General features: G+C 38.5%; 8 protein-coding genes, 1 long non-coding RNA gene and 4 other non-coding genes across 16 annotated transcripts; 6 read left to right on the plus strand and 7 right to left on the minus strand.

Annotated features, from left to right (window-relative positions):
- Positions 1–20,436: 20,436 nt before the first annotated feature.
- Positions 20,437–55,429, minus strand: LOC103041220 (leucine-rich repeat-containing protein 52-like). Its single transcript, XM_007259524.3, has 2 exons — positions 54,733–55,429; positions 20,437–20,795 (listed from the first exon to the last, which is right to left on the minus strand). Exons 1-2 carry the CDS (start codon positions 55,427–55,429, stop codon positions 20,476–20,478), a joined length of 1,017 nt encoding a protein of 338 aa, XP_007259586.3. The 3' UTR covers positions 20,437–20,475.
- Positions 55,430–62,656: 7,227 nt separating this feature from the next.
- LOC125785776 (U5 spliceosomal RNA) lies at positions 62,657–62,771 on the plus strand. Its single transcript, XR_007428130.1, has one exon. It is a non-coding gene; the product is annotated as a U5 spliceosomal RNA (small nuclear RNA).
- An 8,341-nt stretch (positions 62,772–71,112) lies between these two features.
- On the plus strand, positions 71,113–71,227 carry LOC125785771 (U5 spliceosomal RNA). Its single transcript, XR_007428125.1, has one exon. It is a non-coding gene; the product is annotated as a U5 spliceosomal RNA (small nuclear RNA).
- An 11,824-nt stretch (positions 71,228–83,051) lies between these two features.
- mgst3a (microsomal glutathione S-transferase 3a) lies at positions 83,052–86,828 on the minus strand. Of its 2 annotated transcripts, none has more exons than XM_049481692.1 (6): positions 86,723–86,828; positions 86,282–86,414; positions 85,196–85,269; positions 83,570–83,627; positions 83,411–83,483; positions 83,052–83,270 (listed from the first exon to the last, which is right to left on the minus strand). In XM_049481692.1, exons 2-6 carry the CDS (start codon positions 86,396–86,398, stop codon positions 83,131–83,133), a joined length of 462 nt encoding a protein of 153 aa, XP_049337649.1. In that variant the 5' UTR covers positions 86,399–86,414; positions 86,723–86,828; the 3' UTR covers positions 83,052–83,130. The 2 variants fall into 2 exon arrangements, with proteins under 2 accessions (XP_049337649.1, XP_049337646.1); XM_049481689.1 differs by having other exon boundaries at positions 86,282–86,454; positions 86,723–86,827.
- Positions 86,829–92,156: 5,328 nt separating this feature from the next.
- Positions 92,157–103,018, plus strand: LOC125803003 (uncharacterized). Of its 2 annotated transcripts, none has more exons than XR_007440060.1 (3): positions 92,157–92,380; positions 102,375–102,545; positions 102,872–102,958. It is a non-coding gene; the product is annotated as an uncharacterized LOC125803003 (long non-coding RNA). The 2 variants fall into 2 exon arrangements; XR_007440059.1 differs by having other exon boundaries at positions 92,160–92,380; positions 102,934–103,018.
- LOC125785840 (U5 spliceosomal RNA) lies at positions 95,377–95,491 on the minus strand. Its single transcript, XR_007428187.1, has one exon. It is a non-coding gene; the product is annotated as a U5 spliceosomal RNA (small nuclear RNA).
- Positions 98,742–98,856, minus strand: LOC125785844 (U5 spliceosomal RNA). Its single transcript, XR_007428190.1, has one exon. It is a non-coding gene; the product is annotated as a U5 spliceosomal RNA (small nuclear RNA).
- On the minus strand, positions 100,879–104,346 carry mmachc (metabolism of cobalamin associated C). Its single transcript, XM_007259496.4, has 4 exons — positions 104,198–104,346; positions 102,867–103,064; positions 102,111–102,263; positions 100,879–101,473 (listed from the first exon to the last, which is right to left on the minus strand). Exons 1-4 carry the CDS (start codon positions 104,285–104,287, stop codon positions 101,144–101,146), a joined length of 771 nt encoding a protein of 256 aa, XP_007259558.3. The 5' UTR covers positions 104,288–104,346; the 3' UTR covers positions 100,879–101,143.
- A 189-nt stretch (positions 104,347–104,535) lies between these two features.
- Positions 104,536–117,431, plus strand: LOC103032200 (uncharacterized). Its single transcript, XM_015608420.3, has 12 exons — positions 104,536–104,610; positions 105,619–105,716; positions 105,980–106,022; positions 106,352–106,500; positions 106,676–106,757; positions 108,195–108,393; positions 108,591–108,664; positions 109,814–109,890; positions 111,493–111,593; positions 112,133–112,221; positions 112,349–112,489; positions 116,859–117,431. Exons 2-12 carry the CDS (start codon positions 105,651–105,653, stop codon positions 117,032–117,034), a joined length of 1,197 nt encoding a protein of 398 aa, XP_015463906.3. The 5' UTR covers positions 104,536–104,610; positions 105,619–105,650; the 3' UTR covers positions 117,035–117,431.
- A 1,715-nt stretch (positions 117,432–119,146) lies between these two features.
- LOC103033886 (uncharacterized) lies at positions 119,147–145,387 on the minus strand. Its single transcript, XM_007259499.4, has 5 exons — positions 144,842–145,387; positions 132,438–132,656; positions 125,267–125,737; positions 122,169–122,314; positions 119,147–121,878 (listed from the first exon to the last, which is right to left on the minus strand). The coding sequence occupies exons 1-5, from the start codon at positions 144,912–144,914 to the stop codon at positions 121,834–121,836; spliced, it is 954 nt and encodes a 317-aa protein (XP_007259561.3). The 5' UTR covers positions 144,915–145,387; the 3' UTR covers positions 119,147–121,833.
- Positions 145,388–148,536: 3,149 nt separating this feature from the next.
- ipo13b (importin 13b) lies at positions 148,537–209,386 on the plus strand. 2 transcript variants are annotated; one of them, XM_022664690.2, is made up of 21 exons: positions 148,541–149,194; positions 167,080–167,205; positions 168,643–169,253; positions 178,788–178,928; positions 181,876–182,017; positions 183,715–183,881; positions 184,174–184,294; positions 184,606–184,753; positions 186,186–186,367; positions 186,524–186,550; positions 187,919–188,053; positions 194,376–194,525; positions 195,389–195,469; positions 197,234–197,371; positions 198,468–198,564; positions 199,826–199,878; positions 201,616–201,682; positions 204,669–204,727; positions 204,850–204,939; positions 205,038–205,219; positions 207,647–209,386. In XM_022664690.2, exons 1-21 carry the CDS (start codon positions 149,123–149,125, stop codon positions 207,741–207,743), a joined length of 2,886 nt encoding a protein of 961 aa, XP_022520411.1. In that variant the 5' UTR covers positions 148,541–149,122; the 3' UTR covers positions 207,744–209,386. The 2 variants fall into 2 exon arrangements, 1 of the variants encoding a protein (XP_022520411.1); XR_007440043.1 differs by lacking the exons at positions 199,826–199,878; positions 205,038–205,219; positions 207,647–209,386 and having other exon boundaries at positions 148,537–149,194; positions 204,850–204,880.
- Positions 209,387–211,289: 1,903 nt separating this feature from the next.
- On the plus strand, positions 211,290–232,586 carry pfas (phosphoribosylformylglycinamidine synthase). Its single transcript, XM_007259497.4, has 29 exons — positions 211,290–211,474; positions 213,036–213,163; positions 213,509–213,644; positions 214,690–214,795; positions 215,630–215,822; positions 217,829–217,934; positions 218,119–218,259; positions 218,441–218,565; positions 220,095–220,223; positions 220,381–220,512; positions 220,784–220,912; positions 221,138–221,211; positions 221,364–221,520; positions 222,479–222,540; positions 222,630–222,791; positions 222,890–222,994; positions 223,722–223,853; positions 223,965–224,195; positions 225,272–225,452; positions 225,911–225,994; positions 226,232–226,387; positions 226,643–226,762; positions 227,013–227,158; positions 228,004–228,211; positions 228,313–228,404; positions 228,696–228,810; positions 229,798–229,944; positions 230,144–230,284; positions 231,487–232,586. The coding sequence occupies exons 2-29, from the start codon at positions 213,040–213,042 to the stop codon at positions 231,798–231,800; spliced, it is 3,948 nt and encodes a 1,315-aa protein (XP_007259559.3). The 5' UTR covers positions 211,290–211,474; positions 213,036–213,039; the 3' UTR covers positions 231,801–232,586.
- Positions 232,587–232,663: 77 nt separating this feature from the next.
- Positions 232,664–240,150, minus strand: si:dkey-183n20.15 (RING-HC_RNF170 domain-containing protein). The gene is made up of 6 exons (XM_007259501.4): positions 239,980–240,150; positions 238,165–238,231; positions 237,391–237,487; positions 234,609–234,682; positions 234,342–234,452; positions 232,664–233,773 (listed from the first exon to the last, which is right to left on the minus strand). The coding sequence occupies exons 1-6, from the start codon at positions 240,006–240,008 to the stop codon at positions 233,465–233,467; spliced, it is 687 nt and encodes a 228-aa protein (XP_007259563.3). The 5' UTR covers positions 240,009–240,150; the 3' UTR covers positions 232,664–233,464.
- Positions 240,151–250,806: the final 10,656 nt, after the last annotated feature.

A 250,806-nucleotide genomic window follows, 5' to 3' on the forward strand; every position in this document is an offset into this window, starting at 1 on the left:
TTGTAGTGTGTAAGTGGTTCACTTGTGGTTATTTTAGATTTTTTGTAAACCTGTCTTAAAATGTAAGGGATACTGAACCTTCGTTGGGCTGGTGGGACGGCTTTAAGCGGACAGAGGAAAATATCCCTTATTTTTAAATCTAAAACTTGACAGGTATGTATTTACTGATCACCTACTGATCTGTCTCCTTCTCTCTTTCACGTGTAGCACATTATCTCTAAAGCCCTGCTGAAAAAGGCCTTAAATAAATAATCAGGCAGCTCAGTGCGTGCTTCAGTTTTGTGCTTGTCTTTCAAAGCAGGCAGGAGTGACAGGGCAGAGTAAAGAACATTAGATTCTAATTTCAAGCCATCAGTTTAAATCTCTTGCTAAAAGAAGAAAAGATCCCCCTCTCCAGTCTGCCCTTCACAAAATCCCAACGACTAATATGGGCCATAGTGAAGCTCTACAACACACTCTATGGAGCATTCTAGTCATCAAAGTCTGTGTGTGTGTGTGTGTGCGCGCGCACGCACAGACATGCACATGCAGAGTTATATTTAGAATGTAATTGTTAACTGATAATGACATAAATCCTCACTCTCCCTTCCAGGCCTGCAGGCCTATGCTTCTCTCTCTCTCTCTCTCTCTCTCTCTCTCTCTCTCTCTCTCTCTCTCTCTCTCTCTCTCTCTCACTCTCTCTCTCTTATTCTCTATCTTTCTCTCTCTCTCTCTCTCTTTAGTGTACCGACATGCATGCACTTGCAGTTGTAAATGCATAGTGTACATAGTCCCAATGAGATAAATGCCATCTCTATTTGTCCAAGATGTCAGAGCGCCAACAATGATCCTCTGCCAATTACACAGCCAGCGATTCCCCACTGCACTGCATCTGAGGCCGTCCCTCACAGCTCAAACCAGCTCTGTGCTGTACTGGAGTCACAAGCATACGAGTCTCAATTAGTGCTTATCTGTGAATACAATCTCAAATATTTCATTAATCACTGCTCAAAGGTGATTACCACACTAAATCCAGCATTGAATGACACCCCATTAAAGACTCATACCAAAAGCATTTAGCAAACATTAAAACCAGGCAAAAGGGACAAATATGTCTACATAAATATTAAACATTTACATTACTTTCTAAAGTGTGAACGCTTCTTTTTGGTTACAGTTTAAATGCTATAACAGCTGCCCAAACAATGGAACTGACATAGGAGAATTAGGTACAGTTTAACCAGACTTTTAGTCAGATAATTTTAAGCTAGCTCCTCATATTTTTTTGAAGTGTTACCACTAGAAAGCGTATTAGGCAAAGAATGCTTGCTATCCATTCCATTAATTACAGTGACCATATTGAGTTTTAAAAAAAGGGGGCAGAGAGGGGACTCTAGTGTCTGTCATGTTGCTGGAAGGATTTAACCCTCATATTATGTTAATTTGTCAGGAACAGCAGTGATATCCCTGGGTCAATCTGACCCAGTGCATTTTTAATTATACAAAAAATGTCTGAAACAAAACAAACAAACAAACAAAAAAAATCCTAACCAGCAGTGTAAATACTTTTTTTACTAACTCCATTGCTAATTATTCTATCAATATTTAGTAAAATGGTGTTCCTCTAACAGGTAGTAGTTCAATTAGGGTAATTTACTTGTTTTTCATAAAAATGTTCATAAAAATGTTTTTTTTTTATATATTTTATTACTTTTATTACTTTTAAAATATCAACATATAAAACAATAGTTTTACATAACATTGAAACAAAACATTGTAATTTTGATTTAGTTTTGTTTTTACAGGGGGTGGTTGCAAATATTGAAGATAAACCATTTTCATATTATATGTTGAATAAACTAATTAAGGCAAGCAGAAGAATTATCTTACTGAAAAAAATATTTTCAACTATTTTTTCTAGATCTTTAAACTTAAACACGGGTCAGTTTGACCAGTAACATAATAGGAGGGTTAAATAGGTCTGAGATCTTTCTTTATGGCTGTGTGTGTGTGTGTGTGTGTGATAGAGAGAGAGAGAGCTAAATATCTCTAAAATTAATCGACTATGTACACTAATAATAATAATAATACAGTAAAATATGCATAGTTAGTTATATTAACAAAGTCTGTTTTTTAATACATAGTTCAGTCATTTTTAGGCTAAAATATTAATAGAAATGCACTTTTTTTATGTGTTTCAAACAGAGGACGTAGAAAAAGATGATGTACAGTGTAAAGATGTAAAATGTGATCTTGAATTTGAAAAGAACTTCAAAAAAATCTGCATGTGATTTAGGGGCAGGTTGTTTTTTTTCTCTAGTTAATAATTGCAGAATTATTAAATACAGCCATAACTCATTGGAATTTAAATAACTTACCACAATCCTGACTTCATGTTGTCTTCAGTTCAGTTCATTACAACAAAGAGCATGGACTACAAAAGAAATGTGTGGACAGACAAAGAGGGAAACAAGAAAAAAAAATGGTTCTAGGGGCGGGGCCATGGGGGAATTGGATCCCCTCCTGTCACTTATGTGTCCTTTGCCGAAAAGTGATGATCAGATAATAGATGGATGCAATTTCATGCCAAATATGAATGTCCAGTGTAATTAAAGCTTATGTAGGAGAGATGTTTTGATGTTATGAACTTAAGTAAAAAGTTTTTAAAATCAATAAAATGCTGGATTGTCTGACATGATGTGTGTGTGTTTGAGAGTATTTGTTTATGTAGAATAAAATGCATGCAAATTTTAATTTTAAAGAGTTTTTTTTAAATAAGTAAAGAGTTCATTTTGTACCAAAAGTTTTACACAAAAATATAAAATCTGCAATCAAATTGAATATACTTCATACTTTTATATTCGGCCCCTCTATGAATATTGTGGGCCCTTGATGGCCCGTTACTCCTAGATCCGCTACTGGTTTTCTCAGCAGGGTAATCACTATTTTAACAGTTTTAAATAATTATGTGGGAAAAGCTAAACTAAGATTCAGATAGCTCACAGTGGAAATATGATGTGCAATTGTCACTTACGGACCTCGGTTGTGAATTAAATATACTGTACTTTTCGGACTATAAGGTGCACTTTATTATAAGACACACTATAAATTAACGTCTATTTTCTGGTCTATTATCATACATTAGATGCATTGGATTATAAGGCACACATGTGAGTAAAGGTACCACCATGTTTCCCTTCTAATGGGGGAAGCGCCTAGGTAAACAAAACTGTTTATTTGGGTGAGTAAAGTGCTTCCGTTTATTAGCAGTAAGCTTAGAATTTCAGTATTTTGTCCAAAGGTGAGCGTTAGCCGCGATTAGCAGCGCTAACTCCCTCATACTCTGTAATTTATCTGAGCAGCTTTATTACTCCTTACAACATGACTGGTAAAATTCATACATAAGGAGCACCAGAATATAAGGCGCACTGGTGATTTTTGGGAAAATGAAATTATTTTAGTCCGAAAAATATAGTAACTAGTTGTTAGTTAATTTAAACCTACAAGGGTGGTAATGCAATGCTGCAATACGTAATTAAAAAAGGAAAAAATAATCATGATGTTAAATCCTAATTGTCTAGCTCAAAACCCGTTTAACCTCTGTATTTAGTGAGCATGAGGAAGATACTGTATCATGTAGTGCTCATAAGAAAGGATGGGCAAAACTGTGTGTCACTGTCAAAGCTTATTAACAGACCCACAACTCAAAATGGAAAGAGGTATTGGTCTCTCTCTCTCTCTCTGGGGGTGGTTAAGTTGGGAAAGAAAGAAGATTAAGGTGGGGAATTCTTACGTGAGCCGTCCAAATCAGGAAAAGGTTTCAACAGAGGCCAACTGCAGAGGAAGGATCCCAAATGAAAGTAGCAGCACCCAAATGAGCCGCAGCTCTATAATGAGCTTCATCCTCTCCAGAGAGGCCCTCCCTATTAATGAACACAGGCGGCTATAAAAAAAAAAGCCTGACTGGATTGGGAGAGGGGAGTGGATCCACGCAGAGAACTTGGCATCACCTCCCCCATTTACTTTGAGACAGAGGGAGGTAAAGGAATGGAACATGTGAGAAGATGCCAAGGTTAAGGCATCAAAAGGGTCATGAGAAATCTGAGGTTAGAGGATTTTGGAATTTGCTAAATTTAACAGCCAAACACGAAAAACGACATATCATCTCAGAATTTCCCCACAATCATAAGTGTCAATGGTTAAACTTTGCTAAATGTTTCATTACCTTAACTTCATTACCATAAATGAGCTTTAAAGATCACAATAAATACCTAATATTATCCTTCATGTGACTTGTATTTGAACTATATCCTGATAAGATTTTAGCCACATACATACCTTAATACTAGGTAGTTAGTTATGTCTCTGATTAGTCAGACTGAAATCTGTTTGCTCTATTGAACAGAATATGCAAATGTGATGCTTGGTTCTTGATTCTTGTTTATACTGAGATATTATATATATATATAATTCTTAAACCACTTTATGGTTCTCAGCAATTAAAGTTCATGGTAGTTGCACCCACTACCCGAAACGTAAGGTACATCGAACAAGGTTAATTAATGGACACTACTAGCCAGCATTGGCTAGCATTACTCTAATATCCAATTAATGTTTGAGATTGAGTTTGAGACTATCATGCTAACCCCCTCAGAGACAGTGTGGCCTGTTGTGTACTTTTTGACTCCAAGCCACAAATGTCAGTTTCATTATTGAGGTTTAATATGAAATCTCACAATATTAGGGGACACTCAGACAGTTGTGCCACCTTATTGCTTTGCCTGTAAAGCAAAAGCTTAATACACAAAGCTGCTTGAACTGACATAAAACAAAGCCACAGTGCAATGTGTCTTTAAATGTAATTCTATCTCTCCCTTGCTCTTCCTTAGGCTCTTTCTCCTCCAACCCGGGAGAGCTGGAGGGCTGTTACTGGCCTTTCAAATAACATTTAGAGGCATCCAGCCAGCAATCTGTAATAATAAAAACCTCCCTCAGTTCGACTTCACATTCAGAGGATTTACTAGTTGGGCCCTGAGATGTTGGGTGTGTGAGAGTGAAACTGTGATTGACGGCATACCCTGTGTGTGCGTGTGTGTGTGTGTGTGTTTAAGTCACTATGTGGGTTGGTATTGTGTGTGTGTGTGAGTGTGTGTTTAAATCACTGTGTGGGTTGGTATCGTGTGTTTTGTCTTTGCCCTGCCGCGGCGTTGTCCTGATGATCCACATAACTGTCAGCTACAATTGTGTTTCCAATGAGCTGGCTACACATAAAGCACACACAAGCTCTCTCTCTCTTTTTATACACACACACACACACACACACATCATAAGCTTGTCATCTGGCTTTGTTATGAATGGGTCACATACGTGACAAAAGGAATTCAGAAAACCCTTCTAAAAATGAACTCGGCCACTATAATGTGCACCCCCTGCTGAGACATATATTAAGTAGTGCACAAACAGCTTATATAATTTTTTTATAGAAAAACACCCTGGTGGGGCCATTGACGGTTAAAGCACTGGGTTATTAATGACAGGGTTGTGGGTTTGATACCCAGCTTCAACAAGCTCCCACTGTAAGGCCTTCACTTCTTGCCAGGCACTTTGGCAAAGGCTGCCCACTGCTCCAGGCATGAGTGCTCACTATATCACTGGGTGTGTGCTCACTAGTGTGTATGTCTGTGTTCACTGCACTAGTGGGTTAAAAGCAAAGGCTACTTTCCATCTGGTGCATATCTTCGTGTCACAGTATTTTGTGTCTCAGTATCTGTTTATTAGCTACCATGAAAAATATAAGATCTCAAATATCAAAATACACTGAAAATTTAGTGAAAATTAAAAAAGTGAAAATTAAAAAACAACAATTGTTTAAAAGAATTCCCAAATTAAATCAAAATTATATGTAAGCTGAAAAACAACCTTTGATACACTTATTTAATTTTTTTTGTTTTTTTTAAATACTTAAACTTTCAGTTGCTATACTTTTTTTCAAATTGACAAAAAGTTTGTCCCAGATTTTTGTCAGAAGTTTGCTTTTTTACTCTAGCACTGACTAATGTTGCTAATAAACTGTGCAAGATTAGCATTGTGCAAACAGTATGCAATCATCAAACATTTTCCTCAAACTATATTAAGTAAATACAGTTTACAGTAAAAAAAAAAAAAAAGATTATTAACAACTTTTAGCAGGAACAGCTCAGGAATGCAAAAAGCAATATTTTCTACACATCTTGACTAAATAACTGTCACTGGGGTGGTCAGATTACCTAATTATTTATGGTTTAAAGTTATATTGCATGTTTCACTTATAATAACAAATAGCTTTGAAAACTTAAAAAATTAACTAATATAGTTTACTTCAATATACATAATTGGACATTAAATGCCATGTTGTACATTTAAGGATAAGTTTATATTGATTTTACCATAAAGGAACATAAGTGTACTTGTACTGTCCCATTTTTCTGACAGTGTAGAAAATATATATATATATATAACACTATAACACTATTTATAAGAAACACTATCAATAAAAACATCAGACACATCCTTCACTCCGATATTCTTTATTGTTGGGAATGAATATAAAGTTGGCAGGCTGCAGTGCAGAATGCATGGACAAGTGAGTGCCACACGCAGACACACACACGCACACACACTCACACTCACACTCAAATGCACTGAGATCACACACTCGCACGTGCAAATGCCTGCTTCCTCCTTCCCTTCCTCACCCCTCAATCCAAAACTGGACAGAGAGAGCAACCAATCAGTGTTTCTTCACTCCCTTGTTTTGTGCTGACACAGTAGAGAGCTTCCATTTCAGAGTAAGAAAAAAAACAAAAGAGAAAATAATAATCCCACCCCAAATAACCCATAAACAGTATAATTCTGTCATAGTAAAAGATATATGGTACTTAATATAAGCTACTATGTTTTCTGTAGATAGATGGAGCTCCTTGTAGAAATGAAGCTCAGTATTTTTTATCCATTGAGGAGAATCTCACTTGTCTCACATGTCAGAGAACCTGTGTTGTGGAACCTTGTCCAAGTCCTCTATAGTCCACAATGGAGGGATTCCCAGCATGACAGGCCTGTAGAGAAGAGAGCCGAGTGCCCGCAGGTGCTGATTCAGAATAAGGCCTGCCATTCTGCAGCCTGTACGTCCAGCCAAGCTTTGGGGGAGCGTTGAAGGTGACTGAACCGTGATTGACTGGTTTCGTTGACCCACTACCTCCAGAATGTCAGATCCTTCAGAAAGTTCAGTCCGGCACATGATTCATAAGGAATTTTATGACATATCTGACACTTGAAAGTGACTTAGTGGGTCAATGCTTTAAACTGACTAGCAGAATCTTGAATGACCCCACATGAAAAAGTGCCATGGTGCAATTTGAAAACCAGCCCACACACTTACAATGCCTTTCAGTAGCCAGTGTCAAGTGTACAAGGAGTACAGCAAAACATACACACGCTCACGTTTGACTCACGCTATGAATGAAATGCTCACAAACATTTCCTGATCTGCCCTACAAGTGGAGGTGACACACAGGCCCGCGTCATACGGTCATTGACTTCTACACATTTATATTTGTGTAAAACTGTGGGCTGGGTAATAGACATAGAAAGTGGTGTGGTGTGTGTGCAGTTACTTGTGCAAAATCAATTTTTAAAAAGACTATTTACGTTAGGCCAATACATTCTGTGTGTGTGTGTGTGTGTGTGTGTGTGTAAGTGTGCTAGAGCAATAGATTTGGTGTGGTGTCATGGTGTGTGGGTGTGTGCTTTTGGACTGTATATGACCAGTGTCTGCTACAGGCTCGGGGCCCATAAATAGGTCAGGGTCCCCCTTGTGCCCCTGTGTGATATTGTGTGTGTCTGTGTGGGTCTGTGTGTGTGTGTGTCACCCCTTACATAACAGGCAGACAGCTGTCTCAGAGACACACACACACAAAGTCACTTCTGAACATGCAGCAGTGGACAGACAGCCACAATACACACACACACACACAATACACAATACAATGTGATTAGAAGAGCTGCTTGCCTATAAATTGGGTAAATCTAGCTGCAGTTGAATACTTCATGCCATGCTATTACTAAAAACCCTATGATTTACTACCTTCTCTCTATTTGTCCCATTGTCTTATTTCTGAAGGGTCATATCATCAACAGTGTGTGTGTGTGTGTGTGTGTGTGTGTGTGTGTGTGTGTGAGAGAGAGAGAGAGAGAGAGAGAGAGAGAGAGAGAGAGAGAGAGAGAGTGCAGTGGTGGACCATATCATTGACATATTGCATTAGCAATCTGTGCTCTAGCCTTGTACTGTATTTTCTCTGCCATCAGTAAAGAACAAAAGAGACAGCACCCGACAAACACACACACACACACACACACATTGGTGCACACAAGTCAACACTATATCCCACATATTGTAAGATTACATGACATGCTGTTTTAACCAATTCAACTCCACTGAACTGTGTGTTCACAATACTCACTGAATCAAACAGTAGTTAATGAATAATAAGCATTGAACCTTAAACCTTTTATCAAAGTAAATAATATCTTGACATTTGGTTAGTATATTTAAGACTCATTATACAATTGTTGTGCATATATATATATATATATATATATATATATATATATATCAACTAATTTCTATACTTTTTTTTTACTTTTTATTAAAATGAATGAGAATTAGATACAAAAGTTGTATTTTATTTTTGAACACTTTCAAAGATGTGTTTTTCTCTCTAAAAATGAATAGTAAGACAACAAATATGTGCCTAACATTCTGTTGACTAACTATTTATTATGATTCACTGCAAATAAATCTGTTGTATTTTGTTCATTTTCAGCTGATTCAGTAGCTATTACGAAACTGATATATAAGGTATGTAGTTGAGTGTTACAGGCCCCTACACTTTAAGGGTTTGGATTAATAGCTGACTAATAAGTCTGAAGTTAAGGGGTTAAACTCTAAAATATGTAGCATACTGCATACTCTCAATTCAGTCTAAATCATCCCAGAGTCAGTTCAGGAATGCTTTTGGACATAACTCGATAACTCCATGACCTAAGTCTTTATCTATGAATGCTGGTATATATCCACTGTAGGGTGCTGTATGGTGTGTTGGCAGCTCTGAAGCTGTTCTAGGAGAGTGTGAGTGAGCAGCCTTGGCATGACAAACTCTCTACAGCAGCTTCAGATCTCAGCTACACTCTCAGCATTCTCCCTACTGCAGCACTCTGCATGCACCTCTGTAGAAAAGGGGAGGGGGCAAAGAGTGAGATGGGGAGAGAGAAATTAATAATAGGTTATAGATTATAGGTTTCATCCTTTCTAAAGCTGATGATTATGAGGTGGAGTAGTATTATGAAGCTTTAAATTTGAATATTACAACTTGTCCACTCTAGAGCTGTAAACAACATGTACATCCCTGTGTCCAGGAAAGAAAGGTAAATTTACTCTGAACTGTTTTCTATGCAGTATAATTTCACAGCTCTATGGAGTCACAACAGTCTGCCTGTTTATTATTGGAGGACAATCAAGTTAAAATGCTAAGGGTTCTACCCTGCAGATGAGAGTGAACAAATCTTAAAGGAACATCTTTAAATCAGTTTTAGCTGCAGCTAAGCCCGTCACAATAATTGCAATATCGATTTATCGTACAATAAATTGACATGACCTCAATCATTTTTGAAAATCGTGATATCGTCTGTTGTGTTGGTTTGTATATTTGTTCACATATATAACAGTGAACAGTATTTTAGCCAGTCATGCTTCCATAACTGTGACTCCATACACACAGTGTGGACTAAAGTAGGTGAAGAAATAATTCACATTTTGTTGTCTTTAAAAAAGTGTATAATTGCTTTCTTTATGCTATTCTATAATCATATATCGTCCACATTTTTTTTTATTGTGACAGGCCTAGCAACAGCTCATTTACAGTTGAGAGTATCAATAAACTGTTTTGTTGACTGAACTGAGATACAGAACTAGTGATTTAGGAGAGCTTTTGACAGAACTACTTAAAGTTAACTCAAAAAGCACATTGCAATCAGTTACTTTATCATTTTGATCTTAGATTTTGTTTTGCAATGGGACTAAACAACCATGTGACTCCTACTTGCAAAGTTTTTTTTAAGGTTTCTTGTTTCAAAATGTGTTTAGGGCAAAAAATCTAAAAACATTAATAAAATAGTGATTTCAATTAAGATTAGAATTGAATTTAAAGCGACAGGTTGTACATTTTGGAGATTAGGGATATAGAGACCTCTCTGGTGAGAATGTGTAATGGCACAGAGCATGTGAAAGAGTACTTTAACTGCAGGTTAATATAAATACATTTCTGTGTGCAATTCTGTGTTTTGTTGTTTTGTTCAGTTTGTTGATTTATGTAGAATCTACCAGACCACTATGTTTTAAGCATGAATATGTTAGAAATTGTAGGTATATTAGTGCCAGGATGCTGATACTATTAATTAGAATGCCCCTCCCCCCTTGCTGCTTTCAATTTAACATGAAACAATGTATTGACTTTTGGTAATGAATATAAGCACATATCTTTACTCTAACATAATATTAATTTAACTACTGGATGATCACAAGCCATCAAACCAAACTGAACTGCTTAAATTTATGCACCAGGAGTGGCATGAAGTTATCCAAAAGCAGTGTGTAAGACTGGTGGAGGAGAACATGCCAAGATGCATGAAAACTGTGATTAAAAACCAAAGTTATTCCACCAAATATTGATTTCTGAACTCTTAAAACTGTATGAATTTGAACTTGTTTTCTTTGCATTATTTAAGGTCTGAAAGCTCTGCATCTTTGTTTGGTATTTTAGTCATTTCTTATTTCTGCAAATAAATGCTCCAAATGACAATATTTTTATTTGGAATTTGGGAGAAAAGTTGTTTGTAGTTCATAGAATAAAAAAAAAAGAATTTACTCAAACATATACCTATAAATAGCAAAATCAGATAAACTGATTCAGAAAATGAAGTGGTCTCTTAATTTTTTTCCAAAGCTGTAAATTGCATTTCATTTTAGACCATTTTAGACCTATTGCTTCATCTATTACAGATTTGTTCATACAGTGAAAAAGGAAGCAGTTGTTTTGATGTGACTGATTACTCCACTGTATAAAACCACACTTCTCTTTGTGCATATATTGCGTGTGTGAGTGATTGTGTGCGTGCGTGTTCAAATGCCAGTTTTCTCTTTGGGTCTCTGCTTTAAGCTGCTGTCTCACTGCTACAGACTAAACACAGCACCCCCACCCTCATCCGTCTATCGCCTGAACAACAATGTGCCAATGGCTTGAGAGCTGGCTAGCAGAGTGTAGAACTGCTCTCACATGCATTCACAGTCTGTGTGTGAGTGTGAGTGTGTGAGTGTGGATGGATCTAGCTTTCCTGAACATGTCTGTGATCCTCCACATACCCTGCAGCACCCCTTTGTTTCAGCAGCAGTGCCTGGGCAGTTTTCTGCACCAAGCTGCAACCCTGCCCAATAACAGCCAAGCACCAGTGCACATCTATACAATACCTGTCACTCAAATTCAGCTCTTACTCCACCTTCCAAACACTCTACACACACTTTACTGTATGTAGTTAATTAGGTGTATGCAGGGAAACATAGATAAACAAGTAAAATCCCAGTAAAATCATCATGGCTTGTTTGATTTGCAGATTCAGTTATGTGAATGGGCCTTCACTGCTGATGAGTAAATAAATGAATTAATAAAGAAGTTACACTTTTATATAGTGCCTTTCATTACACCCAGGGATGCTATACAATAATATTCTGCACATGCTGTTGCTCTACACACATTCTACTCCAGCTGAGCTCCAGTTCAGGTGTTCTGTTACACATAGCGTATATAATTTCCATATAGAGTGGGACACTGGAAATCTATTGAGCTTTAGGTAAACATGCACAAAGCCAAGGGTCATCTGCAGGGGTATAAGACCCCCGGGAACAGTCTGTGTAGCAGTGGAGTTGTTTTCTCTGGAATTATTGAGTTTCATCCAGTTGAGATGAGATGAGCTCGAGTGGAATCCAGAACTCATGGTCTAGCATCAGTACATGACCTCACTAATGCTTTTTAAACTGCATGCAATCAAACTCACAAAAAATGGAATAGTATAGTGCTGTTACTGGAGCAAAGGTGAACAAAATCTCTGTTAAAGGAGAACTCTGGTGTAAAATAGACTTTTGTTGTAGTAAAACTTGATACAGTACATACCTTTGATAAATAGCACCGCTGTTCTCCCACAGCTTTCTGAGATCCAGAAATTTTAACAGTTTGTCCGAACACCCTTCAGACTGGGGGACACGGGGCACAATTTGATAAATCGCTTTTCCACTGTTATCCAGGCTCAAAGAAGCTCCACACCTCCTTGCTAGAATCCAGAGAGCCCTGATATTTAAAACAAGGCATTAATAACTTAAAAAGTGCAAAAGAAGCTTATTAAAAACCCTGTTTACATCCTATAACGCTAGCTTCAGCTCCGAGCGCCGCCATTACTCCTGGCGCCAGATGCTACGCAATGCAGAGTCTACGTAGACTACTGGATAACAGTGAAGAAAAAAAAAAAAATTATCGGGGCAAATTATGCCCCATGTCACCCAGTCTGAAGGGTGTTTGGACAAACTGTTAACATTTCTGGATCTGGAAACGCTGTGGGAGAACAGAGGTGTGCTATTCATCAAAGGTAAGTACTTTTTATCATGTTTTACGACACCAAAAGTCCATTTCACACAGGAGTTCTTTTTTAATACCTGTGTTTCTGAAAGAAACTTTGGAAGAGCATGCATCCACAAGTATTTGCATATAGTGTAAACTCCTAAATAAAGGTATCTCAAAGGATTCTTTAAGTGTTACCATGTAAGAATACTTTTGATTTAATAAAGAGCCACATTTCTCATAGTGATGAGTTTGAAGAAGCTTCAAATTGGTAAAGAACCTTTACATCAAGTGATGATTCTTGAGACATTTAAGTGTCTCTATAAAAAGCATTGTTCTTCATTAAACCAAATGTAGTTCTTCTCTGGTAATGCTCAAATAACCCTTTAAAATGGCTTTATTTTGAGGAGTGCATGGTCAATAAAACCCATTCTGATGCTGATTTTGATAAATGTCCATCTGCGTATGCGCATACACACACACACATCTCTCAGACTGCAACCAATCTATCCTTACTGTTCAGGAGCACGGAGTACCGGCCTGTCTGAATCAGAAGCATTTAAATGTTAAGCAGTGGAGTCAAACCTGACGCACTGGGGATCAGCTCAGGTGGAAAGGACAGTACACAGTTTCAAAGCCCAGGACTGCCACCAGTTATTTTTGTTTCTGCTAAAGAACGCACGGTAGCCATGACGTAACACAGCACGGGGTTAGAGGACATCCTAGTCTTTTAAGCATGGTTGAAATATGACTGTTCTATACTTCAAAGAATGGGTGGATCAACTCCTGTGTTTGTCAGTGACATCTACATAAGCCATTCACAACAACTGATAAGAACCTACATCAACATAAAAGACCTATTTGAACAAGCGTCAGCTGTCAAAAGGGGGGTTTTTGCTCCTGGTGCAAAAAAGTAAGCAGTTCAGTTTGGTTTAATGGTGTGTGATCATCCATCTTCCTCTTGATTATAATATATCAAAGTTTTTTCAATTTAGTAAAATCAAAGAAACTCATCATTTTTAAGTGGTCTCTTTTTCCCCCAGAGCTATACGTATGGCCATAATCCATGTGTAAATTATGTACAGATTTTGATAAAGTATTATCCATAGATAAACTTCTTCAGTGCAACTAATTATGTAATTATATGATTGCATCTTAATGATAAAGAAATGTTAAGCATAAGTAAAGAAAAACAGTGCTAGTAACTCTAGACTTCAAAGGGTTAATGTCTCTTGTGCAGTGTGATGGCACACTAGGGCCAAATTGGCTTCTTCACAAAATGCACTGTTGCTTTGGGTGCAATGCAGCAGTGCAGAATTGCCTTTTAACAACGGCAGTCCCGAGAATCAATTCTCGCATACAGTGTGTGAAAAGTGTTGGGAGCTAAAAGGCCAACTGCCTCGAAATGCATAAATCTCTCTCCTCTCTCTTGCAGTTGCTCTGTCTGTAAAAGGAGAAAATCTGAAAAAATACTTCATATTGTTACAAGCAATTGAGCAGGGTTTATTCAATCATAAATAATGATTAATTTTTTTATATTTGAGTTAAATTAATGCAGTTCAAATCTTGTTAACACATGAGGTCATTTTTTAAGAAGGAATGGTTTTGGTCTGCAGACATTTGCATCAGGAGCTCTGGCCACTGTGATTTTCACAGTGTGCGCCTTGGGAGGGAAGCTTGTCATCTGCTTTGATTTAGCCTTCCTCTCTCCCTCTTCCTCATCAAAAGTGAGAGGGAGCAGTGCTTTAGAGGCTATTACCTTATCCCCAACACACTCCAGCACTGCAGAAAGAACAGAGCAGAGGGAGGAGACAGAAAGAGAGGCGGCAGAGAAAAACGAGGAGAATAAAGAGAGGGTGGGGGGAACAGGATGGAGGGAGGGTGCTGGTGCACGCTTCAAAAAAAAAAAACACTGCTGGATTACTTCTATCAGAGCTGAATTAACTCCTAGCAGTGTTGAAATAATAATGAGAGTTAATTAGCCTGGACATTAAGTCTCATACTGTACAATCCACTCTATTAGTGTTGAATTAGCACTGAATTGACTCATTGGGTGTTAAATAAATAAATCACAGTGTCAAACTACTACTTTCAAACAACTTATACAGTGTTGAAATAATGCAATGGGTGCTTAAAATAACTCAAAGTGTTTTGTAAGCATGGAATTAATTCATATAGTGTTAAATTAACTCATAAAATTGACCCTACAGTGTTTACAGATGCTATATTGCTTCTGTGAGATAAAGAACCGTTGTAGGGCAGCAGAAGGCAAAGCTGTAGAAAGAGAGAGAGGGGAAATGAGGAAAAATAAGGCTAGAGGGTAGGTAGTATTTTGGAGCAGAGCAGGGTGTGGGGAAATCCTCAGTGTGGAGTTTAATGCAGCAGAACTCGAGGCATGGTGGACAGAGCGTGACGGACACGTTGCCGCAGACAACAAATCGATTCAGCAAAACTACAGCTGCACTGTCCCACAGCCCACAGCTACAGCAACGCAACCAGCAAAGGGAAAGAACTTAAATGACTACTAAAAAAAGCTAAAAAAAAAAAAAAAAGCTAAAAACTAAGAAAAGCTGACAGGAACAGTACACCACTGACAATAACCCTTAACCTTTCAAAGGTAAAGAGAGACAGCCTAAATATATAACCCTCTTAAAATACAATATAACTTCATATATGAAGTGATTATTGATTCATTTCAAAGTGTTTTTAAGTGTTTTATACAAAATTTTACTTTCTTCTTGTAGAAGGATTTTCAATAATGGTCAAAAAACAAGATGATACCCTAACCAGGTCAATTTATAAGTACCCTAAAATTCTGTACTACAACATTTATAATTTTATGGTGGCACACATCAAATATCAGTGCATTAAACCAAGCATTGGATGACAACTGAAATATAAAATGTAGAAAACATGAAATTATTCTTAATTATTCTTAATTAGTCTTAATGTTAAGGGTTATGGTTAACTAACTGTTAGCTACTTACCAGCTAAAAAGCTAGTCACTCGCAACAAGAGGAAACTCGCAACAATTTAGGAAAATACTTTTTTTTTAATCATTCAAACAATTCTTAATAATACATAAATATATGAATTAAGTGCATTTATTCATATAAATGCAAACATTTTCCACTATGCAATACAACATGGAGTTAGCTCACTCTCCTATAGCCAAAAAATAAACACACAGGTAACACATACCACAGATGCAGGTTCCAACTTCAACAATCAAATAAATTATAGCTTATTATAGCTAATTTTTGCTACTTTGCCATGTTTCATCCCTGTCATTCTTTGTTGGATCCAACTAACAGTGCCAATAGCTCCAGTGCTTAACAGCAGCTGAGACAAGGAAATGCTAATGGGTAATCAGCAAAGAGTGTTGCATTTTTAAATAACAACAAGACTGAGGAGTGCAGGCTTGTTTCATTTTTTCAGGATTGCCACTGACTGTGTGTTCTTAAGTTACTCTTATTGTCAAATGTAAAGGGAGTCATGTGATAAACTGTCCTCTGCTGTAACCTGCAGTTGACCTTGTGTCAGCATCCAAGGTGGAGTGGAGGTTCAGCCGGTGCGTTAGTTATCTCAGCCGCTCAGGTGTGTCTCTGTCTGTTTTAGTGCGCTGAAAGCTTTCTGTAACTCTGAACACCTGGTGCTACTTTGTTTTTGGGGTAATTCTCCTCAGCCCCTTCACACAAACACATTTCTCTTAGTCTGCCGGCCTGTGGGCTTCAGTGCAGTGGGTAATTGTTATGGGAGCTCAGTAGACTGCAGTGCTGCTGTTGTTGTGCTGTTGTTACTTTGTTGTGCTGCTGTCCCGACTAGCAGGTGACATCAGATGTCATCTCCCCTATCTGCTGGACAATTCCACATTAATATTCATAGAGGAGTGGAACACTAAGTGCCCTAATGTGCCCCTGCCTTCGTCTGCTTTTGAAAAAAAAAAAAATGGACACAGTGCTCGCTTGTAGAGGTCAGAGGTTTGAAGTAGCCAGTAATGACAAACACATAAGCATGAATCTAACTTTAATGTCCAATTGTGCATCTGAACAGATTTGTATTAATGCTCTGATGCTTGTAGCTGAAAAGTTTATAAAGTTAGAGTTGTTTAATCAGATTAATCCCTTTAAGGACAGAGAATAGACTGAATGGGTATGTGTTGTTTAACACTTTATAGACAAAAATATTGGGATACTTTTATTTTTTCTTCTAAAATCAGTTGGTTGTTTGGTTGGATAAACTATCTCTACTGTTCAGTGAAGACTGAACAAGACTGACGATTTTAGGGAATTGCTGTAAGGATTTGACTGCATTCAGGAAGAAAAGTGTTAGGGTCACACTTAACTACCTAACTCATCCCAAAAGTACTGGATGGAGCACCATTATTCCAGAGAACACAGTTCCACTGATCCACAGCTCAATGCAGGGGGTCTTTAATCCTTTATAGCCCACACCTGGTGTTAGGCAAGGTGCCAATAGGTGCATGTTCATCTCTAACAGAGAGTCCTATTCTATATTCTATTGCATTTGTTATGTCTAAACATTCTAATGTTTATCAAAAAGTGTTAAATCAAGATGCCTCTGTATTAAACAGAATCATGGTATGATTCCATTTTAAATTCAGTGAACAGTGAATTTCCTGTTTGAACAAAAGTTCAGTTTAAACAGATTAAGCTTAAGTTAAGTTGGTACACAAGCATGTTCAACTGACCGACACAGGGTGTTTCCACTCTAACCATTAAACCAGCTGCTTCATTACCTCCCTATAAAATTGGCCTTTTATTTCTAGAAGCTTGCCCAGTAAACATTTGATGAGCGTGCTCATAAGCCTGGCGCTGTTCACATGACAACACCCTTTGTGACCTGAAACCTAAAACTTATCTAGTCAACTGTACAACAGAGCGAGGGAAAGAGAGAGAGAGAGAGAGAGAAAGAAGGGAGACAAAGAAAAAGAGAGAGAAAGAGAGTTAGATAGTTGGAGCGATGACGGCTTTAAACCCGTGACAGGAGAGATATTGGTGTCTATGCTCACTTTATCACCAAGCACTAGCGTTTGTCACTAGCATACTTGGACGTCCTTTTTTGACCCCAAGCTAAGACTTGCTAAGCAACTATAAGCCTGAATATGAGGTGGCAAGAGGGGTGAGGCTATGTGGATAAAAAAAAGTGTGATAGAAAACTGAAGGAGTGAAGACGTCTCTCAAATAGGCCTGGGCTACAGTGTTATGTGGCACTAAGCTTTAAGCTAAGCGACTTACAGATTTAGCATGTCACAAACAAACAGGTCCTTCAAAATGCCAACTTAGCTGCTCTGACAGAAAAAAAGAGGAGAGGAAAGGAAGACAGAATTAAAGTATAAGAGACAAAGGAGAAGCAGATGGGGTTTGCAACTGACGAGAGGCTTTAGATTTGGATTGAGTGTTGTGCTGAAGCCATGAGGCTGTAGATCTGCCAGAACTACACCACGCTACACAGGTTTATATTGGAAAGGACCTGTATGTACAGTATGATCACTTTGACAACTACATATCTTACATACTGAATTCATAATACATTACTGAGCCATTTAAAGCTGAACAATAATACTGCATTCCATTTACCTTGGATGTTGGATGTCAATCGGATATCAGCTAGTGCTGGGCGGTATTCCGGTAAAACACGGGGGGGGGGCTTATGCATTTCTTTCATACTGCCATACCACTAGAGGTGCTGCAGAGCGCTGTGCAGAACAGCACCATCAAAGAAATACACGCTGCCCTGTGGAGTCAAACGCTGGTCTAGCTCCGTCCTGCCTGCAGAGAAATTAGAACACCTCCTGCTGCCATTTCTACTGTAGGGGTGTTTTTATCCCAGTAAAATATATTTAAATATATTAATACTGTAGCTTGAAGGATGATTTGAATGTATTTTTTGACTGGAGAAAGAAGGGAATTGTGTCTGATTTAAATACTGTAATGCCTCTAATGGCTTCAGGAATAACACATAGTAAATTGATATTAAACTTTTTTAAAAGAGCTTTTGAGAAATATGTCTTTGAATACTTTGAATACTTTGAACATTGAGTATTTTATGTCCACTTATACTGTTTATTGAACTAAGAAAAATATTTTTTATATTTTGTAAAGGAAGTTGTGTTACAGTTGTTGGCGTATCTCTTTTTAAGGTCTATCGTTTATATTCCTTAGCTGTTTTTCTTATAATAAAGTTTGATAACATCAACAATTATTACATTTTGTGGGACAAAGTAAACCATATACTAATCAAGGCCTTAATTTAAAGTCTTATTGTTTTATATTATATGTACTCCAAACAGTACAGTAACTCACAAACCTTTATTGAAGCCCAGTCATGCAAAAAATAATAATAATAAAAATAAATAATTAAAATACTGTGATATACAGTAAAACTGTCAAAATCTGTGATATGCATTTTTAGCCATACTGCCCAGCACTAATATCAGCTATCATTGTTCATTGTCTCATAGTCTCAATTTAGCTTTGTTAGAGATACCAGTTGATTACAACGCCAAACGCAGTATTTTGCACATCCATTAACACCATAAAAACACGTCCACAGATAGAAACTGGACAGCACTGTATGCATGCCTTATTCAATGAGACACATTAAATCTCCTTAATAATACTACTGTTTTTTTCAATTGAGCTTGTTCTAATGTTTTTTGATGTTTGGTGCAGCCATCTTGAACTCTGAACTCGTGGTTTATGAATCTAGGAAATTCTGATATCCCAGTTCAAATGGAATGCAGCATAAGCCTGGAGTTAATTAGTTATTCAAATGTCCCCTACCTTTTGGTGCACCCATTCACACAACATCACTGCAAAATAGACAAGCACAAAACACACATATACATTCATACACACAGACACAAACAAACATACACTATTGCTCTCAGTGTCACCTGTGCAGGTGCGTTATTGCTGGACTGGTTACATTGTGTGTGTAAGGCTTATGGGTGCAGTGCATACAGGCATACTGAGATCAGTCTTGTCCTGACTGATTCAGGCAATCAATTAATCAATCAATCTATCAATCAATTAATCAATCACCTCCCCCAACATAAACTTACAGTATTTGCAGATCCTTTCCTTTTTCTTTTCCTTTTAACACCTTGGTTGTTCATATGCATCCCCTGACCTATAGAAGCAGAGGTCAGACTGGTCTGTAAAACACTCCATCGCATCCCTTCAAATCACTCCCTCACTCTCTGACCAAAATGTGTGTGTGTGTGTGTGTGAAATGAGAGAGATAGAGATAGAGAGTGTATGAGTGCATTACTAATGTGCAGTTAACCCAGCCCAGCTTTCAGACCACAAAGATCACTGACCTGTACACACTTTGGCCTTTTATCTCATTTTTATTTCTGAATCTGTCCTTTTAAATAAAGAAGGACCTGTGTGAGCCGTGCATGAGCTCTACTCTCCTTACTGTGCAATCATGTGTATCCTCCCACACATGAATACGGACAGAGCATGGGGGGTTTAGGGTCTATTATTACTCAGTTACGCCCCCCCATACACTCTTTAATACTACTTAAAAGTGCTAATGGCCTTCTGAAAAGGAACATTCATTCCTTAATCCTGCAGTGGAGAGCAGCACTCTTTCGCTCTCAAACTCTCTCTCCTTTCACCCACATATACACACTTAAATCCACTTCATCATCAACTTCAAATCCCAGCATCCTTTGCACATTGGTTGCTATTTCCTCCCATTGTTGGTTATTATGCCCGCGCATATCGGGAGTTGTGGTCATCACGGTGGTCCCTCCTTTTCTATGTCACACCTGCATGCTGGGCTTGGTCAGATCCCCATTACCATGATTACTCGGGCCGCCCCGGGCGGCGGCACTCTCCTCATCATCACTGTCCAGCTCTTCGCTCTTCCTCTTACTGTAGCGCTCATAGAGCACCATCAGCACACCCATCACCCAGGCCGAGACTGTGCCTGCCGAGAAGATGACGAAGCCAATCGCGATGAAGAACAGGTAGTCCCAGTATCCCAGGCCCTGGTGGCACTCCAAGCGCAGCTGCATGCCCACCTCGGACAGACGCCGTCCACGCATCTCTGCTGGTGCTTGGCATACTGTCTGACCTTCATCTAAAGGAGAGAGGAAAGTAGATGGAGTTAAAAGAGTGAAGCATCCTGATGTTTACACTGAACATTTGACTAAACCATAGTGAAACTGAGTCAGTGGGTTGAAAAGTGTTTAAGCTTACAGTATAAGAAAAGTTCATTATCATACTGCAACCTATTTAAAAAGTTATCCTAAAAGTACTCAATCATGCCACATTTTCTTAATTAGGTGATCTTAAGTCTTATCCGGACAGAATTAGTTTCTGGGGTAATTTTTTGTGTTTTAAGTGGGGGGATCCTCTGTGATGGTCAGCCGGAACGACGTCCTCTAAGAAAATGTTTTTCTCTGAGGTCCTCCAGTAATTTTATTCCCGTCTGGACTCTGATGTCTGAGTTTCCTCATCTTGCGTTTAATAAAATACTGTAGCTATTTGTCCACTGCTATGCACTGTAATTATACTTTGGGCATGCGTTTCCACGGAGATCCATGTAAACACAACAGTGAGTGGAAATGGAGGAGCTACTTAACTTGATGTCATGTGACCAAAAAAGCCAAAAACTCACTGCTTCTCCTGATTTTTCAATTGCAGACCGGGTGCAAGAGTTTTACTCAATTAGTAGAAGTGTGAAATATTTTTTTACAGACAATCCTCTGAGAAACTAATGCCATCCAGATAGGGCTTTAAACTTACTTATACTGTTTCTGGCATCCTGTAATCTAAAAAACTAGACAAAATTGGATTCTAGGAGTGTGTGGTTTCCTTTAGGACTTTGGGAAGACCATTCAAAAGTTTAATGTTTATTGTGAATTATCTTGGGGGGGTTTATGTATTTGTTTTTTGTTTTACTTTTTGTTATGTAATATGTTATATGTGAATTTTGAATTTCTGCTAGATATAATTGTATATTTTTCCAAATGCCACAAAAACGAATATTTGAAAGTGCAATGCTGCTTGATATTTTAGTTCAATCCTATGATGTGTCCTTTGGGAAATTGTCTGTTTAGAGCACCCAACTTTGTCCAAGTTTCAGCTGTCTTGCTTGACTTGATGTTGGTTTTATGGTTTGATGTTATGCTGAAGGACTCAGAGATAGTCTACCCTCTTTATTATTACACCCACTTTGTGCTATATGCTAATGTCACTGTGGTAAAACAACCTCAGATAACTATGCTAACACCACCATGCTTAACATTTTTGTACAGTGTATTTAGCGTATATGAATATGTCACATTCAGTCCTCCAAACAATGGCTATATAGATATATGAATTAATAATTATATAAAGGATTTTTTTTTACAGGGGCTCCCTTTTTAGATGCGTGTGTTTAATTTACTTGTTAGCAACATTAGCCTTGCAGCTTAAGTGAAATACTATAGAAGAGAACTATAGACAACTTATCAACTACTTCTGGAATATTATTGTGTAAGGGAAAAACTTTTCACTTTTTTTTATCCATTTAGAATTTATTTGCATGAGAGGTTGTTAGCATCCTATTAGAAACTATAGATTTTTGGTCTTGTATTAACACAATCAATAATGCAGTTTTGTTTCTTTTGCCCTGCATTTCTGTCTCTTATTCATCCCTATGACGTCTCACCATCTGACACCCACACATACATAGCAGCAGCCCTCACCCAACACATACACTTTGCCTACAGCCCAGTGGTGCCGCCCCAGAGGAAGATACAGGTCAGTGACCATCATCCCTATCTCAGACACTGAGCCCAGCAAAGCAACAGTCTGTCAGCTCTGCATATCACTGACAGAGAGATCCATCTTTCTCTCTCACACACATATTCTCTCGCCTCCACAAAAATATGCCTACACTAAATGCATTCTCACACAGAAATATGTATATGTACACACACACTCACACACAAAGACTTTGTGTTTGGGTCTGATCTTCCTCAGATCCACTACCAGCAGTCTCTAATTACGTGTGTCCTTTCTCGAAACAGAGAGAAAGAGAGAGAGAGAGAGAGAGAGAGAGAGAAATACAGAAGCATATCCTTTTTTTCTTGTGCTTTTTTTTCTTCTCTGCCTCAGAGACATTAATGGATGATCTTCTCTGGCAGGGAGAGGGTCTTCTCCTTGATTCATTACTATAATGAATAGTGTTAATCAAATGGTGCTCATGTTCCAATAAAGTACAAAAAAATGAAGGGCCAGAGAGAGAGAGAGAGAGAGAGAGAGAGATGATGAATAATGTATGGGTCACACAGGCTGGCTGGCCTCTAGGCTGAGGTAAGACTGTTATATTGGAGTCATGTCTAGGGCCAAATGTGCTCTGGTACTGGCACAAATCTGCTACTGAAACAAACACGCACAGTCTAAGAGACTGTCTGACACTTATGTCAGTAGAAAGGTTAGGTAAGTTACCTCACGGTTGCATAAGACCATAAGACAATTTGTATCTGTTCATGTTGGTTAAGTCAAAATCAGGACCAGCAATGTTCTAACTCTTAAATCATTGTGTAAAAGTGTTTGATAGCTTAGATGCTATTACTAAAACAGACTCTGCTTTTTCAGCCATACCTGTACATATACATGTACATGACTATATTAATAGGTGTACTCAAGGCACCCTTGCTATTTAAGGAACCAGCTGTGTCAGGCACATCTAAACACATTTACAACACACGTAATGGACAGACACGGCCTAAAATATCAGAGTCACTTGTTAGCGTGCAGGTCATTAAAGGAAGAGGATCAGAGATGACTAATCGCGTCTCCAAACAGCAAAAAATAGCAGAACTACATTCTGCAGGTCATAATGATAATTAGTGGCTTGTTTACTTTACTCTGTTGAACAGGGAGCTAAAACTACCTTTCGGAGCAGCAAGACTGATTTCTAAGAAACATGCCGCAGATATGGTCCCGGGTGCTAAAATGTGAGAGTAAAAAAAGATATATAAACTATAGCAAATAACAAATGAGCTGTTACATCAAGTTGGACAAGGAACAAAATAATAATAATTAATCTAAAACATGGACGTATTGATGAAAACTAAACTGAATTGAAGAACACTAAATCACTTATGTATAGAGCTGTGGTTTGCACTTATATACACAGGTACACTAAGAGTAGAAAGTTCCCCCCCAGCATGATGATGCTGCTGCTCAGTGTGGGCGTCCGTTAGCTGATGTAACACATCTGACAGTTACTGTTCTTCTCCAGACATGTTCAGCTGTCCAAAATGTTTGGTTGACTCAACGTAGTCAGTCATCATTTTGCTTTGAATTGCTTTGAATAAATAAGTATTAAAGAAATAACCTATTGAGTATTTAACTTAACTAAGTTTAGTTCACACAATCATTTCATTTAATAAACTGGTTATTTCATGTAATGTGGGTTAAAATTATTTAGCTTTGAAAGCTTTATACAAAATTGGTAGAACTTTTTCCGAACTAGTTCACTAAACAAAGATTTAATTACATAAAAAGTTCAGACACTGACAGCGCAATCCTGTTGTAGCACAAGAGTGAACACTGTAACACCAGGCCAGCCCACAGTCACTCTCAGCATAAAGATAGCATAAAGATAACCTGCTCTTACAGACCTGGCGGCTACCAATATATAAACTACAAATTAACCCCCAAGAAAAGGAAGTTTATGTCAGCAGAAGGAGTATGAGGTGAGGGTTGGGGGGCATGTTCATTATGCAAATTCTTCACAATGGGAAAGATGTTTGTTTCATGAACACTGATGAAAGAGCTGTGGTGCATGTGTGAAATACTAAATATTGGTTGAAAACAAACATTTGAAAGTTTTCTGGTTGAATTCCTTTGAACTAATTTGACTGAGTTGCAATGGCTGGTCAATTTTCAGCATCATTGAACTAGTTCACCTGACTAAAACACAAAATTACTGAATGTAGTGGAGAATAAAAAGTGGAGACACTTTAGGAAACCTCCCTAGTGTTGTACTGTAAACATTAATTTTAATTGTAATTATTTTTATGTTTTTGTTGCACCAAATGCGCTTTTACTAATTAGCTCCTACAGCTAACATAACTTAATTATAATATACACATTTATGAAATGGCAACAATAAAACAGTTTTATGCAGAATGTGAATATCTAATTCTAGTGAGCTAATCATTCTGTGTTTGTATTTTAAAGAATGCCAGAGAAAAGCAGTGAGTTCCATCATAGTATGTTAGTATTTCTGAAAACACTCTGATAAGGAGACAAGTTAAATATGAAATTACTCTCTGTTTGAATCCAATATAAAACTAAAGGCTCCAACAGACTACTTCAAAAAATTACTAAACGAAACATTTAAACTTGTCAAGTAAAAACTAACTAACAGTCCGAACCACTGCCATTTACACTGCCTGGGCAAAAAAGTCTAAAATAAAGTCTAAATAATTCCATTAGTTTTTATTTATAGTTTGAATTGAACACTACATTTAAGGACTGTCTAAACTTTAGACTAGTACTGTAATCTTGTGATTTTATTTACCACTTTTTACCATCTGCTTCAGTGCCACAAATTGAAATCTCTTCTTATGCATTTAAACATAAAAAATGTTTATATGAAAGAATTCCCCCACTCTACCCAATAAACTACCACTGAGAAATAAGAGATACATAATTAGCACATCCTCTTGCTTTTGCCAGTGATAACCGCGACTTCTGAGGATTAATGATACTCTGCAGGGCTGTCTCATTATGCAATATTTTGCCTTGAGCAGCTTTTAATTTAAATGTAACTGAGCAAATTTGCCGCATTGTCTTTTATAGAGAACTACTCACTTTCAGAGAGCCAACCATGCTTTAGGGGTAGAGCATGTATTTATAGCATAGCATGCCAAAGGTTTGAGCTCACGGCTTTCCAAAAGATGAAAAGGAAAGCCACTGCTTCAGCCTTTTGTGACTGCTCCGCTTGCTTTATGCCAGTATCAGTGCAATGATTTGGATGCACATTCCACACTGGCAAGGCATCAGACTATAAGACTGCACACATGCTTGAGCTATATCGGGCTGGCTTTAGGGCTGGATCTGTGTGGAGGCAGCAGGGCTGATGGTACATGATTAGGACATGAGCTTGTGAGGATGGTACATCAGCAAGGGGGGACTGATCTGATTTCTGAATGTATGTGAGTAGGACGGGCCGATACTGATGTGGGCCGGCTTTCCCAAAAGAATCTTAGCACAAAGGTGATTCTTAAATACTCAAGCATTGCAGTTAACCCTGGTGTGGGATAGTGACGGTTATTGTATGTAATGAGCTGTGGTCTGACATTTATTTAATTGAAGTGGTAACAAATGTAGCTCTTAAATTTTTATTCGACCCAGAGTCAGTGATACCATCCAGTAACACTTTGGAACAAACACAAAATTATTTTGTTACAGTCTTAAAAGCCATTCTAGTCTAAGTTAAGTTAAGCGAGACTATTTTATACTACTGTGGTCTGTCTCAGTGATCCAAATGAATTAATAAAAAACACCTTTCTTTTTTTCCCCAGAACTGTGAACTGTAAAAACAGCTTGTTCTCTTCAGAGACAAGTATCAGGGAGATACACAGGCTTTATACACAACATCTGGCACTTTTCACTTTAAAGTCACTTGCTTTCATTTACTTTATAAATCAATTCATAAAATAAAAAACTCAATACAAAAAATACATTCTTTGGCACATTTTTAATCTTTTGTTCACAAATAAAAGGCGCGCTCAATCCAGTGTAGGAGTCTAAGTCTGCCATTTAAAACATTTCATTTTTTTGATAAGCAAAGTCATGCTAAAGCAACATGTTTTGAGCACTCTGTACAATAAAGCATTGTCCTATGTTGTTGTTTTTTTCATTCATCTCACTACTTCTATTAGCACTAATATAATAAATAAACCAATAAAGCAGTTATTTCTTCTCCATAATCAATTTAATCTTGGATTTGTTTTAAACAGAACTAGATGTTTTTAAAAGCTGATAACTTCCTTTTAGGAAATTGTTTATTTATTTAATTATTAAATAATTATTTTATATAACTATTTTACTATTAATTGACAAGTCGACAAGTTATTGTACGTATTGTGCATATCTTTAAATGCATGACTCAGATACACAGTAAGAAAACAGAAAGAAGAGAAAGGGAGTGAATGAATAATAGGAGTGTGTGACTCTAACTGACTAAATGTCCCTCCTCTGAGGGCATATGGACACATAAACCCATCAACAGCCTCTTACTTCACATGCACACGTGCACACACACACACACGCATGTTTATATGTACATTGCATGTCCCATGTCTACTCAATGACTAACCTTATAGAACATTCAAGACAAGGGACACTAGAGGACACACGTCCTCTCTCTCTCTCTCTCTCTCTCTCTCTGCTTTTCTTTCGCTCTCTCTTTCTCTGCCCCTCCCATCTCTTTCAACTCAAGGGCACATTAGCGCACGTCGATGTCCCTTACGTCGACACTGTCACCATCTGTGACGCACACACAAACACACAGCGTGGACACTCTTCATTAGATGCTTCTAATGCAGACTGCGAATTTCACCCGGCTCTCACAAACTACCCAATAGCCACCAGCAGCTTCAGACCATAGAGACTGCTTGTTCTTCACCCTGCCTGCCCAAGGTCACCTGACCTCAGTATAACACTCACATCCAGCTGGTTGCCAATTCTACAGGTACAATATTTACTTCCATCTGGCACACAGCTGACTGTTTTTCTTTGAACATTGAAAACTGAACAGCAAATAAAACTGGCAACAGTGGGGAAAAACAACTAAACTAACCAATTAGAAAAAAGTCCCAAGTCAGGCAATAAGAGGATAAAATTATTAATCAGTTATGGGTTAACCAATCACAGACTGACTAATCAAAGTTTAAAAATTAAATGTAAATATTCAAAGACTTATCAATAACTAATTAACCAATTATTGACTGAACAATTACAGTCTAACCAATCAAGGGCCAAGCAAATACAGCCTGACAAATGACAGTCTAACTAACCACAGGCTAACCAATCATAGGCTGACCAATCACAAGCTAACCATTTACATGCGTATCAGTTTTGACCTAGCCAATGTCAAGTTAACTGTACATAAACTTACTAATCAGACTGACCAATCTTAGACTAATCAATCATAAACTAACCAATCATAGACTTACAAATCGCAGACTAACCAATCACAGACTAACCATTCACAGACTAATCAATCATAGACTTACCAATCACAGACTAACCAATCACAGACTAACCAATCACAGACTAACCATTCATAGACTTATCAAACATAGACTTACCAATCACAAACTTACCAATCACAGACTAACCAATCATAGACTTACCAATCACAGACTAACCAATCACAGGCTAACCATTCACAGACTAATCAATCATAGACTTACCAATCACAGACTAACCAATCACAGACTAACCATTCATAGACTTATCAAACATAGACTTACCAATCACAAACTTACCAATCACAGACTAACCAATCACAGACTAACCAATCACAGACTAACCAATCACAGGCTAACCAATCACAGACGTACCAATCATAGACTTACCAAACACAAACTAACCATTCACAGACTAATCAATCATAGACTTACCAAACACAAACTAACCATTCACAGACTAATCAATCATAGACTTACCAAACACAAACTAACCATTCACAGACTAATCAATCATAGACTTACCAAACACAAACTAACCATTCACAGACTAATCAATCATAGACTTACCAAACACAAACCAACCATTCACAGACTAATCAATCATAGACTTACCAAACACAAACTAACCATTCACAGACTAATCAATCATAGACTTACCAAACACAAACCAACCATTCACAGACTAATCAATCATAGACTTACCAAACACAAACTAACCATTCACAGACTAATTAATCATAGACTTACCAATCACAGGCTAACCAATCACAGACTTACCAATCATAGACTTACCAATCATAGACTTACCAATCACAAGCTAACTAAATTATAGACTTAGTATACTTTGTTCATTCATTTTTCCTTTTTGAATCAAGAATATAAAAATACTGCTTTAGCCAGTGTAAAGGTCTACTAGATTTTTAAGCATTGCTGTTAGGATTTGATTGCCTTCAGCAAAAGTGTTTGTGAGGATGTTGGATGGCCATCGCCACACCTCTTTCCCAACTTTCCAACTCATCCCAAGAGAGGTAGAAGAATCACCATGATTCCAGAAACACAGTTCCACTGTTCCACAGCTCAATACTGGTGGCTTCATACCCCTCTAGTCCTATTCTATTGGCAACATCTTTCTACTGGGATTAGACACACTGTGCGTCCATTTGCACATCTATGTCAGCAATGGGTGCACCTTAATGTAACTGAATGCATGACTAACAATATTCTAAGTTGCTTAAAAAATCTTCAAGGACACAAACAATTCCATAAAATGGTCTTGAGGAGTGTTTACCATATATATACACACATTTACATCATATTAACACAACTTTAAAGTAAAAACTATAACCGGTCTTATAATATTAATAATATAATAATCTGAAATCTGAGAATTTAATTTCAAACACATGAAAACATTTATTTAACACTTATTTAAAAACATGTTTTAAATCATGTTAGATAATTTATCTAATCTAAGATCTAATAAAAAATGCACCCTATAGCTTTTAAATTCACATTTACAGTAACTTACATGCTACACAGATGCACAGCCGACACACCATCATTCTAGAACTTATTCTTCAACAATGCCATCTATCATTAGACCCTGTACATAATGCAAAAGGCATCATAAAACTTTTACAAGGGATACTGTAGAGAAGCCGTCTGCCTGAAAATACAATACGACTCAGAAGCCACCTGAACTCACTAACACTCAAAATCTGACTAAAAAACTTTCATAAGCAGCTCGTTTGAAATGCAGACTCTCACTTAATATCAATGCAAATATTCCCAAATGGATACAGTTAAGTTAGAGATTAAAGTGAACATCTGAGGGAATAAATGAACAGCGCTGCCAGGAAAGTGTGTGTGTGTGTGTGTGTGTGTTCGTGAACAGAGGTGAGATGTAGAGAGCTTTTCGGGGTACTACACACACTAATGCAGGACTCAACAAGCTTGAAGTGCTTCATCTGCACACACACACACACACACACTCTCTCTCAACTACTGATCAAATCGACAACCTGTACACCATCTACCTGCCTATGAGGACACATTTCATAACAGAAAGGAGATCTGCTCACACAGTGAGATGTTGAATAATGTGGTCATTTTTTATTGCAGTAAAAACTCTTAAATATGTTAAATATATGCTCCTTTTTAACACTGCACTTACAATATATAAAATATGTTCCAATACAGATTACATCTTTTTAGAGACTCTAGAGTTCTAGCTTCACATGGAAATCTAAATGTCTGAAAATACTGAAACCCAAGCGTTTTTATACTGTCATCAAAAATTCACAAGGTGACAAAATGTGCCTTTGCTGAGGAGTCAGCAGTAAGGAGGCTTAATTTGGACGAGGAGAGACACAGTTCTGGTGAGACACCCTACCCTATCAGGGCCTTGGAGCCAAAACTGATAAGCTGGTAAAATGTGATGCCACACACCACGTGAAACCCAGATCTAGAGGGAACTGTTTTAGCAAGCCAAGCCTCAAACTGGATACAAACAGATAAACCTCTATTGAAGGGGAGCCTATTTTAGTGTGACACCCTGCTTGGATGTTTTAGCCGCCCTCGGCGGTTGTAATTGGGAACTCGCAGAGTGGGGTCCCTTTCGGCAAAGCTGCCACCGACGCTCACACCACTGCCAACAGTCCTGTGAGGTATTCCACCTTGAAATGACCAGCCAGATGACCTGGGCATTGCCCTGGCTAACTGAGCTGCGAACAAGAGCCGAGATACCATGTGAGAGAACTATCAGTGTACCAGCGCTGTGACCGTAAATTTTCCTTTCTCTTCAAACACAAACACAAACAGACACACACACACACACACACACACACACACACACACACACACAGACACATACACAGGCATATGTTTTGGTAAACAACATGCTTTGGGATTCAAATGCTGATTTAGGAAATATGTACATTTAGTGATTTTAATACAGAATTGCTGATATACTGTACCCCTCAGTCTCTTCAGAATTACTATCTTTTACATAAACCACTGTCTGCTGCTGCATCCTAAATCCTAGGCAGCAGCTGAGGCAGGCTGCATTTCGTGCCACTACATCACTAAAGTCTGTTCCAAAATTAAGCACACTTCATATATAGCCAAGTAAAGCGACATAAAGTGATGTTCAGAGAAACTGATGTGTCCTTTCCAGCTCTCAATTACCCATAGTTCTATGTGCACTTACAATGATAAGTACTGAGTAAGGTTTTATACTGTATATGTAGTATATGTGGCTTTTTTAAATTGTGTCTAACTGATCTTTTTTGCCTGGATTTTATATGACCTCTTTTGTTTGGAAATAAAACATGTATTTTTCTCATGCCCAAATCAAATATGAGGTAGTATATAATAAGAGCTAGAATCAATACACTTAGATACCAAATAACATCTTAAAATAATCTTAACCTTTTCAGACCCTGTGTCCATTACAATGGACAGCATGTGTTTTCTTTGTTTTTATTTTGTTGCAAATAACACTAATTAAAGCCTATTGTCCAGCAGAATAGAACATTAAACAAACCAATGTCAAATTTACACTAGCTTAGCCCTGACCACTGAATCAGAAATAAACAGCAACTGAGGCATTAGAGCATGGCAGCACTAGAGACAGCATAGCAAATACGAGCTATTTTTTTACAATTTTTTATGTTTATATTTAAGAACACTTTTTTCATGCTAAGAGTTAATGCTACTGTTTTTGAATGATTTGTGGAGTAAAAAGGTCAATATCAAATCTTAAATAAAAATGTTAAACACAAGCATCCAATGCAATGGATATTAAAAAATCAATTAATTATTTTAGTTCAGTACATTTTTATTAGGCTATTAGAGTTGTCTTTTGTGTAAATTGCAGACAGAAAACTTACATTTTTCACTGGAACATAATTCAGGTCTGAATAGGTCAAATTGTGTAAATTTTTAGATATGTTCGTTATTTATTTAAAATGAACCCAATAATACTTAATTAAAATAAAAATTTAATTATTGCCATAACTTTAAATGTGTTTGAAGTGAATGTAATATGGGAAATCAACACTACATTCACCCTGTGTCACCAGTGCTCATGTGTTTCCATCTACAAAAATGATACATGTTAGATTCCATTAAAATTGCACTGTGGAATGACAACTGGCAGGCCTATTCTTTGCCCTACATTTCGAGTGGCAGCTTTACAACAGCAGCACAAGACCACAGTCTGTACAGTCTACAACATGAACAGTCCCCTTGCTTTTTTAGTAAGTGTCATTAAACGTAAACAGTCTTGGACAGCAATGGGCTTGTGGGCTTCTGTTAGTCAGTGCTGTCATGAATTGCACTGTGTAACCTAATTACTGTAAATGGCTTATTGTGTACAAGCTTGATTTTCTAAATGTTCTAGACAGAGCTGTCTCTCTCTTTGTCTTTTACACAGACACACATACGAAAAAAAAAAAACAGAACAAATGAGCTGTTCTTTTTTCTGTTTGCTCTGCCAACACAGCACACGGTCCACAGATGGCTCTCCATCTGAGGAAAGCCCAGCGCGGCATCAGATCTGACATATTTCCCCCGCTTTCTTCCTTCTTGCTGCTTTCTTTACTATTAGAGTAATGAAGCGCCTAGCAGCCTGGCCCTCATCCTCACTACATTGCAAATCAAGTGTTTCCACAGTTCCTCAACAGTTTTATTCTCATTGTCTCTTAATAGTGGACCTTGGGGGCTTTCAAATCAGCTTTTTATGAATATCTCTTCCAAATGAGCAATATCTGACACTGTTCCTGCATTTAATTTTTTTCCCTGAGGTCCACTTAGGCTGTTTGTTTCAATTTATGTACCAAAAACAATCATAAATCATTTTTACATGACCACTTTCCAGCTATTCATCCCACTCCCTGTAAAAAGGGGTTTGCACAGCCAAAATGCTATCAATTATACAAGACTTATTTTTTCACAGGGGGAAACATATACAGTGGCTTGCAAATGTATTCATAACACTTGTACTTTTTCACATTTTGTCACCTTACAACCACAAAAAATTTTGACGTACAAAAGTATTCAGCCCCCTATATCTATACTTAGTAGAGCCACCATTCACTGCTATTAAAACTTTGGGGTTTGTCTGTACCAGCTTCGTGCATCTAGAGACTGAGATTTTTGCCCATTCTTCTTTACCAAATAGCTCAGGCTCAGCCAGTTTAGAGGGAGAGCATCTGTGAACAGCAATTTTCATGCCTTGCCACAGAAGCTCAATGGGATTTAGGTCAGGACTGAGCCATTCCAACATGAATATTCTCTGATTTAAATTATTTCAAATAGGTCAAAAAGTTAAACTCTTGTCTTATCTTACCACATAGCTCCTTTTTTTTCCATTTGTTGTGTCCCCTACATGATATATATATATACATATATATATATATATATATATATATATATATATATATATATATATATATATATATATATATATATATATATATATATATATATATGAAAATTGTGATTTGCTATGAAATAATAAAATTTTAAAATGTCCTTTAATATAATAGAAATAACAAATAATGCAAATAACAACAAATGTATGCATTTTGCTATAAAGCTATAAAGTGTTTTGTCATGTGTTTGAAAGAATATCAAAATATGTCACCACTCAATTGTCATACAATCATTACTGTTGGGCTTATCTGATTCCCTGATCTGATCATATTTGATCCCCTGCTGATTTTGTAAGTGTAACACCTTACAAAGACATGAACAGTCAATTCATACAATTTTATGGCAGGTTTGTTTTAACAGAGAGAGAAAGAATGTTCACAAAAAAACAATCTTCCAACCTTAAACCCACAGAATATCTGAGAAGGGAGCTCAAACTTCAAGCTGCCAAGCAACATCCTTGATTTTCTGAAATTTTCTTTAAAAGAGCAGTGGGCCCAAATGTGCACATACCTGGTGACCCTCTACAAGAAACATCTGTCCTCTGTGCTTACCAACAAGGGTTTCTCCACCAATAGTCATGTTTACTTGGATATAAATACTTTTATTTTACCTAATTCAGTACAAATTAATTTATAACCATTATATCATATTTTGGTTCTGGAATGTTTTTGTTAAAATCAGCCTACTATAACCCACTGTTTATGGAACACATCCTAAGTGTGAAAGTCTGTGGTCTTGATGGGATTTAAACTTATGATCTGTCAATTAATAAGCAGGCAGTCAGACAGCTGCAGCACTCTGGAGCTGTAAACCCATCTGCATATCTGTGCCCAAGGAAGAATAAAAATGTAAATTTGCACAGCACTGTGTTTAATGTTATGTAATTTTACAGCTCTAGACTGGCACAACAGTTTTAACTGCTGCTCATCAAATGTGAGGATTAAAAATTCAAATCCCAGCAAGGACTCCCCTATTAAAATCCTCCCAGTCTGGGAACGTTGTGTGACAGTGGGAGCCCTAATCTACAGATAAGAATGAACAATGCTGTTTCTACGTGTTTCTACTGCTTTTTCCGGTACTTTCCGAGTATTTTACAGTATTTTCCCTGTAAAAATGTTTTTGGGGAAAATAACCTTAAACTGACTTCAAGTTAACTTTAAAGAAAGATTTTGGTGTTTTACATTCCCCTCACCTCTTTTTTTATCTACCAATACATTTGTCATCAAATCACCAAGTCATCAATTTTTTTTCAGGTTTTTTAACAGCTTTTAGCTGGGAATTTTAAGGAAATTAACACTGAAGTAAAACATTTTATTGGTTAAAAATTAGATTTTTTTTATAATATTACATTTTCTGCACAGGCAAAGTTAAACTGCAGTAAGCTAAATCTGATTTCACAAAAACAATTTAAAACAAGTTATTTTTATATTGTGTTTAATGTTTAATTATGCAGAGCTTTAAACGGCTGCACAGACCAAAGCACAATGGAAAGGCTTGCAGCTTTGCTTTAGGAAGAAGGCGTCAGTGTTTTCTGGAATGGCTTTAAAAAGAAACAAGTTCTTTATTTGAAGCTCTATGAGACTTATATAATCCCACATGCACTGGCCTGCAGATCTCCTCTTGACAGAGAGAAATGGTATCAATAAACAGTGAGTGTGATAGGACTGTGGGGCGATACTGAATCATGCTTTCATTTAAACAGACATTTTCACCAGCCTAAGCCATACATCAGGGAATATAACCGTACACACAAAGCTTTGCAGTCTGTTTCCTATCGATGTGAACAATATACTGCCTTTACAAATCAAACTAGTCCTGTGTGCAATATAAGAGCGGGAAAAAGCCCTGCGCAAGCAGAAACGCTAAATAACTCTGTGCTAAAACACCCTAATCGCAAAAAAACAAGAGTGTTTTTCCTATTTTGCCCTAAACTCTGTAAACTCCCAGAGTCAATGTGATGCAGTTAGCTGCAGTGTTATAAGCATAGTTTGCACACACACACAAACACACACACACACACACACATATATATATATATATATATATATATATATATATATATATATATATATATATATATATATATATATACCCATAGAGTGAAGTAGCCTAAGGACTGTATCAATACTGCTGAGTGTGCAATGGGCTGACTGCTCCATCACCCCTGCTAATGAACACACCACTACTCTGTTAGCGCAGTTTAGCTGCAGCTATGCCGGCATGTACCTCTGAGTTCACCTAAGGGATGGTGACTCGTGCATTTTTCACAGGGCTCATTGCTTTTTGGTGTCCAAAGTTTTTGCTGCATTAATATTGAACTGAAGCTACAAGGCTAATAATAAACCAGTTATACATTAATGATTAAATGCATGTGTGTCACATAATAAAAAATAGGGCTAGCAACTACCTTGAAGCATTAATGTACTTTTGTCTGTACTTGTGTCTACTTGTAAGGGTGCACAAAACCACATATGCAAGTGTACCTGCTAAAAAGTCAGCACAGACAGCTACTGTGTTATGTTTTGAATGGTGATATGCTGGCAACATAGGATAAGATAGTGAAGATCTAATCAGCCTCTGGTTGATATATCTTGGAAAATTAATACAGTGTGATTTTTTAAATTAATTAATCAGTTTTTCATCTACCCTATGTGACCTTGTACATCCTGCAATGTAACCACTGTGCAGTGACCCATTGCAAAGACAATGATAATGGAATGGTAATGACATATTGTGCAGCCCTACTGAGAAGGATCGAAAATAAGACACCACTTTAAATAGCACAGTGTTTTTAAATACGTGCACATCCACCAAGAAAGCTGTATGTAAACAGAAGCCAGAGAGTGGCAATGCAGCCAAAACACATACAGACCAGCGCTCCTTTAATTTAGCTGCAGGAAACCTGCAGGAAACTCTTATGATTCACAAGTGTGAGTGCCCCAATGACTTTTATGACTAAATCCTCTTAGAGAGAAAATCCAAGCGCCTTTCTCGAGTGTGTGTGCGCGGCGTGAACTACTCCCTACACTCCAAACACATACATATATGTACGCAGTCCACCCATATAAATATATATATAGAAATATACTACAATAATATTTGTTTTGTGACACTGTAACTAGTAAAACCAGGTGTGCATAAAAAGTAGGAACCACCAAAATCAAGTATGTAATCATGCTGTTATGTTAATTATGCAACCACAATCAACTCTTCAAAGGTAAAAAAAAAACCTTCTGAATAATTGGGTTTAATTTAGTTTAAAGGGTTATCCATACAACATTAATTCAGTGTTCAGTGCTACAGAAACAGCTTATACACGATTATGAAGGAAATTTGCATTAGATGCTGGAACCTTCATATTAGAAAGTGATTGCATACAGCCACAAGAGGATTAGTGATGTCAGGTTAGATCATTTGCTTTCCATTTTTAAACATTCCTCGAACCACAGTGCCACATCATAGAAGCCATTAACACCCACAGTGGATGGTAAAGATGACCAATGGCGTCTGGCTAGGACTGTCTGTGTCAACAGACAAGCGATTCTGGCCTAAACATATATCCCACATGTCAATGCAAAGTTCTGTAGCTTCTATATGACATGGCAAATGTCCTGAGACACAATAATAGTGTCTGTCCCATGACTTTAGGCATGTACATGTAATTTTAAGAACACAATATTAAGTTCTGAAGTCTGTGACTTGAAGTTAACTCGCAGGACCTGATTTTTATCAAATTACTTAATGAAGTTATGCATAAACACACACACATGTATATGTATTTATGCCCTTATCTATTGAACCACACTTAAATTCCTCTTCAGTACATTTTCCATTACACAGCATCCTGTCCTATTGTAAATAAAACCACTTAATTATTATAGCATCCTAATACACACACATGCACTCACACACCCCGCCATGCCCTCACTGACGCACTGTTTGTCTTTTTCACTCGTGTTGCCTCTGCTTCAGCAGTTAACCCTCCAGGGCCGAGTTCAAACACACAGTGGAGTGGGGCTACCACCAGCCACCCAGTAAACACTTCTATTTTTAACCCCGCTAATTATGTAATTGCATATGTTAATCTTTAAGGAGATGAAGAGGTAGTAGGCGGAAGACTTTCCCCGCTCACCCTCTCTGCATATCAATGAGGTCGTTCAGGGAGACGGATAGCAGCGCAGTGAGAGAATTACTGTACAAAGCTGTTTTATACTGAGCTCAGCTCAGCACACTAACCTCCCCTGTGCAGTGTCTTACACTCTGCACTCCACCGCTGCACTTCACTTTCACAAATCCTCTACTGCACCATTTAACAAAAACACAGAACAACACAGGAAGTCATTCTGATCATATTAAGCACATTATATACCAGATTTTAAAAAATCTAATCCAATCTTCCACTAAAACATTATAGCTTCACATACTAGAAATCTCTTCTGCTTTTATTTATTTTATGCGGCAGTGAATGGGGTAAAATACTCTTATATTAACTAATAATATTATTTCATCTCCTCTTTTCCACAAATCTCACCTATCACAAAGCAAAATCTCAGACCCTACTGAGAACAAAAAATGTGTAATGAATTAAAAGTTAACTTTAAAGAAAGATTTTGGTGTTTTACATTCCCCTTACCTCTTTTATCTGCCAATACATTTGTCATCAAATCACCAAGTCATCAAATTCATGAGATCATAGAATCAAGTTCAGGTTGCATCTATCTTAGACACAAGAAATTAAGATACAGAGCAAAAAAGCTATTCTAATAGCAGCACTGAAATGCTAATCGGGCTCCCTGTTGTGAAGTTGATGTAGTGAGTTGATGACTAAAAGAAAAGTCCATGTTGTGCTTCCCTTTTAAAAATGTAAATGTTGAAATGTATAGGCTTGTGTTAGTAAACTGGGCTGGGTTCCTTGAAAGCATCTTAATACATAGAAGACCCAAAAATGTTAAAGTGAGCATCAGAATGAACACTATCTCTGTCCACTAACAGCTTAGTATATAAGGCCACACTGATCTCCAACTACGTATATCTGTTATATAAATTCACAATAGTTTCTGCATTAGGATTGAGAACAGAATGATAAAATTAGGATTCAAGCCATTATGATGATTACACAGTGATGCTAGTCGGCAATGCTGCATCAGCAACAGTTTAAAAAGTGGCGGTGTCTGACTTCACATGTATCAGAGGAGGCTTGTGTTAGTCTTCACCTTCCTGGTGTTGGGGCATCACTAGTGATAGGAGGAGTCCTAATGAGTGGGTTGGGGAATTGGCCGTGGAAATTGGGAAGAAAATGGGATGAAAAATAAAAAATAATAAATAAATAAATGAACACAACCTCTACTAGTTATTGTGATCACAGCACAAAGATACAATACCTAGATACTTACTCAGCTCCAAATGGTATCTAACCCAGTGCTGAAGTTTAACCCTCTCTGACATATGCTTAACCAAAACATATACACATTTATAAATATAAGGTTTATATGCTGTCAGTTAGTTTAGAGCATTAAACAGCATTCTAACCTTACAGCACTGTTTAATATTGGTACCAGGCTGCACTGCTGTGCTAATGTGTAATGTTGCCCTGTGCTATGACACTGGCAGTGTGCTCATGGTGTCATGCACTCCAGTGTTAGAAAAACGGGGCATTGTTCTATTCAAGTGGCCTGTGACAAAGTGACCTTGCTCAGGCTTCTCCTCCCCTCTCACATCCAGTGTTCACTAAATAATGAACTGCCATGACTACTGTTGGGCCTCCTCCAAAGAGAAATTTCCATCTCGGGGTTGTGCGTGCAGATGGGGAGAGTAATACTCTAGTACTCTATATAATACTCGAGTGTCGGCTCGCAAGTAAATAAGGAAAAACAGAAAGACCTTGTGGCAATCAGAGAAATGTCACCCTACTATTTCCAACCCCACTAAACAGCATACATCTTAGCATTTCACACTACTGACAACTGAGCTTATTACTGCACAGATTAGAATCGACCTTCCTCTGCGGTTGCAAAGTATGAGCAGTTTTAGCGTACTGTGAGGTCATTTGTACTAACAGGCCACAGCATCTCTGACACCTGTAACAAGAATGAGTTGAGAAAATTAGCAATATGCTATAGAATTATATTTCTCACTATCTCAAAAGTTCACATTTTTTTAAATATCACACATGAATCTGTTAATAGATCTGATCATTTTATTTTACCATGTTTTGTCATTATTGACATCTAAACAATTGGAAAATTAGAAAGCGTAGATTTAAACTGTTTTAAAGACTTTAGTGGTAGAAACTGTGAGAATAATGAAGCCCTGTCTCATACTGTAATTGGTGTCTCTTTGATTTAGTTATTTAAATGTACTCTTTTACTTGTTTTTTTTTTATTTATTTAGTGTTACTATTTAGTGTTATGCTAACTTTTTTTCAGAAACCTTGGTTGACATAAACTCATCAGCCGTTCGTGCCAAAGTTCTGATTCTTTGTACAGGTGAGAGTTCCAGCAGAACAGTCGCAATTTGTCATGCTAACACGTAGCAACTTTTTTGATCATTAACAATCAATCTTATTCACAATAGTAAAAAAATATCCTAGCTAAAATATACTTCAGTTTCAGTACAGAGTGCAATATCAGTAACAGGCCTGACAAGACAAAACACATGCAAATACACACATTTATATATGTCTCCATTTTTTCCCATGTTTTTGGCTTTATGACTACATGTAAATAGAATATTTTTGTATAACAGCATGTTTTTGTTTTTTTACAGCTGTCACACTATCTTGCTTTTCTTTCCCTGGAAACAAACATATTTGTCCATCTGCAATTAAAGGACTACAATGGTCAGGTTTGCTACTTTTTGATATTTTCCAAATGTCTCTAAACACCTTGACACTTTCATATAAAATGCTTTATAAAAGGTTGGAAACATTTATTGAATAACATTTGTGGTTAAGTAAAATGTTCTGGTTATTGATAAAAGTTTTTGTTTTCAGATCAATCAAGAATCATCAGCTTATCTCAACATAAGCATCAACACCCATCACATGAGCTCAATATATTAGGGCAGATTTACAACTCAACTCACTTGTGCATCCAGAGAATTTACTCACACACACAGTCCCATAGACTTAACTCAGTCTCAGAGACTCTCACAAACTCAACATAAACTTGCTCCCATAGGCTCAGTTATTAAACAAATATAAAATTTAAAATCTTGGAAGTTAACTCAGACTTGAGTCACTTGAGTCAGATTTACTTTATGAGATTTAACTCAGATTTGCTTTCAGAGATTTAACATAACCCACAATTGTTTTCATTCTCAACTCAGACTGGCTCCCTTGGAATCAACTCAGGCTAATTTACAGAAAACTGTATCAAATTTACTCCTGATTACTTGACTCAGATTCACTCCCAGAGACTCCAGATTTGTTTTAGACTTGCACCCATATAACCGAGACTTGGCTTGGATACCCATGCATATACCCATAGCCATGGAACTTGCAGCCAGTTACTCAAGACTCAACTCAGTCTCACAACAAAAGACTTGACTCAAACGTACCCGTAGCAACTTGTACACATCTTTGTTAAGTATATGATGATGTGAAAAATCTGATGTGAAAAAATGATGTGAAGTCAAATGCATTTTGTGCCTGTCAGAACATCCTGTCCTGCAAAACAGCTTGCGTCTAGATTTTTGCTTTCCTTTCCCTTCATTTTTTCTTCGTCCAATTACCTACTCCTGTGATGTTTGGCACACTACACTCATCCCTCTCTATCTCCATCACTCTCTCGTTTCATGAATATGCAACTTTGGGCCCTATGCCCACCCTCTCTTTGGCTTTATGCCTAGGAGCCATGAAATGGACAACACACATTACCGCTCCCACCACCCGACACACTTTCAAAAATATATACACACCTGTTATCTAGCTTCTGGACACGACAACCAAACTAGTGACTATCATTCTACACAAGCAGATGTATAGTACAGAGGCTGAGAGCATGGTTAAAGGTCATGGACAAAGAGAGAGAGGGAGACAGAGAGAGACAGAGAGAGAGACAGAGAGAGAGAGAGAGAGTGGTATTACCATACCTCTGCTTTCCTTGATTTGACTCTCGTTCTCTATCTCTTCTCTATCTCTTTCAAACAAAGCTTTGCTGGAGGGCACAGCACTCAACACTTGACATAACAATCTGATCCTATCGCCAGTTCTCTCTGCTTTACACACAAAACAGATAAGCTTGCATACCTACACACACACACACACACACACAAACAACGGACAAGTGATATATTTAATTTACTTGATTAAAAACTGTACATCCTTTCCACATTAAATATAAAAGAAAGGCTGTGTATTTAATCTTTTGTTCCTTCTTAACAGTGGGCAGTAACTGTGTTACTGTAACAGTGGTGACACAATCTAACACACTCAACTGATCATATAAATACACTTCTTAATACTTTATCATGCCTTTTCACCTTGTTCTTTATGATGGTGGGGTGTTATTGTGTGTTGTACTGTGAGGGACGGATCAGGCACAGCAGTGCTGCTGGAGTTCTTAAGCTGGTCCACCTTGCAGATATTGCATATATGCCCAAACTTAAAAAAAATGCACTGTTTTACTTACAATGCTTTTTAAGACATGAATACACCAACACACACATTTACTGTAATCTCTCTCTGTTGAATGTCAGATATAGAGAGACAGTGTAACTACATTACCCTGAGTGAATGTCTGATCCACAACTGACCCATAGGTCACATGAGACTGCCCTCCACACAACGACGAACCGCAGGTCACACAACACTGACCCCCACATTCACTTGACCTACAGGCCACAGCATGACTACAGCACTGTATCTGTTCATCAGTCTTCACTGAATGATCCATATTCTACCCAGGGAGAGACACTTCAGTAATAGACAAATGTTTAGGCAAGACAGACACCACAGTATCTGTGTGCTGCTGTCGATTGTCTGAACACTGCAAAATGACATTTCATACTATTTGGTGATGTGACATGAAATCAATACAGTGAATTGGAATCAATGTGGGACTTGAGCTTAGAAGGCAAAACAAGTCAATGTATTTTATTAGCATATTTTCTGTTTTTTTCTGTTTTGTAATAACATTGTAACTCCGCACTATATGTACTAACTTTTTGTGAACAATTAAAACAGACCGGCAGGTGCCTGTCCCAGTCACGCTGGTTCTTGTCCGACACCATGGCCAACTGCGCCGCCAGCGTGTGGTTAAAACGTTCCACCAGTCCGTCACTCTGCGGATGAAGGGGCGTCGTCCTGGTCTTATGGATTCCCAGGATGCGGCAGACCTCCGCCATGACCTCCGACTTGAAATTTCTCCCCTGGTTGCTGTGCAGTTCTTCCGGAACCCCGAATCTGCAAAAGAACTCCGGCACCAGGATATCCGCAGTAGTGACCGCCCCTTGGTCCGGCACCGCGTAGGAAAGGGGCCCAGCACGTCCACGGCCACCCGCTCCATCGGGCTGCCGCACTGGTAAGGGTGAAGTGGGGCGCGGGGCGCCCTCGAGGGGCCCTTCTTGGCAGCGCACACGTCACAGCAGTGCACGAAGAGTTCCACGTCGGTTCTACACCCAGGCCAATAGAAGCATTGCCTCAGGCGCTTCAGAGTCTTGGTGACACCAAAGTGCCCAGCCCCAGGTGACCCATGAACTCCCCGTAGGACCGATCCCCTAAGCGCCCGCGGTACCACCACCTGAAAAACGCACCGCCCGTTCGCCGGATCCTCCCAGGTATGGCACGGCACGCCGTCGGACAAACTAAAAGTAGCCCAGTTGGAGCGCAACGCCTTAGCAATCGGGCCCAGCGGCACCACCTCCCCCCACGACGGTGTGACGTTCGCACTGAGCGCGTGTACTGCCCACGATAATTCGCGATCCGCCCGTTGCACATCGCGGAGCTGCTCTACGGACACCTGACCCACCCCGACAGCGCCAGTAACATCCCCGGAGATTGCAGCGCAGCGTGCGGTCTCAGCAGATTTCTCCTCAGCACGGGCACAATGTTTGCAGTCGGCGGCCACACATGGCCGGCGCGACAAAGCATCCGCATTACTGTGGCCACGGCCCGGGCGGTGCACAACCTCAAAACGAAACTCCTGGAGTCTAGATAACCAGCGCGCGAGTTGGCCCTCGGGCTCGCAGAAACGCATGAGCCACTGTAGCGAGGAGTGGTCAGTGCGCAGCAGAGAGGGCACCCCATACACGTACGCTCGGAAATGTTTAAGGCTTTCGACCACCGCGAGTAGTTCCCTGCGCATTACGCAATAGTTGCGCTCCGCCTTGTCCAGGCGGCGGCTATAGTATGCTATTACGCGCTCAGAGCCGTCCTAAACCTGCGACAGGACTGCTCCGAGGCCGTGGTCGCTCGCATCAGTATCCACAATGAAACTCTCAGACACCTTCGGATACGCTAGAATCGGAGCATTGCACAGGCAGCTTTTTAGCTCCTCGAATGCCCGCTCCGCCTCGTCAGACCAGCGGAATTTCACACTAGGCTTAGTCAGAGCATGAAGCGGTGCTGCCACGTCCGCGAACCCCCTAATAAACCGCCTGTAATACGAGGCGAGCCCCACGAAGCTGCGAACCATTTTTGCGTCTCGCGGTGTGGGCCAGTCACGGACCGCTTCCGTCTTTTTGGGATCGGTTTCCACGGCAGCACCGCTCACTACGTGGCCCAGGAAGCTCACGCGCTGCCTTAGCAGATTACACTTTGCCGGATTGAGCTTCAGGTTAGCCGCCTGAATCGCGCCGAGCACCATTTCAAGGTGAGACAGTGCGGAGTCGAAGTCGGTTCCGTGCGCCAAGACATCATCCAAATAAACGACGCAGCACGACCGCGGAACCCTGCATAAAACACGCTCCATAAGACCCTCAAAAGTAGCCGGCGAGTTACACAATCCGAACGGAAGCACCGTGAAATGCCATAGGGCTGAGCCGAGCGAGAAAGCGGTTTTCTCCCTATCACCCGCCGCGAGGGGCACCTGCCAATATCCGCTCCTCAGGTCTAACGAGCTGAACCAGGCTGAGCCAGACAGCTGGTCCAGCGTATCGTCGATCCTGGGGATCGGGTAGGAGTCAAGCTTCATGACAGCGTTAAGTCGCCGATAATCCACGCAAAAGCGCCAATTTCCATCCTTCCTTTTCGCAAGGACCACCGGGGCCGACCACGGGCTGCTCGAAGGCTCAATAATGCCCGTACTCGCCATCTCGCGGACTAACTGCTCCGCCGCTACGCTCTTTGCTAACGCCAGACGGTGCGGCCTCAGCCTGATGGGCTGGGCGTCACCCGTGTTTATAGAATGAACCGCAAGGCTAGTTTTAGTACACTCGCGCTCAGACACAGCGAAACTCGCGCGAAAACGGTCGATCAGTTCGCGCAAATGGAGTTGTTGGGGACCAGATAAACCCACACAACTGCGCTCCAGCATCTCCTCTATTGGATCTACACTCAACCCCGCATCCAGCGGACCCTCTACCGTATCACTCACCGAATCGCACACATTCCCTCCCACCAGTTCACTTACCCCTAACTCGTCGCGTATCTCTACGGGGAGTCCAGTCACCAGCACCGAGCCCCGTGCACAGTCAATGATAGCTCCGACGCGTGAGAGCAGGTCCTTGCCCAGAATGCACGGGTCGTTGATGCGTCCTACCCAGAACTGTTGTTGAAAGGGCCCCTTGCCGACATCAATCGTCAACTCCGTTAATCCTAGGAGACCTATAGGATCCCCGGTGACTGAAGAGAGAGCGATGCGCTGGCTGTTGTCAGTCACAAACTCGGCCACTACCTCCGTCGCTAGCTTGGGCCGTATCAGTGAGACTGACGAGCCCGTGTCCACCAGCGCGTTCACCGTCACTCCATTCAATGTGCATTTCAGGAAATAGCCGCTGAGTCCGGCAGTTCCGGAATCAGATCCCGAGGGTAAGCATAGCGTTCCTGGGGCCACCGTAACCCTCACTGGGTGGTCCTGGCTCCGTTTCCCGGCCGGCTGCAGTGCGCTCGCTTGTGGCCACGCCCCCCGCAGCGCCAGCACTCCAGTTGGGCATCAGACCGGCTGCGACCCCACCTCTGCGAATCACGGGCAAAAGGCGACGCCCCCCACGGTCCAGGATGGCTTGAGAGGATGAGTTCGGACCGCTCCGCCACCTCCACCGCGGACTCCAGGGTCTGCGGGTCGGCCAGCCTCACGTGTTTGCGCAGCTCGCTCGGCTCGAGGGCGCGCAGAAAGTGATCCAACGCGAGCCTCCTCTGGGGAAACGTTGGGTAAGCTTGGCGGGCTAGCAGGGCCATCTCCGATGCCAGCACGCCCAGTGTCGCTCCCTGCTGTCGGCGTCTGTCCGCCACTAGCATTTTGGCGGCCGCCTCCGACGGTTGGCGGCTGAAACGTGTTCTCAGCGCCCGCGTCAGTTCAGGCAGCTCGCAGTGGCACTCGGCGGGGAGCTCGATCAGTACCCTCAGCGCGTCGTCCCGCAGCGCCAGGCAGAGGTTGGCTGCCGTCTCGGCGTCCGTCCAGCCCGCACCGCCCGCCACGATCTCAAGCTGAGCTTCGAAGGCTGTCCAGTCAGCGCTGCCGTCGTAGGGGGTAAGGCGGGGTTGAGCCGTCAAGCCCGCCATCCTGGAGGCTTGCGCCGCCATCATCGCGCCGTCCGTTCCGCGAGTCGGCACCGCTGTACTTGTGCCATCCACTCCGTGAGCGAGCGCCGCCGTGCTCGCTTCGTCCTCTCCCCGGCCACGACCTCCGAACAGCCCGCTGGCACCGTCAGGTCCGAGTCCACTCCGCTGGAGAGCCTTGCCTCTAGTCCGTTGGTCCGCTGTCTTCCTCCTCAGCCGTTCGATTTCCCCTGCCAGCAGCTCAATATCTTCCAGCAGGGTCACTTCTGACACCAAATGTGGCGTGGAAGAGGAAGGAAGACCCGTGAAACTCATGCTGAATGCTCAACAGCTCCTTTACTGAACCGGCTTGCCACTCGCTTACAGTCTTTAACAAGACTAGGAGAGCTAAAACCATACCCACAGAGCTCAAATAGCCCAAAGGCCACCAACCCAGCTGTGTGTCTCCCAGATGGCAGATCCAGAGTGGTGCCCACCCTCTCTGCATAACCCCTCCCAAGGGAGATGCCCCACCCCTGTCATCCTTGCACACAGGAGAACAGAAACATGCCTGCAGGCAGCCACACACACAACCCAGAGCCGCCACTGTACTATGAGTATTAAAATATGGTACAATATCTACAATTATAGATTTGGAATTCACACTAATACGTAAGATTCCCTTTTGTGTATAGTTAAGTGAAGAAATCAAAATAAAAATGTTCAGCTTTATAATCATGATGAGATGTAATAATGATGCCTAAAGGCTCTGGTTTAAGCGTCAGGAACCACGTGCTGTGTAAATTCACAAGAGGCATTATGCAGCAGAACTTCACAAAATCCTGGATGAAGTTTTGCCTCAGTCTGCTCATCCCTATTGAAACCTCTCAGAGAGCTAAAGCCAGAGCAGACCTGCTTCTGACAGCCAACTGAAGGCGGAGCAAGATGTTTAAAAATGAAAATGCTGTTCCCCCAAAGCTGGAGGCAGATGGATGTGCCTGCATCTCGCTGTCGCTCTCTCTCTGTTTTCTCTAGAACAGGCCAAAGCAATTAAGCAGACAACAGAGCAGCTCTGCGCTGCCAGTCAACAGCCGGAAAGTGCTGACAGACCCAGTGTGGAGTCACCTGAGTGCCTCCAAACAGCAGACTGCCAGTTAGAGAACTTGCAGGAATATCATCATTTGTCTTGACAGCAAAATAATCGTCGACATTAGGACGTAATTAGGACAGCCTGACAAATGCTCCAAGCCTGGCCTTTTGTTTCCATGATTGCAAATGAATTCCATTTCTCCAAATATAGCTGTGATAGTGGTAATGAGCATTTTGCTGGGGATTTGCTGTGATGCAAAAGCGTAATGAGCTTTGTGGCCTGTCGACTGCTTATGCACGTTAATTGTTTTGATAAGCTCTTGATTCGAGTCGACAGTTGGTGCGCTTTCTGCAGTCAAGTTCCTGTCACTCTGATAGGGGTCACGCATAGGGCAATAAACACACTTAACTCCAGTCACCATGACGTGTGGAGTTCTGTACAAGTTTGGCAGCACGTGGAATAGAATAGAAATGAACCTGACTGGGAAAGCTCATATGACAACTTTGTTCTCCAGTTTGTATAGACTGATACCTGATGAAGAGAGAAGAATATCCTAAATACACTCATCATTTAAAAAACAGCTGCAACCAGAAGGAATCAGTGCGACAGAAATTAAACCTGGTGAGTAGATATGAATCATGACACATGAGAATGATTTAAGTTTCACGCTTGGCAGTGAATGTGTATACGTGGTGGGAAAAAGTGTTTGTAATCTTATTTTCTTCTGAATAGTATTACAATGCAATAATTTGTTTTGATGATGATTTGAGTGTATTGTCTATTTGACTAAAAGTGCCAAATAATGTACTTACTAAGTTTTTCTCCCAGTCTTCTTAAGTTGTTCTTTGATGTAAATACAGCATATGACCTTTGGTTGCTACAAACCTGGATCAGTCTAACATTGATCAGTTTTCTGACAATTTGAGGCTAAATTAGAAAATATAAATATTTATTATGTATTTTTCCCCATTTAGTATAGTGAAGAAATGTGCATATCATCAATATTAGTTTTTTTTTATTACATTTCAGTAAAAGAAATTCCCCTTTTTTGCATCTTGTAACAAAATATGATGATACAATACAACCTACTTAATTACAGTGAGATTAATGTTTTAAGTTTTATTGCAATTCTAATTGTAAAAGCCAAAAAATAAAATAGAAAATTGTAATTGCCTCTCTTAGTTATGCTAGATTTTGTTTTGATAGAGGACACAACATTGTTTGATAATCACAGTATGTAAATTAAAAGTCTCATGAAACAGTTTCAGGTGTTTTAAATTCTGTTTCTGTGTCCAAGGCCTGGCATTTACACATATATAATTTCGTATAATTACTTCATAAATAAAGTAATGTTTGCTTATTAGCTCAAAATGCATAGTTTTACAATACTGTTATCTTCACAATTCTGGCTGTCTCTGACCATTTACTCAGTACTAGTGATGCCACCACCCAGATGTATTCCTTCACTTTCTTTTCAACTTACTGCTGTAACTCTCTTTTACTGGTCTCCCAGCTAATACCATCAGCAATAAATCTCAAACATTAGCATGTAAGTTCTCACTTATAATACAAACATCTGCAAATATTCTTTCTGTTCTCAGGGGGCTGCACTGGTTACCAATAAAATCCCACAACACGTTTAAGATATTGTTCCCTACTTTTAAAGTCCTTAGAGAGTTCCTCCACCCTGATTGTCCCCCTTATACCCTCAGACCTTCAGATCCTCGCTGTTCCCTGCACTATACTCTCCAATGTGGTGACAGATCATTCAGCACTGTGGATCCTAAATTTAAAATTCATTTCCCAGGCCTTTCTGGGACTGTACTATCATCAATTCAAATAAAAAAAATGTATCTTTGAACAATATCCTATTTATTTATTTGTTTGTTTGTTTCTTCTTTCTTTATCTGCTTTAATGATAATCTTATAAATCCTGTACAGCATCCCTGGGATTGTTAAAGTTGTAAATAAATCAATTATTTAAAACTCCAACAAGCATTATTTAAAACTCTTCAAAGATAATTTGTTTGAATGTATACATTGTTACATAGTTTGTTTGAGTGTATAGTTTATATCACTGTTTCTCCTTCCTACTCTTTCAAAGAAGATAGCTTTTTTCTAGTTTGCTGAAGCACTTCTCTAGGGTATTTATTCCTAACCCTGGTCCTGAAGTACACCTGCCCTTTTCAATATTGTCTCTGCCCTAACAAACAGACACATACACACACATGCTTCTAGCTGAGTAGTTTGATTAGAAAGTGTGATTGAGCAGTAAAAAAAACTCCATACAGGTACTCCATATCCTGACTGGAAACACAACAAACCATCAGGTTCAGACTATCACAATAGATCTGTGATTCAGTACATGTGTCCTTAAGTTGCCACCATGCATCACACTCATAGGTAGTGACTCATCTGGATGAATGTGAGGGGAACAGACAAGATGGCAACCCCCTGTTCCCCTGCTATAGTCACGTCTCAATAGTAGATCTATGGACCTGCGCTGAATGAAACGTCTACTGTATTGCCTCTAAACAACACTTTTACACCATTAAACTGATCATTACATTCTCTGAACCAAAGCAACATTCCAGTTGTCCAAGGGGCGTCACACCATATGAGACATGCTAAAACACCACTGCATTTTAAGAGAATAAGATATCATTCATACTCAACATGAGCCCTATGACAACAAACTGCTTATGTGGTTTCATTGTAAAAAAGCACAAAAATCTGCCTCATAAGACTTTGTTTACAAATACTCTACGAGGATGGCGGAAGGTTGTTCTGAACGCCCTCGCTGTGAGCCAGGGGCTGTCCTTTAAATCAAACTCCATTAGCCACAGCATCTGGAGCCTCCACATGCCGCCCTGTGCACTCAGTATGCACCGGCGAGACTCGGCTATGCTGTGTTTACTGCACCAGAGGTCACCAGATAAATCCTGCATGCACCAGAACACACATAGACAAGTATCGCAGCAACACGTTAAGGTATTTGTGATTGTGTGAATAATTAGTTTGAACATATAGTTTGTATAGTTTATATATTCATTCATCAGGCCTGGAAAAAAAGTTACAATCCACACAGCCCTAAAAATTGAAAAGAACATATATATATATATATATATATATATATATATATATATATATATATATATATATATATATATTTTTTTTTTTTTTTTTTTTTTAACATAATTATTTTACCAACAATATTAGCGCATATATGAGCAGTCTTATTTAACATGCTGACCTTCTCTTAGCCACTTTACGACACACGAAAACCACACCACACTGCTCCACCCAAACCTCCCCAATACTCATCATTACACATCATTTTTTCAACACCCCCCATTTCCTACAATCCCATATTCCACACCATCCCCTCAATGCCCAATACTGAACCCCTATCTCCCCAATACCCATCTACACCTCTATTACTGCACCCTATCCATTCTACACCCCATTACTCCACCCTATCTACTCTATACCCCCATTACTCCACCCCATCTTATCAATGTCAGTATATTGCCACCCAGTTCCCTCAATATCGATTACTCCAACCCATCTCCTCTATGTCACATTACTTCACCCCATCTCCTTAACCCCCATTTCTGTAACCCATCTCCTCAATGTCACATTACTCCACCCCATTTCCTCAATGCCACATTACTCCACCCCATCTCTCCAATGCCCCATTACTCCACCCCATCTCCTCAATGCCCTATTACTTCACCCTATTTTCTCAATGCCTTATTACTCCACCCCATCTTGTCAATGCCCCATTATTTCACCCCATCTTCCCAAAACCTCATTACTCCACCCCATCTTCACAAAGCCCCATTACTCCACCCTATCTTCTCAATGCCCCATTACTCCACCCTATCTCCTCAATGCCCTATTACTTCACCCTATTTTCTCAATGCCTTATTATTCCACCCCATCTTCTCAATGCCCCATTATTTCACCCCATCTTCCCAAAGCCTCACTACTCCACCCCATCTCCTCAATGCCCCATTACTTCACCCTATCTTCTCAATGCCCCTTTACTCCAAACTGTCTTCTCAATGCCCATTACTCCACCCCATCTTCTCAATGCCCCATTACTTCACCCTATCTCCTCAATGCCTCATTACTTCACCCCACCCACTTGTCTCCGCTTTACAAGTTTTTACTTGAGTCAAAAGAGTCTACTTTGCTTTACACCCCACCATTTAGTGAATCAGCTACTTTAGATTGCACCCATTGGGGACAGATGCTCAGTTGCAACTCAATTGCACACAGCTTGTATAATCACCATAGAAAAGCTCTGCCAGTGGAATGGGACGTTCTGGTGCAGCCGCACATGAGGCACCATGCCAAATACCAAACACTGGGTATAAAGCACCCTGAGCCCTGGGCTGTGGAGAAGTAAAACTGCATTCTCTGGAATGAATGTGGTCCATCCAGTAATTTAATTTAGTACCAATTAGATCTTAATACCTGACCTCACTAATGTTGAGGCTTGTATTAAGTCAAATGGTCAAAGCAGCTTTCTAACATTTAGCTAGTGTAAAGGTTTCCCACAAGAGTAAAGGCTGTTACTGCACCAAAGCCTGGCAAACTTCCTTTAATACACTTGATTCCAGAGGAAATGCTGGAGAAGCAGGTGATACGGTACTGTATGTGTGTGCTCTTTCAGAGGCTGTATACCAAGAGTAGGCAAATGTGGGAGAATCTGATGCATCCACCGTGTTTCAGGAGAAAGAAAACGCTTAGTGAAATCAATAGCAATCACACAGACTATTCAAAAGTGACAGCAGCCGAGATGATGCTGGCTGAACAACCAAAGCTGACGTCAGAACACCAGCATAAACCTTCAAGAAGGAGAGGATACACAATGACTCACAAATGCTAAAGTGCCATGAATCATACACTATTCACCCAATCCATCAAGCACACTCCACTCGCCACACACACTCACCAGTCTTTAATACAAAGTCTCACACAAACCGAAAACGAGATATAAATGCCATTCAGTCACTCACACACAAGCACGCACACTGTTAAAGCCAGAAAGACTGGGGGAGATGTTGATAGTGCTTTAGCGGGTTAGCGCAGCAGCAGAGCTCTGATTGGATTACATAACGGGACTGGAATTCTCACTCTTCATATCCACTTAAAAAGAAGACATAATTAGCCCTCTACTCCCGGGGGGACAAAGCAACACAAAAATGTCAGAGGATCTCATCAGGAAAGAAGGAGAGTGAGAGTGACAGTGGGGTTTAGGCAAGGTTTAGACCCTAGACACCTATGAATTGTTTCCAGTCAATGACGGGTTCCCACAGGAAAATCTTTTATTTTTTTATTATTTTAGGAAAATAAAAGTCCCGCATAGAAACAACTACTGGTCGAAGGTTTTAGAAGAATGGTAGTGCTGCATGACCCACTGCCTCTATACTTGCCAAACAAGCAGCTCAAAGTCTTCACAGTTAGACTTGAGATGTAGGCTACGCTCACACTACAAGACACATTGCTTAAATCAGATTTTTTTGCTCAGATCGGATTTGATATATTGACGGTTCACATTCACAAATGTAAGTGATCTGTATCTGTGTGTAATGTGAACGAATCTCTCCCTGAAACGCCTCACATGTGCATATTGATGCGTGTATAAACATCGCCTTCTTCACCTACAACAAAAAAACATCAGATTTGAGAGACGACTCGTAGTTTTATAAAGGGAAATGGATGAGTTAGCAGCTCATATGTGGAGCTTCTTTGGCTTGAGTGGAGAGTAAACAGCTGGTCTGAAGTACATGCTCAGGTTGAGGACGTGAAAAAATGCAGGGTGTCTTGCTTTTACTGTTTTTGCAGCTATAGCTGCACAGCTGCACGAAGAGATGTGTGAGTATGAGAGACAATCACGTAGCGCATGAGTAAAGGAAAAAGACATCAATTCCAATTTGACTGTTCATATTCATGTCGCATGTCCATGGATTGGATACGTATGATGTAGGACCCCGTATGGAAGTGGCTCAGATGTGAATTGAAAAATATGTATTTGGCACATTTACACAGTCATTAGAAAAATAAGGTCTCAGATCTGAGCCACAATGATTAAAAAAAATCATATTTGAGTCACATCAGCCCGGTAATGTGAATGTAGCCTTAGTCTATACTGAGGCTCCTAAGGTGTTGTCATGTGACGTACCCATCACACAAGCTGTTAACACTCAGAAACTCATCTTCTGCTGCTGTTGAGGATTTAAGTGTCAGTTAGACCTCTTCCTCTGCCAGACCACTTCAGTGTAGGAAACTGCATTCACCACACTCTTGCTTTATCTCCAAGTTCTCTAAAATGTGCAAATGTCAATAAAACAAAAAAATGGACAGGAATGTTCTAAAGCCTTTGACCAATAGTTTATGTTTGTAAAACTGTGTTGGTTACATACAGTAAAGACATTAGTGGGCCTGTGAACAATCAGGCCAGAGTGCAGCTGCCAGTTGTTATGTCATTGCACAGGACAACATTGAAAACTGAGATGAAAGAGGCCTTTTCTCTCTCTCTCTGTATCTTTCTCATTCATATTTATACACACAGGGTTGCATGCTGGTGGATTATAATTCTCACGTGTTTGTGTGATGTACACAGGACTCAGGTGAGAGCAGGATATCTACAGTAGAACTGTGGTCGTGCGAGGTGAGCGTATATCTCTCTATCCTGGTCCTCACTCAGACACTGGCTGCTTTAAGAGCACATTAGCGGCCTGATTAATGAGATCAAGTAATCTGGTGTGATAAGCCCGATAAAGACCTGACCTCACTCAGTCCCCACCAAAGATAATTAGCTGATCTCTCTCTCACTCTTCACTCCCTCATTCTCGCTTTCCGTATTTCCCTCTCTCTTTCCCTGCTTTTGCTCTCCATGCCCACATGTCTGCTTCTCTCTCTCCCTCTCTCTCTCTCTCTCTCTCTCTCCCTCTCTGTCTGTAACACCAGCTGTTCTTTATGTTTGTGGAATGTTAGATGTCCTGTTGCTGCCAAAGCAAAGAGCATCAACATAAGCACAAGACAACAGGAACAGACATTAGAGAAGAATAAGATCATCTCTTAGTGCTTTCGCACTCATTTAATGTCCCCTCTCTCTCCTGCTCTCTCTTATTTACTCTCTCCTTTCTCCTTTTCTCTGCAGTAGTGGCACTTCATAACACTAAAAGCAGGACCAATATACAAAGAATAAATTATTTATTTTCCTCTCATTTATTAGATATAATATTTCTCCCCATCTTCATTTTCTCTCTTTTTCTATGTGTCTTTTTGTGTCCTCTCTCCTCATTTCTCCTCCTACAATCTCATACAATCACTCTACACACAACAAAACACTGCCACACACTTAAACTCTCACATAATAGAACACCCAACACACTTATACACTGGAACACTAAATCACTAAAACACTTTCTCACACAGTAACACATTACCAAACTCATAAATTCATATGCAATCACTCAAATTCACACGCTGTCAAGCAACAAACGTACATATTCTCACTCACTCTTACTTTCTAGCTGTTTCACTCTCTCATACACACACGTGCGCGCGCCCTACAGACCCCCTGTCACCCCAATAAACTCTGACATTGTCATGCCCCCTCCTCCCTTTTCCTCACCTTGAAACTTGAAGCCCTCCACGTGCATCCACAGGCACAGGTCCTCGGTTTGACAGTCGCAGCTCCACGGGTTGCCGCTGAGGCCGAGCGCGCGCAGCGCGGGCAGCGCCATGAGCGCGCTCGCGTTAAGCACCGTCAGGTTGTTTCGGCTGACGTCCAGCACCTGCAGCGCGGCGTTCTCGGCGAAGGCGCGCGCGTCGATCTCGCTCAGGCCCGGGTTATCGGTCATGCGCAGCATCACCAGGCTGGCGAGGGGCCCAAAAGTACGCGCGTCGATGCGCGCGAGCGCGTTGAAGGACAGGTCCAGGTAGGCGAGCTTGCGCAAGTTTCCGAAGGTGGACTCGGAGAGCTCGGAGAGAGAGTTATTGCTGCAGTCCAGGTACACCAGGTCCGCCAGGTAGTTGAGCTGCAGCGCGGGCAGCTCGCCGATGCCGTTGTCGGACAGGATGAGCTGGCGCGTGGCGAGCGGCAGCTCCGCGGGGAATTCGGCCAGCCGCTGTCCCGCGCACTGCACCACCAGCTGCTCGTCGCACACGCAGCGCGCGGGACAGCCCGCGCTCAGAGCCGGCGAGGGCGCCGCGCCCGCCGCCAGCAGCAGCACGAGCGCCAGCGCGCACAGGCGCGCCGCGGACGGCAGCGAGACGCTGAGCGAGAAAGAGGAGAAGGAGGAGGAGCGCGCGCCGGCCCGCGGCCGCATGGCGTGGACGCGGCGGCGGCGCGCACGCGAGGAGCACGAGACGCCCGCGCCTCCCGCATGGAGGAACGGCGCGCGGCCGGGCGAGGACGGAGCCGCTCGCGCGCTCACTTTAGTCCGTTAGACGGGCGTCCCGTTCCGCGGGGTAACGGGGGGAGGGGGTAGGGGGGTCTGGTGAGCGCGCGGCGAAACGGGGGTCCGTCACGCTCTCATTCGCTCGAGCGAGCTCACGGTCTCATCCTTTCCGGTGCACCGTCCTCCTGTCCCTGTGTGCGTGTGTCTGAGAGGCTCGCGAGTTCTGTGGTTGCAGTCCTCGTGGGCACCGCTCCGCAGCTCACTGTGTGTGTGAGAGAGTGAGAGAGAGAGAGACGGGGGGTGGGGGTGCGCGAGGGCTGTGAGACTCCACTGTGTGTGTGTGTGTGTGTGTGTGTCTCATAGGGCGACTACCTGCCGGAGCGTGAGGACACTCATTCTCACTCTGACGTAATCAGGTGTTTCAGTGGGAAAAACGCGCGCGGATATAACAGAAGAACAGAATGATACTCTCTCTGTCTTTTCTCTCTCTCTGTTTCTCTTCCTCTGTCCTCTCTCTCTCTTTTTATCTATCTATGTCTCTTTCTCTTTGTTTTTGCTTTGAATAAAAGAAGCATGGGTCGTCTCTTGTTTTTAACGAGCAAAAGCAGCGCGCGGCTTATCTGCGCCACACAAGCTGGCGCGCTCCCTCACTGCCTCGACTGCTCTGTAATTTCATTTAGTGGCACGTGCGTCTGTCTGTCACTGAGCTAACAGCGTGTACACTTATTACACATAGAGAGAGACAAACAGAGGAACAGAAATAGAGCGAGAAAGAGAGAGAGGATCAGAGAGACAGGGCAGAGAAAGAGAGACAGGGGTAATGAAAGAGAGGAAAAGAGACAGGGTAGAGGAAAAGAGAGAGCAGAGAAAGAAAAGAAGAAAAAAAAGGGAAAGAGAGAGACAGAGATAGAGAAAGAGAGATGGGTAAAGAAGGAGAGGAACAGAAATGGGGCAGAGAAAGAGAGGCAGGACAGGAAGAGAGATAGGGCAAAGAAAGGGAGGAGGAGAGACAGGGGCAGAGGAAGAGAGACAGGTGTAGAGAAAGAGAGGAAGAGAGATACGGGTAAGAGAAAGAAAGCAAGAAAGATAGGGGCAGAGGAAGAGAGACGGGTAAAGAAAGAGAGGAAGAGAGACAGGGGTAGAGAAAGACAGGAAGAGAGACAGAGGCAAATAAAGAGAGACAGGAGTAGAGAAAGAAGTAAGAGAGACAGGGAAAAAAATAGAGGAATAAAGACCAAAAAAGGAGCTATAAAACAGAGAAGGAGACAGGGAGAGGGATAGATATTACTAGAGAGAGTGGATCCAAGTGACTATGCAGGTCTAAAGGAAATCTGATCCCTTTGTCCTATAACACGGTGCCTTAGTTCTATTATAGCTGAGGCTAATCTCTATCCCCTCATATAGCAGCAGAGAGGCTGTGGAGTTCATACCTGCTCTCTGTTTATGGCTCTAAAAGACCACTTTATGCCTCTCTCTCTTCCCCACACTCTCACAAGCCCACACAAAAGCACTTACATTATATCAGTGATTCTCCTGGTTGTATAACGTTCAGAATAGGGCAGTAATACTCGTCTACGCTTGTCTAGCCCTCCCACAGTGAAGCCCACTCGCTGGCCGTCAATGACCGCTGGCCGTGGCCCTGTGAAGATTGCGTGGGAAATCTACAAGCTGGAGAGAGGCAGAGCTGTGGTGGGAAATGTGGGACTCGTAGGTGCCATACTAGGAAATGAGCTCAGGATAAGGAAAGGATTTCAGTACTCGCAGATTTGGCAGATATAGCATCTTTAGTTGGAGGTGAATAGTAACTTGCTCACTTTGGAAAGTTAATGCAAGTCAAATTTAGAGGATGAATATCCAAAGAATTCGATGCTATCACTGTTGTTGTGGAAAAAAGTGACATACACTCATAAAAATAAAGGTGCTTCTGAGGTCTAATGGTCTTTGGTTAAAGGTGCTACATTTAAAACATCCATGTAAATACACATACATCTGATATTATCATTTTTTGAAGCTCCATTGTGGTAGACACTTGGAGTGACTGTGAGTCTGTCAGGGAAGAAGTTAGCCTAAACATTAACCCAAATGCATCCATTTTGCATCTTTATTTTTAATAATGTTTAAAAATAATAAAATACATATTGTGTTATATTGTGCAGATGCCATTAGTAGGCCCAGTAGGCTCCTACTGTACAACCAGCCCAGCTAAATTCAGACTCACATGCCTTGTCTGATGAACTACATTGAGGGGGAGAGTAAAACCTAGAAAAATGTGTAAAAGATGTGTGTGACAACGAGTGATAGGTTAGAATACTTTAATCCCAAGGTGTAACACAGCAGCGATTACTTCAAGAAGATATTATGTCACACTCCACATCCCTAAGTGGTTGATGCATGGTCACTTTCTCTCGCCTACAGCGTGCAATGCCCCATTTACTTGATTACCTGCAGACTATTGACCACTTACAGCTTGTACAGCTGCTTTGTAATAACTCATAGTCAAAGGGAGAACACTTGTTCTAACATCGCTGCACTGCTGCTGAATGCTCTTCTATTATCTTTTTCAAAGCTAAGAATGTTTTGGCACATCCATACACTGAAAAGTGTCTGTAAGATTGAAGTCCAAGTCAGATCTCTGTTTTGTACTATTTAGAAGTGATAAAGCATCACAACATATGTCACAGATTAAGCTGCGAGAAATCTGTGTGGTTTATTTATTTTTTTAAATGCACAGATGATCACAATACAATGCAAAACCAGTGAAATGCCAAATGCTAAATGTGGTATGGTCTACACATCGCACTGTATCACATCTAAGCTCATGTTGTTGCATAACATCCTTTCATCCTAAGCTCATTTCCATAAAGAAACAACAGCCCAGGTTGAGTTCATGCCATTAAAAGTCAAAGCAGACCAGTTAACTGTACTCTGTTCAATTATATTGCTGAAATTAGCATCACAGCAAGCCCTCAGTCGAGATGAAAGCCCTGGTTAAATAGTGCGGGGGAGGTCAGGAGCATTAGCCGGCCGGTGGTGTGTCTGTGGCAGTCAGGTGACTGGCGTTCTCTGGTTAATGTCAGAGTAAACCAAACGATTCAGCTCATTAGTGTAACTTTCATCCTTGGATAGTCTCCAGGGGCTCGTCTTGCAGACGGGAGGGTGTCAGGTGAGGGTGAGGAGAGAGACTCTGTTACTATTTAATGCAGGGGGTTGATAGTTACCTGTCAGAAGACTCTGCATGGCCTGCTATTGGGATTCTTTCCATAGAGAAGAGGACGTGTTTTGAAAGAAAATCTATAATACAGTTTATAAACCCTTGGAATTGTCATATTAATCATTTTTGTTATTTTATGCATCACAATATATATACAAAAACATACAGTTAGCAGTTAGTAAACAATAAATAAGTTGCATTGTCTATCAATAACTTTGTGCCAGAACTGAATACATTGGGCTACAGCTTTAATGTGTATATTCTGAGAGTGTAAAAAATGGAAAGCTTAATTTTGGCAGGTGTTTTAAATATATATTAATTTACGGTTGATACTTTGAGGTTTAATTACCACTAAAAACGTGAAATATTGTTTTTATATAGTACCTGTGGAGCAGTGCTGTTGGACTTTGTTGGAAGGGCCAGACTGCTGCACTCACACTTATCAGAGAATCTGGTGCTTTTCCAAATTCAACAAGCACAGGAATTTACTTCTATAAACAGAATAGGCAGGCCATCTAACATGCAATATAAACAATTACCGCCTAATATTTTTGTTTTGTGTGTAGGAGGTGAATGTGGATATACATTGATTTCAAATATGTTTTTTTATTTTCTCCTCAATTTACACAACCAATAACCCAACCCACTCATTAGGACTCACCCTATCACTAATGATGCCCCAGCACTAGGAGGGTGAAGACTAGCACCTGCCTCCACCCACACATCTGATGCAGCATTGCCGAGTAGCATCACAGCGCACTTGGAGGAAAACGCAGCGACTCTGATCCGATACATCAGCTCCCAGACGGCTTGTGCTAAACGACATCACCCTTTGGAGTGATGTGGGGAGAGAGTGCCATCTACCCACCAAGAGAGAGCAAGACCAATTGTGCTCTCTCAGGGCTCCAGTAGCCGATGGCAAGCTACATGAACAGGATTCGAACTGGTGATCTCCTGATCATAGTGGCAGCATTTAGCCTGCTGGATGCTGACATTTTTTTAAGTATTTAAAGCAGATTTTTTGTCTGTTTAAATGAATCTCAATTTTTCATACCTAACTAATTCAGACCGAATCTTAATAAAAATCTCATAAATTCCATTACTCTGTGTGTGAAGCAACCAGTGGAATTGTTTTGTGTCACTGATTGTGCCTGGACCATGTTCTTCCTGGTACTGTTAGCTAATAGCTATAACCAATCTTAACAGGTTTGAAAAGTCCTCTAGATACCTATACCCATAGACTATACCTTATCATGAAGCTGTTCTTTAATAAGTGACAAGAGCAGGCAATATTTCCCTCTGTCTCTTACTAAAACCTGTGAGAAAAAAGGTGCACTTAGAAAGTGCACCCCATAGTCATCCCACAGATTTTAAACATTTTTTGTTTTTGATAATACGTGATCCAAAAAAAAGCTATATCAAGTCAACCATAAACAATTCATATGACAAGTAGCAAAACTTAAAACCATTAAATAAAGATGTGTTATGTTGAACACCTGAACATAGAAAGGTCTGGCTAGTGAATTACTGTAGCTTATTCCTAACAAAGTTATTTCACTCACAGTTAAACATAACATTAAGATTTTAAACACATTTATGTGTTGAACGTCTTTATCATTGCCTCCTAAATCCACACAGACGCATGTCTCCTTCTCTGTCATGTTATATGTGAAGTGTTTCAGCCATGTTGGGACTTTGGAAATCTGTAAAAAATACTTGTTACAAGTCAAATATAAGAAGAACCTTTACATTTAAATAAATGAATTATCTTAATGTTAAGTGTTAAAGTGAAATGCAAGGTTGGTCAAAATAGATTGCAGTGAGAATAAAAGTTTCTAGGACAAAAATCCATAGTCCACAGCACGTAATAAACAATTTACCATTAATATCAGCATATGCTGTCTAATTCCCACTTCTGTGTATTACAGCAGGACCTCTATCACTCCAACTCTTTCTGAGATCAGATGGGCTTGAAAATAAAGCAGTTCCCTGGACAGTGTGCTTTGCAGTCTGTCAGTGTTTGGACAGTAAGAGTTGGGCTCACAAATGCACTGGGGGTTAGGTTTATTTTAATTTTGCAGTTTTAATTATGGATTATTGAATATCCAGTCTGAACCATCTCACTGCAATGTACAGTAGACCCAAATATTGTAAGATTTAGACTTTTTGATGGCCAAGGGAAATTCTGGACATACAGTAGCAGGTATACAAAGTACAAACATAATTGCATTTGACCACACAGTCAGGTAATGATGTTGGAGAATAAGTTATGGATCACAAACACCAAATTAACTAATTTGAAAAGGAGTTGGCTAGAACTCCACCTTTTTAGGAAATAGATATCCATATATCTTATACATCCTTACCCTGTTTTCTATTCATACTAGTTCATGTGAATGGGAAGTTATCAAAGCTAGATATATTGCTAGTTGTTATCTATGAAGCTTTTATTTTGTTTATGTATATGCTATACATTGCACAAGGTTGCATTTACAATTTCAAATGCAGAAATCTTTTTTTGTTTTTCTGCAGTATGCAGTGCATGGAGTAAGCACTGGTGAGCAGAAAACATGTATATGATTTTATTTTCCCAATGATATTAATAACAAGTGTGTATTCATATGTTTATGTATTACAAACTATCTCTTTAATATTTAATTATATTTATTAATATTAATAGATAATAGTCATTTTAAACAGCTTATCACAATGATCTTGCAAGTGCGTATATATAAATATATATACACGTATGAAACACTTTTTCCAGCATATTTTATTGGGGTTTTTTTTCTAATTGTTACTAATTGCCTGTAAATTTAATGAATTAAAATGCTTTAAATATGAGTTTTTAAGCGCGTTATAACTGGGATTTTTCCTTTGCTAAAGTTACCTCTACAAACTGTCCTGAGATTTGTCAGCCCTCTGTGACTCCAATTGTACTAATATCTGATTGGTGTATCAATCAGAGGTGCTCGGCCAATCCAGTGAGGGGATTATCTTGGATCATTGTTCAGAAGGAGATGAAGATGGCGGTTAGGAGTGTGTTATCGTTGACTGGTCGAATGAATGTAGTTTAACTGTATAAAGTATGAGTATAAAGATTTGGTGGAGTTTTCTGGGTTACCATGCTGTGGTGAAGATGAACAGCAGGACAAACGTTATGGAGGACAAGAGAGAGGAGAGGAGAGGTGAGTGAGCTGGGGGTGGAGGAAGTGAACCGAGAACTAGAGTTTAACTGTTTATTTTGACACATTCGTCAAGAGAAGGGTGTAAATCTAGGAGTTGATTGTGAGTTGCAGATGTTCCAGTGTTTGCCGCGATGTGTCGCCAGAGAGCCTTATACTCCCCTAAACTCCCCTTGCCGTAGATTCTGTTTTATATAAAGATATTCTGCAGTTTATTAAATGTTTGTTTTGTGTGTGTTTGTACACATGTGTAGTTTTGTATTTATATTAAATACATTCGGTTTTGCGTTTTTAACCTCAGAATTCAGAGAAATATAATAAAAAATGGCTCTTATGAGCAGCAGAGTGAAGAAGAAACAGAAGTAAACTATAACAGATCTATTAAATCCCTACTGCACGGAAGAGTAAAACAGGAGCTGAATGAAAGTCTGATTTTTGTTCCTGATTTAATTTTCTCTCGAGTGTCTTAAACCATATTTAATCTCCAAAAAAATAATGAAACAGTGAATCAGGACGGACCTGAGTTACCCATGATGCACTGCAGGTCTGACACCGCTGTGTTTAACCGTGTTTATTGTAGTTTGTAGATAAAATAAGAGTTCAAACATACATAACTGTAGACTTAAGTGTTTACTGAATAGATTTACAGACTATATTGGTGGTGGTGGTGGTGGTAGTAGAGGAGGAGTTTTATTAACCATGGAGTGGAAGTGTGTGTGTGTTGGTGTGGTGGTGAGGTTCTATCTTATGGTCTTCAGTACACTCTTGTTTCTCTTCAGATCATATAAATCTTTCGCCTTTTACTAAAGATTTCCGTGGGGAGGAACATCATGAGTATCAACTAATTTTTTGACGCCCTGCTGAAAAGTGGGGTTACTGTACTGGTTCTAAAATAAGAATAAAAAATGCTGGTGTTACGGCCTGGAAAACCAGACCAGTAACATATGCTAGGACGACACCCGCTCACGCATTTTTAGCCCAGACCAAAGATGATACCAACCACAGAAATACAAGCCAAAATGATTTATTTATAATAATCAGTAGCATTTACGTCAGGGATAAGAAATGCCTAAAATAACAAACAAACAAAACTAACTTAGAAATTTAGAGCTCACTTACCTAACAAAAAAAAGGAAATAAAAATACATAAATCTTCCCTCCCTCCCTAACTAACAAAACACAGGAGAAAAGAAACCCCCTCCCAAAGAAACAGGCCTTATCCCCTACAGTGCTACCTTGGCTTTTAGTATTATTTGAAGTGTATTTACAGAAGTAGTATAACAAAGTTAAGTAACATATTTTAGTTATCTAAACAGCTCCGTTTTGACTCACGACAGCACAAACAATCAGAATAGTACGACAGGTGGTTTGGTCTGGGCGGCGTGGTGGTTGAATGGGTCGGGTGTCGCGCTGCACTCCACATCGGCCAGCGCTTTATAGTGACGCAGGACCAGGATCAATTAATCAGCTCCTCCCTCTCACAGGTAACCTGCAGGACTGATAGAAAGAGTGAAGGAGAGCGCAAAAGTGAGGTAGCTGAGAAAAAGGAAGGCAACAAAGAAAAATATAAACATCTCCCTCCGTAACACCCCCACCCTTTAGAGCAAACTATGTTTGAGACTAAACCTCTCTATAAGCGCGAGAGAGCGCGTCAGCAATGACATTCTCAGAACCCTTTTTATACCGGATTTCCAAATTAAATCCCTGGACCAGAAGAGACCAGCGCATTAAGCGATGACTGGAATTACGCATACGGTTCAAAAATACCAGCGGGTTGTGATCCGTATATACAATAACCGGCAAACTACTAGACCCAACATATACCTCAAAGTTTTGCAGTGCAAGCAACAGTGCCAATGCTTCTTTCTCAATAGTGCTGTATTTCACCTGGTGTTTATTAAACTTCTTGGAATAAAAAGAAACAGGATGATCAATACCATCCGCATGCTCCTGAAGCAACACCGCCCCAGCACCTACAGCGCTAGCATCCACTTCTAATTTGAACGGGCGTGTGAAATCAGGGGCTGCCAACACGGGCGCAGTACACAATAGCGCTTTAATCGAATTAAATGCAGTAGTACACTCTACAGACCACACAAACTCCCTTTTTGTACTCAGCAGATCTGTTAACGGGGATACCACACTAGCAAAGTTTTTGCAAAACCCCCTGTAATACCCCACCATACCTAGGAAGCGGCGCAGCTCTCGTTTGGTGGTGGGCGTGGGAAAATCAGCGATGCTTTCCACCTTCGCATTCACAGGACACACTTGTCCCTGTCCAACCCGTTTTCCCAAATAAACTACAGAAGCTTTTCCAAATTCGCACTTAGCCAAATTTAGAGTTAGTGATGCCTTACGTAACCGGCCGAGCACTGTTCTAAGCAGCTGAAGATGTTCACCCCATGACGAGGAGAACAAAATAACATCGTCCAAATACGCCTCACAGTGGTCAACACCAGCTAAGACAGAATGCATTAAGCGTTGAAAGGTGGCAGGGGCATTTTTTAAACCAAACGCAAGAACGGTGTACTGGAGGAAATTATCGGGGGTCACAAAAGCAGATACTTCGGAAGCTCGGGGCGTCAAGGGTACCTGCCAATACCCCTTTAGCAGATCTAACTTGGTTACAAAACGAGCACCCCCAATCCTATCGACACAGTCATCCATCCTAGGAAGAGGATATGAGTCTGTCTTTGTTACTGAGTTCACCCGACGAAAATCTGTACAGAATCGGGATGTACCATCGGGTTTAGGCACTAACAAACACGGAGAGCTCCACGGACTAGTACTAGGTACAGCCAAACCGTGTTGGAGTAAGTAATCAACTTCCCCTTTCATAAGGTTTCTTTTATGTGGGTTAACACGATATGCATGCTGTTTAATTGGACGGGAATCACCAACATCAATATCATGTTGCGTCACAGTGGTTCTAGTAGGAATGTCAGCAAAAAGATCCACATGATCTTTTAAAATGTCAGTGACATCCGTTTTCTCAGCCTCGGACAAATAAGACAAATACGAATCAAGATCAGATAAAATAACTGAGTTTTCCAACCGTGCGCAAGAGACTGGAACATCACGCATCACAATGTCGTCATCTTTACAATTATAATCAGGATTAAAAGTAACAGTCGCAGCTGGAGTTACCTTCAAATCACAGTCAGGCATGTTATCTTTAGCACTTGCCACCGCGCTATTGCTCTCTCTAGATACATACCGTTTAAGCATATTAACATGACAGACACGAGTTTTCTTGCGCCGATCAGGTGTACAAATGACATAGTTGGTTTCACTCAATTTTGAATCAACAACATAAGGACCGGTAAACCGAGCCTGTAAAGCAGAACCCACAACTGGTAGCAACACAAGTACCTTATCACCCTCACTGAACGTGCGGGGTACAGACTTTTTATCGGACCTCTTCTTCATTTTCTCCTGAGCTGAACCCAGCTGTGTCTGAGCAAATTTACAAGCATGCTGAAGACGGTCACGAAACTCACTAACGTAATCCAGCACGTTTGTCGGCACATATCTTTCAGACAACAACTCTTCACGAAGAAGCCGAAGTGGACCTCTAACCGTGTGCGCAAAAATGAAGTCCGCAGGACTAAACCCTAACGATTCTTGCACGGTCTCCCGGATCGCGAACAGCAACAAGGGAATACCCTCATCCCATTCCTTACCTGTATCTAAACAGAAAGTGCGCAGCATGGATTTTAATGTCTGATGGAATCTTTCCAAAGCGCCCTGGGATTCAGGATGCCATGCGCTAGAGAACTTATGCTCAATGCCGAGCTGTTTTCGAATCTGCGAGAACACCTTGGACATAAAATTTGTCCCCTGGTCAGTCTGAATAACTCTCGGCAAACCGAAAGTGGAAAAGAATTTTACAAGAGCTTTGGTCACAGCTTTGGCATTAATTGTGCGTAACGGTATAGCCTCGGGGAATCGCGTGGCCGCACACATTATAGTTAAAAGATACTGATGGCCCGACTTAGATTTTGGCAATGGCCCGACACAGTCCAATATTATACGCTCAAAAGGCTCACCTATGGTGGGAATAGGATGTAATGGAACAGGAGCTATGTTTTGATTCGGCTTGCCTGCAACCTGACAAACTGAACAAGACCGACAGTACTCCCGAACGTCGGATTTTAGCCCCGGCCAAAAGAAATAACGAAGAATGCGCTCGTAAGTTTTATTAATACCCAAATGACCGGATAGAACATGATCATGGGCAAGAGCCAGGATGTGCGAACGGTAAGAAGCAGGGACAACAAGTTGGTGAGTTGTATTCCACTGACGTGCATTACTTTCGGTTGGTGACCATTTTCGCATTAACACCCCATCATCCCAATAATTAGCCAAATTACAGCGATCGATATTTTCTCTCTCTACCACAGAGTCAATACACTTAGTTAAAGAAGGGTCTAATTTCTGAGCTTGAGCCAGTTTTTCTTTGCCAAAATAAGCATTAGAAGTACCGTGCCCTTCAGAATTCAAAGAAGGTTCAGCTTTGTGTGATGGCAATTTAATTTCACATTCCACAGTCTCCTGTGGTGAAAGCATGAACGTATCGGCCAAATTAAAATCATTATCCAGCTTACGAGACTGTGCGCGCGTCACAGCACATGCAGGAAACACCGTGGGAAATTTCTGAAACAATTCAGAGGATTCACTCACATTTCCTTCCGGCGAGTCAACCACAACAGGTAAAGGGAACACTTTTCCCCCAGCCAAATCATTACCCAACAACAGGGTTACACCATCCACTGGCAATTTGGAGCACACACCTAATTCTACCCGTCCTGTTACGAGCCCTGATCGAAGGTACACGGTATGTAACGGGACCTTCATGCAGCCCAGCTCCATGCCGCGTACCAGCACGCTTACCCCACATGACGAGGAATCAGAAAAATTCAACGCACTATCCAGTATAAAGGATTGAGCGGCCCCAGTGTCTCTAAGAATAGTAACAGACGCCCACTCACTACTGTCACAATCAAAGGAGACGAAACCATTTAATAAAAAAGGTGCGTAACTAGGATCCGCTTTACCAAAATCGGCTTGTGGACCAGCTGCTTTCTGCACAAAGCCAACATTTTTAGCACCACTACCACCTCTCTTGGGGGTTTTCTTACTTTGCCAAGCCTTGCAGTCTGCAATAAGATGACCAGGATCCAAACAATAAAAACACACTCGAGAATCACCTGAACTATCACTTTTTCGTGCTGTATTTATTTTAGTAGACGCGCTACGAAAAGTCTCGACTGGAACACTACTCTTTTCAGCAACACGGCGCGCTTTCGTTTCCCTTCCTAACGAAGGAGAAAACTCGGTTTTGTGAGTCAAAACAAATTCATCAGAAAATACAGCAGCATTAGCAACTGAAGTAACTTTTCGCTCATTTAAGTATACAACAATATTATCCGAAATACACTCCTTAAAAGACTCTAATAAAATCAGCTCCTTTAGCTGTTCCATGTCACTGATTTTACTTGCATACAACCATTTTTCAAAAAGGGCTCTCTTTTCATGAGCGAACTCCACATACGTTTGGTTGGCAGTTTTTACATGGGCTCTAAATTTTTGTCTATAGGCTTCTGGTACCAACTCGTAAGCTCGTAAGACCGTAACCTTCACAAGATCATAATTTAAACTTTGTTCAACTGAGAGAGTAGAGCACACCTCTTGCGCTTTCCCAACAAATTTGCTCTGGAGCAACAGAGACCAAACTTCTTTTGGCCACTTTAACGCAGCAGCAATGCGCTCAAATGAAGAGAAATAAGCATCTACTTCAGTCTCTCTAAACGGGGGCACCAAGTTAATGTACTTGCTAACATCAAAAACAGCAGGGGTTGCAATACCTGTTGGCGTTCCAGGATCCATAGCAGAAGCGTTTACAGAACTTGGGGAGCTAGATGCAGCAGGTGCAGGAGAAATTAAAAGCCTCGGTTTTGGGACGGGTTTAACAGATGACGCCACCTCTAACTCAAGCCTTTTCAACTGCAGCATACGATCAGTTTCAAGTTCAATAGCCCGGAGCCGAACTAACTGTGTCTCATACTCCTGCCTTTTAACTTTAAGATCGAGCTCTTTAAGCTGTATAGCTAAAACAGCATCAGCCTGAGATGTTACAGGAGCAGCAGCAAAAAGTTGAGATGGCCCTACAGCCGGTACGTCTTCCCCCGGAGGGATTACCTGTTCCGGAGAAGCGGCTTGATCCAGGCCAGGACTTGGATCCGACACCGCCGCAGACGCTTCTGACCCGCCCACCCCAAGGACCGCACGTGCAACTGATTCAAGCTCTGCAGATTCTGGCAATACCTACAGCTCCACCAGCTTAGTATAAAGCACAGCTTGGATCACGTGCTTTGACGCTCCACCAGGTACAGAAACTTCAAAGAAGTCAGCAATCGGCAACAAATCCACCTTACGGCACCGTTGGAACTCCTCTATAGAAGGACAGAGAGTGAAAGTGGTCAAATTAAAGGTACCAGAAGCCATAATTAACACTTACCTCTACCGCCCCACACCAAAAAAAAAACTGCCAACCAAATAAAAACGCCCATACAACAGGCTCAAAAAGGCGTTTAGACGAGCCCCCAATTATGTTACGGCCTGGAAAACCAGACCAGTAACATATGCTAGGACGACACCCGCTCACGCATTTTTAGCCCAGACCAAAGATGATACCAACCACAGAAATACAAGCCAAAATGATTTATTTATAATAATCAGTAGCATTTACGTCAGGGATAAGAAATGCCTAAAATAACAAACAAACAAAACTAACTTAGAAATTTAGAGCTCACTTACCTAACAAAAAAAAGGAAATAAAAATACATAAATCTTCCCTCCCTCCCTAACTAACAAAACACAGGAGAAAAGAAACCCCCTCCCAAAGAAACAGGCCTTATCCCCTACAGTGCTACCTTGGCTTTTAGTATTATTTGAAGTGTATTTACAGAAGTAGTATAACAAAGTTAAGTAACATATTTTAGTTATCTAAACAGCTCCGTTTTGACTCACGACAGCACAAACAATCAGAATAGTACGACAGGTGGTTTGGTCTGGGCGGCGTGGTGGTTGAATGGGTCGGGTGTCGCGCTGCACTCCACATCGGCCAGCGCTTTATAGTGACGCAGGACCAGGATCAATTAATCAGCTCCTCCCTCTCACAGGTAACCTGCAGGACTGATAGAAAGAGTGAAGGAGAGCGCAAAAGTGAGGTAGCTGAGAAAAAGGAAGGCAACAAAGAAAAATATAAACATCTCCCTCCGTAACACTGGTGATGGCAGAGTCTGCATTAAGTTCCTTTTACCTGCTTTAGTTGTGCTCTGCCGGTCATTAATGACTTACCTGAAGGTACTCATATCTGATTAATCTTTACTATCCTAGAAGTTCTACAAGTTTTATTGTCTGTTCCTGATTTCTTTCTTTCCGTTTCACCACTGGAACTCACTGTTAGTTTAGTAGGCTAATGAGCTCCAACAGTCCTGTCGCAGGTTTACTCATGTCCTCATGAAGAGTTACCGTATTGTCTGTGTGATTAAATACAATAACATATCTTAACTGCAGTATTCCAAAATTTAGTGTAGCCTAGATTGTAACCACTAAAGAAATTACATTTTGATTGACATTTATGCTTTTCATGTCAGCATAAATTATATCAATGATTGTTATCAGGAGATTTCTATCACATTCTCAGTATTTTTAATGGAATTATCTTCTGAGCTCTGTGGTTGAGGTATCAGTGTATCACAGTCTGATCTTAAGTGCACTACACAGAAAAGAGGAAATTAACTCATACATTTAAATGTTACCTTTTCTTGGTTAATGGCTTGAAAATGATGTAAACAGCATTGCAATGTTCAAGTATAAGTCTGTTTATAACCGATTAGACCTCTCTCTGACAATATGCCCGTTTATGTGCAGCATGCTAAGGAGGAGTGAGTAATTTTATTAGAGGCATAAAAAACAGACACAAACACACAATATAAACACTAATTAAAAGTCTCAAGTCTCCCCGTCGGGGAATCGAACCCCGGTCTTCCGCGTGACAGGCGGAGATACTGTCCACTATACTAACGAGGATAACTGAGTTTAGATCTTCTCCAACACATGAACTGACCTTCTACTGGTTTATGTATTTTTGGACGTATGATGTGAAACACTTTAATAGTCAAGTTTCGATGGCTGAATATTCATAATAATTAAAAGTTCATTGTTATTTAAAAGTGTAAATGCATTATTGTGCTACTATATTATCATTATATGACAGACATGAAATGATCTTAAAATGACAATATTATTTTTTATCACAATTATTTCTGGAACAATATACCATCCAGTCATATAAAATCCTCTGCTTTCTGTTTGGTTGATTTGGATTAGTTTTAGCTCATTCTTTGAGACTACGTGCAGCCATGTGCAAATGCAGAATATTACAGTCATCTTCATCATGTCAATCAGAACCGTTTACTTCAGATGAGCATGTTCTTTATACAGAACAGAGATAGAAAGCCCATATAAAACAAATAATTCACTCCTATCTGATATACAATTTTGGTTAAAATCACATGTAATAATTTAATAATCTGAGTCTTAAATTGTTTAATCTGTTGTATTTATTATAGTGTTATAGTTTTATGTTGCACTTTATATTTGTCTATTGTATTATTGTTCCATGTTGCACCATGGTTCCGGAGGAACATAATTACGTAACACTGTGTTACATGTACTCAGATGTAATGACAACAAAAAACTCTTTACTTGAAATCTCTGTGCAAATGTTATAAAAAAGTATCGAGTCTCCCCGTCGGGGAATCGAACCCCGGTCTTCCGCGTGACAGGCGGAGATACTGTCCACTATACTAACGAGGATAACTGAGTTCTGCAGTGCTTTAGATCGCTGATATACCTGTTACTACACAGCACTCACCAGTCAGGGGCAGAGTGGAGCTGAGTTACCCAAAATGCTTTGCACATTTCAAGTCCCCGGGATTTAGGTTATGTATCGAAGTTTACAGCTAAAATAAGTGATCAGGCTCACACAGCTCTTAACGTCTTACTGATGTACTACTCTACATTTACTCTATATAACTGTACATTTGATTAACAGACTCTCTGCAGGTGGTGGTGTTTTACTAACCATGGAGTGGAAGTGTGAGTGTGTTGGTGTGGTGGTGAGGTTCTAGCTGGTGATCTTCAGTACACTCTTGTTTCTCTTCAGATCGTATAAATCTTTCGCCTTTTACTAAAGATTTCCGTGGGGAGGAACATTATGAGTATCAACTAATTTTTTGACGCCCTGCTGAAAAGTGGGGTCCCTTGACTGGTTCTAAAATTAGAATTAAATATGGTGTTTATTGTGTCCGCAGTAAGTTATTTAAACGTACCTTAGGTTTGATCTGTCGTTGTTGAGCTGTAGTGAGAATGGGATTATTATACAAAGGTTTTTGCATAGAGGGGGGTTAGTTAAGCAGAAGTTCAGTTCAGTGGTTGGCGCGGTTATAAAATCTATGCAGTATAGAGATTTAGTGCGTGCTTCTGTTGTTTTCCGTAACGCTGTCTGTTATCAGCTGATCAGAGGTTCACATGTGTAGGGTATTTTTTTTTTTCAGATCGCGTGCCGCGGTGGTATTTGGATTGGTTGCAGAACCACATGCGTGTCAGTTAACGGGTTAAAAAAGGACAACAAGCAGTAATCCTCGTTAGTATAGTGGACAGTATCTCCGCCTGTCACGCGGAAGACCGGGGTTCGATTCCCCGACGGGGAGACTCACGATTTTAACTTGATATTTAGATATTTATTAAAACCTCCGTTGTGAGTTTGTTGGAATATAAACCATCACTCCAGTGTTCTAATGGTACAATGTAGATAGATAGATAGATAGATACTTTATTTATCCCGAAGGAAATTTAGGAAATGTGTTTGCTCATTGGCTCAGAAGGCTAATTGATGATTAGAAAACCCTTGTGCAATCATGTTCACACACCTGAAAACAGTCTAGCTCATTACAGAAGCTACAAAACTGACCTTAGATTGAGCAGATTGAGTTTCTGGAGCATCACATTTGTGGGGTCAATTAAACGCTCAAAATGGCCAGAAAAAGAGAACTTTCATCTGAAACTCGACAGTCTATTCTTGTTCTTAGAAATGAAGTCTATTCCATGCGAGAAATTGCTAAGAAATTGAAGATTTCCTACAACGGTGTGTACTACTCCCTTCAGAGGACAGCACAAACAGGCTCTAACCAGAGTAGAAAAAGAAGTGGGAGGCCATGTTGCACAACTAAGCAAGAAGATAAGTACATTAGAGTCACTAGTTTGAGAAACAGACGCCTCACAGGTCCCCAACTGGCATCTTCATTAAATAGTACCCGCAAAACACCAGTGTCAACATCTACAGTGAAGAGGCGGGATTTTGGGCTTCAGGGCAGAGTGGCAAAGAAAAAGCCATATCTGAGAAAAGAAAAAGATTAAGATGGGCAAAAGAACACAGACATTGGACAGAGGAAGACTGGAAAAAAGTGTTGTGGACGGATGAATCCAAGTTTGAGGTGTTTGGATCACAAAGAAGAACGTTTGTGAGACGCAGAACAAATGAAAAGATGCTGGAAGAATGCCTGACGCCATCTGTTAAGCATGGTGGAGGTAATGTGATGGTCTGGGGTTGCTTTGGTGCTGGTAAGGTGGGAGATTTGTACATGGTAAAAGGGATTCTGAATAAGGAAGGCTATCACTCCAGAAGGTGAGTTGGGTGGTTGAAGAAGATTAGAGATCAGTTATCTGTTATCTGATCAGTTATCCTCGTTAGTATAGTGGACAGTAACACCGCCTGTCATGCGGAAGACCGAGGTTCGATTCCCCGACGGGGAGGGGTACTGTTTTTCACATCTTTACAAAGTAAATATACAATATAAAAATAAAAAAAGACCACCTCAGCTTCTCAATTGATTTATTTGATTTTGTTATTTATAGGTATATGTTGTTTTATTCTATAAACTACGGACTAATTTATCCCAAATTCATATAAAAATATTGTCATTTGGATCATTTATTCGCAGAAAATGAGAAATGGCCAAATTAACGAAAATAGATGCAGAGCTTTTAAAACTCAAATAATGCAAATAAAACAAGTTCATATTCAAAAAGTTTTAAGAGTTCAGGAATCAATATTTGCTGTAATAACTGGTTGAATAACAGTTTTCATGCATCTTGGCATGTTCTCCTCCACCAGTCTTACACACTGCTTTTGGATATCTTTATGCCACTATTAGTGCAAAAATTCTGGGTTGTGATGATCAATCTTCCTCTTGATTATATTATAGTTTTCATTTTGGTTAAATCAAAGTAACTCATCATTTTAAATGGTATCTTATTTTTTGTCAGAGCTGTATATTTGGTTATGGTGTAATGGTGTGGTTCACTCTTCACTTACACTTTGTAAGCATGTGTGCTGCCATTTCACTGACTTTTTACTTTTTAATACAAATGCAATAAAATATGTTCAAAAACATCTCTCTTCTTCCAATCAATGCAAATCCATATCTGGCCAAGAAAAAGGTCTGTACAACAGCTTTGTGAACTAAAGGTACATAATTCATGGATGTTTGTATGTATGTTTTTTATTATATAAAAATTAGTGTACACACATATAAATATGGCATATTAAATCTGTGTAAAATTAGCTGGTGTTTATTTATAGTATATCTTGGAACTTCACCACTGTCCAAGAAAGCAGATTCTGTCGGCATCTAAATTAACAAATTAACATTATTTAAATTCTGGCTTCATTGACTCTCTAATCTTGTAGCTGGGACTACTCTGATGTTTTAATAAAGAGCAAGAACTACAGATAAAAGGGCTGGCCAGGATTTGTCCAGTTGAGTGACCCCTGCTGGTCATGAGAAGAACTGTTTTAACAGGGAGCTGCTTTAGGTAAAGGGTGTTTTTATGAGAAGAGTATAGCTGCAGCCTGGAGAACCTCCAAAGGGGAGGAACATACCTCCAAACAGGCGGAGCCTACCTCCAAGTAGGATGGTGCTTGGTGTTACGCGGTATGGTGTTTTTCACGACGTTTTGTGCTTGTAAATAACCCCAAAGGTTAATTAATTAATCTATTTCGTTTATTAAATGTTTATTCCTTTTAAAATGCATTTTCTAAGAGTCTAAAAGCATATTGTGCACATTGCAACCACATTTTATTTATTAAAAAAAAAACATTTGCCATGCTGTGATTTTTTTAAACTATAAAATAGTAAAGATCTAAATAATAAAGGCAGTTATTTATTAATTGCCAATAATATTATAAATACATACACACTACACGTATTTTATTATATTGACATTTAAGAAATATAAATAATCATTAATTGTTGACTAATATATTTATTGACATCCATGAGCCTTTTAATCACAGAGGACTTTTTTGTGGCATTCGGCAGAGAAATGGAGCTGTGTTGAGTGAGGTCTCCCTGCCACGATGTAGACTTTTATATAATATAATATAAAATAATATAATATAATATAATATAATGTGATAGTACATTCTATATAATATTAAATTTGATGTAACAGAATAATAGTAATAATAATCACGGACGACTTTTATTATGACATTCGCCGGAGCCGTGGTGAGAGAGGTCTCGCAACACAAAGGCGCTACCAGTCTTGGAGGTAAGCCCCTCCTCTTTGGAGGTGCTCCAGTCTGCAGGAATACATACTTGGGTTTTTATTACTAAATGTATCTTTGACAGGGTTGTGGGTAAAGACTTTAAACACCAGTAAGTGGGGTTTATCACTGTCCTGACGCCTGGCTGAGGCCCCAAATCATATATTCAGTATTTTAGTATGCATACCTGTCAAGTTTTAGATTTAAAAATAAGGGATATTTTCCTCTGTCCGCTTAAAGCCGTCCCACCAGCCCAACGAAGATTCAGTATCCCTTACATTTTAAGACAGGTTTACAAAAAATCTAAAATAACCACATGTGAACCACTTACACACTACAATCAGATTATCAGAATCTGAAATGCTGTGGACATTCCTACATATGTCATTCTTTTAATACAGCCAAATTAAAAATCCTTTTCTAGATATTAAAAAAAGTTAAGATTTCATGTCTTTTTTGCCATAAATGCACTCTTTTATAATATATATTTTTTATTTATTTAATAGATTTAAAATTGAACAAAGGGTGCACAAATTCTGCAAAATGACTGTAGGTGACCTAAAAATAGTATTATGAGCTTTTACTAAAAGGACATGGACCAGATATATTCCATCAGTAAAAATTAGTCTTAAGGGACCTACACAATAATTTTTAATTAATACTTCTTTCTTTTGATCACTCAACCCCTGATCAGTTCAGTTAATTTCGGTCCTCTCCACATTTTCTAGTTAAACTGAGTCACAAGCTGTAATTTTTTTATTTGAAAAGGTTTAATCTGTGTGTTTTGTTTCGGAGACGAGTATTTTTAAGCAGCTATCAGAAAAATCTCATCACAGTTTACATGATTAGCCTACCGTTACCTTTCTTTTAGAAAAATCGCTGTATATCCAGATATTTTTTAACATCAGCAGCTCCAACTAGCTGCCTGAACTCACAGCGACGGGGGGCTTCCCCACACTGACCCTCCTTTGCAAGCTGATTGGCTGTTTCTCCTGAAAGGCGGGACTTTCTCCTTGAACCGGCTCCACGATTGGTTAAGAGACACAGCGCGGTCAGTGCCCTGTCTCCTCAATAATATATATTTTTTAATCTTAATATAATACGGGAAATTTACGGGAAAATACTAATACCGGAGGACGGCGGGGAAGAGGAGTAAAATACGGTAGTTTCCTGGCCAAAACGGGAGACTTGACAGGTATGAGTATGTTAGACGGCCCAGCGGACTAAACATGTCAGAATATAAATAAACACAGTATTAAGTTAAAGAGTAACAAAATCTTAAGTTAATGAAAGTAAAAAGATACGTTTTGTTTCATTATTTTATATACATATGTAATAATACCATACTACGTTTTTTACATATTAGTTTGGACAGTATTCTCTAGTCTAACAGATCATTGACTATCTAATGTAAAATGAACTTAGGTGTTTTTGTATGGGCCGGTCATTCAGTCCTAACAGTAAGCAATTATATCTTGTTACAGTTGACTTGTGCTACACTAATAATGAAAGTAAAACCTGGCACCAATTGTCTCAGCTCCTCGTTAGTATAGTGGACAGTATCTCCGCCTGTCACGCGGAAGACCGGGGTTCGATTCCCCGACGGGGAGAGTGCAGTATTTTTATTAAGTATTTAGATTTTTTTCCTGTCTGTTCCTTCAGACAATAATGACAAATTATGTTATGATGTTATTGTGTTACGGTTAAGTGTTTAATAACAACATTCACCATATAATTGTCAAATTACACTGTACAAATTAATGATTGTTACCTTACCTTCACAAATAACTCTGAACATAGAGAGATACTTTACCAACTTTACCATTAATCATAAAATTAAATAAGTTTTTTTAGGTTCAGCAGATACAAAATTAAGAATGGCCTCAGAGTAGATATGCAATAAAAAATACATATAATTACATTACCTTTTATTTATAGGGTCTTCTTATTTATCTAACTTTCTGTTTTACCTTTCACCTTTTTATTTTTTCTATTCATAAAATATTAATAATATATTATTATTTTCATCCTTTTATTATTATTATTTTCTTGTTTTACTTTTGGTCTTTTACCTTTTTTTTCCCATTTGTTGTGTCCTTATTATTTTTTGTTTCATATATTTTATTTTTCTAATTATTTATCTCTTTATTTTAGTGCTTTACATTTTAGCCTCTCCACTTATCCTTTTATTTTTAATTATTTAAATTCTTCTTAATTATGTCTTCTCTATTAAGTCTTAAATTGTTTGCTTGTTTTTCTAATGCTTTTACCATTTAATTTTGATTGTTTGGTTTATGAAGTTATTATACTACTTATTTTAGCTCACCTTATTAAATTGTTGATTTTCATTTTTATTTATTTTTCAAGTTGTAAATATTTGTCTGCATTAAAAATGTGGGTAACTAAACTTACTTACAGGTGCATCTCAAAAAAATAGCTAATAATAGAAAAGTGACTTTGTTTCAGTAATTGAGTTGAAAATGTGAAACTCTTATATTATATATTACACACAGTTTTGTACTTCTTTTATGTTTGATAATTATGGCGTACAGCCAATGAAAACCCAAAAATCAGTGTCTCAGACAATTAAAATTAGTCAGCAGAGAGAAGCATGAAGTGCTGTAAGATTTTGTGGGAAAACACTGAACTGACTTTGGACTTGATATAAAACAGTGGATCAACACCCGCAGATGACATGACTGCAGAAAACTACAGAATTCTGAATGGGATTAGAACATGAGCGTGAGGGACATAAAAAAACCTGTTTTGTAACCTGTTTTGGAGATGAGGAATATTTGAGGTTAAATCTGATTATTATCGGTGGTTGGTTGTTACTTTTTATTGCCACTCCAGCACAAATGTGGCTATTTGTGGCGATAATTTTGGTGAAAATGAGTGAAACCTGTAGAGTTTATTGAGTTTTTGCTGTATGATCTCCTCACCCCTCCCACTGCTCTTTCATTGTGGATGCGCAGAATGTCTTAAACGTCCGTTTCAGACAGTTCAGGTTTGGCACGTCACGTGGTTAATATACCGTCAATATTTTACAATACCGTCACCATATTTAAATACCGTGGTATACCGAAATACCGTCATACCGCCCAACCCTACTGTAAGCCATAATCATCAACAATAAAATAAATAAATGCTTAAAATAAATCTCTCTGTGTGAAATACATCTATATAATATGAATTTCACATTTAGCCGAATTACTTTTCAATGATATTCTAATTTTTTGAGATGCACCTACACTACTTACTCATCTCCTCTTGGACGCAAGTGTGAGCCCTCTTGGAACCCACTGAGATTGTATTGCGAGGCCTGGTACTCAAAATGAGGTTAACATGGGAGTCAATGAGAGTAATCTGGGTTCTCGGAGAATCACTCCGAAAGATGCGGTACTGTGGGGAACGCATCTCAGTCGCGATTACTCTAAGATATTTAGAGGCAGGACTGGCTCTCCTGTTGAATCTGGAGGAAAAACGTGCCTTTGGTAGGACATCCCACATCACCCTAATGCAGAAAGCTCCACTGATTCTTCCTATCCTTCTTAATGTACTCCATATATGTGACTGAGTCAGGACAGGTCATGCTGTCATTCTTTCACAGAATCACCAAAAGCTCTAAGCTGTTTAACCTCAGCACCCTGTGAAATATACACAGATTGGTCACTTGTTTGTCAGAGAGATCTTTTCAGGGTCAGTGACACACTCTGACTGTATCCGGTCTGTACTCTTATTCAGCCTGGTCACAAACTCAAGCTGCAGGCTTCTAGTGGTCATCAGGCTCTCATCCCCCTTCCTCACCCAGTTACACTGATGTGTTATATTACTGACAGTGTTGTGTTTATGGAAGCTGAGTCTTCTACTTTACCACACAGCAGCTCACCCTGCTCCTCTCTGACTCCCTCACTCGTTCCTCAGCCTCAGATACAGCCAGCCTCTTCTCTCAGGGCGCTGAGTCGATGATGACACTGTGTTTTCAGAATACAGCAGTCTGACCCTGGACTTGAGGTCAGCAGAGGTAGAAACCCACCCTGGAGAGAGAGAACAGTACTGTGACTAAAGAACCAGGATTCATCTAGTTCTCTGACCTCTGCTGGCCAGGAGAAGAACTGCTGCTCCAGGAAAGGCCTGAGCTAAATAGACTGCTTCTACTATCACTGTAAAGACGTGGTTCTGGCTGGTCAGGAAAGATAATGACACCTAGGGCAGCAGAAGCATGGTCAGGATGTGTGTTGTAGGCAGGTCAAGTTCAATACACACTATTAAAAGTACAGCTAACATTGTACGGCCACAAATAAACGTGTAGACATTCATCACATTGTTCTCTCCGACTTTCTGACAGGGTTTCCCATTCTGCTTTTTTTTTTTACTTTTCATCCATCTCCCACTTTTTCTCACACCACCACTTTTACTTACTGTGATTTGGAACAGATAGTCTTGGATCAGTTTCTGAAAGCATTAATCCATTTCAGTGTACCTGTTGCTGTTTTACTACTGGCCCTTGTAGTGGTGTGAAAGTATGTGTGTATGAGAGAGAGTGAAGAGAGAGAGAAAGAGAGAAAATATATGCGTCAAAAAGATCACCTTTCATCATTTAAATGTCTGCAGTTCCAGGTTACCTGCATGTACAGTGTATATGTGTGTCTTTACATATATGAGTGTGTGTCTCAGCTCCCCGACCTGCAGTATCAGTAAAGGTGTTTGGTGTCTACTCGTTGTACATTTCTTGGGACAAGAAAGTGTCAAGAGTCAATCACACAGCATTTCAGTTTCACACCTTTATACATACAGTTGTTTTCAAAAAAGTGTTTTAACAAGTTTGACATTTATTTTTTTATCTTCACAATCAGATCAAATAAGGACTTGTAAAAAAGACAAAAGCAACTTAAATTACAACAATATTTTTCTAATTTACCAACAAATGATTTTTTGATTTCCTCAATCATCCCTTCAGTCCCATACAACATTAGTACTTAGTAAACTCCCTTTGACTGTAATAAAATACTTTAGATTTGAAACATAGCTTGGCACAAGTTTCTTGTAGTGATTATCAGATATCTTAGCCCATTCCTCATGGAAAATGCCCTCCAGTTCTTTGACATTCTTGGGCTTGCGTGTTGCAACTGCCTTCTTTAAGTCCCACCAGAGATTTTCTATGAAATTCAAGTCAATCGATTGTGATGGCCAATTTAGAATCTTCCAGCTCTTCTTCTGCAACCAAGCCTGAACTGCAGTTTAATTCATATTTTAAAATGTTTTCTAATTTTCTTCCTGAAGTGTAATTTTAAGATGCTAAATTGGAACAAAATTGTCTGCACAATATTGTCTTTATGCTTATATCCATGTTCTTAGGGCTGTCATGATCAGCAGGCAGAAGTGTTGTGCCACATTCAGACTGCCCGCCAGAATTTGACTCCCCTTTATATACACATATATTATGGAGCAGCATGCATGAACATATCACTGCGTGCACGCTTGTCATTGCAGGGACAGATTTATTCATATTATAGACAGATTCAGCACTGTTACATGTATTAATGTACAGAATCCAGACAGCCAAACACGATCTCTTCCCAAGTCCACACAGCCATGACGAAAATGAGACCTGAGTGACATTAAGTAAAAAATAAACAAAAAAAAGCACTGTAGCCTTTGAAAGTGAATAGATCTAACAATATGTTAATAATTTGGGAATTATTTGGTAAAATTGTTAACTTAAACAACACAAATTCAAAAAAAAAAAGCATTACATACTGCAATGATATTTAAAATAATATGGTAAAGAATTTTATCTGTAACACAGCACTATGTCCTGCAGTTGTGCATGAGGATCAATGGCGGTAATCCCTGACCCCTGCCTTGCTCTCTCACACTAGAAGCTTTGCTGGACCACCACATTGTCCTCTCATCTTACTGATCTTCTGCAGGGTACTGTGGCCTGTGGGAGGATTCAGTCTGGCCCTTTCGTTCCATCAGGTATAGATTACTCTGAGACTCTGAGCAGTGAGACAATCGTTCAGATAGAGAGAAATCTAGGAGGAACTGATCAGGGCTGACCAGTCTGAAGTGGAGAACTTCACATTATCTGAGAAGAAGTGAGATAGCACTGCTGTCTCACCTTGGCATGGAGAGAGAAATGATCCACTCATATCAGTCCAGTTCTGGGGTTCTCCAGTGGGATGAGATTTCCAGTCATGCTGAGAGAATCCAGCGGTAACTGACCCTCGTCAACTGATATAAGGCTCTTTTTACCCCTTGTGTCCTCAGTATCATCTGTGCTCCTGTAATCCAAAGCCAGAAGCGTAGTCCACTGGGTGAAGAGAAGACGTCTGAGACTGGCAGCGTGAGAGCATAAATCTCTGAGGGAGTTTATTAGATATAGAGTGTTGACCAGGAATGAGAATGATTATGACATTATAGCCCAAACTACAGCTACAACACTGTCTTTTAACTGTTTCACTTTTTCACCTACACTGATTCTTAGACTAATCAATCTCCAGTAGACCACCTTTGTACTTTACTAGTCATATTTACCATGTATGGACATTAGAGGTCAGGGAAATTTGATTCTGAATCATTGAGACTTCAGGATTGTGTGTTCATATGTAGTGTTGTTCTCTGCTCTGGCACTGTAACATGTCTTTGCCAAGGTGAGACCATATGTGAGCACAAGGTGGGATCGTGTCAGCCAGAGTTGCTGTAGATGCAAAACTACCTATCGATCGTAGACGTCAAGGTGACCGGCTGCTGAATTATGAGCCTAATGGAGGGTGCGATGATAGATGACGCATCTAAACCCAAACAGGGAAGGTCCATAAACCTGGCTAAGCTTACAGTCTATGAAGGAGTAGAGGGAAAAGTGGAATAATACCGAAAAGCTCAAATGACTATGGAAAATCATTCTTGGATTTTTCTTATTTTTGATGAATTTGTTGAAAGAAATCAAATCACAAGATTTATGAGTAAATATCCTGGTTTTGAAAGACTGTACCTGTAGTATTTAGAAAGGCAAAATGAGAGGAGGTGAAAAGTGAAGAACCAAAAGAACCATAATTTTGATCTCAGTTACTAAGAAAAACAACAAAAACATTTATTAGAGAAATCAAGCTAAATTAAAAATAAAAAACACATTTAGTGGAGAAAAGAAAAAAAGCAGAACTAACAATATGAGCCTTTTACAGATTAAGCAAATGAAAATAAGATTTCACCAAACCATGATCTAAGTAAATTTTAAATATCATACATATACACATTTTAAGTAAAAATACATGCCATGTGTTTACTGGACCATATGATACAATTTGGAAGATATACATAGTGTGTAAAATTATTGAACATTTTGAAATAAGTTTGTCTGCAGACAACATATATGACACTCTTTGCTGTTTCCAGCTGAAGACTGAGGATTCCGCAAAATGTAGTTTAACAATAAGTTTAAATCGCTTACTTATGTCCAATTGTTTGTTAAATCTAATAAGAAACAAAAATTGAATAACTGTGGTAACCATCATAGTTTGAACAAAGAGAGATTAACTGTAGAATTTTATAGATGAACAGAATGTGTTTATATAGTATAGTTTAGATTTTTCTAAGTATCACATTTAGCTTTGAGGGCAGATCTTCATGAGGGAGAGTCACATGAAATAGTTTTCATAGTCTTGTAGAGTTTCTGGAGGTGCTGAACAATAGTTGCTACTTTTTCTTCACAATTCATGATCTGTTGGGTTTAGGTCAGGAGATTGTGGAGGACAAACTGTTTTTTGTTTACTATGTAATTTCATATTTTATACTTATATATTTAATGTAGTACATAAAGTAAAAAAAATGTTGAAGATACTTTTGATTGGTACTGTATATAAGTATATATAGGAAAGTCAGTATATTTCTTTTTAATAATAATATTAATAATATTAAACATAAAAATTACATATTTTAAAAGTTTTTCAAACAATGTTTTCAAATGTAATCAATTTATCATCAAAGAAATTAAAGTGAAAAGTAATATAGAGCTGTTAAAAAGTTAAGATATACATTTTAAAAGCAATTGACATAAGTGAAATGAGAATGAACACATAGACTATTAGAGAATTTATATAAATATCACAATAAAAAAAAATCTAATTATGACATAAAATAAAAATGTTTTGCTACTAGATGGCATGAATTATTAACATTCATAGTGAATGCAGCTTTTAGCCAATGAGAAGTAAGCATCTGTGTTCATCAGGGCATCTCTCACCTTGTGCAGCCTGTGAGAAGCAACTGCAGAACTTGCACCGTCCCAAGCCAGGCACTGTTTAGTCTGTGCAGCACCGGGTAAAGTAGAACCAGTCAAATGTTTTCAGTAAACAAGATATGACTGTAAAACTGCTGCACCTTTTTTTTTTCAAGCAAATCTCTTGCTTAATTTAAGGAATTTGCATTGCATGTATTTCTTTTATAAATTAAGTGGTGAATCTTAATGAGTAATGATTTTTTTTTTTACTTTATTAAACATTACAGAAATAATTCACAATAAAAGTTAAATGTATTATTTGCTTGTGTTCATTTAAAGAGTTTTAAAAATCCCTCTGGACCACTTGGGCCTACAGCCCCACCCCAGCATGGTTCTGCCACTGTCCACAGTACAGAAGACCAGGCCCAGCAAAGCCAAGTCCCCAAAAGCCCCTCGCTTCCTCTTAGCAGGATCTGTCCAGAAAAATCACAGCAGTATTAAGGATAAGCAATGAATATATTGGTTATGGTGTGAGTGTATGAAATACTTGTGTCTGTACATAACTATTACATATATAAAATATTAATAAAAAGAGGAAAACAGAGCTATTCACCTCCAGATGAGTATCCGTGTGCGTACACCAATCTGCTGACAATCCAAATTGCCCCCAAGCCACTAGCCAGACGCTAAGAGACACACATGCACATATAAACCATAAAGATGGCTGTCCACTAATGATGATCTAATAATATTTGTGTCTGACTGAACTCACTGGATGGTGTATGCCTCCAGCAGTCAAAAAGAACAGGAACAGAGGTAGGATTTCATTACTGTAAAAAGAGATATTATTCTAATTAGGTCATCGGAACACAGAAGAAATCATGTAGTATACAAACAAAAATATGAATCAATTCTGATAAACTTACGCAGCCAGCGGTCCTGATGAGAGCCAGTTTCATCATACCGTTTTTAAAGTCTTTGCAACTGCACTTGAGGATATTTCCAAAGTTCTTGCATTTTTTGGATTAACTGACCTTCTTTTCTTAAAGTATTTTTTTTCTTTACGCAATTGATTAGTTCTTTCCCTTATGGAAATGGACTAGAACATTACTACAATAGAGCTATTCATTGTGTACCAACTCTACCTCTTCACAACTTTACAACTGATGCTCTCAAACACATTAAGAGGCAAGCAATTCAAGTTCAGCACAGCTGTTAACTGAAAGCCATTCCAGGTGATTCTACCGTATAAAGCCGTCAAGATGTCAAGATGTGCAAAGCCATCATCTATGCAAGATGTGCTGCTTTGAAGAATCTAACATACAAAACATATTCTAATTAGTTTAACACTTTTTTTGTTTACCAAATCGTTTCAGGTTTTCCTCAAAGTTTAGATGACTTTAGTATTTATCAAAAAATGCAGAAAAAAATTAAATGAAAAAAACACTGAATTTCAGGTGTGTCCAAACTATGTATATATAAATATAGTTTTATTGGTCTTCCAAAACTCAACTAACTCTACCATTCATGTGAACTGATCTTAATTACAGTATATACAAACTAAAGAAATGACTACCTGAAAATGCTTTGCTATCTTCTTTGCTATTCTCCTGCTTTATGGAAATCATTTATTCTAATCTTAGCTTATAAATATGTATAATGCTTTGAAATTTGTGTTAATTGCCTTTCCTAACAATTGTTAGCTATAACAAACTATAGCTAGCATTACCAACTACCTTACCAGTACAGGGTGTGTTTTGATTAAATAAAATAATGCTTCACAGTTACAGAAATAACTGTGACATTACTGTTACATTCTAATTATAATGCAAGTCACACTGAATTGTGACCATTATTTTTAATATTGCTCACATATGGGCAGTGTGTACACGTTTCTTTACAGTACTTTAAGTTATTTGTATTTGTGTAGGACATATCAAATATGGCACACAAAATGAAAAGTGAGCTTACTGTTTATTACTGAAGTAATTAAGAATTTTTTTTTAAAGCACTCTTTACTCAGTCTACCCTGACCAAAGTGCTGTACATAAAGTCTAATGACTACACATAAATACATTCTATCAAAACATAGTTAAAATAAATTACTTAAATAACATATTAAAATAAGCAGTCCAATATAAAACAGAGATAAGATAAATAAAAAATGCCAAAACACAAATAAACTAAATGTATTACACGATATATAAGACAAAACAGTCTCTAAATCACCTCAGTAACTCACTGTTCAAAAGCAAGTTTTTATAAGTGAGTTTTTTAGACCTGATTTAAAACCAGAGACAGAGGTAGCTTGGCGAATAGCGTGTGGCAGTAACTGTTGTATTCTGTAACAGTAATTCTACTGCCGCTCTGTTATTGTACTGGGTTGTGGGGTACCTACGTGTTTTGGTGAGCTCTCTGGATACAGTTGAAGATATGGCCGGTCTCTGGGTCATCACTGTACATTTTGGGGTACTGGACAAGAAACAAAAAAATAGCACTGACTGTGAAGGGCACTGAAATACACAGCATTGATGCAGTTACTTCTTTACCCAAGGCACACTTAAATTATGCAGCCAATTAGGGCCCCCACGAGCACCAAGATATAATGAAAAATGACATTGAATAATACAAACAAAATGGTAATACACAGGTAAAAGTAACGTCCATAGGTTTTTTATAGTTGGCACATCAATACTAGGTTAATCAGTTAATTCCTGCTGCCAGTGTTGGGCAAATCATTATCACAAGAGCACTCTCTGTCTTGTGTCCTGTCTGCTGAATTTACTTAGTCAAGTTAAATTTTGCCAAACTTATACACCACTCTACGGGTGGGCAATATGGCCCTAAAATACTATCATATTTCATGGTAATTTTGTGATAGTAATACTCTTGCCGATATGACAAACCAGTGAAGTCCAGAATCAGAATAAGAATCACTTTATTTCACCAAGTATGTTACACATACAAGGAATATGGCTTGGTGAGAGCAACATTAATGATACTAATAATAATGCACCCCATATATCCAGGATTAAAGTAAAATAAATGATACTGGTCAGATATAATCTGTCTCTAGTAGATCTATAATATAAGATGAGAACAGTGTGAATTTTTCTTTTGCTAAAAACAGCAAAAAAGTCGCACCCTGATGTGATAATTAAGGGTGGGTGATATGGCACGTTATTTCAGGGTATAATACTGTTCCTGATATATGCTGATGATATTATTACATACGATATGATATGGCACACCCCTACACTACTCAATAGCTAGAATGATGAAACAATAGCTAGAATGATGCCCTAAGTATGGTGTAAAAAGTAATGTATGAGTAAAAACAAATAGTGCTAATGATAAAGGTTACATTACACATACAGTGTGGCCAATAGAATGATGTAACATCTGGTGCTGAGGTGCTGGTGAGGATATGGGGGCCCAAAAAAATTGTGTTTAAAGACTTGGGCCAGCCCTGTGTTTTACTCACCTGCACATTGTATTTGACACGGGCTTTGACCACAGAGTAAGACAGACGGACCATGAGGAGGAAGGTAGCAGCTCCAGTGAGAACAACATAGCCGTACTCTTTAGAGAACACCGCCATGTTTCAGTACTGTCAGCTGAAGAACAGAGCACAGTAGAGGACACTGAGGAAAAACCCTGAAACAGAGACAGTGACAGATCTGCGCTTACTTTTAAAAAAGACCCTACAGGAGAAGTACACGTGTGTATTTAAATAAAAGCGTGAAAAAGTGCGAGTATTCCGTTTCAGAAGTGAAAGTAAGAAGGCTACAGTTTACAAGAGCAAGGTTACTGTCACTTTCATTTCAGAAACACCCTTGAAAATGTTTCTCCACAGAGAGCAGCCTGTGTTCCCTCTTAGTCAACGCTTAAAAAAAACCTTCATAAAACAGGGGAGTTTACATACCTAGCCTGCTAGTTTGCCTGTGTTCAAATGAAACCCCGCTCAATGAGGGTGAATCTCTGTGTGTCAGTTTACGTGCTCACAATGCTCTGTGTTGGTTCAGTCCAGGGACTGTTGTACAGTCATTGGTTTAGCCTGAAGAGGGGCGGGACTTATACTGGAGCATCTGGATCAGTCAATGTGGACGGGGAGGCTAGCTGAAATTAGACTTTTCAGGGATACTAGAGTATTTAAAATAAACAGACCAAAAAAAAAAAAAACTAAAACAAGCTAAACTAAATTAATAATAAATAAAAAGATATAGATATAATACTATATATGAAATAAGGTAGTTAAGTATAGATATGTGAAAACATTTGCATAAACCAAATATGTTTATATTGAGTATTTAAAAGTATTTTTGACAGTGATCTTACATCCTAGGTACGTAAGTAGATAGATAGATAGATAGATAGATAGATAGATAGATAGATAGATAGATAGATAGATAGATAGATAGATAGATAGATAGGACATTTATTTATAACACCCTATATAATCGCTTAGTGGTCCAGCGAGATCGCCAGTTCGAATCCTGTTTATGTAGCTTGCCATTAGCTACTGAAGCCCTGGGAGAGCACAATTGGTCTTGCTCTCTCTTGGTGGGTAGATGAAGCTCTTTCCCCTCATCACTCCGAAGGGTGATGTCCACAGTACAAGGCGTCTGTCAGCTGCTCTATCAGAACCGAGTCGATGCGCTTTCCTCCGAGAGCTCTGTGATGCTCCTCAGTTGATGTATCGGCATAGGGGAAGTCCTAATGAGTGAGTTGGGTAATTGGCTGTGTAAACTGGGAAGAAAATGGGAAAGAAAATTAGAAATAAAACACCCTATATAATAATAGCGGAGTCCATCCATAGTTCTCTTACATCCACACTATCACATTAAACTGTATACATTTTCCCCTTTATAAATTCCCTCTCCTTATGTACAAATCAAACACCAACAATATGGATACAAAGGATACAGAAATAAAACTTTTAAACCACAGTACAAAGTACAGAGTAAAAAAGGTTTAAGGTTATCCAGTTTAATGTTTCACAGTAAGGGTTAGTGTGTGAATAACTTTATACTTTCCACCATTCATTTATATTACTGACCAGCACATAGATTTACACTCTATGTGCACTATGTTACACAAAGTTAAATGTATGGATCATTACCATTGTGTTGGTAAATACAGTACCTATCTACATGCATATACATGTGTCAGGTTCACAGGTATTCAGACAGAGATACATTTTTTTGTCATGTTTCTCTGTACATAATCTCTATTGACGTAACGTGAAACAAAGGGCTGTTTATTATTTGCTATTTAATGATAACAGATACCCAATTATTGGTGAAAGATATGCCCATTTCTTAGTTAGTTCAAGTAATCCATGTTTTTGTATGTTCAGAAGTGTATAATAAATATATTTACTTGGATTACCTGAACTTTCACCCACAAACACCCACTAATAAACAGCATGATTAGCAGCAGTAGGTAGGCGTGAGAGAAAGGCATGCTCTCTGGAGTACAGGTTGAACTTTGTGCTAGACAAACAAAAGGTGCTTATTCATTATGTGACTTAAGTTTCATTTGTCATAAAACTGAACTCAGGGTGTGCCTTGGTAAAGAAATGTTAAAGAATGTCACAGTCTAATTTTTGCTTGGCACAACCTGGACTGTGTTATGTAGAATCTACATACTTCAACTGTTATAGGTTACTTGAGAAAACCCTGAAGGTGCTTTGAAAAACTTATATAAAGTATATATATATATATATATATATATATATATATATATATATATATATATATATATATATATATATTTAGAAGAAAAGGGGTTTGTCCACAGTTTCAAGTTAAAGAACACCTAATAAGTTCCTTATTTTAACAGACAGACAGACCGACAGACATACAGATAGATAGATAGATAGAATATTTTACTGTAAGGGTTTGTGTATGAACAAGGTTATACTTTTCACCATTAGTGGATATTACAGTCCAGCACAAGGTCCAATATAAATTCACTGCCAGTCTGGCTGGTCATTACACTGATGACACTGATACATGTATTTTTCATGCATGGTATGACCTCTGCATAATGTACTCAGTATTTCATTAATATTTCATAGACTCATTCTCAGTTCTGGTATACAGCTTCTGCTTCTGGTATTCAGCCTTTTGCTTCTAAATTCTTGGTTTATCTTGAATCTACATAGCTTAAATTCTCCTCACACATTCTCATTAGAAATAGTACAGGCACAGCCTTTTTGGACAAGGACCTGTACTCATAAAGCCTCTGAGACGTGTTGATTTTTGGTTTGTTTTTGACAATCATTTTATCATAAATAAGCATCTTAGAATGTTTTACCTCAGTTGTTTGAGTATTTCTATAATGCCTTGCTTTTATGCATCTTTCTTTTATTATTTGTCTTCTCTATAGACTATATGCCTTGCAGGTTTATGGACATTGCCATCCAGGTTTAGACGTGTCGTCTATCATCGCACACTCCATTAGGCTTGTAATTCAGCAGCCGATCGATAGGTAGTTTTGCATCTGCAACAACATGGGCTGATACAATCTTACCTTGTGCTCACATATGGTCTCACCTTGGCAAAGACATGTTACAGTGCCAGAGCAGAGAACAACACTAGATATGAACACACATTCCTGAGGTCTCACTGATTCATATTCAGATATTCATCTTCTTTTCATACTTCTAACTGTCTTTACCCTCGTGACTCCATGCTCTAAAGTACCCCAGCAGCAAATATAAGTGCCCTACAGGTTGTTCTTCTTGTGGGGAAAAAGTGATTCAGGCCCTGCTAGGGTGCCACTCCTTAATTATAATGTGCCCTCTAGATCAAGAAAATTGGACAATATGTGTTAGATACTGTTTGCTCTTCAAACAGAAAACCAAAATGTGCCTTTTTACAGAAATAAAATGGGATGCTATGCTATATAGTTCAGCTACAGGTGAGTAGGAAGGTGCCTTTTTTTTTTTTTTTAATTCACCCCTGTCCTCCAAGCAGCCCACCAGTCCACCATCGAAACTATATCTAGTAAAAGGTTGAAGGTGGGCATACTGGAGAGGAATTAGTGTAGGGATTCAAAGTAAAACAGTTAAAGAGAGTGCTGTTATTGTAGCTGTAGTTTGGGCTATAATGTCATAATCATTCTCATTCCTGGTCAACACTCTATATCTAATAATCTCCCTCAGAGATTTATGCTCTCACGCTGCCAGTCTCAGACGTCTTCTCTTCACCCAGTGGACTACGCTTCTGGCTTTGGATTACAGGAGCACAGATGATACTGAGGACACAAGGGGTAAAAAGAGCCTTATATCAGTTGACGAGGGTCAGTTACCGCTGGATTCTCTCAGCATGACTGGAAATCTCATCCCACTGGAGAACCCCAGAACTGGACTGATATGAGTGGATCATTTCTCTCTCCATGCCAAGGTGAGACAGCAGTGCTATCTCACTTCTTCTCAGATAATGTGAAGTTCTCCACTTCAGACTGGTCAGCCCTGATCAGTTTCTCCTAGATTTCTCTCTATCTGAACGATTATCTCACTGCTCAGAGTCTCAGAGTAATCTATACCTGATGGAACGAAAGGGCCAGACTGAATCCTCCCACAGGCCACAGTACCCTGCAGAAGATCAGTAAGGTGAGAGGACAGTGTGGTGATCCAGCAAAGCTTCTAGTGTTAGAGAGCAAGGCAGGGGTCAGGGATTACCGCCATTGATCCTCATGCACAACTGAAGGTCATTGTGCTGTGCAGTAATAAACAAATTCAATACCATATATTTTCTGATTTCAGGCATTTGATTTTTTTTTTACATTTTTAAAATATATTAAACAAAAATGACCAGTGTTTAAACCATTCAAAGCATCAGACGATGAGAATCAGTTACAGGTCAGTTAAATTTGTTACAGACACCTTAAAAACTGTTTTGTTGTAATTAAATACAGTCAAAATGATCTTTTGTCTTTTAAGGTCAAGTAATGAATTTTTCAGAGTTTTTTTTCTAGTATAAATTGGTGGACGCTTGAAAGCTTTTTTTTTAGTAATAAAATTATTACTGATTTTAATATATGCATGTGTATTAAAGAGGAAGGTTGTTATTGTGCTATCTCTAGAGAATTATGAACTATTTTTTTAATTATTTTTTATTTAGCTTAATTAAGTATTGTGATATACTAGCGTTCACCAGAAATAACAAAACTGCTCATGGTTTTAAAACACTTCTTCAGTGTAAAATTAAAATTAAAATATGCTGAAACTGAACATCACTATGTTGAATGATTGACTCAGCACTTTTCTGTCCCAAGACAGTAGACCTGGACACCAAATACCTTTACTGATAATGCAGGATCAGGAGTGCAGTGCTGAGATTGAGACACGCACACGCAAACAATTATACGTGTACACTGTACCTGCATGTAACCTGGAAGTGCAGACATTCAAATCATGAAAGGAGACCCTTTGAAACATTAAAACAAGGATATATGGTTTCTTTCTCTTTCTCTCTTGATCTCTCTCTCTCTCTCTCTCTTTCCCTTACACACACACACACACACACACAACCCCAAAACTGGCAGCAGCAGGACAGTGACAGGTACACTAATAAAAAGATGTGTTAAGTTTTTTTTTTATTCAGTTGTAAATTTCCAGTAATACACAATTTGTGGAAAAGTAACTTCCACAGACAAACTTAATAATAAAAAAAATAATAATAAAACATAAACACAATAATTGTATTGGTTTGTAATTAATCCTACTAATCCAAATTTACACAACCAAAAATCAAATATACTTAGCACTTTCACATGTCAGGTTGAACACACAGTATTTTCCAATCCAACAGTGTTTATTCATCACTATCATTTATCAAGTTCTTTTATTTTCTAGTGTTTTTCAGCTTCATGCATACGACATATGACACAAACATGATCAAAAAGGATCTAAAAAGCAGAATGGAAAAGTAGCACTAAGAGTCAGGGAGCTTATTTTTGCTTATAGTCTCTACATGTTACCTTATGGTCGTAAATTCTGTTTTCCATCCAGTGTATAGGTCTCTGCTTTCCTCTTTGCTTTCTTCTCTTATCGTAACCCAATCAGCCTCAAATATATTAAAAAAAGATGTGGGTCTCTAAATTCAGACAATTCAGAGGGAGGTTACTCTATATCTTTACTCCTTAATCAATTTACAAACCAAATGCTGTTGCTGCAGCCAAGGCTGAGAGAGGTGCTGGGATGCGGGTATCGTCTTTCAGACCAGAGCCTGGAGAAGTTTTAGCTGAAGAATGCAAATCTTACACAAAAACTATACAAATATTTTTTTATAAGTAACAGTAGCAGTAACAGTCTATTTACCTCAGTCCTTTCCTGGAGCAGCAGTTCTTCTCCTGGCCAGCAGAGGTCAGAGATCTAGATGAATACTGGTTCTTCAGTCACAGTACTCTTCTCTCTCTCTCCAGGGTGGGGTTATACCTCTACTGACCTCAAGTCCAGGGTCAGACTGCTGTATTCTGAAAACACAGTGTCATCATCGACTCAGCGCCCTGAGAGAAGAGGCTGGCTGTATCTGAGGCTGAGGAACGAGTGAGGGAGTCAGAGAGGAGCAGGGTGAGCTGATGTGTGGTAAAGTAGAAGACTCAGCTTCCATAAACACAACACTGTCAGTAATATAACACATCAGTGTAACTGGGTGAGGAAGGGGGATGAGAGCCTGATGACCACTAGAAGCCTGCAGCTTGAGTTTGTGACCAGGCTGAATGATAGGACAGACCGGAAACAAGTCAGAGTGTGTCACTGACCCTGAAAAGATCTCTTTGACAAACAACCAATCTCTCTGTATCTCCAGTGTATATTATAAAGGGTGCTAGGGTTAAACATATGCTGAGGAGTCACACATATGTAGTACAAGCCTGAGCACCTATAACAGCTGATAGGTTTATGCTACTTTGATTAGGAAGGATAAATAGTCACCATTAACCAAATTTAAATAAACTGCATGAATCTGTCTATTCCAAAAGCTTTTGATTTTAAGAAACATGGAGATACTACTACACCAAACAGTGACATCACACACAAAATGTGCTACAAATTTTGAGGTTGTAAATCATTTTCTGATTGATAGGCCTAGAGTTTAGAGTTGACTTCTTTATTTAAGTAGTTAAATTATAAGCAGCACATGCAAGTCAAAATCTTTTTATTGTAAACTCATATTTTTAGTAAAACACACTTATTTAAATATACTCCTCCCAACATTCAGTAATGTATACATCATTTGACTTGACTTGATTTACCTGAAGAAACTGCATGTTGGAACAGTTCCTCTCATGGCCAGCAGGGGTCAGTCAAAAATCTGACTATTTAGTCTTTTTGTTCTACAATACTTCATAAAAGCTTGTAACAATATAAAGGGGATTAACGTGATGTGCCAACACACTGAAGGCCCGCAAGAAAATACACCTTTATTTATGCTTAAGTTACCAACAACTCTATACTTTTTTAAAATTATGATAATAAACATAATCTGGTGATTACATTCAGAATCAGGTTAGAGAGCCCATATACAACACATTATATACACGCCTGATCTGATTATCAGAGAATAAATCTTTGGGAAGTTAAACCACACTGTAATACCATATAGTTTTGTCTAACATCAAAAGAAAAGAGTCTCCCCGTCGGGGAATCGAACCCCGGTCTTCCGCGTGACAGGCGGAGATACTGTCCACTATACTAACGAGGATTACTGGTATATTTCTGGTTTTAACCCATGAACTTACCTCCTACTAGATTATGTATTTTTGCATGTAGGATATTAAAACATTTTAATATTCTAGTTTCTTAATAATTAAAAGCTCCTTGCTATTTAAAAGTTAAGTGTAACTGCATAATTTATGCCACTATATTATCATTATATCACATACATTAAATGGTCTTAAAATATGTTTTAGATGACCAGAATCTCTTTAAAGTTTGCTCCAGTTTACTTAATTCAGAACTACTTTGCCTAGTGTTTTTAGGTAAGGTTATAGAGCTCAAATATAAAGCTGTAAAGCTGCTTTGTGACAACATTAGTTGTAAAAAGCGCCATACAAATGAATTTGATTTGATTTTAAATAAACACATCATTCACACCTATCTGTAAGACAGTGAGTGTATTGTATCAGTTAAATGTGCTTTTCATTAATCTCTTTTCGGATGTTTAAAACTAACGTGTCTCCCCGTCGGGGAATCTAACCCCTGTCTTCCGCGTGACAGGCGGAGATACTGTCCACTATACTAACGAGGATAACTGACCTCAGATAGCGACCCAACACGTGTCACCTTAGTTCTCTGGACAAATAACAGCTTCACCATAATTATGAGCTGAAACAAGACCACACAAAATGACATGTGGTAGAATCTTCAGTTAACTAATATACAATTTTATTCACATACTGTACTACAGTTGTGAATCTAACGTTATAGTCTGGTAAACTCATTTTATTCACCAAACAATTCGTCCACATGAGTAAAGAGAAGTGTTCACCATATATATAAAATTTTACCTAATTAAAAAACCTCTGGAATATAATAAAGAGGAAGATGGATGATCACAAGTCATCCAAACTGAACTTTTTGGATTTTTGCAGCAGGAGTGGCATAAAGTCATTAAAAGCAGTGTGATGCCAAGATGCATGACAACTGTAATTAAAAACCAGGGTTATTCCACAAAATATTGATTTCTGAACTCTTAAAACTTTATGAATATGAACTTGTTTTCTTTGCATTATTTAAGGTTTGAAAGCTCTGCAAGTTTTTTTTTTTTCATTTTGACCATTTCTAATTTTCTGCAAATAAATTCTCTAAATGACAATATTTTATTTGGGAGAAATGTTGTCCGTAGTTTATAGAATAAAGCAACAATGTCCATTTCATGTTTGAGAAACTGAAGTGGTCTCTTAAATTTTTCCAGGGCTGTTTATGTATATGTGTGTGTGTGTAGAAATAGGTATGTATAAGTACACGGTTCACTTTATTTTAGAGGTCAGTAATTTGCATCTATATCTAGTTATTTTTCTGTGTTCTCTGAGTGCTTTTATATTGTTGTGTTGTTGCTACTGGATCCCTAAATGTCTGTCGGGATCAGTATTCATCACTAAGGCAGTTTTATTTCTCTCTGTAAATATGATGTTAAAAATCTCGAATCTCCCCGTCGGGGAATCGAACCCCGGTCTTCCGCGTGACAGGCGGAGATACTGTCCACTATACTAACGAGGATAACTCATTTACCTAACAAACCTTACAATGCTCCCACGTGTTCCAAACTTGTATTTGGTAGCTTTAATTTTCAGTGATCTAGCAAGACGAAGACAGGGAAATAATTATACTGTAGCTCAGTATCTGCTGTTTAGCTGATCAGAGACAGCAACATCACAGACCATAATTTCCTACTCCCCCCCCCCAACACTCTAATATCCTTAAACACACAAGCGTACAGTAATGTTCATTGACTCTGGGTGAAGGGGATTGGTAAAGCGCTGAGGTCAGTTCAGCCTATATTTAAATAACTACATCGCAGTTCAAAAGAACCACATAATTGATCTTATTTTGGAACCAGTATAGGAACCCCGCTTTTCAGCAGGGCATCAAAAAATTAGTTGATACTCATAATGTTCCTCCCCACGGAAATCTTTAGTAAAAGGCGAAAGATTTATACGATCTGAAGAGAAACAAGAGTGTACTGAAGATCACTAGCTAGAACCTCACCACCACACCAACACACTCACACTTCCACTCCATGGTTAGTAAAACACCACCACCTGCAAAGAGTCTGTTAATCAAATGTAAGTTACAGTATTTCTGATGTTATTATAGAGTAATATACAATACAGATATACAAAGCGCTGTGTGAGCCTGATTACTTAGTTCACCTGTAAACTACGATACATAACCTAAAACCCAGGGACTTGAAATCTGCAAAGCATTTTGGGTAACTCAGCTCCACTCTGCCCTTGACTGGTGAGTGCTGTGTAGTAACAGGTATATCAGGGATATAAGGGAACTCAGATCTCAGTTATCCTCGTTAGTATAGTGGACAGTATCTCCGCCTGTCACGCGGAAGACCGGGGTTCGATTCCCCGACGGGGAGACACGATTCTTTTAAAATAGATGAATGAAAACCACATTTAACTGGTACAATATACTCCCCGTTTTACAGATAGGTGTGAAAGATGTGTTTATTTCAAATCAAATCAAATTTATTTGTATGGCGCTTTTTATAACTGATGTTGTCACAAAGCAGCTTTACAGCTTTATATTTGAGCTCTATAACGTTAACTTAAAACACTAGGCGAAGTAGTTCTGAATTAAGTCAACTGGAGCAAACTTTAAAGAGATTCTGGTCATCTAAAACATCCATTAGTGTTTACTTTAGAAAGCAGAGGATTTTATATGACTGGATTAGAAATAATTGTGATAAAAAAAATACCATTGTTATTTTAAGACCATTTCATGAAACTTATGTGATATAATGATAATAAAGTGGCATAAATAATGCATTTACACTTTACTTTTAAATAGCAAGTAACTTTTAATTACTAAGAATATTCGAATGTTGAAACTAGAATATTAAAATGTTTTAATATCCTACATGCAAAATTACATAATCTAGTATGAGGTCAGGTCATGGGTTAAAACCAAGGTGAGTTCAGTTATCCTCGTTAGTATAGTGGACAGTATCTCCGCCTGTCACGCGGAAGACCGGGGTTCGATTCCCCGACGGGGAGGCTCGAGATTTTAATTAGTGTTTATATTGTGTGAGTTTGTGGGTTTTTACCTCTAATTAGAGTTACTCACTTCTCCTTAGCATGCTGTACATAAACCATACCTGTCAAGTCTCCCGTTTTGGCCAGGAAACTACCGTATTTTACTCCTCTTTCCCGCCGTCCTCCCGTATTAGTATTAGTATTTTCTCGTAAATTTCTCGTATTATATTAAAATAAAAAAATATATATTATTGAGGAGACCGCTCTGTGTCTCTTAACCAATCGTGGAGCCGGTTCAAGGAGAAAGTCCCGCCTTTCAGGAGAAACAGCCAATCAGCTTGCAAAGGAGGGTCAGTGTGGGGAAGCCCCCAGTCGCTGTGAGTTCAGGCAGCTAGTTGGAGCAGCTGATGTTAAAACATATATGGATATACAGCGATTTTTCTAAAAGAAAGGTAACGGTAGGCGGCTAATCATGGAAACTGTGATGAGATTTTTCTGATAGCTGCTTAAAAATACTCGTCTCCGAAACAAAACACACAGATTAAACCTTTTAAAATAAAAAAATTACAGCTTGTGACTCAGTTTAACAAGAAATGTGGAGAGGACCGAAATTAACTGAACTGATCAGGGATGGAGTGATCAAATGAAAGAAGTATTAATTAAAAATTATTGTGCAGGCCCCTTAGGACTCATTTTTACTGATGGAACCTATCTGGTCCATGTCCTTTTAGTAAAAGCTCATGATACTATGTTTAGGTCACCAGCAGTCATTTTGCAGAATTTGTGCACCCTTTTTTCAATTTTAAATCCATTAAATAAATAAAAAATATATCATATAAAAGAGTGCATTTATTACAAAAAAGACATGAAATCTTATTTTTTTTTTTATATATATATAGAAAAGGGTTTTTTAATTTGGCTGTATTAAAAGAATGACATATGTAGGAATGTCCACAACATTTCAGATTCTGATAATCTAATTGTAGTGTGTAAGTGGTTCACATGTGGTTATTTTAGATTTTTTGTAAACCTGTCCTAAAATGTAAGGGATACTGAATCTTCGTTGGGCTGGTGGGACGGCTTTAAACGTACAGAGGAAAATATCCCTTATTTTTAAATCTAAAACTTGACAGGTATGACATAGACGGGCCTCTTGTCAGAGAGGAGCCAAACGGTTAAAAAAGAGACTTATTGTAAAACAATGCAATGCTGTTTACATCTTATTTCAAGCCATGAACCAAAAACGCAACAACTTAAAACAATGAAACTTTTACAAATATTTTTATGGGTTAATTTTCTCTCAAATTCAAATTCAAATAAGCTTTATTGGCATGACCATAGTAAATAACAGTATTGCCAAAGCATTAATTGATTAAACAATTAATTGAAAAAAAAAAGAACAACATTTGATCAGTTATAACATCTACATAGACTTACATAGACATCTGCATAAACAATTCATATCTACATAAATAAATAATTTGCTTCATTTAAATTAGACATTGATTATCATTGTAATTGATTGTTTGGATATTTTATATATATATATATATATATATATATATATATATATATATATATATATTTTTTTTTTTTTTTTTTTTAATTATATGATTTATATGATTATCTCTGTATTAGAATCTGGTGTTTTGGTGTGTTTATGACTGAACTAACCCACTCTCTCTTTCTGTGGCTCTCACTCAGGATCCCACTGTGATAGACTGACACATCAGCACTCAATCACAGAGTTTCGTAGATAATTTGAGTTACAATACTTAGAATATCATTTATATTCCCAATACTCCCAATAGCATTTATTATTATAATTATTTAAAAATGTATAGAGTTGATGGTGACATAGTGAAAAGCCTAATGAAAGACATAAATGTCAATAAAGTTGTTATTTCTTTAGTGGGAAACACTGGTGTAGCGTAAAGCTACACTAGTTTTTGCAATATTGCAGTTAAGATTTTTTATTGTATTTGATCACAGTCAACATAGTAACTTTTCATAAGGACTGAAGTGAACCTGAAACTGAACTATTGGAGCTCATTAGCCTTCAAGAACAGACAACAAGACATGCAGAACATTTAGGGTAATATAGGCTAAAGAGAAACGAGATGATTCATGAGTGGCAGACAGAGCAGAGTTGAATTACATAATATATACTTACTCGAAACAAAACTAACAATAAGCTTATGTCTTACTTTAGAACCAGAACAGGAACCCCGCCTTTCGGCAGGGCATCAAAAAATTAGTTGATACTCATAATGTTCCTCCCCACGGAAATCTTTAGTAAAAGGCGAAAGATTTATACGATCTGAAGAGAAACAAGAGTGTACTGAAGATCACTAGCTAGAACCTCACCACCACACCAACACACTCACACTTCCACTCCATGGTTAATAAATAAAAACACCACCACCATCACCACCACAGTCTGTACATCAACACACTAACATCTACAAACAGCACAATTTGTGTTTTTTCGAACTCTCATTTTATCTACAAAGTACGGTAAACATCCTAAAACTCAGCGGTTTGAAACCCGCAGTGCATCCTGGGTAACTCAGCGCCGCCGTGCTATTGGCTGATTCTCTGTTTTTGTGTTTTTTGGAGATTCAACGCGGTTTTAGGTCACACAATAGATATAATAATCAGGGAAAAGAGAAGAGAGTTTTATTCAGGTCTTTTTTGACTCGCCTTCAGTTTTATAGATCTGTTTCAGTTTACGTTTCTTTCTCTCTAAGAGCCATTTCTAATAATCTTTCTCTGAATTCCGAGGTTTAAAGCATTGAAAAACGGAATATATTTAAGAGAAATACAAAAAACTTACATATACACACGCGCGCACGAAATACCCTTAATATACAGTAGAACGTCTTTATATAAAACAGCAGCTACGACACGAGGAGTTTAAAAGGCTCTCTTGCTACACGCCGCGCCAAACACTGGAACATCTCTAACTCACAGTCAACCAGTTAAAACTCCTGGATTCTCCTTCTCTTCACCAATGTTTTAAAATAAACACAGTAAAGCTCAAGTTCTCGGTTCACTCCCTCCACCATCAGCTTATTCACTTTCCTCGAAGGTACGACCATGAACTTCATCCACTCTCCTCCTCATTTTCATCCTTCATAACTTTTTCCCCGTGTCTAATCAGTATTATAGCGCACCTCCTGTTCATCTCCATCACAGGATAACGCTCCACCATGTCTTTATACTCACAGTTTAACTCTGTTCACTCGACCAGTCAACAATAACAAACTGCCAAACCGCCTCCATCATCATATTATATTTACGTGCTCCTGGATGATGAAGAGCTCAATCAGTCCCCTCACCGGATTGATTGAGTTTCTCTGACAGATTAACCAATCAGGTATTTCCATACACTGGTGTCATAGCAGGTGGGCGAATCAAAAGTGGCAGTGATGTGAATTGATTAGAATAGGAAAAATCCCAATTTTAGCCAGATTAGATTGTCTGCGTTTTGTTTATGTACTAGTTATGTATCCGCAGTATACAGTAGATTAAGACAATACACGTGCAATAAAAAAATATTTAACTCCAAAAGAAACAGTTGTTATATTTGATGTTTGGTGAAATCATTAATTTATTAGAGTGGATACATATTTGTGTTTTGGGACCACCTGCAACATCAGTGTAATAAACATGCAACATAATAAAATATGATAATTAAAAAAAAATCCAGATTTTAACTGTATACACATACACATTCTAACAAGTGAATTCAGCTTTAAGGGCAATAGAAAAGCATTGGCTGGAAGTGTAGAGAACAGGCCAATCAAAACCCTCTTTAGAAAACAGGGGACTTGGCTTTGCTGGATCTGTTCTTCTGTTCTGTGGACAGTGGCAGAACCATGCTGGGTTGAAGCTGTAGGCCCAAGTGGTCCAAGTGGATTTTTAAAAGTCTCTAAATCAATGGTTTTCAATCTGTGGGCCGCAGCTCCCAAGGGGCCGCAGAGGTACTGCAAGAGAACTGTAGGTCAATTTTTTTCTATTTTGCAAAGTAAAAATTATTTTAAAAATATCAATAGTTCAGCAAATGTAATTTAAGGTGTGAAGTTAATTAATAAGACGATAAGTTCATTTATTTGGCAAATAAAACATGTTTGGGTCGAGCTAGTTGATTGGTTTGGCACAGTGCAGTCACCGGCAGATATAGTAGATTAACACGCTAGTTGTGTTAATAATGAGAGTATAATTGCAGCATTACACATCATGGATAAATGGTTAAAAACAGGGTATTTGGAAACGAAAGTCCCTGAAGCCTGTGTATCTCTAACCAAAAGAACCAAGAGGAGCAGCCTAAATCAAAAGAAAAAATACAATTCCAACCGCTTTAAGAAAATGGTCAATAAGGTAGGCCTATGTTTTTTATTGCTATTTATCACTGTATGAGTAGCAAAAGGTTGGGAACCCCTGCTCTAAATAAACAAAAGCAGATCCTATTGTATATTTATTTATTTATTGTGAACAATTCCTGGAAACATAAGTAATCAAGTAAATCATTATTAAATTATGTGTGCAGATGCTTCTCAAACTGAAAACGAAAATGTCTGGATTTATATACACAGCAATAGAAGTTGCTGAAAAACATCTTCTGTCAGATATTGTTCACTGTTTTAGTCTCTGTCTCTGGTATAAACCCCCACTGTCTGAGCAGTGCCCCTCGCTGAGCTGGAGGAGTAATGAAATACTCCCTCTGTCGGGTAGAATAGCTCTCCTCTGTGGGTACAATGTCTCTGTAGGTCCAGTCCTGCCAGTTGTAGTTAAATTTCTCCAGCAGCTTTATCCTGGCCTCCTGTGAGCTAACACAGTCAGGAGGGGGTACCTGCTGCAGTTCTTTGCCCACTTCAACATCCTTCCACACCAGCACAGCACGGATAGCAAACCAGCCCCCCAGCCGAGGGTGTATACAGACTCCAAACATCTTCTGTAACATAGGAAGAAGACATTATAAGAAATTAGAAAAATGATTAAATCCTACTGTTCCTACCTCTCTTTAGACAGTCTCTCATTTTTGGTCAGAGGTTCTAAAAAAGCAAAAGCGCTGTAGGTATAAGACATTAATTCATATGTGCAACTGCTTACGAAAGTATTTATACCCCTTGAACTTTTTCACATTTTGTCACCTTACAACCACAAACATAAATGTATTTTATTGAGATTTTAAATGATAGACAAAATAGAACATAATTGTGAAGTGGAACAAAAACAATTCATGATTTAAAAAATATATTTTAAAAGTATTTATCCCCCTTTACTCTGAAAGCCTTACATAAAATCCAGTGCAATCAATTACCTTTAGTAGCGACTTAATTAGTTAATAAAGTGCAGCTGTGTGTAATTTAGTCTCAGTATAAATACACTGTGAAGGCTTCAGTGGTTTGTTAGCAAAAAATAGTGAACAAATAGCATCATGAAGACCAAGAAACTCACCAGACAGGTCAAAGATAAACTTGTAGAGAAGTTTAAAGCAGGATTAGGTTAGAAAAACATATTGCAAGCTTTGAGCTCTGTTCAATCAATCATCCAAAAAAAAAACACTATACAACTATAAAGTCCTGTACCTTGTTTCCCCATGGCGGATCTTCGATATCTGTGTGCTGGTAATAGCGAGCTGCTCCTGCTACATGAGCTGCAGTCTGAGCCAGAAATTTTGGTTTTCTGTTCGACTGCATCTCATAGTCATAACTGATGTCCACAGACTGGTCAGAGAAATGCTGAAAGAGCAGGAGATAAAGGTAAGAGAAGACAGAACTGTAGCGAAGGTTTAGAGACCAAGTTTATCTGATGCTCATTCAATGTTTCTTCTCACATTATCTCTTCTCTAGATTATCAAAAGAGAGTTGGTCCACCTTTGCAGCAGTTCCAGCCTCAACTCTTCTGGAAAAGCTTTACACTAGGATCATTGCTGTACAGACCTGAAAAGTGGCCTTGAAGATTTGACAGCCTTAATTCATAAGAGCATTAGAGTTGATGAATGAACACAGTGTTATCCACAGGTACTGGAAGCAGCACCATCACATACCCCTCTAGCCCACACATGGCATTAGGAATGATGGCAGTAGGTTAATATTCATACTTATCTGCTCCACAGAGTCCTATTATACTGACTATACCTAAGTCTGCTGTGAGATAGTAAAATTCACCTAGAATTTTCCTCTGTATACTAACAAAGCACACATCAGATATTAAGCAAGATGACAGACTGCATCTGGGGTCTATAATAATTTAGATTAATTTAGATTTTTGCAAATCTATTCATATTAAAAATGCTTCATAATAATAAAAACGCTTATTCTAATTGTTTGGGTCTTACATACCTCAGAAACACAGGTGGAGATGGCATGAGCTACACACTGGTCTACAGGATCTCTAATGTCTTTCCAGGAACATCTCTGAAGGAATGGCAGGAATGAATTTTCAAACATGGATGGAGTACTGAGCACCACCACTGCTAGAGTGTCCGCTGAATACTTGAGTTGATGGGCCTGAGAAACAACTGCATTGTACCATCCAATCTGTACAGAAACACATAAAAATGACAGTTGAAATGGAGTTGTAACAAGGGCTTGTCTTCTTTCATTTCAAAAGGATTTTTGCAGGCAGACTGGGACATCATCATCTAACAGGAGGTCATGATATAGTCTATGCATGTTTCTAAATGACACATAATAAAAAAAAAACTAAAATTGACTATTTAAATAAAGGTATGCGGAGTTAAAAACTAATTTAGAATAACCTCACCAAAATAAAGTCACCAGAGATATACTTTAAGCAAATGTGTGCCTAGAACTTATTATATATGTATTTTACTACTATTCTAGCTCTAAACACAGCTAATGTTTGGTCACACCCCTTCTCTTTTTTTCTTTATTTTTATTATTTTCTACAAACAATAAAACCATGGCAGTAGTGCCTTTTGCTTTGATGCCAACTTTGCCCACTCGTGGCTGTTTCTCTTAGTCAGCTTCATGAGGTAGAACCTGGAATGGTTCTCCAACTGTCTTAAAGTAGTTTATAAAGATGCTGAGCAATGATTTTTCATCACTTTGCGCTCCAACTCATCCTAAACCACCTGGGCTGAGTATATATATATTTGATTTTTGAGAAGGCCAGAAACTTTTATGTCTAATACCTAACTAAATATGTCTTTAATATGAACCTACAATATTGCAAATGATACAAAAAAGAACAAATATTAATGAGAATATGTGTGCTTGAACGGTGCTGTATGTAACAAATATTATATACAAAACACATCAGGGTTCACTGATTGCCTAAGTTGTACAGAATGTATAAATGTCATATGCATCTCTGGTTACTTTTAAATAATGTAAGATTCCCTACTAATACACAATTTTATATAAAACCCATTAAAATAACTTATTTTAACATTGTGTGTAGCATATTCCAACTACAGGATGCATATCCTTACTTAGACATGGAAAAAATGCTTGTTTAGCTTTGAACGACACATAGCTATTTTATATAAACTAGCTCACTCTACAGAGTTAGTAGGTTTCTTAAGGAGCATTGCTTAGCTTGGTGCTCTGCTACTCATTACTGAGGAAAGAGAACATCTTATAACCATGAGCTTAACATCAGCTTGTAATCATGACAACTACTTTATATGAAATGCTCTTTACGGTACCTTAAAAGGATATACTTCAAAACCTAACGTCTTTAAAGACTCCCTCAGAGTGCGAACAACATTATCCACATTGTGACCGGAGGTCGCCATATGGAAACACACTGATCACCAGACAGACCTTTGGGTAATGTAGTTTCATGGCAATTTTCAAAACTGTTCTTTTTTTAAAAATGCTACAGTTAATCTCTTTTTTTTTTACCAGAGTAATGGTGATTATAACAGGCATTCAATCTCTGATTCAGTTTACTTTCGAAACTGAACAACCAAAGACAAACAATACATTTTATATATATTTTAGGTTTATTTTGTAACTACATTTCCCACAATCCCCAGATCAGTGCTGCGTCTCCTGTAACGTCGTGACGTATTTGAAGGCGGGGCCAGGTTTTAAACGGCGGCTGTGCTGTAGCTATGTAAGTCTGAGCTGCTTGTGTGTGAGATGATGAACAGAGGCTGTGTTAGATGTCGTTTTAGTCATTTCTGTTTAATTATCACGGTTACAGTATAATATATAACTACAGCTGAATGTGCTTATTTAAATTAACCAGGACTTTAAGACTTTAGGGGGTTTAGGTTAGCATAGCCTATGGGCTAGCAGCAGGTCAGTTACAGTAGACAGGTTAACTAACGTTAAGCCCAGTGTTGTGAATAATAACGATGTTTGAATAGCAAAGAGAGAAGTTATATTGTTCAGCCTGCAGTAAAACAATCAAAATACTTCATTATTTCACACATTTGAATGGGTCCTGGAGATCTTCAGAGTATGTTGTGTTGCAGTATCTTAGTTAATTAGGTTACTGAAGTAAATATGAAATGTCTTAACTAACTTAGAAGTAAAAAAGAGCTGAGTGAATGTTTACACTGTGTGTGTTGCTCATTTCAGACAGTATCTGGATTTTAGTCTGAATTTTCTTTTTCAATCTTACTACAGTATTACTTGTAACTACATTTCCCCTCTCAGCATCAACTAACCCCAGTACGTTACTTACAGCTATGGAGAAAAAATAAGATTCGGTTTCTCTGATTTTGCTGTGTATGGGTATATGTTTGAGAAAAATATTGTCATTTACAGCATTTATTTGAAGAAAACTTTCAGACCTTAAAAAAATGCAAAGAAAACAATTCATAAAGTTTGAAGACTTTTCATATTCATAAAGTTTAAAGAGTTCTGAAATCAGTATTAAGTGGAATAACTCTAGTTTTTAATCGCAGTTTTCATGCATCTTGGCATGTTCTCCTCCATCAGTCTTACACACTGCTTTTGGATAAGTTTATGCCACTCCTGGTGCATAAATTCAAACAGATCAGCTTGGTTTGATGGCTTGTGATCATCCATCTTCCTCTTGATTATATTCCAGAATTTTTTTGTTTGGTGAAATCAAAGAAACGTATAATTTTTAAGTGGTCTCTTATTTTTCCAGAGCTGTGGTTGCTGCTTTTACAGACCGCAAAAATGAACTGGGATAATCAGCTCAGCTCTATTATATCAGCAGCTGATGGAAGTGTTGCTAAAATGCGGGTAAGAGTTCATCTTCATTTAGTTTCTTTAGGTCTGTTTGGATGATTATGTGTCGTTGTTTCTGTGTTAGAGCTCTGTGGCTGGTTTCTGTTGCTCATGTAGTTTTAAAATGTGAACACAGACTATTTTAATATGTGAGAGACAGATTTGACCACTAGATGGCAGCCTGACTCTAGCTCTATAATGACTGAGTTCAGTTCAACATACAATACCATGAGCTGATTTTTTACACAAATACGATATTTTGTGTTTTTTCTTACAAGGAACGACTTACCACACATGGAAGACTTTCCAGAGAAAGAGAAGGTAATTTTATTGCACATACTTTTATGTATTGTGCCTTCTTTCTTAAAGAAAATTGTGTGTATAGACTATGTAGCTTATGTTGCACAGGGTTCCTGAAGAAATCTTGTCCATTCTTCTGTCAACTTTGTTGACACTGATGTTATAACTTAATTTTAATCTTGATTTTGTCTCTACTTAGATTAAATATTCTCTAATGTTTGAGGAATTTTAAGAATACACTTATAATTATATGGTATTTCTAAATTCCATGTATCTATACTGGATTTAAATATTGTGAGCTTTATTTTGAGACAGTAAATAACACTAAATCTCTCCGTGTTTTTTCATAGATGTGTTTCCAATGAGAGAGAGGAGTCATGCTGTGGGTCTGGAACCCTGTGTTCCCCCTCTCCTTCCCCAGGCCTCCCCCGCACTCAGTGGAGCCGTTCAGTGGGCAGACCTGGCAGGTTTGCAGGCCCAGCTCCACAGCCACAGCCAGGTCAGACTCACAGCTCATACCTGCCACCTACCTGTGTGTGATTGTGTGTGAGAGTGAGTAAGAACAAGAAAGCCTGTTCATGATAGTTTGCCGTTTATACAGATAGGATTACACTGTAGCAGTTGTTTCCTAATATTAGCATATATTAATGGAAAACACTGTTGTTTTTCTGCAGACTATAGAATTTTTATCAAAGAGCTTGATGTCTGTAGAGAGAGAAAGAAATGCTCAGCAAAGACAAATACAAACATTACAAGGTGAGTATCCACTCTTTGTTGTAAATAATTAGGGCCTCCAAACTCAGTCCAAACTTAACATGACACATTTCACACAGTCCAATATCAAGGTGGCATGACTAATCTCTCTCTCTCTCTCTCTCTCTCTCTCTCTCTATATATATATATATATATATATATATATATATATATATATATATATATATATATATATATATATTTTTTTTTTTTTTAATGAAAATTTGACAGCTCTTTAGAAAAGAGGCATGAAGTATTTAGTTTCCTTAATGTGAATTAAAGTAGACCTACTTTACTGTCTATTCCCCTGTTAGAGATGTAATATTTGGACTTTTCCTAGTAAACCTGTTGTCAGCAGGGGTGGATTTTACCACCACGCAATTGCTTGGGGACCCAGGGGTCAGGGGGCCCCCTGCTGACCAAAAGGTTGGCAAAAAAAAGAAGAAAAAAACGTATTATTTATTTTTTGTACACGCAAGTTAAGCTAGGCAAGGTAGACTAAGGTAGCTTCGGCACAATCATGAATAGGTCTTATCCCAGTGGTGCCCCAAAAAAGAAAGAAAATAAAGGATAGGAAGTCCAGCACAGAAATCTTGACAAAGCTCACCTATTTTTTGCAGCAGCAAGAAATGAAACGTCTGACGAGGATGAGGTATCTGAGACAGCTAGGTTGTCAGAGTCAATATTGCATTTTGCTATACAAAAGAATCCATTTGATCAGGGCCCTCACTTGGGGCCCCAGAACTTCCAAATCCACCCCTGATTGTCAGTGTCCATGTTTGTTTTGAACCTGCAGATTCTCACAGTGCTAGTCTGCATCTCTAAAGAACCTTAGACTTTATCTTAGTCAGGTAGCAGTAAAAACTTTTAGTAAAGTTCACGCAGTTTGGAACACAAACCGTCAACAATTGTATTAATGTTAGTTGGTGCATCTATGTAAAAACATAAACATTTTTCTAAATAGAGCTATGACAGTTCTCTTGATGAATTAGCGTTTGGCCCTGTGTGGTAGATTTTGATGGTTTCTGCCACAGAGTTTGACTAAAGAATAGTCTCTTTTCACTCTCAAGGCAATGTTAACTCGCTTTGCTATAAGTACTAATTATTTGGCAGGATGTTTGCCATCTCAGACTATATATATTTCTGCTGTGATTTAAGGTGAGGAATTCATCTGATTAGGATTGCACTGAATTACTTATTTTAATCAGTTTACATTTTAATGATTATTACAACCAGCCCCTCACTCTGTTCACACCCATACACTTATCACTTTTGCACATAGGTAACATTCAGATATTTCAGATTTTTTTGTATCATAGTGTATTTGTATAAAACATGCCTAGAATATATTTTTTTCACTTTTATTAAAGTTCAGACTTTAGACTAATACAATTTGAATTACCAGCCCACCTAAAAGGTACATCCTATGCTCACTTCCAGAGGAGATGAGGAGGCTTGAGGAGAAACTGGATGACCGGGAGAGGCAGAGAGAGCGAGAGCGTGAGAGAGACCGAGAGGGAGAGAAGGACCCCGGGGTAGAGAGGAGGCTAGAGCAATGGAAGAGAGAAGTTGGACGAGAATTGAGCAGCCTCAGAGGCCACATTGACAGGACAACATCGCTAGGCAACCAGGAGGAAAGGTCAGTGGCGTCGGCTAGGGGTGTTAGGTTTTAGGTATGTGATAAAATGTCACCTGTCCTTCAACAGCACAGATAATTTGTCTTTAAGGAGACCAATGCTGATCTAAAAGGCAAAAACTGCAGTAGGGATATTTTAGCTTACAGATATTGTTATTGCATTGTTACAGTCAGTAACAGCCTTGGATGTTTTGCTTCAGTTTTAGCTCTAAGCTGCGCAGGGAAGAAGTGGAACAGCTTAGAAGAGAAGTGGATCTGCTTAAAAACAAGCTGAGTAAGTTCATATGTTTCTACTGTTTACCTTAGTATAACCTTTAAGTGTTTTAAAATACATTTTTGTATACAAGAAACAAACTTCACACTGATATTAATAAAATCAGGTTTATTGTCATTACATTAGCACAGTTGTATAGTTAAGTGAAACATAGTTCCTTATAGCTCCTCTATGTTGTACAAATCAATATGTAGACATATTGACATATTGATTACTGACTAGCCACTTGGTGACTTAATGATGAACATGGCACTGTTTTACAAACATCCTTCACACTGTGAGTTAAAGGTTTAAAAAAGTTCAAATGTTTTTAAACACTTATGTCAAAATGTTCTATGAATTTAGTTATGTATAGAACTTATCTCTTGTGGTTTAGTCACTTGAGGTAATTGTAATTCAGGCATGTAGTTAGATTGCATGTAGATAGATTGTAGTTAGATTGCCTAGATTGAGCCTGTGTAGTCTTTCACTATCTAGCTGCAGTATCTTTTGTAGTTGCTAGTACTTTATTTAATTTTTTCCAGCATGTCCAATTAATTGATTAGTGTTAGTTGATTAAATGTAATTATTCACAACGATAATGGCAAATATCTGTTGTAATGGGATGGACAAGGAACTTTTGCAGTGCTGTCGTACAATATATTATAGTGTCAGGACTGTAGTTCTGCAGCCAGCAATAACACAGAGCTGGACACAGAACCGCATCCTGAGCCAACATACACAAACAAAAAATAAGAACTGCACTATTATATCATATATGTATTATATGCCACTGTTTTATGCTGTGTGTGATGAGTGGACTTGATATACTGCACTCTAAAGTTGGGGTGTCTCTGGGTGTGTGTGTGTCCCTCTGTGTGTATGTCCCTCTGTGTGTGTCTCTGTGTGTCTCTGTGTGTGGATCTCTGTGTGTGGATCTCTGTGTGTGGATCTCTGTGTGGATCTCTGTGTGGATCTGTGTGTGGATCTGTGTGTGGATCTGTGTGTGGATCTGTGTGTGTCTGTGTGTGTCTGTGTGTGTCTGTGTGTGTCTGTGTGTGTCTGTGTGTGTCTGTGTGTGTGTGTCTCTCTGTGTGTGTGTGTATGTCTCTGTGTGTGTCTGTGTGTCTCTGTTTCTCTGTATCTGTGTGTGTGTGTGTGTGTGTGTAGTGAGGCAAGAGGAGGATATGTACCAACAGCAGTCGGAGTCGAGAGAAACAAGGAGGCAGTATGAACGCAGCTGCAAGGTATTGAATGTCCAACAGCAGTGCTTGACTGTTAACAACATACACAGCAATAAAGTAGCTAATTGGCACCAAATCAGATTCACACACTTTTCTCATTATTCCATATTCATTCCATCAGTTAAGACATGTTTGGTGTCTGAAGATTACTTTCTTTGTCTTTAAATAATTTCACATGATTTGGATTATATGTGATTTTAAGTATGCGTGTCAGTTTCAGTTTTTGATGTACTATTCCATACAGTATGAGCATCCTTGACCAAAATTTCACCCTTTTTATTGTTGTTGAGAATTAGTAAACCCAACCTATTTGACTACTGTAAAGCATGGGGTTATATTTATCATGTTTTGAGGTTGTGTTGCCACCAGTAGCATTAGCATTAGAGGTGGGCAGTATAACAAAATTTTATAGGATTGTGATATATTGTCTTATTGTATCGGCAGTATACTTTTTAAGATTGTACAGGACCCAACCGCAAATTCCATTACAAAGTGTATTTAGTCAAAAGACAGGACAGTTTGAATAAAAAACAGTATACATTTTGACGTTTTTAAGGATCTGCCACTACTTATACACTACTGTATCAGTCACTACTGTGATATTTTGTATCATTGTAAAAAAAAAAGTGTAATATTGACAACCCAGTTATATCTATAAACTAGAGGATTTGGGTAATATCACTAAAGCTGCCACAGTTATATCACTTTCTGATATGATTGTATAATAAAAAAAGTGTCTGATAGATAAAAATAGTGAAAGTGGTTTCTCGAGATTTCTTTCGTCTGTTATCATAGATAACAGTAAAGCCAGTGCTGTCATCAGTAGACGACATACACTCTATACACCTACACACACACTATGCACACACACACACTTCAACACACTATGCACATGCATTATGTACACACACACAGTGTACACATACAGGGTGCAAAATCTATTACTTAAACATGCAATGTGCAAAATTGTAAATATTGTAATAAAATTCTTTAGATATTTGTTTGATAAGCTATTTATAATGTTTGTATTTTAATAATATCTTTAATTTACTTTCTAACTATATTGCTATCCTTTGACTACTGTAACCCATTCCATTAAGCTCTCTATGCTTTACTATTCTTGAGCTAATCTGAAGGCCACATGAACTTTAAAGGCCTGTAGTGATTGATTCTGCAGAAAGTTGGTGATCTCTGTGCATTATTCTCCTCAGCATCTGCTGACCTCGCTCAGTTATTTTACGCTGACAGAGCAAGTTGCTTTTATTCTCAGTCGTTTCCATTGTTTTATAATTCAACTGACAGTTGACTATGGAATATTTAGTAGTGAGGAAATGTAATGACTGGACTACCATGGCACCACACTGGAATTTACTGAGCTTGTGATGGAGACCTATTTTTTTTTTTACTAATGTTTGTAGAAGCAGGCTACATGTGCCTGATTGTAACCACCTCTGGCCATGGAAGTGATTGGAACCTGGTTTGGCTATATAGTGTATCATGCTGGATTAACTTTTATTTATGCGTAGAATTATTAAATGAGTTTTTTTTTAAAGAGAGACTGTTGTGCTCATGATGGCTGTATATTTAATTGATTTGTGTTTATAGACATTGGAGAACCTTACAGATTCTTACCGCACACACAGTTTTGAACTGGCCAGGATGGTCTCCCAGTATCAGCACACACAGCAAGAAGTACGAGAACTCAGGTATGTACACATTCCCATCATTATACCAGTAGTTTTCATGTGTAGTTCTGAGACCCACAGGCAAAATATCTTAAAGTGAAGGCAGGAGAGACCTTGGTAGACTTAGACTCCCTAGTAACCAGTGATTTTCTTTAGTCAACTCATATTGGAGTTTGTATTGACTACATTTGGGCACATATAATGAATCCTATAAAATAGGATTTGCCCTCAGTGGTGTAATAGCTTGGAGATACAGCCATGAAGGCTGTATCTATGTTTTTGTGGAACTTCTCTGCTGCATTCAATAAAATGAAAGAAGCTTGCAGCTTTACACTTTCATCCTGCCCCCTTAGTAGTGTGCTGAGCTAAAATTAGTAATGATAGAAACTCTGATCACGCCATTATAGTCACACAGTGATATCAAAGCTGTTATGTGGTGTATCTTTACATTTATTCAAAATATAGTGATGATTGTGTTTAAAAAAAAAAAAAAAATAGATTTTTAATTATCTGCTTTTCTGTTGTATTAAATAACTGTGTGTGTATGGTCACATTTTCAGGCTCACAGTATCTGAACTGAAGGATGAAGTGAGAGGCCTGATTCTGAGAGACAGACTTTCCACACCTGCAGAAGTGCTGTGCAAACCAGGTAACACCCACACACACCCACACACACACACACACACGCGTGCACACACACACATTAACACAAGTGTGACTGTTTCTGCTCATTTTGCTGATTGTCTCCTCCCTCACCTCCTGCTATCTCTCCCCAGCCCCTTCAGCATCAGCAGTTGCTGTGGAGACGAGTCCCCCGAGACGAGTGCTGTCAGATTCGGAAGACGACTTTAGCCCCACCCCTAGTCTTGGGGAGGTTAGCTCAGATGATCTGGATGGGTCCTGGCTTGGAGAATCAGGTTAGGAAGAGGCAGACGCACAATAATTCACATGAAATGTAATAAAAATTGGCCAAAAGTTCTACATGTTTTTCTGTATCATTTGCATGTATCAATAATTATCAATAATAATTATTTACACTAAATAATTCTGGATAGTATTTGGTGGTAAATTTTTAATATTTGTGCTTGGTTATTCAGTGGGCTATGTTACGCACCCAGGCTTCAAAAGGTGCTGTGGTCACAGCTAAGCTTGCATTCAGCAAACACTCTGACTTGACAGCCACAGACATCAAAGAAAAACGTTTGATTCACAATGATGTGGAATTAATCATAAACCAGGTGCTGTTGGTCATTACTAAAATGTTTACTTGTCTGGCTGATATTGTGCAGCCATTGATGCATATTACCTTTAGCTCTAGTGTGTAAATGCTGGAATTTATTATGTACTTTTGCCAAGACCAAAAATGTATAAATTCTGTTTTTTTTTTTTAATGAACAATGCAATGAGTGTTTGATGTTGGTGAGGCCCCCCTGTCCTGCATATTAAGTGTATACCAACACACCTGATCAAGCAAATAGTGGTTCTTAAACTTTTTTTAGTTGGAGACCCTATTTGTGTTTCTTATTAAATCAAGGAAAGATTATAGCTTGTACTGATTTTGTTGTTGAAGTAACTGTCTTTGAAACTGTCTCTAAAATGTTTTGTACTAGATTTTAGAGCATTGTGCATAAGCGTTTGATTGTATTCAGCAACAAGAGTGTTTGTGGGGTCAAGCTGATCGATGATGATCATCACCACACTTATCCTACTCATTTTAACTCATCCTAAAATTATTGGATGGGGCACTATAAATCCAAAGAACACAGTTCCACTGCTCCACAGCTTAATATTGGGGACTTTATACCCCTCTAGCCTACACCTGGCATTAGACATGGTGCCAATATGTTCATGTTTCTTCTCCAGAGAGACCTTTTTTAGTGGCAGTAAGGCTCTCCAAAGACTAGACAAGCTGTGTGTGTGCGCATTTGTGTGTGTTTGGACCATGTTATTTGTACTTTTTTTTATTTTTATTTTATAAAGAGTTCCTATAGGCTGCTTTACATCACTGAATCAGCTCAAAGCCACATATCACACCTTTGTTTTGGCCAGATAGTGTTGATTGGTGTTCTCTCCTTTTGGTGTCATGTGCAGTTCGCTTGCTGAACAGATTGCAGTTGGTAAGCCGGGTTTAACTGAGTGTGGCACCCCCAATGCTCCATACACTGCGTACAGTTGCCTACAGTAACACTCTAGTCAGACTTTATTCCTTCTCAATCAGCCTAGCACCAGCTTTTAACTTGTTTAGCATTGCTTCTATATTTTCCTAAAGTAGCAGTTTAATTTAGCATCGAAAGGCTTTCAATACTGGGCTTGGGTGGGTGTGCATTTCGGGGCTGTTAATAAAATTGATTATGTATTATTATTGTGGAATTTCTTTTCTGAGTTTTAGTTATACTGGATGTCTTCTCAGTGAAGAAACAGCTATTTTTTTTCAGACTCAAAGTTTGGCGCTTTCATGTACTAAATTCATTCATTTATGTTAAGGTAAATATAATTAAATAAAAATAAAGTTTTATGTCCAAAACTGCCATTATGAGGAGAGAGCCTAAAGCATTAATGTCATTAATACAATAGAGGAGAGACTGGGGAAAAATGACAGAATTTGTATGCGGGCTTCAGGATGAGAAGGTGTTAACTTTTCACCTCCCCCTCCCCAAGTGTCACCTTCCCAAAATAGTTCAGAGAAGAAGGCAAAGAGGGAAATGAAGAGGAGCGGGAACAGAATAGCAATTTAAGGGAAAGTAATGAGGAGCTCAAACACAGACAAGAGTGAACCCACAACAAACACACAGCCAGATTTTATATCCGTTACTTCTGTCACTGTGGCCTTATTAGTTTCATTTGATTACATTACTTTAGTTTATACAGAGAGTCAATAACAGTGGATAAAAACTGTTAAACTCTAGCTGATACTTTGGCTAGGTTTTTAACTGTAATCCATTAACAGCCACAAAATATCAGTAACACTCGCTAAACACTATCACATAAAATAGCAAATCTTTTCCAAACAGTACATGCTCCTCAGATTTATTATTACATTAGCACTGCTATTAAAACAGGTTATGTGCTATTATTATACATGAGGCTAAGACTCACAGTGGAGTGTGTTGAGAAAGATCAGTAGAGAGACGCTTGGCATGTGTGTTTTAATGGCACTCTCCACTGACACTGCCAAGGCTTTTGCCTTTCTTGGAGACTGTTCCTGTTGGAGTCATGTTTTGTCTCCAATGAGAGCATCTGGTGGTTCCAAATATGGAGCTAAGAGATGTCCCCTAAGACACACACACACACACACACACACACACACAAGCACACACATGCACTCAAATTATGGGTGTTACCCATTAGCAGATGCAGTGGTAATAAGAAAGATATTTTTAAGTGTGTATATTTTCAAATAAAAAAATTGTTGATGCAATCATTTACACAGTGCACACACTGCTTGTGTGTTCTGTTTCCTGTAGTAATAACTTGCTTCCGTTCTGCAGTGCTTTGCCTGAGGGTGTTTAATGCAGGAGGAGGAAGGAGAGATAATTTCCTGCTCGTTCATCTCCTGCTATATTTGGGGAAAGGGGGGGAGGGGGTCATAAGCTGTCCAGAACTAGGACACTTACAGATCTACTGTATCAGTGAACTGTATTTATAAAGTTTATAATCAGATTAATATTTTCTGGGATTTTATCCTGAATTGCAGTATTTGCATTTGTAGCCAGTACATGAATGAAGGGGGTTGTTCAAATGTACTGCTTTTAAAATCATGTTTGGAATCAAGTGGAAATAAATTAAATAAGTTTGTTGTTTTCTTTTTGTTGACTATATTCCATATAAAGATGGGCAACGTGACATATCACATACTTTAATATATCTTTACAATTATCAAAGTGACATTATTATGACTGGTCATTTCCAGCTAGCAGCTACCTCCCAAACCAAAGCAACCTTTTAGGTCCACCACAGCATCCACCTGAGAAACCATAGCACCTACATTGCAGCCACTTTTCAGCACTATAGCAACCACCTGGGATATCATAGCAACCACTTATCAAAAGCATAGCAACCACCTGGGGTACGATAGCATACATATAACATAGCAACCAGCTAGCAACACCATTAAAACACCTAAAATACCATTAATTCCTAGACGGGGAATCCACTATAGCCTTGGCTTGTTATCATTTCCTTATAGAAATGCACTTTCCTAGTTTATACTGATATTTGATATCATGGGTCAGTGAGAACACACACCTAAACCCACCTCCACCTGCAGAACAGATGAGGCTTTTATTCCTGTGACCCTCTGATTTCATGCCCACTTCTCTATCCTTTAGGCCATGGCTTCCAAAATGTTGCTCATTTTTAATTTAAAGTGACATTAACATTTTTGGTGAGAATGTGTATTTTCACCAAGCATGCTAAAATATACTTTTAACTCATGCACTGTTGTGCAGTCTCTATTTAGAGTGAAAGAATCTGGTCATTTTAGCATGTATTAGCATAATCAGCTAAAAACCAGGACCTAACAGAAACCCTGTTTTTTTAATGTAGAAATGGAAGCAGAAGCACATTGAAGCCATTTATTATATTATTTATTATATTATTATATACTACTACTAAAATCTTAAGGACTGCTGCTTAAGATTTTAAGATATATAAGCCCTATCTCAGAGGGTCCTGGGGTAATTTTCTCTTTTATGGGGTCCTCTGTTATTTTATTTTTGTCCAGAACGACCATGTATGTGTGTTTCTCGGACGTCCTCTTAGAAAATTACAGGCTGAATTACCTGTTGTTTTTTGCTGAACTCCGTGGTCCCCCAGTAATTTTAGTCCCATCCGGATCCACATCTCTGAATTTTGTCACCTTGCATTCAGTAAAATAGCTTTTTGTCCACTGCTATGCACCATAATTACACTTTGAGTGCGTGTTTCCATGGAGATCCATGTAACACAACAGTGAGTGAAAAACAGAGGAGCTACATAATGCAATGTCACGTGACCGAGAAAGCCAAGAAACAAACTTACTGGTCCTCCTTTTGTCAGTCTGGTTTTAGTCTCATTTCTCTTCACAGTGCTTTTAAACTGCACCCAACTGATTTACTGCTGGGTTATTAACTGAATTATTAAGTAAACATTGCAGACTCTCTAGGAATAGTTGTGAGGTCAGAGATTTACGCTGCTGCTTGTCCTGTCCAATAAAACAGCCACTTTAATCTCTTATTTTAAATTATTTATTGTTATTATTCAACAAATATATATGCACTCTGATCACTCTGGCTTTTTTCCTTTTAGCTCCCAAACTAAGAAGCGGAAGTGGAAGAGGTGCACGCTTTAGCCTCTCAGGAAGTGACCTCAGTGACGCTGGCAGTGGACTTGGAAGTGGACTTGAGAGCAACCATGACGACACAGGTGGTGAGGTGGGAGGAGGATTAGACAGTCCTCCAGACCTCAGTCTCAGTGACCTCTGACATGAGAAACGGAAATAAAGCCATGAGTTTACAGCTAAGAAGGGAAGACAGATCTTTACTCTTACATTTTTTGTCTACTTTTTTTGTCTAAGTGTGTATCTGCGTTACCCAGCAGTATTTATCAAATGGAACGTGCTTTCCACTCTGTGTAATCGATCTACTCAGTGGCATATTTACGAGCATCGTGAACGCACTGAGCTTTCTTTGTGCTCCACCTCTTGGAGCTGAAAACAGGGTCCTACTGCTGCCGAGGTCAGCTAGGAGAAAATGAGCTGAGAACTAGTATTTGGAGAGAGATAGAGTGGCACATACTCCCCAATTATGCTCTCTATCAATTAACTGTTCACTGTGCTCTTACTAAAATGAATAAAGGTGCTTTAGAGTTTGTTCCGTTCAATGGTTGTTGGCATTTCAGTGGCGTTTTTTTCCCCTCCAGTGCAAATTAGCTTGACGTAGATTGGGCTATTTTAAACAGTTGGACAGACTGAGGGCTTTGTTCACAGGAGGTTGAGAGAGTTATAAGAACACACTGTGCTAAAGTACCCCAAGCCCATCTAAAATTCATGTTATTATAACCACCCCTCCCTCCCACACACACACTTCTCCTACCTCTTCAGGGGATGGCCTCCTCTCAGAAGAATATTTGAGATGATACCTGATGCAAGAGCCTTGTCACCAATCCCCCATAATTCCTATGAGATTCGTTGTCTACTTTTCTGTTTTTTACTACTTCTCCATTTCCTCCTCTGCTTCATACTTTCTCTACACACTCTTTTCTGTTCTTTGTAGTATTTGTGCAAATGATGGTATGCACAACAACAGAGTGTTAAATAAGTATAGTTTCTGTAGTTTGTCTTGTCAGTATCTGGTTCTATATCGACTGACAGTCATGGATTGAAATTGGCTACTGTCTATAATTGTAAACTTAAAGTTCACCTATTTGAAAATAGCAATACTAATGTCTTCATTAGTACCAGTCCAGCATAGGGCTGTCACTTTCAATAAATAAAATATTAAACAGATCTAAATATCTGACTGTTGGTCCTGATATCACTTTTTATGGCCAAATAATAAAAATGAGCTTAATTGGGCTTGGTTTCCTCAGATGATGATTCTTCTGATTCATCTGATCTTTAATAGATAGCAAGTGTCACATAATTGCAATGCCAGTTAAGATCTCACACAATCTTTTAGATTCTGGGTATTATACTGTAAAATACTATGCTGAACATAGTTTACAGACTAAAACATATTAAAATAAAGCATATTAAAATATTTCACATAACTACTCTGTAAACGTATATATGTCTGGCTCATTCTTAATTTTTGGGGGTTTTACACAAAAGCACAAAAATACCACTAGTGGAGCCTTGTATTGATTTGTATGTACCCTGTTTACCACAGAAATCTAGACATTTTTGCAAACTTATTTTTTTACTCCAATCCACATGAAAAGGGTGTTTTGGGTCATAGAAAATGCTTTCCAAAGTGGAGAATTTTTTAGTGCTGTTAAGTGGACAGAAAAAAATCAGCTGTATGAAGACTAACACTATACTCCCTATATAGTAAACAACATAAACCATAAAACTAAATTGTCTACATGCAGATAGCACATAACTATGACTTATGAGTAAATATATATTAAAAATAGGAGTAAAAATGGGGAGTAGTGTGTAATTTGGGATTTACACTTTACACTTGATATTTGTAAATGGAACTTAAAACTATGAAAGGAAGTTCTAGTCTACAATTAGGCTTAATCCCTGTCTGTTTGTAAACTGACTAGGTGTATTGGCAAGTTAAATGTGCATTATATGGACACAATTGTTATTCAGTGTCTCTTTTAAAATCATGGAAAATTCTGCTTTTGTTGGAGTACATGTCTTACTGTTTTCTAGATTTTGGAGCATTACTGTGAGGATTTGATTGTATTTAGCAACAAGAACATGACTGAGATTAATCTGGTCCAGAAAGTTCTATTCTATTGGCAGGGAGTTCTTCTTTACAGGGACCATACAAGTTGTGTGTGTGCATTTGCACATCTGTGCCAGCAATAAGTGTAACATAAAGTAGCTACATGAATTCATTTTGTACAAATGTACTCGGACAATGTTTTTCGTTGTCAAGACTTTTAATAATAAAAAAAAAACTGAAACATCAAGAAAAAGGTAGAATTCTATCATACATAAGCACTTTTGGCACATTTTTACTTGAAGCAACAACAAACAACAAAAAGCAAAAAGTATGAGGATCCTGATTTCAATGAAACGGAGTTTAGAAAACCTGTTGTGAAACCTTCATACAGCTGTTTCCTGCTAAATAAGCTGGTGTTTAACAAGCCGGGCTTAGTTTACATAGATGGCATGATGGCAAAAACTGTACATTTCCTCGACATACTGACGTACAACTAGCTATATGGCTTTTCATTCTGAAGCATTGTGTCCGGTTTGACTTTCATTTCAGCATCTCTGACTGCGCAGCAGAGTAGCAACATTAAGCCCAGTTCTAAAATATGACCTTCATAGAGAGAAAGCGAGACAGAGAAAGCGAGTGTGAGAGATAAAATAATACTCCGGTGATCTTGTGAAGTGAAGTGTTCAGTGAGACATGTAAAGGTCAGCGTGCTGCCATTCCTGACTGACACCACCAGTCCAAGTAGAGAGAACGCCTCCAGTTAAAGTTCTCATGCAGGCACAGACTCGTATTCAAGACTGCTGCTCAGACATGTGACTACATTCCGCACAATGTGGTGAATCATGAACTGAAATGATGGATGCTTTGAATTCGGTATCGACTTGCAGCGTGGAACAAGTGATTCGCTTGTATGCGGTCCAGGCTTTGTGCAGTGTAGGAAAACTCTCTGTCTAATCTAATGAATGCTTTTCAAGAGTGGATACTATCAGAATGGGAATCTGATGTACAAATGGCTCTTACAAGCCTTTATCAGTGATAAGATAGGAACTGGCTTTCACTCATACAAATTCCAAAGACAATACTACAGAACAAAAAAAACAAACAAATAACACACCCAAAACCTTCCCACAGCAACACAATCCCACCCCCAAAACCCCACAATAAAGTGCAAGCAAACAACTCTACCATATACAAGGCACCAGAAGCCAGCGGTGCAGGAATCTCACTTGCTGGGGGATTAGTCAACACTAGGCCGACACAATAACTATCTTTGTGGAGGATATATTGAACTTTATTTTTTATATGTGAATATGTGACAACATTTAATAGTTTGTATCTATGTTTTGTTTTGGCAACCCATACTGGCTGTTAAGTTTTTAACGCAATTATCGTGATGGGCCTAGTCAACGCTGACTCAAACTCAAATGGCACTTGGAAAAAGTACCTGATTAGCACTTTCCCACTTGAGGACAAACATCACCCAAAAGCTCCTTGCTCATTATAAATGTTGCTTTTGGCTTCAAATAAAGGAATATATTAATATTTACACTGTGAGGCTAATTCATATGCTTTTATACTCCTTTAAAAAATGCAAAGGCAGTTTTGCCTCTACAGCCATTTTCTGGAAACCAATTCTCTGTGTGTTTGATTAAGTTGTTTATTTATACAGAGTATTCTGGAAAAGTCTTTAAGTAACTCTTTCTCTGTTTGACACCATTTTAATTACCAGTAATTGTTCTTATTTAACATATATTGGGAAAATGGCACTGATATTATTTGAGAAAGACAGAGATTTCCAGATTTTTTCTCAATGCATTCCATGATTTAACCTAACGAATCATTGATTTTAAGCTTGGTGGTGATAAGCACATGTAATATTAGTGTTTCCCAAGCACATAATTAATCACTGTCCCAATAAAGAGTCTTTAAACTGTATATGTACTGTATGTCTTTTGCGCAGTACTGTATATATTCTTTAAGGAACGTACAGACTAGTCAGGCGTGCGTTTGAGATTACTCCCTCTGACTGCTTCCGGGATGCAGTAAGTACAATTTAAGGGGGGCAAAACAAATTTCCTTCGGATTTCAAACAAATCTAGTTGCTGGGTTTTAAAATGTTAAAATTATATCACTTTAGTTGAATAAATCAACTGTAGAATAAACTGTATGTGAATTCCATGCTAATGCAATACACACAGTTTATGTATATAAAAAAATATTGAATCAAAGACCGCACCGCATCTCTGATCAGACAAGACATGTCGAAAAATGCATGTCTACAGCAAACAGAACACGCACACAAAAAATCCTAAACCTTACAGAATCATCATTATACATTGATATCCACTTCCATCTGGCTTGGAGCTTTAATATTTTGTGATGAAGGCACATTGCTCCTTTGGTCTTGGCTTTTTGTTTCCACCAAATGACAGTAGGCTTAATATTTCACAAAGTAAATCAGGATTTAACTTCTAGAGTGAAATCTGCTCACATCATTTGTGTTTCTTGTGTAATGGATTTTGCCAGTGGCCAGTGAACTTTCCCTGTTGTAAAGCAGGGCTTGAAGTGGAGTGTGTTTAAGCACAATGGTTCACCCTCACTGTGAGGGATTTTAAAAAGCCCCACTCTCTCATTCAGGCAGCAATCTCCATTTTCCTTCTGTGAAAGAAATAATAAATAACTTTGGCCCAGGAATTTTGAGTTAACCTTCCCATAGAGAAGAGGAGTGCATGGCATTCCCCTTCTGCAAAACAGTGACAGATTAACAGCAGTGTACCCTAACAACAAAACATCTGTTTTTAAATAAAGGAATTGTGGGCTTAGGGTTGGTGTGCTCAGAGGAGGCCTGTGTCTCATTCAAGGCATTAAGGGTTTCTCTCAGCCACTCAGTAGCTGTACATGGAGAGAGGAGTGTCCTCCATCATGTCGTCCTACAAAGAAAAGAAAAAATGAACACTTTCTTTAATTGTTTGCATAATGTAACATAAGTGCTTCTTCTTGCCTGTGAATATTTCAGTATTCTACTATGGACAGTTATTTCTCCAATACTGAAGTAAAATTAAAGCCCTTCAATTAAAGTACTTTTATAATATACAGGCAATGTATTATTGATTTTCAGTCCATAGAAATGAACCATAGATGCATCAGCTACAGGACATAAGGTGGTTACTGGTATATTGGTTTATTCAGACAGTGTGAAGTGTGGATGTCTGTGGCTCACCATGGGAAGGTCTTGTAGACGGCGGAATTCAGGGCGCTCATTGCGGTGTCTGAATTTCAGGAATATTAGAAGTGAGACTATGGCAGCAGTCACCACGAACACGGACACCAGGCCAGCCAAGAGTGGATCCCAAGTAGCACTGGAGTCTGCAGATCCCAACAAAACAATAAAGCCAAGTAAGAGCAGAGAAAACCAAGACAAACAGAATTAAGACTTATGTACATTATACACAAGACTTAAACAAACAGTACAAGAGTCTGTATTTTTAATTTTTTTGGAAACAACTGCTATTGATTAAAGCTGATGTCCGTATATTTTGGGATTTGGGGAATTTAGGGCCCTCTCTGGTGAGAATGGGTAATTGCACAGAGCATGCAGAAGAATCATTTTAAACTGGGCAGATGAATCCGATTCCAGGTTATGTTCAGTCAGAGAGAGAGAACGCTCAGTCAGAAACTTCACTCCAACTACACACTTTGGTTTTACTCTGAGTGAATGAGCTACTGAGCTCTAAATTTTTTTTTATTTCTAAATTTTCCCATTTTCCTCCCCAATTTACACGGCCAATTACACACCCACTCATTAGGACTCCCCCTATCACTAGTAATGCCCCAACACACCAGGAGAGTGAAGACTAACACATGCTTCCTTCCGATACATGTGAAATCAGCCGCTTCTTTTCAAGCTGCTGCTCTGCTCATGCAGCATTGCCAAGCAGCCAGCTCGCTCGGAGGAAAGCGCAGCGACTCGGTTCCGATACATCAGCTCACCCTGTGCTGCAGACATTACCCTAGGGTGCCATCTACCCACCCGGAGGGAGCAGGGCCAATTTTGCTACCTCTGAGCACCGGCAGCTTGATGGCGGTGGTTCGAACGGGGGTTCGAACCGGCAACCTCCCGCTCATAGTGACAGCGCTTTACACCACTGGACCACTTGGCACCGAGTTTCTCCTTCTGAAGTGTCCATTGCTCCACCAGCCGGTAGTGTTCAGCCGGATCCTTTTTTTTAGAGGCTGTATGTGTGACGTGGACCCGACAGCCCAGTTTTTAGAATGAATAAATTAGGCTAAGCAGGGATGGTCGTTTCAGCACACTGGTACCATTAAACACAATATTTTATCCCTTCTCAACTCAAAACAAAATATTACGGACTGCCACTTTAATTAACAACTATTTTACAATGATACAGTAGAAATTAAGTTATTTGCTTTGCTTTCTCTGCCCATTTTAGTAATTTGAGCTGGAGGTCTGCAGACCCACCACTTTACCTTGCTGCGTGAGACTGTTGTATATAACTACAAAAACTAGGGTGTGGACTGTGTAATCTAAAACTTTGAACAGGCAGTCATGCATGTTACAGTTTATTGGATTTATGTAGTCCCCTGAGGTGGTTAAAACAATCTGTGGTGTGTTAATTAAGCAGTAAAGTCTAAACATACACAAACACACACACAAAAACGCCAACACATTGTCGTTGTCTAATCCATCATGATCTTCCGAGATGAAATGAGATAATATCGTCAAAATACATGTTGTTTCCAATTTAGATCCAAATGTGTGAGACAACAGGGAGAGATAAAGAATAAGAGATAAAAACGAGTCAATGGGTCTCTTTCTCTATACACAGCAGTGAGAGAGGAAGAGGGGCAGAGGAGACAAACAAGAGTACAGTTACCAAAGAGATACTTCTAAACCACTACATTTCCCACAATACCATGCAAATCCAATGATTTACTGTTTACAAAGTTTAAGTTACAGTATATAACCATATTTTGCTTACTCTGTATTCTTTTGGAATGAATACTTGTAGTTATATCACTAGTGAATAGCAGGCTATTAATAAAAAACAAGAGAAGAAATGTCGTCTCAGATGAATTATCAATGAAAGACAGCAAGTAAGCTGCAGTTATTGACGCAGAGATACCAGGAGGTGTTTATATATATCTGTATACAACAGCAACAAGAGCATGTGTGTGTCTGCGCGTGCACTATGCTGACGCACAGCACTGGCAGTGGCACAAAGCGCAGTCTGTTCTTTTGTTTTGTCAGCGTAAAGTCGTCCCTGCCCCTGGCTAGCCGAACAGCCTCCAAAGGTATAAGCGCACTCTTGTTTAACACACACACACACACACACACACACACACAGGGCTGTGGTTAGCCTCTATTCACTTTTCACTAAGTGCTTGCTGCAGGTTTCTGGTCAGCTCACCCTCAATTACACAAAGAGGCAGATGTGCAAACTGTGTGTTAGTGATCGTGTGCACAGCTGCATTGTGATAAGAGGTCAGTGAATAACAGACTATGTGACACATCATATGAAAACAAACAGTGATATGCGTCCACAGCAACTTGGCAACTATCTTAAATACACACACAAAAATACAACCAAAGAAACCCAAATTTGGAACAGCAGAACCATAACAAGTGCACTCTAATATGAAGTGTGATTTTTTACCTCCTGAGACTTAATGTGATAATTAGCTGCCAAATCAAATCTTCACAGTTTTCTTACCCTAAATGTGCTTGATCAGCCGTGACATGTTTGATACTTGAAGTGGATAAAATGGGAAACAAATGCAGATAACATGATAACTTATCCAACATTTTTCTTAGAATTAATACTGGATTAAAGTGTTGATTTACTTTGGATCAAAAACATCCCTGTAACTTCAGCGAACCACTTCACTGTTCCAAAGCCCAATGATAGAGGGCTTATGACCAAAGGCTCATGATTACTCTGACCCATTGCTGCCATTAGCAATGAGTTCTTTTGAGATCATACAAGATTTATTTGTATTTGTGCAGAAAACAGATCATTTCAAAGCAAAGAAGTAGAGAAGTGAAGACAGTGTGAGCAGAGAATGAGGTTACACATCTTCTGTGTGTGTTTTTTCTGTCTCTGTTATTCTCCAGGGTTTGCAAAACTCTGCTGGGAGGAGGAAGGTGTGGCTGTAGGGAAGGGCGTGGCTGAATTTGAAGAATATGTTTTGGTCTGACATGCTGGTGCTCTAGTGTGTCATCTAAGACATATACATAATTATATACACAACATTTAAAACACAATATCTGTAATAAATGAAACGAAAGTGCTCACTCACCTTCGTCTCCGACGTTAAGCTCAGAAGGCGTGTCTGCACGAGCTTTAGCCTGCACTGGAGTGCTGTTGTGGGGCCTGCTGGCCTCTGTAGTCGGTGCCTCTGTGGTGGTTGGAGCTGCTGTGCTTTTATTACGAGCTGTTGAAGAGTTCTGCCTGGTTTGAGCAGTTGTTGTCTCCGAGTTGGTGGTTGCTGATTTGTTGTCTACAGTGGTACTATGGGGGCTGGTGGCAGAAGCCAAGGATGTCTGAAGTATCGTGGTTGGAGCTGACGTGCTGGTTTGAGGCTCGGTTCTGGGCAGTAGGGTGGTGGGCAGGGTGGTAGTAATTGGTGCTGTAGTGGTGGAAAGAGGGTGGTTATCTCCTGCTGAAAGGTCAGATCCCTCCTGGCTCTCTGTGTGGTTTCCAGGAACACTTGTATTGTCTCCTGCTGTGAGTTGGTCCGCTGCAGTCGCAGCCGCTGTAGCAGCAGAGGCTTTATGGGGAGAATCATAAGCGAAGAAACACATTAGCCTAGATAAGACATCAATCAGCTCAGGCATTAGTGTTACACTACGGCTATTATCTAAACCTAATATACAGGAAATGACAGCATTAGCTTAGATTACAAATTAATGAACCCATGACAGTAACAGCGTGTTTGCATAGCAGCTGCTTATAAAGAAATTGTATTATGCTCAATAATAAAAACAATCCTACAGATGTGCTACAATGGCTTCTAATTTACAATGGAACACAAAACAAACTAATTTAAAGATGTGAATAAACAATTATCTTTAGAAAATGAGGCTTTGTCTGCTTCTCCCCATCCTCAAGCTGGCACAGACATCTCACATGGTTTGGACGCAGGCAAAGTCACACAAAGAGGGTGAATAGAAGCAATTGATTGAGTGCTGAATAACATCTGAACACTTGTGTATTTAAAGATGCAAATAAAGAATTAGTTTAAATTCCTTCTAAACCTTTAAATCTTAAGTTCTTAAATAGAAGCATAAGAGACAGATCATAGAATTATCAAACACATTTTATTAAAATTTTAATAAAATAGTTTGATGTGTTTTAAACTATTAAAAAGTTCATACAATTATTTAACAGTGTCCTTCATAATGTTTTGAACAAATAAAGGTTTTTCGTTGAGATGCCCCAAATAAGAGATGGTTTTAATTTAAGCGTATTTTAATATCTTTCAGCTTAACCAAGTTGAAATAATATTTACTCAGATTTCCTAATTTCAGAGACATTTATCTTCACAGGTGTTTATGATTGCTCAGATGTGTTCCATTGCTTCACAAGTACAGGCAAAAGATATTTATTTTTGCTTTTAAACTTTCAAACATGTCTGGAGTCTGTAGATGATGTTCAAAATCAGGACAAATGGAGTGCCAATAAAGAGAGTCAAGCAGATATTATAAGGCTGAAAAACTAGGATAAAACCATCAGAGACACTGGCCAAACCTGGGGATTACCAAAGTCAACTGTGTGGAATGTCATCAAAAAGAAAGAATTTACTGGTGAGCTCATTAATCACGAAGGTAGACCAAGGAAGACCTCCACTGCTGACTGCACAAGAATCCTCACTAATCCTCACTCCAAACTTCAGAAAAATCACAATTGTCTGTCTTGCAGATCACAAACAGCCTTCAGGATATGTCAGAGGCTCATTTCTGCAGACGACTTAATGAACAAAAATACAGAGGACGGTATAGTATAGATTATATTTACAAAAAAAAACCTGCAATATTCTGTTTGTAGAAAATAAAGTTTTTGTGCACAGACCAGACCAGGATGAACCTTTATCAGATTGATGGCAACAGAAGTGTGGACTGACCACAATCCAGAGCATGTCACCTGTTAAACGTGGTACTGTGGTGTCATGGATTGGGCATGTATGGCTGCCACAGGCTCTGTGCATTTATTTTCATAAATAATGTAACTGCTGAAGGCAGTAGCACAATAAGTTCTGCGGTACATAAACATATCTTATCTACTCATCACCTCATTGGGCAGCATTTCATCTTTCAGCCAAGTAATTATCCCAAACAAACTACTAAAGCAAACATATATTTTTTAAATAAACAAAATGGAAAGCATCTAAGTGTTTTTAACGAAATATGCCTTCCATATGCTGTAAAGAAAACAAGGCCACTATACAAACAAGAGCTGAAGATCATCTCCAGAGAGTATATTCAGCACCTGGTGATGTTTATTAGACACAAGCATCAAGCAGCCAATGTGTGGAACAAATATACAACAAACTAACGAACAACACTGCATTAAATGTACCCATCATTGGTATGTCTTAAACATTATGGTGCCCTGCCCTGGAAGGACAAAGCATTCTAACCCTTAAACTAAAGTCAGGAATGTGTACTTTGATCATGTAAATCATGTAAATCTTTCCCAAATATTATGGAGTGCACTTTATATGCATTTTAAATGTAAAAGGAATAGAAATTATGTACCATATATTCTAATGAAACTTGTATCACATACATTCTAATATAATTAACTGTGTTATTGTGGCTGTGGTACATGGGTTAAAAAAAAAAACCTTTCCAATGAACTAAAAATGACATTCACATATATTGTGGGACACATTATCAGACATTCCATTTGTTAAAAAAAGTAACAGATCTTTTCATATAAAACCTGCCTGAGGGAATCCCAGTATATAGGCTTGTGCTTCTTCCAAGAAACCTATAAAGAACACTTATGCAGAAGTGATTTTAATATTTTACACTTTTCCTACACAGAAATATAAGCAGTAGTGTTTGCCGGACGTTCTTGCTATTAAAAAAAATAGCAAAATTAAACGTTTGTTATCAAGTTCGTTTTGTACAAGTTTTATTGTGCCTGCACTGTTGTGACTTTCTTAAAGCTCACCTTCCGTCGTTTTTTTCTTTCATTTTAAAATGTCTAGTTGTGGTCTCTAGTATGAATGAATGACATGTGAGCCGTTTTTGTAAAAAAAAAAGTGCTCAGGTGTCTCTGTATAGCTCTTTTTTAATGGACTGTTTTAGGCGTGTGTCCAAAATGACTGGATTCCAGCTTTGCTCATGAATATTCATACATGCAAACAGCATGCAAATATCTCTCCTCTGATTGGCTAGGAGCACTGCGACGCCCCTCCACCGCTCTGCCGCTCACTGCCTCCCACCTCCTAACTGATGAGCGGTGATGTTGCGTCGCTTCAGCTCCGCCTCTGGGAGTTTCTCGAGCCAAGGTGGGCTGGTCTGTGAGTTTCTGCCTACGTAGGCAGAAAGATAATTCAAAATTCACCCGTTTTTCGGAGGGGGGGAGGGGGGATTTCTTTGCTTAGCTCCTGCAGACAATGGGGGCTGCAAAACAGTTTAATGTGCAGGTGTACACATTCAACTCGGAGAGACCTACTGTATTCCACAAAAAACAAGAAAAATCGGATTTTCGCGGAAGGTGAGCTTTAAAAGGACACTCAACCTCCAGATTTTTCCTGACTCCCCCCTCAGCTTAAAAATACTAAAAAATGGGAGGGGAAGTTGGGAGGGGCACTGGGTGATGTATGGGTTTAGAGGCAGGGCAGGAGGGAGAGCAGATTGGCTGAGCTGCATTAGCAGCAGTGTGTCTCTGCAGTAAGATGCAGATGGTTGTATGTTATGAGTGGGGCGGTATTATTAATTGACTGATCTGTATATTGAGATGTGTCTGCATACCAAAGTACACGGACACATCATACTCGCCTATAGCACAACTGAACCTGAGAGGGCGCTGCAGAGGTTAAAATTACCAAAATAAAAGTATTTTTTTAAAAGGTTAAGAAAAATGTTTCAAAAAATTTTAAGCAGGACTTGTCTGTTTCATTACTTCAAAGGAACACATTTAATGGTTTAGGGTTTAGTGGCTCTTTAAGCATAAATGTAAAAGAAACAAGAAGTCTGCAAATTTGATAGCTCTAAATAGTGTGGTTGTATCTATTTTGGTCCATCTATAAATAAAAAAAGATTAAAACAATATATTTTCGTTGTAATAGTCCTACACCATGAGGTATAAAATAAAATAAAATACATTTTGTTATTCTTTGGCCTCAACTATAAAGGCAGTCTAATTAAAAACTATAGAATTTGTAGCTTTAATTAGAAATACAAAGATTAGTGCCAAAAAGACCATTTGATTCAGTCATGCCATTATCATGCTGCGGTGACTTTTGGAACAGGCAAAATTGTGTGTCTATGTTTATAAGAGAGAGAAAGAGAGAGCCCTAGGACTGGTTGGAGAGGGAGTGTATGGAGCTTATGTGTGAACTGACATGAGCAACACAGGCTGCAAAGCAGAGAGCGAGATGTGGAAATACAGAACAAAAAAGTACTGTGTTTTTTGAGTAAAAAAAGAGATGCATGATAACAACAACTGTTTTGTGAATCATGCCTCTCTCACTTTCGTGCTGTGTGTTAGCACATGCACATGGTGTATGCCTGTGTGAGTGTGTGTGCCACTGTCAGCAGCTGTTGGAGGAGTGTGAACCGTGTTGAGGAGGTGTTTCTTTGCATTCGTATATGAACAGGATCACGAGAAGCGCCACAAGCGTTCCAACTTCCTCACCTTCCTGTCAAATCTCACACTGCATTTAATCACACGTTCTCTCCTCTCTCTCTCTCTCTCTCTCTCTCCCTCTCACCCCTCTGCCTCCACCCATCTCCTCCAGCCTGGCGCTCTCTGCTCCTCTATTGTGATTCTATGCAGCCAGGCCTGTTTGATGCCATTGTTTCACAAATACAACAGTTGGGCCAGCTGAAGCCCTTTATCCACTCGTAGATCAAGAGATCAAGCACCACAAAAAAAACTCAGGAAGCCTCAAACATGTTCTGAAAATACAGGGAAACAATAGCATGACAATGTATCTGTAGTTCCTAAAGCTGTAACAGCATGTTCTGACACACACTCCCACTTTAACCCAAAACACCACCATCAGTGACATATTACTGTGTATTGGCAAGAACCAGGCAATACAATAAGTATTACAATACAGGGATTATAATTTAATATACTGCAATATATTGCTACTGTTTATAAAATTTAAGTAAAAGAAAACAATCAGAGCTTACATTTACATTCAGGGTATTTAGCAGATGCCCCCCTATCCAGAGCAACTTACAAAAGTGCTTCATTTACTTTGAAAATATCTATAGCTAATTTGTAAAGACTAGACTTAAGAGATACATCAAGTTTTGATAATGTTTAGAAGCCTAGGAGACTAGTGATGCCCCAACACCAGGAGGGTGAAGACTAGCACATGCCTCCTCCGATACATGTGAAGTCAGCCACCGCCTCTTTTCGAATTGCTGCTGATGCAGCATTACCGAGTAGCATCACAAAACACTCGGAGGAAAGCACAGCGACTCGTTCTGATACATCAGCTCACGGATGCCTTGTGCTGATCAACATCATCCTTTGGAGTGATGTGAGGAGAGCATGCCATCTACCCACCCAGAGAGAGCAAGACCAATTGTGCTCTCTCAGGGCTCCGGCAGCTGGTGGCAAGCTACATGAACAGGATTCAAAATAAACTAATATAAGATCTAGAGTTATTGTTTTCATTTCGATATCCTGATATCAGATAGTGTTATCGCACATTACATTGTTTGGCCATACTGTGTACCCCTTCTTCTTCCTGGTCCGTGTTAACTGATATTATTTCTGTGACATGACATATACCTGCATTACTGCTCTTGGCTTCTGCACTCACTGACTGTAAGGACATTCTGTTCAACACTGTCCAGACAGTTTTTGCCCTTCAGCTCAGGCCTTTTTCTAATTACTGTGCTCTTCTTCCTCTTTTTTCACTCAAATATGTTCTGAAAAAAAGCAGCCAGTGTCTCAGCAGTGCCTGCTATGCCAGCTCAATAGGGCATCCAGGCTGGCAGTTAAAAATAACCTCGACCTTTGACCCCCTAAGAGAAGAGGGGCTATGTTGAGAATGTCTGGCAATGCCTTGGTGTGCCCACTGGACAGAAGACAGAGAGAGAGCGGGGAGAGAGAAAAAGAAAGGGAGGGAGAGACAGAGAGAAAGAGAGAGAAAGAGAGAGAGAGAGAGAGAGAGAGAGAGAAAAAGAGAAACAGAGAGAGAGAAAGAACTGCAGGGTGCTAGTCAATAGCTTGTTTACGTAGGCCAGACATGCTGGTCTATACTTAATAAGACAGGCTCCCTGTGGCTGCTCCGTATTCTCTGCTTGGCACAGTTTTCAATGTGATAAAGTGCAGGATCCACTGTTTTTATATCTGTATTTATGTTCTCGGTGCAATATATTTAACCTGCCTTTGTGGTAGGTGTATGCCATATTGTGTGTTTTTTTGCAGTTTACATGCACTAAATATGCTACACTTTAGCATATGTGGTAGATTTTTGTTGTTTTATTTTATACAAAATCAGGGTCTTGATAAAATTACTGTTTATGATATAGACATTTTTTTTTCTGTTTCTACTAAAAGTATAAAATTCATATTTATGACAAATAAAATGTTAATATTTATTGTGTTGCAGTAGTATATTCAGAATAAATAAAGTAATTTATAAAAAAGTTTTTGTCATATCGCCAAAAATGTGGTCATCGCAAAAATACCTAAAATATTGTGATAATATTTTAGGGCCATATCTGTATTAGGATATATTTTTACTTGGAGCACACTCCATTTGTTCCACCTAAAATAACCATGATAACTCATTTCTTAAACTTTTTTTTGTTTGTTTTTAAATGTATTCTTCTTATTATTTATTAAATTATGTATTATTCAAATAAAGGAGGCTTTCTATTTTAACTAGCCTTGCCAGTTATAAGAAAATGTATGTAGGTATCTATGTAATACAGTATAAACAAAAAAATAGTTATTTATCCCTGTCCAAAGGGTTTGCAAATATTGTTAAGCATATATGTTTTATGACCATGTACTCTTTTTTTTTGTTAATGGATCAAAGGTTAAACTGTTTTCTAGTAAGACTATTTTTAGTTAATTAAAAAGCTTCTGTCTCACAAGGACATTGTATGTAAAACCATGGTAAAGTTTGGGGCTTTTAAAATATGAGCCAAATTGAAATATGAGCCTTCTTCTATGCAATTCTAGGCTAATATTACAGTTTTATATTATTTTGTACAATGTTACACAGTGTTCGAGAAGACGAGTATCACTGTCCAGGAAAATCTCACCTGGAGCCTCTGTGCTGTTTGTGGTGTTATTTTGGATGAGGGTGCCATTAGCAGAAAGCTCTTCTGTAGTGCTGCTGTCCACTTCTGAGATGTTCAGATGCTGAGCTGTAGAGTTTGTAAGGACGTTGGGCTCTGCAGTGGAAAAGTGGTGGGGAGTTGAGGTTGTTTCCAATGGGCTGATACTGAGAGAAGTTGTGCCTGGGCCTGCATCATGGTCACCTAAACAAGAAGGCACAAGAAAGTTTAGTGAAAAATTATCTTACATTTAGGATCAAACTGAGCTACAAAATATATCTAAATATATCACTTGTTCTTATCAATGGAACAGAATATATAAATAATAAGAAGAAGAATATAGAAGATCTAAGCTGCCATCTCCCAGTTATAGGCCCAATGCTAAAAATGACTTGAGATTTGATGACCTGCAGGCAAACCTTTACACAACAGTACCAGGGTAATCATATGCCCACATGTGTCTGTGGGTGGCAGAAACACACACAGAGAGGAAGTAGAATGATGCATCTGTCTGCATTTGTAGCAAAGGGAAGATGCAAAATTAATGGTGGAAAAAAATTAAAGCGGAAAAGAAGGCAGTGCCAGCGACTCTTCAAATGAAACAGTGGGAAAGGTGCAGTTTAATGATGGCTCTGTAATATGTATTATTCAGGACAGCCTGGATTTTCTGAATGGAAATGAGCACTATCTGCCCATCATAAATAAAAAATGAGAAAATGTGTTTGGACCACATTAAAATCCTGAAGGGGTGCTGACTCACTCCAGCTTCTCCAACCAACATGTTCACTTACTCTAGCCTACAGTGATGTACAGTAGATGTACTATACACAGAAGCACAGTGCAGGAGCTCTGAGCCAGTGTTTCAGTGTCTCCGGGGTGAAGTGGTACCTCACTGCTGAACAAGTTTAAAATCTAACCTACAGCTATTTTTGAGAAACTGCTCTTTGTTCGTATGAAATCCTACAATTAAAGAGTCCATTGTCAAAAACAGATAAAGATACCACATGTGTATAGTATGAGTATAGCACCTGTTCTCTCTAACTCCTTATAGGAATGGGGTGAAATAATATCATTATCATATCAAATCTCTACAGATCAATGTATGATCCTCAACATATCAAAAAACCCTTCTTTCTAGTTTTACACTCACAATCAAATTGAATTCATAATAAAACTCAACTTCTAGGGCTGTATCACTAGATTTACATTTACACTCACAGACTACCCAGGGATCACTGGGCTCAGAGCATCCATATGCTCATGCATAAGTGAACATCACATCTCAGGAAAAATCTAGATGTTTTTATGTGTGTGTGTCATATCTTGAAAAAAAAAGTAATTACCACATCTATACTGTATGTAAGTAAATAAAATATGGTAATTGTAGAAAACAGCATGTTGGGAAACATGGTGCTATTTGATTGTAATCATAATGAACTATAATTAATCTCACAATAGGCTTTTTTTAATGACAAGACAACTACATTGAAGATCTAAAATAGCTTAGAGTCACGTCATATTATATAGATGGAAATTTTAGTGCGTTAAGTATATTTCCTTTTATAAAAGTAATATTTTGGGGAGACATGGGTTTGTAATAATAGTGAAACTATGTCCACTGACTATCAAAATACCTTTACAATGGTAAAGTAGGAGCACAGGATAAAAATATATATATGTAGATGTACATTTTTATTTCAGGGCTGTTGAGCCTCATCATTCATAACAGCCCATCATTTACTAATATACAGACAGCTGAACATCCCACTCTATTTAACAAAATTTTCAAAAATACACTGTTTGCCAGAAGATTAATGATTTTATCATCAATCAGTATTAACTTCCAACTGTTAACTATCCAACGACATGCTTTCATTCAGTAGACTCATCACAGCGCATAGTTTTTTTGTTCATGAATGTGTACCTTTTTCCAAAAATCGTCAGGTTGTAAGGAGCAGTAAATCCACTCTGCTGAACTGCAGTGTTATACAGGAGTTTCTGTTTAGTTCTCCAGCACAGGGGCTGGAGTAGCAATAGCATTAGCTGCTAGCTGCTGTTACACTATTCAGAGTTGAGTATTATCAGCCTGTAGTCTGCTGCTAACCCCTGCAAGCACTGCTGCAGTGGCATTTGCATTACCCGCTATCTGTGCTAGCACTTTCGGCAATCAGAAGTGAGTAGTCTGCAAATTTTACCATGTTAAAACAAGCTACATGGGATGAACCGCTATCTAATATCGCCCTGACTTACCGCAAGCTGTCGAGCAGCACGACCGGTTAGCCGCTAATGCTAATACTCCAGCCTTAGTGCTGGAGAAATTAGAGAGTCTAAGCTTACTGTAAATTAACAGAAGCACTCTACGTATCCAAATAAATAGTCTTCAGAAGAGAATTCTGTGTAGATGTTTTTTTTAACACTTTTGTTTACTTAGCTTCGCTTTACTTAACTTGGTTAACTAGCTACCCCCCACCCCCTTATAGTGTCTCTTAAAATGAGCTTTATAATCCAGTGTACCTTATGTATGGCCCCATGGGGAATGAGTGATAAAATATTTAAAATGCAAAATGCAAGTCATCACTTGTCATCGCAGTGCTGCACAGGCATGTACCATGACTAACAGAAAAGCATGACACATCTTTATACACTCACTCAGACCCTGCACCTAAACTCAGGGCGTTAAAAGAAACAGTAAAATAATCAATAGATTTGCTCTGAACAAATATTTCAGTGATTCTGTTCTTCTATTCCCACATAAAATAACATTTCTTACCAGATGAAGTAGCAGATGAATAAACATTGCTCATCTTATTATATTATTATATATTATTATTATATATTATTATTATTATATTATATTTATTATATTATTATTATAATTATATTGTTGGTAGGGCTGTAAGATAAATTGTATTTTTTATTGTTATCATGATTCACATTTTCTGTTACCATTAAACACAATATTTTATCCCTTCTCTGCTCAGAAATGCTTCTGTTTTGGAACAAGATAATACGGACTGCCGCTTAAAATTGATTCTTAAAAATGACCTTTTTCAAATGATCTTTTTCTTTCAAAATAAGTTGTCCTTCACCACATAAAACTACAAAATCCAGCAAGACATTTTGCCACCTGTCATATGTGAACAATCTGTATTTTAACCTAGTCAACATAGATAATATTTATCTAGCTGCTCTGTGTCTTGTACAGCTTTTAATGTCATGCCTTAGACAATCACACATTTCCTCGCTTTATCCCTCTGGCTCTTGGCTGCTGCAATCTTGAGGAAATCCAGATACCCTAGTGTAATGTCATTAGAGCACTGATACAGAGAGGCATGTCACCCTCATACCAATCCTCATCACTCACTCACACACACACACACATACACACACACACATACACAAAGACTGTCTCTCAGCCTCTCAACTAAAGAGGGAGGAATGGGGCTACACAAAGGTTTCTGTTGGATATTGTACATTACACTTACCTGATAGAATCTATCTCGATTCTCTCGCACTTCCCCTCTCTCCCCCATTCCTGGAAACCTCACAGCTCAGAGTAGCTGGCCCTCAACCATTCTCTCTGTCTTTCTCTCTCCCTCTTACACATTCACGCACACATATTTGTAGGTCAGTTTCCTGAGGGAGCAGTATGTGTGTTTGTGTGCGGACCCCTCCACCACACCCTGAGAGCAGAACACAGCTCCTGAGGGCAAGCCCCACAATAATGGCCCTGTTCTCACATGCTACAGCCTGGACCTCTGAGCCCCAGCATGGCCAGCCCAGCCTGAGAGCCCCCTGCAACCAGGAAAACCACGGCTTACAGCTCCCCAGCGCAAACACACGCTTAATGCAGCTCACATATCACAGCCCCGATACACAAGGCCAGCATTTATCAAGACCAATTAAGTGTGGGTAGCCTGAATTGGACAGGATTTTGAAGAGCTCCCTATTTCATGTACTGAGGCAACGAAAAAAATAAAGAATCGCATCTAGCATCATACTCATTCTATGCCAGAACTAATATTAGGCCTTTAGAGGACAGGCATGGCGCCAGAAGTAAATCATGAGTGAGGCATCCAAAAAGGAAGGACAGCATGTCTATTAAAAACAAGGACAAAGTCTTGTATACCTGTAATGGTAGCAATGCATACAAAAAGCTACTACAGTTGCCCAGCTAAATTTTCAATATTAGGTTGAATATACAGCTCTGAAAGAAATAAGAGACTTTAAAATGATCAGTTTCTCTGATTTTACTATTTATATGTATATATTTGAGTAAAATGAACATTGTGGTTTTATTATATAAACCTCTGACAACATTTCTCCGAAGTTACAATACAAATATTGTCATTTAGAGCATTTATTTGCAGAAAATAATGAAAAACAAGTACACAGCTTTTTAAACCTTAAATAATGCAAAGAAATAAGTTCATATTCATTTAGAAACAACAATGCTAATGTTTTAAGAGTTTAGAAATCAATATTTGGTGGAATAACCCTGATTTTTAATCACAGCTTTTATGCATCTTGTCATGCTCTCCACAAGTCTTTCACACTGCTTCTGGGTGACCATATTCCACTCCTGGCACAAGTATTTAAGCAGTTCAGCTCTGTTTGATGGCTTGTGACCATCCAACGTACATCTTGCATGATTACATTCAGAGCTTTTTTAATGGGGTTTAGGTCTGGAGATTGACCATCAGCATATTTGAATGTCAGTCAGCAATCGCAGGATGACATGATGTGACCTACAAAAAGAATGGCAAGTGGCAGCTGGGGTGAAGTGTGTGAAAAGTAGAAAAAGCCCTTTTAAAAAACACTTGTTTCCTTCTACTCTGGCAATGTTCCCCAACTCTGAGGACATGCTCAGTTCCACACAGCTAGATCAATTAAGGTACAGATGAGGGACCAACAGATCAAGACAGTGTCATGGCCAGCACAATATCCAGTCCTGAACGCATATGGAATGTAATCAAGAGGAAGATAGATGGTCTTAAGCCATCAAACAAAGCTGAACTGCATAAAATTTTGAGCCAGGAGTGGCATAAGGTCACCCAAAAGCAGTGTGTAAGACTGATCATGTCGAGACACGTGATATGATGTGTTTAAAAAATAAACACATTTTTTAAACACATGATGTGTTTAAAAAACAGGGTTATTCTACCAATTATTGATTCTGAACTCTGCCTTAGGTAAAATATAGTATTGTTTTTGTTTCTAAATGAATATAAAGTAGTTTTCTTTGCATTATTTGAGATGTGAAAGCACTGCATATTTTTTGTTAATTTGACCATTTCTCATTTTCTGCAAATAAGTTCTCTAAATGACAATACTTTTATTTGGAATTTGCGAGAAATGTTTTTAGTAGTTTATAGAATAAAACAACAATGCTTATTTTACTCAAATATATACCTATGAATAGAAAAATCAGAGAAACTGATTATTTTGAAGTGGTTTCTTTCTTCTGCTGCATGTTTGCTTTGGTTTGGACACTTTTTCATATCCATGATAATCATCTAAAGCTAGCCTTTAATTACCTTGCTGTAGGGCAATATGGCAAAAAATATCATAAAAATTATGAATTAGAATTTACTGTATATATATACACATTTTGATTTATTTATGTATTTAATATGACTAATAATTTATTTTAATATTCAGTTCATCAAGATAATGGGACATGACCCCTATATGACCCTAATGCCAGCTCTGTGAGCAGCCAGATTTCTCGGACTGACATTCTTTAGCTATTGAATTAATATCAGTTGAAATGTTGTTGCAATAAAGTGTATTCAAGCCTCTCAGAGACTTTTCTTTTTAAAATACATCTCTGTACTGCCATTTTCCAGAAGGTTTATAACATTTACACTTTCCCAAATGTTTGAGCAGCACGCAGTGGCATTTATACAGAACTCTCAGTGGTATAAGCAGGGCTTAGAAGACAGAGCTGAAAAGGTTCTCCAGGGTTCTCTAAGCATACTGACGCTCATCTCTGCCCTTTTCATTTTCACTGATACTCACTACTTTCCTTTTGCTCTTTCCACTCCCCCAACAAGTCTCTTTCTGCTGCTCTGTCATTTTACTGACCTTTACTGGTCAGGTTATATCTGTGTTGATTAATTCTACAGTAAAATATGCTAGAGACAGCTAAACCTGCACAAAAATAACAAAAATGGCCATTTAATGTATTTCCACTTGTACCAATTATTTTCAAACAACGCAGAAAAAGTTAATTTATATGCATTTACAGCATTTTCAAATATGAGAGAGATGGTCATCAAACCCAATCAGAAGAGAGAGCGAAACAGAGAGAAAGAGAGAGTGAGAGAGAGAGAGAGAGAGAGAGAGCAGCTCTTTGGGATTCCTGGAAAACTGCACAACTTAAATATCCTTTGCACACAAGCCTTAGCACCAACATATATTTTAAGAAAGGATGAAAAGGTGTGTGAATAAACCTGTAGGCAAAGGAAACTGTGAGAGTGGTGTGAACAAAGCCCTGAATAAAGGTAGGAGAAGAGGCAGAGGGAAAGCAAGAGAGAGATAGGCGAGGGTTAATGAAGTAGGATCAGTTATTGTTTCAATTGCGTCAGTGGGAGTTGAATAACGTCAGCATATGACCAGAGGCGTAGGAATAGAAGCACAAGGGCACTTCTTGTATCATCCCAGTCATTACTACACACACACACACACACACCTGGACTTAGCCGACTTTGAAAGGCTTGTGCTTTTAACCTAGCCACATGGTTTTGCTAATCGCAGCTTTGAAGGCAGTTCAAAGAGAAAAGCTAACAGTCTCTGATCTGATGAGCTCAAACGAGTACGAAACGCTGATGTGATACAAGGCACTAGATAGGTGGGAGCAAAATAATTGACAAATTTACCAATACAAATAGAAGTGCAGCTTAATTCTTGTCTATATCCAAAAAACATCCTAAATTTACATAGATTTGTCTGGATTACAAATGACAACTAAAACCTTTAAATGGTTTTGTATTTTACGTTAAAAGGACTTAATTTTTTCTTACATAGATCTTCACATATTAAGTGATTATTGACAGACAAGGGCATCACACACACGAAGAATGCTGCCATTGTAGAGGCCACAAATGTCAAAAATATATATATTTATAATTAAATATATTCCAATGCAGTATAGTGCATTACAGGACATGGAACTTTTCTTAATTATTTATTAGGCTTTGCATTCATTTGTAATGAATAAATAAATAAAACTGTTTTACTACTTGTTAAGAGATAGGATAAATTGCCAAACCATTTAAAAAGCAGATTTTTAGTGTAGTTATACAGATATTGTTTCACGTCATTATTGTTCCACTAAAAATGGCATCTCCAGTTCAGCTGAGTCTGGCAGTGATTCTTTACAAAAAAAATCCTAAAGAATGTTTAAAAAGAAATTTAAACATTTTCCCACTGATTACCTTTATCCTCAGATGCTGGGTACAGATAATCTATATACATCTATCTGTATGTATTATTCTAGATGAGATAATGGATGGGATAACATTCCTCCACTTGACAGGTGCTAAAATAACTGCAGAACACTATTAACGATTACAGTAAACGTGCTCATAACTATTTGCACCTTGATAACAGACACAAATGGCTTATTAATGTGAATTTAGGCAGAGTAACAGCACATCTTATCTTAAACCAAAGCACACGACAAAACATTCAATAAGTATGAAATCTGCAAAGCTATGCTGCAATCTAATAAATGATCTAACAATGGATCATGACCAATTCAGCAAATAAACTAATGTCCTGTAATTCTATCCAAGTTATAAAAGAACTGTTTCCAACACACTATTTTTTATGACAGAAACAAGAAACCCAGAAGAGGCACACTGTCAGCAATCTTTTAGTGCCTGTGGCTCTTTTCCACTCAGCCATCTATTGCTGACCACTTCTGCAGAGTAATACTGGCAAAGCTGGCTCAGCTCTGTGCACTATCCCCAATAAGTATGACCCGCATACATAAACCCGGTCCGAAAACTAAAGAATGCAACATCAGTTCATTCTCAAACAGCCCACGTAAAGAGGATGAAAGTGCAAGCATATGAGACAGTGCAGCTGAGGTCAGACAGCACAAACTCTCAGCTCAGTTCTGATATAACAGCACTTACAGCAAACACAACTAAACATGATGGCAGGTTAGTATAGCATGTATTGCACTTTAAATGAATAGTATATTATTATACTATTCATTTAAAGTGCAATACACTTTGTAAATTTTGGATAAATAATTATGTCTCACTCAGTGTGGAATGATCTAATATGTGCCATTGTCACAGTGTTGGTGAAAGGAACCGAGTGTAAAGTTTATAAAGTTGAATACCTGTAAAAGCTACCATACAATTATTATATAAAAATGTTTACAAATTAACTAAACCATGCAGAAAGTTGGTAGAATGTCTCTTTAAATTTGAATAAGAACAGTCATGTAACCTCCGCTATATGTGCTAAATGTAAAGCACATTTCAACTATATGTGCTTATGTATAAAAAAATGGACAAATAGTAGCAAATTGGCTTTAAGGTGCCCTAAAATAAAATATAAAAGGCTAAATGCTAACGCCCTATGCTAAGGCTAAATGCTAATGGCTAAATGCTAAAGTGTAGCAAATTGCCCAAGCAAGGTAATGGGCTAACCAGAAGAAGCCAATAAAGTAGGTGGGAACTAGGCTAAAAGCTCATTTAGTCTGACTGGCTACAGTCTTGTGAGCTTTAATATTCAGGAAAGGTAAAAAATAAAAAAAATGTTTTCATAACAGTACCAAGCTGGGCTTGGCTAGACTATGCTATGCTATCCAGTAAGTGCTGTAAACTAGGCAAGCAGAGAATATTGCCATCTAAACAATATTGTCACATCTTTTCTATTTAAACCAGCTTAAAATAATATTATTATTAAAAATATATATATTTCTTACTCCTAGCTACCCCTACAGGAGATGTTTTACAAAGTGCAAGAAGCTTGTGGACTGAGACAATAGAGTAATATTGCAGGATTTTACATGAATTTGACTAAAAAGTTATAAAGCGTCACGCAGTTCTTGCAAGTATTATCCCGCCCGCATCATTAAAGTTACATAGTGCATTTGGCAGTGTGCCAAAGTGGCAAGCAGAGATGCTATTCTCTCTGTTATAGTCATAGGACTATCACAAGACTTTTCAAGCTGTTATTGTCAGGTAAGAAAGAACATAGTGTTGCTTTAAATGCAGTAAATGCATTCTATAGCACCTTTGAGATTTTAAAAGAATAAATCCGATTCCAGGTTATGTTTTCTTCCCTTGAACTACACACCTTGGTTTTACTATGGGTGAATGAGCTACTGAGCTCTGAGTTTCCCCTTCTGATGTCTCCATTGCTCCACCAGCCGCTCATGTTCAGTAAAACTGAGCTGGATCCTCTTTCAGAGGCTGAACATGTAACGTATGCATGTAAAGACGCGTGACGTAGCCAGAAGATCTCCCACAAAAAGCGACCCGAGACCCCAGTTTTTAGAATGAATATATTAGTCTTAGCAGGGATGGTCGTTCCAGCACACTGGTACCATTAAACACAATATTGTATCCCTTCTCCCATCAGAAATGCTTCTGCTTTCAGTTTAGAAACACAATACAGACTGCCACATTTTTTTTTAGCATTGTCACATCCTTTCTGAGATTTAACCTGTAATTACTAAATTCAGTGGAGTGTGTGAGGATTTACAGCCAACACAATGCCAGCTGCTTGTCTACAACATCCTTGTAGCTTTAGCATGAATTTAAGACACTAGCCAGTCTTGACTGATCAACTCTGGCGTAAGGGCACTACTTTGTAAATCTGTTTTTCTATCAAATGTGTCCTTTATTTGTTTAAAGGCATTTCTTTTCATGTGCAACAAGAGAGCAAATTAGCTCAAAGAGGCTTTTGGAAAGGACCTGTTTCCGGCAGAGAGGACAAGACCAAGCTGAGTAGAACAAGACATTGGCAGGCAGTCAGCTAGGACATGGAGTGTGACAAAGGGAGGTTTTGGCTCTAAAAATAAACTATGATTGTGCAGCAACGTGTTCAGTACAGTCTACCCACGTACGCACTGCTGAAACTTAAAGAAGGTCAGCAAGGTGCTGTGTCTCTGGACAAATAGAAAAACCTGACTTGACTTAAAACACAAAAGATCTACAAAGACAGAATAAAGGGAGAAATGCCTGACAGAGTAGAACATCCAATACGTATTGAAAAAGTTGCCACTGAGAGAGGAGAAGGAGAGAGTGTTGTGTTTTTAGATGAGATAACACCCTAAATGTCCTCAGTGTGAGTGATGTAACAGAGATAATCATCAATTCTGCTACTGCACTAATGCTTAGAGGGAGAGAGAAGGAGAAAGAGTAAATGTGAGAGAAAATGTGTCACACCTTTCTATATATAAACTCTAACAGCTGAAGGTTTCCACAAAAAAAGTAATTAAATAAAAGCCCATCATGTGATTCACTTTCTTAACTTCTCTGCTCGTACAGGCTTTGAGTGGGTGCATAGATTCTAACTCCCTCATTAATGTCGAGTCACATGGCCTGAATGCCCTGTCCACGGTCATTCGTCATCACTGGACGTTGATTGACACCACATAAGAGCCTCTGAGTACTGAATAATTATGATGAAGACAGATGGCCTCTTTGTTGCGTAGTCCATGAATCCAGCTTATATCAAGATGGACAGCCTGCCAGTCTTGCCACACTCTTGACACAGAAACACATGTGTGTGCAGTGAGAGTGTTGAAGCTACTATTCGCAAGAAGACCTTAATAAAAAAAAGAAACAGCTGTAATTTACAGATCAGTAGGTATGGAGCTGTATGGCAGCAAAATTCAAGCTGACCACGAACAAAAGGCAAAGCAGCCACTTGAACCTTGTGCTACAAAAACTGCAAGATGATACCACCATGAGTCATATTTTCAAAGGCACCCCTTGTGCTGGTTATCATTTGCAGTCTCCTTTTCAGGCCTACAGTCCTGTGAGCAACTCTGCTGAGCTGAATGTTTGTGGTGGCAGCGTTAGGCTTTAATTAAGGCAGTGAGCTTGCCAGTGCTCTCTCTGAATACATCAGAACACCACTGCACAGCCCTGTCATCTGGTTTCCTCTCCTATGGAAATACTGTTAATTAAAAAGTCAGAGGCAGGGAACACTGACCTCAGCCATAGAAAGTGAGTGAGGAAAAATGAAGCCGTGCCTTCGAATAGGATCTGTACTGTAATATCGCCCTACAGCCATGCTAAAGTACTGTATAATGTATACGCAGTTCTGTGCAGAATGTTTAAGTGGACAAGCAATTTAATGTGTGTAGAAGAGAGAATAATGAGAAGGAAAAAATAATAGAGAGAATAATAGGAGAGAAAGAAAGATATGAATAATTAATGAGAGTGTGAGAGAGACAGAAAATAAAGAAGACAAACAGATAGGGAGATAAAACAGATAAATAACCAGAGGTTAATAAATTATGAGAAAAAGAAAGGAGACCAAGAGAAAGAAAGGAGGAGAAAAGGGAGAAAGAGAAATAAAAACAATAAAGATGTAAATAAATGAACAGTAAATTAACAGCAAAAGACAGAGAAAGAGAAAAAAAAAGACAGAAGGGGTAAATAAAGGAAAGAAAGACACACAATGAAGGAGAGAGAGAGAGAGAGAGAGAAAGAAAGAGAGAGAGAGAGAAAGATAGCAAATTTTAGTTTTAAAGAAGAAAGGAGAAAAATAGAAAAGGGGTTATAAAAAAACTGAGATAAGAAAATGATATAAACTATATAAATACAGAAGAACTGAAAATTGAGGATAATACGTAAGAAATAGGAAAATGAAAGAGCGAGAGAAATGTAGAACCTTAAAGGAGAACTCCGGTGTAAAATTGACTTTTAGTGTAGTAACACATAGTAAAAAGTACTAACCTTTGTTAAACAGCACACCTCCAGTAATTTCGTGCTTTTTGCCCAGCACTCTTTACAACGGTCGTATCAGGGCATATTTTGCCCAGATAAATCGCTTTTTACATAGTTATCCAGGCTCAAAGTAGCTCCACACCTCATTGGTAGAATCCGGAGAGCCTTGACCTTTAATTTGAGGCATGTTTTTTAACAAAGAAAATGACTGTATATCAGAAAGCTGCGGGAAAGCGGTGATGTGCTATTCAACAAAGGTAAGTCATTTTTAATATGTTATACTACACCCAAAGTCAATTTTACATCGATGTTCTCCTTTAACGTGTGAAAATCGTTTTAAAATTAGTTTTAATTATTTTAAATCTCTTAAAAGTCTATTTGGCATAAAGTCAGTCGCACTATAAAAAAACTAAATATTTCACTCCAGTGGAATAAAACTAGAGAAATGTGGTGAACTCTTACCTCTGGCGAGAGAGCAGCAGCAGCAGCAGAGCACCAGAACGGACAGAGCAGCAGCGCTCACTGGACCCTTCATCTTTCTCTCTCTCTCGCTCTGTTTATTCCTTCTTTTGGTGAAATAAGAATTAAAACAGCTGAACTAAATCAGTCTGGAGTGACCCGGACTCTGCGCGCGCTATGTGTCTGAGCTGTGAACTGAGTGAACTTCAGTCTGTGAGGTTTGTTGAGTTGTTGAGAGCGCTCCGCTCCTCTGACTGAACCTAGTGTTCTCTGCCTCTCTCTCTCTCACTCTTTTTCTGTCTGTCTCTCTCTCTCTCTCTCTCTCTGAGCTCATGTGCCACGTGTTTCACCCTTCAGTCCTACGGCGCTCAGCTGTTCAAAACAAAAATCGAGCTGTCTCCATCGCAGAGGATCTCACCCGCGGGCACGGTAACTCACAGCGGCCTCGGTTCAGTCATACGGAGCGGAGAACATCTCAGACCTCCCAGCAGAGCTCCCCTCTCTCCTCTCACCTCACCCAGTATCCCACTGTACAGCACCGGAGCTCCGGGGGCGAGCCAAGAGCGGACTGAAGCAGGACACGCCCTCAGACCCCCCTCCCCCCCCCCCCCCCCCCACACACACAGCAACGTCAGGCTCTGTTTTGTGTTATTTGGTTGTTATAACATATACTAGTGCATCTCAAAACATTAGAACATCATTAAAAAAGTTACTTTATTTCTGTAATTCAGTTTAAAATGTGAAACTCAAATATTATACAGATGTATAGAGTGATCTATTTTAAGCGTTTATTTCTTTTATTGTTTATGATTATAACTCAAAAACAGTTTCTCAGAAAATGTTCTTATTATATAAGATCAATTGATACGTTTGGCAGTGTGGGCAGTGTGCCAAGTCCTGCTGGAAAATGAAACCTGCATCTCCATAAAAGTTGTCAGCAGAGGGAAACATAGTGCTGTAAGATTTTTCAGGAAAACACTGCACTGACTTTAGACTTGATAGAACACAGTTATCACACAGACCAACATCAGCAGATGACATGACTCTCCAAACCATCACTGACTGTGAAAACTTCACATAAGACCTCAAGCAGCTTGGACTGTGTGTCTCTCCACTTTTCCTCCAGACTCTGTTCACATGATTTACAAATGAAATGGTAAATTTACTGATGGTCAGTGATGGTTGAGAGCCATGTCATCTGCTGGTGTTGGTCCACTGTGTTAGGACCAACATCAGTGCAGTGTTTTCCTGGAAAATCTCTGACAACGTTTATGGAGATGAGGATTTCATTTTCTAGCAGCAGTTCTTGAGATGCACTATGGGATGTGTATGGGTCATTGTCAGAATACTGTGCCTTGAACATGAATAAAAAAAATCATGACTTGAATGTTTTTAAGACTACACATATTTTCCCAGCTTAATCACTACAGGACAGGGGTGGACAAATTTAGATTAACTTATCATCTGATGTAAACCTGGTTGATCTACATTTGCAAACATTTTAAATTGTTCATGGTACACTTGTTCTGTGTAAAATATACATTTTGATTTCCTAAAATTATTTTAGGAATAGAGAGACAATATAAGAAACATTAAGTGAAATTAATATTATTAATGGCTGGTTTGCTTAGCAAGTGTCTTCATGTAGTCCCATCAGAATCAAACAGTATGAAGTATGTGATAACACTGATTTCAAAGGTTACTTGCACACCGCAGCCTCAGCTTTCTGTTCTTGGCTAACAAAAATAGGAGCTGTAGTGGTGTTTTGTAATGATGTTCTGTTGTCATCCGTCTCTGTGTTCAAAGTGTTGTGCATTCAGAGATGTTTTTTTAAGATCAGTGAGACCATGATGCTGAACCAGCATGACCAGCATGAACAAGCATGACCCAAAACAAATGCAACATTATGCTGCAACATATGTGAAGCACATAGTACCAGCATAAAGTAGGTTTTTGAATGCATAGCCAACTTGTCAACCACTTTGACCATCAAAGATGCAGCCCATCCAAAACAGTTGTGTGCAGAAGCTGGTCTTAAGATGGATTTTCGAGAAAGCTTGTTGCCTTTCTATCAGCTCACCCAGTCTGCCTATTTCTCTGACCTTGTTGACCTCTGTCATCAATAATTCAATGTTTATTTAATGTCATTTGCTAATGTAATAGGCTAAAGGTTTTTAGTACTTGTTGATCAGTCCTGCACACCACCTAGGAGGAATTTAGCCCATTCCTCTGTAAAGAAAAGTTTCAACTCTGAGATGTTGGTGGGTTTTCTCACATGAATTTCTCGCTTCAAGTTTTTCCACAACATTTTGGTTGAATTAAAATACTTTATTTTCTGGAACCATTCTTTAGTAGATCGGCTCTTAGTGCTTAGGGTCTAGTGCTTAGGATTTATTATTCCATCAATGAAGGCAGGCCATCCTGGCCCACATGCAGCAAAAACGAGCCCAAACCATAATACACTTACCACCATGTTTTACAGGAGGGATGCGATTTTTATGCTGGAATGCAGTGTTTTCCTTTCTCCAAACATAATGCATTTAACTTAAATCAGAAAGTTATGTTTTGGTCTCATCTGTCCAAAAAAAAATTCTTCCAAAAAGTTGTTTAGTGTTCTTCTTATAGTAGTCCATTTACATTCACACCCGATTGTCCTCCCATTGATTGGGAGCACCTAATTTCATGTTTAAACTAACCGCTTATCCTAAAGGTTCACATACTTTTGCTAATTATAAAAATGTTATATTTGATCTGTTTCCTTAATAAATTAATGAGCAAGTACAGGGGTTGGACAATAAAACTGAAACACCTGGTTTTATACCACAATTATTTATTGTCCCAACTGACAGTTCTGGTGGAAACAGGACAGTTGACGTGCACATTGAACTCTTCCGTGATTTAGGCAGCCGTGGTTTTATGTTTTTTGGATACAATCTGGGTTAGCACCCGAACATCCCTTTCAAACAGCTTCCTCTTGCGTCCACAGTTAATCCTGTTGGATGTGGCCCGTCCTTCTTGGTGGTTTGCTGACATTATGCTGGACACCGTGGCTCTTTATACATCACAAAGACTCGTTGTCTTGGTCACAGATGCACCAGCAAGATGTGCACCAACAATTTATCCACTTTTGAACTTACTGTTGCAATTTGCCATTAATGAAGATTGGCCACCAGGCTGCTCCAATTTAGCCATGGAACTTCCCACACTAAAATTGACATATAATAATTATTATTTTTTTCATTTGTTTAACTTCCGCTTTATCTACTTTTAGTACATTTGTGAAAATCTGATGATGTCCTGAGGGGTTCACAGACTTTCAAGCACCACTGTATGTACACTTGGATGCTCAGCACAGACTTGTAATTTTTCACCAGAAACACACGGGGACGCCATTACACTGCACGTCAGAAACCGAGAACCCGTCTTTGAAATGCGACGTTCTACAAAAAAACTACACTTCCCAGAATGCAGCGCGAAGGCCCCTTTTTAAAAAAATGTACACTGCCTACATCAAATTAAAAGATAATTTAAAATGTATGAGCACATTAATGTATTGATATATGTATGTAAAAGATTAAAATATTATTTAATATAACATGAATTATATGTTATAGAAATGAAACAAGAATAGCAGTAGTAGTCGTTGTATCGTTGTATTGTTAGTGCACACATATTAAATTAAGGAGCCCTTTGTTTCTGTGTTGGGTTAGTTAACGCTCACTAATGGAGTGTGGAGATTTTTTTAGGAGTAGTGTTAATAATGTGTGTTTAAGCTGTGCTGTGTGTTTGACGGGTTTGACAGGGTGAAGTCGGTCAGGCGGTGTTCAGAGTGAGCAGAGAGAGAGGGAGAGAGCGGGCGGGGAAGCAAAGAGAGACACAGAGAGACTGAGAGCTAGTCCGGAGCGTCTCGCCGGTTAGAGGACAGATACAGACACGGGCAGGGTTTTACACCTAGTTAACTACTCTACAGAAAACTATACTGTCTTATAATGTGAATAGTAGACGCCGGACTCACACAGAGCCGCGGTGTAGACGGGGTTTAGGGAATAAATCATGGTTGTTTCTTAGCTAAGCAGCGCTAGCGCTAGTGGAGGCTCCGGTGTAGCTAGGTTATGTTAGCTCAGCTCGCTCTCTCTCTGGGCTTGTTTTAGGGTGAACAGAGAGGAGCGGCGGTTTAAACTCAAGTTAAATCAGAGCTGTGAACAGTGGTGAAATTATCTCGGACGCCGGTCCCCTTCGCCCCGTGTGCCCGGCCGCTGACGGACAGTCAGACCGGCAGAGAGCATGGACACGCAGGGGAGGATAGCAGCCAGCCCGGCGGACACAGCGGACTTCACCGTGGAGAACGTGGAGAAGGTAGGTTAGCGGTTAGCCGACTAACCGCCTCTAACAGACCGTGTTCTCCTGTGTGAAGCTTAAAACACACACACAAGTTAGCTCAGCTAGATAACATAGCTCTGGTTTTCCAGCATATACAGTTCTGGAAAAAATAAGAGACCACTTAAAAATTGAGCTTCTGTGATTTTACCTAATTGAAAGCTTCTGCAATATAATCAAGAGGAAGATGGATGATCACAAACCATCAAACCAAGCTGATCTGCTTGAATTTATGCACTAGGAGTGGCATAAAGTTATCCAAAAGCAGTGTGTAAGACTGGAGGAGGAGAACATGCCAAGTGCATGAAAACTGTGATCAAAAATGAGGGTTATTCCACCAAATATTGATTTCTGAACTCTTAAAACTTTATGAATATGAACTTGTTTTCTTTGCATCATTTAAGGTCTGAAAGCTCTGCATCTTTTTTTGTTATTTTAGACATTTCTCATTTTCTGCAAATAAATGCTCTAAATGACAATATTTATATTTTGGATTTGAGATAAATGTTGTCAGTAGTTTATAGAATAAAACTTCAATGTTCATTTTACTCAAACAATTACCTATAAATAGCAAAATCAGAGAAACTGATTCAGAAACTGAAGTGGGCTCTTATTTTTTCCAGAGCTGTATAACTAGGTAGACACGAATCAGACGAGTTTACTCAGTTATTAAATCTCAAACCTGAATTTGAGTATAGTAGCTAACTAGTTAGTTAGCTTAGCTAGCTATCTGTTATTACTAGGAGAAGTTCAATATGCTTAAACCCCCTTGTTACAGTGAACTACTACATTATAAACCATTTATTATTTCCAGCTAAGAACAATAACAGCAGCCAACTCAAGCTGGTCCAGCCGGTTGACCAGTTTAGCTCTAGGTTATAGGTTGTGTTTTCATTGGAGTGTTATAACTATTAAAGCTGATTAGCTTGTCTACCAGCCTGGTACCAACCAGATTGGTTGTCCAGTTCTGTCAGGACCGTTCGTGGACCAACGTGTTCAGATGAGCAGAGTAGTAATACTGCTCATATAGTTTATAGATAGATTAGTCATGTTGTGTAAACGGTGTGTAAAAGGGTGGATGTTATGGCAAAAACATTTTTGATGTTTGATTTCAATGATGCATTATTATAGGAATATTTGAGGTTGTAACAGTAATATTCACAAAGGAAGCCAAAGTGTTGGTCAGCTAGTTGACTTAGTATTTCTTTGTGTATCGACATGCTTTGCTAACCTGTATGAGGGTTATGAGTGCCAGATGTGGTTGCTGTGTTCTAACTACAGTCAGTTGATGAGATCAAGAGAAAGCTAGATTTATGGCAGCTATGGAGACTGAGAAAGAACAGAAACATTATTAAGACTTGGTCATTGGAGACTGTGCAGTAAGGTCCGCAGTTTAGACAATTTTTTAATTTGCCCTGTACGATCTAAAGTTTACACCTTAAGTTACATCATAGAGCTGACTAACATATTTATTTTCTAAATTAAATTCCTGTATATTACATAGCTGAGAACTCAGTTTCAGTTTTCTCATGCAGCCAGTGTTGCTTGACTGAGTCACCAACCATTAATTTTATGCCACCATCTGGGCTAGGCAGAAGCAAATGTATCTGATTAATATCTAGTCATTAATCGTTGATTAATATCTGCTGGTGCTATTAAAAGATTTTAATTCCAGTCAGGTAGTTTTCTATGCCATTGTATATACATGGTTCAACCACACTAGTAATACCGTGTTTCAGAACCAGATGCTGTTGTCAGAGTGTCCAGAACATAATGTACCATGACAGGAGAGAAGCTTTCCTTACACAGTACACTGTGCTCTCCATGTGCCACTGTCTGTTAAAACACATAATTTACTGGACTCTTACTGTTAAGTGCAGTCCATATTTAAGTGCTTTGTTTTGTCTTGTATTACAATGCACTGAAACACCCACATTCAAAGACATGATTGACAGAATTTTTAATCTATGGTTACTTGTCACAGTATGACAGCCAGGGATGAGCTGTAGCTCAGTCGCTCTAATTATGCAGACATGTGTCTGAGTTTTTTTGTAAATAGCAGATTATAATTTGTGATTTTATTTTGCTCACAGGCTGTGTGTGGTTTAGACCTCCTCACTTGTGAACTGTCTTGAGAAAGTTTGGCATGATTGAATAGTATTTCAAATTCTCAGACTCTGAGAGAATTTAAGAGAGGTAGAGTGGAAAACATTGGCTCTTAAACATTTTAGATCATATACCACCCACAACCAAACAAAAGAGTCAAAGGACCACCTTAAAAGTCATCCACAGGATCATATATGAGCAAACTAGGGGTGAAAGAAATAGGAAAAAAATACGTAATAAATCTGCTGAGTATCCTGATGTCAGTGTAAAACAATAAATTAATGCTATTGAAGTTTATACTATACTTTTTTATGGAAATGCTGCAAAATGACTTTTATTTTAAAGTTCATGACATTAGAAGTAAATTATGTTATTATCTGAAAGTGATATGTCATTGTCACCAATGAAACCATGCCAGTTCTTAAGTCCCAGAGATTTGCACATTCCTGGTACATGCCTACACTTTTCTTTTTAGTCTTTTTCTTTTTAATTACAAACATTTATTTGATGTTGTACCACCTTGGCGTGCTACGTGTACCTTCAGTGGTACACGTACCACAGTTTGAGAACCACTGCCATAGAACATGTCAGAAATGTGTTCTTCATGCCTTACTTTACCCTATTTGTAGATGCTCCTCTACCATAGTGTCTAAATCCATCACATCAGCCGTAGTCTTAAAATCACTTGAACAATATTGTGCAGTTCCCCCCTTGTATTCTGGGCTTGTTTAACATTTTCATTCGTGTTGTGTACCGGTAATTGAGCAAAACAGACCAGCCTTTACGTCTTATGCATGTCTATGTGCTTTTAGCACCCGTGACCCTGTCTCTGTCTTTAAACTTTGCCCTTTCTCAGACCAACTTTTGTAGGTACTAACCATTGCATACCACAAATCCAGTTGTACCTGCATAGCTTCATCCCCTTGTCAGACTAATATATTTGTGTACACAAGTGCACACGCAGCTTGTTTAGTCCCTATAAAGTGTTGACAATGGAATGGAATGATGGTGCTTCATTTAGTAACTTTGGAATGAGTTGGTGAGTTAGGGATAAGACAGGGTGGTAATTATTTAACATTCTGTCCCTGAATGCAATTAAATCATCAAAGATAAATATTAAATATTAAATGTTAATGCTGTAAATTGACTATGTCTACTCTGCCTACATTTGAGCATCCCTAATGCAGGGATGCAGAGTGATAAAAATCAGTGGCCTTTTGGGGTTCTGAGCCGATGATTTTTGTAGCCATGATTATAAAATATATATGTGTGTTCAGTGATTTAAAAAAATATAGAGCTCTAAAAATAGATTATAAGATCACTTCAAAATTATTACTTTCTCTGATTTTACAATTTATAGGTATATGTTTGAGTACAAATGAACATTATTTTTTGTACATTTCTCTTAAATTCCAAATAAAATAGTCATTTAGAGCATTTATTTGCAGAAAATGAGAAAATAACAAAAGGATGCGGTGCTTTTAGACCTCATATAATGCAAAAAGAACATATGATTTTTTTTTTGAGAAACTAATGTTTTAACTCAGGATGAGTTCAGAAATCAATATTTGGTGGAATAACCCTGATTTTTAAACACAGATGACATGCATCTTTGCATGTTCTTCAACATTTTATAATGCTTTTGGTTGACCTTATGCCACTCCTTGCACAAACAATTCAAGCAGTTTCGTAGCTTGTGACCATCCGTTTTCCAATAACTTATTCAAATCTCAATAAGTAACTGCGTGATGATATTAAGTGACCTGTAAAAAGAATAGCAAATAGCAGGTGGGGTGAAGTGCACAGAAATAATAGGTCGTTACAGGCTCCTAGAGGCAGAGCTCAAGTCATGAAAAGCTAGAGCAACTCATTCATCAATGAAAAGTGAAGAAGAACGAGGCTGAAGTTTGCAAAAGATTTTGCAAGGATTAGACAGAAGAGGACTGGCATAAAATCATCTTCTCAGATGAGTTAAATTTTCAGCTTTTCTCAACACCTTGTTCTCTAATGATTAGATGGAGACCTGTAGCCACAGTAACACTGTGACATTTGGTGGAGGATCGATGATGATGTGGGGATGCTTAAGCAAGGCTGTAATTTAGCAGATTCAAAGGACATACAAAGGACGCATAAATCAAGCCACATACAAGGTTACCCTGGAAGAAAACTTGCTTCCTTCTGCTCTTGCAATGTTCCCTTACTGTAAGGACTGGTTTACACAGCAGGATAATGCTCCATGCCACACAGCTAGGTGTGGATGAAGGACCACCCAATCTCCAGACTTGAACCCCATCGAAAACCTCTGGAATGTAATTAAGAGGAAGATGGATGGTCAGAAGTGTGCTTTTTATGTGGGGGAAAATAATTGTTTTGCTGTTAATTAGAAATCGACCAATCAGTTTTTTTTGTGTGACTATTCCGGGCACTGGACATTTATCAGCTTGACTGTCTGATTGCCCAAACCGATCATGGGTGGGGCTGACTGCCTCATTATCCTTTTCCTGCAGATTTGGTAATGTGTCACTGTGCAGGGCATCTGTAATGTTCTGCATTGTCTCTTAACATATGTGCTTTACCTTAAATCAGACACGATTAAAATGCTGTCCAAATCCAAGTACCAGCTGAGAGAGCCAGAGAATTCCCATGCAGACATGAACTGTGTAGCTCAGAGTCGACACATAATCGTGAAAATGGATAGTTTTATTATGTTATCTCCAGCTTTCTAGCTAGTTTTGGTGGCGGTAATTGTGCATCCTTTAAGCTAATTACTGGATAAAAGCTGTGGCTTTTATAGATCTCAACAGTGAGCCTTAGGCCAATGACCCCGTCAAAAGTTTACCGATTGTCCTTGGAATTATGTTAGGTACTACGACCAACGAATACAAGGAGAACACCCCACAACATAATGGCAGAGCACTTTATAAAGAATCATAGCCTTTGTAAATAATTCACAAAAATCCTCCCAAAAGGGTTTATATAATATCAAAGTATTGTGATATTTTGTTTTACAATACTGTATCGATTTTCAAAAACACAGTATGGATTGTTTTAGATTAATGGCAGACAATGGTTTATTTAGTGTTAACCCCTAACTGCTAGTTAGCAGTGTTGTAATTTAGATCTCACTGTTTCAGATTTTATACATTTAATAGATTTTTATCTTTCATAATATTCGATTTTTAAAAATTTGCAATATATTTCCTTGCTCACAGTATCGCAGTATTGTGATGTATTTAATTATGAGTCTTGTATGGTGAAGTGTAGGGCTGCCACAAACGATTATTTTTATAGTCGACTAATCACCGATTATTTTTTATGATTAGTCGACTAATCGGATCATACGTTAATTGAATATAAAACACAGTTTATCACAATAGAATGCAGCTGCTATTATACAACCAACATTAGATTTCATCTATATGCTAACTAAAAATAAAAACAATTAAAATCATAGTTCATTAAACCTTTAATGAAATATGCAGCTTGTTGTAACAGACAATTATTTTACTGTTTAGCATAAAGTGTAAACAACTGTGTAAAATAAGGATAAGGCACTGGCATTTATGAAACATCTCAACCGTGAGGTTGTTTGAACTATTATGAAAAAAAAGTATATTAATAAAAAATGCCTCTCTGTCCAGATATTGTGTACATTACCGTACACAGGGCAGCGGTCTGCACAGATCTGATTGGCAGAGGAGAGCGTTTGGTGATTTTACACCACACATGAGTGATCTGTGAGTTTACTGCACCGAAAAGCACTGAAAACAGAAGCCACTGTCAGAATGAAATCCTTCTCTGTAGTTTATCGGTTTGGGACGGCATTTGTGACAACGTCTGGGTCCGGATCCGGATCGCGGTCCGCCTATTAGTGACCTCTGTTTTAAAGCTATCAAGATGAGTAAGTTAAGTACTAAGTTAACGCTCTGTTTACGCTAATTTTAGCAGCTAAATAGCAATTTAGCTTCTTCGTCATTTAATCAGCCACAACATGCCTCCTTTTCAGGTGCTCGTGCATCGCGGTTGTGCTGCCGAGGAAGGCAAGTTCTTCATTGCAGATATTGCATTGCACGCGTTTCACTTTTATTTTCTTGGTGATCCCACACTTTTGAGTTCTGTAGCGGGGTAGCCATGAAACCAGAGCCTGTCTGTATAATGTCCTGAGATGTCATCCACTACCTACCCCGGTTTCCACTACTGCGCATGTGCGTCCAGGACAGAAAGGCAGTCGCAGCAGTTTGGAGAGAAAAACAAAGAAAAAAAAAAAAAAACGACTAATCGACTATTAAATTAGTCGTCGACTATTTTAATAGTCGACATAATCGTGACTAGTCGACTAATCGTGGCAGCCCTAGTGAAGTGTATCATATCGCCAAGTTCTTGGCAACGCACAGCCCTATGAAGTGTTTTGCTGCTATGTAACATGAGTACCTAAACAGAGGACTGGTTTCATATTAGTATTACTTCTTTGTCTATCATTGATTTCCCGCTTCCTCTTGCATCTCTGATGTCATGCCAGCATGACCTTAAAAAAAAAAAAAATACCAGTTATGTTGTCAAACTCCTGCTCTGGGCTTGTGGAGTGTGAAATGTTTTGTCTGTCTAGTGTGTGTGTGTGTGTGTGTCTCTAACTACATCTCTTGTTGCAGGTTGTGTCTGGCTGTTGCCAGGTGCAGTCTTTGACTCTGGGGCAGACACAGTGAGAGAATAGAGGAGGGGGTTGGGCAAGGTAGCAAGCAACAGAACAGCTGAAATAAAACTGTGGATCAAATGGAGCAGAAGAAAGACAGTGGGAAGGGTATCTGTGCCTGACGCAATAAGTGAGCATGGGGCTTAAAATTGTGATGTAAGTCATGATTTCATGAATGGCATAAAGAAGAAGATGGGGTTTGTAGTTCACAGAGAGGAAGCTCATGCATGGCTAATGGCTTTTCATGGATGACAGTTGGCATGCAGTCTGGGCTTTGAAAAATGGAAAGATCAAAAAGAGAGTGGTGCGGGGGTGGCGAAGTGATTGAGGAAATGACTGAGCTTCAGGCGAAGAACTGAGGAGCGGGCTGGATGGCTCTTATGCTGCAACCCACAGCATCATCTTTGTTTGTTTCACATGCCAGTTTGCTTTTCCAGGGACAAGCATAATGCGCTTCTGCTCTGAAAGTGACCAGCAGTCAGAAGTAACGAGATCAGTCAACTAGGGTTGCAACGGTATGAGATTTTCACGGTATGATAACCGTCTCGGAAAATACCGCGGTATCACGGTTATCACGGTATCACAGTTTGTTACATATATTATTAAACTGACCCTTAAAGAAATTACAACAAAGGTTTTTTGTTCAATTAACTATTTATTGTAGAAACTACACCATCAGGGCATTAAAAGTGTATATATATATAAAAAAAGTTGGTATATAACCAGATACTGCAGAAAGAGGGGATTTATTTCTGACATGATCCTCACAATAGAGATTTCTGTTTTAAGGCTTTCACACCTTAAAACCTTCAACATATGAAAAACAGGCACGTCAGAATTTGAAAATTAACGCATGTAAATGAATGGCGTCTTTCACATCCAGTCCGGCCAGGACCTTTACACGGACACACGTGAATCCATCGTAGCACGCACTTCACGCCTGTACCTGCGTGCCCAAATTTCGGATAACTCAGCGCTTTTGCGGGCGCTTACCGCATGGGTTGTGCACGACTACAAAGAAGTTTTATTTAGGTTATTTAGGTAAAATTATAAACTGAACACATACTTTGCGCTGCACAGCGGGGTGGTGTTCTCGGAGATGGGAGAACAGGTTTGATGTATTTCCTCCTTTAGCTGTGACTACGGCCACATTGATTACAAGCTTGTTGATTACAAGATTACAAGTCTGTTTTCAGGCTGTTTGAATGAGCGAAATATGATCAGAATTATGTTAATTAACACTAACATAGAAGCATAGAACTATTATTTAATAAAAATGATTTTTAAGAACAGCTAAACACAGTGCGGAGAAGTTCACGTGCGAGAGAGAGACACAGAGAGAGAGAGAGAGATTTGCGTGTTCTGATGTGAGCTACTCACAGGTAAAGGTTCTCTTTTATCTCCTCGTGCTCATTTTAGTCCAATTCATAATTCTGCAGTTTCTCAGTGTTTTCTGTCGTATTTTGCGGCTAGCGCGAGCGCTTACAACTAACACCGCGGACCGCGAGGTGCAGCCGCGCTGCCGCTGTTATGCCGAATCCGACTCCCTGCTCAATCCGACTCCCGCTTCGCGGACAGAATCGGCACAACACCTCCCGCTGTAGAACTGCGGGAGTGAAAACAGCGCTTATACATAAGTTAGTTAAGTTTCACTTTCAGTTTTCGTTATTTGGTTCGTTTTCATTAACAATAATAATTGGTTACTTAGCATTAACATTGTGATTATCACACCAGAGCTTTATTTAAAAATAAAATATATAATTAAAAAACAGATGCCTACATCTGGAGCCCAACCCGACCCGGCCCGAGGAATGTGGTGGGAAATCTCGGCCCGAACGGACCCGATTTCGGGTCGGTCCTCGGGTCAGGTCTGGTTCGGGCAGAGAATCTAAGCTCTAGTCTGATGCACTTTCTGCCATTCTCACCACTGTGTGCTGAGTAGCTGAAGCGGAGCAGAGTTGCGCATGCGCGGGTGACTTTCTCCGCTGGCTTGCTTTTTACCGGTAATAAGCAAACACACACGGTATGATAACCGTGCATTTTAATACCACGGTATACCGTGAAACCGGTTACCGCTGCAACCCTACAGTCAACTAATCAGATTCAGAAACTGTGTCATAGGAACACATTCATTAGCATCCACTGAAACGGTGTGAAACATCTTATCTTTGTGTCATCTGTTTTTGAATGAAGTAAACAAAGACAGCGTGGCATTTGCACAGTTTCCTGAGGTTTTGAAATCTCTGACATAATTTGGTCAGTGTCATGATACTCAAGCACCAACATGATGCATTTTACCAGGGCTCCAGACTAACACTATCCCACTGTCCCAGGGACAGTAAAAAGAGTGGATGAAATCCCATCTTTTTACATGTAGCCAATCAGCTTGCTGGTAACACTGCCAGAAGAGGATTGTGTACATGACATTAGTGTGAAAGCCACTAAAGATAATAAATGTGGTTGGTGAATCACCATGTCAGTCAACTGTGGAGCTTCAAAAGTGGCAATGGTAAGCAGGGAAACTGCGGCACTTGTTTGTGGAACTGTGTTTTTTTTATACATAAACAAACACAATAATAATGTTAAAGGAAAAAAAATGTGAACAGTTGTAAAAAAAAAAAAAAAAAAAAAAAAAAAGTTAGTCAAGAACTGTGCTCAGGATCTGCCAACACTGACGCATCTTGACTGCAATTACATTTATTGCATTTGTAAAAATGTTTTTGAATATCATAATATGCTATATTTACCATATCGACCAGCTCTACTTGAGTTTACATCTATATAAAGGACTTTTTAAAGGAAATTCCCAGTTTTCTGACTTGGGCTGTGAAAAAACTAACTTCCTCATGTCGTCTTAGTCCTGCTTTTCCGTTGTATTTCTGCAGAGGTCCTTTCTCCTGTCTTTTTTTCCACTCTCACAATGAGCTTTGTGTGGGACTATGTGGCTCTGTATCTGTGGCTCAGATGGTCGTATTGTGTATTGTTTAAAAGGATGTGATAGTCAGGCAATGTGGCTGGTAGTGAATGGTCAGATGCTGTCCTGGCCAGGGATAATTTTTTGCTCTGGACAGTGCAGAGAGAAAGAGGCAGTTTGAATATGTTTTTACATATAACTTAGATATCTAGTTTCATAAAAATAGATTAACTAAGATTGAAGTATATTGGAAAAAAAATGACATTGCAGTGTTTCTGCAGTATGTATTGCATTTTTAAAAAAAAAATACAGGGATAAACAATATTGGGCAGATTTAAAGTATCTTTGTTGGATATTTAATATAAAATGATAACAGTGTATGTATTACTTTTGTATGTGTATGTGCACATGCACGTTGTAGTAACAATGCTGAAACAACATATATAATATTTTTGATTAGTATTGTACAGTCTAGATCGATTTGAATGTGCACTATGCGTCCCCAGTGCAGTGGCCTATTGGCTATAGTGTGGGTGGTTAGTTGCCAGCATTTCTGTAAATAATTAAGCTTGCCTTTACTTTATGATTAATTAGCTTTAGCTTAACGTAAACCATCCTAGGGTTACAAGTGCATTTGATTGCTGTTAGAGTAAACTGTAATTGGCTGAGTCAGGGGTTGTAGTTGGAAGTTTTATTAGTTTAATTGTCTGGTTAACTGGCTGAATACAGAGGACAAGAAAGGACAAGAAAACTTTTAGGTTTGTATAAAATATTTAATCAAACTAATATACAAGGCAATAGCTAGTATCTTCATATACTGCTTATAAATAAACAAAGCAGTTACAGTGCAACAACAAAATGCAGAGTAACAAAATAATGTGCAAGAACACATCTAGTCTTGTATAATTTCAGAAAGTTGTTTAAAAAAATTGTGCAGTTTAATGTGCGAGGTAACAACATTTTGCAAGAACATTTCTATTCTCCTTCTCAAGTGGGGGGTATTTGTTGTCAAGGTGGCTGCCCCATCTATAAAGCGTTTTGGGAATCCCTGATTGTATATTTGGGCAATATTTTATTGATGCTGTACTGAAAAAGCATTTTAGCAAGGTGACTGGAGTTTTGTTATTTAGGTGTCATAGCACCTCTAAACTAAACCTTAATTTGCTTTCAGCAGTGCTCGTTTAGTTCATTGATTTTTTTTGTCAATTCCAGCAACTCTCCAATGTCCTACTGTTTCCAGTATCATATATTGAGTGTATAAAATGATCTCTGTATTTGTGATGTACTTACTGCTCATCAAAATGTAGTCAACACTCATCAGATGACGTGATTGAGTTTCATTTGGGTGATTTGTTATTGTCTCTCATTTTAGTAAAAAAAAAAAGTCTCTGGGTGAGGCTTTGGACAATAGTAGTGATCATAGGAGATAAATGGATTGTGTCCTACTTCCCTGTTTTGTTGTAGGAAGGGCATTTTATACATGTTGCAGAAGTTGCTGTTTCAGCATCACTGTGGGCTTAAGCTTCATTAATTATATTATGTACAGTGTGTGCTGGAAGTCGTAGTCAGTGGCAACCTGCTTTTTTCCTCTGCTGTCAACAGACACATCGTAATTTCTTCATTTACTGATGCACACTAACCCACGCTGAAGCCTAGTGATTTTATTAAAGAACGGTGTGAAATCAGATTTCCGGAGGCAGAGAACCACCATGTAACTGAGCTGAAGCTCATAAGGCTTTAAAGGTCATAATTGGTTCATATCCGTCCATTGTAAGGTAGTGAAAATCTGCTGTTAAAGATCTATAAGAAAGCAGAGATCAAATAAAATATACAGATATAATGAGGCTTTTATATACATCAAGACTAAAGGAATTTTGTTTTTGTACTGTTTTCCATTGCTAATAAAAAAAACCTTAAGTTGCAGATACATTTGTAAGGAAAAAAAAAAATTCTACTCTATTGGGCTCATGCTGAAAAAAGCAGCGTATAAATTTGTGTCAAATACTTGTACTGATTGTCCCATATTAAACAGTAGTGTTGGCACAAACAGCAGTGGTAAAAGTTGATGTAGTAGTGCTGTTTGTTGTTGTTTTGGTAGTGGCTGTGGAAGTAGTAATACTGTGGTAGTTGTTTTGGTAGTGGCTGTGGAAGTAGTAATACTAGGGTAGTTTTGTCTGAGTGGCTGTGGAAGTAGTAAAACTGTGGTGGTTGTGTTGGTCACATTGGCAACATTAGTACTGTTGGTGGTTGTGTTGGTAGTGGTGGTGAAAGTAATAGTACTACTACCAAGTTGGTGGTAGTAATAGGACTGTTAGTACTAATTCTATTGGTGGTAGTAGTAGTGATGATGGTTGTGTTGGTAGCAGTGGCAATGGTGGTAGTAGTAGTTATTGTGGTGGTAGCACAGGTGATGTGCTGGTGGTTGTGTTGGTATTGGTGATTGTGGTGGTAGTGCTGTTGTTGGTAGTTGTTTGTAGTGGTGGTGTTTGTACTGTTGGCTGTGGTTAGAGTTGGTAGTAGTACTGTTAGTGGTTGTGTTGGTACTGTTGGTGGTAGTAGTAGTACTGTTGGTGTTGGTGGTTGTGTTGGTAGTGGTGGTGGTTGAACGGTTGGCTGTTAGAATTGGTAGTAGTAGTGTTGGTGGTTGTGTTGGTAGCAGTGGCAATGGTAGTATTAGTACTCTTGGTGGTTGTATTGGTAGTAATGATGGTAGTAGAAGTACTGTTGGTGGTTGTGTTGGGGAAGTGGTAGTAATAGGACTGTTAGTACTAATACTATTGGTGGTAGTGGTACTGTTGGTGGTTGTGTTGGTAGCAGTGGTGATGGTGGTGGTAGTAGTAGTAACGGTATTGTGGTGTTAGCGCAGGCGATGATGGTAGTAGTGATGGTGTTTTGTGTTTTAAGCAGTGGTGATGGTGGGAGTTGGTGGTTGTGTTGGTACTGTTGGTGGTAGTAGTAGTACTGTTGGTGTTGGTGGTTGTGTTGGTAGTGGTGGTTGAACGGTTGGCTGTTAGAATTGGTAGTAGTAGTGTTGGTGGTTGTGTTGGTAGCAGTGGCAATGGTAGTATTAGTACTCTTGGTGGTTGTATTGGTAGTAATGATGGTAGTAGAAGTACTGTTGGTGGTTGTGTTGGGGAAGTGGTAGTAATAGGACTGTTAGTACTAATACTATTGGTGGTAGTGGTACTGTTGGTGGTTGTGTTGGTAGCAGTGGTGATGGTGGTGGTGGTAGTAGTAGTAACGGTATTGTGGTGTTAGCGCAGGCGATGATGGTAGTAGTGATGGTGTTTTGTGTTTTATGCAGTGGTGATGGTGGGAGTTGGTGGTTGTGATGGTATTGTTGGTGGTAGTAGTTGTGTTTGTTATGGTAGTTGTACTGTAGGCTGTGGGTAGAATTGGTAGTAGTAGTGTTGGTGCTAGTGATGGTGGTAATAGTAGTTTTGGTGGGTGTCAGGGAAGTGACCCTGGTGGTAAAAATAATGGTCATTGGGTTAACAGTTGCAGCGGTGTTTGTTGTGGAAGTAGAGTGGTTATTTATTTATTTTCTGACCTGAATGAAGATTAGAACTTATCTATTAGAGGTCCCACTTTTTGCTTGCTCATTGACTGGAGAACCTTGTACTTGAACTTATGAATAGAACTTTACAGCAGCAGGTTAAAGGCTCTCTCTGGCTTTGTATCATGCATCTTTAACTCAGCAGCTGTCTGATCCAGAAGATACACTTGTCACAGCACTCATCATGTCCCTATGGGCTGTAAGACTACTTAAGCGAGTTACAGACAGACTGCTTGAGGCTCGGAATTCTCTCAGCTGGCCTCTACTGATCTCTGCAGAGTTCAAAAATAACGATGGGCACGTCAGTAAATCCTTGGACAGTTGGGCTTTGCCCATGGAACTCTCCAGGCAAGCTATTTATGTATAGAAATAATTAAATTTGGTATAATGGAAAAAAAATGTTTGTTTTATGAAGTTGCATATTTAATGCATTTATTTATTATTTAGGTTTAATTGACTTTGGTTGTGGTAAAATAAAAATGCTCAGATTTTTAAATCTGATTTGAGCCACTGTAATGTTGCCTCAGAAGTTAACAATATGTTTTATTTTATGCTGGACTATGGTTTATCACAGAGAAAGCCTGCAAAAGCAGCAGATATATAGGATAGCTTGGCTCTGTAACAAGACAAAAAGTGGCTGTCCTCTCTGGATTATCTTTGTGTCCAGTTGGCATGGTGAGCTTGTGATCCTTGTGCTATATATCAACATCAATGCCTGCTTTGGAATGTTCACTTTGTCCAACAGTCCAACTAGTTAGAGCTTTTAGCCACTTTAGAGGCTTCCTCATGTTGGACAACCATATCAGTGTTTGTTTTGGTTGGTCTTGCATTAGGTTTTAGCCTATTTAGCCTCAGTTCCATATTCTCCTAAAGTAGCTACTGTCATTTTCTAATTTACAGAGAGATTAGACACATTACATTAGTTTACATTTGCCTTACATTTTAGCTTTCAACCAACTGTGTGCAAATAATAAAATGAAATGTCTCCTGAGAATTTTTCACCTTTTTTTTGGTTTTACATTTATTTAGATAACTGCTACTTACATATATTTGTTACTGCTTTAAGCACTTCAAAATAAAACCTTTTGATCTATTGAAATTAATAGAAATAAACAAAAATTAAGTTAATTCAATGAATTATAAAGTAGCATGCAAGTGTTGACCAATTGTAGTTATGCAGCCAGCATTGCTTGCTCCTTTTTCAGCATACAATAAAAACGACAGCAAGTATCAGTTTGAAATATCTGCCAAATCTAGGCACATGCTCCATTCCGACATTCAAAAAAAAGAGAGAAATTTTAGCCAATACCACGTCCCTAAATGCTTTTCTTAGTAGACTGGCTTTAGTCATAATTAGAATTCATCAGTAGTCATAACAATTGGGCACAACTGTTTTGGATGCTTACGCTATATTCAGTTTATTTACTGAACTCTTAATATTTAACTGTGACCAGATTAGTGCCGTTTTTCATTCCATCACTTTGAGCAGTTAGCTTGGCAGGTGCATGGACATTTGGAGTGAAACCCTAAAGCTTTCATCTTTTTTTGTGTTTTTGATTATTTGAGCTCCTTCAGCTCAGGAATCTGTTGCTCTTGTTGAAATTAATCTGAAATTATTTAAGTCTCTTGTGTTAAAAGACATCCAAACATCACCACCAACAAGTGGCGTCAGAAGACGTGGAATGTGAGTTTAGCAGGGAAATAAAATCAAATGTGCTAGCTGTGGAAGAGAAGAGAGGGAATAATGCGTGTAATGGTCTGGCCGTCACCCGTGCAGTCTGCGGGGAGCCGCTGTGATTAATGACCGGGTGAGCGGAGCAGAACACAAGGACGGAGTGAGTCATCGCCGAGCATCTCTCATCTCAGACACACACAGCCTTCCTTTACAGCAAACGGGCTGGGCTGCGTTCGTCAGTCTTCCTGTCAGTGGACCACAGTCGTTCAGGATTGACACCGGCGTTGTCGTACAAGTGTCGAAGTGAGAGTTGTCATAGTAACCTTGCATTTTGAGCAGCAATGTGTTATAAGAAAGAGTTTAGAGAGTGTGTATGTGTATATATATATATATATATATATATATATATATATATATATATATATATATATATATATATATATATATATATATATATATATATATGAAGATAATGACCCCTGTGTGATGGTGATGTGTAAGAGAAGGAAGTGTTGTGTACACAGGTATTACAAATAAAAGATTAGGTTGTCCGTTTTTGAACTGGGTGGTTTGGTTGCAATTACTTGAAGGTCTCATTCCATCGTTATTTTCATTCATTTTAAAATGCTTCGTAGTGGTCTCTAGCATGAATGAATGGCATGTGAGACGTTTTTTTTTTTTTTTTGTGAAAAAAAGTGCTCAGGTGTTTCTATTTAGCCATGCTTTAGATCACTGAATTAGTGGGTGCTGAAGAGAGACAGAATTTCGGCTCTTGCTCATGAATATTCCTACATGCAAACATATTGCCTCTGATTGGCTAACAGCACTGCAGCAGAGAACACCTACCTGCCTTCCCCTCCACAGTCAAATTTACAGCTCTAAAACTCAAAACAAAAGAAAAAATGTTTTCAGAGATGTTAGCAATGCTGCGGTGCTCCGTATAACTGATAACTTCTTCCGTAGTTAATGATACCATGTTGGTTCAGCTGCAGCCCGGGCTCAGCTCTGTCTGTGGATGATCCTGAGCCGAGGTGGGCGAGGCCAAGAACTCACCAGTTGACGTAGACACCCTTACATCTCTCCGATCGACTCGTTTTTCAAAGGCTTTTCTTTTCTTAGCTACTGCAGACAAGGGAGACTGAGGAACAGTTTCATATGCAGCATACATATACACTTCAGAGACCTATAGTATTATACAAAGAACAAGAAAAAGTTGATTTTAGCGGAAGCTTTTAGTGGACATTCTGCTGGTAGAATGGAAATCGACTGGTTGAATATTTCTTTACTGCTTTTAATTGGCCTCCAGAGAAGTCATGTGGTGCACTTAGTAAAATAGGCACAATCAGCGTTTTTGTGCTCCACAACCTATTTCCTGCAGTTGAACAGATGTCTGAGGCTTTCACTGTTGTTGGATATGGTGTATTTTTGAGTGTGTGTGTGAGTATCAGCTAATTTAGAGTATGTTTGTATATTTGGCCTTGATTCATCACATTTGCTGCATATCATATTAATGCAGCAACATCAGAGATGTCACATTGTTAACGAAGAAGATTAAACCCCACCCCTATTTTCCCTGAAGGTCCTTTTTCTTGTCCTTCCTATCTCTCCGTCCTCTTATCCACTCATTATTCTTCCACGGATCTCTAGAGGTGTCCACTCTTCCTCTCTCCATCTCTCTTTATATTATCTCCCTGTGGGTCTCTACCCTGCTTGTCAGTCTCTATGGGACGGATTTCACATTCGTTGTCCAATATAGCACAAGCTGTGCTCAGCTGTCGCGTTATCTCATCAAAAGTGACAGAAGAAAGTAGTGGTATTATAATAAGAGTCATGCAGTGACACCTGAGCTATGACTGCATTAGCACTCATTCCCTGTCCGTTCCCTCACTGACCTTTCTTAAAGGAATATATTGGCAACAAATCCCATTACTTTGATTTATCACTGCCCACAAATGCAATCAATCAGCTCAGACATGTTTGGAATCTGAAGTTTACTTCTTTGGTTTAGAATGGAAAAAGATATGCTAATATTGCTAGTAAATTTTGCTCATAACAGCATTTAAGAACAGTTTAGTGTGCATGTAGCGTATTTGTTTCTATGTACCCTATACTGTTGTCTGATTTTAGATAAACACGGATCATAGGCGGTGTTACACTTTTGTGAGATAATAAATAGTTGCAGCGGTAAAATCTGCCTACATTACCTCAGCCATGTCTCTCTTATTGGCTGGAAAAGCACAGGGATTTCACCTTCCTTCTGCATTATTGTTGTTCTCAGGCAGCCTGTTGTTATGAATGTAGGATTTAGCATTACTTACATTTTATAAAGTTTTTAATATTTTTATTATTATTCTTATCATTATACAGTTCTGGAAAAAATATAAAGAGACCACTTCAGTTTCTGAGTCAGTTTCTCTGATTTCGATATGTTTGAATAAATTGAACATTATTGTTTTATTCTACACAATACTGACATCTCTTTCAAATTCCAAATAAAAATAATGCAAGAAAACAAGTAAGACAACAATATCATATTTATAAAGTTTTAAGAGTTCAGAGATCAATATTTAGTGGAATAACCCTGGTTTTTAATCACAGTTTGCATCTTGGCATGTTCTCCTACACCAGTCTTACACACTGCTTTTGGATAACTTTATTCCACTCTTGGTGCAAAATTTCAAGCAGTTCAGCTTGGTTTGATGGCTTGTGAGCATCCATCTTCCTCTTGATTATATTCCAGAGGGTTTCAATTTGATAATATCAAAGAAGCTCATCATTTGTAAGTGGTGTCTTATTTTTTACAGAGCTGTATATTCTTATTATTGTATAGTTTTTATTATACAGTTTTTGAATATTCTTATTCTTATCGGCTATGCCTGAACATCACGTCTTATTATTTTGTGTATCTTTCTGTGTCTTTCAGGCTCTGCACCAGTTGTATTATGACCCCAACATTGAGAATAAGAACCTGGCTCAGAAGTGGCTGATGCAGGCTCAGATCTCCCCTCAGGCCTGGCAGTTCTGCTGGGCTCTGCTCAGTCCAGACAAGGTAAGAGCAACATCTGCCACTTTCTTATTAACTTCTACTGTAGTGATCCACGCTCTGTTTCCATTTTTCTTTCTGCACTGTTTTGTTTTGCCTTATGCTACTTGATCCCGTTCTTCTCCTGTTTTCTCCTCCTTTTCTGCTTTTCTGCGTTTTTTGTTTTGCACTGCTTTGTCAGCTGCACTCTGCTCTGATTCTCCCTGTTCTACTTTACATCAATCCACTCCAATCTACTGTATGCTAAATCTACACTGCTCCTCTGCTTCACATTATGTCTATTGTGGTAGGTTCATCTAAAATGCTGTCTGTAATACTCCACTCTTTCCAACAGCTACTTTCTGTTTTACTGAAATCATATGAGTACTTATAATTTTCAGTCTACTCTCTTTTCCCTCTCTGATTCCTGCTTTGTATGTGAATGTAAAAGATGAGTAGAACAGCATCTCCCACTTTACCTCTTTCCTTCTGCTACTCACTGTATTTTCTTTCTTTTAGCTGTGACATTTATTTTATGCTCCTTCTCTTTTAATAAGCTGTTTACACTTGATTTCTCTCTACACAATGACTGGGCACAACCGGCTATGTGTGACCTGGCCCATCATGTGTCTTGGTGCATATCTAATCCTGCTGTAACTGATCTGAGCTGACTAAGAGGCACGTCCTCTTTGCACGGTCCCAGATTAGAGCTTCATGCATGATGGGGCTTGTAGCCTGTGGGAAAGGACCCAGATCATAAGGATGAATATATACTGTCAGATTTTTATACTTGCATAGTCTGCTTTAAAGGAAAAATAAATAAATAAAATAAGTCATTTCTGTTTTTCCTTTATAGTTCAGTTTTTTTTTTTTTTTTTTAATATCTGACCTATATATGTAATTGTAATTTGTGTCTATTTTAGACATATCTATTTAAAAATAGAGCGGCTACAAACAAGTCTTTGAGTGATGCCACAAAAGAAACAACAGAATTATTTGGAGAACCTGAGAGTGTCTATAATTTTAAAATGAATAAAGATGCTTTACAAAGAGTTTTAAACCTTTTATAAGATTCTATGCTTGGGTGGCATGATGGCGCCACATGCAGGACATGTGTTGCACTGCTCCAGGGGCCCCAGGGGCCTGGGGTTGTGGGCTCAATACCTGCTCCATTCACTTTGCCCATTACCTAAAGGGGGTTGTGTTTGAAAATTATGTGTGGTACCTTTGATAGACTAGTTCATTGTCCAAGGGGCATTTCTTTCCTGTGTCTGATGATTTTGATTAGGTTCCCGGATTTATTATTACCCTCACAAGGGAGAAGTGTACACAAAGATGGATGGCTGGTTATTTTTAGAACCACAAATAGTTTCTTTATGCCATTGTTCAAAGAACCCTTTGTATCACCTTCATTTTGCATTGTACTTTAGTGTAATAATACATTGTGGACTGCTTCTTGACCAGGTCCCAGAGATCCAGTACTTTGGCGCCAGTGCCCTCCACACCAAGATCTCCCGCTACTGGGGGGATATTCCCGCTGAGCAGTATGACACCCTGAAGACACAGCTCTTCTCTCAGATCGCCCTGTTTGCCTCTGGCTCCAAGATCGTTCTCACACGCCTGTGTGTGGCTCTGGCTTCACTGGCCCTCAACATGATGCCCGAGGCGTGGCCAGGTGCCGTATCTGAGATGGTGCGCATGTTCCAGGAGGAGGGAGGTGGAGTGGATGGTCGTGCCCGCTGCCTGGCCCTGTTGGAGCTGCTCACTGTGCTGCCAGAGGAGTTCCAGACCAGCCGGTTGCCTCAGTACCGCAAGGGGCAGGTGCGGGGAGCCCTGGGGCGAGAGTGGGCCGCAGTGTACCCGCTCCTCCAGCAGCTGCTGCGCCAGCCTGACTCACCAGCATTGGTTAAAGCGAGAGTGCTCAAGTGCCTGTCCAGTTGGGTACTCCTGGATGTGCCACTTAGTGAGAGTGAGGGCCTGTTGGAGGCAGGATTCGCCGCCCTCTCTGACCCAGAGCTCTTCGACACAGCCGTGGAGGCCATTGTCAACGCAATCTCGCAGCCCGACTCACAGAGGTGAGTATTCCTGCTTTGCTCACAGTTCTCATTTTTTATCTCGTACCTACCAGAAGCGTATTATATTTATCCTATATGTACCAATTTATTTCACTTCAACACTCTGTGTGTGTTATTAATGTGAGCTGTTGGATCATTGACTCGTAAAATATGTTGAAAGAGCCTAAAGAAACATAAAACTTTAGCATATATATATAGAAAGTGATCTACCTTCTGAACTTGACAGCAAGCGAGGTTGTGTTAAATCACCAAATTAAACCTGGTGCATATCATTAAATAAAACCACTAATGCTTAAAAAATCTCTGTAAATTTTGCATTAAAATAACCATGTTACAATTTGCAGAAAATTTGCATGTGTTAACACATTAATATTTACAGCCGAGTCTATAGACAGTGGTGTGAACCACTGTCTATTTAATATCAGACAAAGATAAACTGAGTAAATATAAAATTCACTTTTTTAAATGATAATTGTATTTATTAAAGGAAAAAAAAACATTCAACCAACCTGACCGCCCGCCAACCCACACCAGTGTTTCATATTTTCTCTGTTTGTGAATAAAACACTTTTTCACAAAGGGCTAGATTGGTTTGGATAGTTTTATCTCTGAATAAATGAAATTAAGTATTTACTAGGTTATATTTGTCTGATATTAAAGTTTGTTTGATAATATGAAAAACAATTCAAAAACAAAAGAAATCTGTAAAGGGGCAAATACTTTTTCATGCCTCTGTGTATTTAGCAAAAATATATGTTCCAATTTTGTCAATCCATTGCAACCTTAACCAGGAAGAAATGGATAAGAAGGGTGAATGGGTGAATCAGAAGAATCTGTAACTATTTTCTGTGCCTGTCATTGTTAATTTGTGCCATCATTTAAATCAGCAGTTCTGCATTAAATTGTGTAAATGCATCAATTGAAATATTCTTTAATGAATTGAATCATATAGTTGGACTTTCATCGAAGTTAAGGTTTTTGCATTATGTAATGTTTAGATTGGCTTCACAGCTGATCTGTCGGATGTGATTGGGGCATCCTCATGTCACATTCTCAAGTACCTGGTGAAGTATTACTTGAATTGATACTTGATTTGAGGTATATGTTAAACGTTTGACTTAATAAATGGGAGCAAGGGCTTTGAGTAATTAGTATGCACTGCTATAGTACTTGAGCTGAATACACACTCTTATAGCAAAGACAAGACCTCTCTTGCCACACAACAATACAATAAGCACAGTACTGACACTGCTGGTGTCATTGATAGTCTTAGACGTGCACATCGTCTTCATCTCCTGGAGCCACACAGAGACAGGGAGCGCTGAAAGGTGACGCAGGTTCTCTGCAGTGAGGCAGAAAGGCAGTAGAGGGAAAGAAAGGTGTGACGTATTGGTCAAGGAGAGAGTGACCTATACCGACCAAGTCAGTGATGTGAGGGAACGAGTGTGTGTGTGGGCTGAAAGAAATCCACAGATGATCTCCGAGTGTGACTTAAGGGAGATTGTGTAAATGTTTATAAACGTGCGAGTTATTAATGGATGAATAAACATGGAATATGACTAGAGGTGAGAGCTGGAGGGATTTTGGAGACTGTGTGTGAGTACATGGGCTGCAGACAGACAGACAGTGTGAAAGAGGAGAGTTGTGAGAGGCATGATCCAGACAGTTAGAGAGAGAGAGAGAGAGAGAGAGTGATTGGGTGGTTATTCTGACATAGAGAAGAGGCAGAAAAACAAAGCAGAGCTGAAACACAGACACATCAGAGGACGAGGGGAAAACACGGAGGGACTGAGGGAGAACAGCCGAGAGGGGATGGGAGAAGGGGAGGGGGGGAAGCGGGGGGACATTTCAAGGCTGGCTGGCGTTTCCATGGAGATAGAGCAAGGGAGCGATGTCTTACGCTCTGGTTGGTACAGACACGTTAAGCTCACCCCCCAACCCTCCCCCTGAGAGCGCGAGAGAGAGACCAAGAGAACGGAAGGACCAGCCAGAGGAGAGAGAGAGAGAGAGCTAGGTCTTTTTTTCAGGAATGTAGGATGACACTACTTGTTGTGAATGTATCTTTGTGAACAATATGGATGGACGAGGGACACAAAGGGAAAAGAACTGAGGAGGAAAAAGGAAAAGAATTATGTTAAGAAATGTAAAATGAGCCCCCTTGTAAGCATAGCACATTATATTAACGCAGAATGCCTCCTTTACTGGAGAAATTACTCTTTACCCAACGAAGCTGAAAGGTTTCTCGGGCTGTGTTCAGACTAGATATTTTTGGTATCAGAATATTGCTGCCTGGAGTTTTTTTTTTTCAATCTGCTGGTTATCGTAATCTGACACTATAAACCTAGCAATGCTGTTTTTTTAAATATTGAGTTACAATATCTGTCTCTACCTGATTGAAGTGTAATTTTCCAAAGTTCCTTGTGTTTTTACCCAAAATTTTTCTACATAACATTTAACTTTTTTGCTGAACTCAGTATTGCCTATTGTGTTTTTGAAGTCAAAAGAGCCTAATAACATTACTGGACTTTGTGTTAAAATAGTGACTTCATTTTAGTTATTTATGTTTTATTTCCCCCTCTCAATTAGTTCCAAGACCTTTTTGTTCCATTTCCCATGTCTGAATATTCTTAGTAAATAAAAGTTTTTATCTGAAAGTTATTCCTAATTAAATTGGTGTATTATCATAAAATTAGTGCCATACATTAAAAATAAAAGTGTTTATCATAACTATAGGTCATAATCACCCAGCACTAATACCACACTAAAGAAACCAAGGATGCAAATTAAAGAAGTGGCCGTACTTGAATAACAAACCCTTTTTACAGTGATTTTAAACACATTTTTGACAATAAATCCAGCAGTCTATGTCCAGCCACTGGAAATCCTTGGTGATGAAACTAAACCTTTATGTTCAGCATGTGTTTGCATGTCACATTAAAATATAGCATGAATAGTATAAAATAAACATTGAATTTTCTGAGAAAATGGAATTTGGGTTACTTTTACCTGCTGTGTAAACGTAGTCTGACGGAACAGCATAAGAAAACTGCATTTTGATCACTCTTTGAATGCCTACAGCTAGTTTAAAGGTTAAGAAAGCCTGATGGCGATGTAAATGCAGACCTGTGGGTTCTAAATCGAATCACCATTTCTTCTGACCCATACTCAGTTTCCTGCTTACTTAAAACTTTTTTGCTTGCTTAACAAATAAAAGCCAGATGCTGGTACTTTGTTATTCTTTTGTTTCCGGGTATGTTCTGGACCAAAAATAAATGCCTCTTTAAACCCAATAAGCAGCAGTTCCAGAATAATGATGGCAGTTCTTTGCATTCCTAACAACAGTAGAACACAGTGTTCCTCTGGTCGCAATCTGTGGGCATCATTAGCAGTGCAATCAGTCGCAGATACAAATGAGTGTTCGGGCTATAACCATGTTAAAAGGGGCTCAGATAAAAGGATAGTCAGAGTGAGATATTATTTGTGAGGTTGACGGCATTCACCTACATGGCAAATGTGTTAAATCGTCAGTGAAGAGCAAGTTGGTGGTTAACATTATGTGGCTTTATGATTAATCTAATAGCAGAGCCTCAAAAAGGTGGCAGCATTGTTTTCAACACTTTTCAGTTCAGCCAATACCTGAACAAAAAGCACAAGTCACAGAAATCAGCCATGTTTTTTAAAACGGTATGTTCTAGGTCATGGTGCATTTATATTAATTTAAATGAATGCTGCAAAATGACACAATTTACAGTATTTTAAGTGTACAAGGGAGCCCTAGTGCATCACTGATGCTGCATGCAGGTTCAGAAGTGTGTCTGCAGTCATCCATGTCATTACTGTGTGTAGCTGCAGCATGTGTCCTTGGAGACGTGCTGTGATATTTCAGCTGTAACGAGTTTTCGTAAGACTGACCATATGACAGGGCGTGCACACAGGTAGAACCGTCTGGACTTGGTATCTGCTACCACGTCTTGTTGTTTTCTGTTATTTTTTTTATTTAGTTACATAGAATTGATTTGCATTATCTTGCAATACTAATCATATTTGATACTATAGGTTTACAGAACATATATACAGCATACATATATTCAGTTGTATCAGGTGTTTGTGTGTGTTGACAGTGATAAGGAAAGAGATACAGTCCCCAGCCTCCCTTCCTACTCCCCAAAGAGATTAAGAGAGAGCTATATAATACTAGCTCAAAACATTATTATACTTCTGTTCATATTGTAGTAGGTATGGTTGTGCACCTGAAGGTTTTTGTGCATGTGAACATGTGATCCCTGGTTGTAGGAATACAATGCCAAAAGCGCTCAAACAGCCCCAGACCATGTTTCTACCACTACCATCCCCAGGACACCACCAAACATCCTGGACACCATCTGAGTTTAACAAGTTTATCTTTATCTTGTTAGACCACAGGACATGGTTCCAGTAATACATGCTCTTGCACTGCTTGTCTTCACTAAACTGTTTGCAGGCTTTTTGCTGCATTATCTTCAGCAGAGTCTCCCTTCTGGGACAGTGCCATGCAGACAGAGTTGGTGCAGTGTGTGGTGTATGGTTTGAGCACTGCAGGCTGACCTTACATGTTTTCAAGCTCTGCAGCAATGCTGGTAGCACTCGTATCTATTTTTTGAAGCCAAACTCTGGATATTACACTGATCACTTGGACTCAACATCTTTGGTCGACCCTGGGAAGACATGTCCTTAGTGGTACCCATCCTGGAAACCTGCGGTATGAACTGGGCCATCGTGCTTTATCTCAGTTTTAATGTGGTAGCAATCTTCTTATAGCCTAGGCCGTCTTTGTGGAGAGCAACAATTCTTTCTTACATCTTTAGAGATCAAAACTATACTGTTAAACAAGCTGTAGCATTTACATTGTGTTAGATTGTCATGTCAAACACAGTTTGATTTGTTACTTTGCTATTGTGATTATCACACCATAGGTTTTATAAAATAAAAATGGCACCTCTGGTATGATGACACCTCACCACGTCACAGACTATTTTCTTGAGGGCTTGGGCAGAGAATACTCTGATAGTAAACTCTGATATGAATATGGTTGAATAAGTTCTGAAGATTCTGAAAAGACAATTCAGAAGGATTGAATATTTTTTATAATTCAATCAGATGTCAAGTAGTCTCTGCAGATTCATTGAATCTTTGAATCTTTTGAGTTCACAGCTCTGCTGCCTATCCTGATCGGTTACATCGTTTCTGTGCTTTGCCAGTAACGATAGAGGCGAAGCCTCTGTGTCTCTTTTGTACCAAACCTGCAGTGTCCTTTGCTGCCAGAGAGACCAGGGTGACTGTTTAAATCCCAGTGGGGCACTGGAACACACACACATTGACTGTGTGCTGTACAGTAACAGATGGGGCTTGCAGCTCTGTAGGACTGGGCTCGGGCTCAGCATGTGCTTGTTATCAATTTTTCACTTCCCAAATGCACCACATTACTTTCCTTGCTCCTGAAAGGTTGTTAAATGGATTTAAAGGCCAGACTGTCGATACTTTCTGTCTCATAACACCCATATAACTCTTTTTTTTTTTATCGTTCTCCTCTCTTGTTTTCTCATCACAAGTTCTCCTGTCGACCTCCCATTTATTATTTGGTTTTTCACACTTTTCCCCTATTTTTAAGTGCTTTCTTTCCCCTCTTTCTTTCCCTTTCTCCCAATCTTTCCTCACAGCTCTCTTACTGTTTAAACACATTACAATCAATTGACTTGGGAGGATGCTATTGGACCAAGTGCATCTTGTTGCCAGGCAACTCATTTTGTCTGTCTCTTGGCGTCTGAGGATAATTGCAGGGTTTGGGGGGGAGGGAAAGGGGAGAGAGTTGGGAGCGAGCGATAGTGTGTCTGTGTGTGTTTGAGTCTGAGTGTGTCTGAAAGAGAGAGAAAGAGAGAGAGGAGCGCAGAGCATGTGTCTGTGCAAACGACAGGGTGTCAGGTTTCATATGAGTGTGTGTGAGGTCACTGTGAGAAACCTAATCTGTGCTTCACTCTTTTTAAACACACATCCCTCAGAGAGAACAGAAGGATGAAAAAGGTCTGCTCAGAAAAGGAAACAAATAAGTACAGACATACAGATACAAGAAAACACATTTAGAGGAAAGTAAATAATGGTTTTATAAGGTGTATAAAGACAGGCAAACTTGGTAAGGCTGAACAAATTTTGGAATAAGTGTGGTTGCAACTGAAAGACAATAATTTGGGGAAATTTTATGCAGATAACCACAAGGAAGGAAGCCAGCAAAAACAAAGAACTTTGACTTAAGAGTACAGCTCTGTAGGCTTAGTTGTCAGATGATAGCTCTGGTTTTAGTATGTGAAAAATTTTAGTATGTTAAAAATGACTGGTTAGTTTTAGTTATAGAGGCTTCTTTTTCTCTAGAATTGGTTTAAGAAGCAGTTGGATAGTGTAGTCGGTAATAAGAGTCATCCTGGTAGAAATACACCGAAATGAAAACCTGGAATGCCGAACACAACTTTTTGCTTATTTGACCAGACACCAATTTTTTCCCCATTTTTGTCCAAGTAACTGTGTTTTGATATTTGGTTTGTCCTTACTTCTTAGTAGCAAATTAGGGTTAACTTCCCACCAGTAAGACTCCTAAACTACATTCACCTCCCTTTACCCCTTTTGCAGCTAAGCAGTTAATACACGATAAAGTATGAAACTAAGAAGAAGACTGACTTAAATGTACAGGAAATTAAAAATAACCCCTTTTAATTTAACCTTAACATTGAACTCTCAACCACTAACAATTCAATTTAATTTGCAGTAAAAAGGACTCCAGCCATTTTCAACTCAACACAGCAAACAGAAATGTGCTGTCTTTAGATGTGCCACATTACACACTGAGCACACAACGTGGATCATCGCTCAAAGACCTACCACCGCCGCTTACACTCAGCACAACTGATAACAGCATTCAGCCGTTTGGCTTTTTCTTTCACGCTCATTCATTCATTTTTAACCGCTTGTGTTTGAGGTCACAGTGTACTTGTGTGTGAGGGCGATGGCAAGGTTGCAGTTTTTTTTGTGCTGGGGAGTAGAATCAGAGATTATAAAAGCTCTTTTCTGTCTCATTTCCTTTTATTTGTGTGGTTGTATTTCATCTTGTATTGATAGCAGCCAGTTTTTTCCACGTTTATCTGCTCTGCTTAGTCAGAAAAATGAGAAATGCAGTTAAAGGCTGTGCATCCTGGCAACCATTAATGTTTCAGACTGACCTAAAAATTTCAGCTTAATGTGAAATTTAGTGCTAATAAATCTGACTTCCATCAAGAATCTCTGCCATGTAGCTATATACTTATGACCTTGTATGGTGCCAGATGTTGAGTGCCCATCAGATGTGAATAAGGGAACGGAAGGTGTCCTGCCAACCAGTCCAGCCTCTTTGCCACTCAAACGACTGAAAGGATGAGAAAAGCTAAACAAAGGAAATGGACGCAGAGCGTTTTGGAAATGAGCGATGACCTTGTCCTTCTCTTTAATTTAATAGCAGTTCTCTTTGACTGTTTCCTACAACTCTGATATCTCCCTCTATCCACTATTAAGTAGGATTTAGACAAAGGAGATGAAGACCATGAAAGAGTGAGCCAGCCCCCCTTGTGCACCAATTGGTCTCATCTATAATTTAGTGTCATCGTATCATTGGATATAATTGGGTGTAATGACTGTTCAACTCATGACAGCACTGCACTTCCAGACAAGGAGCGCCCTCAAGATAATTTTGTAATGTCATTCCTTACACAGATTATTGAATGCTGTATTTTTATTATCTTTTTTGTGAATGAATCTGCCAAACAATGGGAAAAAGGAACTGATTCTATAGTGCTGTGGACAAAGTCCATTGTTGCTTTAATCTAAACACTATAATTTTGTGACAAAAGTGATTACCAAGCCTGAGATCAGTGATGATTAAGTGATGGTTATTTTAAATGGCATGTTTGTTTTAACTCCTTTTTATTTATGTAAAAATGTCAAAATGGACCTCATTGAGTTTGCAGCAGGTCTGTGAAAATCCAAACCTATATTGGTTGATAGCCAGGTCTTCCTAGTGTCAGGTCTCTGCAATAACTCTTAGGTTTTTATTTCTAAGAAAGAAAGCAGGGGCTATGGGACTTCACTCCACACTCCACAAAGACGGCCATGGCAGATGCGCTGGTGGAACTAAAGATAATGAGGCAGTAACTGTCTTTCTTTTAGTCTGTGCCTCGTTAACATTTTTCTTTTTGCAGATCCTCTATTCTTATGGAGTTATGGACGAATGCATTGTGTGTATTCGAGGGCATAGTGCAGAGACAAGTCCTTAGATTTTTCCAGAAAGGCTGAAGCAGCAGGAAATCTGTGAAGAAATTGACACAAGACGAGGCAGGGAGATTAGGTACCAGTGGCTGACGGAAGAACATGAAAACAAAGCATGTGAGAGGGAGAAGAAAAGACTGCGAGGGAAAATAGCTGGGCTGGGAGGCTGTGTGTTTATGCACTTGTTTTGGCAGATGATGTCAAGAGAGCTTTGAAGAAATGTAGGTTAGCACGAATTCGATGCAAACAAAGCCCTTGTTATGTTATATGAATCATAAGCCTCTGTAATGGTATATTTTGTGAAATATATTAGGGCAGAGCAATCTAGGTTGGACTGAGTACTTGGCCCTGGGGCACTCCGAAAGAGCAGCCTTGTTGTTGCTTTTAAGGAAAATGTGTTGAGTGGGAGTCTGTGTTTGTGTGCCTTTTCGGCTCGCATGAATCACCAAATATACCCACACCTTAAGAAACATTTCCACTAGAGCTGTGCGTTCTGATTTATCTTAATGTTGAAGTAAACATCCGATACTAACAGATAGGGAATAAGTTAACTGTGGGGACGGGAGTGAACATTGGTCATAAACAAATAAAATGAATGTTTATCTATAGTGTTTTATTGTTACAAAATAGACAAAACATCATTGTTAGGTTTTTGTATTAGCACAGCTAACCTGTAAAGTATATGGATGCAGATAAAGACTCTATACAGTGCCTTTTCTCCTCAGTGGATGTTGTGCCAAAAGGTATTTTAATTTGTGTGTTTTCTGTATTTATGAACCCATTTTATGTTTTTTCTTTTTTTTGGATTTTCCCCAGATGGATTTTTTTAAAGTAATTTGATGAGATCTGGTTTACAAAATACAAAATAATAATAAAAAAGATTTTAATATCTAAAACAGTTTGGAGATTTTGGCTCAAAGTTTCTTTTTAACATTTAATAGTTTTTGTTGTAGTTGTTCACTAGTAGGTTGAATGTAAATTTTGAAAATGTAATTATAACGAGATATAGAGTGGCAGAAAAAAAGATTTAAGGTTTGGCATGTGACCGGTTTCACATGGTTTACTGGGATTTTCATTAGCTATAAGTTTGAGGTTCATATTGTCACTTTCATCTTTTCAGTCAACTGTGATATCTTTAACATGGAGATACCATCAGCTACAGTACGTAGTGTAAAGGTACTGATCTTTTTTTTTTTTTTTCCTAACTTTCAGGTACGTGAACACATTGCTGAAGCTGGTTCCACAGGTGCTGCAGCTACAAGAGCAGTTACGTGAAGCTGTACAGAATGGAGACATGGAAACATCACATGGGATCTGCCGAATCGCAGTCTCTCTAGGAGAGAACCATTCCAGGTATACTTCTATTATCATTACTTGGTCGACTTTGCACATGACTGGAAAGCGACTGTTTATCTTAACATGGAATCTGCTGCTGTGAATCTTGTCTGATGTGCATTTGTGCTGCGTATGTGTAAAACTGTGTGCTCTTGAGTAATTATGTGGCACTCTTCACTAGGGCAGCTGGTCTCAGTGGGCAAGTGCCCTAGCTGAGTGAGCAGTTTGCAGCACTGATGGTATTACAATAGCTCTCCAGATTTTCTAGTGCTGTTCACACAACATTTTCATGTCTGCAGCTTCTCCTTACACACTCTGAACAACATACTGACGCAGGCTTTGCATTGTTCTCCGCTAAAGGTGCTTAATCATCCTTGGAGAGTTCAAACAATGCTGCCGCTGTAATAAAATCACATCGTTTTATTGTTTATGCTTTAGTACCTCTGACTAAGTGTGATATAGTATATCAGCAACACCTGCTCATAATGTGCAACTCGGAACACTCTGTTTTTGCTGTGTGCCTACTCATGTGTGTTTTACACACTTTTAAATAGTAACAAATAGAGGAAAGATTTTAAGGTTTCTTTTACTGCAAATAGCTGTATTTCCATTCCAAATAAATGAAATGGGCTTGATGCAAATGTTTGGGCACCCATCATGGTCTATACTTTTTAACACCCCATTTGACAAGTATTTGAAGTTTTAGTTTGGAGGATTTTTATTCTTACTATTAGGCTTATACTACTGTACACATAATATAAAACACTAAGGCTTTACATTAAGGCAATTTAGTAATTTGTCCCAAAAAATTACACGACTTCCGTTTCAAAACAAAATATTTTAAATAGTCCCATAAACACTATAAATGGACTTGAAATTTACTTAATGTTTAAATTTTCAAAGAGATATTTCTCAAAGACTCTATTGCACACGTTTAACACAAGTTTAATATCAATCATTTCAGTTATTATTGAAGCAATTAGAGGCATTACAGTATTAAAATCAGCCATAATTCCCTTCTTTCTTCAGTAAAAAAAAACATTTAATTCAGTGTGCATTAAGAGTATCATTTAAGCTACAGTATTAATATATTTAAAAGGGCTAGAATTACTTTTTATTTTATTCTGATAAAAACACTCACTAACAGTTACAGTGAGTAACAGCAGCAGGAACGCTATTGCAGTACTGATCTCATTTCTCTCCAGGCAGGACAGAGCAAGATGAGCATTTGATTCCACAGGGTGGAGCTTCCAGTGTATTAGCTTGTTATCCTAACTGACTAGCGTTAGCTAGCATTCTGTTTCTGCTACTTTGCAGCACTGTTCTGGCCAGCGCTCCACAGCGCCTCTAGTGGTATGGCGGAATGTAAAAAAATGCATACTTATGGTTCTAATCTCCTCTCCGGTATACTGCCCAGCTCTACTTACTATCTGAAAGTATGTAGATATTAGAGGTGTGCCAAAAAATCGATTCACATAAGAATCTTGATTCTCATTTACTACGATTCAGAATCGATTTAAAATGTCCCAAAATCGATTCTAAGGTCCAATCCCATTTCTTCCCTTGGCCCTACCCCTCACGGTAAGTTCACACTGCAGCGGCACGAAGCGTTTTTCGCTCCGCCTCCCACTGCCCAAAGCGACCGTGGCCGCTGCAGTTTGAACTTACCGTCAGACCCACACAGAGCGTAGGTGTATGAGAATCACCGGTAAGATGGCAGAACAAGCACTATATTACCTTAGATTAACGTGTAGTTTTAATGTTTTATGGCAGAATGCTTCATAACAAGCATAAAAAAGATCGCTAGTAGTTAGTTTCAGTTTCTGTTAGCTAGCTAACTAGCTAACTTTCCAGTTCCACCTTAAATAACGCTACAGGTGGCAGCGGGCTGCAGCATTTAAGGCGGAACGGAAAAATAACAATAAGCTAATCAGAGCTAATTTCAGCTCCTCATCACAGAGGAATTAAGGAATGGACAATATGAATTAATTTCTCCACCTCCTGCCCCCTTTCTGAAGAAATACAACGGCCTAAAATTAACTAGTTAATCAGCAGCTGCTCCTGAACTTTAGCGCTCCACTGTTATCATCACATCAGCCCAGCAGCGTCACCTACACACCACCGCTAGTAGCCTGGTAATAAATCAGTGTTATTTATTATTTATTTATTGTTCATTAACGTCATTGTGATATCCCAGTGATTCCTCTGTCACTGAAGACCCACATTCCTGCACATTTTATTGTTTTTGTAACACATTACCTTCTCCAGGACCAGTGTATATTTTGGAGGCTTTTTTTTCAATAAGTTTTCAATAAATTTTTATAAATCAAATCGTTTTGAATCAAAAATCGATTTTGAATCGAATCGTGGCCCCCAAAATCGGAATCGAATCGAATCGTGAGATAGTAAAAGATTCCCACCCCTAGTAGATATATTTTTGATCTGTATACGATGCACTGCTCTTTTATGTCTTGAGATTGTATTGAGGATTTTGAGTTGTTTATCACTCCAATAGCTGCGACAAAACAAGCACAATGAATAATCAGTTCACATTCAAGTGTTCACGCTTTAAAATGTTCTTTATATTTTTTTTAATAAATGTTTTTTAATTATTTACATTTTGCAGGTTTGCAGGTGTAGTTGTCAGTTGCCAAGATTTCTTAATTACATTCATAATTACATAGGAATTTAGAAAACTGCTACCTTAAAATGCTTTTCTTTCTTCTCATGCCCTCCTTTCACAGGCTGTATGGGCATCCGTTATTTTCATTTTCAGAGTGCAAATGTTAAATCTTGTTTTGACCAAAAATGTTTATTTTGGTACATTCTTATTTTTTACATCAGAACCTTTTTAAAACTAAAGCAGAGCCTTAATTACACATGTAGTGCTACTGTAACCCACTGTCTGAATCTGTGTGTCTTACTCTACATCTCACTCATCTCTGATCTGCTGTAACCCCTTCAGGACGCTGCTGGAGCAGGTGGAGCACTGGCAAAGTTTTTTGGCACTGGTCAATATGATCATGTTCTGCACAGGAATCCCTGGACACTACCCGGTCAACGAAACCACAAGCTCCCTCACTCTCACTTTCTGGTACACACTACAGGTATGCAGTTTGTTTGGAGTTTCTGGGACCTCATAATTTACAAAGAGTATACATTTTTATCGTTTGTGCTGTTTAATGTCTTTTGAATTGATGAAAAAGGACATGTAGTGTTTTATAATGAACTGGCTGTTATTTGTCTGTTTTGTCTCTTAGTTGTGCACACACATACACACACATGCACAATCTGTGGTTGTGTTTAAAAGAGTGAGTGATGTATATAAATAGCTTGACCTTTACTGTCAAGATAATAGACGCAGCCAGTGAACATTCAACTGCAGCTTCATTCCAGCCCTCCCCTGCTGTGCATGTTCAATTGTATGTTTTGTCCAGTACGACCTGTCTGTATGTCCTATATATGTCATATATACTTGTTGATGCATCAATATCAAGATCTCTCTCTCTTCCTTTCACTTATTCCTTCCCTCTCTCCTTCCTTCTCTCCATTTAACCTCCCCCACATCCCACTCACTCTCAAGCACTGAAAATCCCACACTGTCTGGTGCTGTTACAGAAACTCAAAATATCATTGGTTCGGCTCAGTGCGCATCTAGTTATTCATTCTTTATTTATTTATTTATTTATTTATTTATTTTAAGAGAGCATCCTAATTACGGATAAAATGACAGAGCTGCTGGGCCAGTACAGGCACTGCTAATTAGCATCATATGTTCAATAACCAAAGTCTTTCCACTCATTTTCATACAGTTTTATAATCTGAAGTGAAGTGAGTGTAAGAGTAACATCAGTAACAAATGGGGGTGGTAATATAACAAAACTATATTATCACAATTTGTCAGGTGCCTAGTCAATATTCTGTAGATTAAATATAATATTAATTTGGTCTTAATGATAATAGCAAGAAAATAGTCCATTTTCCTAAGTGATCATTTGTGGTAATTTTACGTAGCAGTAAGCGAGCCATTCACAATGGTAGGAGAATGTAACACTAAAACTCGTTTCATTTAGTTTTATTGGCATAGCAATGGTATGTAGGTTAGTGGTGGCTCAGTGGTAGAAATACTATGTTATTGATTAGTTGATGAGGTTTAATACCCCAGTCAACCATGCTGCCATTGTTTGGCCCTTGTGTGAGTCTCTTATTCTCTGTCTTCCAGGCAGAGATGTCAAGTAACGAAGTGCTAATACTTTATCTCTCTTAAGTAGAAAGTTTGGTTATCTGTACTTATTTTTGTAATTATTTTTCAGCTGACTTTTAACTTTTACTTCTTACATTTTCACACAATTATTGGTGTTTTCTACTCCTTGGATTTAAAAAAAAAACTTATTATTGCTATTTAGTTTTCATTCTGGCTTCTCATTGGGGAAAAAAAAAAAAACCTTAATGGCATTTTTTTTTTTCTTTTACATTACTTTAATATTTTAAGTAAAAAGCAGTACTTTTACACTTTGACTTAAGTAAAAAGCTTGAGTTGATACTTCAGCTTCACAACTTTATCGACTGAGAAAAGCTATTTTAAGCTAAAAAATACATGAGCTCAGAGTTCATTAATATAGCCCTACACAAGGAAGCCCTCAGGACACACATTTTATTATTATTGAAGGTTGTGTCAACATTTCTTGTGTCAAATGTTTTTTTTTTTTTTTTTTATCATTATAGTTTTGGTTTATATTGTAAAATGTAGGCACTCTCAATAATTATATTTTTGTTTAATTACATTGTTGTCTGTTTGCTACAGGATGACATCATGTCCTTTGAAGCAGAGAAACAGGCTGTCTATCTCCAAGTGTACAGGCCCGTGTATTTCCAGCTGGTGGACGTCCTGCTCCATAAAGCCCAGTTCCCCACTGATGAAGAGTACGCCTCCTGGTCCTCTGACGAGAAAGAGCAGTTCAGGATTTACAGGTGTGTCAGTGACTGTTAGAGTTGTGTAGTTTAAAGGAAGACATGCACACACTATTTAATATTTCACTGGGTAATTAAACTGAGTATGTCTTCCTATGCCTGATGTACAGATAATATGTACAGATTAAAAAAATTTTTGGTGGGTTTTGTGGTTTTGTTGAGTCTGAACCAGAACAAAAGGCTAAAATGCAAAACAAAGCTGCCCTTCAGAAGTGATTGCATCAGAGAGAGAGAGAGCAAATAAATATTGTGTCATTAACTTTTGTTTTCTTTTTTTTTTCTCTCTCTCTAGGGTGGACATATCAGATACGCTGATGTATGTCTATGAGATGCTCGGAGCAGAGCTGCTTAGTAATCTTTATGACAAGCTAGGCAGACTGCTTACCAATGCAGAACAACCAACGTCCTGGCAGGTTAGAAACCACACGTACACACAAACACACGCACATCTACATGCTGCCACAAAGCCAAAAAAGGTCCAGTCTTATCTATAAAACAACACACCTGATTCTGCTTGTTTAATTCATCTTCAAACAATTGATCATGATTGTTGATGCTTTTGCTTGGCTGGAAGGATAACCTGCAGCTAAACTCAAAAGTCTTTTTGTAGATAAAATTGGACAACCTTGCAGTGCTTGACAAGCATCAAGGATATTTTTAATACACTGTAACATACAGCTGTAATATATGTGATATTTAAAACGTGTTTCTTTGGTTTCCACAGCACACAGAGGCTCTACTCTATGGTTTTCAGTCCATAGCAGAAACGATAGACGTGAACTACTCAGATGTCATTCCTGGCCTGATTGGCCTTATTCCCCGAATCAACATTAACAACGTGCAGCTTGCAGACACAGTCATGTTTACTATAGGTTTGTATCAAAGGTTTTATTACTGGCTTAAGCCTTAATTAGGCTGTATTTCAATTTGAAATGTGGAAGAACTGTTGGAAAACAGTTCTTAAATACTTAATTTTCTGGGAGTCCTTCATATGAAGACACTGATTTAAATCTGTAATGTTCAAGTCATGAACATTGTCGGTGCCATAAAATAGCTATCATGTTGCTGATATGGCACAAACCACAAACACAAACAAACATGTACCCGCCAACAAGGCCCCAATACCAACATCCAGTACCTAGTACACATTGCTGCACTAACGAACATACAACTTCATCACTCAAGTCGAATAAAATATATTCAGTCCTAGATCCACAGCACCAGAGATGGTGTCTAAAAACAAGCAGCTCGGCACACGATAATTCATGAAGCACTCCTTAAAAACGTGTTTCTTCCCCAACTGCACTGTGATGGTGCCCTCAGATCCCATGTTCAGCTCTGCAGAGCCCACTAAAACAGGAGTGGACGTAAGTCCACCTTGAGGTTCATACACCTAAATCGAAGTCCACAGCCAGTAAAAAACAAAGCTGGTAAAAATGGGAAACTCTGAAAATAATTTTTTCAGAGTCAGCGATTATTTCTGTCATATCCTCCAACTCTTAAAAACGATAGAAACAGCTGAACATGAGATTTAAAAGACATTTAAATGTCTAGATGTTGTTTAAACTTGGAAAGTACTAATTATTTAGTGATTAAATAAGTAATTTGTTGTTTGGGCATTTTTGGAGAGGCAGACTAAATTGAGTAAAAACTGTGTTAAAGAGTGAGAGATTTACCCCCATTTATCTCTCAGTGCGTTTCTGTCCCCAGCACTTGGTGTACTGCGGTACTGTTACTAATTAATGATTAGTTGACAATGAAATTTGTAGTTGACAAATTTAAATATCTGGCATTGTCGATTATATCGACTAATCATTGCAGCTTTGTCCATAGTGTAAACTTAATCTCAATTTTTTATCTAAGCATGATTTCTTAATTTCTTTCAAATACGCTTGCTTGGAAAAGTGAAAAAAACAAACAAATAACTACTATATTGCACTATTTTACATTAATAACTACATATTTCTCCTAATTGCTTAATTCTAAGAATATAAAACTTCAAGCTCGTACTTGGTTTGAATGCATCCCTATTACAAAGTCCTATACACAAAGAAATAAAAAAGAAATAAAAAAAATAAATGAAACTAAATTGATGTATGAGCAGACCAGAATCAAATTATACGGACACTGAATCATCAGCTATTAGATCAGTAGTGAGACAAAGTATGTCATGTCATTAATAATGAAATTTATTAATTAAATTATTGTTTTACTGTACATTTTTATTATTTGTGTTGTGGTCCTCGGTTGTGGGATACATATTGTATCATCTGAAATATATTCTCTCTCCTGCTCTTGTTGTAGGTGCACTGGCAGAATGGTTAGCAGATCACCCGGTGATGCTGAGCAGTGTGTTGCCCTTGGTGCTGCAGGCTTTGGGAAATCCAGACCTGTCTGTGTCCAGTGTGTCCACTTTAAAAAAAATCTGTAGAGAGTGCAAATACGACCTGCCCCCTTACGCCACAAACATAGTTGCAGTGTCACAGGTGAGGATACATCCACACAAAACAGTCTTGAATGTAAAAAAATAAAATGGAATTTGTACAAACAGTCTCTCCACACACTGAATGAATTGCATTATATCTTCATATGGATCTGATGGTTCTCTTTTTCCCTTTTCTTTTGCGTCCTTTTTACTGCAGGAAGTGCTTATTAAACAGATCCACAAGGTCAGTGTCCCTTATTTAACCTCTTAAAATAGGCTGCAACAACCTCACAAGATTATTAGTAGTGTTGATTACAGAAAATATGATAAATTAATTGACTTGATGATATTTGTTTTTATCACTTAATATAATGGAATAAATATTAAATAATAAATATAAATATTAAAAAGTCATTTTTCTGTAAATATTGTAAAAATTAGGTCACTTGGCAGCACTGTTATATGTTAATGTATATGTTATATGTTAATAACTGTTAATGTTATATATTTTAAAAACACTGCATTTTTTGGAGAGAATATTATTTTGTAGATTGATTTTAAAGCCAGTAGTGAACATTCTTGCAGAATACAGTTGTTGCACAGTTTAAGTGCGTCCACCTCTGGGCAGTTAATAGACTTTTATTGCTAAGTGCTCGCTATGATTCTAGGTAGTTGCTAGATAGGTGCTGTTGTGACTTTTGCCTTTGTATTCTTAGTGGTGTTCTGCTGGTTGCTATTATTAGTGGTTGCATGCAGGTGCTAAAATATTGCCTTTGTATTTCTAGTGGTTGCTATGGTGAATCTAGGTGGATAATTTGGTATCCTGATGGTTGCTATGATTAGTGGTTGCATGCAGTTGCAAGTCCATTGCTTTTGTATTCCTAGAGGTTACTTTGGTGATTCTAGGTGGATAATTTGGTATCCTAAGGTTGCGATTGTTAGTGGTTGCATGCTGTTGATAAAACAATGCTATTGTATTCCTAGTGGTTGCTATGGTGAAGCTAGGTGGATAAATTGTTATCCTGATGGTTGCTATAATTAGTGGTTGCATCCTGTTGATAAAACAATGCTATTGTATTCCTAGTGGTTACTATGGTGAAGCTTGGTGATTACTATGGTGAAGCTAGGTGGACAATTTGGTGTCCTGATGGTTGCTATCGTCAGTGGTTGCATGCTGTTGCTAGACCATTGCCATTGTATTCGTAGTGGTTTCTATGGTGAAGCTAGGTTGATAATTTGTTTTCCTGCTGGTTGCTATTATTAGTGGTTGCATGCAGTTGCTAGAATATTGCCTTTGTATTTCTAGTGGTTGCTACGGTGAAGCTAGATAGATAATTTGGTATCTTTATGGTTGCTATGAATAGTGCTGTTACTAGACCATTGCTATTGTATTTTTTGCAATTGCAGTGGTGTTGCTCGATGGTAAATTTGGTGTCCAGATGGTTGCTATGGTGTTGCTAAGTGATGGATGTATTGTATTTTAACAGATTGGCAATGGTTTGTGACTAGGTGGTTGTTAGATATTTGCAATGGTAACATTTTTTTAGAGTAATTGTTTAAAAGAAACATAGTAAAAACATAAAACATATATGTTCCTCTTTCCCTGCTTTAGACGAGTCAGTGTATGTGGCTGATGCAGGCTTTAGGCTTTCTGTTATCTGCTCTGCCAGTAGAGGATATTCTGAGGAATCTTCACTCACTCATCACTCCCTACATCCAGCAACTGGAGAAACTGGCTGAGGAGACGGTAAGAATCGACTTTGTGATTCTAGACTCAATCACACCCACTCCACCTACACCATTTCTAGCAAGACCTGATCACAGACTCAATCAATCACTGTGGCATTTCACACCAGAGACACTATGATCTTTCACACATACTGTCCCCTCTAAAAGTATTGAAACAGTGAGGCTGGTCCCATTATTCCTGCTGTAGACAGAAAACATTTGGGTTTTATATTAAAAGATGACAAAATATCAACATTTCAGTTTTTATTTCCAGGTATTTACATCTGGATCTGATACAGAGTTCAGAAGATAGCACCTTCTGTCTGAACCCACCCATTTTTCTTATGAGCAAAAGTATTGAAACACATAAAGTAAATAAAGTGAAAAAGACTTAATATTTAGTTGCAAATCCTTCAGTTGCAGTAACTGCATCATGTCTGTGATCAAATGACATCACTAACCTTTTGCATTCTGCATTCGTGATTTTTTTCCAGGCTGTGGGTTTTTGGTCATTATCTTGCTGCATGATGCATGTTGCAAGGCTGATCAGATTCTTTAAACTCTCTAAAAAAATGTTCCTGTCTTTTGAGTTTATTGTACCTCAAAGATTTATACACCCATCTGAGAATAAGCCATGCAAGCCCAAATCATGACACTACCTCCACTGTGTTTCACAGATGAGTTGGTATGTTTGGAATCATGAGCAGATCCTTTCTTACTCCAAACTTTAACCTTTCCATCACATTAGCAAAGGTTCATATTTGTCTCATCAGTCCATAATTAGTCCACAGGCTGTTCTCTATACTTCTCAGTAAATTCCAGCCTGGACTTCCTGTTCACCTTGTTAATAGTGGTTTTTCATCTTCTGGTGAAGACTCTGTACTTTGGTTCATGAAGTCTTCTGTGAACAGTAGATGGTAATACCTTCACTCTTGTCCACTGGAGTTTGTTGCTGATGTCACTAGCAGTTGTTTTAGGGTTTTTCTTTACAACAGTGTTTCTGTCATCTGTCAACTGCTGTGGTTTTCCTTGGTCTACCTGTTTATCAAATGTTGTTTAGTACACCAGTGATGACTTTCTTCTTCAGGCCATTCTGAACAGTTGTTTCTTGCTATGGCCAATTTTTGTGCAATGGCTCTGATTCATTTTCTATCTTCTCTGAGCTTGTTGCTTATTTGTTTTTCACCCATGGACAGCTCTCTGGTTTTCATGTTAGTTACTCCTCTAACTCTAAATGCAAAGTCTGCACAGATTAAACTGCGTGCTGTTTATTGTTTGAATAATCAATGTATCAGGACATACCTGGGCAACAAAACACACCTGACAGTCATGTGTTCCAATACTTTTGCTCACAAGAAAAATGAGTGGGTTCAGACAGAAGGTGCTATCTTCTGAACTCTGTATCAGATCTAGATGTAAATACCTGTAAATAAAAGCTGAAATATTGATATTTTGTCTCATATTAATCTTTTAATTTCAAACTCAAATGTTGCCAGTCTACAGCAGAAATATGGGATTGAGCTCACTGTTACAATACTTCTGCAGGGTACTGTATCTCAAACATAACCTTTTATAGAATCTTGCTTCTATATTTGGGAAAGCTTTGGGAAAAATAATTGAGCTTTGTTGAGCTTATTGTTTTATACTTCAGTGTTATATTGCAGTGTTTCCATGAGACCAAAAATCTGGCAGATTAATTCAGATTCTCTTAAGGCTCCTAGAATTTGCAGCAGACATACAATGTAACTTTTAATCCAGTCGATGTTTGTTGTAGGATTTACTGCTTAATGTGACCAAGAAGCATTTACTTTGTCACACCAGTATCATTGCTGTCACTTAAAAATATACATAATGTGAATCTGGCAGTAGGGTGGGCGATATGGTTCTAAAATAATATCACAATATTTCATGGTATTTTCAAGATAACGATACTTTTGGCGATATGACAAAAGACTGAATTCGAAAAATTATTTAGAATTTTATTATTGCATGCAATATGATATGGCTAACTGAGATATTAAAAAAAATAATTTTATCAGATTTGTAACAAAAGTCAATTGTCCAGAATGTCATGATACTAATAATAATGCACTCCAAATATCTCCATATATCCAGGATTAAATTAAAATAAATGATACTGGACAGATATAATCTGTCTCTAGTAGATATATAATAGGAAGTGAGAACGGTGTGAATATTTCTTTTGCTAAAAACTGCAAAAAAGTAGTACCCTGATGTGATAATTAGGGGTGAGTGATATGGCACGATATTTAAGGGTATAATATCGTTCACAATATTCAACATTTTTGGCGATATTATCACCAATGGTATGATATGGCACACCCCTATCTGTCAGTCAGTCTTCATTCATCAACGCTGTATGTTTACTGTAACATTAAAACCAATAGTGATTGGATTTGTTTATCACATGAGCGACATTTTCTAGCAGGAAGTTTAGTCAATTTGAACAGCCATTTCACATTTTCCCATTTCAGAGAGGTGACATCAGCTGCATGCTTAAATCTGATTGGGGTGTGTTGTTGCTATGTTGCCACATACTGGGAAAAGGGGCAGGTTTTGTGTTGATCTGATTCTGACTTTGGCCCTGCTCCATATGAACAGACCCTGTGTGTGTGCGCTCACTGTTATTGTGGAACATTTCTCAGTGGGGCCAGACTGGCATTTCACTGGACTCCGGAAGCAATATGCCACAGGCTAACCTTAGACTGATGAAACAATAACACACACACTGTATTAATTATCTGCTTATTTTGAGGAATGACAGTTCCTTATGTCAGATTCTATGCAGTTCTTACATCTTTCCATACATGATGCGTAACATTTGGGATGCACAAAAACATCAATTTATGCCACATTTTTAAAATCCTATCTGTAGTTGTTTTGTAAAGTAGGGGTGTGCCATATCGTATCGTACACAATAATATCGCCAACATTTTTGAATAACGTGAACGATATTATACCCTGAAATATTGTGCCATATCACCCACCTCTAATTATCACATCATGGTACTACTTGTTTTTTTTTCTTCAGTTTTTTAGCAAAAGAAAAATTCACACTGTTGTCATTTCCCATTATGTATCTACTAGAGACAGATTATATCTGTATCATTTATTTTACTTTAATCCTGGATATATGGAGATATATGGAGTGCATTATTATTAGTATCATGACATTCTGGATCATTTACTTGTTACAAATATGATAAAATTCTTGTATTTTTTAATATCTCAGTTAGGGGTGTGCTATATCATATCATATACAATAATAAAATCTTATTTTGATTTTGTTGTAGTAGTGTATTCTTGAAATAATTTTTTGTTATTAGTTTTATTTTTGTCATATTACCCAGAATATTGTTATCGCAAAAATACCATGAAATATCGTGATATTATTTTAAGGCCATATCGCCCACCCCTACTGTACAGTACAGCTAATAATACAGATCAAATCTGTACTACACTAAATCCCAATTAAGCATTGCGTGTTCATTTTAAAAAAACACGCTGCCAGACAGTAAACAATAAAACATTGTAACAATTACAATTAATACAGAACATTACATCACTGCACATCTCTAGCTCACAGCACATGAAACATTTCTGAATGTTGCTAAAAAAAAAAAAAAAGGCATGGCATGTTCAACCCACCCTGGTCGCTGCCACTTTCTGCAGTAACAGGCTCAGCTAATCGAAGCTGCAGTGCTCTGTGTTTGCTAATGGTAGCTATTAAAAGAGAATAGGAGTGGGCCATTAAAGCAGATGGTTTGTGAAGAATTTACTGAGTTTTCTTTACCCCTATTTGTGGTTGTACAATACTGGTACATTCTACGCTCTAATCAGTGTAGAATACTCTCACACCTTCCCAAAAAAAAAACTAATAAAAGACAAATACACAAGCAGACAGAAAACTGACCCCACTGATTTCAGTTTATGAACAACTGAGCATGCATAAATGAGTATACAAAAAGTCCCTCAGCGCGAGGCACACTGCCACAGTGCTGCCCCCACATTGGTACATACACACACACAGACAGTCTGGCCAAAAATCGGACATGTCTGACCCTGTAAATAATGCCATTATTATTATTATATTGTTAAGAGTTGAATCTCATCATCACCTTGCTTATTTTTAAAGTATTGCTTTAAGTATCAGACATGTCAGAAACTATTAAGGGTTTTATCTTATTCTTACATGCTCTGTCTCCCTTTCTCTCTCTCTCTCTCTCTCTCTCTCACACACTTTATGTCTAGCTTTTCAGAAGAAGGCATTACATCAGACTCTGAAAGCAGGCTCTGCCCTTTAAGCTCTGTCAAACAGTGACACCTAGTGATGAGAGGAAGTATAACTTCGTGCAGATATTTTTAGCAACATGAAGGTTCCTCTGGAACATTATTAGATGATGAAATCGTGGCTGCCTTGAAGAAGAACAGTGACTGTTCAGTGGGTCTATTCGTGTGTCAGTTGACTGTTGTTTCTATAGCTTTTAAAGTGTCAGAGATGAGATAACTGAACAGTCAAATAGCAGAAAGGAAAGCATTTAAAAAAAAAAAATAAATAAAAAAAATATATATATATATACAAAAAAATAACAAAAAAAATTACATTTACAGAAATAAGCAAGGATCTTCTTACTTTTTAATTTGTGTTAATGTAAAAAGATTTGTATTTAAAGAATTCTGTAAATTTTAATGTGTATGGTTTGGTAATGCTCTTTACAATATTGTTTAAAATTTTGGTTATTTTAGTATTCTAATATATTGTAAATGGTGTAGTAGATGTCCAAATGTTTGTTTTTATACATTTTAAAGGGCACCCAGTGCTTTCAAAGATATTCAGTTTTAGATACAGCTTGTATTGTCTCCATTAAAAAAGCATAGCAAGTAGAATAAGCAGCCTGCAGCACATATTAAACTAAGATCATAAAACATTTGTCTTTGGAGTGGTGGAGCAGTGTTCTCTGGACTAGTGTTAACTAATCAAACGAAACCAGTGGCTGAACCTTTCTGTAACATTAATAGATGAATGCAGTCCTCACAGTACCTGATAGTTTAGTGGAAAGCCCTCCCCCAAGATACTCACAGCAGCAAAGGAGGAAGAGACTACCTTTAAATTCCCTTAATGTTAAAAACATGGCTATATAGATTAGATATACTATGTATATGTATGTGTCATTATCTAAATGTATTTACAGAACACATGTGGAAGGTCTATATTAGCCTAAATTTAAAGCTCACCTTCCGCGAAAATCCGATTTTTCTTGCTTTTTGTGGAATACAGTAGGTCTCTCCGAGTTGAATGTGTACACCTGCACATTAAACTGTTTTGCAGCCCCCATTGTCTGCAGGAGCTAAGCAAAGAAATCCCCCCTCCCCCCCTCCGAAAAACGGGTGAATTTTGAATTATCTTTCTGCCTACGTAGGCAGAAACTCACAGACCAGCCCACCTTGGCTCGAGAAACTCCCAGAGGCGGAGCTGAAGCGACACAACATCACCGCTCATCAGTTAGGAGGTGGGAGGCAGTGAGCGGCAGAGCGGTGGAGGGGCGTCGCAGTGCTCCTAGCCAATCAGAGGAGAGATATTTGCATGCTGTTTGCATGTATGAATATTCATGAGCAAAGCTGGAATCCGGTCATTTTGGACACACCCCTAAAACAGTCCATTAAAAAAGAGCTATACAGAGACACCTGAGCACTTTTTTTTTACAAAAACGGCTCACATGTCATTCATTCATACTAGAGACCACAACTAGACATTTTAAAATGAAAGAAAAAACGACGGAAGGTGACCTTTAAGCATCTTGCCAGATATTAGCTGTACTGTTTAGCAGCGCTTCTGAACCCCTTTCCCCCTGGTATCTTATGGTGGCTGCCGTTGGGTTTTTGCTATGATGTCATGAGGTGCAGTGGGACAGTATCATAGCTGTCGTCATGGCGTTAACAGTACTGATTATAGTCCGATGGTTGTTTAACGACTCTTTAATTACTCCTGTTGCTCCCACAAGCTCTGCTGCAAAAACCCTCCACCCCCATCCTCTTTTCTCTCTTCCTCTCTCTATCCCTCTCCCTCCCAGTGGTCTGTAATTAAGGGCTTGTTTAAAAGTTTCCTTAAACACTATAATTTGCTTTCTTTTCAAGTGCCCAGACTGCTGACTCTGTTCATTTGTCTCTCCTTTTTCCATCAATTCAGCATTTCTATAGATGATTCACAGTAAACAGCAAGAGTCCAAACATTTCTAATTCAATTGAATAGCACTGATATTGAGTTTTGTTCCACTCAACAAAAGTCATGAAATCATTTTTTCCCTTTCTTCTTACGTCAGCCGAATCCCTCCAACAAACTGGCTATCATCCACATTTTGGGCCTGCTTTCCAACCTCTTCACCACGCTCGACATCACCAAGCAGGAGGACGAGTCTGGAGAGAGTGTGCCACCTGTCAAATCAACGGTGCCACAAACTGGTCCCAACCCAGTGAGTACTGAACCGTTTCACAGCTAAGATATTCTCTTAAGATGTCTCTGGCCACCAGAGTTGAAAATTTGATATGGAGCTTTAAGAGTTCTGCATTCTGTCACATAGGCAGTCTGTACTGCTGTGAATGTACACTATATAAATTGATATATACAAATTTTTGCTCTCCATATACTGTTAGTATTATTTCATTTATTTAGTTATTTAATAATTATTATGACAATATAAATTTATGTTCATTACATCTGTATGATTAAATATATTACTTAATGCCATAATCTATTGAAAATGCTAAGAAGCATAATACTTTGTCCTTAAATGGAAAAAAAATAGGTTACCTTACTGAAATAATCAGTAAGGTATCCTACTGGTATAATCCAAAATAACACGGCTAATGTTAACTACATAGAAGATTGATTGTCATACAGTGTTAAGTGTCAATGTGATTAAGGAATGCAGGAATATGTTTCACTTCATTTCCTTTCACAGTGTAGTTTACATAAAGCAAACAAGGGAAGAGAAGAGTGAGCAAGTGGAAAATTAGAAGATGCAAAACTGACTCGGAACATCTTGGTCAGTTTCAAGTGATCTGGGTTTTGAAACAATAATGATAGAGATTCCTAACCCAAAAACCCAAATAATCAAGTGTCAATAAATCAGTTTATTAATTTGGATTTTAATTCCCTGTGTTGAATACTATACTTTTTAGATACTATGCAGTACAGTGTTGCTCCACAGGGTTAAGTTCTGCACCCATCATGCAAAAGAAATTGCTAATGAATACTAACGGAGATATTCTACACAAAACTTTGCTTATAATAGCTTTTTATCTATGTTTGTCTCTGTCTGTCTGTCTCTTTCAGGTGGTGGTGGTGCTGCAGCAGGTCTTTGCCCTCATTCAGACAGTCCTTAGTAAATGGCTGAATGACTCACAGGTTGTAGAGGTAAGATCTTTAACAACACTGTGAGTGGGCCATTTTCCCTTTTATTACACCCACTGCCTCAAAATGTGTTTGCTTTCCTTGTGTTCTTATCTGTAGAGCATATTTTAAACCATTTACTACTGATTTTCACCTCTGCCTTGCTTCTGTCTCTGATTTGAGTGCTGTTTTGCCTTGACTAAATGTTATACATGCAGTCTAAGTATTTGGACAGTGACTATTTTGATCTGATTTTACCTATGTTCACCACAGAATGAAATTACCGTATTTTTCGGACTATAAGGCGCACCGTATTATAAGACGCACTATCAAAGAACGCCTATTTTCTGCTATTTTTCCATACATAGGGCGCATCGCATTATAAGGCACGTTAAGTGACACTAGAAAGGGTGCCTATATCAAAGTGAACAGGGGTGGCGCCATGTTTCCCTTCCCCCACCGGGGGTGGTCGCTTGCCGGTGGAGCGTCTCAGTATACAAATCTAGCTCTTTCAAAGTCAAACGAGTGCTGGATATTAATCTACACAGATTCCTCTCCTGAAAACTGTTTATTTGGGTGAGTAACGTGCTTCAGTTTATTTACAGTAAGCTTAGATTTCCAGATGTCCACTAAGGCTTGCTGCACCAGCGTTAGCATAGCTATCCGCTAGCACGCTAGCTAGTCACCTAAACTAGTAAAGTTAACCCAAACTTAAACGACAGCGTTACACTGAGTAATCCTGCGTGTTCTGGTAAGACAGTGAGATATTAGCTAGCGATTCGTCCCCCGTAGCTTGTTTTAACACGGTAAACAAGCAGATTACAGGCTGATAAAACTCACCTCTGAGAGAGTTAGCGCTTAGCATCTAGCTAATGCTAGCCAGGCAAAGCAGCACAGACTTACAGGCCGATAACTCACCTCTGAACGGTGAGCGATTAGCATCTAACTCTAATAATACTGCTCCAGCAGTATTAAAAGTGCTAAATTTAGAAAATACTGATCTCTGAACAGTGAAAAAGCTAGCTAGCTAAGCGGTTAGCATCTAACTCTAATAATACTGCTCCAGCAGTATTAAAAGTGCTAAATTTAGAAAATACTGATCTCTGAACAGTGAAAAAGCTAGCTAGCTAAGCGGTTAGCATCTAGCTAATGCTATTGCCTGCTCCAGCCTCGGAGCGGCACGGCTCTGCACGGAGTGTGTGTTTACTGCTCCTTACACCTGACGGGTAAAATTTAGATAATACTGATCTCTGAACAGTGAATAAGCTAGCTAATGCTATTTGCTGCTCCAGCCTCGGAGCTGCACGGCTCTGGACTCTGTATAGCACTGAAACTCTGTATAACGCTGCACGGAGTGTGTGTTTACTGCTCCTTACAACCTGACGAGTAAAATTTAGATAATACTGATCTCAGTGAATAAGCTAGCTAGCTTAGCGGTTAGCATCTAGCTAATGCTATTGCTGCTCAGCCTCGGAGCTGCACGGCTCTGGACTCTGTATAGCACTGAAACTCTCTATAACGCTGCACGGAGTGTGTGTTTACTGCTCCTTACAACCTGACGAGTAAAATCCATACAAAAGGCGCACCGTATTATAAGACGCACTGTCAATTTTTGTGAAAATTAAAAGTTTTTAAGTGCGCCTTATAGTCCGAAAAATACGGTAAGTAGTCAATATATGATTGAAGTATGGACTTTCTTTTGTATTTTCATTGTAACATCTAAATTAAAAGAAATACATTTTATGTATATAATCTCCCATTTTTTGTTATTTTCTCACCTTCTCTCAGGCTGTGTGTGCTATCTTTGAAAAGTCAGTCAAGACTCTACTCCATGACTTTGCTCCTATGGTGTCTCAACTGAGTGAGATGCTTGGCCAGATGTACAGCACTATCCCACAGGCCTCTGCGCTGGATCTGACACGCCAGGTCATTCACAGTATAGTCATTCACAGTTCATTTCACAAGATTATAACTGCATTACCTGCCAGCTTGTTTCATTGTTTAATGCATTGTGTTAATTCCTTCTAAAATTAAATGTGCTTTAATTAAATGTATTTTATCAGTTAAATGTCCAGACATGTTAGTATAAACACTGCTTTTGCCTTAGTTGCATGCATGCAATGACTTCATTCAGTTAGGTGCCATTTACTGTATCTCCTCCATCTAGTCATAACCCTCACTTTGTCAGTTTCAGCTAATGCATCCAGAGAGCAAAGACTCTGACCCCTTGAAAGCTTGTGTGACTTTCATGCACTTAATGCTATATGACTAAATGATTTGCAAGCAGTTTGGACATAGCAGTATATCCTAGTGTGTGTAGAGTGGCCTAAAAGTCATAGAATTGGTCTTGGACAATGTGTGTGCTTACTGCCCTTATATATATAGCTCTGGAAAATAAGAGACCACTTAAAAATGATGAGTTTCTTATATTTTACCAAATTGAAACACTCTGGAATATAATCGAGAGGAAGATGGATGATCATAAGCCATCAAACCAAGATGAACCGGTTGAATTTATTGCACCAGGAGTGGCATAAAGTTATCCAAAAGCAGTGTGTAAGACTGGTGGAGGAGAACATGCCAAGATGCATGAAAACTGTGATTAAAAACCAGGGTTATTCCACCAAATATTGATTTCTGAACTCTTAAAACTTTATGAATATGAACTTGTTTTCTTTGCAGTATTTGAGGTAAGAAAGCTCTACATTTTTGTTATTTCAGTAATTTCTCAATTTTATGCAAATAAATGCTCTTAATGACAATATTTTTATTTGGAATTTGGGAGAAATGTTGTCCTTAGTTTATAGAATAAAACAACAATGTTAATTTTACTCAAACATATTCCTATAAATAGCAACTGAAGTGGTCTCTTAATTTTCCCAGAGCTGTATGTGTGTGAGTGCTTGTGAGATGGATAGGTTAAATGTAGAGGCTACATTTCATCGCTCTGCTGTTCAGTGACTATAAATTAATGATTTGCTTTCTTATTCATTGTTGCTCTTTGATATTCATTTATGTCCAGATGGTGCATATATTTGCCAGTGAGACAGACCACTTTCCTCCGATCAAAGCCCTGTTTGAGTTAGTCACCTCTGTCACACTCACCATCTTCCAGCAAGGTATGCAAAGAAACTTTTTCATGCTTTGGTACTTAAATGACTAATAATCTCCTAATATACTCACACTGTTTATGCACACATTTTCAACACATCCACTATAGGTATTCATTACAATAGATTGCAGCATTACCAAACGAGGCAAGTGTGTTTGCATTAAGTAAGGATATCCTGATCTGATCCAGTAACTCAGGATCAGGGCCAGCATTATGGGACTTGGATCATATCAATGAGAAATAACCTAAATAATCTGGAGATCCATAGGTTTAGTTTAAATTGCTATTTACTCTGTAATGTACTTAAATAAAACACATTATACACAGCTCTTAACCCTATACTCCATATGACGGACACACACACACACACACACACACACACACACAAACAATTGTCATGCTGTTTTTCAGATGTTTCAGCTGATCATCGTCTGCTGCTCCTGTCTCCCCTTCGCTTCTCCTTCATCCCCTTTCTTGTCCTTTACTTTGTTTTTGCCACGTTGTTGACCGATTAACAGACATCATGTCTCTCTGTGCCGTTAACCCTCTTATCTCCTCTTAGGTCCCTTTACTGTGGCTCTGAGGACCTGCCATGGCCTGCTTTCCTTTGACTGTTTGCTCTTGTTTATTTTTCTGGAGGGGGGGTGATGTGGGTGGACTGGGGATTGGATGGGAAGGTGTTGATTGGGGTTTTGTTTGGAGTGTGGGAACAGCTAGGGGAGTGGAGTTTGGGACTAACTGCTGCCCTGCTCTCTGAGGCGGCCATGTTGACCAAGAGCACAGCAAACCCTGGGGTGGTGGGGCAAGTTGGGAAGTGTGTATGATTTGAGTTAAGAGTAAGACTTGCAAAAAAAAAAAGTAAAAAAAGAGAAAAATCAACAAAAAAAGGAGAGGAAAAAAAATGTCACAGTAACAGGTGCCTCCTGGGTTCCCACTCCAAACCCACTTTGTTTTTTTAGTTTTTTTTTTTTTTCTTTTTCTTTTTCTTTGTTTACTTCTTTTTTGATTTGTTATTTATCCTTTCTCCAAACTAACTCATGACTCCGTCTGTTTTTTAGTTCTTTCTTTTTGGAGTCTGCCTTCAGCGCCTTACATGCTCCTCCCTTCCTTCTGTCCCCTCCTTTTTCTCACGCGTGCAATTATTTCAACGAGATCCTTTCTGTTGCCTTTTTTTTCCACATGACTGTTCAATCTGTTCTGTTGCTGTTTGTATATATTCTTATTATTCTTCTTATTATTTCTTAAGTTACATCTTTATTATATTTTAGGGCCCAGGGATCATCCTGATATTGTTGATTCATTTATGCAACTCCAAGCTCAGGTGTGTTTTTGGTTTCTTATTTCATTCACTTTGGGTTTCTCTCTCTTTCTCGCTTTCTCCTATTCCTTTCTTTCTCTCTCTCCTTTTCTCGTTCTTTCTCTCCTGTGTTTTTTGGGGTCTGCAGTGACCCCTATTTTTTAACTGGGCTGTGAAAAGGACTGAGGGACGCTATTGGATGGCTGACAGTCTCTCCTTCAATAGTCTTGCATCTGATGGGCGTTGTTAAGCCCCTGAGAAATGTGATCACTCATTTTCAGAGGAAGGATGCCACCCTTCAGATGTGAACATCCTGTATATGGTCATACAGTGCATGTACACACAGCTAAGGGGAACTGTGTTTTGGGGTTCTTCTCTCTCAGCTATACCTGTTAACAAGCTGTTTTTTAGTTTTGGTGTATTAACTAATTAATACAACTTATCAGTATACTGTAAATGGGCCCAGATCCGGCAAATTAACTGTTTAAAGTCACAACCATGTCAATCAGTATTAGGTCTTAGAAGATATTTTGTTTTTCCCAACAACTTAAAGTGCAGAGCAAATTGTTGTTGTAAATATTGATTTTATTATTTCAGGCTCTAACACAATATTTAGCTAAGCTGCTAACCATTTAAATTTTATTGGTGTCCAATTAACATTGTCATAATGTTTTCTGGTTTGTAACTAATTGTTATAATGACATTAGGATAGTTAGGATAATCAAGGTGTTGGATAATCACCGCACCACTCCACCCTCAACAGGCTAATACTGGGGGGCTTTGTACCCCTTTAGACCACACCTGGCATTCAGCATAGTGCCAGTGCATTCATGTATATCTGCTCCAGAGAGTCATATTTTATTGGGAGTACTGCTCAGCCAGAAATGTGCAAACTGTTTGTGCATTCGCATTTCTTTGTCCGCAATTAGTGAAACTTAAAGTATCTGAATGCATTCATTACTTAAAGTAATTAGAAACTGTAGTCTCTGCTACTGTAAAATGATTAATATAACAATATTATTTAAACATTTGCAGGAATCTGTACACTTTTTTTGTTAATTAAAGAGTACAGGGAGCATATTAACAGGTTATAGGTAAAAGGAAGCCCTCACAGCGAGCCAATCAGGGCTAAAGTCCCTTAAACCCCTCCTCCCAGTGTCATTTCAGCCCCCAAACGAATTAAACCCTAAATTAATTAATCTTCCAGTTAATTAATTAATTCATTATACTGGATTGGCACAGCAATATGCTTCATATTTGTTTTTTCTCTTCGGTTCTCATGCCTCCTCTCATTTCTGCCTTTGGCTGGACCCCAGGTCTGTCTCTTTATTTCTCTTTCTTTCTCTCTTTCTTTCCTTCTCTTCTCTCCCTCCCTCCCTAAAATCCTCTCATCCTCAATGAGTTCCTTAATGCATCAGTTGTCTTTATCCGTACATGTTACTTAGATTTCTGTTGATTATTCAGTTCAACTGAGCAAAGTAGTGATCTCAATGGAACTAAAAAAAAAGAAGAGTCAATACAAGTCATACCACCTTTAGTTTGACTTAAGTTAAATTTCAATGTTTGATTTTTTGCAGTTGATTTTTTACTTACCTGATCTGTTTGCATTGAATAAGTTGACGTACTTTCTGTTGTTTTTTGTTAATTGGAATAGAGTGAGGGAGGTAACAAAAGTGGGAGGGGAGTATGTGGTATTACGAGCATCCAGATATGTTGAGTGTATGATTTGTGCCGTGTTCACTGGCTCTGTCTGCTTTGTAGGCTCTCAAACGGAAACCCGATTTGTTCTTATCTGAGAGTCTCGATGTGAAAGCGGTGTTTCACTGTGGTAAGTGATATTCAGAGGTCTGAAGCCAAAAATGACACTCATCATCACATTGATATGAGCACGTGGTTATCAGTCATTTTTAATAAGTTTTGATACAGAACTGCAAGAAAAATGGAGACATTTATTTTATTGATTTTATTGTTTGGTCTAACTCTAGTAATAAATAATTATGAAAAGAAAATGAGTACATGATTAAGGCCTTTTAGCTAGGGGTTGGCATTATGGTGCGTTTTTAGTGATTGGATTATTTTAAACGAAGGGGTGAATGAGCATAACACCGAAAAATGGATTACAGTCAAATCACTAAAACCACATTCAGAAGTTGATAAGCAAAACATTTCATTTAACACAAGTGTACATGAAATCGGCATTAAACACTTCTGTTGTTAAAAAAATACTACAGATTCTCTCTCTAGCTCTCGCTCACACATGTGCATTCTCTCTCTGTCTGTACGAGTCTACTAGTGTCTACTAGTAAAAGTCTACTACTTTTTTGTGTATTTTACTGTACAAGATTTTTTAAAGCTGTCTAACTTTTTTAATACTGCACTCTACACAACATGAACTGTCATACACCGCGGCATACAGCAGCTTTCTGCATTAAAATGAATAAAATGCATTGAGGCCTTACTGGCAGGTGTACACAAACCACATACCATAAGTATAAGCACATGGGCTTTACCTGTCAGTAGATGATCAGCTGCAGGTTGCGTTGTTACAGACTACGGCGTGTTCTGGTGGAGTGATTTAAAAAGTGGTGTTTTTAAAAAACGTGGAAGCTGTTGCAGTTGGCAAACACATCTGATATTATCAGATTTATACGGTCATGAAAAACCTGGAAAAGTCATGGAATTTAAAAATTGCAATTTCCAGGCCTGCATACAGTGAGTCCAAGAAGTATTTGATCCCTTGCTGATTTTCTTCGTTGGCCCACTAATAAAGACATGATCATTCTATACTTTTAATGGTAGATGTATTCTTACATGGAGAGACAGAATATTAAAAAGAAAATCCAGAAAATAAATCTAAGGAATATATATTAATTGATTTGTATTTCATGGAGTGAAATAAGTATTTGATCCCTTAGTATTCATTAGCAGTTCTGGCTTTTACAGACCAGTTAGACACTCCCAATCAACTTGTTACCTGACCTGAAGCCACCTGTTCTCACTAATCACTTGTGTGAAAAACACCTGTCCACAGAATCAGACAGATCACACAGATTACAAGTCTCCAACATGGGTAAAACCAAAGAGCTGTCACAGGACCTCAGAGTCAGAATTGTTGACCTTCACAAAGCTGGAATGGGCTACAAAAAGATTAGTAAGGTGTTGGATGTGAAAGTAACAACTATTGGTGCAATTATCAGAAAGTTTAAAGAGTATAACATGACAATCAACAGACCTTGGCCCGGTGCTCCAAAGAAGATTTCGCCTCGTGGGGTGGCAATGATGCTGAGAACGGTCAGAAATCGTCCTGCAACCACTCGGCAGGAGTTAGCAAATGACCTGAAGGCAGCTGGGACCACAGTTTGCAAGGAAACAATTGGCAACACTTTGCGCAACAATGGATTCACATCCTGCAGTGCCCGAAAGGTACCCCTGCTGAAGAGAGCACATGTGGAGGCGCGCCTCAAGTATGCCAATGATCATTTAAAAGATGAACCAAGTTATTGGGAGAAGGTTTTGTGGTCAGACGAGACCAAAATTGAACTTTTTGGCCTCAACTCCACCCGCCATGTGTGGAGGAAGAAAAATGCTGCCTATGACCCCAAGAACACTGTGCCCACCGTCAAGCATGGAGGTGGAAGCATAATGTTTTGGGGGTGTTTCTCTGCCAAGGGTACAGGGCTACTTCACCGCATCACTGGGAAGATGGATGGAGCCATGTACCGCACAATCCTGAGGGACAACCTCCTCCCCTCTGCCAGGGATCTGAAAATGGGCCGTGGTTGGGTCTTCCAACATGATAACGACCCTAAACATACAGCAAAGGCAACAAAGGATTGGCTCAAGAAAAATCACATTAAGGTCATGGAGTGGCCCAGCCAGTCGCCAGACCTCAATCCGATCGAAAATCTATGGAGGGAGCTGAAGGTCAGAGTTGCCAAGCGACAGCCCACCAACCTTCATGATTTAGAGAGGATCTGCAAAGAAGAGTGGGCCAAAATTCCCCCTGGTGTGTGTGCTAAACTTGTGGTTAACTACAACAAACGTCTCACCGTTGTGCTTGCAAACAAAGGCTTTGCCACTAAGTATTGAGTGTGTTTGGCAAGAGGGATCAAATACTTATTTTCCTCATTGAAATACAAATTAATTAAAATATATTCTTTAAAATTATATTCTGGATTTTTGTCTTGATATTCTGTCTCTCCATGTTAGAATATATCTACCATTAAAAGTGCAGAAGGATAGTGTCTTTATTAGTGGGCAAACAAAGGAAATCAGCAAGGGATCAAATACTTCTTGGACTCACTGTATGTTTTGGAATAAATATACTAAAAGTTTTGGAAAAGTCATGGCAATTACATCTATAAATCTGTAGATGGAGAAAATCTATTTTGAGCTAATAAAATATGTCAGCTCAGAGTTAATTCAGTAATTTAAGCCTACACAATGGAGCTCTCAGGATCTGACTCACATTTTATTATTGATTGTGTCAGATTCATGTTAGGCCTACTATAATCAATTTTGATTATAGTTTTAGTTGATTTTTGCTTTTATTGTCCATGTCTGCACTGTTTTAAAAATCGTGTGGTCATGAAAATTTGCTTTGAAGGCATGGAGAAGCAATGGAAAAAAAATCATGAAAATTTATTTGTTAAAAAATGTATGAACCCTGTATAATTTTTATATAACAGAAAAATGAAATGTATTAAATGCACATCACATTCTTTCACAACCCATGTGTGAGAGATACTGCTACTTGAAACCCCCTAATTAAAATGATGGTAATAGGAAAGTGTTATTCATGTTCCTGTCTGTAGGAGTCCTGTCACTCAAATTTCCAGAGGCCCCAACAGTAAAGTCTACCTGCCTGTTCTTTGTAAGTTGAACAGTAATGCTATTTTCTTTTGCTAAATTGTACTGCTTGTATAAGTGAAAATATTGTATTTTATTTAGGCTGAGAGTATACGGTGTGTGTGTGTGTTTGTGTGTATCGAACAGACTGAGCTGCTACCACACTGTGCAGACATCCCTCCTGTGGGTCAGGTGGTGCAGCAAGATGGCAAACTCCTGCTGCTGGCTGTACTGGAGGTCAGAGCATGATGTTTAATATTCATTTACAGATCATCTTAACCATGTCTCTCTTTAGATTTGTTCTGACATAAGAACTATCTGTCGGTCTGTTGTAGGCCATCGGTGGTCAGTCTTCACGCAGTTTAATGGACCAGTTTGCAGAGGTGCTGTTCTCTATGAATAAGCACTGCTTTGGACTGCTCACTGTGTGGCTCAAAGAAGCCCTGCAGTCTCCAGGCTTCCCCTCCTCCCGCGTATCAGACGAACAGAAAGACACCTTCAGCCAGCAAGTCCTCAGGTACAGCCCTCACACACAGCATCTTTCTGAACTACACTTTCCTGCGATACATTATATATGTAGGTATAATCTACAGGAACTAGACCAGCTGTTTATAGAGCTATGAGCATTGGGTGCAACTTAAAGTACCGTATTTTTCGGACTATAAGGCGCACTTAAAAACTTTTAATTTTCACAAAAATTGACAGTGCGTCTTATAATACGGTGCGCCTTTTGTATGGATTTTACTCGTCAGGTTGTAAGGAGCAGTAAACACACACTCCGTGCAGCGTTATAGAGAGTTTCAGTGCTATACAGAGTCCAGAGCCGTGCAGCTCCGAGGCTGAGCAGCAATAGCATTAGCTAGATGCTAACCGCTAAGCTAGCTAGCTTATTCACTGAGATCAGTATTATCTAAATTTTACTCGTCAGGTTGTAAGGAGCAGTAAACACACACTCCGTGCAGCGTTATACAGAGTTTCAGTGCTATACAGAGTCCAGAGCCGTGCAGCTCCGAGGCTGGAGCAGCAAATAGCATTAGCTAGCTTATTCACTGTTCAGAGATCAGTATTATCTAAATTTTACCCGTCAGGTGTAAGGAGCAGTAAACACACACTCCGTGCAGAGCAGCAATAGCATTAGCTAGATGCTAACCGCTTAGCTAGCTAGCTTTTTCACTGTTCAGAGATCAGTATTTTCTAAATTTAGCACTTTTAATACTGCTGGAGCAGTATTATTAGAGTTAGATGCTAATCGCTCACCGTTCAGAGGTGAGTTATCGGCCTGTAAGTCTGTGCTGCTTTGCCTGGCTAGCATTAGCTAGATGCTAAGCGCTAACTCTCTCAGAGGTGAGTTTTATCAGCCTGTAATCTGCTTGTTTACAGTGTTAAAACAAGCTACGGGGGACGAATCGCTAGCTAATATCTCACTGTCTTACCAGAACACGCAGGATTACTCAGTGTAACGCTGTCGTTTAAGTTTGGGTTAACTTTACTAGTTTAGGTGACTAGCTAGCGTGCTAGCGGATAGCTATGCTAACGCTGGTGCAGCAAGCCTTAGTGGACATCTGGAAATCTAAGCTTACTGTAAATAAACTGAAGCACGTTACTCACCCAAATAAACAGTTTTCAGGAGAGGAATCTGTGTAGATTAATATCCAGCACTCGTTTGACTTTGAAAGAGCTAGATTTATATATACTGAGACGCTCCACCGGCAAGCGACCACCCCCGGTGGGGGAAGGGAAACATGGCGCCACCCCTGTTCACTTTGATATAGGCACCCTTTCTAGTGTCACTTAACGCGCCTTATAATGCGATGCGCCCTATGTATGGAAAAATAGCAGAAAATAGGCGTTCTTTGATAGTGCGTCTTATAATACGGTGCGCCTTATAGTCCGAAAAATACGGTAGCTGAATGCATTCATCCCAGAAGTTTGTCCTTAAACATTTGTGCAAACATTTTTTTGACAATATCTTGTCAGGATTTTATTTGTTTGCCTTCGAAAGTAATTTAATGTATTTATGAATGAAAAGTCTCTCAGTAAAGGCTGATTTTCTGTTTTCTTTCATGCACAAGTAGGATAGGATAAGCTTGGCATATTCAGTAGATTTTAATTTAAATTTACACTTCATTGCATTGCACTGCACTGCACATCTGGAGCTACAGCATCTGATTACTTATAGCTGTATCTGCTATTGTTAAACAGATTTGCCTTATGTTTAAAAGAGTATCAAAGTCTGAATATAAAAGATACATCAGCTTAATATCGATTTGTCCTCATTCTTAGGTTTGAGACACAGCTTTACAATTTGTCCTCTCTCGACTTCAGGGCCAAAATGTTTATTAAGACCGTATCCATTTTTCACCAATGTAGTCCTGCTAGCCTAGTTTCATATTCTTGTTTGCTTTGCTGCTTTTCTTAGTCTAGACCAGGAAGTCTCTTGTCATTGGCTGAGGTCAGATGTGTCCAGTCTAATTTCTACAAACTTGCGAAACAGAGCAAACCAGCTTGATTCAACTGTGTTTTCATGCCAGTTACCAGCTAATTTAGACTGGAGAACATCTTCATCCAACTATGCTACTCCGGGACACCGGTGTCCCACATCCCCGTGGCAACGTTAGCTTTGCTACAGTGCCCCTAGCAAGGTTGGCAAGCTGATACCTCAGTCTTTAAGCCCTTCCACTGAACTGTTTTTGGCCCTGGTTCAACGAACTGTGCCCAGATCTGTTTGGTGTAAGTTTCATGCTGAGCGTTGTCAGGTCGGCCCTTTAGTGGAAAAGTGAACCATTGATATTGAAGTCTTTAAAAACGCATATGTTCATTATCATCACCAGACTTTCCATTTGTACTAAATTAGTATTGATAAGGTACAGAAATATTTCAGACAAATGAATTGATCCCTCCCTCTCCCTCTCTCTCTTTCTCTCTCTCTCTTTCTTACTCTTAGGGAGCGAGTGAATAAACGGCGTGTGAAGGACATAGTTAAAGAGTTCACTCTGGTATGTCGAGGTTTGCATGGGACAGAATACGCAGCAGAGTACTGAAGAGCCCGCAACCAATCTCCCTCCCTCCACCCACCCCCCCCACCCCCCGAGTCCAAAGCGATCCAAAACTACAATTCCAAGCAGCCCCGACTGGAAACTCCACTCAGAGATGAGCAGTGATGAAGTGATAGCCTGACAAACAGAATCCGTTCAGAGCATGCACTGTAAGGACCACAGAAGAACGCTCTGTCTCGTTTCGATCTTTTCTCTTTTTTAATTTTTTCTTCCGCCTTGCTCTCGCTGGCCTGTTGCTGGACATCTGGAAGGTGGTCAGTGCTGCCTGTTTTTGAGTGGCAGAATTTTTCATATGAAGCCCATCTCTCTGCCTTCCCCCTCACCTCCACCCCTGCAGCATGTGGATTGTAACTCTTTCACCTCCTTTTCTCACGTTTCCTTGATCTTCCGTGGCTCCTAGGCTGTTTTCCTTGTGACAATTTGACAATGTACGAACAAAGAACCTAGTAGTAATTAAATGTTTTATTTTTTAATTTAGAGATACTGAAAGCTAAATAAGTATATACACACATATATTTAAATCTATATATAAACACTTATATATCTAGCAAACCACGGGAGGTGTGTGTGTGCGTATGCGAGTCCTTATAGCTACTGCTACTGACAGAGAGAGGGACCAATGAAGAACGATTTTTGTTTTTGTTCTCTGTGGCTTTATATATATATAAATATATATATCTATATAATATGTCTACCTAACCACCTCCACTCACACCATTATGCTGCCAAACGTTGTGAACTTTGTCATGTGTCTTAGATTTTTTTTTTTTTTTTTTAATATTGTGATGAATTATTTTTGATATGTGAAATTAGCACACACATGAGACTGGCAAGAACTAATGTTGGGAGTATGACGTTACGTTGTACAAACATCAGACGTTTGCAGTCATGGAAGAAGATACACAACTCACTACTAGGTTTCTGCTCTGCTCATGGTGTCCACTGGGGGAAGCTACTGGGAGCCCTGGATGGCTTTGGATAAACCTACCTGTGAATGTTCCCTGTGTGTCTTTTCAGAATGTGTGTATAGTTTCCACAGCATTTGTGAAGACAGGAGGAGCAGTCACATCCGTAACTGTGAGCTGTGCACCCAACACTGTAACGCCAAGCGGAAATCTTATTTATCATGTTTTAGAACCACAAATGGTCCTTTAGCGCGCGTGTGTGTATGTGCGCGCGTATGCGCATGTGCCTTTGTACACCTGCGTGTGTGAGGGCTTGTCCAAACTGCAGCCTCTGTAGACTTTTGAGTGCACTTATTAAGAAACTGAACACAAACCCCTTACTACGACGTCCTTATATTTTCCCGCTGTTCGAGGTACCTGTAATGGACACTGCTGTGGCCAGGCCTCTCTCTGTCCCAGTCTACTGCCCGGCCGCTGCCTGCAAACATGTAGCATGTGTGTTTTAACCTTTTGGGCTGGAGAATCCGGTGTGCAGCAAGCGAATGTGTCGTGAGCATTTAGCAGGTTAGGGTGTGGTCTCCTCCTGCATGTGCTTACCAGTGGTGATAGATTCTAGAGGAAGGGAGGGGATGATAATAGAAGGGGTGACATGTACATGTTTTTTTTCTTATTTTTTCTTTTGTACTTTGTTTTAATTTATTAAATATATCTAAGATGGCATCATTTAACTTGTGTCTGTGTCATGAATCAAGGCTTAAAATAAGTGAAGCAGTACAGCTCACCTGCTCTGAAGCTCTGAACTAAGGGCAATGCATGTGCAACAATGGCACACATTTACTTATCTGCCTGAGATTTGCCACAATCCAGGGTGCATTTTATTTTCTCAGTAACTGTATTTGCCGATTAAAATATGTAAGTACTTAATTTGTGTATAGGCTGTGGCAATATCTTAAATTGATAGATTTTTAGGTATAGTCTTAAAATGTGACTAAACAAAACATTGTGCTGTTTTAATTCAGATTAATTTGCAGGCTTTGATGGGTTACATACATTTGCAGTGTGCTGTATGTCATTAAAAGTAAAGGGTAAAACATTTTAGAGTGAATGTTTGCATAATAATGAGTTCTTGACAAGTTTTTAGTTTAATTGCAGAGTGCAATTAGCAGCTGGTTGAAGATCTAATCAGACATGGTCAAATAGGTCAAATAAATTTTACTAAGTGCATTTTTTTATTTCTAATTGTTTCTTAATGCAAGTTAGTGCCATTATTACTAAGAAATAAGTTGTTTCTTATCTTAAACGATATATTTCAGTAAAATACAGACTGGAAATAATTAAATAGATTTTAATCAGCGCTGATGTTGTGTTTCTCTCATTGTATTTGCCATATTCAGATGAATCCGTGCCATTTCTGTCCCAAGGAAATTACATGTATAAATGTGCACACAAAATAACTTTAAAATACGTTTTATTATTAAGCATGTTGTATTGTACATTGACCTAATTGCAAAAGAAAGAAATGTAATTAAAAAAAATTAGTGGTGTCAATCGATTCAAAAATTTAATCTGATTAATTACAAAAAAAATCTGTAAATAACTGCGATTAATCACATTTGTTTTTCTTTAGACGCGAATTTTTATAGTGGATATTTAAATATAAATAAAAGATTGAGTTCTGTATATTTGATCTTAATGTAACTATCAACTATCAAAACTCAAAGAGTAAGAGGACCGAGTGCCAGAAACAGGAATGAGTTCCAGTCATACACTGTGTATAGCTGGACAGAACATCGTCTCTCAAAGGTGAAGCCACCACAGGTCGGGCGCCCCCTGCTGTTCGGTTGCAGAAAGCTGTGTAACCCCACCCATCCCCATAGGTTTCAATGGCAAAACAGACAACTTTCAATCACGTTTTTTCCAATATACTGTAATTTTACCTCCATTATTTAAATGCAACAGCTAGTGTAACCTCTGCTTATATTGTCCGCTCTGCAGCCTGTGACCTCGAGGCAGCCATCAGGGGCGGGTTTATTTAAATGAGTAGGCTGTCTCTCCACAGTCTTTCTCCCTCCTCTGGTCTCTACTGCGCAGACTCGGGTTTCAGGATCGCCAACATGGTGCAAGATTTTGGCTTCATTTTCATTGAATGAATGGGAACAGCGACACGGCGTCCATCTTTTTTACAGTCTCTGGTTCCAGTAATAGAAGCAAGAATTGTCCCCTGATTAACTGATGTATTAATGTGAATATTAGATCATGTAAACCACTTTTTTTTTTCAAATTCAGTTCATCATTTATCCATTTGTTTAAGAAATTGCATGATAATAAGTTTGATCAACTTCAGGTTTAGGTCTTCTTGTTAGAGAAAAATATTTTAGAAAAATAGAATGTGCATCCATATATAGTGATTTTTTGTGTCAACTTGCTTTTAAAAATGTTTTTCTAATGCCACATGCGAAAAATGTAACCATCTTTGGCTTAGAAATCTTTAAAAGTTTAATTTAGAAGAGTTACAACAAGCAAATTCCTATTCCTATTCCTATTTAGTGGATTTTTTTTTTTTTTTGTATCAATAAACTCTGAGCTACTAGATTGGATCAGACTGTGCGCATGCGCACAGAGGTGCGGTCTGGACACGAGCGGAAGGTTAGCTGTGTGCACGTGGCTGCGGGTCTGTCAACAGTGGTGGTCGGGAGCTGCTCGAGCTACTGCCCGGGAACAGAGACCCTCCAACAGCTCGGCCTTCAGACTTCTGCACGGAGAGAGAGAGAGAGACACTGCGGGAGCAGCGGCGGATCATTCATAGACTGGGTTAGTTCTTCACAGCAGAACTTTAATCACAGCTGAAGTTATAACCCTGGGTTAGCCAACTAACTAGTTAACTCTGTGCAGTAGTTCAGTATCAGTTAAAACTAAATAGTGAAATATAACTAGAGGTTTGTTCAAGTCTTCAAAGCTTTTTTACCTTCTTTTTTGTTTACGTGACTGATTTTGTTTTCCTATCATATTCGTTCCACCTTAAATAGTGCAACATTTATGCTCTTGCAGCTCTGTACTATACAGCCTCCTCAATGGAGCTTCACTGTTTAAGGTGGATCAGAAAATTGTAACTTAGTCTTCTCATATGTTTAAACAGTGTTAGGTGTTTTAGTGTTTGTGTAGTGAGAGAGTTACCAGAAGGCAAATTCTACTGAAACCTCTCTTATCATTTAACTAAACACTCCTGACTGGGTTTCTGCGTCTCGTGATGCAACAGTTAATCAGTAAGTTAGTTTGAGATCAAATAGTGGCTTTCAGTCTTATTTAGCAGCTTCAGGCATGAACTGAGATGACCTGATGTAACGGATTCATGTTGGCCTTTGTATTTACTTTAATTTATATAATGTGCAGTGTTCATAAAATAAGTTTTTAGGGCTTTATGGAACACTCACAAGTTAAGAGTTTGCCTAAGAGCACAGCAGTGATTTGTTATCTCTGTACTGGTCACTATCACAGTGTCTTTAATCATTTAGGGACTGAGGCCAAGGGGACTGAAACAAAGGACAGTAGTTTATCAGCATTGAGTGTTTTTCAGCATTTAATGTTTTCCAGCGTTGAGTGTTTTTTCAGCATTAAGAGTGATTTTCAGCATTAGGTGTGTGTTTCAGCATTGAGTGTGTTTCAGCGTTGAGTCTTGTTTAGCATTGAGTGTTTTTCAGCATTGACTGTATCAGTCGTGAATATAAGGCTGCACATCATAACAAAAAAAATAAGGCTGGGACATTTTTTAAGGTTTGTAAACAAGGTAAAGGGTTATTTAAAATAAAATAGGTATATGTTCGTTTTTGAGCTTTCTTAACAACAAAATATGTGAATTATAGTTATAACTAGGGCTCAGCAAAAATTGTTTTCCTTTACACAAGAAAATGAACCTTGCATAGCTAAACAGTCCCATTTGACCTCCTGTCCCAATCTTTCTTACTTCGTTCTTCATAAGAAAGAACACTACCAAAAGAATATGTAAAACTGATCACTATCAAAAAAATTGGCAGACACTTTTGTCCAAAGCGACTTACAATATTGAAGTACAAAAGTAATAGAAGTTAAACGTAAAACATCTTTATGTAGGGCTTAAAGGAGGTCGGAGGGAAATAATGGGATAGAGGAGTAGATGAGGGGAAGAAGATTAATGAGTTTAGAAGTAGTTAGTTTGTTAGACGTGTTAAGAGAGTAAGTGCTCTTTATTGATGCATGCAGTTGTTCTGACAATATTTATGGGAATGTATCGCTTGTCAACATCTCGTTTTGTCATATAATGTCTATTCTTATATGAAGATATAAAACGTTGATATTATTTTCTATTCTCAATGCTGTGTCTGTCTTTGTCTCCCAGGATCATGACTGTGTTGCAGTTCTACAGGAGAGAAGAATCTGAAGGGGGGCGAACTCTGAGGAGGGTTAAACAGCTGTATCCGTATGCCACCATAACAACTGAACTGTGCTACAATGTTGAGCTGAAAGGTAGGAGGTGGAAGGACAGTTTACACAAAGAGCCCTTCCTTCAGAATGTGTTCTTTATTTTCTGAAAAAATATAGATGCAGGACTAGAAGTAGAGACATAGGTGGGTTTAAAGGTGCACATTTTAAAGTACTGACGTTATGTGTATCAAATTAATTTCTGTAGGTTAGGTTTCTGGGTTCATTTAAACATAATTGTATATTATACTTATACAAAGCAATATATAAATAGGAATCTTCATAAAAAGACTCAATCCCATCCCTGGGTTAGTTTTAATGGTAGTCTTGTAGCTAACTGTGTCTGTGTGACTGACTCTCTGTCTCTGTGTGTTTCTCTCTTTCTGTCAGATGCTGAGTCTTTGAGTAAAGAGCAGAAGGATGTTTTGCGCTGGTTGTTTAGTCCTCCTCACTCTGTAGCTCTGTTGGATGAGCCCACTCTCAAAGTCACATCACCTGGAGAGACCCTTGTGGAGATCGGCCCCAGGTTCCTAAACCTTGACTAGCTTGAAACATAGTGGATAAATACATTAAATGTAATGCTTCCAATTTCAAAACTAATGTTTAAAATTGGAATCAAGTATATTTAATTCAAGGTTTCCACTATAGCTGTGAATAGCTGTGCAAGGCTATTTTCTACATTGTCATACAACTTGTTAGAAACTACATAAACAAGCCTATGTGAGATTACTTAAAGGACAACTCTTCTGTTCTCCTGCAGCTTTCTGAGATCCAGCAATTTTGGGCAGTTTGTCCATAAAAACGAGGCATTAAGAACTTTAAAAGTGCACAAGAAGTTTATTAAAAAACACTGTTTACAACCGGTAGTGTAACATTTGTGCTTTTTCAGGCTGCAACATTACATGCTTGTCACTCTACTGATTATGCTTTTACTTGAAGATGGCAGGGCCATCTATGGGATGTAAACAGTGGTTTTTAAAAAGCTTCTTGAGCACTTACAATGTTTTTAATGCCTCAATTTACATGTCAGGGCTCTCCGGATTCTCCCAATGAGGAGCTACTTTGAGCCTGTATAACAGTTAAAAAGGGATTTATCTGTAGGGGAAAAATATGCCTTGTTAAAATCCATTAGCCTGTTTGGGCAAACTACACAAAATCACTGGATTTCGAAAAGCTGCAGGAGGGCAAAGGTGGGCTATTCAACAAAGGGTAAGTACCTTTTATCTTTTATGTTTTACTACACCTAAAGTGAATTTCACACCGGAGTTCTCCTTTAACAACTCACTGTAGCTTAAATAAATGTGTGATTATTTATTACATACAGTTAATGTAATACAAAGTGTTGTTAGCCTGAATTTTAAGATATAATGATTTGCTAGCTGTGATTGCTGCATTAGATGCAGTTCAAATATCAAATAATCAGGGTTTAGATACCAAACATGACATCAAATGTTTATGCAATGTAGTTCATTAACTGTATTTGTTCTGCAGAGAAGTTTTTTTTTTTACATTTTAAATCTCCTCTCAGTTCAGATCCAGTTTAAAAAGCTACTTTTTGTGTTTTCCTTTAGGTTGAACTTCTCCACTGCATGGTCCACAAATGCAGTGTCCATATGCCAGAGTGCAGGGCTGGACCTGGTGACCAGAGTTGAGGTGTCTCGCAGACACTTAATTAAGGTCTGCAAAATCATCACACTGCCAGCCTCACTTTAATCCTAATCTTTCATTCATCACGAGTCACTGAGACATTGTCTGAGTACTGGGTCATCCCTTGCCAACAAAGTTAAACAGCGCACCAAATGAAGCTTTTCTTTGTATTGCTTTGGCCCCAACATTGTTTAGATTCTATACTGCCTGGCCAAAAAAAAGTCTCCACCTGGATTTAACTAAGCAAATTATCTGCTGACTACCTGAATATACTGAATATAGACCAGGTTATATCATCAATAGGTTTTTTTCTCCTGATGGCACGGGAATATTCCAAGATGACAATGTCAGGATTCATGGGGCTGGAATTGTGAAAGAGTGATTCAGGTAGCATGAGATCATCATTTTCACACATGGATTGTTCACCACAGAGTCCAGACCTAGAGAAGGCTTTGTGCAGCGATCAGACTCTACCATCATCAATGCTGCAAGATCTTGTTGAAAAATTAATGCAACACAGGATTGAAATAAATCTTGTAACATTTCAGAAGCTTAGTGAAACAATGCCACAGTGAATGTGTGCTGCTGTAGATGATCTAAATACTCCAACATGATCATCTAAGGAAATTCTGTTCTTGTTAGGACTTAGAATCAGTGTTAACTTTAGGGTTTAATTAAGTTTGTTTTTTTATAAAGGTTACATTAGTGTGAGTTTTTGAGATTTAAGATTAGAGAATATGTGAAGGTTATATCAATAGTTGATTTTACAGGGGTAACAAAATGACTGTGACAAAGTTTTACCATTTCATATACAATATTGTTTTTCTCCAATTAAATATCCCTTTACTGCTTTTCTTCTCAAAGGATGGACAGAACGGACCTAGGAATGGTGGAGAGATGGAAAAGCTGGTTGCTCTCTTGTATGACAGCATGACTGAGTGTGTCTACACCAAGCCCATCGCATCTTTTTCTGTGGACGTTCAGCCACAGAAAGTGTTTGAGGTTGACATTCTAGGAAAAGGTCGACCTGCTTTGGAGAAAGCCAATGATGAGCTTGGTAAGATGTTTGGATGTACTTTAAGAATAGTTTCTACTCACATTTGTTTTGGTGACATGAGTTTACTTTTTATTTTTATAACTAGTATATCTCACCAACTTCAAGAGCCAGAGAGGTTGTGAGGTTCTGATAGAGATGAGTGAGGCATGTTAAGGTCACATGACTCTCGGCATAATTTGAAGAAGGGTAGATGTCACAGGATTTTATTTAGTGCAAGTCACAAGATCTGTGCGAGTGTGGTGGAGAAAGAGACAGAAAGGGATATGGAATGTTAGAATGCCACTAGTTACCAAATAACTGGATAATTATTTTGGAATGTTAACAAAGCCAATGAGGTTTAAAGTGATGTTATAACTATGTCTTTTCTCTTTTAAAATCAATGGTTATGTTGTTAGTTAATACATTTTTTTAAACATTAAGTAAAAGGTTTTATTTTGTTGGAACACCTGGACTTTTTCTAGAGAATCTAAACAATAAAGGGGTATAGGGGGCACTGAGTGGTCCCACCATGAGCGGTAGAAAGCAGGTTCAAACCCCCGCTTATGCAGCTTTGCCATCAGCTGCTGAAGCCCTGAGAGAACACAATTGGTCTTGCTCTCTCTGGGTGGGTAGCTGGCGCTCTCTCCCCACATCCAAATGGTGATGTACTGATGTACCAGAACTGAGTTGCTGCAGCTCAGAATGAAGCTGTAGCTGACTCCACGTGTCGGAGGGGGCATGTGTTAGTCTTCACCCTCCTGGTGTGTTGGGGCATTGAATGGAAAGTATAGGACTAGGCTTAATCACAGCCTGGGAACTGCTTCATGATAGCTTTATTTAATCCTGAATTTAAGAATTGTTGTTGTTTTAGGGGTGTACACCACCTTTGTGGATGCAGTAAGTGAAATTTAATTGTCAAGATGTGAATAAAGTGTACATATTTAGCTTTAATACAAAGGGTTTAAAAGCAAAACAAATGGCAGATGAATTTTAAATATAGTGGAGGCAACGACAGTTATGGCATGGCCATGTATGACTGAGAGTGCAATTGTGTCGATATTGTTTATTGAAAATATGACTGCAGATACTGCAGATAAAAGTAGCAGGATGAATTCTGAAGTGTATAGAGCTTATGCTCTGAATTTCTGCTCAGATTTAGTAAAATTCAATATAGCTGATAGGATGGAGCTTACCAGTACAAATGGATAAAGACCCAAAACATACAATTAAATCAGTCCAAGACTCTTTCTTAAGAGAAACTCTTACATCAACCCAGAGAAGCTGCTTTTTTTTTTTTTTTTTTTACTTACCCAAGACAAAACTGAAGCCAAAAGGTCTGAAAACAAACTGCAACTGTAACTGTAACTTCTCAGTATTTTGTGAAGTCTTTTTTATAAAGGATTTGTATTGAAATATTATTATATTTATACTTGGATTAAAGCCGAAAGTCTACATTTTAATCACTTATTTCACCCATTAACAGGCCATGATTTTTGCCAATTGTCTGCCTGACATCACACAACTAAATCTTGAAGATTTCTATTCAAGCATTACATAAAAAGCTTTCATGTTTGATAAGGAACATTACTGAAAATCATAATTGTAATTATAATAGAAAATATAAAAAACTACTTATATAAGTAAATATAAGTAAATCTGCTAACGTCAAATGAAAAAAACGTATAATGAATAAAATTGACTCACCAGTAAATCTCTTTTTAACTGGTGTCTGTTGATATAAAAAAAATCACAACATTATTCTTTGATTAATCAAGATAGATTGCTCATATTCCTTGTATTTTTTGGAAGGAAAAAAAATAATACGTATGTGTAGTGCTGTGAAGATTATAAACTGGATAAACTTTAACCTTCATTAGAGTATTTCAGTTTTGATTGTTTTTAGATAACGTTCCTAAGTTTTAAATCTGCTAAATCATGGTTTTAAAGAGATTATTAGCATTCAATGTTAGCTTAAAATATAACATTTGTAAGTGTTTTTTTAATGCATCTGGACTGTTCATGAACAGGTTTGGCCTTTGACTCCTGGGATCTAGACTACTACACAGCATTGTTTCAGAGAGTGAAGAGAAACCCCACCAGTGTAGAATGCTTCGACCTTGCTCAGTCCAACAGGTGAGTGTGTGTCATTACTCCTGTTTGGTTTATAGCTGATTGGGAAACCCGTTGAAGCAAAAAGCAACTCTTAATAGTAGCCTGTGAGTAGATGCAGAAGTACAGGGTACGCATCAGTATTTTTATATATATAGAAGACTTTTCTGAAAATGTGAAATGTTGTTTTCCATGATCCAACCCGCAGTGAGCACAGTCGCCACTGGTTCTTTCGGGGCCGGATGGTGGTTGACGGGCAGGAGCAGAAAGACACGCTCTTCAGCCTGATTATGGGAACCCAGCAGCACAGCAACCAGAATAATGTGATTAAATTCTGTGACAACAGCAGGTGAGTGGGTAGACGTGGTAGTTGGTCTGTACAGGCTGGCTGCATGCACATTAAGTCACTTACGGCATGAACTGTGAGCATAGTCACCCCTGCATTTAAGTCATTGTCATGAACTGTATGTGTGTGTTTGTGTGTGTTTGTGTGTGTTTGTGTGTGTGTGTGTGTGTGTGTGTGTGTGTAGTGGCATTAAAGGCATGGAGCTGGAGTGCATGTTTCCCACTGACCCGTCTCAGGCCAGCTGCTATGAGACCAGAAGCACCACCAGACACGTCATCTTCACTGCAGAAACACACAACTTCCCCACCGGTCAGAACTCTAAAACAGTTACCCTGTTCACCTTTTTAGGAAACTTATTTTAATAACTAACCTTCATATTTACTTCAAATTCAAAGCTCTTACAATCGCCTACAAGGTGATGACAGAACAGGCTCCTTCCCACCTGCACTCACTCCTGAAGGCTTACGCTACCTCCCGGCCGCTGCGCTCCTCCGATGAACGTCGCCTCGCTTTGCCAAACATTCACACAAAGCAATCCAGACAGTTCTTATACAGAGTTCCCCAATGGTGGAACAAACTACCTTCTACTACCAGATCAGGAGAATCTCTCGCTATCTTTAAGAAACTCCTGAAGACAGAGCTCTTCAAAGAGCACTTACTCTCCTAACACCTCTAACACACTAAATACTTCTAACCTCATTTCCTTCTTCCCCTCCTTCACTCCTCTATTCTATTATTTCCCTTTGACCTCCTTTAATCCCTATCCAAAGATGTTTTACCTTTAATTTATTTTACTTCTGTACTTGACTATTGTAAGTCTCTTTGGACAAAAGCTTCTGCCAAATGTAATGTAATGTAATGTAATATATATAGTAAAGACATTTTCAGACTAAAATTAATATTGCTGTTTGTTCACCCTCTCAAATTAATGGGCTGATGCTTACAGATTTTTGTATTGTAAGAACATACTTTATTGACATCTTCTAGACTTTAGTCTTTTCAGCTAGCTGACCACAAATTTTACCAATAGGATACTAAGAGAACAGAAAAGCTACATTGATACATTTTCAGTGTTCTTGTTACAGTGCTAAAAACAAAGCTATGCAATGCTATGCTACATGGCCCTTGAGAGCCAGAGTGGTGCTGTAAATAATCCAGTCAAAATAGGGGACATCATATATTAAATATAAATACATATATAAATTAGAGGCTGAATTACCTTCTGTTTTTCGCTGAACTTTACGGTCCTCTGGTAATTTTAGTCCCGTCCAGGCTGACATCGCTGCGTTTCGTCACCTTGCGTTTAATAAAATAGCTATTTGTCCACTGCCACGCATCGTAATTACACTTTGGGTTCATGTTTCCACGAAGAGCAACGTAAACACAACAGCAAGTGAAAATGGAGGAGCTACTGAACGTGACTCGTCACATGACTGTGAAAGCCGAAAAACTTACTGTTCCTCCTGTTTTTTCAATTGCATTTCAGGTGCAAGAGTTTTATCACTGAGTAGAAGTGTGAAATATTTTTCACAGATGTTCCCCTGAGAAACTAATCCCGTCCGGATAGGGTTTATGAAACCACATCTGGGCCTTTTTTCTCCTGAACTAAAGTAACATACATACTATTTTTACTTCGATTAACTATGTAAAATTCTCAGGGCATTCCGAAATTAATTTATTTTAATTTCACAATTTCTCTGTGTTCTTAAAGTGCTTTATAAAAAGATGTTAAAGTTATGAACTTGCCATAACGTACAACATTCTTTTAATCTGTTAAAATAATACCCACTGTTTTATTATAATGTTTTAATACATTAAGATGTTGTAATTCATCACAGGTGTTGCTCCATTCAGCGGAGCCACCACTGGCACTGGTGGACGAATCCGAGATGTGCAGAGTGCTGGCCAGGGGGGTCATGTGATTGCGGGGACAGCTGGCTACTGCTTTGGTAACCTCCACATTCCAGGTGTGTTTACCATTTAAAATAAATCCTATCTCTCTTACTTTTTCTTATCTGGTTCCAGTTATGTTATTTAAAAGATTTGTATTAGTTTAACCATTATTGCAAAGAGGGTAGGGCATATTGAATTAAACTGCTTTGCTGACTTTATTATTTTCTGTAGGTTTTTCTCTCCCATGGGAGGAGGATGGTTGGGAGTATCCGTCCACCTTCGCCCCTCCTCTGCAGGTTGCTATTGAAGCAAGTGATGGAGCTTCTGACTATGGTAACAAATTTGGAGAGCCGGTTCTTGCAGGTACAGTGATTTTATATGTTTATAATAAGGGGTTCTTAACCCTGGTCCTGATACATTTTAGTGTGTACTTCACACTCAGCACCTCTGATTTAAGTTGGTAATTGATGAGACAAATATTTTAAACCATTAAATGTTGTAGTACATGGGTTCTTTTTTTCAGGATCAGGGTTGAAAACAACGACTTTACATGATATCTGACTTGAATTAGCAGAAAAATATAGTAATGTTATTGACTAAGTATTTTTAATGCTTTTGTGATTGGGTAAAAAAGGCTTTGCTAGATCCTTTGGAATGCGATTGGCCAATGGGGAGCGACGGGAATGGATCAAACCAATCATGTTCAGTGGTGGGCTGGGTTCCATTGAGGATAAGCATGTGAAGAAAGAGGAGGCAGAACCAGGTAAGGAAAATTGTCAGCAAATAAATCATAGTGTAATTAATAGTGAATTCCTAATTGTTCTATTTCTATAGTCCACTTATAAATATTTTACATAAAAGTATCACTGTGATTTATTAAGATTCCCTATTAATGTCTGATTAAAGCGGTCAATTTGAATGAGGTTTATGAGATTTCCTTACTAATGTGCCCTCAATTTTCTTTCCTTTCCTTTTTCTCGCATGTAAGGTATGGAGGTGGTAAAAATTGGAGGTCCTGTGTATAGGATTGGTGTAGGAGGAGGGGCTGCATCGTCTGTACAGGTAGACACTGGCTGTAGTGTCATTTATTTAGATTCACTGTTTAGTTGTAGAAACTCTTATTTAGAACATCACAGCTAGATGAGTTGTATTGGAAAAAAAGATGGTGAAAGGTGGTAAATTGCATGTGGAAATGTTCTGTGTTTGTTGTACAGGTGCAAGGCGATAACTCCAGTGATCGTGATCTGGGTGCAGTGCAGAGAGGAGATGCTGAGATGGAACAAAAGATGAATCGTGCTCTCAGGGCCTGCTTGGAGAGAGCAACAGGAAACCCCATCTGCAGTATCCATGACCAGGGTGCTGGGGGAAATGGTAATTATTAGTTACTGTGTTGTTTTTACTGAAACTCATCATTGATATTTTGATGCCAGTCAATTATTTCCACTTTCTTATTGCCTCTCATTCCTAGTTAAGAATATATGACTTAATTAGTGGATAAACGGTTAACTTGTAAGTGAATGCTACAGCTAACTATTACAGTACCAGATTCCCATGAGGACTTCCATCTATATCATATATTTTTGAACTAGCTGCTTAAAACCTTTGTAGATGTGTTCAAGGCACCTCAAATGATTTAAATAATCTTGGAATTTTTTATTAAGGCCTAATTTTGATATATCTTTCCTAGTCTACAATGCTGCTGAGCTGGGTATTATTGTTGTTATAAAAAACTAGCAGTGTATCTAATTACATTAGGAAAAATACCTGCTCTGACATGAACTGTAAATAAATACAGCTCTGTAAAACAATAAGAGACCACTTCAGTTTCTGAATCAGTTTCTCTGATTTTGCTCATTTATAGGTTTATGTTTGTGTAAAATGAACATTGGTATTTTATTCTGTAAACTACGGACAACAATTTCTACCAAATTCCAAATAGAAATATTGTCATTTAGGCCATTTATTTGCAGAAAATGAGAAATCGCTGAAATAACAAAACGATGCAGAGCTTTCAGACCTCAAATAATGCAAAGAAAAAATTCAAGCAGTTCAGTTTGGTTTGATGGATTGTGATCATTCATCTTCCTCTTTTTATTTTGGAGGTTTTCAATTTGGTAAAATCAAAGAAACTCAATTTTTAACCTTCTTATTTTTTTCAGAGCTATATTATTGGAAATTAATTGTGCAGTACAGTCTCTTATTACATTGAATATGAATTTCTGTCAAAGATTACTACAATTAAACTACAACATATAGTATATTATATAGTTATGAAAGATTTCCTAAACCATTTAAAACTTTTGTCTATTTAATTTCTCCTGTATTTTAGGAAATGTATTGAAAGAGCTAAGCGAGCCTGCTGGAGCGGTCATCTACACCAGCATGTTTAAGGTAAGTTTTTACATAAAGGATTTTTTTTATATACCAGAAAGGTATTTGTTACTGGGCTAATATTCACAAACCATCTTCTCTTTTGCCAGAGAGGAGACCCCACTCTCAGTGTTCTGGAGCTGTGGGGAGCCGAGTACCAGGAGAGTAATGCTCTCTTGCTCCGCCCGTCTGACCGGGGCTTCGTTGAGAAAGTTTGTCAGAGGGAGAAGTGCCCTGTGGATTTTGTAGGCAAAATCACAGGGGATGGCAAGGTGGGTGTGAGCAGTTTTGAAACTGTCGTTCAGGTCTACATATAATCCTATTTTTAGATATTTCTTTATAATAACCACTTTTTCATTAATCTTTTCAGATTGTTCTTGTGGATGATTTGAACAACCAGTGTGATGGAGTGAACAATGGACGGTGCCCTGTGGACCTGGAGCTGGATTGGGTGTTAGGAAAGATGCCTCAGAAAGTTAGAGAAAGAACATAAATACTAAACCCATTGTAGAATCCCCACTCATTGTGTAGTGTAATGGTGCATGTAGTAAAGTCTCCCCCTGGTGGTTATTTTGACATTGACATTTACGGAGTGACTTACAACAGTGTTTCATTACTTCAAAAATATCCATAGCTAATTTGTAGAGACTGGGATCAAGAGATGCACAAAGCGTTGATAATGTTTAGAGCCCTAGGAGATTATTATTATTATTTATTATTTTTAAGATTAGTTTAAGAACTCCTTTAAAAAGATTCAGTCAGCGTTTGAAGGGCGCTGTTCTGACACACAGGGGACTATCGTTCCACCACTTTGGTCCTGCAGCACAGAGAAAAGTCGGGATGTTTGTTTTCTGTTGGTTTCGAGGCATGGTAGTTCGAGCCGAGCCGTACTGGAAGCTCTAAGAGCTCTTGGTTCAGATCTGACTTTAACCATTACCAGCAAGTAGGAAGGAGCTGGTCCATTTTTGGCTTTGTAGGCCAGAGTCAGGGTTTTGAATCTGATGTGGGCGGCAAAAGGAAGTCAGTGGAGGGAACGCAGCAAAGGAGTCACATGACTAAACTTTCGGAAGATTGAAAACGAGTCATGCTGCTGCATTCTGAATTAGTTGCAGGGGCCTGGTGGCTTTCAGTGGAAGACTTCATCTAAATCCTGTTAATATTTACAAATATTTTTTTTTCCCTCTCTCTCTCTGTCTCTGTAGGAGTTTGTGATGGACTGTGTGGTGCCCTCTCTGAAGCCTCTTTCGCTCCCTGCTGGCCTGTCTGTTCTGCCTGCTCTAGAGAGAGTCCTCAGACTGCCTGCAGTGGCCAGCAAACGCTACCTCACAAACAAGGTCCTCTTAACATGCATGCTTCTAGAAACAAATAAGGAAATGTCACGTTTAATTAAATCACTGCTGCAGAGGCTGCAGTTAATTCACTTATATCTGTCGTTCTTGTGTCAGGTGGATCGTTCTGTGACTGGATTGATTGCCCAGCAGCAGTGTGTAGGACCCCTCCACACCCCATTGGCTGATGTGGCTGTGGTCGCCCTATCACCCTTTAGTCTTCAGGGTGCTGCCACAGCAATTGGGGAGCAGCCGATTAAAGGCCTGGTTTCTCCGGCAGCGGGGGCTCGAATGGCTGTGGGCGAGGCCCTCACTAACCTGGTGTTTGCCCAAGTCACTGCCCTTAAGGTAAATAATTTAACTCAGTAATACTTGAATAATACTGATGTATGTAGGCCTGTCAAAATAACACATTTTTAAGATGTTCTCTTGTCAGGGAAATAATTGCAATAAACAATATTTTGTCATTTTAGGAAGATTTTATTACACTGGCATAATGACAGTACAGTAGCATGATAATGCATTTCCGCATTACACTAAGTAATAGCATTTAACGTTTGACAATTATGGATTTTTTTAGATATTGAAATTTAAATGTAAAAATGTTTAAATATCTTAAATACAGTATTGTGCAAATGTTTTTAGGCACCTGTGTCTTATCTGTGCAGTTAGTGTTTATTAGCTCAGTAAAACACTGGCATTACAATAAATACAAACAGAAAGCAGTGCTTTTACAGCACTGTTTCCCTTAAAACATCTCATAATCTCTCCTCATCTGAGTTTAATAGAGTTATTTCTAGTTCTCATCATATCAACAGCTGGTTTGGTAAATTGGTAAATGTGGTAAATCAGGTGAGCTGCTGACGGAACTGAACAGATACACGTGACATGCTGACTGAGGAGCATCCAGGAGAAAACTGGAACTACACTTTGTTCTTCAGCTTGGCTCACAGAATATAACCTACTTAGTTAAAAATTAAAATTTCTTGTTGCGTTTTACTGTATGTATGTTTATTTGCATCTGTTCAAATCATATGTGGTGCTTTTTTTCAGGAAAAAACACTCATATTGCTGAAATAAATGGATTAGTGTATATTACTTTGGTGCCTAAAACTTTTGCACAGTACTTGTATCTTAAATAAATACAACATTAATAAAATATACTTATTCTTGTTTCTAAAAACAAAGTTTTTATACCAACTCAATCACATTAATTGGCACATTAATATTGAAGTCTGGAAATTTGTAGAGACAGGTGTATACTTGTTAGGGACATAATGACGGACATTAAGAATATGACTGTTACAACAGAAGAGAGTAACTCTACATTCTGTATTATTAACAATATGCATTGGGTGAGATATGGAGATACAATCATGACCCTGATTATCTGTGAACAGCAAAGTGTGTGTGCTCTCTTTTAGGATGTGAAATGCAGTGGCAACTGGATGTGGGCGGCAAAGTTGCCGGGTGAGGGGGCTTATCTGTGGGAGGCTTGTCAGGCAATGTGCAAGGTAATGGGTGAGCTCGGCGTGGCTGTGGATGGAGGAAAAGATTCCCTCAGCATGGCGGCTCGTGTCGGCGGAGAAACCATCAAAGCACCAGGTGTGTGTGTGTGTGTGTGTGTGTGTACATATTTAAGCATTAGGGGTATAAGAAAGTATGAACAATATTTATGTTTTGCAATAACATATCGATTTTCGAGTAGAAGTACAAGTACACGTATGAATTTTAATTAATAGTTAGGTTTGCTGGCAGACAGTGATTCATTTGTGTTGTTTTTAACTCCTAACTGCTAGATAGCAGTGTTGTCTGCAGAAAAGTAAATATTTATTTTTTGATATGTCAGTTTTTACTGAAATTACATTCTAAAAGCAGACTTGCTCACAGTTATTGTCTTGCTCACAGTATTACAATATATAACACTATTTTAAATCATAAATCCTTTATCATTATTTATACCATATTACCTGGTTCTTATCAAAACACAACCCTATTTAGCATGTGTGTATTTATGGGTCATTGTAAATGAATTAACCAAACATTTTATCTTATTTCTTCAGGCGCTCTGGTGATTTCTGTGTATGCTGTGTGTCCTGATATCACTGCTACTGTCACCCCTGACCTGGATGATCAAGAAGGCAAAGGTCAGTCTTGCACAGAATTCAAGTCTATTAAATCTATTAAATCAATAGTTTATGTAAAGGGTCAAAAGGATTGAAAATTACATGTGTTTATTCCTGTATGTCTGAGAAGTTGGGCGCAAAGAGAATAAAAAAGTAATCTTTAAATTGTTGTGTTGTACATGTTTATGTATATGATGCGTGTATATTTAAACCACAAAATACAGTAAAATACTGGATTATTTTTCTTTTTTTTGGCAGGTGTGCTGCTGTATGTTCCTGTTAGTGCTGGTAAATATAGGCTGGGTGGTTCAGCTCTTGCTCAGTGTTATGGCCAGTTGGGAGACTGCTGCCCAGACCTTGATCATCCAGACCTTCTGTCAGCCTGTTTCAACACAACCCAGTTGCTCATTCAGGGTAGGTGGTTTTATTTATTTTTATTTTTAAACATTTTTCTGTCTCTCTCTCTCTCTCTCTCTTTTTCTCTCTTGATCCTCGAGAATGAATGGATAACAACAGAAATGTGTCAGATAAAGAGTGCTGATAGTGTTAGGTTTACTTGCTTTTAAACTAGTTTGATAAAATCGTCTGTGTGGCTTCTTTCTGCTAGTGGTCAGTTGTGTGGGTCACAAGTAAAACCCTGGCTGCTTGTTTTTTTTTTTCCTTTAATAGACCACCTGCTAAGTGCAGGGCATGATGTTAGTGATGGAGGACTCATTTCTTGTCTTCTGGAGATGGCTTTTGCTGGGAATCGTGGGTTAGAGGTGAACTTGCCGTTTGAAGGTGTTGGAGGTTAGTATAAGATTTTTAAACCATTAAATCTCAGTCCTTTACTTGCTAAACTGCATTAAATTGAGCCTTTATCTGTGCATATCTCTCTCTCTCTCTCTCTCTCTCTCTCTCTCTCTCTCTCTCTCTCTCTCTCTCTCTCTCTCTCTCTCTCTCTCTCTCTCTCTCTCTCTCTCTCTCTCTCTCTCTCTCTCTCTCTCTCTCTCTCTCTCTCTCTCTCTCTCTCTTCTCTCTCTCTCTCTCTCTCTCTCAGTGATTGAGGCCCTGTTCTCAGAGGAGCTGGGCTTGGTGTTGGAAGTGTGTGAGAACAATGCAGACAGTGTGTGTCAGCGTTACACAAATGCTGGACTTGTCTGCCACAGGATTGGCACTACCTGTGGCTTTGGACCGGACTCCATGGTGAGCTGGCCTTCTTAAAAATGTGTTTGTTATTTTTTTCAATATAATTTTTAAACTTTGTAAACTGCAAGAACATATGCCTAAATTCCTTATATTTAAATAACTTACTAAAGTTTTATGAAGGAATGATAAATTTTTCTAGTATTGGTAAAATCCCCAAGAAAAAAACTGCTTTAAATTGAGACCACTTCAGTTTCTGAATCAGTTTCTCTGATTTTGCTATTTATAGTTATATGTTTGAGTAAAATGAACATTGTTGTTTTATTCTATAAACTCCGGACAACATTCCTCCCAAATTCCAAATATAAATATTGGCATTTAGAGCATTTATTTGCAGAAAATGAGAAATGGCTGAAATAACAAAAAGATGCAGAGCTTTCAGACCTTAAATAACGCAAAGAAAACAATTAATATTCATAAAATTAAGAGTTTAGAAATCAATGACTGATCAACCCTGATTTTTAATCACAGTTTTCATGCATCTTGGCATTATATTCTCCTCCACCAGTTTTACACATTGCTTTTGGATAACTTTATGCCACTCCTGATGCAAAAATTCAAGCAGTTCACAGCTTGGTTTGATGGCTTGTGATCATCTATCTACCTCTTGATTATATTCCAGAGGTTTTCAATTTGGTAAAATGAAAAAAAACTTTTTAAATTTTTTTAAGGTGTATTTTATTTTTTAGAGCTGTATATGGTATCTTAATTTTAGATTTGTCACATTTGATAGATAGATTTTGCTAGTTATTTGTTTAAAGTTACAGCCTAATATCATAATAAAATACAACTACCAAACCTTTTAAAGGATGAAACAGAAGTGAAGTTACTCTGATGTTCTGCAGGTCCGGGTGAGTCTGTGTGGGCAGGAAGTGCTGAATGAAAGTCTGCCCACTCTCAGGACATTGTGGGAAAGCACAAGCTTCCAATTGGAACGTTTGCAGGCCAATCCGCTCTGTGTTCTACAGGAAGAGGAGGGATTGACCACTCGCACTGAGCCGTTCTTCAAGTTGTCGTTTGACCCAACAGAATTCCCTCTGCTTAAAGAGATTGGTTCGTTTTTTTTGTAATGCATAGTAGTATTAAAATGACTGGCAGTGAATGATAAACTTTGACTATTAGCTTTCATATGGTTTTCTTGTGTTTTTCTGTAGATGGAGGGAAGCCTCGTGTTGCAGTGGTCCGGGAGGAAGGTAGCAATGGAGATCGAGAGATGGCTGTGTCTCTGTTTATGGCTGGGTTTGAGGTACACAAACACTATGACACATTTTAACACGAAAAATGTCCTCCAACAAAAAGTCATACAAAATGTCCCACATAGATTTAAATTTTAGAAGTTATATTGCATGTCCAAAAGTTTGTAGACTTTTTTACCAAATAAATACAGGGTATTAAAATGTCCTTGCTTCAGCAATTTTTTTTATATATATCTTTCTGGGTTATTGAGGTCAGGAAGAGTGCAATAATTTGACTTTTTTTTTTTTTTTTTTTTTTTTTTTTTTTTTTTTTTTTTAAACTTGTCCTCTGCTATCTGCAGGTATGGGATGTCACAATGCAGGACCTGTGCTCTGGCTCCAAAACTCTGGATCCCTTTAGAGCTGTTGTGTTTGTGGGTGGCTTCAGTTATGCAGATGTTCTGGGCTCAGCTAAAGGTGGGTTTCTGTGAACCAAAAAAAAACGTAAACCATAAAAATGCATGCCTCTGTGTTGCACTTTTACATGCTGCCCAAAAGATTTTGATTGGGAAGCTAGAGATATTTGTAGTTTGGTATAACTTCTTATAAAAATAGCTTTAAATTAGTGCTGGGCGGGATATACAGGTTCATATGGTATACCGGAGGGGAATTCAGAAACGGTATGCATTTTTCAAATACTACCATACCGCTAGATGCGCTACTGAGCACTGCGTAGAACAGCGTTGCAAAGGAGGCTCAGTGTCACGCTGTCCTACCTGGGAAACATAAGAACAGAACTTGTGGAGCTTCTGCTGCTGTTCCTTGCAATATGAGTAACTATAGCCCTTTTAAATATATTAATACTGTAGCTTAAAGGATAATATTAATGCACTCTGAACTGAATGTATTTAGTAACTGGAGAACGAAGGGAATTGTGATAAACTGATAAACATTTGCTTATGTACTTTAATGCCTCTAATGGCTTCAATAATAACATTTTAAATTGATATTAAACTTGTGTCTTACTTGTGCAATAGAGCTTTTTTGAAATATTACTTTTGAATACTGGTTAATTTGTAGTGTATTACTTTTTAAGGTCTGTTACATTCTTCAGCTTTTTTTTTCAGTTAATGAAGTCTGATTTCTTTATATATTTTGTTTAATTTTACAGGACAAAGTAAACCCAAAAGTAATCAAAGCCTTAATTTAAAGCCGTAGAGTTTTATATTATGTAACCCTAAAAGTACAGTAACTCACAAACCTATATAAAAGCCCAGTCATTGAAAAAAGTATACATAAATAAATTATAATAAAAATACAGTGATATACCGTGAAACTGTCAGAATCTTGCAAAGTACCCTGAAGCTTAAATATTGCATAAGAGCATATTTGTTTGTTTATATGACTATTTTGTGACATTCAGTGCTAAAGTGTGTTATGCTGTTGTCCTGCCTATTTCATTAGGCTGGGCAGCCACAGTGACCTTTAACACCCGGGCCCGCGAGGAGTTTGAGCGTTTCCGACGTCGAGAGGACACCCTGAGTCTGGGGGTGTGCAACGGCTGCCAGCTCCTGGCACTTCTAGGCTGGGTGGGTGGAGCTGATGATGGAGGTGAGGGCAGAGAATAAAGCTTACAGTTCATCAGTTTGTATTCTGTCTAAATGTGGAATACAGCAAACAGAAATAAACTGTGCTAACAGACTCCCTTTCCTTGTAACAAATTAAAATATTCCAGATAGTAAATGTGTAAAAAGAGAAGAGTATTTACACAACTATCTCTCTACTCTCTATCTCTCTCTACTTCTGTCAGGTTCTGATGTGATCTTGACCCACAATAAGTCTGGGCGTTTTGAGTCCCGGTTTGTGAGTGTGGGTATTCTGCCTTCTCCAGCTGTGATGCTAAAGGGAATGGAGGGATCTGCTCTGGGCGTTTGGGTCGCCCATGGAGAAGGTAAAACTTCCCTACTGAACAAAACATAGCAGCAAGTATTATTTGAGTCACACACTCATTTCATAAATATATCTGCTTCCTTTTAAGTGTATTTTTAGGATACACTATTAGTTTAGTTTAGAAATAGACTAGACTAGTTTTTCATCAGCATTCTCTCTCTCTGACTAAACATAACCTGGAGTTGGATTTCAGTTCAACATTTTAGTTCAAAGACACTTGTGAAATGTAAGCTGTGTCTTTGAACTGAAATGTTGCCTTCTGAAGTGAAAAATACTGTTTTATAGTGTGGTGATTGCACTATGATTTTGATTTCCTGGAGTGTTCCAGTAAAGCTGATGTCTGTAAGTGTTGGTATTTGGGGAATTTAGGGCCCTCTCTGGTGAGAATGGGTAATTGTACAGAGCATGCGGAATAATCATTTTAAACTGGGCGGGTGTGATGCGGATGAATCCAACTCCAGGTTATGTTTAGTCAGAGAGAGAGAATGCTGATGAAAATGTTTTTAGATGCTGTAAGAGAGTTATTATATAAGGTTGTCAGTTTTGTCAGTATAAATGAATGAGGTCTGAGTTTCCTCTTCTGAAGTCTCCATTGCTCCACCAGCTGCTCGCGTTCAGTAAAACTGAGCCGGATCCTCTTTTAAAGGCTGTACGTGTGACGTAAGTAAGTGAAGACGTGTGGCCAGAAGAACTCCAGAGAAAATGACCCGACACCCCAGTTTATAGAATGAATATATTAGGCTTAGCAGGGAGCACACTGGTACCACACTGGGACCATTAAAAACAATATTTTATCCTTTTTCCACTCAGAAATGCTTCTGCTTTTAGTTTAGAAACACAATAATACAGACTGCCACTTTAAGTAACCTGTTCCTATTGGTTTTGAATATACTATGAACCTCTGGCAAATATATTGTTTCAGCAGTAGTTTTACATAGTTTCAGATATTTTCTTTTCATTTTCCACTGTAAAATAGTTACACTTCAAATCAGAATCTGTTCTGTTCTGTTATCTCTAGTAGAAATCACATTTGTTTTACAGCTAAAATATAAGTGTATTTGAATCCAAGTCAACTTTAAAACTGATTAAACATTGTTGATCTGTGAAACTGTATAATGCAACTGGATTACTAGACTTTTAATAGACTAAATCTGACTAAATAAATCAGTGCTCACTCCATTCCTTATAACCTCTCCTGCACAGGTCTGATGCAGTTCCGCTGCCCTGAGGCTCAGGACAGACTGATCAGTGCTTCTCTGGCACCTGTTCGCTACATTGATGATTCTGGAGCCCCTACTGAGACCTACCCCATGAACCCCAACGGTTCTGCTCAGGGTATAGCAGGCATCTGTTCACCGGATGGCCGTCACCTGGCCATGATGCCGCACCCAGAGCGTGCTGTGCTGGGCTGGCAGTGGCCTTGGGTCCCGCAACCCCTCAGGGCATCTCTCAAGCCCTCGCCTTGGCTCCGCATGTTCCAAAACGCTGCTGCCTGGTGTCAGACCACGAGCCAGTGAGAGAATGTCTGTGCCACTGTAATCATTATGCCTGTGCCTCCTGTACTGTTACTTGTCTATGACAAGCTGTGAGACCTTTGTACTGACGATGTGAGAGAGTGTTTAAATAGTTTACATAGTGTTTGGCACAAGGCTAGACTTCTACATCTGTGTTTTTCTAGACAGGTGAAAATAACAAGCATTGTTATTGATTATTGCTGATTATTGCCCATTTTCAGATAAAACGCATACATATATACATACAAACACATGCATATTGTTGCAGTCAAACTTTAACATAATGTGAATTGAGTTTCATTGTCAATCATTTCATTGTCAATTTCATGAAGAATGGACCAATACAAATGACCCCAAATCTTTTTTTATATTGACATCTATTTCCGTTGTGAAGGGTTTTTAAGCGACAACAATGGTTTGGTAGCACTCTGTCACTGTGCCAAGTGTGAAAATAGTTTTTTTTATTACTTGCACTATAGAATCAAGTAATGAGGACCAAATTGTCTCAGCATTCCTACTTGTATCAGTATTATAGTCCAATGGAAACATGTCAAAAAATAGGGAAAAAAAATGTTTTAACATTTTTGAAGCTCATATGTATCGTTATTTGGGCAGGAGACAATTTATGGCAGTTAGAACAGAATGTACCATGAGCTTGTCTTACAGTATGGTTGCACAAGGTTAAGAATGTATTTTCCTAGGTAACATTTCATTGAGTAAAAAACACTACTAGAACCAAAAATATCAATTAAACTGTTGACACAATTAAATAACAATTAAGTAATATGATGTGCTTTTGTGCTTGTTTTTCTTCACTTTTCTTTAACGCAGACACAATATAAGATAAAGACACTTTTTGCTAAGGGTTTTGATAAATAGATATTTATTAAACACTTTACAATATTTACATTGTGTAGGATGGACATGTTTAACTGTATGTTACATTAAAAAATGACAGTAAACTACACTCCTAAACTAAAGGTACTACCAAGAAGGCTTTAGGCAATGCTGTGTAGGAACCATGTTTAAAATAGACACATGAGTGTGTGAAGAACCTCATCAAATAGAAAGGTTCCTCACCAATTTAAGAAACATGGTTCTTTTTGGGAAATAAGTGGTTTATCTGTAGGATTAGTCAAGTAAGTTCTTGAAGCACCTTTATGTTTAGGATTGTATACATTATTATCAGAAGTACATCAGTGAAAGACATGTTAAACATTTTACACGTTAAAGATATAATACCCTTGTCAAAAATGCTAATGACATACAAGCCACGTAAACTGAAATAGAGGGCAGTTTTATGGTTTTGGTCACAAGTTCCCATGGAATTAGTAGGACAAATGTAAAAGCTGTAAAGGCATAACTGACCCTGTTTTTTGTTTTGTTTTTTTTTTTTTTTAATTGTAGGTATCTCAAGTTTCGTTAAAAAGCTCTGGCTTGTATCACAGTCTGTTCTGGAGGGTATTGGTAGTGCAATATACATGTAGAGTGCAGATATCATTTGAAACTGACATCTAGACCGCAGTGTTGCTATTTATACACTTATACTCCAGTTTAAAAGCTTGTATGCTGTAAACCATCTTTGTGTAGCAGCCCAGCAGGACCCCTATACTACCATAGAGTTCATTTATCCTGCTTATCAGTCCAGTTGTCCTTTGTCCTCCCGTTTATAGCGTGTCTGTCAGAATTCCCTGTGTGACTGTGTTTCTTCTGGGTGTCCTCTCTGCTCCCATCTGCTGGTGGATGTTAAGAATTGAGATGAGGAGGAGGAAGACCACCGCCAGGTCGTCCAGGAGCCCCACCGCCCCATTGAAGGGTCCAGAAACGGCCTCCAGTGGGGAGACGAGAGAGGCAGCAGCCCCGAATCCACACACTGCCACCCTGAGCAGGAAGAGCCACACCAGTCCGCCCATGTTCCCCAGAGTCCGGAATATGAGCAGCAGGATTAGAGGAGCATCACACAGGTAATCACTCAACTGCAGGGAGAGAAAGGCATTTTAATCTTAACTAGTGCTGATAAAAAATATATATATACTAACAGTTCCATCCATACTCTGATTACTTATTTGTTTACATATATAGGAAGAGCTGCTGGTGAAACTAAACAAATTCATTCTGAAGTTCACAAGAATCAGCAACCAAATTCAAGTGTTTTTTTTTAACCTACATACAAGTCTACAGTCTACAGCTGTGATATTGATTTAAGATCAAGTCAACCAGCATTACCAGATAGCAAAATTACTACCTTTTGAAACGGATCAATATTATAGTTTTTTTTTGTTGCTATTTTCAAGCTGGGTGTATTGGTGAAATGTAACCAAATTAAAATAAATCAAAATAATCAGAATCTGTATTCTCAAAATAAGTCAATCTGTTAAATCAGAGATGTGCACCCCTGATACAAAAAGACCATATATTTATATGGGTAAATCCATCAGCAGGATAATTTCCTGGTGGTTTATGGCTATTACCAGTAAATCTCAGACATACCAAAAGGGTGTGTACATAAAGCAGATGAATGTAAAGTAAAAAAAAATGACTTACCCTCCGTGGTGCGCCGGAATAGCGTTTATTATAATCTCTAATGTGGTCCAGCACCTCTGTCTGCTTCCTGTCCAGTCTGCCTTCACCAAAGAGATGAGACATCACACTCACCTGAGAAGTGACAGGAAATACAACACAACTTTATGATTAAAAACAGGATTCGTATGGTCGTGAAAAACCTGGAAAAGTCATGGAACTTGTAAGTGACGTTGTTGGGATTATTATAAGCTATATAATGGGTGTGTTTATATACTACATGCTTCATACCTTCTGCCGGCACAAAGGACAGCTGATAGCGTCTAACCAGGATCCGTGTTTCCAGTAAGATATGAGACAGGGAGCTAGAGACAAAGAGAGACATACTGAATAAATTATCATAATAAACAACAACCGCAAACACCTAAGAATTTCCCCACCAGGTAATACATGATATAACCTCACTAACTCTCTTCTGACTGAAAGCAATCAAACCCTTATTGCAGTGTTTCGCTTATATAGTTACATACACCATCGTTCCAGATAACACACTTCCACTGCACCACAGTATAATGAGTGTCCTATTCTATTGGCAATACTGCTTTCTCTACAGGGACTAGACAAGGTATGTTTGTATACGTTTGCACATCTGCATCAGCACTTATTTTAGCTTAAAGTAGCTCAATTAACGAATAAAATGGCTTTTAATCATTGGTCTGATGGTCTCTGTACAGAGTGACCGGTTTGGCGTTGGACTCGTTTTTAAGGATTTTTTCCAATATAAAAAACAATCTACATGTCTCACAGAGAAGGACTGGTTAAAGGCTATTTGTTTATCAGTCTTTCTCAGTCATACAGCTTATCAAAGATGGAAAAGCATCAGGTCGAGCTGCATTGACACGATCATGTTGACCTAAGTACAAAGTGTTTTTGAACGCTAAAAGTTTTATCACCTCCAGACAATCAGTATTTATTTGATGAGCAGCTGTAGCTCTGTACAAGCACTGTTACGCACAGTATTTATATATTATAATTATTTTTTAATTAGCTTGTAGATAAATACATTACTGCAAGTGAAAATAATTTCAATCTAGTCAATGTACAGCATGTAGTAAGTCTTGCTTTTGAAAATGCTGTAAGAATATACTACAATTATACAGTATGTATTTCTAGACATGTTGTACCAGCATAAAGTAATTTTTCACAACATAATATGAATAAGTGTACTAAGTAATTAAAAGCTAAATTATTGATTAACGATAGACAATTTCATTACATAAAATCACTTAAAGAAGTGTCTACAATGTCTACGAGAGAGATAAAATGCATGTACAATTGGTTTAAAATTGTAAAATGTGTGTTTAGTCACTGTATCTTCATCTTTATGTTTTGCTTTTTTGACATAAGAATACAGTAGTTTACAGCAGTATATTGTGGGAAATTTAGTAAAATATAGAAAACAGAAAAACGGAAATATTTATTATACATGCATATAATTTGTAAGATTCAGCATTATGTTGTCAGCATGCCTTTGTTATTTTTTATGTATTTATTTATTTACCCTTTGTGAGGTGAAGTTGATGTGGTGAGTCACATTAGGCGGAGGGACAGTGTGAAGACTAGGTGAAGGTGTGTGTGGGATTGCATTAGACAGAAAAAGATAACGGCTAGTCTGTCTCCAGACTGATAAACCTTGACCCACTTAGCGTGTTGAAGTGCTTGAGGGGAATAAATCTGTATGGAAACACAGATCTCAGCTTCTTTTTATCCCACAGTTGTGTAGAATAGTGTAGTGGGTGTTGTAGTGACCTCATCCTGTATGTTTAGTTTATGTACTTCAGCCTGATCACACAACCCTAAGCACACCTCCTCTTTAGTGTAGTGCGTGATCATCACACCTTCAGGTTTACAATCTCTCGCTTGGCAGAAAATAGCCGTGTGATCTGCGACATGTGATTGCGAAAACTATTGTCGCTAAGGCAACAGTTAAAGTTTAAACTCGTAGACTGAGCTGGGTCACATGAGTGGTGAGAATCTGTCCTACGCTTCACCATCTGCTCTTTCTCTCACTCCACATCGATAACCGCTCCTTACGCACTGTACACACACACCGAACACTTAATCAGAGACAACCTGTGTCACAGGAGTGTGTCATCCAGTCAGCTGACCCTGAACAGAGAGATACAGTAGGCTACAGTTTCCACTCAAAAGAAAAATCTTTTAAATGTTCTGTTTCCGTTTGTTTATGTAGAGCACCCCTAATACATGCAATGCCCCCACCACAAGAAGGGTGAAGATCACCATGAAGGTGAACATGACTTCTCTGACATATTTGAAGCCAGCCATAGCCTGATGTAGCATCAATGGCTAGCCAGAGCACTCAGAGGAAAGCACAGCAATCAGCTCTGATCCATTAGCTAACAGACACCTGTGCTGATCAACATCAAACTGGAAGTGATGTGGAGAAAGAGCACCATCTACTCACACAGAGCGAGAGAGAGAGAGAGAGAGAGCTAGGCCCATTGCTGCTGATGGCAAGCAGCATGATCAAGACTTGAACTAGCGATTGTCAGATCAAAATTTCTGCACTTGAATCCCCTGGAATCTTCAAGGAGCCCCAAAACCCATTATCTCCAACACTGAGGTTCATTTCTTATCAAACAGCTCTTTTTTCAGTTCTCATAGACAACCGTCTCCTCCTGATTCAGGAGCTAAACAGTCTGGTGTGCTATCTGTTACAGACCAATTTACTGATTTTTGTAAACTAATCTGGCTCTTCCAAAAGCATTTAAGTGTTAAAGATGCTTTTAACTGGTAGACAGAGCCTTCGGCATGATTATTAAACCAGGGCCAGCTCAGTAACAAACCCTTCCTGAGTTGAAGAGGGTGTGTTTGAGAAGGAAAACACTAAATTATGCAGGACATGGATACACGTTGAGTTGAGAAAAGGGTTGGAAATCAGTACTTAATATTTATAATCTGATATGACATGAGAATATTAAAAACACACACACACACACTTAAAAACAGGTTATTGTCTGGTTAGAGTTTGTGTGTAAAATCTGCTACTCACCACAGAACAGATGCCCACAGTTTGTCTCCACTGGAAAGATGGATGACTGTAAGCACACTGGGCAGTGGAGGTCCCTGTTTGATGATTGAGAGGAGTCCTGCAACACACAGTAAAGAAATGTGAAAAATTAGAACTTAGCAAGACTATTGTGTTTCTAACTATTTGTTTATCGTTCTATTTGGTCAATTGATTTAGTTTTGTCTTTTGTATTTAAGTATAGCCTTATGAATGATAAAATGCAGAATAATGGAATGATAAAATAATACAAAATTACTTAAATGAATTGGGTTATAGTTAAATATAGTTGTGTAAAGCAGTAAACAGAGCCCAATTAGCTACTTTATTAAATGTTCTGAAAGATTCTTCAGCCCAGGAGGTTATCTGAGGACATCAGCCCACCCCCGGCTCTCTTGTTGTATGTCTGTTTCTCTATCTCTCCTCTTCCAGAATTATTCCTAATTTTTTGGGATCAGCAGTTTGAACCCAATTTTTTTTCATATTGTGTTGAATTTTGCTCTCAGACTAACCACACACTCACCTCTTTCTCACTCTCTCTCTCTGCCTCTGTTTGTTATACTGTTTGTGTGTTCTATCTGTCTGTTTGTCTCACAGTTTCTGTGTGTGTGTGTGTCTCTTTGTGACCTCCTGTTGGTGCATCTGTGTATCAGTTTTTGTCTCCATGTCTTTTTGTCTGTATGACTCTTTCTCATTCTCAATGTGCCTCTGCCTCAGTGTCATCCTTGTGTTTTTTTTTGTGTGTGTGTGTTCGTTTACCTCTCCGTTTCTCACGTGCTGGCCTTGCGGTTGACCCTGACTTCTACTCTCTGAGACCAGAGGAGGCCTGCAAAAGTGAAGACAATCAGTTACTAGAGAGGTTAACCCAATCACACTGTTATCAGTGACCCATCATAATCAATTAATTAATAATCAACCAAACAAAACCTATTTCACACCCAGTCACAGAATATCTGATACTCTGTGCGATGGAACCATGTTTGCATAGGTCCGATTCCTGGTGTTTTACATTACTCACAGCATATAATACAGTGACACACTCACCAGTTACTCAGAGACTGCTGGCTGGGGTACTGGGTCTGTACCAGATTGCATCACACAAACTAAATCCAACCACTGATTTATTTTTTCTAATCCCAGCATGTGAGACTAACCAGCTAACTTTTTATTCTGTTAATCAGTGTTTTAATCTGTGTGTGGTGTTTTTGTTACTGTACTTTTAAGACTGATATATGGAAATGACTTGTGAATGTGTAAACAGTACATAAGTACAGACAGTATGCAGTACATGATTGTATTATTCTATGGTACATTTTTCCCCGGTGTGTTTACATATATGGACCAAAAGCGAACAGTAAACCCCAACAATGTTTACATATATATAATACCCCCATCTCTTCACAAAGGACTCCTGCATATAAATCCAGTTATCACCATCGCTCCAGTATTATCATACTGGTGCATGTCTGATAATACATGCATAATCGTGTCTGAATTAAGGTTAATAAATCACTAAAGAGTGAGTGTTGCCATTATTTCATCACTGAGACCTGTGTGCATGTACTTTTAATTACCCCAACAAACCATGACACAGTGCCACCTCCTATCAACACTAATATCAGTGCATACGAGTTGCTCAACAGATTATATGCAAACAAACACAAACAACTCCTATTGTATTTGGTTAAACAGCCTTAATCGAATTACGATTTGACTTTGACTGATTAGTAAAACTCTTTTTGTACTGGATGGATACATTAAAAAGGGTGCTTTTCATCACAGAAAAGAACCATTTGTGTTTTCAGATAGTTTTGTGAGTTGGCTATTTTAAAGGTGTACATTTATACATGATAGCAACTTTTAAGAATGAATTATGGATATATTTCAACAAGGGGTGTGCACCATATGGTATCATAAACAATATATTGTGACACAGTAAAATCGTAATATCCTTATCATGGTATTAGCAATATTTTGTCTTGAAAGCAGTCTATTATGTATTTGGTTTCCTAATTACTGAAGTGAAGATATAAGGGTATTTTTGTACCATATAATTGTTTGTTTGCACTTGCACTAAATATTCTGCACATTAGTATTGTAGTAGATTGTTGTTGTTATGTTACATTATTTGCTTTGTTTAATTTTTTGTGAGTCTTGGAAATTTACTGTTATTTACAAAATAGACACTTTTGTAAACAAAAAAAAAATTAGATAAAATAAAAACACTTATTTGTATTTGTGTTAAAGTTCTGAAATTAATAAAATATTAATAAAATATTGTTTTCATATCTAGAAGAATATTATCACAGAAACATTGTGTTATATTATATAATAATATTGTGATATTATTTTAATGCTGTATTGCCCACGTCTAATTTTTTCAACTAATAATTGTATCGCTGTCGTAGTTATTGATTATTCACATGCAGTCTGCCATCATAACATCATAACATAAATTAAAATTTAATACAGTCTATAAAACAAAACTTCATATTTCATGTGTAACAGACATTCTTATGTAAATGAAACCCATATCTTATAAAGCTTACACTTTAGCACATTAGAGTCTCTTACCTGTTGTAGGAGTTGTGACAGGTGTGCATGTTGATGAGAAGTGTGTGTGTAAGAGCAGAGACTGAGAGAAATGCTGTCTGCCTGCATCACTGTACGCTATAAATTTGACAGGCAGGTTAATGATTAACTGGATCTCAGGGGTCAGCTTAGATCTCCTGCTCTGCTTTAATTATAGCTCAACTCAACCTAGAGCCTGATCTGAGAAACAAACTCACTTTCTCTACATTTAATCATGGAGTTCCAACATTTACAACATGAAAAAGATTATTTAAGATTCTTGCCTTATAAGGAAAGAGCTACCTATGAAGTAACACCGCTCCCATTATCTGTAGGGAGACGCTCTATTTTGGTCATGTGATCGCCCACACAAGGTCAAAGACTATCAGTCTCCACTTACCAGCACTAAGTAGGCTAGGCCTAATAAAATCTGCCTGTTTCATCAATCATTTACTCTAGGTTTACACTGTGAAATTCCTTACATTTATAATTGACTTGAAGCTTTTAGATGCAATATTAACAATCTGTGAAACTTTTAATTAAATACTACACCCATTTTACACATACATGTATGTACTGTATACATGAAAATGCTGCTATGTACACAATATTGGTAATAAACTAATAACTACACATATTTAAACTTCAGTATTTTTCATTTAATGCTTCTAACATTCAGTGCTTTTCTGTACATTTCAGTAAAATATTTAAATAATAAACATTTTATTATTATTATAATGGGATTCACAATGGTATCAGAATCAGATGTTTGTGTAAAAATGATAAAATGATTAATATTGGACGGATGTCATCTCATGGACATACTTATTATACTCCAGAACACTGAAGCAACATTGGGCTATTCCTGGCACAGAGGTGGCATGTTAGTAGTGTGAGTTGTTCTGGTAGAAGTAGATCAGGCACAGCAGCGCTGCTGGAGTTTTTAAACACCTCAGTATCACTGCTGACCTGAGAATACCCCACCGACAGCATTCTGTGGGCAGTGTCCTGTGATCACTGATGAAAAAACAAGAGTATCACAAACACAAACTATGCAGCATCAGGCTACAGTCTGTAAATATATATATAACTACAAAGTGCTGCTATATGCTCAGTAGAGCTGAAGAAATTGATAATAGAAAAGATTATATAATATTAGAGTACAGTAATAAATTACACAATACTGTGCTTTACCTTGATTTTAGCTGAAACATATAACATGACACATTCAGTGGCTTATTGTTGTTATACATATAAGCAGTGACACATTTTGGAATGACATATACATATACAACTTTTCAATAAATATCTGAAGAAGAAAGAAATACAGCTTATCACAAATAGACCATGGCAGACAAGTAACTATCATTAAACTGTACTGATTGTAAATATATACTATTTAAATTTGATGTTTGTAAGTTTTGGGATTTAGGGCCCTCTCTAGTGTGAATGAATAATTGCACCAAGCATGTGAAAGAATCATTTTAAACTGGGCGGATGTGATGGGGTCTGCTTTCAGAGTAGACAAATCCGATCCCAGGTTATGTTCAGTCAGAGAGAGAGAGGGAGAGAGAGCGCGCTCAGTCAGACACTTCACTTCAACTACACTTTACTATGAGTGAATGAGCTACTAAGCTCTGAGTTTCCTCTTCTGAAGTCTCCATTGCTTCACCAGACATTTAGTTTAGTTTAAAAAAAAATCTAAAATAAAATAATGCCTCTGTTGAAAGCCCACTGACTTACAGTTTTGAAAGTGGGAAAAAGGGAATATTAATAGACAATGTAGTGAATTCTTTTTTTTTCTATGGAAAGAAGTGAATTTCATTTTTTTTAAACCTGTGCCACTTAATTCTCTAAATTACAAGCAGTCAGAATGTGAAGAATATTACACACATGCAACATCATGCTAGCACACTTTTTTGTTTCCTTTTTTTTTCCTTTCCTTATTTGGGCATTAAACACCACCGACATGATGTCCTCAGTGGCCTCTGCACATATACATTACACATGCAATAAACTCTACCTAAAGATAAACTTCTGCATGTTACTTCCATTACATACATAATTGTTACGGTCTGGAAAGCCAGACCAGTAACATAAGCTAGGACGACAAAGGCACATGCATTTTAAGCCCAGACCAAAGATGATACTGACCACAGAAATACAAGCCAAAATGATTTATTTTAAATAAATAGTAGCATTTTCTTCAGGGATAAGAATGCCTAAAATAAGAAACAAACCAATCTAACTTAAATGTTTAGAACTAACTTATCTAACAAAAAAAGGAAACAAATTACACAAAAATCTTCCCTCCCTCCCTAACTAACAAAACACGGAATCATGATTCCATAAAGCTATAGAGCACTGACACACACTCAGCATTTCTACATCCTGTTGCGTGCCACGCGGCACACACTTTGGCGAACTCCCAATGTCACCCCCATCCTGTGGCTAAAATGGTTACTCAAACCTGTCCTTGGCTAATATTTAGCAGCCACTTCTTTTCCCAAAAGCAGAAGGTCAGATAAACTAAAAATAACAGTTATTGATACACCTGGACCTTGACAAACTGTAGGTCGTTGACCCTCTCATTTTTCTTTTGAAGGTGCGGGTCTGATCATCCCAAATGTCCACGTCATGTCACTGGTCTACCCTACATTTTACTAGCCACTGTAGATGACTAGTCCATGTTTGCTATAGAAGTTATTTTTAGCACTTGACCTGAGCCTCCAGTAGGTTATATGAAAAGCTGTTCAGAGGGTGAATTACACCTGCACAGGTTTACTAGTGTAATACTTTAAACAGGTTTGTTTTTTAAATAAGCAAATTATTTAAATAAGTTTATTTCAGTATTTGTTCCATTTTCTCCCCAATTGACACGGCCAATTACCCAACCCACTCATTAGGGCCCCCGTCACCAGGAGGGTGAAGACTAGCACATGCCTCCTCTGATACATGTGAAGTCAATCACCTCCACTCTTTTCGAACTGCTGCTGATGCAGCATTGCTGTGTAGCATCACAGCCCTTTCAGAGGAAAGCGCAGCGAGTATAAAACTGGGTACAGGGTAGAGGTTTCCAGGCACAATTTAATTTGTAAACAGTTCAACTATAGAATTAAGCAGTATCTATAGAAAAATACATTAAAATTTTAATATTTTAATACAACCTGGAACATTTTTTTCCACAATGTCAACAGATCATCTAAATTACAAGTAGTCAAACTAATACTAAATAATACTACATAAATGCTAAACAACCCCTTAGTCCCAGAGTTTCTTATGTGGGCATGCGTAAAATTAACTAAAAATATTCTTTTAAAATTTTCCCTAAAAAATATATTAAATATTTAGTAGTAATTATAAGTAGTAAACACAGCATCTGTTGTTAATTGAATTTAAAACACACTATTTCGTAGTTACTCTGGCTTTCATAACATAAATAAAATAATAAAATAATAATAATAGCATTGTTCAGAGCACCTTTATATCTGAGATATGTTGGTGTTGTCTTGTTGTACATCTTGTTTAAGGTTTATTTTTAAAATTGTCTGTAATAGTTATATTATGAGACTTGTAGTTTATGGTGGCTTTGTGGTATGTATTGGACCTTAAAATATTATATATTCTATTTTAAATGCCATCCTTTTTTCATATTTATCATTTTAACAAATAGTTTGTCATTTGGATCCAGGTTTTACATGTATTCTTTAACTGTATTTTTATTTCCATATATCTTAAGCATATTGCATATTTCACTTTTTAAAAGTGATGTTTTACAGTTTTTTCTGAGAGGTCATGTGTTAGTGTTGTTTACGATGGCCGAGAAAGCCCAGCGCAGTGCAAATTGAAAAGCGCTGCAAAAGCACAAAACACATCCATCAAAATTACAACACAGGCGCAGCAAATAGAAAAACGCGCTGCAAAAAGAAAAACGTGCTGCAAATAGAAAAACGCGCTGCTAAAAGAACCACAACACAACGGAAGTGAGTCACAACGGAATTTTCCCGGGGGACCTTAAATGATACTGTACCAGCTAAGCTGCGTCTTCAGTAATGTCTCGGACTTCACTATGTGTACAAAGGACAATAAGTGGCAAACAAGGCGTTTTGTGAAGCAGAACTTTTAATAATATGCACACAACCGTGGTAATCACAGGTAATAAACATAACTTACTTTTCAGAAGCTTGTTTTCCACTTACTGTCCTTTGTATACAGCTGGTACAGCATCTTTTAAGGTCCCCCGGGAAAATTCCGTTGTGTTGTGACTCACTTCCGTTGTGTTGTGGTTCTATTTGCAGCGCGTTTTTCTATTTGCAGCGCGTTTTTCTTTTTGCAGCGCGTTTTTCTATTTGCTGCGCCTGTGTTGTAATTTTGATGGATGTGTTTTGTGCTTTTGCAGCGCTTTTCAATTTGCACTGCGCTGGGCTTTCTCGGCCACCGTAGTTGTTCCCCCTCAAGGTCAAACCACAAGGATTGATATGATGGACCAGAAATGTTTCCCGGTTGGAGCACCTAGTGGGCATTCGTGGTAGTGCCTTGGAGTGGTTTAGGTCCTATCTCAGTCAGAACTTTGTGTGTGAGTTTTGAGGGTGCAAAATCCTCCTCAGCTCCTCTGCCATATGAGGTTCCACAAGGTTATATTTTAGGACCCCTGCTTTTTTACTGTATTTACATGCACTTGGATCCATTTTGAGAAAACATGGCATTTCAGTCCATTGTTATGCTGACGATAGCCAGATTTCTGTCCCTTTGAAAATGTTTTTTTTTCTATTAAAACACTTCTGTTATGTCTTAATGACATCAAGGTCTGATTTTAAACCTCTTAACCTGTGAAGGCTAAGAAGCTAATTTCATTGATGCTCCCAAACTATGGAACTCCTAAAACTCATTTTTATTCCTTGGCTTTTAACCTAAAATTATATTTTTTTAGTGTTTGTTTTTAAGTTATATGATTGTGTATGTACAGAACTTTTTTCAGATTTGTTGTTTTAAAGTGCTTTATAAATAAATTGGAGTTAAGATTTTGTAATGAAAAGTAATTAAAAAATTGCAAAGCCATGCAGTGTTCATGCAATGATCACTAATCCATCAGCAGCTTATCTTATCCAAAGACATGATCTGACCCCAATTCAGAATTATACAGAGTATAATTAAGTTGGCTTGGAAAAGCTCATTGTTCTTCTTAATCTTCTTGTTCTTGTTAATTGAAGTTGATTCTTGACGTTAATTACCCTACAATGCAAACTGACCTGTCACAAGGGCAAACACACAGGTTTACAATTAGCAATCAGAGCTTTAGCATGAAGGGAAACAGGTAAGATCAGACATATTTAAGCAGGTAAACTGTAGTCTCCATCATCTGAACTTTCTGAAATGAGAATAGGTAAAAAAATCCCTCACTAGAAAACTGCAGTACTGCATATAAATGCAGTATTAAATGAGTAAAGCAGTACATCATTGCCTGTGGACTGTTCTGTAGAACTGTAAAAATAAAGTATATTTTAATTATTTGGAAAATGTCTTTATACTTTGTGTTCCTTCACAGTGTTTAAAGTATTTCTCTACTTGTACAGTTGATTCTTTTCATGACTGGATTTGCCATGGTAGGTGATATTTTCCCCACTGCTTGTTCAGGGGAAACAGTGCTTGTGATGGGATTAAGGTGATGTGGTCAGATAAAAAAAAAAGGTATATTGTGTATATAAGACTTAATGACATATTGTATATTTACATTGTTAATAAACAGATGTACTGCTTTCCTTTATTCTAACTCCTTCAGTCTATGAGTCTATGAGCTGTGTAATATGAGGTGAGCAGCAGTGGGCTTTCTTGAGCACTCTCTTTAGTTCATGGTTGTTCAGTTAAGCAGTAGCTGTGAATATGGATCCAACTTCAGCTGGGGAATACAAGGCTGCGAATATGTAGTCCAATGAATTCTTTAATGTGCTTTAAAAAGGGTATGGCTTTCCTGTATTTTCTCCAACAACAGTTCTGGCCTGATTTGCATTGGTTTGTGTTGGTGGGTGTGCCCACCCCCACATTTTAAATATAGATGCATATTTTTACAGACATGCAGGCTGATAGCACACTAAAATAAGGAAAACGGATTAAAGTGACTCACATCACTGTAGATATTGTACAGTACATTATCTATTTGATATAATGCCATAACAATCCTACCAGTGTTTAAGAGAAAGATAGAGAGATTGTATTCTAAAGTGATATTTAATTCATTTTTCTTATTTAGAATTTTCTTATAATGCCAATATAATTAAGTATTTAGATAAGAGATGCAGTCCTTGGAAAATGTGTTCAGATACTTTGAACGGTCTCTCTCGCCACTCTCTTCGCTCTAGTCATTTTAATTCTGTCACACATGCAGCCCATTGTAAGGACTAATAAATAAAAACGTTACCATTGCATTTTGATTTTAGTTTTGTCATTTATTATGCAGTTCATTATGAAAAGGCAAGGCCAAAATAAAGCTTTTATTTTTATTTTCACAATTAGCTTTTTCGTTTTGTATTTGACTGTAAAATACCTGTATGGTAATGAAAATGAAATGGCAAAAAACTTTTTAATTTAAAATTTATTTTTATATAATATAAGATTTAATTTTGAAGTGATTTAATTTTAGTTTTTATTTTTGTCATAACATTTTCAGACGTGTTTGGAAAAAGAAAGTGCAAAACGGTATTTGCATTTTCATTTTAGTTTTTTTTCCTTTTAACTTTATTTTTTGCTGGATTTCCCTCCTATACAATAATACTGTTTGATTTGTGTTTCCTGTTACGTCTACAATTAAAAGCAAACTGAAGTATGCTGCGCTAGAGACTGGACCTCGCTCTGTCAGTCCTGGCTGTCACGTTTACACACGGCTGTAGATCGTCTCTGACAGAAACACCTGTCTGAAACAGAGGCTTGTTCTGATTGGCTACCCGTTTCTCTTGAACTCCAGAGCTCATTGGTCTTTTCCCCTGTTCGTGTTTGGTTCCTTATCCTTATCCCACCAGTCCGTATCAAAGCAGCACGCACAAGTCGCTCTGCCACATTCACGAACAGGTTTACGCCAGAACCAAAGCGCAGTCCGTACAGGTTTCGTGCGTCGAGCGTGTCGAGCGCTTCTCTCTTTCCCACCTGTTTTCTGACAAACCTCAGTGTGTTCGGAATGGTTCACTCATTCACTATTCACTATGTAGTATTTAGTTGCTCCAATGTTTCAAATATACGTAAATTATAGAAGCATTTGGCAAAAACTGTGATGATATTGTTCGGAAAGTGCTCTTTTATAAGAATGTACAGAGCATTCATGGGATTAACATTTCATTTTTCACAATTTTCAGTCAAACCAGAAAAAGCTCATATGGCGTGACTGTCCCAATCACATTTCACAAAGTTAGATTTTGAATAAAAACAAGCAATTAATGTATTTTCTGATTAATCAATCATATATTAGTAACCAATACCAGGGCATAATATTTTGAAGCCACCATTAACTTAAACGTTTTGTCCCAAAAATGAATGTCATATGGTGTGACGCCCTACTCCTTTTTTTAAACGGGCAGTTGTTTGGAGACCTTTGGGGAGTGGGGGTTCTCCTTCATTTAGGAGGACGAACACCTCAGAAGGACACTGACAGGGTGTTATCGCTCTTTATTCTTTCAGAAAAATCAAGTATATCTAGCACTTCAGTTCCATTTTCATATGGTGTGACACATTTTACACAAAAATGCCCAAATGAAATTACTTTTCAGTCAATAGTACCTTTAAAACTATATTGTCATATTGCAGTTAGCATCAAATACATACATAAATAAAGTTCTTAGATTCATGTATTATAGCTAATAGTTCAGTGTTTTAAATATTTAATCTGTTTAACACATTTAGTATCAGTACAGCAACTCAATTTACCTCCCTACTATCCCATTTTCAAGCTGATCCATGTTAAAATACAGAATTTTGGGACTGAAATGTTTAGTTTGAGGCAGATGTTAGTGGATGATGAGAGATGGCGAGTACAGAAAGAACATAGAAATACAGAGAGAGATTAAATGCAGATTCTGTAAGGAGAGAGGAGGTCCTACAGTAAAAAGACGAGAAAAGTAAATGGAAAAGTTGAACTTTTTAAAAGTGTTGCAGGTGCTGCATCAAATAGCCTATGCCAGAAATAGCTCTACAAAAGTTCAATGATTTACAAAGATTGTTAGAATTCACGTAGCTAACATTCAACAGAATGAAATAAAAAGTGCAGTATCTTATTAATACAGTGCATTAGTGTTTTAGTTTCAGTCACTTGTCAAACAAAGTTTGTTTGTTAAATGCATGTGTGGTGTGATTTATCATACACTGTAAAAAGTGTAGCCCTGCTCAAATTAAAAAAATTGATGTCCATTTGTTGCATCTAAACTATTTGACTTCACTCAATCTAAATAAAGTCAATTGTTACAACCTGATTATTTTATTTTGACATAAACCATATTACTTCACTCGACCCAATATTAATTATTCACCTTGATCCAAGTTAAATTCTTTACATTTCAGTTTCGGAACCAAACTAATACATTTAAATTGAACCGAACTTAAAAAAAAAACATGGCAGCATATTCAGAAGTTCCAGAAGTTACTGTGGCGTGGAAGAGGACGGATTACCAGCGAGATTCGTTTCAGTGCTCTCTTGCTCTTTTTATTTTGCTCTGAGGAGGACACTAAGAGCTGGATTTACATGGGATTCCACTTTTGAAAGTAAAACTAACTACAGCTCCAACGCAGCTAACCCCACTCCCACACACAGAAAACACACAAAGGGTGAGGCACTTACACAAAACAACAACATAACTGATAACTACATGAATAATACTAGAACAGTGATAATAAAACATGACATGAAACTCTGGGATAAACAGTAACATAAACACGCAGAAAAACACCCACTTCCCCCAACAGGGTGAGCTCCCATAATTCCTTCCGCCCCCCCTCCAGTCCCGACGCCACAATACCATAAGCATGCGTTGCTATCTCGCGAGCGCGTTCAGGCCAATTTACCCTACTCGTTCAGGCACTTTCTCCCTCTCTCATTCTCTCTCTCGCGAGCGCGTTCAGGCACTTTCTCCCTCTCTCCCTCAGTGCTCTGAAGCACTTCTCTACAACTTCTCCCGTGCTCCACAGTGCGCATGCGCACTTCATGTTTGATTCAAATTAAAAATATTACATCCTTATCTCTTTTCTTCGAGTATGATTTCAGTGGAACCAAAACATTTGGTTTATTTCCTTCAGAATTGTAATTAATTTAGTCTGAATCAAAATTGACACATCAAAATTCAAAAAGGTTGAGTTTCACAATAAAGTCAATAATTGTACTATGTGTTCAATCATATTTATTAGCTTGAATGAACAGCTCCATGCTTCACTTTTTACAGTGTATATAAATAGAAAATAATATATAAATGTTAATTTCAAGAACAAAATCTACAAAACAATATATATATATATATATATATATATATATTTATATATATATATATATATATATCTACAAAACAATATATATATATATATATATATATATATATATATATATATATATATATATATATATATATGGAAATAGAAAAATTGGTAGAATATAACCCAGTGATTTCCATGACTTACATTTAAGATTTTTTTTTTAACATTTTTTTAGCCAAATATGTCAATCACTCATATACACTTAAACTTTTTGTATACATCATCTGTACACAAAATCTGCATTCAGAATCCCTCCATATTACAGAAATAGTTTTTTTGTAGTGCTGTTCAAAATCTCAACAGTACGTTTTAATCCTGTATAGTTTAATATTGAATACCCACAATGCATTACAAAATGTAGTGTATAAACGATGTATGCTAGAGGTCCTTAGAGCACCACAACAAAGTTGTTTTTTGTGCGTTGTTCACTAGTCATTTCACTATGTAGCAATTACTATATAGTGAACAGTGAATTGGTTGAGTAGTTTTGTCGATACCCAGTTTGAATTGGAAACCAGATTTGTACTATGCATGTGCAGTACAATTACGTCATTTTTGCTAGCAGATTTGTACAACGCATTTGTAGTAAAAGTACTTGTGGGTGACACAGAAACCAACCTTTACAAATGTATGATATTTACATTATCTACTCCCTTACTATTAAAATTCTGATTAAAAAATGTGAGAGTAATAGCCATTGTTTTTGGCTTACTGTCTCTGTCTGAAACATAAGAAATCAGGGCAAATCTGCTGCCTACTTAGGGCAGTAATGCTGCCTACTTAGGGGAGAAATGCTGCCTACTAAGGGCAGATATGCTACCTTGGTGGTTAGCCTCCCACCACTGGGGTCTTGGGTTCAAGTCCCTATCTGGGTGGAGTTTTCTTGTTCTCCCTGTGTCTGTGTGGGTTTCCTCCTGGGACCTTGTGTGTGTATAAATGTGTGTATGACTGTGCCCAGATATGGATTGGCATATATCTGTCCTGGGTAAATGCTGTAGTGCTCGATGCAGTCCTCCAGGTGCACGGTCGTTTCCGGTTGAGAGTATGCTGTGCACTATTGGCTGCCGCTTCTCAGCGGTGTGCGGATAGATGCTGAGTATGAATGGTTGTGTGTAAAATGTGTAAATTGTAAAGCATCCTATAAGTTGAACTTTATTCATTCATTCATATTTAAGGCAGACATGCTGCCTACCCAGGGCGGATCTGCTGCCTACTTAGGGCAGAAATGCTGCCTACTAAGGGCAGAAATGCTGCCTACTTAGCAAAAATGCTAGCAGCTAATGAAAAACAAAGATAAAGCAGCTTTCTAGCAGAAAGCTGTCCATC

This window comes from Astyanax mexicanus, chromosome 1, assembly GCF_023375975.1.
Source record: "Astyanax mexicanus isolate ESR-SI-001 chromosome 1, AstMex3_surface, whole genome shotgun sequence".
Lineage (NCBI taxonomy): Eukaryota > Metazoa > Chordata > Actinopteri > Characiformes > Acestrorhamphidae > Astyanax > Astyanax mexicanus.

Excerpts from the sequence above, each read along its gene's own strand:
- LOC103041220 (XM_007259524.3), bottom strand. The coding sequence starts at position 55,429 with ATGCGGCCGCGGGCCGGCGCGCGCTCCTCCTCCTTCTCCTCTTTCTCG. Across the intron at positions 20,796-54,732 it reads GGAGGGCTTCAAGTTTCAAG|ATGAAGGTCAGACAGTATGC; the intron begins GTGAGGAAAAGG and ends TCTCTCCTTTAG.
- mgst3a (XM_049481692.1), bottom strand. The coding sequence starts at position 86,398 with ATGGCGGTGTTCTCTAAAGAGTACGGCTATGTTGTTCTCACTGGAGCT. Across the intron at positions 85,270-86,281 it reads GTGTCAAATACAATGTGCAG|TACCCCAAAATGTACAGTGA; the intron begins GTGAGTAAAACA and ends TTTCTTGTCCAG. Across the intron at positions 83,271-83,410 it reads ACACGGATACTCATCTGGAG|ATCCTGCTAAGAGGAAGCGA; the intron begins GTGAATAGCTCT and ends TTTTCTGGACAG.
- mmachc (XM_007259496.4), bottom strand. The coding sequence starts at position 104,287 with ATGGCGACCTCCGGTCACAATGTGGATAATGTTGTTCGCACTCTGAGG. Across the intron at positions 102,264-102,866 it reads TCTCCACCTGTGTTTCTGAG|CATTTCTCTGACCAGTCTGT; the intron begins GTATGTAAGACC and ends CTGCTCTTTCAG. Across the intron at positions 101,474-102,110 it reads ATCCGCCATGGGGAAACAAG|AAGATGTTTGGAGTCTGTAT; the intron begins GTACAGGACTTT and ends CCTATGTTACAG.
- LOC103032200 (XM_015608420.3), top strand. The coding sequence starts at position 105,651 with ATGAACTGGGATAATCAGCTCAGCTCTATTATATCAGCAGCTGATGGA. Across the intron at positions 108,394-108,590 it reads CTAGGCAACCAGGAGGAAAG|TTTTAGCTCTAAGCTGCGCA; the intron begins GTCAGTGGCGTC and ends GTTTTGCTTCAG. Across the intron at positions 109,891-111,492 it reads AGTATGAACGCAGCTGCAAG|ACATTGGAGAACCTTACAGA; the intron begins GTATTGAATGTC and ends TTGTGTTTATAG.
- LOC103033886 (XM_007259499.4), bottom strand. The coding sequence starts at position 144,914 with ATGAAGGGTCCAGTGAGCGCTGCTGCTCTGTCCGTTCTGGTGCTCTGC. Across the intron at positions 122,315-125,266 it reads GCTTAACGTCGGAGACGAAG|ACTCCAGTGCTACTTGGGAT; the intron begins GTGAGTGAGCAC and ends TGGGATCTGCAG. Across the intron at positions 121,879-122,168 it reads GTCTACAAGACCTTCCCATG|GACGACATGATGGAGGACAC; the intron begins GTGAGCCACAGA and ends TTTTCTTTGTAG.
- ipo13b (XM_022664690.2), top strand. The coding sequence starts at position 149,123 with ATGGACACGCAGGGGAGGATAGCAGCCAGCCCGGCGGACACAGCGGAC. Across the intron at positions 149,195-167,079 it reads CCGTGGAGAACGTGGAGAAG|GCTCTGCACCAGTTGTATTA; the intron begins GTAGGTTAGCGG and ends TGTGTCTTTCAG. Across the intron at positions 197,372-198,467 it reads CGCTGGATCTGACACGCCAG|ATGGTGCATATATTTGCCAG; the intron begins GTCATTCACAGT and ends ATTTATGTCCAG.
- pfas (XM_007259497.4), top strand. The coding sequence starts at position 213,040 with ATGACTGTGTTGCAGTTCTACAGGAGAGAAGAATCTGAAGGGGGGCGA. Across the intron at positions 214,796-215,629 it reads CTCGCAGACACTTAATTAAG|GATGGACAGAACGGACCTAG; the intron begins GTCTGCAAAATC and ends TTCTTCTCAAAG. Across the intron at positions 217,935-218,118 it reads GACCTTGCTCAGTCCAACAG|TGAGCACAGTCGCCACTGGT; the intron begins GTGAGTGTGTGT and ends TCCAACCCGCAG.
- si:dkey-183n20.15 (XM_007259501.4), bottom strand. The coding sequence starts at position 240,008 with ATGCACACCTGTCACAACTCCTACAACAG. Across the intron at positions 238,232-239,979 it reads TGTCACAACTCCTACAACAG|GCCTCCTCTGGTCTCAGAGA; the intron begins GTAAGAGACTCT and ends TCACTTTTGCAG. Across the intron at positions 233,774-234,341 it reads ATTCCGGCGCACCACGGAGG|TTGAGTGATTACCTGTGTGA; the intron begins GTAAGTCATTTT and ends CTCTCCCTGCAG.